Genomic DNA, 240795 nt, shown 5'->3' with positions numbered 1-240795 from the left:
TGGAAAACAGAGCTTCCTGGAAAATTTGGTAAAAACCTCTAGGGCATATTTAGGGAAAGGCCCAGGGTCACAGCAGGCCCTACAGGGTGGCCACCTTGCCAGTCTCTGCAGACCTGCTTTTCCAGCCCTTTCCAACACAGAACCCAGCTTCATTCTCCGAATAGCCGCTCTGCTTCTCAGATGAATAATGAAGTATGTGATTGCATAAGTCAGAATTGCTCAATAAGTTAAGACGTGTTCCCAGAAGACTTCAAAGAAACACTGTCAAGATAAAAATCACATTCTGCATTTAAAGAATTCTTATGTTGACACTTTACATTATTGAGAGACAATTGCTAAAACGCATTTTCTTTTCTTACCACATCCTCCGTTACTTTACTTTTTATGCTGAGTGAGCTGTGACAGCGACACCAGCTATTTACTTACTTCTCATTACATTTATAGTTGGCTGCAACTTCTGCTTCCTTTGCAGACATGAGCAGAATGTTCTTGTGTCTGTAACTGAAAGAAAAATCCTACTGTGAAGGTCTGTATGCTCCTAGATGTTCTAAAACTTTCCATTCAGATTTTTAATCTAATCTTTTGCAGTGAACATTGGTAAAACTTGCTCTAGGAAGAACAAAAAGTGTAAGGCCCCAACTCTTGTCTCAACAAAATCAATCTCTATAACAAAATTAACATTTTCGAAGGGAAACATCTGAGCCAACCTAAATTGACAGGAAATATTTAATTGTGTAATTGTAAAAAGAACATTTTCATGGTCTATTTTTAACTTTTAATTTATAATTAACTGCTAACTGTCGTTATGGCTGTCATTGAACAGTTGCTTTTAAGACCATGTATCTTGCTTTATCAACCAAACCTGAAAAGAAAAACTGAGTGTGTTTTCTTCAGATGCTGGATAAATGGGTTTTGATCGTGAAACCCATGATGAGATTATTGTAAGGTGATTTCATATGCAGAAGTGGAAGGAGGCCCACGACAGACAGGCTGCCCAACTTGAAAGAGCAAAGGGAAACCTACAAACGTCGGGAAGCAGGCATGCAGATTGCATCTGGTTGCTTGTAACCCCAGGAGAAGAAGAGTTTCTGGGCTTGGGGGTTGGAACTCGAAAAATGTCCCAGAGCTAATACCCTTCAGAAAGTCAGAGGTGAGAGGAGGAACTAGAGTTCAAGGCAAAGATCTGGGAAGGGGGACAGGGCAGAAGCAAGTCACAGGAAGGCAGGCATTTAAGACATGCAGAGAGTGGGCTTCCGAGAGAGCAGAGGGAAGGTGGATGGCAGCTCCGTGATCATGTGCTGTCGAGTCAATCCTTGGGGAAAAGAGGAGCTGAAAAAATATTTGGGAGCTATCACAGGAGGTGAGAGAAAATTTAACTGAGCTCAAGTAGAGGTTGGAGGTGAAAGGACTACACTCTGGTGGAAGGCGTCACAGTGCCCAGGGTTGTCTACACTGAAAGACGACCTCAAGGAAAAGCAAGGTCTTGAGTTTGCCTACCCTTTCTCTCTGTTATTTTGCATAAATGGGAATTTTTGGTGTGTTCATGGGTCACGAAAGTTATGATCTGCATCACAAAAATCCAATGTTTTCATTTTCACACTTCCAACTGCTTGCTAGACATTTTCCCGTTTGTGTCTCGACAACCTTTGAAAGTCAAAAGGACAAATATTTATTGAGAACTTACGATATGCCAGGCTTGTCACCCTCTCCAGCAGCATCTAATTTGTTCAACATTATTGGGCACCCAGATGTGCTAGGCCCTGGGGACAAAACAGTGACAACAGACATTATCGTGGAGCTTCCAAGTCTAGCGCAGAGGCAAATAATCACCAGGTAACACCACAAACTCACGGAAATTTTGGATTGTGATTAATACTGTAAAGGAAAGACACACAGCTCCTTGAGCTCTTATCATAAAGGGGATGTGACCTGGTTGGTCTAGGAAATGAGGAAGCACTTTAGCTGAGATGCAAAATCAGAGAAGACATTAACAAGACGAACAGGGAAAAGCATTCTGAGAGGGGGTGGGGTGGGGGGAAGCACTGCATGTGCAAAGGCCCTGTGGTGGAAGGAACCAAGACCCAGCGTCTCAAACACTGAAAAAGACCCTTGTGATTGGAGTGCAGAGATGCAGGGAGAGATTGGAGGTGAGGAAGGAGAGGTAGGCACCCAGGGCCTTTAAGGTCACTTTAAGGATTTCAGTCTTAATACTCAGAACAGTGGGAGTCATAAAAGGGTCCCAAGTAGAGGAATGACAGGATCAGCTGTGTGGGAATGAGTGGGGGAGGGGGGTGGAGACAGGGGGCCAGAGTGTTACTAGTTGCGGAGGGAGGTGATGCAGCTTGAGCCAGGATGGTAACAATGGACGAGGGAAAAAGTAGCTGAAATGGAGAAATAACAGTGGTCAAACTTTGAGACCCCAGTGATGGGTTGACCGTCTGGACCACGCGAGAAGGGCGTGGCTCCTGGGTTCTCACTTATGTAACTGGGGTGCTGGTGCCGTCCTGTGGACCGACACCTTAAATTTGTTTTTGGAGGTATCTTCTGAGCCGCTGTGGAGTGGATGGAGATGTTACGAAGGCCGTCGTGGACAACTGATTTGTAGCAGGGGAGATGCGAACATGTGAGTTGCCCTACAGGTACCGTGGATAAGGTGTGGAGGAAGAGCCTCACAGACAGTGTAGATGGAATGGGAGGGGCCCTGACGCTGAGGAAACGCAACATTCATGGTGAAGCGGAGGGGGAGTCCGCACAGGAGACAGATCAGCTGCCGGGGGCTGGAGGAAAACAGGGCTTCTCAGAAACAAAAGGAAGAGTGTTTCAAGGAGAGAGGGGTCAACCGAGATACAGGCTACTAAGAAGCAAGTAAAATGATAGCTGGGAAGTGGCCCTGGATGTAAAGACGCGGCAGCCACTGGCATCTTAGCAAAGAGCTCTTTTGGTAGAGGAGCTGCTAGATGGGAGATGCTGTGAGGAGCATAGGAGCAGAAGACAAAACACTCTGAGACATACGGTTGGAAAGGGGAGGAAAGTGATCAAGAAGCAGCTGGAGGAGAATGAGGGTTCACGGGGAGGATTTATTTTTATTTTTTAAAATTTTATTTATTTAATTATTTTTCGATACATGGGCCTCTCACTGTTGTGGCCTCTCCCGTTGCAGAGCACAGGCTCCGGATGCCCAGGCTCAGCGGCCATGGCTCACGGGCCCAGCCGCTCCGCGGCATGTGGGATCTTCCCGGACCGGGGCACGAACCCATGTCCCCTGCATTGGCAGGCGGACTCTCAACCACTGCGCCACCAGGGAAGCCCCTTATTTTTATTTTTAATGGGAGATTGCTACCGCTGCTGTAACAAACTACCACAAAGTAGTGACTTAAAGAAGCCTACGCTTACTCCCTGACGATGGGAAGGTAGGTCAGAAGAGGCCACGTGCAGCCTCCGGAAGCTTTGAAAAGCTCTCAACCTACAGCCGGCAAGAAAACAGGGCCCTGGGTCCTACAACCACAAAGAACAACCCAAATGGACAGGAAACAGACTTTCCCTAGAGTCTCCAGGCTGAAGGCCGCCCTGCCAATGCCTTGGTTGTAGCCAGTGAGACCCGTGTTGGGTTCCTGGTTGTAGCCAGTGAGACCCGTGTTGGGTTCCTGGCCTCCGCAACTGGAAGATAATAAACTTGTGATGCTTTAGCCTCGTTGGTGGAATTGTTATGGCAGCAAGAGGAAACTGTCAATACTACACCCTCTGTCATGGCCTGGCTCTACTGCAGCATCGCCAAGAAGCCGTCCTTGCTGGTCTCCGTTGGAAAGGACCACTTTCCTTTCCTTTGAATTCCCAGCGGTACCTGCTGAGAAGTGTTTATTCCAGAATCGTGCTAGTTCTCCTGTTAGACTTCCAGCTCCCTGAGGTGAAGGCCCAGGGTTTGGGTGGGTACAGTAGCTGCCAAACTATCTAGCCCCTTGCCTAGTACACGGAAGTCACTCAGTAATTTTTTTTACCTAATAAATCAGCACATGGAAGTCCCCATGGACATGGCAGAAACAAAATAACCACAGTAAGTGGGCTTTTCTCACCTCGTTTCCCTCAGGTGAAATAGAATCTCTCTGAAATTAGAAGCCATTCCTTAGTCAGTGGCCCCAAAACCATTTGAATATTTTCTGTTAACAAGAAATATTATTCTTGTCATGTAATTAGTTTTATTTGTTTATTTATTTATTTTTGGCTGCATTGGGTCTTCGTTGCTGCGTGCAGGCTTTCTCTAGTTGAGGCGAGCGGGGGCTACTCTTCATTGTGGTGCGCGGGCTTCTCATTGCGGTGGCTTCTCTTGTTGCAGAGCATGGGCTCTAGGTGCGTAGGCTTCAGTAGTTGTGGCATCCGGGCTCATTAGTTGTGGCACATGGGCTTAGTTGCTCCGCAGCATGTGGGATCTTCCCAGAACAGGGCTCAAACCCGTGTCCCCTGCATTGGCAGGCGGATTCTTAACCACTGCGCCACCAGGGAAGTCCCATGTAATTAGTTTTAATTCAGTTCTATTTCATGGCTTTCCTCAGAAGAGGACTTTGGAACTTTAAGGAATTAATACTAAATAAGAATGGATAAAGGGACACTTTCTCTTGTAAATGGCTGCTGACCACCAAGGAATTATTTTTCTCAATACTGCCGATAATAGATAATAGTAAGTTACATTCACACGAAACAGGACTTGGCTTATCCTGAAGGACTAAGTCTGCATTTTAAAGTTTCTCTTCCAGGGTGAAATTATGATGGAGGAAAGATGACGATGGTGAATATAAGTTGTACTTCGATTTAGAAAGAGAAAAATAGATTAAAAAAAAAAAGCTTTCCCCCAGATCAAGGGGCATGTTCAGGGACCGTGCGCCACAACTACTGAGCCTGCGCTCTAGAGCCCGCAAGCCACAACTACCGAGCCCGCACACCTAGAGCCCGTGCTCCGCAACAAGACAAGCCACCGCAATGAGAAGCCCGCGCACCGCAACAAAGAGCAGCCCCACTTGCCGCAACTAGAGAAAGCCCGCGCGCAGCAATGAAGACCCAATGCAGCCAAAAATAAATAAATCTATTTATTTTTTTTAAAAAAGGGCAAGTTCACTTCCACCTATTCTACACACAACTAAAAGTTCAGAGATGTGGGCTTCCCTTGTGGCGCAGTGGTTGAGAGTCCGCCTGCCGATGCAGGGGACGCGGGTTCGTGCCCCGGTCCGGGAAGATCCCACATGCCGCGGAGCGGCTGGGCCCGTGAGCCATGGCCGCTGAGCCTGTGCGTGCGGAGCCTGTGCTCCGCAACGGGAGAGGACACAACAGTGAGAGGCCCGCATACGGCAAAAAAAAAAAAAAAAAAAGTGCAGAGACGTGAAGCATCTTGAAGAGCCCTCTAACAAATGTGTAACTAACTACTCAAATATTGAACACAGCTACAGAAATCTGGAGAAATTGTAGAAGAAATCTAGCTAGGAAGGGAAGAAGTGGCAGAATACAGAGGGAGAAGCCAAGAAGTGCAGCTGGCGGGGGCGGACGCTGGGAGGGAACCGGCTGTGAGGGGGCTGAGTGCCCGGAACTCGCTCCTGCAAACACAGGCTGCTGCACGCACCCTGCCTCCCCCTGCGCACCCCTCCCCCGCCCCCGACTGGGGAACCGTTCTGGACACGTTTACCAGTCTCTTCTCCAGACTAATTTTTAATTCCTAAGTACAATAAAAATAGTGTAGGATCTCATATGATCCCAAGCCCAGGTCCTTTTTTTTTTTTTTTTTTTTTGTGGTACGCAGGCCTCTCAACCATTGCACCACCGGGGAAGCCCCCCCAGGTCCTTTCTATTAGCGGGCCCTAAGAGGGGGACAAAAGTAAGAGAGGAGCGTCCTTGAAAATGCCCTTTGAAGTCCTGGCCTGATTCCCACGGAAGGAGATGCTGTTCTCTACATCCCACGTGTGGCCCTTCTGGACTACATTCCCTCTGTAACTGATAACCGCTGGGTACTTGTGCTTTAGAGGGAACCCAGGAGATGGAAAGCCTTTAAGGTTCAAATGACCGAATCTCTTTAGGTGGAATTTCAGGAATCATAAATATTTTTTCGTTCATTCATCCACCACATGTGTGCTGAATTCCAGGCACAGTGCTGGAGGCTGAGATCACCATGGTGAGCAAACCAGACAGGACCCTGTCATCGTAGAATTTACAGCCTCCAGGAGGTGAACTTCCAACCAAATCACGTGGGGTCTGGCCTTCCCCAGGAAGTGGCCTCTGAGCGCCAGAGGGAGTGGCGCTAGCCAGGCACAGGGTAGGGAGGGTGGGCACACACAGCATCCCAGGCCCTGAGGCTCGAGAATCTGCGGGGTGTTGGGGGACAGGATGCCTGGGGGGGAAGCTTTCACCGCTCTTGCTAGATGGCACCCCTCCAGTTTCTTCACCAAACAGCCTCCCTCTTGGTGGCACTGGTAGGGCCCCCAGTCGGCTTGCGTAAGGGTGAGGACTTGTCCCCAAGCTGCTTTTGCAGAGCAGTGCTGTTTTCACTGAGCGGTATATTTAGTTGGAGGGGCCGGCGTGAGGGAGGACGCTGGTGACCTAGATCCCCCTCACATCCCCCGTGAGCCTCACCATCGGGCCCAGGCCCCAAAGAAATGTTTTAATTTTGACTGTTTTAAAATCAGAAGAAAAATGTGAATGTACTAACAATGAATGTATAACAGTAAGTCCAGCCTGGATCATACACAGGTATAAATAGCATTGTAATTTTTACGGTGGAAGGGGCCCAGGAAGGAGTGGTCATCACACAGCCCTGAGAGGTGCCGTGGAGGAAGGCGCGAGGGCCGCTGGGCCTCCGGGAGGGGCGAGGCAGTGCGGCTCATCTACCCAAGAGCAACGGGAGTCACTGAGAAGGTCCACACTGAGGAGGGACATGGCCTCTGGACACCTCTGTGTGGACAGCGGATGGCAGGGCTGGTGGGGAAGAGTGGAGGCCAGGGCTGGAGCGGTTTGCGGGGCCGTCTAACAGAGCCCCGCATGCTGGGGGCTCAAACGACGTAAATTCCTGGCTCTCAGTCCTGGAGGCTGGCGGTGTGCCGTCAAGGTGTCCGCAGAGCTGGGTCCCACTGATGGCCGTGGGACAGTGTGTGCCAGGCCACTCTCCCAGCTTCGGTGGCCGCGGGGGTCTCCACACCATTTTCCTCTGTCTGTGTCTGTGTTCAGACTTCCCCTGTGTGTACGGACACATAATCACGTGGCCTAGGGCCCGCCCTAAAGACCTCATTTCAGCTTGATTTCCTCTGCAAGGACCCTCTCTCCAAATGAGGTCACAGTCTGAGGTCCTGGGGCTGAGGACTCCAACAGGAACTCTGGAGGAACACAACTCACCCTGTACAAGGGGTCAGCAAACCGTGGCCCACGGGCCAGGTCTGTCCCACCACCGGTTCTTATGTGGTCCATGAGCTAAGAATGGTGTTTACATTTTTCAATGATTGGGGGAGAAAATCAGAAAAAGAATATTTCATGACTCGTGAAAATGATACGCAACCCGTAATTCAGTGTCTGTGAATGAAGCTTTTGGGGGACGCAGTGACGCGTGCCCGTTCGGTGCTGTCTGTGGCCGCTTTTGCCCTATGGCAGCAGTTGTGAGGGACACGGTGTCGCCCGCAGAGCCCCGGTATTTGCTGTCGCGTCCTTTGTCTGAAGCCTCCGCCAACCACAGCTGCGGGCTCGGAGGACGAGGGGGCTGCTGACGCGAGATGGGCCCAGCTTGGCCTCAGGGTTGCCAAGCGGCTCAGGAGGTGCAGGTACCTGCGAGGACCACCAGGTGAGGCCCCCCGAGGAAGGAACCATATCCGACCCGCGGCGGCAGGCGCGACTCGCCTAGAAATTTGCAGAGTCCGTTTTTGAGAAAACACTTCGCTGACGAAACAAAACCCATCTGGAAACCAAACTCTGGCGGGCTGGCTGGTTCCGAGTCTTACCCGACGGGGCGGTGCGTGGAGGCCAGCGAGGCGTAGAGGGAGGGGACGGGCCAGAGTCACGGGCGCCCGCTCCTTCCGCGGCCGGTGGCCCCTCGGGCTCTGTCCCCACCCTGGGGCGCCTGTTCCCGGGCCGCGTGGAGCCAAGGTAGCTGGCAAGAGCCCTCCCCCATCCCCAGGGACGGGATGCCGCTGGGATGCGGGCAAGGCGGGGGCGCGGAGCCGGGGCCAGGCGCGGTCAAAGGCGCAGACAGTGGACCAGTGGCCCGGGATCTGGTCAGGCGCCGGCGGGTCCTTTCCCGCGACCCCCCACCCCCACCCCGGAGACAGCTCAGGACAGACAGACCCTCCTCGCACTGCTCCGCTGCCAGGCTTCTGTCTGAGCTTTGCGTCCTGGACGCGCCCTGGACGCGCTTCCGAGGCTCCTGGAAAAGGCAGGGGTGGATGGATTAGTAGGTGAAGTCGAAGGAAGGAGAGCCCTTACCCCACTGCGGCCAACAGCGCTGGAACCATTCAGCCTTAGTTCCATCCTCAGCGCCGAGAACAGGGGCTGGCACATGGGCAGTGACCAATAAATGTGGTAGAACGATTTAAGTTAACTGCTGTCCAACGGGGTGATTAGCAGGTGCCCAGGAATGCTATGTGTACATTGTGTTTCTAATTATTTTCCTTGTGATTTTGATCCTTAATTCTTTTTCCCACTCATTGCTCTGAAAGCTCCATCACCCTGATCTTGAATCAGCTCCCCATCCTGCCACCTCCAGGAAGCCTTCCCTGATCCTGGATTGCAAGCACATGACCTCTGGTCCAGGAGGCAGCTGAGTGGACTGGAAAGACCCAGCCTTTGGAGCCAACGGATCTGGTTAGTAATGAGATCTCGACCCAGTTTCTTGGAACTTTTCACAGCCCTGGTTTCCTCCTTTATAGAGTAGGGATTCATATCTGTCCCACGGTGTCATGAGAACCAAATGAGAGAGACATACGTGTAAAGTCCCCAGCATACGGTAGGTGTTTGTTGAAACTTTTATCCAAGGAAAAATCCTGAAGAGCTGGAGCTTACCAAATATCAAGAGGGAAAAGAACGTTTTATTTAGAAGGGAGGGTAAAGCCAATAATCTTTCTGTCAGTTTTCCATCTAATGAATCAAATTATTAATGTCACATTTGGGGAGGGAAGTGAATTTCTACAGAAGGTAACAGCGCCGTCTGCTCCCAGCTACAGCCCATAGCTGTGCATTCTTAGGAGTCATGATCAGAAAATCTAAAAAAGGCATTTATGATGATTTTGTGACCAACATCCTCTAGATAGTGAATTGTGTTTCGTAAAACTATTGAGCTATATTAAATTCTACATGCTGTACATACTGAAAAAAATAGAAGAATCTGGGGACTTTGAATGGAATTTCCCTAACCTCAGGAAGGAATACCACAGGGTGAACATCACGACTGCCAGCTGTGGAATTAATTCTCAGCCATTTTAAGGCCTGACAAGTATTTTGTTTGGTGAGAGCAGAGCGACATGTTATGGTCGGTCTCTGAAATTCAGGGTTCTGGTTCAGGGGTAGTCCTAGTTTTCTTTTAATGCTATTATGCAAAGAGAAGAAACGTGGGGTTTACAGGTTAGACGGGGAATATGCAGATGACTTTGAACTTGTTGACATCCGATAGTATTATGTCACCACTCCACCTTGTTTGGAGTGTTTTTACACTCATTGCATAATTAGCTGAATTGATCAAAGTCGAGCCCTATCGTTTGTCAAACACACACGCACGCGTGCACACACACAAAATGGCCTCCATCTCAGCTGGAAACGGAGGTCAGGCTGATTCAGAGGGGGACTCCGAGGCCACACGCCGTGTAGGCAGGTCACACACCCATCGGAATGTGTCACTGAAAACCTCTCAGAATGTCAGGAACCTGAGACTAGGGGCGAAGAGAGATGGTCAACTGACTTCAGTTTCTTCCCCAAGAGGAGCAATACCCCCACCGTGAGGACTGCGTGGAGGAAGCTGCCCTTTCGCTTCCAGGAAACAGCTCTCCTAACGGCCATGGTCTAAAGTGCCACGTGGGCCACCTGAACCCAGAGAGCAGTCCAAGGGGCTCTCAGCCCTGAGAATTCCCTGGCAGTGCTGGGCGTTACTGTGCAGTGAGGTCATCACACGTAAGCGCTGCAAAGAGCACAACTGGCAAAACACTGACACGTGGGGTTCATCTGTGTGAGAAACAAGTACTTTTCTGCTCAGCTGAGAACAGGTTTCATATTTGAAGTTGCCTTTGTGATTCCAATGCTAAATGCTGAGCACAGGTCTGGGTGGCGCAGGTTACTGTATTGTTTAAAAGGCCCAGGACCGCATAGTCGTGTAACACTCCGTTTCCGTGGGTGCGCTGTTGAGCGGGACAGGTGGGACAGGTGGGACAGGACTGCGTGGCAGCCGGTAGTGTCCACTGAGCACTCTTGTGCCAAGGGCTCGAAGAGAATGAACACAAAGGACTGATGGAGGGACACCCCGCCACACACGTGGAAGAGGAATCATAACGGGGCGCTATTTACAGAGCAGCATCAGGACAGGAGACTAACAGAGCAAGGGCTGAATGCTCACGGGGTATCACAGCTGGAATCTGAAGTTCAAATGAGGGCAGCTGTGGAAAACACAAACGAGGTGCTAGGGGGCTCGCTCTGGTGAGAGGCCTGGGGGCTTGGAAACGTGATTTTCAGATAGTTCCCGAGAATTAGGCTCAGAGACCTATCATTTCACCCCCCTGATCTAGAAGGAAGAATTAAATATTTTTTCTTATTGTATTCTAAAATAAAGTACCTGCTACTATTGAACTGTTATTTCCATGTAAAAGACAAAAAATTGGTTTGTGTGACGTTGCACAGTTGACTGACATTTGGTTTGAAGACAATTTATTCTTAAACACGTGGTACATGATAGGACAAAAGGCATTAACAAGTGGAATACTGGTTTCAAAACGGGCTCAGCCATTTATGCTTGGCTTCACAGTCATTTTTTGGTGGAAGTGGTGTAGTTGAGTGGAAATCAGTGAAAGTTAAAATATCCACTGATAAACTGCATTTCACAGAGACGAAAAGGAGGCTCAAAGACTTTAATTCGCCCCACATCTAGTTAGTAAGTGGCTAAGCCAGGTTTCAAATCCAGATCTGGCTCCCTGTGTACTATGACCAGAGCGTGCCGGCGGCCAGTGCCCGTCTTCTCAGCGTCTCTAAGAGAGTTGACAGGGCTCTCTCCTCCTGTTCCTCCTCATTAAACAACCATCTTCCTCCTGAGCTTGGAACAGCTTCCAGTTGGGTTTTATAGCCAGCAAAGCAGGGGCCGTTTCATGCGTTTCTGTACAACGGGCCAAGGTTGAGCTTCACTGAAAACTATGCAGTACATTTGCAGTAAATCTACTTTTGTTTTGGAGCCACTGAAAATACTGAGGCTCACACCAAAACTGAGGAATCTGAAGATTATTATCTTTAAGAGCAAAGGCTGTCACCGTGATGATGAAATACCAGCAAATCCCCAGGCCCAGATGGGAGGGCTGGTCCCTAAGCAAGTGTTGTTTCCACTGCCCTGCCCTTGGCCACCTCCCCTCCCTTCAGCTCCTTTGAATTCCGAGCAATTGTTGAAGTCGGGCTGGCAGTGCCCTGAGAGCCATGATGGGGGTGGGTTTCCAACCCTCACATGTTTCAGAAATAAATTTCAGAAATAAATAACATCTCTCAATCTGGCTAAGCAGGATTTTTTTCATCTTTTTAGAGCCAGGAACTTCTTTAACAGTCTGGGGAAGCCAGTGGACTCCTTCTCAGAATATTTTCTAAGGCATAAAATAAAATACATATGATTCCAAAGGAAACCTGTTTTATTGAAATACAGTGATCAAATATTTTAGAAATCTGGTGATATAGTAATATATGTGTTTCTTCATTCATGCATTAAGATCGGTTGGCAGATCTAACAACTTCCCTAGTTTTGAAGCAGTGATGACCATAAATGGCCTTTCAAGAATAACTACAAAATTGTCATGTGATGTGAAAATATCTCTGATTTCTACTGGAGACAAAGGCACAGGTTCTGCTGGCCTGCCTGTATCGTGCTGCCCACATTTGTAATTGGAAGGAAATGCTAAGTTTCAGTTCGAAGTTGGAGAAGATAAAGATGTAACTTTTCCCCGTCCAAGTTCACAAGTCTCTTGAGTTCCATCCACAGAATTTTGGGATCTGTGACCCTCAGGTGAGGAGCCCTGGACTAGTATCCCCCGCACAAAGGGCCAGCCTGGAAAGAGGCTCAATGCAGAATGAAATGTTAGGGGTGACCACAATACATCTCACGTCATTAGATTTCCTTCCAAGTGGAATGAGCTTTCTGGAGTAATCAGTAATTATTTTGCAAAATTTGGGGAAAAAGGGCAAGTCCTGCTAACAAAAGAAGGCTGTAGTGAAGGCTAACCAGGAATCAAAGAAAGTCTAGAAGCCATAGATGCCTGCAATGACTAATTAAGAAGGAATTACTAAAGTACTGACAGCAAATGGCTGAACTTGTGGTCAGGCAACCACATGACGTTTCCTGAACCATCCAGCTATCAAGTGATCGGTCCCCTGCTGCTACACCTGGTCTGAGTTCATGTGGTCACACACAGCCCCTCTGTTCCTTTGGGGGGTGACGGCTGCCAGAAATTTTTTTTTTTTTTTTTGGCTGCGTTGGGTCTTCGTTGCTGCGAGCGGGCTTTCTCTAGTTGTGGCGACCGGGGGTTGCTCTTTGTTGCGGTGCACGGGCTTCTTATTGCAGTGGCTTCTCTTATTGCGGCGCGCGGGCTTCAGTAGTTGTGGCTCGCGGGCTCTAGAGCGCAGGCTCAGTAGTTGTGGCGCACAGGCTTGGTTGCTCCGCGGGGTGTGGGATCTTCCTGGGCCAGGGCTCGACCCCGTGTCCCCTGCACTGGCAGGCGGGTTCTCAAACTCTGCGCCCCCAGGGGAGCCCCGGACACAGAATTTTGAAGTGGTTGGAGTGAGGCCCACCCACATCTCACCCCTGGGTCAAAATGAAAGTGAGTCTCAGACTGGATTCAGATACAAACAGGCATTTACGAGACACTGGTTAGAACACAGGCACAGAATGGTTCCTACAACCTGTTCTGGAGGCTCAAAGAAGGGCCCGCTCTCAGTCCTCTGCCTGCAAGTCTGTCTGCCCCACACACGCAGATGCAACATTCCTGAGCTGCAAAGGCTGAGCCCCCATGCGGCCCCACCCCAGGCCCAGCCTGAGGGGCACAGGCCACGGGCCTCCACACTCCCATGCCTGCTCTGGCAGTCTGACCGATCCCTACTTAAATACCTTTAACTTCACCAACGCGAGCCCATTTTTGGCATTTATCGTGCTAAGTAACAAGACACCACTGCTACCCACAAAACCCCGTTTTGGACGGCCAGGACGCTGATGAGAGAAGCCCAGGCTGTTGATGGAGTCGGCGGAGGGCTGGCGACAGCCCCGCCCTGAGGGTGTCCCTTCCTGAGTCAGTGCTGGGGGCCAGCTTCCAGGCTACACAGTCTCTGCCCCAACACTTCATTATGAAGATTTTCAAAACATGCAGAAAACTCGGAAGAACTGTACGACGAACACCAACACACCGGCCTCTAATCGACGTTTCTCAGACTGCAGCCTGCGTCGGAATCACCTCCGAGGTTTGTGAAAACCCACAGCTGGGGCCTCCCTCCAGTTCTGATTCAGCAGCGGCTCTGGGCTGAAAATGTGCATTTCTAACAAGCTTCTAGGTGAGGCTATGCTGCTGGTCTGGCACAGCACTTAGGGAACCACAGACCTTGGTGCTACCTGAAAGCTTTGCCACATTTACTTTGTTGCACGTCTGTGCACATCTGTGTCTGACCTTCCCGTCCTCCCTCTCACTTCTGCTACATTTCGGGGCAGGTGGCAGGCCTCAGCCCAGCACCCCTAAACGTGCCAACAGGACATCAACTAGACGCCAGTATTCCAAAATGGATTTTTTGAAGTAAAATTTACAGTGAAATGTGGACTGTGCAGTCTTTTTAAGTTTACTGAAGTATAATTTACATATAGCAAAAACCTCCCTTTTCAGTATAGGGTTCTATGAGTTTGTTTGTTTTAATTTTTTGGCCGTGCAGCATGTGGGATCTCAGTTCCCCGACCAGGGATTGAACCCGGGCCCTCGGCAGTGAAGGCACCAAGTCCTAGCCTCTAGGCCACCAGGGAACTCCCCTCTATGAGTTTAGACAAATATCTAAGCTGGGCACCACAGTCAAGATATAGAACTTTTCCTATGATATAAAACGTTCGTTAAGCCCCTTCGTAGTAACTTCGAGCCCCGGGTGGCCACCGATCTGTTTTTTGTTTTGTTTTTTTAAATTTTATTGAAGTATAGTTTGATTTACAATGTTAATTTCTGCTGTACAGCAAAGTGACTCAGTTATACATATATACATTCTTTTTGTTTGTTTTTTCCGGTTGTGTTTTTGGCTGCACCGTGCAGCATGCGGGATCTTAGTTCCCTGACTGGAAATCAAACCCGTGCCCCCTGCAGTGGAAGCGCGGTGTCATAACCACTGGACCGCCAGGAAAGTCTCTATATACGTTCTTTATTATATTCTTTTCCATGTTGGTTTATCACAGGATATTGAATATAGTTCCCTGTGCTGTACAGTGGGACTTTGTTGTTTATCCATCCTTTATATACTAGTTTGCATCTGCTGACCCCAACTTTCCAGTCCATCCCTCCCCCAACCCCCTCCCCCTTGGCGACCACAGGTCTGTTCTCTGTGTCTGTGATTCTGTTTCTGTTTGGTGGATAAGTCCATTTGTGCACTGATCTACCTGAGAGTCGCCTTTTCTGGAAGGCCCTAGGTGCTGTGCAGCCGTCTCCCCGAGCACACAGAACGGAGACTGAGCTGCCTTGTGGGTGGTTCACTCCGGTGATGGCTGAGCTGTGTTTTAGTGCTGGTAGCAGGAGGTTGGCTGCACATTCTCAGAATTAGATGTGAAGCTGATTGGCACACACGTGATATCACACCGGCTGCACTGGAGTATTTTAAGGTGAATTACGGGGCTTCCCTGGTGGCGCAGTGGTTGAGAATCTGCCTGCCAATGCAGGGGACACAGGTTCGAGCCCTGGTCCAGGAAGATCCCACATGCCGCGGAGCAACTAAGCCCGTGCACCACAACTACTGAGCCTGCGCTCTACAGCCCGCGAGCCACAACTACTGAGCCCACGTGCCACAAATACTGAAGCCCGCATGCCTAGAGCCCATGCTCCGTAACAAGAGAAGCCACCGCAATGAGAAGCCCGTGTACCGCAACGAAGAATAGCCCCCGCTCGCCACAATTAGAGAAAGCCCACACACGGCAACGAAGACCCAACGCAGCCAAAAATTAATTAATTAATTAATTAATAATTTAAAAATCTCCTAACAGCCGCCCTCGAGAGAATGCTGTGCACTGGACTCTGGCCTTAGCAGCGACCGGCACCTCACCTTCCCTGGGCCTCAGTCATGTTTTCTACTCTGTAGCTACCACTTCCTTAAAATGACTTCATGAAGCCTGGGTCTCTGTCCCCTCCCTCGGCCTCCTAATAACGCTTAGGACAGAGTGCTCTGTGATTCCATGGGTGGCCGGCAGGGCTGAGAATGTGAAATTATAACATTGCCCTACTCTTAGGCCAATTACTCCTTCAGGCCAACACATTCTTCTTCTCCTTTAAAGACTTTTTTAAAATTTATTTTTTCCATTTAATTGTGTAAAATACAAATGCTGACTTGTCACACACCCACGTGGAAATCTTTCCCTCACGTTTACAACTCAACAGCTTGGTGACTCCAGAGGGACGACTATCATCACTGTACAGAGCATGCTGTGTTAGTAGTTCAAGGTTATTCCAACCCATTTTCAAATACTCTGAAACATCTTCGTTACGTTATCTGATGAGACAGATCCACCAGAAAACGGAGGTGCCCCTGGTCAGTTCAGCTTCCGGCCAGTCAGGCCTGTTGTGTGCAGGTTCCTGACTGTGGTGCTTTGACCGCCACTTGGGAGCCCGGCCGGGCCGGCAGCTTCGAGGAGGGGTGCATAAATGGTCTTCCCAAGGGGCTGCACCACCCTGCGTTCCCGCCACCAGCGACAGAGCGCCTGCTGCCCCACATCCTCGCCTGCATTGGGTGCGGTCGGTGTTCTGGATTTTGGCCCTTCTCGTAGGGGAGGAGTGGTATCTCCTTGTTTTCATCTGCATTTCCCTGATGACGTGATGTGGACCATCTCTTCATAGGCTTATTGGCCATCTGTATGTCTTCTTTGCTGAGATGTCTGTTAAGGTCTTCGGCCCATTTTTAAAATTGGGTTGTTTGTTTTCTTACTTATTGACATTCTTCTTTTTTACTTGTGCATTTTACTTCACGTATTTTATTGAAAAGGTGTCTAGAAAAGCACGACCCACAAAAATACAGTGCTAATCACATATGCAATTCAATTAAATGTTTTCTAGTTAGCCACATTAGAAAAAATGAAAAAAGTGAAATAGATTTTAATTATATATTTTTCTTAACTCCAAATACTATTTCAACATGTAGTCAATATTAAAAATTTATTGAGATTATTTACTTTCTGTTTTTTTTGCACTGAGTCTTCAAAGTCTGGTGTGTATTTTAACTTACAGTATATCTATTATAATATTCAGACCAAAGGAAACCATAAACCAAACAAAAAGACAACATATGGAATGGGAGCAAATATTTGCGAATGATGCAGCCAACAAGGGATTAATTGCCAAAATATACAAACAGCTCATACATCTCAATAACCCAAAAAACAAACAATCCAATCAAAAAATGGACAAAAGATCTAAATAGACATTTCTCCAAAGAAGACATACAGATGGCCAACAGGCATGCGAAAAAATGCTCAACACTGCTAATTATTAGAGAAATGCAAATCAAAACCACAATGAGGTATCACCTCACACCAGTCAGAATGGCCATCATCAAAAAATCTACAAATAACAGATGCTGGAGAGGGTGTGGTGAAAAGGGGACCCTTCTACACTGTTGGTGCAGATGTAAGCTGGTGCAGCCACTATGGAGAACAGTATGAAGGTTCCTTAAAAAACTAAAAATAGAACTTCCATATGATCCAGCAATCCCAATCCTGGGCATGTATCTGGAGAAAACTATAATTTGAAAAGACAGGGCTTTCCTGGTGGCACAGAGGTTAAGAATCCGCCTGCCAATGCAGGGGACATGGGTTTGAGCCCTGGTCCCAGAAGATCCCACATGCCACGGAGCAACTAAGCCTGTGCGCCACAACTACTGAGCCTGCGCTCTAGAGCCCACGAGCCACAGCTACTGAAGCCCGTGCACCACAACTACTGAAGCCCGCTCGCCTGGAGCCCGTGCTCCGCAACAAGAGAGGCCATTGCAGTGAGACACCTGCACACTGCAACGAGGAGTGGCCCCCGCTCGCTGCAACTAGAGAAAGCCTGTGGGCAGCAGCGAAGACCCAACATAGCCAAAAATAAATTAAAAAAAAAAAAAGATACATGTAGCCCAATGTTCATAGCAGCACTATGTCCAATAGCCAAGACATGGAAGCAACCTAAATGGCCATTGACAGATGAATGGATAAAGATGTGGTACATATATATAATGGAATACTACTCAGCCATAAAAAAGAATGAAATAATGCCATTTGCAGCAACAGATGAACCTAAAGATTATCATACTATGTGAAGTCAGACAAAGACAAGTATCATACGATATCGCTTATATGCGGAATCTAAAAAAATGATACAAATGAACTTATTTATGAAACAGAAACAGACTCATAGACATAGAAAACAAACTTATGGTTACCAAAGGGGAAAGGGGGGGAGGGATAAATTATGAGTTTGTGATTAACAGATACACACTACTATATATAAAACAGATAACCAACAAGGATCTACTATATAATACAAGGAATGATATTCAATATCTTGTAATAACCTATAATGGAAAAGAATCTAAAAAGGAACATATATATATATATATATATATAGGTATAACTGAATCACTTTGCTGTATACCTGAAACTAATGCAACTTTGTAAATCAACTCTATTTCAATAAATATAAAAAAAAACCCTAACAATATTCAGACTAGTCACTTTTTTTTTCTTTTGGCCACACTGCACGGCATGTGGGATCTTAGTTCCCCGACCAGGTATCGAACCCAGGCTCCCTGCAGTGGAAGCGTGGAGTCCTAACCACTGGAGTGCCAGGGAATTCCCCAGACTATCCACATTTTAAATGTTCAAGTCACATGTGGCTAGTGGCTACTGTATAAGGGCATCACACGTGTAGGAGCAATGGTTAACCAGGACCCCCCATGGCTGAGAGGGAAAAGTGTTGAGCTGTGGATAACAAGAATAATATTGTAGAGCAGATTTTGGTTTGCAGAGACTTTCCCAAACATTATCTCATGCAGTCCTTGGAGCAACCCCATGAGATAATTATTTTCACCACCGTTTTGCAGTGCGAAAATCCAGGCTCCGAGGGGTGAAAGTGGTTGAGTAGGTAATGCAGCCGGCTCGTCTCCCCCGCCACCAAGGCATCTCATCTCCACACAACCTCCTGTTAAGCAGAGACCCTACAATCTAGGCGTCACTGAGGAACACAAAGCCCCTTTCAAGAAGAATGCAAGGGCTATACCTCCTCAACCATTCTGGAAAACAACACCCCAAGAAGGAATGCTCACATTAATGTGGTCAAAGGCCAGGGTCACTCAGACTTTAATGCTCATAAGAATTTCTAGATGGGCTTATTTAAAATGAAGATTCCTGGGCCCCAAACCCAGACATTCTTATTCAGCAAGGCTGAGGTGGGAACTCAAGAATCTGCATTTTAATCAAGAGCCCCAGGGTCCTGATACAAGTGGTCCTAAGGCCCATGAGTTTCCATAGATGACCTGGGAGAGTGTGCAGGACCTTGAAATAAGAGTCCTACTGGAGAATTCCCTGGCAGTCCAGTGGTTAGGACTCTGTGCTTTCACTGCTGAGGTGCTGAGGGCGCAGGTTCAATACCTGGTCGGGGAACCAAGATCCTGCAAGCCGCGTGGCAAGGCCAAAAAAAAGAAAGAAAACATCTTACTGAAGAACTGAAACTCATATCAGAAGGTTGTTTGACCTCAGGCAATTCTGGAATCCCGGAGAGGCAGCAAGTTCACAGAGGAAATCTACACTCTGCTATACAAGAGGATTTAATGCTAGGTTAAGATGATTCTCATGTATTGCATATAAAAGGAGGTTGTGCATTTTTCTGTAGTATATATTGATGAAATGTTTAGAAAAAGATTATCAAATAAATGTTACCATGTCATTCCACATTGGCACGTATTTATTTATATACATGTGTATCTACACAAAATGAATGAAAAACACCAAAATATTCATAGTTGTTATCACTCTACCTCACAGGGTTATGGATAATTTAAAAAATTTCTTCTTTCACTTTGATATTTTCTTCTGAATTTTGTGCAATACACGTTATTTTAATAAAAAAACATTTCAGGAAATAAGTAATCATAGAGAAAGGTCTTGAAAGTTCAGTCCAACTAGTAGTTACTTCTTTGTATAGATGAGGTCTTAGGAAAAGTTTACATTTGGTAGGTTTTTAAAAGACCCATGTTTTCTCACTTGGGTGATAAATGAAGACGACTCATGTTATACTTGCACATTGAGTGTAAAACTGAAAAAGTTGGATCTGTCGGGTCCTCCAAGGCTGGAAGCTGCTTAAAGGAGTTTCTGTCCACTGGCGCCAAGCTGCTCCGGGCACTTTGCATCTCGTGCCAGGTAAGCAGAGATGGAGGAGCTGAGGCTCCAGGGTGTGGGGACCCGAGGGAGGGACAGGGCACCTCAAGTTCTTCTGACATCAAAGCCCAGGGGAGCCTCGTGCATCACAGAGCCAGGCAGATCTGAAACCTAAGGGGCGAGACAATCCACAGCTGCTGATTTAGCATACAGGTAGCTCTACCCCCAAGCCAAGTGCTCTCTGTTTAAGATGAGAATGTTAACGTGGGGGCATCACAGTTTCAAGGGAGACATCTGAATATGTGTGTGTAGTTATATTTTTACATATAAAAAATATATATATATAATGTATATTTTCTAGAAAGTGCAAGCAAATTTCTAAAGGCAGGAAAAAAAGTGTTTCCAGGCAGCCTCTCCAGTCCTGGCAAGCATGGTACAGCCTTCCGTGGAGCACACGCTCCTCGCTGAGGGCCTGTGGGTGCCCCGCGGGGTGAGTCCTGCATTAGGTCCGGGTTTGGACCTGCCTTGTGTGCTCTTGGACAGTTCCTGAGCTACAATGACAAGGATGCCAAGGGAAGGCGTCTTGAGCCGCCCTCGCTGGGACCCTGCCTGCATCCTTGGGCTCCCAGCCGGGACTCAGGGTCTCCACACCTGAAAGAAAAAGGAAGAAGAGTCGTATAACTTCGCAAGGTTTTTGTGAGCCTTCCATGCACTAATTCATGAGAAGTGCTGAGCCCTCACAGATGAGTAAAATGGAGAAAACTTTGTCAGAAATCCCAGCCCTGTGGTTGCCTAACCGCCAGTTGCTAAGAGCAGGGAGGGCCAAGCACCTGGCGCCCACACCTCCGGGCTTGTCCCCGCCGTGTCCCAGGCCACATCTCTCCTTGAAGCTCACCTGCAGGTCTTAGCATTTACTCCACCAGCTTTTCTCCTTCTTCTTGGTGTCGCCCCCTCCTCCTGGGCAGGTTTCATGGGAAGGTCAGGATCTAAGATGATGGAAAGGGCTTTGATGGTCCCATGTGGCCTTCACTCCACCTGGCAGGCAGCACAGCAGACGGAGCTGGGGGAGACAGCAGGAGCCCCCTCTTCTTCTACAGCCAGGGGAGCAGGCCAAGTGTATGGACCTTGGGGACCACAGAAACCTAAGGACTCAGGACAAAACAGGCGTAAAAAGAATGGGGAGGAATTGTGTGAAAATGGCTAAGCCACGTCAATCACTGCAAAACTGCCAGAAAAATTCTCATTTGATGAAAAAGCAGAGTAACTATTCCTTCTGTTCTGTACAGTGGGAAGGTGCATTTCACTCAACGGGACACAAAAATAAACTTTAAAGAAGGAAAAAGACACTGCACAGCATAAGCGAGCTGCTTCTGAAGGAGGCCCCTCCCGCTGCGTCACACACAGGACCCAGAGAACTTGTGCTTCTGTAAAGTTCCTTTCAGGGTGCTCGTCCTGACTGAACTCCCACAGCACCCCAGCCTGTACAATCTCCCCACCCCCTTTCCAGCACTGAGCTCCAGGCCCAGCTTCACCAGTCATGCTCCCACTGGTACCAGTCAGCGTGCTTTAGGAAGGAGGTCTGAGGGCCCTCTGCAGAGAGCATTTGTCTGGCTTTGGGATCAGAGCAATGCCAGCCTCATAATAAGAGCTGGGAAGTGTTCTACTTTCTGGAAACATTTGTGTAGAGTTGGTCTTATTTCTTCCTTAAATGGATGGAAGAATATAGCAGTGGAACCATGTAGGCCTAGAGTTTTCTGTATGTAATAAGACATTCCTTCTCTTTTAAGAGGCTTTTATATCCTCCTAAGTATTCATCCACTTACTTAAACAGTGATTGAACTAGAACTGCTACATGCTTTGGGCCACATTGAAGGTCTCCAACCCAGCAGTGTTAGAACCCAACTGAAGTGACACGGGCTCAACTTCTGAGGCACCTTAAAAAGCTCATTGGTCTCTAGATTGTTTGTGAGCTATTTTTGTTATGTAGTCTTACAAAAGACATGAGGATTGGCTGAAAACAGCTAAAATTCAGCACTCTATAACAGTTTAAAACCCAGATGCCTGGCCAAGAAGCATATGAAAAGATGCTCAACATCACTAATCACTAGGTAAATGAAAATCTAAGCCATAATAAGATATCACTTTAATAGTGGGTGACCACTATTAAAACAAAACAAAACGAAATGAACGTGGGCTGTGGATCATTTGGGCATGCTCCCTCTACCTTTCTCTAGCTCACTGGTATCTCCCAGAGAAGAGTTTATACGCTTGTCTGGAGTCCCAGTTTTTGCAACTGCTGCCCAGGGGACACCTCCAGATAGCCTGGCTCTGGTGGCCAGTGGGGCTTACACTTGCAGTCCCACAGGGCTGTATACATTGCATTCTTTTAAAAGCTGCTGCCTGAGGGCCTGGCTTCCAGTCAGCCTGAATCCAGGTGCTGAGACCCTCCCCTTTGGGACACTGGCAGGTCTTGGTACACGCCTTTTACTGGGAGCAAGTAAAAATATCATAGGCTGTTTGAGCTGCATGTAAATCAATGAACTGAGAACACACCCTCACACCCTATACAAAAATAAACTCAACATAGCTTAAAGACTTAAATATAAGACATGACACCGTAAAACTCCTAGAAGAAAACATAGGCAAAACATTCTCTTACATAAGTTGTACCAATGTTTTCTTAGGTCAGTCTGCCGACCCAATAGGAATAAAAGCAAAAATAAACAAATGGGACCTAATCAAACTTACAAGCTTTTGTACAGCAAAGGAAACCATAAACAAAATGAAAAGACAACCTACAGACTGGGAGAAAATATTTGCAAATGATGCGACTGACAAAGTATTAATTTCCAAGATACACAAACAGCTCATACAATTCAACAACAACACAACAACAACAAACAACCCAATCAAAAAATGGACAGAAAGGCTTCTCTGGTTGCGCAGTGGTTGAGAATCCTCCTGCCAATGCAGGGGACACGGGTTCGAGCCCTGGTCTGGGAAGATCCCACATGCTGGGGAGCAACCAAGCCCATGAGCCACAACTACTGAGCCCACGTGCTGCAACTACTGAAGCCTGTGCGCCTAGAGCCCGTGCTCCACAACAAGAGAAGCCACCGCGATGAGAAGCCTGTGCACTGCAACGAAGAGTAGCCCCACTTGCCACAACTAGAGAAAGCTTGTGTGCAGCAACAAAGACCCAATGCAGCCAAAAATAAATAAATAAATAAATATAAAAAAAGAAAAGAAAACCCTCCTTTATTAAAAAAAAAACACACACACAAAAAATTTCATCTACTTAGTTCTTGCCTGTGCATTTTCTAGGCAGGCATTTAAAAAAAAACAACAACAATGGGCAGAAGACCTAAATAGACATTTCTCCAAAGAAGACATACAAATGGCCAACAGGCACGTGAAAAGGTGCACAACATTGCTAATTATTAGAGAAATGTAAATCAAAACTACAATGAGTTGCCACCTCACACTGATCAGAATGGCCATCATTAAAAAATCTACAGGGGCTTCCCTGGTGGCACAGTGGTTAAGAATCTGCCTGCCAACGCAGGGGACACGGGTTCAAGCCCTGGTCTGGGAAGATCCCACATGCTGCGGAGCAACTAAGCCTGTGTGCCACAACTACTGAGCCTGTGAGCCACAACTACTAAGCCTATGTGCCACAGCTACTGAAGCCTGTGTGCCTAGTCCATGCTCTGCAACAAGAGAAGCCACCATGAGAAGCCCGTGCACCGCAACAAAGAGCAGTCCCCTCTTGCCGCAACTAGAGAAAGCCTGCGCATAGCAATGAAGACACAATGCAGCCAAAAATATAAATAAGTAAAAAAAAAAATCTACAAATAACAAATGCTGGAGAGGCTGTGGAGAAAAGGGAACACTCCTGCATTGTTGGTGGGAATGTATATTGGTGTAGGCACTGTGGAAAACAGTATGGAGAACAGTATGGAGGTACCTCAAAAAGCTAAAAATAGAGTTGCCATGTGATCCAACAATCCCACTTCTGGACAAATATCTGGACAAAACTATAATTCAAAAAGATACATGCACCCCAAGGTTCATAGCAGCACTGTTTACAATAGGCAAGACATGGAAACAACCTAAATGTCCATTGACAGATGAATGGATAAAGAAGACGTGGTACATACATACAATGGAATACTACTCAGCCATAAAAAAGAATGAAATAATGCTATTTGCAGCAACATGGATAGACCTAGGGATTATCATACTAGGTGAAGTAGGTCAGAAAGAGAAAGACAAATACCATATGATATCACTTATATGTGGTATGACATGATATCACTTTTATGTGGTATGACACATATAATGACACAAGTGAACTTATCTACGAAACAGAAACAGACATACAGACATAGAGAACAGACTTGTGGTTGCCAAGGGGGAGGGGTGTGGGGGGAGGGATTGTTTGGGAGTTTGGGATTAGCAGATGCAAACTATTATATATAAAATGGATAAACAACAAGGTCCTACTGTAGAGCACAGGGAACTATATTCAATATCCTGTGATAAACCATAATAGAAAAGAATATGAAAAAGAATGTATATATACGTATAACTGAAACACTTTGCTGTACAGCAGAAATTAATTTACACAACATTGTAAGTCAACTATACTTGAATAAAAAAAATAATAAGCTGTTTGGACAAGCACAAGATTTGAGAGACAACCAAGAGCTGGGGCAGGGTTGAATGACAAATTTCACCTCCAGCACGAGGCTGCTCCTTCAAGACTGGGAGAGGTAGTTGTTATATCTACTGTATAGAAACCAACACAGAAAGTCAAGCAAAATGAAGAAACAGAGGAATATGTTCCAAATGAAAAAATAAGATAAAATCTCAGAAGAAACTTAATGAAACGGAGATAAGTAATTTACCTGATAAAAAGTTAAAACTAATGGTCATAAAGATGCTTACTGAAATGAAGAGAAGAATAGATGAACACAGTGAAAATTTCAACAGGGAGATAGAAAATATAAGAAAGTATCAAACAGAAGTAACAGAGCTGAAGAATATAATAACTGAAAAATACACTTAAGGGTTCAACAGCAGACAAGATGAAGCAGTAGAAAGAATCAGTGAACATGAAGACAAGGCAGTGAAACTCAACAGAGCAGCAAATAGAAGGAGAAAAATAACTTGTTACATACAAGGGAACCCCCATAAGACTCTCAGCAGAAAAAAACTTTTCAGGCCAGGAGGGAGTGTCATGATATATTCAAAGAGCTGAAAGGGGAAAAAACTTGCAACCAAGAATACTCCACCTGACAAAGTTATCATTCAGAATTGAAGGATAAAGAGTTTTCCAGAAAGCAAAAGCTCAAGGAGTTCATCACCATTAAACTAGCCTTAAAAGAAATGTTAAAGGGGCTTCTTTAAGCTGGAAAGAAAGCTGTAAGACATTGAGGAAATTGAGAAAACAATCTCATTTACAATTGCATCAAAAAGAATAAAATACCTAGGAATAAATTCAACCTAGGAGGTCAAAGACCTACATACTGAAAACTATAAGACATTCAGAAAAGAAATTGAAGAAGACACAGCTAAATGGAAAAATATTCTATGCTCATGGATTAGAAGAATTAATATTGTTAAAATATCCATACTACCCAAAGCAATCCACAGATTAAAAGCAATCCCTATAAAAATTCCAATGGCATTTTTCACAGAAATAGAACAAACAATCCTAAAATTTGTATGGAACCACAAAAGAGCCTGAAGAGCCAAGCAATCTTGAGAAAGAAAAATAAAGCTGGAGGCATCATGCTCCCTGATTTGCCTATCTGGGATAAATCCCACTTGGTCATAATGTATAACTATTTACACATTGTTGGATTTGATTTGCTATTATTTGTTAAGGATTTTTGCATCTATGCTTATGATAAATATTAGTCTGTTGTTTTTCTTTCTTGTAATGTCTTTGTCTGGTTTGGGTATTAGGGTAATGCTGGCCTTACAGAATGAGTTAAGAAGTGTTCTCTCTTCTTCTATTTTCTGGAAGAGATTGTAAAGAATTTGTATACTTTCTTCCTTAAGCGTTTGGTAGAATTCACCAGTGAACCCATGTGGGCCTGGTGCTTTCTGTTTTAGAAGGTTATTAGTTATTGATTCAATTCATTATAATAGACAAAGGTCTATTCAGATCATCTATTTCTTCTTGTGAGTTTTTATAGAGATTTACTTTTTAAACATTACTTTTAATTTCTAAAAGTAAATATATACTCATAAAAAATGTGGAAAACAAAAAAAGATGGAATCACAATTATTCATTACTTTCCAACTCAGAAGAATTTGTTAATATTTTTGAATATTTCCTCCCAGAATGTTTGTGTGCATATATTTTAAAAACATAATTGAATTACTTTATTTATAATATTTTATGCTTCCTTTAAATGTAACATTCTATTACCAGCATAGTTTTAGTCATTAAGAACTTTTTAAAAAAAATAAATTTATTTATTTATTAATTATTGGCTGTGCTGGGTCTTGGTTGCTGTGCGCAGGCTTTCTCTAGTTGCAGTGAGCGGGAGCTACTCTTCGTTTCGGTGCGCGGGCTTCTCATTGTGGTGGCTTCTCTGGTTGCGGAGCACGGGCTCTAGGCGTGCAGGCTTCAGTAGTTGTGGCACACAGGCTTCAGCAGTTGTGGCACACGGGCTTTAGCACTTGTGGCGCACGGGCTTAGTTGCTCCGTGGCATGTGGGATCTTCCTGGACCAGGGCTCGAAACGATGTCCCCTACATTGGCAGGCGGATTCTTAAACACTGCACCACCAGGTAAGCCCCATTAAGAACTCTTAATAAACATTTTCCAAATAGAAATGTTAACTTACATAACATCTCTGTGTTTCAGTTTTCTCATCTGTAAAATAGGTTCAATAATATACACATCTCATAGGACGGTTGTGAAAAATAAATGAGATAATGCATGCAAACGTGTAAAGTGCCTAGCATGTAGATTGTTAAAAATGGCCATAAATTCCTCCATCCTATGTGCATGCCCTTTTGTAGTGTGTCTTAGCTATAACCGACCAGGAAGTAAAGTCTACTTCTCCACTTCCTTGATTCTTGGCATGGCTTTGTGACTTGCTTTGGCCAACTGAATGTGGCAAAAATGAAGTTGTGTAGCTAATGAGCCAAGTGCTTACTATGCCTTGCAGCTTCTGGTCTGACTCTACTGGAACCCTGAGACCACGATGTGAAAGACACATGGCCCAGACAACAGCCATAGGCATCAGCTAGATACGGAGGTGAAGTACCTTAGACCACCTAACCCCCTTCCTCCAAGCTGAGCTCTCAGATAACCACAATTACATGAGGGAAACCAGGCGAGACCGGAACTGCCTAGCTGAGACCAGCCCAAATAAAATGGTTGTTACTTTAGCTTCTAGGTTTTCAGGTGGTTGTTACATAGCAATAAAAAGATAACTGATACAGTGATGATTAAATACTATTATTATTACTGCCATATAAATCTAAAAGGTGAGACTATGATACTGGGATACTTATCTAAGCACTTTAAAATGTCTTTACGCATTCAACACATATTTTACTGTCTCATATATATAAAGCAGAATCTTAATATTCAGGCCATGGTGGACATCAATACCACAAAGAAATCTATTCACATACATTTCCTAATCCCAAAGAACTAACAAATAAATTACTGGAGATCTTTCTTCATGTGTAACCTTTTTTTTTTTTTTTTAAATATTTTTTTGGGACTTCCCTGGTGGCCCAGTGGTTAAGACTCCATGCTCCCAATGCAGAAGGCCCGGGTTTGATCCCTGGTCAGGGAACTAGATCCCGCATACCACAATTAAAAGATCCTGCATGCCTCAACTAAGACCCAGCGTAGCCAAATAAATAAAAGAATAAATAAATATTAAAAAAAAACACCATTTCCCACATGAAAATAAAAAATAAAAATATTTTTAAAATTTTATTTTATTTTTCTTGGCTGTGCCGCTTCCCAGGCATGAAGATTCCAACCAGGGAATGATCACACGCCCTGTGCAGTGGAAGCGTGAAGTCTTAACCACTGGACCATCTTAATCCCAAGATTAGTACATCTTTATTTGAATGTGCAGGGTAGTGAACTGGCAGAAATGTATAATTAAGTAATTATGGCAGCAATGCTATTTTTTTCATGTTTTCATGAAATCAGCTACCCTTGGGCAATAGAGGGAGTTGATGGGAAATTAGCCTCTTATTTTGTCCCCCTTGCCTCATTGCAAAAGGAAACAGAATCTACAAGATGATGATGGTGATTACAATGGCTCACATTTGTTGAGTGCTTAGTATATATAGCAGACACTATGCCAACTATTTTAGATGCATTTATTCCTCATAACAGGTTATTTGGTATTCTGTTATCCTAATATGGATCAGGAATCTGAGTTGGAGCAGTTAAGTGATTCAAGATTAACCAGCTAGCAACTGACTGAGCTGAAGTTTAAACTTAAGATCTATCTAACTTCAGAGCCTAAGCTTTTTAAGCATTAATTAAGCTTTTTAGTTGCCTTCCACAACTTGCTTCTGGTAAATACACTGTTGACACTCTGCAGACTCTTGAGGAATAGCATATCTGTTTAAAAATCACTTTCGGGGGCTTCCCTGGTGGCGCAGTTGTTAATAATCCGCCTGCTAATGCCAGGAACAACGGTTCGAGCCCTGGTCCTGGAAGATCCCACATGCCGCGGAGCAACTAAGCCCGTGCGCCACAACCACTGAGCCTGTGCTCTAGAGCCTGCGAGCCACAACTACTGAGCCTGCCTGCCACAACTACTGAAGCCTGCACACCTAGAGCTCGTGCTCCTCAACAAGAGAAGCCACCGCAATGAGAGGTCCATGTACCGCAATGAAGAGTAGCCCCGGCTCGCCGCAACTAGAGAAAACCCGCGTGCAGCAATGAAGACCCAACACAGCCAGAAATAAATAAAATAAAATTTATATAAAAAATAATTTTCAATCTAATCATTTAAATGCTTAAAACAGGGGGTCACTTAAAAAAGTGAGAGATATTTCAACTCTCTGAAAAGCAAATGTGACCCGTCATTCTGTTCCATTGGCTTAAAATGTACTGTAAATGAGATGGTTCTGAGAACCAGGGAAGGGCTTAAAAAATGGACTCCCAAATCCCATACCTCAGAGTGTGTTGTAGTGGGAGTAGCCTTTAAAAAACGCTACCAACCGCCCCAAGCTGTAATGCGAAGAATGACTAGAGATGACACAGCAAGACCACTTAGGGACATCAGGACTGGTTCATGGCAGCACTGCTTGTAGTGCTAATGCCAAGCAGGCACGTACGCTCCTTTGTAAAAAATACACTTTTTAGGGGAATATAAAACAACCTATCTTCTAAGTAATAATTATACTGCCTCTAGGCTTAATTCTTCTAGGAATAGTTACGGAAATGCATATATTTTTTTCTACTCTTGGTAACAAGCAGATGCTTTACTGAGAGTGTTTACATACACCTTTTTCTGAAATAGAAACCCATAAATAAATATTGTGCTTATAAATGCCATACACCTGGTCTCCCACAGATGTACATGAAGGAAAAATTTGAAAAGTTTAATAACGCCCCCAGAGAGGTTCAAATTTACAATCCACAACTTTTATCAAGAGTCAGAAAATTCTATAAAAAATATATTCTATTAAATCTTTTCCAGAAACATGTTTTGTACATATTCATGAATGCCTATTTTCCTGCCACCAGAAGCTGTCCTTAACCTCAGCATCAGAAATAGCCATGGAGCTATAGTCACTGACTAAGGAGTATTCTGTAAAACTTCACATTACATATTTCTGATTTTAATTAGGATAATTTACCTTTCTCTCAATTTGAAATGCTGGAATATGTAAAAGAAAGAGGGAGAACAGGAAAAGTGAAGAAAGCTTGATGACCTATTTTCACATACCTCAAATGTTCACTCTTTAAAAAAGTTTTGTGGTAAAATATACATAACATAAAATGTATGATTTTAACTATTTTTAGGTGTACAATTCAGTAACAGTAAGTATATTCATAATGTTGGGCAACCATCACCACTGTCCTTTTCCAGAAATTTTCATTGTCCCAAACAGAAACTCTGTACCCACTAAATAATAACTCCTCAGTCCCATCTCCTGCCAGGCCCAGGTAACCTCTATTCTACTTTTTGTACCTATGAAGTTGTCAATTATAGGTGCCTCATATAAGTGGAATCATACAATATTTGCTCCTCTGTGTCTGGATTATTTCACTTGGCATAATGTTTTCAAGGTTCATCACTATGGTGGCAAGTACCAGTATTTACTCCCTTTTTTAAAAAAATTTATTTTTTGCTGTATTGGGTCTTCGTTGCTGCACGCAGGCTTTCTCTAGTTGCGGAGAATGAGGTCTACTCTTCATTTTGGTGCGTGGGATTCTCACTTGCAGTGGCTTCTCTTGTTGCAAAGCACAGGCTCTAGGCACGCGGGCTTCAGTAGTTGTGGCGTGTGGGCTCAGTAGTTGTGGCACATGGACTTAGTTACTCTGAGGCATGTGGGATCTTCCCGGACCAGGGATTGAACCCGTGTCCCCTGCATCGGCAGGCGGATTGTTAACCACTGTGCCACCAGGGAAGTCCACTTCATTCCTTTTTGAGGCTGCATAATATTCCATAGTATTCATAACCATTCATCTGTTGACACTTAGTTATTTCCACTTTTTGACTATTGTGAACAATGCTGCTATGAACATTGGTGTTCAAATAGCTGATTCAGTCCCTGCTTTCAATTCTTTTCAGTATATACCTGGAAGTGTAATACTCATTTGAGTAAATTCTAAAGAAAAAGAGAACGGATGCATATACTTAAATATTAAAACGTGTGTTCAGAGCTGGACCTAGAAGGCCAAGTTAGGTGGATTAAGGGATGCCTGAAAAACTACCTTAACTGTTCTATAATAAAACTATAGTTCCACTGACTCAAGGTATTGGGAAATTCTGTTTTGATGAGAGCTTATTATTTGGAAAGGTTCAAAATGAGAGCTTATATCTAAGAAACTAAACCTCCCCAATATCACCAATAAAAGGTTGTGAGGTTCTTCATTTTCACAGTTTCAATGTTTTCCCTTTAACTGATTGACTAGAGTGCCCTCATGTGTCTGTATTTTTATACTACGGTGGTTTTGAAAAAGATTTAATATTGGAATCAGAACTGGGGAGGAAATTTTAAGTATCATGCTTTAAAAAGTTGAATGCATGCAAGGTCCCATCCCTAACCACCTTAAAAAAATTTTTTTTTTACAGTGATGTAAATCACATGCATAAAAGACAATCTAAAATGTATAGCTACAATGTAAAGAATGGAAAACCACGCCACTTTTAGTGAGAAAAAGTACATTACTAGTGCCTTAGAAACTCCCTGGATGCCCTTCAAAATTGCATGCAGCTTACTCTCAGAAGTAACACTGTCCTGAATTTAGTGTTTTCATCCCCTTGCTTCTCGTTATAGTTTTAACACTTGTGTTTGCTTCCCTATATAGTGTTTTTTTTTTTGGGGGGGGGTGCATTCCTATTTTTGAACTTTTTATAAATTGAATCTTATTGTGTTTTCTGTGACTTGCTTTTTTTATACTACCTTTTCAAAAAGCATGTTGATTCATTCGTTCACTTTCAAATCTTTATGGTACTCCACTTTATAAATAGTCTTCATAGTCATTCAGATTGTTTCCAGTTATTACAAATAAAGATGTTAGAACATTATTCAACGTGGTGCCTGGTGCTCATGTGTAACAGTTCCCCTAAAGTATACTAATAGGAGTGCAATAGATGAGTCTTAAGGGGTGCACATATCTAGTCTTTCTAGGTAATGCCAGTTTTTCCAAAGTGGATGAGAGTAGCCCATAATAATTCCCTTTCCTCCAAATCCTTGCCAGCACTTGGTCATCAGACTTTTACATTCCCGCCAATCTAGTAGAGTGAAATGTTATCTCATTGTCGTTTAAATGTGCATTATGATTATTCATGAGGTTGGGCATCTTTTCCATGTTTCCATGTAATCTGTGTTTTCTCTCCTATGAAATGCCTATCATGTCTTTTCCCACTTTTCTATTGGATTGTCTTTTCCTTACTGATTCATAGGCATTCGTTTTTTCTTTAAGGTGCTATTTTTTAAAAATAGCAAGAAATAACATTCATGGAGAAGAGTATGCACAACACGAAAGCACTGTTTATAAAGAATATTTTAAATCAAACAACTGAGTAACCACCACCTAGGTCAAAAAGAGAATGTTCTCAACACTCCAGAAGCGCCTCCTCTAACCCTCCATGATCACAGTCCCCTCCTTTGCTCGGAGGTAACTACCATTCTGACTTTTGTAGTAATTACTTCATTGCTTTTCTCTTTATAATTACATCACCTGGAAATGCACCCTGAACAACATAGTTTAGTACTGCCTACTTCTGGATGTTAAAATGGATTCCCACAGTAAATATTCCTTTGTCTTTGTCTTCCTATACCCAGAACTATGTTTGCGAATTTCATGCTGTTTCGTGTAGCTACTGGTTGGCCATAAAGTTCCTTCGTTTTAAAGCAAAAATAAAAGACACATTTTTCATTTTCACCAAGAACTTTATTGAACAACATATTCACCCTTTTGTTCCACTACCTTCTGCCATTTTTCAGGCAACTTCATAATTCCATCTTCCCAAAACTTTTTATCTTTTTGAGCAAAGAACTTTTCCGGCTGCCTTTCACAGTCTTCCAGGGAATTGAAATTTTTTCCATTAAGAAAATTTTGTAAAGACCAAAATAAATGGAAATCCGAAGGTGCAATCAATGTCTGGTGAAAACAGCGGATGAATCAGAACTTCCCAGCCAAGCTGTAACAGTTTTTGCCTGGTCATCAAAGATACATGCAGCCTTGCATTATACTGATGGAAGAGTATGCATTTTCTGTTGACTAATTCCAGGCGCTTTTCTTCGAGTGCTCCTTTCAGTTGGTCTAATTGGGAGCAGTAGTTGTTGAAATTGTTTGGTTTTTCTGTAAGGAGCTCATAATAGAGGACTCCCTTCCAATCCCACCATATACACAACATCACCTTCTTTGGATGAACTCCAGTGATGTTGGTGTGGTTGGAGGTGGTTCATTTCGCTTGCCCCACAATCTCTTCCGTTCCACATTATTGTACATTATCTGCTTTTCATCGCCTGTCACAATTTGTTTTAAAAACGGAACGTTTTCGTTATCTTTAAGTAGAGAATCGCACGCGGAAATATGGTCAATAATGTGTCTTTCGCTTAACTTATGTGGAACCCAAACATCAAAGCGATTCGCAAAACCCAGCTGGTGCAAAGGATTTTCAGCGCTTGATCTGGATATTTTGAGTATGCTGTCTATCTCCCGCGTGGTATAACATTGATTGTCCTCCATTAATGTCTCGATTTGATTGCTATCAACTTCAACTGGTCTAACCCGAGTGAGGAATTTTACAAACCATTTTTGACACGTTCGATCCGTCACAGCACCGTCTCCACACGCTGCACAAATCTTTTTGTGCGTTTCAGCTGCATTTTTACCTTTCTTGAAATAATAAAGCATAACATGACGAAAATATTGCTTTTTTTCCTTCCATCTTCAACATTAAGATGGCTACACAAAAATTCACCAATTTTTATGTCTGTTTAAATGCACGCTGATATGATAGCTGTCACATACAATCTAACAAAGCTTTCCAATGAAGTGAAAGACAACTAGGTACTGCTAGAGACAGCTTACCGGGAAAAACGAACGAACGTCTTGGCCACCGCAACAGTCCGTTCGTCCTGGTTGCCGTATGCCACCCACTGCTGTTGGGTAGTTGTGCTGCTGCACGGTCTACCACAATTCACTGAAGTATCGTCGCCTTAGACACTCGGGGGGGTTTCCAGACTTCGTCCTTATTAACGACGCCGCCAGGAATATTCCTGTAGCTTCTCCGGGTGTCCTTGAGCCAGGTTTTCTCTAAATACCACAGAGCGGAATTGTTAGATCGCAAGTACACGCACCTTCACCTCTGCTTCACGACCCTCAACCGCCCAGAGTGGGCGCACGGCCTACGCCGCCGCCAGCGTCAGAGGATCCCCGCGGTCCACCCACGGCGCAGGTCAGAGTGTCTCATTTCCGCCAAGCCAGCGGGTGCAGTGTGTCTAAAATCCAACCAGCCTAAGCCAGTCCCTGTGGTTTTAACGCGTCCCCGGGTTAGCACTGCGCCCGAGCGCCTTCTGTGTTGACCGGACACCTGGATTCCTCCGTTTTAAAGCACTTGCCCAACTCTTCTGCCCCCTTCCCACCGGGATGTCTGTGCTTTTCTCCAGGAGTCCTTGGGCCTCCCGGACACAAGCTTTGCAGCCACCACACGCCTCTCGGACGTCTCCTCCGGGCCTGCGGCTTGTTTCTCTGAGAAGTCTTTTTCTTTTTTTTTTTCACTTTAGTCAGATTTGCCAGCCTTCTCCCGTTAGCGCTTGTAGTACCACGCATCACACCCCTTGGCCGTGAAGGCGGCCCACGGTTATTCCCAGAGCGCGCTCACCCTTAACTTCCGTAGCCCGGCGTCCGCCTCCCTCAAGCAGCCCCTCCGCGCGCGCCCGTCCCTCAGCGTCTAGCCCGCTACGCCGGCGCCCGCCCTTTCCCAGGACGCAGAGCGCAGGCGCGCCCGCCGGGCCCCCGCACCGCACCGCCTAGTGCGCCTGCGCCGAGAGACGCCCCGCCCCCACACGCCGGTCGTCTATAAATTCTCGAGCGTCTCCTCGCGAGAGCTTTGATTCTCATGCTCGCTGTTGAGGTCGGAGGTCAGGGCGAGCGTCTAGCGGGCCGCAGGAGGAAGATGGCGGTGGAGTCGCGCGTTACTCAGGAGGAGATTAAGAAGGAGCCCGAGAAGCCCATCGATAGGGAGAAGGTGCGGGTCTAGAGAGGTAGAGGGGGCCCCGGGGCGGAGGGGCGGCCGGGAGGGGGCGGCCGTGCGCGGGTGGAGGGGAAGGAAGGGGCTGCGCTCGCCGCCGCCTGACTCTCGCCTCTCCCGCCCCCAGACCTGCCCGCTGTTGCTGCGCGTCTTCACCACCAACAACGGCCGGCACCACCGCATGGACGAGTTCTCCCGCGGAAACGTGCCGTCTAGTGAGCTGCAGATCTACACCTGGTGAGTCAGGGCCTGGCGTCGGGGCGGGGGTCGCTGGGGGCCCGCCTGCCGCGTTTTCAGTTCCTCCAGCTCTCGGGGCCTCTGGGCGCAACTCGCGGGAAGTCGGGGTCTCAGCTGTTGGAGAAATGGGTATTTGCTTATCTTGTGGCGCTTTTACGTCTGAGGTTGAAACTTTTGGGTTGTAAAGAATTGAGCCAAGGTTGCTGTCACTGTCTTGGCTGCTTGGTACGAAAGTGACACGTAGGTCGTTCAGTGCGGTAGCCGCCCCTAAACTTGGTCGAGTTTGTGGTGCTAGAATAACATGGGGCGGGGGAGTGGTGCTGTTGGGTGATATTTGTCGTCCTCGTAGAGCGTCTGCACATAATACTAAGCCTTAGGTGTCGTAGCATGGAAAAAAGCAGAACCGGGTGGTTTTTGTTGTGGTGCTTAATGGAGAAGCTTTTGATGTGTGTTTCCTGAAGACCTGCCCCTGAGCGTTTTCCACTCAAGCGTACCTTTCCTACCCCGCGTCTGACTAGGAGCATCACATACAGCAAGCTGTATGCAGCTCCTTGGTTGGACATTATCGTGGCTTTTTAGTAGCAGTAAAAGGTGTATAATTTTAAAAAATACATCTAGTGTGGTAAAATATATATTTGCCATTTTAATTGTTTAAGGGTACAATTTGATGGCATTAAATATATTCACATTGTGCAACCATTACCACTATTTACAAAACTTTTAAATTCCTCCCAGCAGAAATTCTGTACCCAGTAAGCAGTAACAATGGGAATTCCTCCCTTACCCCAGTTCCTGGTAGACACTCCTCTATGTCTATATGAATTTGCCTATTCTAAGTACTTCATATAAGTGCTCTCATATTAGATTTGTTCTGTTGTGTCTGGCTTATTTCTCTTACGTTTGCAAGGTTCATGGTTTAGTATATAATAAAAAGTCATTCTTTCTTAGGGTTGAATAATAGTTTATTGGAAGGATGTGCTACATTTTGTCCACTTGTCTGTTGATGACTACTTCAGGGGTTGTTTCCATCTTTCAGCAAAATTTATGTAGTATGATTCTAGTTAAGTATTGTTCCAGGATAAAAGTTCAGGAAGGTTGATTTAACTTATAGGGAAGAACTGTTATCAATAGATTGATGAACACCTCTGTTCAGATGTTAGAAGTCTATATTTCCTCCAACAAATTAAGAGTTCCTATTTGCCAGGTGCTTTGCTTACACCCAGAGGGTATAAAGAGGGTACTGCCCCTCTCTAGAGTAAACACAATCTCAGAGAGAAAGCAGATGAAATAAATGCTAATTAAGACTTTAGGGTGGAGATGGCAGGGTGAGATTGTTCCACAGACTCTCTACTCTCGATCAAGAAAGAAATTACAAAAATTTCCTGTCCTAAACTGTCCTGTCCATAAACTGCAACCAAACTAGGAAAGACAACCTTATGTTATACCTCAAAATGGTGGCTAAAGAAAGACAGGATGGTTGGTGAGGGGTAGCACAGAGCCCTGCTGCCACTCCCAGAAGCAGTAATGAGGGAAGATTGGGAATTCTCAATTTGTAGAAGTAGACTGAGGGGCCAAAGTAGGAGGCCTTAAGACAAATCAAGGAAAAAGGAGTGAGGTCCACAGGAGCCCAGCAGAAGCTAGTTGAGTTTGCTGATGTCCAAGGCACTGTGTGGAGCTGTGGGAATACCCACACAGGAGTGATACATCCTGTGCTTGGGTGACCACTACACAGGTTATGGGAAGAGAATTATGTAGATCACTGTAACGGTTCAATCAGAAACACAGACCAGTAGGAGATGTAAAGAGATTTACAGCAAAGAATTGGTCCACACAATTGTGGGGACTGCTTAGGTACCTAAGTCCCTAGTCTGGTGCATAACCTGTGGTGCAGGTTATGATGAAGGGCGGGCTGGGACGCCGCAGCTTAAGCTGCTGAATTTCTTCAGGGAAGTCAGGAGCTCTGCTCTGAAGGCCTTTTCAACTGATTGCATGAGGCCCACTCGTTGATTAAAAGGGTTGACTCAGATTATCTAGGATAATCTGCCTTAAAGTCAACTGATTATAGACTTTAATCCCATCTAAAGAACACCTTACACAACACCTCCCTTAGTGTTTGAATAACTAGGGGCTGTAGCTTCTCGAAATTGACACATAAAACTGACCCTCACAGTCACCTAGCAAAGGCTTCAACCCCGAGAGAGCTCTTGCATTTGTCGCTTGTGTACTCACCTTTTAGACTGCTAATCAGAAAGCAACACTTGGCACTGCAACTGTTGGTTTGGGGAGAGTCCTCAGCAGGTGGGAAGCTTGTGGAGGACTCCCGCTGTTCAGGACTGACAAAAGGTGTGAAACGAATTCCCCACGTTCATTATGAGCAAGATGACAGTATGTGGGAAATGTTGCTGGAAAGGAAGAAAGAGTCCTTTCTGGTACATAAGTATACACTGTACATACCAGGGAATAATTGACACAGAATAAACATCATTAGAATGTCAGGTTAAAAAAAAAGTTGAGATGAGTTGGAAGCAACATACAGAGATTTGAATAATGAGAGGTTGAAATAAAGCTGTGATGGTGGAGATGGAGAAAAAAATAGATTTGATCTGTCTTTTCGCTGTGCCACGTGGCATGTGGGATCTTAGGTTCCCGACCAGGGATTGACCCTGCACCTACAGCAGTGGAAGCGTGGAGTATTAACCACTGGACCACCAGGGAAGTCCAGTTTGATCTGTCTTTAGGAGGTAGAAACAACAAGATAGAGATGGGAAGAACTGAAAAATGCTTAGGTTTGTGACCTGGGCATCTAAGTGGGTGACGGTATTTTGAGGGTAATATGAGAGGAAGGGCATGTTTTGCGGGGGACACTGTTGAGTTCTGTTACGGGCATATTGAGGATTCAGCAGCAGTAGAGAACAGAAGTCGATGTGGTCATCGTGGATGTTTTTGTTCTCACTGCAGTTGAAGCCATGGTTCTACTTGAGGATAATGTGGTAGAGATGGTATAAATAGGGTGCAGAGTTAAAGCTAGATGATGCCTTGGGTGTTTGATTCCCTGCTCGATGCTGTCCATTGGAATTGTCATCTTTACAGGTGCCTTGTGTCCAGGGTCATTGTATAGCACTCTGCAGGCCGTGTTGCTTCAAGTTCCAAGTCCTCTGTTTCATGTTCCCAGTTGTCAGGGAAGAAAATTCAGAAACTTAGACTGTTGCTTATAATACAAGATGCTTATATTTTAAAAGGTTTTTCCAGATTGTGCCATATTAGCTCAAGGGACTATATTAAATTCTGAGTTCAAATAGAAGTTGGCAGGGCAAGAATATATATTGTGAAAGGAGCCTATGCTTAGTCTTGAAAATTACATAGGTTTCATTGGCTTTAGGAGTCCATCTATTGTAAAACTCATCAGAACATTCAGTCTTAGAAAGGAGATGCTAAAATGTAGAAAAGTATGTCTTTGAAATAATGAAAAACAATTATTTTAAGAATTTGGATTAATTTGGACTAGTTATCCTTAAGTGGGTAAATCACTAGGCCATCGAGATGTTACATAGCAACAAAAGGTAGCATATGTAATTCTGAAGTCCCTTTTAGCATATTACCAGTCTGACCTTAATTCATGAAAATTTCAAACACTGAGGCTGGTAAGGGGAATATTTGGGGGCAAATAGTATTAGTAGGTGCTTTAAAATTAACTCAGTTGTAAGACCCTGACAGTTTCTAAGGTAAAGTTGCAATTGAGACACATGTAATTAACTCACTGTGTGTCAGTGTCCTTGGTTACATCATTGCTGATTAATCAAATGTAATGTCTTTTTTTCTAAAAAAAAAAAATTCAGGATGGATGCAACCTTGAAAGAACTGACTAGTTTAGTAAAAGAAGTCTACCCAGAAGCCAGAAAGAAGGGCACACACTTCAATTTTGCAATTGTTTTTACAGATCTTAAAAGGCCTGGCTATCGGTAGGTAACTTTTCATTCTTAATTCCTATAATCTCTTTGATTTCAGTATGTTCTGATAGGGATAATCCCTTCAATGAATCTCTTTAGTGGAGGGGGAACTACAGATTTATACATCTTAATATCTGGTTTAGATTAATACAGTACTTACATTTTAACTGTGCTGTAAGATAATGGAGCAAGTCCGGCCCCACGGTCACTTTGTAGCACACACTGGCATTGACCAGCCACCCTTTAACAGTTGGTCTCCTTCCCTGCAGAGTAAAGGAGATTGGCAGCACCATGTCTGGGAGAAAGGGGACTGACGACTCCATGACGCTGCAGTCGCAGAAGTTCCAAATCGGAGACTATCTGGACATAGCAATCACTCCTCCAAATCGGGCACCACCTCCTTCAGGGCGCATGAGGCCATACTGAATTTTATTTACTGTTTCTTGAATTTATTTTCCATTCAGTTATGTAAAATAAACTTTCGCTTTTTCCTCCTCCCCTTATTGCCATTAAGCCTTTAAACTCTAAACAAATTGTAATGCATCTATTTAGGAGTTAGATTTGGCTTTGCTGTGGTATGAATATTAATAGAAAGTCCATGTTTCACGTTCTTCTGTAAAATATGAAAAGTGCTCTTAGCATTGTATGTAAAAACTGTATTATGTTGCAGTCACTTGGAGTGTGAAAGTTAATGGGGCATGGGTTCAGGGTTTAATTTAGTATTGGGGGTTTATACAAAGTAGTGGAGTTGGTATGTTTAAGCCCAAATGGGGCAGAACAGGAAAGCCATGAGATTGTATTAAATAGAGCAGGAGTTTGTCGCCCAGAAGGTTGTATGGAGTTGGGAAGAAGACCTTTGGGAAGATGAGAGGGGCAGCTGAGGCGTTTTGGAACAGTCTGAGCTGAGGCAAGTTGAAGAAGCTGTCTGTTTGAAGGGAGCGGCCTGCCTGAATCAAGGTGTGATGACAAGTTAGAGAAAAGGAGAAAGGGTGCCACAGTGATACCTTTTTATATTTTAAAAATGGTGAGAATGGGGCATTCTGAGGGCAGGAAGTAGTATAGAGGAACAAGGATTAGAACTTAGGGTAAGGATGGAAAGGTTTACCTTGAAGATCTGAAAATGCAGGGAGGAATGAAAGAAGAATCTTAAGATCAAGGGAGAAGGTCAGGGATGAGGTCAAGTTAAGTAGGGGATGTTCACACACCCTGTTCAGTGCTGGGGCTGACTCATTTCTGATTTGAGAGGCAGTATGCACAGTGGTTATAACCAGTTGGGCTGAACATTTAAATCCTGGTTACACTAATAGCAACTTTGGACAAGTTACTTGAACCTGTTTTTTTTGTTTGTTTAAAATTTGTAAAATGGAGGTAACAGCCCACAGGATTGTGAAGACTAATTAAATGTTTGCAGAGGGCTTAGAATAGTGTTTGACATGTAAGAAACAAAGTTAACTATAGAGTTCAGTCAGAACGGGTGCCATCTCTTCCACAGCACTGTTACAGTCTCATTTTGAAGTTTATAAACAGTGTGCAGTATGTGATAAGGCCAATTACCTTTAGTCTACTGCAGTGGAAAATTTTGAAAATGTGTATTCCAAAATTTGAAAAAATGTACTAGCAAAGTAAAATTGCAGTAATTTGATCTTGTACCTACAAAAGCAGCCTTTTAAATCTAATGACTGTAGGATTGGGGTCCCCGGTGCAGTCAACAGGTGACAGATGCAAGCCTGCAACCCAGATCTAGGGCCTCTTCTCCACTGAAGTTTGCACAGACCCTTCGATTCTTTATTCATTCACACTAGATAGGCTTGAGCTCCTTAAGTCACACAATTAACTTAAACCTAATTTTTTGGAGAAGAGGAGCCATGATTACCTTCCTGTTTGTGGAGAAGATACGTACTGTGCAGATCAAGAAGGCAGGAACTCATTAAAGGACTTTGAAAGCCAACTTTTCATAACGGTGTGAACTCCTACAATGGGGGCTTCGCCTGTAATTTCAGGCGAGTTGAAAATAAAGCGGTTTATTTGCTTGGTTCCAACGTGGATTTTTTTTTTTAGGTAAAATTGGTACCTAACAATATATTAGTCTCAGGTATACAGAATAATTCATTATTTGTATGCACTACAAACTGATCACCACCACAAGTCTATAGTTACCATCTGTCACCATACAGTTGACCCCCTTTACCCTTTTGCCCACCCCTGCCCCCCTCACCGTTGATAACCAACAATCTGTTCTATCTATGAGTTTGGTTTTGTCTTGTTGGTTGGTTGGTTTTGTGTTTTGGATTCTACATCTAAGTGAGGTCATGTGGTACTTGATATCTTTCTCTAATTCCACTCAGCATAATGCCCTCTAGGTCCAAGTTGTTGCTAATGGCAAGATTTCCTTCTTTTTTTATGGCTGAGTAATATTTCATTGCATGTATGTATGTGTCTGTATGTATCTCACAACTTTATCCATTCATCCACCCACAGACCCTTAAGGTTGTTTCCAAACCACGGCTATTATAAATAATTCCTTAGTAAACATGGGGGTGCAGAGAGCTTTTCTCCACACCCTTGCCAACACTTATCTCGTCTTTTTGACAGGTGTCAGGTGTTATTTTTGTGGTTTTGATTTGCATTTCCCTGATGATTAGTGATGTTGAGCACCTTTCCATGTGTCTGTTGGCCACCTCTATGTCCCAACATGGAATTCTTCCATCAGAAGTACAGTTAAAGAATACCTAGTGAATTTATCGTTGAATATAATGCTAAGAATGAAAAGACTTGTACTTGGTCCTTATTCACCTCTGGCTGTGACAGTACGGCTTTGAGTGAGCAGCTGAGCTGTTTCACGGTCACCGTGACGGCATGTGCTCAACCTTCGGTGTCCTGACTGCCTCACAGGCTCTTTTAGTGTTTTCCCTTCGGAGGTTGGTATCTTCAGTTTTCTCACAGCATACAGGAGCTTGGCATTTTCAGCTACTTACCGGATCCTCGGTAGGGAGTCGATGTTAAGTTTATACTTAAATTTTCATTACCATCGTGGGCGCTGGCTCAGGGGATGTTTCAGATATCAACTCTGTGTGTGTGTGTGCATGTAGGGGCAGCTGTGAAGGGGAAAGAAAGCTGTTAAACTGTTAGGCAAACTCTTGTTACTCTTACATAGAGCAGAACTCAGCCTACCTGTTTCTATTCTATCACAAACTCCAAACTTAGCTGTTGTGAAATGGAGCAGCTTATAACTTGAGTGATGAGCTGTGCTGAGGAGCTCGGGTGGTGCCTGACCTCATGTAACCTTCAGCACTGAGGTGCAGGCAGTGGCTACCATTTTCACTTCAGCGGAAGTGGAGGCCTGCTTTAAGTGACAGCTCACAAGTGGGCTGGGAACCTCTAGGTAGACAACAATAGATGACTTGAAACATACATTTCCAAAAATAGTGTTATGTTGTCCTCAGCTCGCTGCCAGCTGGCTTCCACCCGCTGCGCTGGTACTGCTCTTGCGTGAAGCTGTCTGCATTACAGACTTCTGCCAGGGGACCGTCATCCAGAGTATGTGGGCATGCTTCAGTTGTGGTGCAAACCAAAACACCTGTCTTTTAAGGAAATGATATGGTCATGGTTTCCAGGTTGAGTGTCAGAGCAGCCAGGTGAGGTCTGAGTGTTCTGGTGTGTATTATTGCTTAGATATAGGTTGTTCTTACAAATTGCTACAGTTTCTTGGAACCTGTAATGGAACAAGCTTGAAGGAAGCATATTTATTCTGTTAGGATTAATCATGAACTAGGCAACTCTTCTATGAAGACAATCATTGATCTCCCCCCCCGCCCCGGTAATCCCTAGGAGGAATAAGCTGAAACCTAAAAAGCAATTTTAATAGTAAATACTAAAATCATTTTGATAGGCAGGACCCATCAGCCTGGGAGCGGCGTGAGGAGTTTGCTCTGTGAAGGTGCTGTCATCACACGCCCACCTCAGAACACTGTTGAGAAGAGCCACGTGAAAGGGCTTAGACGAGGGCCTGTTCAATAACAGCCGCTCTAAAGACAAAGGAGAAAAAAGGCATATGTAGCCCCCTCACGTCATGCCTTCAGCTGTCAGAATTTCCTGCTCCTACCCACGCTCCCGGGCCAGCCCAGCTGCAGCCAACAACTCCTCAGAAAGTGTCCAGGAGAGGATGAAATTAAGGCAGTTTAAACTATGAATGAGGTGAACCACCTGAGGCATTTCCAAAATCTGCATACATTATTGGAAACTGTCAGAATCTGTAGTAGTACTAGCTCCTTCCACACTTCCAGGGAATAAAATATGGGATGAATGCCGTGGGCCTGGGGGTGCAGACAAACCTGACACACAGACCCTTAGAAAGCCGCAGTCTGGTAACAAAAGGTGTAAATGCCGATGACCAAAGGCGGATTAGAAGGTGTCATGAGAAAGGCAAGTTGCTGCTGAGGATGGCATGTGACCTTGTTCAGCGCCCACAGGGGTTGGATTTAGGCTCCCGGTAGATAAAGGGTGTGGCGTGAGCTGAAACGGCAGGAGCACCGGAGCACTCACCAGGAGTTTGGCCAGAGATGAGGCTGAAGAGGACCGTAAGATGCTTCTGCAGTCAGGTGACAAGCGGGGGCGTGGTGGAGGATGGGGGGAGGGAACACAGCCCAGAGGCGGTCAGCAAGGTCTGGGCTGGGAAATGGGACGTGGAAAGAGAAGTCCATCATTAAAGCCTCAATTTCCCCATCGGAAAAGTTGAAATGCTAGCACCTGTTTGCTAAGAGTTACTTTTTAAGAATTAAATGGGTTAACGAATGTACTTAGAACCATGCCTAGCATAGTAAGACCTCAGTAAGTGTTTGATGTTATCACTAACCAGTAAATATTTTAAGTTGGCAGCCACCAGTGTAATAATGAACAAGGCAAGCAAATGAGGTCCTTGACCACATTGACCTTATGGTCCAGTGGGGCAATGAACATTAAATAAATGTACACTCAAATATTCTGTTACAGATTCTACCAAGTACTATAAAGGATGAGAATAGGGTGCCGACTGGGAAAATCGGTAAAATCTTTGATAAAATGACATTTAATCTGAGACCTGAAGCAGATGGGGCAGGACTGTTAAGAGCTTCACAAAACAAGAAAACAAGGAGTTTATGAATCATTTACCTGAAAAATTGGGGTTAGAGTTGGCCTCCAAGCTCTCCCACGTCTCCTGCTGGAACTTCTGTGGCAGCTCCACCTTCAGCCTCTCCCTTCGTGGCTCCGGGTGCACATCTCTGCACATCCAGAAAAACGTGCTGCTCTTCCTAGTAGTTCCCCAAAGTCCCACAATTGGCTCTCTTGGATATGACGTGGGTCACGTGCCCAATACCAACTGGTCAGGGACCGTGACCCTGCTTGGTTGGTCTTGGAACTGGGCTGAGCTCAGGGAAAATCGGAGTGTTTTCCTTTAAGGGGGTAGGAGTGGTGGGCAGACAAAAACGTCAAGTATCTACAGCATAAGGATGTGAGGTGAGGGATAGTCAGCTGAGCAGAGTGGGTGGGAGAAGCCATTTGGGCAGAGAGAGCACGTGTGAAGCCCGGGGCCTATGAAGCCCAGGGCAGGAAGGAAGGGAAGGAGAGGAAAGGCCGGCTGCCAGCTGGAGCCCAGGTTTTGAGACAAGAGGGAGGGGCAACTGAGGGTCGAGTCGCAGGGGGGTGGTCCTGGAGGCCATGTTGGGACCCTGGATTCATCTTGAGAGCAGTGGGAGGACACTGAAGGGTAACATTTGAAGTTTGATAAGCCGGAAGCATCCTAGTTCTAGGGAACAGAAACTAAGATCACAGGAGGGGAGTGGTAAGGGCCAGAGAAAGAGAAATTCTGGTCAAACTGAATTGAGGGGCCATTACAAGACAGGTGGAGACACCCAGCAGGCCATCGGAAATGATTAATGGAACGTTCTTTATTTCCCATCTTCAAAAACCTGGTTTCACTCACACCCCCTCTGGCTGCAGCACCATTTCTTCTCTCCCTTCTTGAGCAAAACTCATGAAAAGAGCCGTCTCAGTCCGTGATCTCTACTTCCTCACCTCCGACCTTTCCAGTCCACCCCAGAAGTCCGTCCTGAGCGCTCTGTCAGAATTAGTCAGTGCTGTCAGCAACAGCAATTTTGCCAAGTCCAGTGGTAATTCTGTCTTGTCTTGGATTCTCAGCAATATTGATAGAATCGATCACTTGGCTTGAAGTATTTCCTTCCTACTTCACCAGCTTCTTCATCTCCTTTGCTAGATTTTTCTGCCTCTTTCCATCTTCTAAAATGGAACTCCAAGACTCAGCCCTGCATGCACTTTGAATATACTCCCTCCCTCAAGCAATCTGTCCACTCTGTGGACTTAGGTACACAGAGCCATGGTAAATAGTGTATAAAAGGCTGATATAATTTGGGAGTCACCATCGTATATACAAGGCTGACCAGAGCTTACCTGGAAAAATAAAAACTAAATATCTTGAATTTTACATTGTATCAATATTTAGCAAAAATTATTACACAGTAGTTCCTAGAACAAAGAATAAATTGTTTTGTTTTAGTGGCAATTTTCTGACAAAACGAAGATTCACAATGTGACAGGTCTTCACATTTGACTTTCAAGGCCCAACCATAAAAGAGGATAATCTTTGCTGCATCAACTTTACTTAGACCGGAAGGATCTTGGGCTCCATGGACAGGGCAGCCTGGAGCTCTCAGACAGCTCTAGAGGCACAGCGGACAGTCCAGAGATGAGCACCTGGCCAGGAGTCCTGGGACCCTCCACAGAGTGTGAGGCTCAGGCTCTGTTGGGCTGCCGAGCTGGAGGGGGACCTGGAGAGGTTGCAGCCATGCTGGTAAGAGGTGATTTGAAAGGATGAAACTGACAAGTAAAAATAAAACATGCGTCCTGACTGCAGGCAAGTGTCTAATTTCCAAATGTCCGAGACACCTACTTCAGTATAGTTGCCTAGGCCTGTAAATTCCTCTCTTCCTAAATTAATTTAAGCTGTCATTTGTAAACAACAGTGCCTTAAAAGAGCACTGTTGAAATAAAAGGTGTAAAAGATTTGGGATAGTCATGAGAGGAGACAGAAGAGCAGAGCTAGACCCAAGGAAGAAGCCCAGGTCTAGCAACAACTGTCTAGCCCAGGAAGACTGAAAGTGGCCTTATCTGAGTAGCAAACAGTAACGTTTAAATTTCAAAAATTATTTACCCTGCTTCCTAATATTACTTAAACCATACTCTTCCATCAGGCAGGGTAAATTTGAAATCAGTGAAATAGTAATGATCCTTCCAAACTGAGTAACTGAACTACATGTCAACAAGACTGAGGTTAGACTAAATCAAACTTAATAAAAAGCATTTTATGACATCAGTGTCCGTGCTCATCTTTAATATGAGTTGGATTTTCAAAAGGGGAAAGATGTCGGGGAATGTGAAAAACAAAGTAAGAGCAGGTTTGCTTTCATCTTTCAGTTTCTATAATGGAAGGATGGATCCACTACAATTTCTGTAGAAAGATACAAACAGAAAATATCAATTAGGTATAACCAATAGCCTTCAACGAAACAAATGACACGACACCGATGCCATCTATTTTTACACTTATAATATGGTTGGGAGTAGATTCCCAGTGATATTGTAAAACATGGTAGTGTGGGAGCCTGAGATGCAGGGATCACGAATTCTGGACCAAAAGAGAGATGAGGGGGCTTCCCTGGTGGCGCAGTGGTTGAGAGTCCGCCTGCCCATGCAGGGGACACGGGTTCGTGCCCCGGTCCGGGAAGATCCCACATGCCGCGGAGCGGCTGGGCCCGTGAGCCATGGCCGCTGAGCCTGCGCGTCCGGAGCCTGTGCTCAGCAGCGGGAGAGGCCACGACAGTGAGAGGTCCACATACCGCAAAAAAAAAAAAAAGAGAGATGGGCTGTTACCTAGCTGGCAGATGTCAATTACAAGTGTTTATTACCATTCCAGTGTTCTCAGGTAACAAATCTAGTCCCTTTAGGATGGGAACATACTCACTTTCACTAGTTTTTCTCTGTTGCCAGCGTCTCGGACGTCCTGTCCTTCACACCGAGGAAGGAACACTTTGCTGGGTGGCACTTCTCTAACTGCTACCGGAGTAGCTAGGTTTGAGTTGTATTTTGATAAAATCTAAAAGAAAGCAAACTCCTTTCACCAAGTCATATGAACAACATAAATTTGGAAGCTGTTATAAAACATTCAAGAAAAACCAAGGAAAATTTGAAGATCTGGGTTATTTAAAACAGTCAGAATATTTAGCAGCACAGACATTCAGCAGCACAGAGATGGAGATATTAGAAGTTTAACTTGGGTGTAGCAGGGATTTCTAAAGCTCCTAAATGTACTGCTGGGTTAACGGAAGCAAGCAGCAGTGCATCCCTGTGAGCAAATCAGGCCTTTACAAAGACGTTAGGGAAATCTATACAGGAAAGAGGTGAAATAAATGCTCAAAAGAAAGATCATTAGCTATAAAGATTATAAAAACAGGAATGTGAAATATCAACTATGATTTTTTCACAAAGAAGTAATACATTAAATGCAAGTTTTCCCTCCTTTAACACAGAAGTGAAGAGAGAAGGATCACCATGGCAAACTGGAAACTGTATATAATGCCTGTAGACAGAAGCTGCTCCTTCCGCAGTTTATTATAGTGCCAGGAAAGCACAAAAGATAGAGAAGGAAGGATAACAAATACTTTACTGCTATCTTAGGATGAGTCCCTTCCAATGGCATTTGGGTATTTCCCCAAGTAGCTTTATCCTTCTCCATAAGCTAGGAAGGTCTCCAGAATGGTTATTAAGAATTCCATTTGCTTAAGCAATAACTCCCCAACACCGTAACTTTTATCAAGATGGGATGCTCAAAGAATCAGGCTGGTGGTTATTTAGTAGAGTCGGTAGTTGCTATAAACCAGTAACAGACTACTGGTAAATTATGTTGTACTAAAGAATCAAACATTCTGTGGGAATCCCCTGGCGTTCCAGTGGCTAGGACTCGGCGCTTTCAGTGCTGGGGGCCTTGGTTCAATCCCTTGCCAGGGAACTACAATCCCACCAACCTCGCGGTGGCCAAAAAGAATCAGATATTCTAATATATTTAAACAAATGTTTCTCAAACTGAGGCCCAAGACATCTCAAGTTCAAGAAACAGTGATACAAGTTACGCATGATACTCCAACTCTGGAGAACTGGAGGGTAAATGATATTTCTGACTTTGCTAGAAACACCAGTGGAAACAGTGGTCACCATGGTGATCACATTTGAACAATGATTAGAAAATATTATGAGAATACATTTTAGAACATGAAGTTAAAGAGAAAATGCCTCATGAGGGAACAAAGGCATGATGACATCACTAGCTTGTGCTCAGCTCTGAAGAGCCTTAGCCAGGTGGTCTTAGACAGGCTTAACAGCCCAGAATTTAGATTTAGATCCAAACGAGCACATTAGTCCGATGATAAATAACACAGTTAAATATGGTTTAAGGTATTTTTGCAGAAAACAAACAATAGCCTAGAAAAATAACCTGGCGAATATCTTCTGGAATTGTAGTTACTTCTGGAGGTGTAGGTGTTCTGAGCAGATTCTCATAGGAAGAAATCGTAGGAGAAGAGGGATCCGCAAAATTCTCAAAGCACTCGTCTGAATTTAAAACTAACGATGTACTGTCTTTCATTTCCAAGTCATTTGATGAACTATTTGTTTTTGATAATGGATAATTTGTGGATACCTATAGAATAAAAAGAAATAATTAAATTATGGTGGTATAAAGCAATATAGTAAATAAAAATTGTTAGTTCTGTTGTGATCTCTAAGTAGGCCCCCAAATTACCCCCTTTTCCCTGACCGAGAACTAAATAAAATCAAGGACACAGAGAAATGGCATATGGAGGAAAAAGTACCATCGTCATTACTGAAGGCTGAGCAAGAGCTTCATGTGAAATCTAAATAGGCCTGTTGGCTGAACCCCAGATTTAGACGGATTCACCACCCAGACTCAGGCAACACTATCCTGGGCCAGGTAAGAGTCGTAGGAGGATGAGCTACGCCCTCACTGCTGCCAGGGAGAAAGCCCATTCACGCCAACCTGGCCCGTCTCCCTACGGCAGAGTCAGCAATGAGGCCAGGAACATAAGCAGTGGATTACCACAAGTCGCATGGTGCTATTAAAATTTAATTATACATTAATAAAATTTAAAAAACTGAAAATTAGCTTCTTGGATGCACTAGCCACATTTTACATGCTCAGCAGCTAGCTACCACACTGGATAGCACAGATTACAGAACATTTCCATCACTGCTGAAAGATCCACTGGACGGCCCAATCTACCATATTGGTTGTCTTAAGTGTTCATACCAACTTTAAACAGGGATGAGGTTCTGATTACATAGTAAATTTGTTCAATGGGAAAAATTTGGAAAAAAAAGGCAGAGAAATCACACTTTCTGGTGTGTTTCTATCCATTCTTATTCCTTAAAATAAAATATATGTGTATATAGGGCTTCTCTGGTGGCGCAGTGGTTGAGAGAGTCCACCTGCCGATGCAGGGGACACGGGTTCATGCCCTGGTCCGGGAAGATCCCACATGCCACGGAGCGGCTGGGCCCGTGAGCCATGGCCGCTGAGCCTGCGCGTCCCGAGCCTGTGCTCAGCAACAGGAGAGGCCACAGCAGTGAGAGGCCCGCGTACCGCAAAGACAAAAACAAAAACAAACAAAAAATATATATATGTGTATGTGTGTATTTATATACATCATTTTCCATATCATTAAATATTTCTTGAAGACATTCTTTCTATATGTTCTTATCTGTTTTTCAAAACATCCTAGTCACATGACACTGGCTCTTATGGATTTACCGTAATATACTTTGCTTCCCATTTATCATTTGACATTTAGTTTGTTCCCATAGTCTGCTCTTATAAATAATGCTATTCTTGGGCTTCCCTGGTGGCGCAGTGGTTGAGAGTCCGCCTGCCGATGCAGGGGACGCAGGTTCGTGCCCCTGTCCGGGAAGATCCCACATGCCGTGGAGCGGCTGGGCCCGTAAGCTGTGGCTGCTGAGCCTCCGTGTCCAGAGCCTGTGCTCTGCAACGGGAGAGGCCACAACAGTGAGAGGCCTGCGTACCACCAAAAAAAAAAAAATCTTTGTCCCAATGTGCCTTAGAATAAATGCTGGTTAAAGGGTATGGAAAAATTTTAAAGCTCTTGATATTTCCTGCCGAATAACCCTCCGGAAACACTGTAAATATACTCCCAAAGGCTACAACAGTCTACGTTTTTTAAACAGACTGTTTGAGTCTGGAAATAGTGTATCGGATTCACTAGGGAAAAGATTAGCACTTTCAATTTTATAGAAGTTTACCAAAGCTGTGCTGTTCTTTGTAGAAGGGATTTTCAAACCAGGAGTGCAGAATGTAGGTGCCACAGGAGAATGTGTATGCTCGGCATCTAGAAGACACATACAATGGCATGAAATACATATTTGAAAATAAGGTTGAAATAAAGATTTTAACTTTTATATTATAATCTTTGTCAGTTTAATTTGTGCACTTTATTTTTAATAACTGAAGAAATTATAACTCTATTGTGTACTTGACTGGACAAGAAAAAACAAAACTGTCATATTCACAATCTAATTATTAGCACTAATAAAAGTTCAGCAGGGTTGCAAGATGCAAATGCAATACACAAAAATGAAGTTCTAGTATAAGATCAACAAACAATAAAAAATATATTTGAAAAAGAATATTTTTCACAATAGCAACAAAAAAGATAAGATACCTACATATAAATCTGTTAAAAACTGTGTAAGACCTTTACGGCAAAATCAAATTTCTGAAGAAGAAAAAGGAGGAGGAAGAGGGCAAGGAAGGCCACTTGCCCTCCAAGATATGAGGACTTCCTCTAAAGCTGTAGTAACTAAAAGCAGTGTAACACTGGCCAAGGATGGAAGAACTGGCTACTGGAATGGAAGAGAGAACCTAGAAACGAGAACATGTGTATATGGACATTTGCTATCTGTAACAAAGTATGCAAGCACCCTAAAAATACCAAAGAGAAAAAGTAAACATGTTAGCAAAACGGTCAAACTGGCAAAAGTTTATTAAGTCTAATCATCAAGTGCTGAAAAAGATGGAGAAACAAAAACTCAAACACTGTTGGTGAGAATAAACCACAATAGCCACTCTACAGTGGCAATTTAGCATTTTCTAGAATAAGTAAAGATATGCATCCCCTTTGATCTAGAAATTCTACTCCAAGATGTGAGAGACATGTGTCCAAAGGACAATTTAACTAGAGCACTGCCTGTAATAGTAAACAAACAAACAAACAAAAACAATTTAACTATCCCTTAAGAAACAAATGAATAGGGACTTCCCTGGTGGCACAGTGGTTAAGAATCTGCCTGCCAATGCAGGGGACACAGGTTGGAGCCCTGGCCTGGGAAGATCCCACATGCCATGGAGCAACTAAGCCCACGTGCCAGAACTACTGAGCATGTGCTCTAGAGCCCGTAAGCCACAACTACTGAGCCCGCATGCCACAAATATTTAAGCCCATGCGCCTAGAGCCTGTGCTCCACAACAAGAGAAGCCACCGCAATGAGAAGCTCGCACACCGCAACGCAGAGTAGCCCCCGCTCGCTGCAACTAGAGGAAGCCCACGCACAGCAATGAAGACCCAATGCAGCCAAATATAAATAAAATTATAAAAACAAAAAAACAGCACAAAACAGAAAACCAAGGAGGCTGAAGGATAACATTCTAAAATATATCTTACAGGAATCTGAGGAAAAAAATCGAGGAATTAGGAGAGAAGTAATATTATTAAAGAGGTAATATCAGAGAGTTTTCCAGAATTAAGGACATGAGTCCTTAGCTTGAAAAATCATGGCTTCACAGGCGAATTCTATCAAACCTTTAGAGAAGAGCTAACACCTATCCTTCTCAAACTCTTCCAAAATATAGCAGAGGGAGGAACGCTCCCAAACTCATTCTACGAGGCCACCATCACCCTGATACCAAAGCCAGACAAAGATGTCACAAAGAAAGAAAACTACAGGACAATATCACTGGTGAACATAGATGCAAATATCTTCAACAAAATACTAGCAAACAGAATCTAACAGTGCATTATAAGGATCATACACCAAGATCAAGTGGGGTTTATCCCAGGAATGCAAGGATTCTTCAATATATGCAAATCAATCAATGTGATACAACATATTAACAAACTGAAGGATAAAAACCATATGATATTCTCAATAGATGAAGAAAAAGCTTTCAACAAAATTCCACACCGATTTTTGATAAAAACCCTCCAGAAAGTAGGCATAGAGGGAACTTACCTCAACATAATAAAAGCCATATATGACAAACCCACAGCCAACATCGTCCCCAATGGTGAAAAACTGAAACCATTTCTACTAAGATCAGGAACAAGACAAGGTTGCCCACTCTCACCACTATTATTCAACATAGTTTTGGAAGTTTTAGCCACAGCAGTCAGAGAAGAAAATGAAACAGAAGGAATCCAAATCGGAAAAGAAGAAGTAAAGCTGTCACTGTTTGCAGATGACATGATACTATACATAGAGAATCCTGAAGATGCTACCAGAAAACTACTAGAGCTAATCAATGAATTTGGTAAAGTAGCAGGATACAAAATTAATGCACAGAAATCTCTCACATTCCTATACACTAATGATGAAAAATCTGAAAGTGAAATTAAGAAAACACTCCCGGGCTTCCCTGGTGGCGCAGTGGTTGGGAGTCCGCCTGCCCACGCAGGGGACACAGGTTCGTGCCCTGGTCCGGGAAGATCCCACGGGCCGCAGAGTGGCTGGGCCCATGAGCCATGGCCACTGAGCCTGTGCGTCCGGAGCCTGTGCTCCTCAACGGGACAGGCCACAACAGAGAGGCCCGTGTACTGCAAAAAAAAAAAAGAAAACACTCCCATTTACCACTGCAACAAAAAGAATAAAATACCTAGGAATAAACCTACCTAAGGAGACAAAAGACCTGTACACAGAAAATTATAAGACACTGATGAAAGAAATTAAATAGGTGGAGAGACATACCATGTACTTGGATTGGAAGAATCAACATTGTGAAAATGACTATACTACCATAAGCAATCTACAGATTTAATGCAATCCCTATCAAACTATCAATGCCATTTTTCACAGAACTAGAACAAAAAATTTCACAATTTGTATGGAAACACAAAAGACCCTGAATAGCCAAAGCAATATTGAGAAAGAAAAACGGAGCTGGACGAATCAGGCTCCCTGACCTCAGACTATACTACAAAGCTACAGTAATCAAGAGAGTATGGTACTGGCACAAAAACAGAAATATAGATCAATGGAACAGGATACAAAGCCCAGAGATAAACCCACGCACATATGGTCACCTTATTTTTGATAAAGGAGGCAGGAATATACAATGGAGAAAAGACAGCCTCTTCAATAAGTGGTGCTGGGAAAACTGGACAGCTACATGTAAAAGAATAAAATTAGAACACACCCTAACACCATACACAAAAATAAACTCAAAATGGATTGAAGACCTAAATGTAGGCCAGACACTATCAAACTCTTAGAGGAAAACATAGGCAGAACACTCTATGACATAAATCACAGCAAGATCCTTTTTGACCCACCTCCTAAAGAAATGGAAATAGAGACAAAAACAGACAAATGGGACCTAATGAAACTTAAAAGCTTTTGCACAGCAAAGGAAACCATAAACAAGATAAAAAGACAACCCTCAGAATGGGAGAAAATATTTGCAAATGAAGCAACTGAAAAAGGATCAATCTCCAAAATTTACAAGCAGCTCATGCAGCTCAATATCAAAAAAACAAACAACCCAATCCAAATATGGGCAGAAGACCTAAATAGACGTTTCTCCAAAGAAGATATACAGATTGCCAACAAACACGTGAAAGAATACTCAACATCATTAATCATTAGAGAAATGCAAATCAAAACTACAATGAGATATCATCTCAAACCAGTCAGAATGGCCATCATCAAAAAATCTACAAACAGTAAATGCTGGAGAGGGTGTGGAGAGGCGGGAACCCTCTTGCACTGTTGGTGGGAATGTAAATTGGTACAGCCACTATGGAGAACAGTATGGAGGTTCCTTAAAAAACTAAAAATAGAACTACCATACGACCCAGCAATCTCACTACTGGGCATATATATACCCTGAGAAAACCATAATTCAAAAACAGTCATGTACCACAATGTTCATTGAAGCTCTGTTTACAATAGCCAGGACATGGAAGAAACCTAAGTGTCCAGTGACAGATGAATGGATAAAGAAGATGTGGCACATATATACAATGGAATATTACTCAGCCATAAAAAGAAACGAAATTGAGTTATTTGTAGTGAGGTGGATCGATCTAGAGTCTGTCATACAGAGTAAAGTAAGTCAGAAAGAGAAAAACAAATACTGTATGCTAACACATATATATGGAATCTAAAAAAAAGAAAGGTCATGAAGAACCTAGGGGCAGGACGGGAATAAAGACGCAGACCTACTAGAGAATGGACTTGAGGACACGGAGAGGGGGAAGGGTAAGCTGGGACGAAGTGAGAGAGTGGCATGGATATATATACACTACCAAATGTAAAATAGCTAGTGGGAAGGAGCCGCATAGCACAGGGAGATCAGCTCGGTGTTTTGTGACCACCTAGAGGGGAGGGAGGGAGACACAAGAGGGAAGAGATATGGGGGTATGTGTATATGTATAGCTGATTCGCTTGTTATAAAGCAGAAACTAACAAACCATTGTAAAGCAATTATACTCCAATAAAGATGTGAAAAAAAAAGAAAAATCATACTAAATTCTAAACATAATAAATAAAAATCTTATAGACTACCAGGGAAAAAAAGACAGATTTTCCACAAAAGAAAGCTAATCAGACCAATAGCACTCTGCTCACCAGCAGCTCACCAGGTCACAATGGAATACTTTCTTTAAAATGTTCAAGAAAAACAAGCTGTCAATCTAGTCGTCTATATCCAGCTAAATTATCATTCAAGAATGAGCAACGACATTGTAAATCAACTATACTTCAATAAAATTTTTAAAATAAGTAAATAACATAAATGATAGCATGGGGGGGGGGAAAGAATGACACAAAAAAAGGGAAATCTAAACCCAGAAGGAATGAGTGGGATAAAAGAAGCAATGGTAAATTACTAAATTTTAGTAAGTAGAGACTGTAAAAACTGTAATAATCACACTTTTGTGGCATAAAAATAGGGTCAAACTAAATACAGTAGAAACTCTATTAACAAACAATCCTCCACTTAACCAAATTACTAATGGGTAAACGTAAGCATTCTGTTCCTTCCGTGAAATATACTGCTGATGGTATATTAAAGGATTTCAGTTGGTAAGCTATTCTTTAGAAAATCCATCCCACTTCAGAAGGCCTAAAGATATTCTCCTTTATCATTTTCTAAAAAGTTTATAGTCCATTGGGAATTGATTTCTGAGTATGATGTGCAGGAGGTAGTGGTTCATTCTTTCTATTAAAAAAAAAAAGGCCTTTATTGAATATAATCATGCTCTTATAAGTTGAGCTCAGCTTACTATGAGTCAGTTGTATTTTTGTTTTTTAATTTATTTATGTTTGGCTGTTTTGGGTCTTCATTGCTGCACGTGGGCCCTCTCGAGTTGTGATGAGCAGGGGCCACTCCTCCCTGTGGTGCACAGGCCTCTCATTGCGGTGGCCTCTCCCGTTGCAGAGCATGGGCTCCAGGCACGTGGGCCCCAGTAGTTGTGGCTCACGGGCTCCAGAGCGCACGCTCAGCAGTTGTGGCACACGGGCCCAGTCGCCCCACGGCATGTGGGATCCTCCCGGACCAGGGCTCGAACCTGTGTCCCCTGCATTGGCAGGCGGACTCCCAACCACTGCGCCACCAGGGAAGCCCCCAGTTGTATTTTTTCAAACCTGTTTATGCCAGCAGTATTTGTTAATTTAATAACCAGTGCAAATAGCACAAAAAAAGAATTTCTCTGAAAACATGTCCAAAACTTTGGAAAGACCTGACAGACAAGTTACTTTAAAAAATTTTCCAATAAATTTGGTATAGACCAGATGATTATAAATAATTATTCAGGGAAATCATAAAACTCTAGGATTTTTCATTTTATAGTATGTGAAAACCAGTGTTTTCATGTTTGCTGGGACAAATATGAAAACACTACATGAAAATGATTTTCAGTTTTTGTACTATTAAAAAAACCCCAAATTTGAAATGGTAGCTGATGTATTCTGGGCGTGGTTTACGTAAGGAAGATAATGTAGAACTCTAATCAATAGGCTGAAGCTAAACTAAAACAAAAAAAGGTATTATTGGCTCTACATCAAAAGATTGGTGAATGAATATATATTTATGTTTTAAGTTAAAATGTTAAAAACAAACAAACAAGCTGAAAAATACTGAATACAATCAGAAAGAGTATGAAAAACATTCCAGAAAATTATATTTCTCTTGTATGAAATCATGCTGAACCTGAATGGAATGGCACTTCCTATAATTCAATATTGTGAACCGAGAAGATGCAGAAGGCTGTTAGAATGTCTAAGGTGATAGAACCATTTTTTTGTACAAAGATAGTCTGAAAAGAGTATAGCTGAGAAGTAACCTGATTTTCACACTTACCATTTTTTTCCAATGGCTGGGTTATGGGGCCAGGAGTGGCAAAGAAATTATTGTTGGTCACTGGTTCTGTTTCCATGGCCTCCTCACTGGCGTGATTCATAAGGAAATAATAAGGTCAAAAAAAAGTTAATATTTAACCTCTGGAAAAAAATTTAATCTTACTATATATCATCAAGTCTGGACAAATATTCAGTTATGTTTTATGGAACAGTAGTCCCACGGAACAAACTGTTCTTTTGTTTTTAAATGTATATCCATTGCTCAAAAAAAGGTTAAGAACCATTTTGTATTGACAGTGTTGACTTAGAAGTGGGTTAAAAGTCTTTAACGTAGGGACTTGCCTGGCGGTCCAGTGGTTGGAACTCTGTGCTTCCACTGCAGAGGGGCACAGGTTTGATCCCTGGTTGGGAAACTAGGATCCAACATGCCGTGCGGCCAAAAGAACCCCAAAACAACTTTGACTTCAAGGAAAGCTATGAGTTCAACTCATTAGTTCAAATATAGGAATTGTATAGCTCATGGCTTCAAAATCATAAAGTGGAATTTTATACCGGTATACAGATAGAGATTAAGAACGTTTTTTTAAACTAAGAAGACTCATCCTGCTATCTTAAGGCAGTTCTAGCCAATTACCCAGATGTCTGAAATACAGTTATAAAGAAGAGTATCACTGAATACTAGAAGATGGTTCAATTAACCAACTGTCCTAGTGTAATTTACTGAATAATCTTTACTTCAAAAACACCTTCAGTATATATTAAGTTCTTATGTAAATTAGAGGCTGTTTCTGGGCTATTCTGTTCCTGCAGTAGGTCCATTCTGTCACAATTTTATACTGCTTTACTTACTGTAGCTTTATGTATTTTAATAACTGGTAGGTTAAGTCCCCTCATTACTGTTATTTTTCATTATTTTCTTAGTTATCCTTTTTATTCTTCCAAATAATTTTAGAATAATTCTGTCAAATATCCCTCACTTTCTACCTTAAAAAAAAAACCAAGGTTTTATTGTAATTGTATGATATCCATACATTAACTTGATATGATTGAACATCTTAATAATATTCAGTCATTCTATTCAGGATTATGGTCTATTTTTTCATCCTAATTTTCCCTTTATATAACTCAGAAATATTTAATGGTTTTATTCATATAGGTCTTTCACATACAATTGGCATGAGTATTTTACCTTTCTGTTTCAAATTTGAATGATTTTCCCCCCTGTATTTACCAATTAGTTATTAATAAAATATAGGAAAGCATATTACTTTAAATAGTTGTAACTATATAAAATATATCTTATCAATATATCAGCTTCTTTCTTGAACTTTTATTATTTCTAGAAATTTTAGGTGTGACTTTCTCGAGTTGCCCAGGCACAAAACATGGCCTAGAAATACATCAGAGTAATACTTATTTCTGTTTCCTATCTCATTACATAGGCCAGAACATCAAGAATGACATTAAAAAAAATGATGTTTAATGGTGGTAACAGATAGCTTCACTATTAAGTTAGATATTCATATTGTTTATTATGTTAATGAAGTATCTTTCCACTTAGAATTTGACCAAACAATTTAAAGGAAGAACAGGTGTCAAATTTCATAAAATTCCTTACTGAGGAATAATAATAGGATAATCTATTGAGATTATCCTAGTTTTAAATTAATTAATTTTATTTTTGGCTGCACTGGGTCTTTGTTGCTGCACGCAGGCCTTTCTAGTTGCGGCGAGCAGGGGCTACTCTTCGTTGTGGTGCACGTGCTTCTCATTGTGGTGGCTTCTCTTGTTGCAGAGCATGGGCTCCAGGCGTGCGGGCTTCGGTAGTTGTGGCTCACGGGCTCTGGCGTGCAGGCTCAGTAGTTGTGGCGCACGGGCTTAGTTGCTCCGCGGCATGTGGGATCTTCTTGGACCAGTGCTCGAACCCATGTCCCCTGCGCTGGCAGGTGGTTCCTTTACCACTGCACCACCAGGTTAAGTCCTCTTTTTTTTCTTGTTGAATCATAGAAATGGTGTATTTTATGAATTCCCAAATATTAAACTATCTTTGCATTCCTGGGATAAGCTTAATGTGGAAGTTATGCATTATAGTTTTACTATTCTGTAGAATTCAATTTATGAGTATTTTAATTGGGATTTTAACATGTATATTCACAATTAGATTGGGCCATAGCTTCCTTTGGTGTGCTCTTTCTGTGTTTGTATCAAGGGTATATCAATGTCAAACTGAACTGCAGAGTTTTCTGTCGTATTCTAGTTTTAGAAAAATAACTTTTTTTTGAGTGTGTGTTCCAATAAAATTTTATTTACAAAAAATAGGCAGTAGGCTGGGTTTGGTCTCTGGCTATAGTTTGAAGACCCCTGATAATGACAGTTCTTTTTAAAAATCATTATTTTCATAGTATCTCATTCTAAAGGCAGTTTATAATTTTTTATCCATTATACCCCACTAACTCTATGTAAGCAGGATGGGTATGGTTGTATCCATTGCACTAGCGTTTGTGAGTCTGGAGGTCCCCAGGTTAGGTGTTGGCATCTGAACTAGAACGTATGTCTCCTTCTCAGAAAAAGAACTTTTATGTAAGATGGAAGGTATATGTTCTCTGAAATTATGAAAGGATTCATCCAGGAAACCATCTGTGCCCAGAGCTTTTTGGAGCTACTTCTCTGATAACTCTTCTAGTTTTCTTCTCTGATTTTTGGTCTATATAGGTTTTCTAATTCAAGTCTGTTTTGATAATTTTGTGTTGTTTTCAAAACTTTTTAATTTATCTGAATTTTCTAAATTTCCCAGTATTATACCCTATAGTATTTCTAATAGCTTGAAAAATAAAAAATATAGCCCATAGTTCCTAATTTTGCCATTTATATTAATGTTTAAATAAGAACCAATTCTTCAACATATCAGTTTTACCCTTCTGAAAATATTTTGTAATGACATTTTATCTTTAGTGTTTACTCTCTTCACTTTTCCCCATAATTGTGGGGTTTTCTTCTGACACTTTGAGTCGAATGCTTATTTTCCTTCTTTAATAACTATAGTTCTTAAAGGTATGGATTTATATGTGGTACTGTGATATGCGGTATTTTCATTTTCATTGTAACTCATTAATTACCACTTCCATACTAATCACTCCCCATCTCTTTAGTCTAGCATGGAATTCATCACTGCGCTTCAAATTCATATTAAAATACCTAAGCTTAAGAGCACCTCAAAAGCAACATGTAAGGAAACTCATCACCTTTACTGCATCCCAAGCTGCAGGTATTTCTATTTTAGTTCCCAAGCATCACTTCAGGCAACAAAACAGAAATCTGTGATTTACCCAAGATCCTCTTCTCTTCCCAAGTCTCCATACCAAATCAGTCGTAAGTTTTTAATAATTTGACTTTATCCCTTCTTCTTTATCCTACCATATACCATCTGTTTTCAGGCTCTTACCATTCCTTCTATATCTTCCAACCTGAGGAAACTAATAGCTAACACTTTACTGATGGAATTGGTGATTCAGAGAAGTTTGAAATATGAAGTATCTTAAAATCTTTGAAGGAAAGATATTGTCTGAAACATATTTCTTCTAGGGAAAAAAAAATCAATAAATACAAAAGATTTAGAAAGTTAGATAAAATGCTCCTTTTAAGAAAGCTGCTTACCTGTTATTCTTCACATTTTTAAGTCCCATTGTATAATCTTCATTTAAACACATAGTATATTCAGAGATACCAAAGTGTTCTAACTTAGGAGTCACACACTCAAAATCATCCATCTTTAGTGCACATTTGGGAGTTTTTACTAGTGGCCGTTTGGAAAATGGAGTTAAAATTTTTGGCTCTTCCTTCTCGTTGTTTACTGCCTGGGGAGGGTTTGGCAGAACTTGGGATATCATGTACCGCTCAAGTCCAAAATCGGAAAGTTGTGGACTACGTGGAGGCTTCTCAGAAACAGAACTGCTTGGAGGAGCGGAATCCGACAAATCACCCTTCACATCAGGCTTCTCAGGATTTTCACGTTTATTGTTCTCTGGTTTAGAGTCAACGACTTCTTGCTCATCCACTGGGAGGAAAAGTCAAGGTCATATTCTGGTCAAATAGCAGACTAGAAAATGTCATATACTAAAACCACATAAAACAGCTCCATTTGAAATGTCCCAAATCAGCAAAGGTCCTGACTCTCTCCTTATTCTCTAAGGTTTTATTTCAATTGTCCCTTTAAATTTCTGACATGTACCGCCTTGTCCATCCATATCTCATCTAGGGGATTACATTAGAGAAGGGGAGTAAACTAAAATGTTAAAAGATAAAAAAACAATACTCACAAATAAAAGTGTAATTTCCTTACTTTCTCAGTTAATGTGATTTAGCAGTCTTTCTTAACATATTATGAAACTATCTTATCATGTAATGACATTTAATTACAGTGTGGAGTTAACTACAATCTAGATTTAACACAAAGTAAAATAATATTATTTTAGATTTCTAACTTACAGATGGCCTAAGGTAAAAAGGAAAGACTGTTACACAAATATAAATTTTTAACCTAAGTCAGTCTGGAACACCTGTATCAAAAACCTAGTTGAGAGAAATCAGAGGAGAAATTAGTGGGACAAGTAGTTTCTCAGTCTTTAATAGGTTATATCTGACTCCACACCCCCATACGCTTAACCACTACACTGTACATTTCAGACTAAATAACTTTACTAACAACTATACTTTTTCCCACAGTCCTCTGCCATCTCCTGGGTATACCACTGGTTAATAAGTTTGGTGTGGAACTTAGGTTGGATCCAGGATAGCACTTACAATGCCAAGAAAGAGTTCAAGAAGGAGAAATACTAGTTTTCGGTGTGAGAGACAACAGAAAGTGAAAGAGGATACCTAGAAAGAAGGTAAGTGGATTTGGTCAGGATTTGGGCAGAGATTAATTTAACAAATGATAGGGCTTCGGTTAGACAGTGAGACAGCCAGGTATAAAGGTATAAAGTAGAGAATAGAATGGCGGAAGAAAATGCAGAATGACAAATATAAAATGTGTATTAAAGAAATGTAGTATGAAGTAGAGAAGGAAAATTAACCAATAATCGGAAAGGGCTGATAGAAAGAAGAGACAGAGGAGAGGGTGAGATGAAGGAAGAGAAACTAAAATGTATTTAGAATCCCCGATGGGATAGGCTTTTTTTTTTTTTTTGGATAGGCATTTTTATATTTAATTTTTACTCCATTTAATTTCCATATTAACTGCTCCAAGCACACAAAAAATCTTTGAATATTTTTTCCTCATTTAAAAAATTAAGGTACTTAACAACATTTTGGAGAACATTCAGCTGATAGAATTTAAAGAGCCAAGATCTGAACCCACATCTTTTGATTCTAAATGCTGCCATATGTTTAAGCATTTGGAGGGAGTTAATAAAGAGATTTGTTTTAGATAATTTTGAACAGATAACATTTGGTTGCTAAATGGGAAATATTAATTGTAATAATCATACATATTTATTGAAAGAAATGGGAAATAAAATTTTCTAAAATTTCCTGTTTGTTGCATCTTTTTTAAGAAAGTACCAGGAAGGGACTTCCCTGGTGGTCCAGTGGCTACGACTCTGTGCTCCCAGTGCAGGGGGCCTGGGTTTGATCCCTGGTCAGGAAGCTAGATCCCACACGCTGCAACTAAGACCAATGAGCCAAATAAATAAATATTAAAAAGAAAATACTTATACTTTTTTATTTTTTAGGAGTCATTACAGATTGAAGGAAGTGAAGGCTTGAAGGAGGTGAAGAGGTACACACTTTTTCTATGAAGATATTACTTTCCTTGTTTTGATGGGCAACCGAAATGAACTACGATAGGATATTGTTTTTTTGTGCATGATAAGCCACGACATGTTAAATATGAAGGATGTACCATTAAAAAAAAAAGTTATAACCTTTGATTTCGTGGCTTTTGGCCCTTGGAAGAGCTGCTGATTCAGAGCTGTTTTGGCATTGTGCTTTCTGTTAATTTTGAGAAATGTTACAAGAACTACCAAAAAACCTATTGTTGAATTTATTACAAGGCTGTCACTGATGAGTTTAATAAAATAAAGTTATCACCATTATTACTACCTCTTAGGGAGGTATTAACATCTCTAGTTCACTAGTGAGGAAAAGCAATTTAGAGAAATTATCCAGGGTCACACATGTAGTAACTGGTGGAACCATTTTCTGAGTAACCAAAGTCAACCTGTCCACACCAAAGTCAACTGAATTCTTTCCATTATACCATGTGGATTATTTAATATACCTTCATATATATCCTTGATATATACATATTTGTTGAATCTAATTAATGTTTTATTTATGTACAAAGACTCTCATAGCAGAAATGAAGACACTGAAGCATATTGAAATTAGTTACTCACAGTTATGGGTATAACAATAATAATAGTTAACAATGGGTGATTAGCATACAAGGTACTGTTCTAAGCAAATTTTATCTCATTTAATCCTTATACAGCCTCAGAGGTAGATACTATTAAACATATCTACTTTATAGGACTTCCCTGTTGGTCCAGTGGTTAGGACTCGGTGCTTTCACTGCCGTGGTCCTGGGCTCAGTTCCTGGTCGGGGAACTAAGATACTGCAAGCCACGTGGCGCGGCCAAAAACAAAAAAAAATTCTCTCATTTATAGATGAGAAAGTGAGGTACAAAGTTAAGTAACTGGTCAAAGATTAATACAGCTAGTAAGTGGTGAAATTAGAGATTTGAACTCAGGCAGTTTGACTCTAAATTCTAAACCATCATGCTATCCTACCCTTCATTAGAATTTTAGAACTAAAAAGGACTTTACGAATTTATATAGCCAAAAATCTCTCATTCTATGGAAGAAGAAACTGAGAACGAGAAAAGTGAAATAGCATGCCTTAAGGTTGGTCTCTCAGCCGTTTACTGGCAGAGCTGACCAGAAACAACTATCCTCAAGTGACATAGATTTATCTGGTACCCTTCTTTCATCTAGCACTGTGTTGGTTCTCATCTAGCATTTGCAAAGGAGAGCAAGGACTGTCTTTATATTGTACCACTGATCAGCACTGCATCTAGAACACAGTGATTGCTGAATAAATGATCAAAGGACTATCATATAATGGCAGAGTCAGAACTAGAAACAATGGCCAAGCCTATAGTAGTCTTAATCGTGCTGCCTTCTTTCTTTAATACTAAAACAAATGCTATAAAATGCAAGTTATTCACACCTGAATTTTCCTTGGCACGTGGATTATATCCATACTTCTGGAAAAACTCTCTTATTTTCATGATATCCATTGAATTTTTTTTCATCAGTACTTTTGTTGCCTTTATGAAACCAATGCTTTCTTGACTTTCCAAGCTTGCTTCATCAAGAAGAATATTGACATTATCCTTTTATGAGGAAAGAAAGTACAATTTAACTTTTGACTAAGTCTATTTAGTTTTTTTAAATTACCGCATAAAAATGATAAATTAATATTGTAGGATTGATACCTTTAGAGTCCGGACTTCTGAATGAAGGTCATGTAAAACTCTCATTGGATAATCTTCAAAGTCTTCAATATGAATATTGAAAGAAAAGAGTATAACAAGGAAAAAGAAAGAAAATGTAATTTAGTATAGTTATTTAGAATTACAAAATCCTTGTAGATACTTATTTATAATTTATATCCTGTCATTTGCAAAGAAAAGTGTTAAGACTTTTAAAATTTTTATTAAACTATAACATACATACAGAAAAGTATAGAAATCATAAGTATATAGTTTGATGAACTTTCAAAGTGAACATACCTATGTAATCAGCACTCAGATCAGGGACTGGAGGAAGGAAGAGGGAATGTAGTCCTACTTAGCTGTTTTTCATTTATGGTGAGCACGTTTTGGTTCCTATTTTTAAAATCTTTGCCAGTGACAATGCTTTTGTTTTCTTCTAAAAGCTTTATTGTTTGGCCTTTTGCATTAATTAAATTAATTAACTTTTGGCTGCATTGGGTCTTCGTTGCTGCACGCGGGCTTTCTCTAGCTGTGGCGAGCAGGGGCTACTCTTCATTGAGGTGTGCGGGCTTCTCATTGCAGTGGCTTCTTTTGTTGCAGAGCATGGGCTCTAGGCACGCGGGCTTCAGTAGTTGTGCCACGTGGGCTCAGGAGCTGCAGTGCATGGGCTTAGTTGCTCCACAGCATGTAGGATCTTCTGGGACCAGGGCTCGAACCCGTGTCTCCCGCATTGGCAGGTGGATTCTTAACCACTGCACCACCAGGGAAGTCCTGGCCTTTTGCATTTAGAGCTACAATCCATCAGGAATTGATTTTTGTGTATGGCAAGAGGTAAGGATCAAGATCCATTCTTTTTTTTCCATATGAGTGTGCAATTGACCTGGCACTGAAAAGACATCCTTTATCCACTGTACCATCACCTTTCTTATTAATCAGTCGGTCATATACCTAACATAGAAGCAGTTTTTAAAAAGATTTCTCTTTTCTAAAATATGCCTCCTTTCAAGACTATCTCCTTCCACCCGTTAAAAGTTGATCAGTTTTCACATTTGTAGAGATGTGGATGGACCTAGAGACTGTCATACAGAGTGAAGTAAGTCAGAAAGAGAAAAACAACTATCGTAGATTAACGCATATATGTGTAATCTAGAAAAATGGTACAGATGAACCGGTTTGCAGGGCAGAAATACACGCAGATGTAGAGAACAAATGTATGGACGCCAATGGGGGAAAGTGAGGGTGGGTGGTGGTGGTGGTGGAATGAATTGGGAGATTGGGATTGACATATATACACTAATATGTATAAAATGGATAACTAATAAGAACCTGCTGTATAAAAAAAAGAGCTGACCAATTTTCATTAGGAAAATGCAAATCAACAACACAATGATATTGTATTTCATACCACCAGAATGACTATAATTAAAAAGAAAGACAATAGGCCTTCCCTGGTGGCGCAGTGGTTGAGAGTCCACCTGCCGATGCAGGGGACACGAGTTCGTGCCCCGGTCCGGGAAGATCCCACATGCCGCGGAGCGGCTGGGCCCGTGAGCCATGGCCGCTGCGCCTGCGCGTCCGGAGCCTGTGCTCCGCAACGGGAGAGGCCACAGCAGTGAGAGGCCCGCGTACCGCAAAAAAAAAAAAAAAAAGACAGACAATAACCAATGTTGATGAGGAAGTGGAGAAACTGCATCCCTCATTCACTGCTGGGGGAAATGTACAGTGGTGCACTTTGGTAAACAATTTGGTCGTTCCTCAAAAAGCTAAACACAGATTTACCATATGACCCAGCAATTCCGCTTCTAAATGCATACCAAAGAGAACTGAAGACATTACGTTCACATAAAGCGTTGGCACACGGGTGTTTACAACAGCATTAGTCATAATAGCCAAAGTAGAAACGACCCAAATGTTCATCAACTGATGGATAAACAAAATGTGGTAAATCCATACAATGAAACATTATTCAGCAATAAAATGTAATGAAATACTGATACATGCTACCGTGACAGGGATGAACCTTGCAACGCTTCACTAAGTGAAATGTCAGTCACAAAAGACTACAGATTGTACAATTCCATTTATAGGAGATGTCCGGAATAGGCAGATCTACAGAGACTGAAAGTAGATTAGCGGCCGCATAAAGCAGTGCGGTAGGTGGGAACAAGATTCCGGGGACTGGCTGTCAACAGTCACCGGGGTTTGTTTCGGGGGGTTATGAAAATCTAAACTCAGTGTGATGATGGTTGCACACCTCTGTGAAGATACTGAAAACCACTGAATTGTATCCTTTAACATGGTGAATTTTATGAGATTCATAACTGTGATCATAGAAGGCGAATTTAGGGGATGTTCATTTTCTCTAATTATCACAATTCCATATTTTCTGTAATACATGCAGGCCAGGAACTGAAAAAATTATTCCAACTTTTTCTTGTAAAACCAAAAGAAAAGAAAGAATGTGTGTAACCAGGCAATAGATTGGTAAGGAGGTAAATTAGCAAAAGCTTTATGGAAAACTATTCAGCTATGTCTAAAAATTCCAAAACCATTAATACAGTTTTGTGTCTTATAGCGTTATCTCAACTACGTAAACAAAGTCAAGCAAAACAAGGCAACGCTAAAAGTAAGGATGGTAGAAAAGCTACTGAACTATTAATAGCTGTGTGTTCTGACGGTGAAGTTATAGCAAAGACTTATTTTCTTCTTTCTACTTCTCTGTTACCTCAAATTTTTTGCCGTGCACGTAATATTGCTTTCACAGGCACAAGCATAAACATTTTTAAATGGCTGGAAAACTATTCATAATATAGTTAAAGGAAAATGAGTCTGCGTCTACAGGATGCGATATTTTAAGGCGGATTACAGTTATGACGCACAAAATAATCTCAAAATCTGCACTACTCTTGCAACAACTTCAAAAAGTCTCTTAATACAAACGTTAGTGGTGGAGAATTTTGCTTTATCTATATTTTAAAAAACAGTACTGCGTATTAGCTTTCGTTTTGGCAGTACGGTTTGTTGGGAAAAATACAGACACTGCAACTGTGGACCATCTGGGTGAGACCAAAGTCACTCTACATGTCAAGAACAGGGCTGAGCGGCTGAGGTTAGAAGAAACGTTTCATCTTCTCTTGGTCGTATTTTTCTTGATAAGCCCCCACTACGTGCATCTGAAAGCTCGTCGTGTGTAAATGAGCGCGTGCATCGCGAGCCCAGCCTGCCGGCTCGATTAGGGCTTTGGTTTCTAAGTGCGGCTGTTTCTCCGCCCCGCGTCCCTGGTGGGGCAGAGGCTGCGCGCAGCGCTGGTCGGGCCCGGGGGTGCCTGGGGCGAAGGGCGCCGCCGCCTTCCCCGGGAGGGCTCCTCACAGTCAGCCGCCTGTCGGTCGGCCAGTGCGCGCGCCAGCGTCCCTCACGCGGCTCACTCACCGCTGTCCTCTCCGTCCAGCGCTCGCTGCAGCCGAGCCGTCTCGCCGTCCAGGATGACGGCCAGAGACCGCAGCTTCCCGCAGAAGCCCCGGATCAGATCCATGGACGAGCCTCACGCTCGTCCTCAGCGCCCGCGCACGTTTGAATCCCGGCACCGGAAACGCCATTGGCTCCGCGACTCGCGCAAGGCCCTTCTCGCGAGAGCTGAAGCCTCGCGCGAGGAGAGGGGCGGCGCGTCGAGAAAGCGCGCTTGCGGCTTCCGGCTTCCGGCGTCGTGTGCTGGCGTGAGGAGAGCGGCCGTGAGGCGCGGCTGGTGAGTGTTGGGGCGCGAGTTGGGTTGGCCTGCGGGCGGCGGCGGGGCTCCCCTCTCCCTTCTCCCCGTGGCCGGCGCGCTGCCGACTCCCGCTTCTGTGCCCTCGGCAGGCGCCATGTTCCTGACCGCGCTCCTGCGCCGCGGCCGCATCCCCGGCCGGCAGTGGATCGGGAAGCACCGGCGGCCGCGACCCGTGTTGGCGCAGGCGAAGCAGAACATGGTCCGCCGCCTGGAGGTCGAGGCGGAGAACCACTACTGGCTGAGCCGGCCCTTCCTCACGGCCGAGCAGGAGCGCGGCCACGCGGCGGCCCGCCGGGCGGCCGCCTTCCAGGCGCTCAAGGCGGCTCAGGCGTCCAAGTTCCCCGCGCCCCGGCGGCTGGAGGACCAGCTCGGCCACCTCAAGATCACCGGGAAGTGGTCCTGACCCGCGCCACGCCGCCTGCGTCCTGCGGCGACGAGCGGGAGCCTCTGGCCGGAGCCCCACGGAGCCCCGGCCAAGCCGAGCGAGTGCCTGCGACGGAGGCCCCGGGCCCGCGCTCCCCACCGCCCGCAGTGTGTCTCGGTCGGATCGCGTCTCGCTTCTCTTGTCCTGAGGACGGAACCGGACGGCGCCTGCGTCTTACGGGATGCGGAACGCAACCTGCGCGCAGCCGCAATAAGGCTGCCGACCGCGCTCTGGCATCTGGTCCTCGGTGCGAGATTCTGCCGGGGGCTTTGCCGTGCATGCTCGCTTACCTTCTGCCGACAGGTCTTGCCTAAGCGGACATGAAAAAAATCTACTTTTCCAGTTAAACGCGCTCCTAAAAATAGCGGTTTCTGGTGAGATTTGCTCCAAAAATTGGACAATTGGACATCGTCTATTTTGGGGGACTTCCCCCGGAAGTAAGAACTAAGACCCTTTAAGCCAGGCGGCGCGGCCAAAAAACAAACCAGACAAACAAAATAGTCTGTTGTCAGGTTGTCACCTCAGTATTGAAACTTAAGGATGATTTATGTATTCTGGATAGGAGTCCTTTTTCAGGTATTCTTTTTCCAGTGTTCGACTTTTCATTCTTTTAACAGAATGGCTTTCAAAGAATGGAAGTTCTTAGGTTTGATGAAGGGGACAATTGAAAATTGTTCAATAAAAGCGAAATTAAAACGTTTTTGATAAAGCCGTGTGTGCTCTGGCGTAGGCAGACCACAGTGTCGTCGCACTCAGGTAGTCCCCGTGGTTGCCCGAAGGATCAGCCCCATCGCTTTCCCAAGGCAACACTGTACCTTGCCACACCTGCCAGGTGACTAAAGCAACAGTCATACCCTAACAACAACAACAGCAACAACAGCTGTTCAAATACAGGACTTTATTTATTTATTAATAAAGTAATCATTATTACGATTTTTGGAAAAAACAAGTTTTAAAATGTTCAGCCTTCATGTTAATGTAGGTTAGGCCACCCAAAAGGCAAAGCGAAGATAACATTAAGTCATGGTCCAGGGTTACACTTATGAAAAACAAATACAAGATTTACGGGACATGATATGTAAAAACAACCAAAGTAAACTATTTCAAATTTGTTTATATAAAAACATATTAAAGATCCCTTTAAAATAGTGTTCACCTTTTTTGTAAATGGGCATAGACTAACCTGCAATCATGTACAAATGTGATAAACTCAACAGCTTTCTGAAGCTTTTAATACAAATACAATTCCTTGCTGCTTTATGCAACTCAACAAAATAATATAAAGTGAAGTCGTTAGAAAAATATGGACCTTGCTGAATCTATCTTGCATTTTTAATTTAAGTTGGAAAATATAGTTCAGATCATAAGAAACAGGAATTTTAGATTTACATATTAGCTGTATCATAGAATATGAGATACGATCTTTATTTTGGCTGAAATGCAAAAATATGGTTAATTTCTCTTAACAGATTAGTTAAAAATACTTTCCATTGATAGCAGTGCTAGTCCTAGAACAAAATGTAAGCAAAACATTTGTAAGTCAGTTGTCTTATCAGCGCCCCAAATATGCAGATCCTAACACTGAGCCCTTAAAATGCATCTGCTTTAAAGATGACTGAAGGGAAATCTCACATGACTGAAAATCTGAAAATCCTACAAACAGTCAAAATCTGCTATTAATAGAAATTCAAGTAAACATTGCATATTTAAACTAAGTTAACTTATATGACACTTTGGATCATAACCACTAAATATGTCAAAGGATTTTAAAAAATCATCCATATGCAAAGATGAAACTATACTATGTAAGCGGTGCAAGTTCAGTGACCACTAAGCTGTAGCTGCTCTTTGGTTTGGCACAGTGACAGTGGTCGGATGCCTCAGGTACTGAATACTCAAGTTTGTACCCACGTAAAACCAAGTTTCCTGTCTAATTTGTTTTTAATGGCAATGGCAAGACCTGAAATTCAACTTTTATTTTCCTTAAATATTATCACAACTGTTCAAGTGTTTGAAGGAACAAAGACAGTACTAATAAATTTTGACAGGGCTTCATTTTGACCATTTCTCCGCAAAGGTTGGCAGCACTAATCAATCCCAGAGAAACACCAGAGTCAGCCTTTCCCTGATTCCCATACCACTTGTAGGCCCTTGCCAACAGTCATTAATATGTACAACTAAACGAAGCCAAGTATTTAGAACGTGGCAAATGTTGGCCATAAATTAATTAAACCAAAGGTAACTAAATTAAAAGGCTTTAGCTGAAAATTCCTGAAAAGGTGTTTACTAATGCTATTAAGATGATGTTAACATACTGAAAGAACTGAAAAAGAAACACCACAAAAGCACCCAAATAGGTTAAAGGGAAAATTAAGTTTCCTTAGTTGTTAATCAGGCGCATGCAAATCCTTTGACCTGAATGTAAAAATACCCACAAGAAGTACCAGGACATTTCCGAAAGCAGTCACTTACGTTTAAACATTTACTATTTCCTTATAACACTCAAACCGCCAAACTGAAGTGATGTTTCTGGTTGGTAAATCGATATCCCTTAACGCTCATAAGTTTTCTAGAATCAAGATTATTAAGACTACAGTGTTGAAATAAAGGTAGAAACTGTATTATAGTATTCCAAACTATATTTTCAAAGCTAAACTCATTCCTCTAGTTCAAAGGGGGAAAAAATTACTTGCTTTTAACATCTAATATTAATATAGCCCATGGAATTAGACAAATCCTATAAATTATAAACCTGGAACAGCAGGCTATAAAATTTATGCTACATTAGGAGATTATAGAGCTATCCCTAGTATATTTGGCGTCCAGAAGGAACTCCAAATATACCTGTTGGACGAATGTTAAGTAAGCAAAATTAGAAATTGAAGAATGTTAAAGATCGTCAAGTCAAAATCATTCTTAACACCCCTCTCCCCAACCCCATTTTATAGACAAGGAAACTATAACATGTTTTTACAGACGCTGGTTAAAACTGATCTCCACCCACTACTGGAAGCAATCGGTCATTTTAGCTTGTGTGTGTCAGACTAAGCAGAGTATAAAGGAGGAGTAACATCTGTATATTGTTCCTCCGCTATAGGACACTATTTTTCTTTAGAATTAATGCAACGATCCCTGTCACTTAGATTGGATTTCAAAAGGAAGAGGGGGATAAGTGTCTAGGCAGAAAGGGGTTGCTGTTAGGAGGTCAGATTTAAAATCCTGCATGTAAGAGTGGAATCCACCTCTCAGAGAATGGAAGCTTTGAATGATACTCAAGTGAGAATTTCCTTCTCGAGAGCAGTGTTATGCTAAACAGTTTGACCCTAGTTCAAATTGTATTTTATGTTGCTGTTTAAGCTACTATAGGATTACTGTAAAAAGTTTCAAAGCAAATTTCGGTCATTACCTAAATTGAAATTTGAGAGTCAGCTCAGCAGCAGGCAGCACTCTGAAAACATACTTTAACAGCTTTCTGTAGCTTGTCTTTCGCTTTATTTTTCTTCTAGCCACTTCTACCCAATCCTACTGTGTCCAGTATTTCTACAGCACACGTAACCTTTGTTTCCCTACCTGTATAAATACCCATGACAGTTCAACAAGAGTATATTGAAAGCAGAGAGAAACAAAAAAATTTCTTATACTGCCAAATTTTCTTTAAGCCTTGGGCACAACACTGCACATGGTTTAATTAATGCTTAGAACTAAGCCTTCAATGAATTATACAAATATGCTCCATGTTTTAAATGATTAGGTATCTAAATCCTTCTGAGTGTTATTTTATAGCAACAATAAAAAAAATCTTTAGTAAAAATGCTGAAAAGTATAAAACAGTAACTATAAATTAGCAAACACCAAGTTGTTTTTAAAGCAATTATTTTCTTTTTCTTACATAGTACAAGCGCTCTCAGCCACCATACTGACCTAGATGTACTTCACTTAAAACAAGTTTTCTACCTTGTGTTTCTGGAGTGAAAATTTATATGGATACTAAGAACTCTAATAATGTAACTCAGGTATCAAAAGAATACATACGCCATGTTAACATGTGACCTGACAGCTCATATTATAGCATATCATAATACATTATTATGAGTAAATGTTATTTCCAAAGTAAAATTAAGTCACTTTTGTAGCTGTAAGTCAGTGTTGAACAAGTGGGCTCATTTAAGATTAAGGCATCTTCCAGCTCTGGAGCAGTGCTTCTGTGGATCCAACAATCTGTACAAAGGTTTCCTTTTTTAAAAAATATATCTTCATTTATACTTCAATTATTTAATTCCACTGATCATCATCTTGCGTATAAAACTGAAAATATTCAGTCCATAATGTTTTTTATAAACCTATAAAACCAGAAACAATTGAATTATTGATTAAAACTTGATTTTATATTTCTGAAAATAAGATTAAATAGTTCTTTGGGCTAAGGTATAAAGCTGCTAATACAACACAAAAGGAAAGAAATACTTTAATATTACTAATATTCTAATAATAATAAAGGTTTTTAGATGCTGTAAATAAGGGACAGATCACTGACTTTCCCTGAAGCCATTAAGTGAGCATTTTAATAGAGGCAGATCCTTACACTTTTCCCTTAGTGTTAACTTGGGCATAATCTGAGAAGGCTGCTATCGGATGTTTATGGGAATTTCAGTGAGGATTCTCAACCACCGCGAGCATCAGCCATTGTTCCGCCCACAGCCTACACTGAGAAGACGCGGTGGGGCTGCCAATGACACGTGATCACCGCCTGCAGCTCCTGCTGCCCTCTGCCTGCCCGGAGCCCCACCGGGGGCTGTTTCTGATGCTCTCTGGGTCTTAGGCTCTGGCTGTGACTTGGACATGGACTCCAGGTCCTTGTAAGGAACTGGATGCTAATGATAAACACCAAGCAAGGAAGCAGATGTCCCCTAGATGAGACTACAGATGAGGACAGAGCGACTGAGGTAATAAAGGTGTGTTGTCTTAGGCTGCTAAGTGTGTGATAATTTGTTAGGTAGCAACAGGTAACCAAGAAACACTACACGTAGGTTTTCAAAACTCTAACAGCTGCGCGTGGTGCTGCTGAGCCAGTGAGCTTAGCTTCCGACTTGAATGTGCATACCTGTCTTCTCTGTTTTTAAGCAGCAGGAGAGTTCACTACATCCCTGCGTTCAGTCAGTGTTAGCACTGCCCTCACTGCTCCTACTGGCCCATGGGGAAGGGCTTCTATTCCTACTTCAATCAACCTCCTCCGGCTACTGCGCCTCCTCTGGCTACTGCAAAGGCATCACTGACTCATGTACTTGGCTGCAGTAAGCTGCTCTTCTGCTATATCTTTTACCAAGTAAATAACATCAATGAACCTCTTAAGTCTTTTTTTCAGACTTTAATCTTAGTCACTCTTCTCTGGATCAAATTTCTTCAGTAGTGGGCGAAAGTCACCTTTTTTCCTTAAACTACTTAATAAGGTACCGTTCAGTGAAAAGGGTAGTTGTCCATATACCAGTCCTAACAATTTTTATTAGTTTCCTCATTAATCTACCAATAAATATCCAGTAAGATCATGCTAGGAGTGGTAAGAAAAATGGGAGTTAGGCAGATGTTACCTTCCAATCTCTCCTGAACTACCTGATTTTGCTGATATAATGGAAAGAGTAAAAAAGACTGAATTGCAAACTGTTTTGAGATTATGACATGCAAATAAACTAATTTTTGGAGAAATTACCTTTATACTGTCTTACCTTGCTCTTATTCAACTGGTTAGTTATGAACAAGTGGTACTCAGTTTTCTATTGCCACTGTTACATGGTTATTTGTCCCTGTAAGCACATAATTATATATGACATGACAAGAAAAGAAATATTAAGCATCTGGCTAAATGGTAAAATTGATGATTGCAGTAAAAGCAAGTATTATATAAGCACTAAATAGGCTTCTGGTGCCAACCATTTGCCTTCTGTTAGAACCCAGAAGGAAGGAAAGCAGTGCTAAAATCTCAAGGTCTGGTTTTATGCTTATTTTTGTAAAAACGTCCATTGGCTCTAAAGATGTTCAGGAGCAATAATTTCAAGTCCACAAATGGATTTTTCCCTTTATTTTATACTGAGGGTCTAATGACCTGAATGAAGGTCTTTTTTAAAAAATTTATTTTATTTATTTTTGGCTGTGCTGGGTCTTTGTTGCGGAGCACAGGCTCCAGGCACGTGGGCTTGAGTAGTTGTGGTACACGGGCTCAGTAGTTGTGGCTCATGGGCTCTAGAGTGCAGTCTCAGTAGTTGTGGCACACGGGCTTAGTTGCTCTGCGGCATGTGGGATCCTCCCGGACCAGGGCTCGAACCTGTGTCCCCTGCATTGGCAGGTGGATTCCTAACCCTTGGGCCACCAGGGAAGTCCCCTGAATGAAGGTCTCAATGAAACTAATTTAAGAGAATTTAAATGCTGCTGAAAGCCAAAATGACAATAACAACAAATCAGAAATTGTGACAGCAAGCTTTCAAGTTTTAGGGTATTTCCTAGAGTTAGTACCAAACCATTTTCCTACAGTGCAAGAAGAATGTTATTACTAGTATTATTAAGAACCACAGATATGTTTTAAGCTATAATGCTAGTGAGTGGCCAGACTATATTATAAACCGAGGCCTGATTCAAAAGCCCACTTCCATCTTATCGACTGTTGTATAATGTACCACAGTTCATGAAATGATTAAGAGTCATGATGGTTCAAATACATTCAGTGCACTCTTTTTATACTAAGACAAGACAGCCAAAGAGTACAAGGCATTTCAAAATTATTTTCAAATAAGCAAAAGCTATGACCCCCAAAATAACCTTGTTTAAGCATTATCCAGAATATTATGCCGAAAGAATTTTCTACATCTGAGGTGACAAAATACACGGCTGGGTAACAACAAGGAAAAACAAAATTATGAACAGAGAAAAACACAGCAGCAGCCACTACACTTCCTCACTCAACCTTCGCCTCCATGAAAGCTACCAGTAAACGCTAACGGCCCACGTATAAGATATTTTATTAAAAAGCTTCAAATATTTTAGTATTTTAAAATAGCACATAATGTATTTTAATTTTTCCACATTTATTAAACCTGGTGATTTTCATTTTAACCAGACAAAGCAATGTTTTCAGATGACGGCATTACCTGATCTGATAACACCTTCTTCAGATCCATTCTCTAGCCACTGAGATTCACTGTCCAACAAGCGGTTTTTTGATTCACTAAGCGGTTTGATAGGAAAGGGTGGGTTTGAGCCAATACTGAAAGAGGAGCAAATAATTTAGTAAATAGTCTAATGCTCAATTAATAATACTTAATTAATAAGCAGCAAATTAGTATTCCTTCTCCTAAATATGTGAGGGCAACTCATGAGATCTCAGCACTCTGAAAAAGCTCCATCTTCAAGAGAAAATGTGCCCCCAACCCCCCCGCATTAAATGGCTCTCTAGACCCAAGAATTTGTACTCAGCACTGCCAATGAAAACAATTAGATAAAAGAAAAACAGCTTCAGAGGCCAATCTGAAACATTTTTAACATGTTAATCAAGAGCCGTAAGGTAGCACAAGGACAGGTGAGGATCTATGTCTGTGGCCAGGACAAAAAGATTACCTGTCATTTCCCAAGTTTTCTGCTTTCTACCTCTGCAGTATAGATCTAAGGGGAAAAAATGATTTAGTGATTTAGCGTAGACTTAGTTTTCTAGCTAAGACATCCAGGGAGGGAGGGAATGGAGGAAAAAAAGAAGAAGGAAAAGGGAACTAGTATTGTTGGGGACCCACTATGGGCAGACGCTGTGCTGGGTGCTTTCTACACACCATCGCAATCTTCACAATAACCCCCGAAGGGAGTACAAATCCTCCTCTCATAGAGCTGGCAGCTGAGGCTCAGACAGTTTAAGTAACTTCTTGGAGCTCTGAGGTCCTAGGTTCTAAGGCCTATGTTCTTCCAAAATTAATCCGCTAGCTTGGAATTTATAATCCCTCCTCCCCCACAACTTATTTCTGTAGTCAGTAAGTTTCAAGTGTTTCACTTTGACAGAAGCATCTCTATCTCCTTTAAAATTTCATTTAAAATGAACTATTTCTCTGAATTTATGAATCAGTGTGCTCGCCATACAAACTCTGAGAAAATATCCTCTAAGACGAAGAAGAAAAATTTTGTATTTGTATTTTTGAATCCTCATTAATATCATTTTCACGCTGCAGTTAAAATCTGTTTATCAAAATAAAATGGTGAATAGTACAATGACTAACTTCTTTGAAAATGTAACTGATATAAACCAACATAATCAAATCTTGAAAGAGTCTTCGTTTCTAGGAAGAGGCAGCGCAGGTAGGGTAGCCGTGCTTCCTACCCTGCCAGACGCGTCCAGTGACATGAGACTGTCCTGCTTCAACTACTAACAGCAAACGTTCACTTTATTACTCTCAAAAGTGTTCTGGTTTGAATGATAAAAAAATATGGTTATCCTGAGCATATCAGCTATATCCACATTTTAACCCTCAGTTAAAAAAGCTGAATAGAATTTCTCTTTATCTGTGCTGGCTTGCTACATCACTACTATATTTATCTATGTATCACACACACACACACACACACACACACACACACACACACACACAGTTTGCTCTATAATGAATTCTGAAAAACGTAATGACAAGAAGCGCACCTTCTGGTATTTTCACTGTGGTTTGAAACAGATGCTTGTTCTGGATCCGTCCCCACAAGACGAGTCGGAAAACTGCAGCCATCACCCTGACTGCATAATGAAAAATATCAGTGATAATTTAATCATGTTCACTTAAATCTAAGTGGTCAATTTAACACCTATTTTCTAGAGGCATGGTATAAAATGATCACAACTTGTCATTTCAGAGAATGATTTCTAATTTAGACGGTTATTAGACTCCACTGAGGAAGTAAGTCTTTTTCTTTTATAATTTACATATAATTAAAAATAGTATCTTCCATGACTATTAAAATGATCATGTCTATTAAAGTTATGATAAACATACATATTCAAATAATTGGGTAACTGACCTGCTTATCACAATCATTTAAGATATCATAAATGCTCAAACTGAAATTCAAGATGTACGTTCCACATATTTATTTATTCAACAACGTTCATTAAACGAAAATACACTGGATGTTCTGAGTACCATTTGAAGTGCTAGGGATATACCACTGAACAAAAGAAAAGAAAATCTCTGGCTTCAAGAAGTTCACAACTTAAAAAAAAGTACAGCTATGCCTTCTGCATTCTAAAAACATCAAAACTGTGTACCGCAGGGAATTCCACTTGCAGCCAAGATGGATTAACCGGTATATTTGACCTCCTGTTGAACAGTACATACAACAACTCTTTTCAAAACAGGCAGCACAGAACTGTGGTGTGTGAAAGAAGAGGAACCAACCAAGGAGTTGCAGCTTCTGCCAGAACTTGAGCACCAACAGGGGGATGTGCAGAGCAAGGTGGTCTCACTGAATTAAGGTGACAGAGATGGGAGTTTCGAGAAGATGAGGAGGTTTGCTTCTATCGGACAGAGCTGAGGAAGAGGGATATGTGCAGAGAAAGGGCTACAGAAATCTGCACAGGGTTTTACTTGAGTCTTCAAGTAAATACTAAGCCACACATGTGAATCTGGGAAAAGAACAACTGGGGAGTGTAAGCTGAACAATTCAGAGCCTGCCCAGCACTGAAAGCCATTTGCATTCGACCTGCCAGAGTAGAGAGACCTCACTGAACATGTGGATACGGCAGAGACCGCAGCAGGCTCTCACCTTTGCTGTAGGACTAAACTTGCCCTAGAGAAAATGCTACTTTACCCCCAACCACAGGTTTAAACAAGCATCAGGAGGACTAAGCTGAAACAGAAGTCGGCCAAGACAAAATTCAACATCCTTTAAAGGGAGACCAAATTTAAACACTCAGAATTCAAAATGTCCACCATCCACTCAAAAATTACCAGCATAAAGAGCAGGAAAATGTGATCACAACCGAGAGAAAATAAAGTCAACAGAAAAGATTTAGAAATGACCGTGACCACTTGAAACAGAGACGCTACACCAGTGACTATAAATATGTCCATGAATTAACTGGAGAAAGTGGATATGAAGAAAAATGAAATGTAAGATATAAAAAAGAACCAAACTGAACTTCTGGAGCTGAAAAATAGAATATCTGAAATAAGAAATTCACTGGATGAGCTTAACAGCAGACAATACAGAAGAAAAGATAAGTGAACTCACAGACGTAACAACAGAAACAAAAAAAGATGGAGGGGGAGAAGGGAGGGACAACAGCAATGACCGGTGGGTCACGACATATATTTAAGAGAACCTGAAAAGCTAGTGGGGGAAGGGCACAGGAAGAGGGAAGCAGGCAGAAAACAACAATTGAAAGTTATTTCAAAATTATTCAGATTGGACGTCCCTGGTGGCACAGTGGTTAAGAATCCTCCTGCCAATTCAGGGGACACAGGTTAGAGCCCTGGTCTGGGAAGATCCCACATGCCATGGAGCAACTAAGCCCATGCGCCACAACTACTGAGCCCATGTGCCACAACTAGTGAGCCCGTGTGCCACAACTACTGCAAGCCGTGTGCCTAGAGCCTGTGCTCCGCAACAAAGAGAAGCCACTAAATGAGAAGCCCACACATAGCAACAAAGAGTAGCCCCTGCTTGCTGCAACTAGAGAAGGCCTGCGCACAGCAACGAAGACCCAATGCAGCCAAATAAATAAATGAATGAATGAATAAATGATTCAGATTTGATGAAAACTACAAATTCATAGATCCAAGAAGCCTAATGAACTCCAAAGAGGATAAACACAGGGCAAACCATAGTAAGGAACACCATCATCAGACTACTTAAAGCCAGCGGTAAAGATAAAATCTTCAAAGTAGCCACAGGGGAAAGACATAGTAATTTGCAAGCATACCTCGTTTTATTGTGTTTCATTTTACTGTGCTTTGCAGATACTGTGGTTTTTATAAATTAAAGGTTTGAGGCAACCCTACATTGAGCAAGTCTATCGGTGCCATCTTTCCAACGGCATTTGCTCACTGTGCGTCTCTGTGTCACATTTTGGCAATTCTCACAATATTTCAAACCCTCCACCAGCAAAAAGATTATGACTTGCTGAAGGCTCAGATAACGATTAGCAGTTTTTAGCAATAAAGTCTTTTTAAGTCAAAGTATGTACATTGTTTTTTTCTTTAGACATAATGCTACTGAACAATTAACAGCCTATGGTTATAGACTGTTATATGCACTGGGAAACCAAAAAATTCGTATGACTCACTTTACTATGATATTTGCTTTATTGCGGTGGTCTGGAACCAAACCTGCAATAATCTCCGAGGTGTGCCTGTACAAACAGTGGAATAAAGATAAGAGAGAGGCTGATTTATTGACACAAACAACACAAGCCAGACGATAATGGAACAACATCTTCAAAGAAGGGGAAAAAAAAACAAAGACAAAAAACCCAACTGCCAACATTGAAATTTCTGTTTAGAGAAAATAACCTTAAAAAATAACAGTCTATGTTCCAACCAGTCAGAGTGGAAACACCTGAATATAAGAGACAACAGATAAAGCGCACAGAAGAGACTGGCGCACCTGAAGATGAAACTCAGGAAAAAGACTGAACAGAAGGTGAGCAGCCACCCGTGAGCCGTGGCAGAGCCTCCCGAGGAGCCACAGACATGTAGCTGGGGTCCCTGCAGGGACAAGGGGAGGGAGGAGACAGAAGAAATACTTGAAGAGACAGTGGTTAAAAGTACTTTCCAAATCCGATGAAAGTTTAAAAATTACAGATCCAAGGAGCTCAACAATCCTAAGCACGAGAGTCATGAAGAAAACAACGCCAGGCGGGCCATAATCAAATTGCAAGAAACTAGTGATAAACAAAATCTTAAAGGCAGCCAGAGAAAAATGTCACGTCACACAAATGATAATAAACATAACATCCACAAACTTCTCATCAGAAACAATGCAGCAGCATCTACAATTCTATACCAAGCAAAACGTCTTTCAAAAATGAAGGCAAGGGCCTCCCTGGTGGCGCAGTGGTTGAGAGTCCACCTGCCGATGCAGGGGACGCGGGTTCGTGCCCCAGTCCGGGAAGATCCCACGTGCCGCAGAGCGGCTGGGCCCGTGAGCCATGGCCGCTGAGCCTGTGCTCCGCAACGGGAGACGCCACAGCAGTGAGAGGCCCGCGTACCGCAAAAAAAAAAAAAAAAAAATTAAAAAATGAAGGCAATTGGGAATTCCCTGGCCGTCCAGTGGTTAGGACTTTGAACTTTCACTGCTGGGGCCTGGTTCAAGCTCTGGTCAGGGAACTAAGATCCCATGTGGCGTGGCCAAAAAAAAAAAAAAAGAAAAAGGAAGAATGCAAATATGTCATTTTCAGACAAAATAACAAGCAATACAGTTCCTTGTTAAGGGAAAAAAGGAAAAAGCCCACAACACTTACAAATATGGTACTTGAATTTCAAATACTTTTTCCTTCTCTCTAATGACTTTTGGTATATAGATGGCCTAGGATGGCTGAGAATTTGAGAGAAAAGGACATTATGAATCATCTTGAGCGTATATTCTCATTTAAATTTAAATGCAGGTAAAAACTGCATTACGTGTTGGGTCTTCTTTGATTTAAGACACAACAGAATACATAACCTGTACTGGAAATCTTTGAAGATATGGCTAATAAATATAAATTCTTATGATTCTTTACTTCACAAAATTATTTTCATTTTGAAAGAAACAGAGTGATTCTTATTTTCTATGAATCATCTTTTTTTTCTCATTCAAATATATGCCTAAACTCTCCTTCACCCTTATAAAAAACATGAAAAATAAAATATTTCATGTAATCAAGATATTCTGAGTTTTCATTCTTAAGTCTCATAATGTCATAATATACTATATTCTCTGAATCATTTAATCAGAGAGACAATCACAGGTTCCATAATTTCTGAGACGTGCATTTTATAAACTACCTTGAAAATATTGGAAGTAGCCAATATTTCTTTTCATCACCAAAGACTTGTCTCCAATTTTTACTGCATCCAAGCGAGAAACCGTTTCCATCAGGTCCATATGAAAATGTGGGTGCACGGAATGATTCTGTTACAGATATATATTACAAAGAAGAAGAGTTAACCTATTCAAAAATTATAGGAGGGAAGGAAAGTACCAATTTTTTTTCTTTTTAAACTTTTTTGGGAAAAAATATAACCTCTTGAATATTTCATCACCCTTATAAAATGAAAATGTCAAAATAATTATGTGATATTAAGGAAAATCGACTGAAGAATGTTCAATACACCTTAGCCTTTTTCTTTCTTTTTTTTTTTTTTTTAAAGATATTCTATCTCTTGCAACTTCACTCATTCATTATGTATCAACTTCCTACTACGTGCCTATGGCAAAGCACCAGGGTTTGGGATCCCAAGGTAAAGTAGATGAAATTCTGACCAAAGAACCCACAGCCTAACAAAAGTCTATCAGAATGATAGTGTGATAGAGATACATGCGGGGTGGTGGCCAAGGAAGGTGAAATATGCAGGAGGTGACGCCTGAGCTCGGTCCTGAGCTATGAACAATAACAAGTGAGGAAGCTGACGGGGGCCAGAACCTAGGATCTCTGTTTAAAGAAAGAATGCACTGCGGAATGTTTTATAAGCTATGGATAAGAAGGAGCCAGGGAGAGACGGATTGGGAAAGGTTGATGACACAGAAAAGTGAAGTAAAAACTGATGGAGAGACGGATTGGAAAAGGTTGATGACACAGAAAAGTGAAGTAAAAACTGATGGAAGAAAGTTCTAGAAGAAATGGGATGGCCTTTAGAAAAGTTCTAAAGATTAACCATAGATACCAGAAAAGACATCGTGTCCGCAGAAGTTAGAAAGAGGGTGACAGTGATGGGTTTGAAAGTAGAAATGTTTGTGTGAGGTTATAAAGGTGAGACGATAAGAATTTACTTGTGACAACTTCTAATTTTTCTATGAAGCGTTCACAAAATAGGTAAGGAAAATAGGGAGGATGATGAAAGTCTGGAATACCTATTGTGGGTAATAAGGTGGCAAACCTGATCAGAAACACGTGACATTACTGCCAAATAGAGCTGAGGGTCTAAGTGAGGTCTGAGACTTTGAATCTGTAGTTGTGACCACCTCTGTGGGAGCGAGACGGCCTTCACCAGCTCTCTCCAGCCCCATCGCACTGGGAGAAGAACGCATCGCTGGAATAACCTGGGTCAGGGACTGACAAAGGCGTTATGGGAGAAGAGGTACTTAGGGGCATGTGTAATGTGAGGGTGCTGCTAGGAGCTTGAGAACATTTATTATAGGATCTAGAATGGAAAAGGGTAAGAAACAAAACCAGAAGGGAAAGAAACGTGGGAGAAAAGTGGTGGAGTGTGGAGGACTCAGTAAGCTAAAAAGGGCGCACACTGGAACACGGAAAGGGAGAGCTGAACGGATAAAGACTGTGGTCAGAGAATGGAAACTTCACGGTGAAAATGTGAGGCCTCTTCAGTTTCAAGTGATGAAAGGTTCAGTGTTTGGGTACAGGAATGACTGGCTATCGGAATCAAAGAGACCAACCAGCCTTTCTGGGGTGACAGCAGCAGTTTGAATGTATTAATAGAAACTCTGTAACGTGAGAAATGATTCAAGGTAGGGCAGTGACAGCTATGAGGAAGGTACAAGTGATGCCCCAAAGGACATCTGGAAGCAGCAGTGGAGAGCTGGGTAACACCAGGGTGTGTGGGGAGTGGTGTGTTAGGGGAAGGTTTTTCAAAGTGTGGGTTTAAACATCTGAATAGGCTGTAAAATCAATTCAGTGCTTTGAAACCAGCATTTCTTTTTAAAGAACTAGAACAGAAAATATTAGAATATATTGGACAGAGTAGACATTAATGATGTTTTACGAAGATTTTGCTTATTCTACTTACATAATTTTATAAATGTGTGTGCATGCACTAGGTAGTGATATAAAATGATGCATTTCTTACCGTAGTCACTGGTAAAAACGTTTGAAAAAGATTGTTTTTAAGAGAACAATGTGTTTCCCAGGAAGCACTCACCTCTCAGACACCTACAGGGTTTGGGTGGGAAACAAATGAAGCAGGGTGGGAACCGAGGCCAATTAAATACTCGTGGCCACCGAAGCAGTCAGCCACTACTGAGCTCCTACCGAATGATGCCAGGTGGGAAAATAGGGCCACCAGAGTCGTCAGTTTTGAAAAGAAGAAATCTCCTTTTCTGTGAGAAATCTCTCAGTGTCCAGCTGCTTGGGAGGTCTGAAGAGCTAGGCTTTGCATGTGGGCTGCCTTCTATGACCTCGGGTTAAAGGTGAAGAGATGACAGGATATTCTGTGACGATGATAAATTAATTGACATGAGGAAGCTTATTCACATGGAAAGGGATGAAGGCATGGGAAGTGGAGGAGAAGCAACAGCAGAGTGAGCTGGGAAAGGCAGGGCACCGCACCCTTACCCTGGAAGCCCGTCATATTTTACAGGACTCCATAGACACGAGATTAAAGTGATACAAATATAAAAGTACCTAAGAATCTCCCTACAATGTCTGCATCTTTCTATGTTAAAATATGTCCAACTCTCCTTTAGACAGCAGGGAGTGTTTAACTTTCTTTGGAAACACTGTGACAGATCCCCATTCTGTTAGCCAATACCTCAATATTCCAGTTATGGCTGGTGTTGCTGTTTACATGCCAATGGTTTAGTCTGAGCACCACACCACTGTTGTTTAAGAAGTGTGTGTCAGGCTTCCCTGGTGGCGCAGTGGTTGAGAGTCCGCCAGCCGATGCAGGGGACACGGGTTCGTGCCCCGGTCCGGGAAGATCCACATGCTGCGGAGCGGCTGGGCCCGTGAGCCATGGCCGCTGAGCCTGCGCGTCCGGAGCCTGTGCTCCGCAACGGGAGGCCACAACAGTGAGAGGCCCGCGTACCGCAAAAAAAAAAAAAAAAAAAAAGAAGTGTGTGTCCAATTATTGGAATACCTTACTGAATTCTTCCCCAATATTTTCATTTTAAAAAAATGAGCAAAAAAGGGACACAAGTGCTAACATTAGTGATACAACAAATGCAGGAAACAGCTTTTATTAAAATTTATAAAATATAGTCAGTTCTCTACTTTTATATACAACACACTACTGAAAAATTATAGAAAAGTCAATCTTACTTCCTCAACCTTCTCAAAATTATGAACCTTTACATTTATTAGACAGCCATTGTTCCTATCCAGTCCAAGTTAATTTTAATACAGAATTATTTTATCTTTATCATCTTTTGTCCTTCTCTAGATTTCATGTTCATCTGTGGCCATTTTCCTAAATAATTATGCTTTATTTTAACCTACTTACCTATGGTTGTTCTGTTTTTTCCAACTAGCCAGCAGTGGTAGCTGAGAAGTGACAATACGCTGATGAAGAACATTGTCGACACAAAGAATAGAAAAAGTATGTGGAATTTTGCACGTGTATCTGAGAGTTCATTCTGAGGAAAGAAAAAAGAAGACTTACTTTTCAGAATAGTCAACCTCCAAAATATACTCTTACAAATTTGGTTCTTCCTGAAGATTGCTGAATTCGCCAAAAAATTACCAGATATGAGAAGTAATAAAATAAATTAGGTAACACATCCAAAAGCAACATTTCCCAAAGCAGAGAATTGGTATTATCTGAGGGGCTTGCTTACATAACATGTCAGAAAGAGTCACTTTAAAAACCGCTCTTGGGCGTCCCTGGTGGCGCAGTGGTTGAGAGTCTGCCTGCCGATGCAGGGGACGCGGGTTCATGCCCCGGTCCGGGAAGATCCCACATGCCGCGGAGCGGCTGGGCCCGTGAGCCATGGCCTCTGAGCCTGTGCTCCGCAACGGGAGAGGCCACAACAGTGAGAGGCCCGTGTACCCCACACACACACACAAAAAAAGTAAAAAATCGCTCTTAAATTTTAGCAATAGTTTCAGTAATAAAATAAAAAGATGGACATTTTTACCCAACGTTTTTCTTTTGTACTTTATACACATTTTCAAGCTTTCCCCAACATCCAGGATACACGAGGGTTTTCTCCATCTACACTACTATTTGCTTGTTTTAATTATATAACCAGAAACTAACTGTGATAAATTTATTTTTGGACTTCCCTAGTCTCTGTCTTCGGAACACCACTGCACAGTCATCCCTTCAGCTGCTTCCATTCCTACCTCTTTAATCCCTGCTCCCTTCCTACAGAGCCTGTTTTGGTAATTACCGATTTGGTATGTCAATTTGCCACAAGGCATTAGTGAACGAAAACAGCTTCTGTTACCCATTCTAATGGCTAGATTCATTTCAACAGAAGCAAAGTGTTAACCCAGAAGAAGTCAGTCTCTAGCATGAGGATTAGAAGGAAGCTTTTACGCATTCGCTCTCACGACAAAGCCGCACAGCCAACCACAGCCTCACAGAACAAGAGCTGCTCCTGCTTGATTTAAACACTGTTTACAGGCTAACAGGACGGTTTTTAGCATTAGGTGATTCTGACATCTATCTTCTCCTCTTCTCTTCCAGAGTAGCCGCAATACCTTTTAAATACTATCTCCCCATCTTGTGAAACAAATGAGTACTATACATACTCACTATCAATGTCACAAAAAAGACGGCAAGAATATCATGGCAATTATGTATTTTTTTTTATTTATTTAATTAATTTATTTTTGGCTGTGTTGGGTCTTCGTTGCTGCGTGCGGGCTTTCTCTAGTTATGGAGAGCAGGGGCTACTCTTCGTTGTGGTGCACGGGCTTCTCATTGCAGTGGCTTCTCTTGTTGCGGAGCACGGGCTGTAGGCGTGTGGGCTTCCGTAGTTGCGGCACATGCGCTCAGTAGTTGTGGCGCACGGGCTTAGTTGCTCCGTGGCACGTGGGATCTTCCCAGACCAGGGCTCGAACCCGTGTCCCCTGCATTGGCAGGCGGATTCTCAACCACTGCGCCACCAGGGAGGCCTGCAATGATGTATTTTACCTTTGGACAACTCTCTGTAGATTTCCTGTGGCAAAGCTTGTATAAATAGAGACAACGCATTAAGAAACCACTTTTTATACAAAATTATCCTGCGCACTATTGTTATAAACCTTTCATGTTTGGAAGGACCACTAAGACGTGGCTCTCTAAAGGCCATCAATGACGTCTTCTCAAAAACCATAAAAGAACATTCCGCTCTGCAAGCACATTTAGGGTACACTTTACACACCTTTCCACAAAGTTTTTAAAACAGAGATTTGTATCTAGGAAAGCATAAAATTGATTTTTTTAGCAAACAGCTTTTTAAAAACTTCGGATGAGTAGTTTCTAAAAGCTAGATCTAATAATTTCTCACCTGCCTCAATGGTACTGCAGTAGCCTTCCAAGGGGTGCCATCTCCTCCCCTCCAGTCTACTTTCCACAAAGCAGCCAGAGGGACCCTTTATAAGGCCGATGGCGTTACCCCCTGCTCCCCATTCCACGGCCCTTGCAACACCCGCAAAGACCCTGCATCCCTGGCCGCCTCCTGGACCCGTTCCCCCTGCTCATCTACTCCAGCCTTGCCAGCGGCCTGGCATGGTGCTCCTCTGGGCCTTTACTCTAAAGGTCAGATGTCTCCTCTGTTTGAAACACTCTTCTCTCAGGTATCCACTAAGTCCCGTCAAGTCTTCGCTCAGCTTTCTTACTGAGGCCTACCACAATCACGCTTAAAAAAATTCAGATGTAATTGACATATAATGTTATTTTAGTTCCAGGAGTTCAACATAATGATTCCATATATGTCTATATGGCAAAATGATCACTACAGTAAGTCTAGTTAACATCCATCACCACAGAGAGTCACAAAACCTTTTTTCTTGTGAGGAGATCTTTCAAGACCTAACTCTTAGACACTTTCAAATATACTTATTAGCCACAGTCACCATGTCGTACGTTACAGCGCCAGGCTTCTTCTGCCACCTTCTCCCACTTCGGCCATCCCCCACCCCACACCTCTGACAACCACCAAAATGTTCTTTGTATCTATGGGTTTTTTATTCCACATAAAAGTTAGATAATATGGTATTTGTCTTTCTCTGTCTGACTTTATTCCCTTATGATAACGCCCTCAAGGTCCATCTGAGTTGTCAAAAATGGCAAGATTTCCTTCTTGTTCTATGGCAGAATTTATACCGTTTATGCAACGGTATAAATTCCGTTGCATATTTATACCACAATTTCTTCATCCACCAATGTAAACTTAAGAGTGTTTTCATGTCTTGGCTGTCATAAACGATGCTGCAATGAACACAGGGATGCAGATATCTTTTTGAGTTAGTGTTTTCCTTTCCTTTGGATATACTCCCAGCAGTGGAATTTCTGGATTGTATAATAGTTCTAATTTTAATTTTTTGAGGACTCTCCGTACCATTCTCCATAATGGCCGCGCTAATTTACACTCCCACCAACAGCACACAAGGGCTCTCTTTTCTCCACATCCTTGCCAAAACTTGTTATTTCTTGTCTTTTTGATAATGGCCATTCTGACAGGTGTGAGGTGGTATCCTGCTGTGGTCTGGTTTGCATTTCCCTGGTGATTAGTGATGCTGAGCATCTTTTCACGTGTCTGTTGGCCATCTGCATGTCTTCACTGGAAAAATGTCTATTCAGATCTTCTGACCATTTTTTGTTGTTGTTGTTGTTTTTGTTTTTGTTTTTTTGGTGGTACGCGGGCCTCTCACTGCTGCGGCCTCTCCCTTTGCGGAGCACAGGCTCCGGACACACAGGCTCAGCGGCCATGGCTCATGGGCCCAGCCGCTCTGCAGCATGTGGGATCCTCCCGGACCAGGGCACGAACCCACGTCCCCTGCATCGGCAGGCAGACTCTCAACCACTGCGCCACCAGGGAAGCCCCTGACCATTTTTTAATCAGATTGTTTTGTTTTTGCTATTAAGTTGTATGAGTTCTTTATATACTTTGAATATTACTCCTTATCAGATACATAATTTGCAAATATTTTCTTCCATTTAGTAGGCTGCCTTTTCATTTTGTTAATGATTTCCTTTTCTGTGCAGAAGCTTCTACTGTGACATGGTCCCACTTGTTTAGTTTTGCTTTTGTGGCTTTTGCATTTGATGTCAAATCCAAAAAATCATCGCCAAGGCTGATGTCAAGGAGCTTACCACCTGTATTTTCTTCTAGGAGATTTACGATTTCAGGTCTCATGTTCAAGTCTCTAATCCATTTGGAATTGATCTTTGCCTATGATGTAGGATTGAGGTTCAGTTTCACTCTTTAGCATGTGCTGCCCAGGTTTCCCAACATCCTTTACTGAAGAGACTGTCCTTTCCCCATTGTATCTTCTTGGCTCCTTGTCATAAATTAACTGACCGTATGTGCATGGGTTGATCTCTGTGCTCTCTTATTCTATTCCACTGATCTATGTGTCTGTTTTTATTCCAATAACATACTGTTTTGATTACTACAGATGTGTAATATAATTTGAAATCAGGAAGTGAGATGCCTCTAGCTTTGTTCTTTTTCTTCAAGACTGTTTTGGTTATTTGGCTCTTTTGTGGTTCTATACACATTTTAGGATTGTTCTATTTCTGTGAAAAATGGCATTGGAATTTTGATGGGGATTGCACTGACTCTGTAGATTGCTTTGGGTAGTATGGACATTTTAAACAATATGAATTCTTCCAATCCATAATCACAGATTATTTTTTTCTAACAGTTTTTTTGTAGACCCTACGATTTTCTAATATGTCACTTGAAAACACAGACAGTTTTACTTCTTCCTTTCCTATCTGGATGCATTTTATTTCTTTTACTTGCCTAACTGTCCTGGCTGGCTAAGACTTTCGATACTATGTTGAATAAAAGTGGCAAAAATGGGCAACCTTGTCTTGTTCCTGATATTAGAGGAAAAGCTTTCAGCTCTTCACCACTGAGTATGATGTTAGCTGTAGGCTTGTCAATATATGGCCTTTATTAAGCTGAGGTGCATTCCCTCTATACCCATTTTGTTGACAGTTTTTATCATAAATGGATGCTGAATTTTGACAAATGCTGTTTCTGCATCTATTGAGACGACGATATGATTTTTATCCCTCATTCTGTTCATGTGGTGCATCACGTGGACTGATATGCAGATGTTAAACCATCCTTGCATCCCTGGAATAAATCCCACTTGATCAGAGTGTGTGGTCCTTTTAACGTATTGTTGAATTTGGTTTGCTAATATTTTGTTGAGGATTTTTAAATCTATGTTCATCAGGGATATTGGCCTGTAATTTTCGTGTGGTGACCTTGTCTGGTTTTACTATTGGGGTAACACTGACCTTATAAAATGAGTCTGGAAGTGTTCCCTCTTCCATTTTTGGGAAGTCTGAGAAGGACAGGTGTTAACTCTTCACCTGTGAAGCCACCTGGTCTGGGGCTTTTGTTTGTTGGGACGTTTTTGATTACTTATTCAACCTCCTTACTATTACTCAGTCTGTTCAGATTTTCTATTTCTTCATGATTCAGTCTTGGTAGGTTGTATGTTTCTAGGAATTTATCCATTTTTTCTAGGTTATCCAATTATCTGGCATATAACTGTTCATAGAAATCTCTTTGATCCTTTGTATTTATCAGTTGTAATGTCTCTCTCTCTTTTTTTTAATATTTATTTTTGGCTGTGTTGGATCTTCGTTGCTGTGCACTGGATTTCTCTAGGTTCTCTAGTTGCACCACCAGGAAAGCCCTAAGAGCTGGTTTCTTGTAAAGATAAACAGAATAGACAGGCCTTTCCCTTGTCTCACCAAGAAAAAAAGAGAGGACTCAAAATCAGAAATGAAAGAGGACTTCCCTGGTGGCACAGTGGTTAAGAATCTGCCTGCCAATGCAGGGGACATGGGTTCGATCCCTGGTCCGTGAAGATCCCACATACCGTGGAGCAACTAAGCCCGTGCGCTGCAACTACTGAGCCTATGCTCTAGAGCCCACGAGCCACAACTCTTGAGCCCGCGTGCCAAAACTCCTGACCCCGTGTGCCACAACTACTGAAGCCCACACACCTAGAGCCCATGCTCCACACAAGAGAAGCCACTGCAATGAGAAGCCTGCGCACCACAAGGAGGAGTAGCCCCCGTTCACCACAACTTGAGAAAGCCTACGTGCAACAACAAAGACCCAACTCAGCCAAAAATAAACAAAACAAAACCCCCAAAAAACAGCTCTTAGTTTCACTCATCTTTTTAGTTTCTGTTCCATTTATTTTCACTCTGATCTTTATTTCCTTCCTTTTAGGGCTTTTAAAAAAATTTTAATTTTGGCTGCTCTGCATGGCATGTGGGATCTTAGTTCCGCAGTCAGGGATTGAACTCAAGCCCCCAGCAATGGAAGCATGGAGTCTTAACCACTGGACCACCAGGGAAGCCCCTAACTTCAGGCTTTTTCCTTTTTCTAGTTCCTTGAAGTGTAAAATTAGGTTACTTGAGATCTTTCTTACTTCTTAACACAGGTTTATCTCTATGAACTTCCCTCTTAGAACTGCTTCTGCTGCATCCCATATGTTTTGTTATGTTGTATTTCCATTTTCATTTGTCTCAAGATATTTTTTGATTCCTTCTTTCATCCACTGGTTGTTCAGTTGCATGTTTAATCTAAACATATTTGTGAATTTTCCAGTTTTTTTTCTTGGAATTGATTTCTAGTTTCATATCACTGTAATTAGAAAAGATGCTTGCTATGATTTCAATATTCTTAAATTTGCAAGACTTGTTTTGTGACCTAACACGTAACCTATCATGGAGGATGTTCCATATGCACTTGAGAAAAAAGTGTATTCTGTTGCTTTTGGATGAAGTGTTCTGTATAAATTTGTTAAGTCCATTTGGACTAAAGTGTCATTTAAGTCCAATGTTTCTTTATTTCATTTCTGTCTAGATGATTCATCCACTGATGAAAGTGGGGTATTAAAGTCCCTTACTATTATTGTCTTGCTGTCTATTTCTCCCTTTACTTCTGTTAATATCTACTTTATATATTTAGGTGCTCCTTTGTTGGGTGCATAAACGTTCTTTCTTTTTCCCCCCCGTGCCATGTGGCATGTGGGATCTTGGTTCCCTGACCAGGGATCGAACCCACGCCCCCTGCATTGGAAGCGTGGAGTCTTAACCACTGGAACGCCAGAGAAATCCTGCATAAATATTCTTATCTCGGATATCCACTAAGTTCCTTCAAGTCTTGCTCAAATTTAATCTTCTTATGGAGGTCTGCCACGATCACTCTCTTTAGTGCTATAACCTGCGCCCGTCACACCTCCCTCCCCACACATTTGCTAAATCCCTTACTCTGCTCTACTTGTTCTTCACAGCATTTACTTTCGAATATACAATATAATTTACTTATTTGTGATGTTTATTATTTGTTTCCCCTTTCTCAAAAGTACATTCTACAAAGACAGAGCTCTTGGTCTCTTCTGTATATTGATATATTCCAAGTGCCTAGAACATATGTGCCTGGCACATAGTAATCGTTGAAGAATGGAGAAAAAAGTAGACTTTAGTTTATTAGTCTTTCCTTACTCATGATGACTCTCAAAAAGTTTTTTTTAAAAATTTATTTATTGTTATTTTTGGCTGCGTTGGGTCTGTTGCTGCGCGCGGGCTTTCTCTAGTTGCGGCGAGCAGGGGCTACTCTTTGTTGTGGTGTGCAGGCTTCTCAATGCAGTGACTTCTCTTACTGTGGAGCACGGGCTCTAGGCATGCGGGCTTCAGTAGTTGTGGTGCGCAGGCTTCAGTAGTTGTGGCTCGGGGGCTCTAGAGCACAGGCTCAGTAGTTGTGGCACACGGGCTTAGTTGCTCCGCAGCATGTGGGATCTTCCCGGACCAGGGCTAGAACCCGTGTCCCCTGCATTGGCAGGCGGATTCTTAACCAATGCACCACCCGGGAAGCCCTCAAAAAGTTTTAAAATATTTATATTTTAATTAATAAATCACATGCAAACATAAGTTTGCAAACATAAGTTTCTGATAAAGAAATGGGAAATTCTACAATTTGGACTTCTTTCATCTGGCACAGATTCATCTTCATTTATTATTTTAAAGGAATTTTTGGCTGTGCTGCACAGTTTGCAGGATGTTAGTTCCCAAACCAGGGACTGAACCCTGGGCCACAGCAGTGAAAGCAGCGGTCCCAACCACTGGACCACCAGGGAATTCCCTCCTCTTCATTTAAATAGGACCACTGAGTATGGTGAAGTAGGTTGTACACTGAACAAAGCTGTCCAACTAGGGGAACAACAGGGGCTAAAATTCATTAGGCTGATACCACACAGAACTGAAGTGCACAAAGGGACTGCAAGTGCTAGCATACCCTGGTTTTAAATACCCAAACTTTAAAAGTCTAATGATGTTTTAATGAAAATCCTTCCAAAATGTATTAGACATTTCCTGGAAAATTAATTGTTTGATGACTCAAGTATCTGGATGTTGGAAGAGAAAGATCTAAGTTAAAATTTTGGCTTCCTATACTATTAAGTATGTGACCTTGTTAGTTACCTAACTTTTGCAACCTCAGTTTCCAACTCTGAAAGCTGGAATAATAATAGCTCCTTCTGCGTTCATTACATTTTCTTCCTTTCTGTATTCTTGGTGCTCTCGCATCTGGAGCCTTGCTGACTGGGGAGAGAGTGCCTCTCCCAGGGCCATCCAATTCTTACCGAGATAGCAAGGAATGTACCTCTCATATACAAACTAATCAATCCAGAGCCCATACTCCAAAACACCTCCTTTCTCTGGCTCTCACACTCCAGGGGGCAATACTACCCTGCCCTAATCACACCAGACAACCAGGGACAGCCTGCGTCCTCAGAGACCACTGAAATTATTCAGACCAGCTAAGCCAAAGTGCATCTACCCTGCCTCACCATGCTTTCCCACGGGCCCTGCGCCTTCTGCTTCCTGAGCAACTCTGGTGCTTCCCTGTGTGGCCCTGCACGGGGTGGCATGAACCCTCCCTTGGAACTGTGAGTAACAGACTATCTTTTCAATGGTTATCATCTCCTGATCTGTCAGCTTCACCATACCTGAAGAAAAATAAAACCTACATTTTAAAATACCTTCATAGGGACTTCCCTGGTGGCGCAATGGTTACGAATCCGCCTGCCAACGCAGGGGACACAGGTTAGAGCCCTGGTCCGGGAAGATCCCACATGCCACGGAGCAACTAAGCCCATGCGCCACAACTACTGAGCCTGCGCTCTAGAGCCCGCGAGCCACAACTACTGAGCCCGTGAGCCACAACTACTGAGCCCACATGCCTAGAGCCCATGCTGTGCAACAAAGAGAAGCCACCGCAATGAGAAGCCCGCGCACCGCAATAAAGACCCAACACAGCCAAAAATAAATAAATAAATAAATAAAATAAAATAAAATACCTTCATAGGATTTTTAGGAAGAGTAAATACAAAAGTACCTTTAACCACAATAACCCCCACCTTCAAAATCAAAGATTTAAACGGAGGGAGGAAAAAAAACCACAATAAAAATGCCAGAAGAAAAGCTGAGTAAATATCTGTATAAATTTACAGTGAACAGAATAAAGCCAGAAATCGTGATTTAAAAGTACTGCTTTAAAAATATAAAATTTTGATTTAGTAAAAACAAAAGCAAACAGGGTTACAAGACATCGATCAAAATTGTGGAAAAACTCACAATTTGCAACTCACAACAGAAAAAGTATTAATATCTCCAGAGGCAGGAAACAGATTAGTGGTTACCCGGGGCTGGGGATTCCACTTTTATTACTGTAAAACTGCACTGAGTCTCATTGTCTGAAATAAAGTAATTACTTCCCTGAAACTGACAGTGCGGTTCGAAGCAGTTTGGATTACTAAAAGAAGCTCACTATATCCTGTTTAATATTCATTTATTTACAAACATGTATATATGAAGGTAAATTTTAACCCCAACTGTCTTCTGAGCCATTATAAACTCTAACTAGTAAAATTAAGTATGTCTAGTTATAATGAAGAATGAAGGAATTACTTATGAAATAGCACCTTAAAAAGCCCTAAATATATGTTTTAAGATAGAAAAAAAGACTTACCGTCCAAAATTTTATAAAGTACTGTAAAACTGTTGTAGCCACGAAAAGGCAATATAATAGAGAGTACAATAAAAACAGCAGGAAGAATTTGTAATTAGAAAATCCCACACAGTTATTCACCCTAGAAGAATAAAGAAAATCACACTGTAAAAATAAGACAAACTCACAGAAACAAAAACTAGAATGGCGTTTGCCAGGGGCTGAGGGGAGGGGAGTGGGGAGTGTTTAATGGGTACTGAGTTTCATTTTGCAAGATGTAAAAGTTCTGGACGCTGGTTGCAAAACAATGTGAACATACTTAACACTGCTGAACTGTACACTTAAAAATGGCCAAGACGGCAAATTTAATGGTTTTTTTTACCATAATAATAACGAATAGGACAGATGAAAAAACTTAAAATCACTATAACTAGAAAATGGGTCATTTGGGAAGTAGAGAGCAGTGTCTTAATTATGGATGTGTGTTTTAAATAAATTCTGTAAGGAATTTGTAATTTCAATGTTAATTCTTAGTAGACAATTATTTGGGTTAATAACATCAGAATGTATTTTTAAAGGAAAACATGTAGCAGAAACATAAAACTAGATCAATCTTGATATCTATGAGTAATTAAATTGACCTTCAACATTTAGGAATGCTGAGGTAAATCACTCCAAGTACCCCCCTCCCACCTCTCCAGCCCCACGTCATTTCCTCTGTGTTTACACGTACCAAGGGCAGTGGTGATCCATCTTAAGAACGCACCTAAGAAACAAACGAACATGAGAAAATCCACGTAGAAAAATTTCCCTGATTCTAATTTCTGATAATTTTTTTTCTTTACTTAAAATTTTCTCTTCAGCAATACATCTTAGAAAAACCAACCCAGTAGACATTAGGTTAGAGACAATTTCTGTTATTCCCACAAACACTTTCATAGGTAAGAAGTAATGACTTTTCACACTGAGAATTCAGCTGAGCATAGCCAGCTGACTTGGACCACATCAAACAACATTTTAATGTACAGATATGGTGCATATAGCACTTGGTACATTAGCTAGATCTAGTTTACAAAGTCAGCTGAGGAAAGTAAAATGAAAGTTATTTCAAACATGTGCAAGTGATAAAACTTTAGAAGCAAATATTGTTAAAATATTAACACTGATGGGCTTGTAGGTGGGTTTTTTTTCCCATAGATTTTATACAATTCCATCCCATGTATAAGAACCACTGTACTTTTATAGTCAGAAAAAGAAAAACCCCAAATTTGCCTCCCCACCAGTATACGTAATGTGTATTTGCATGAAGTTAGACAAGGGATCATTTCAAGTAATACAACAAATAAGTAAACTGACACCCAAAAGGTTAAATGACTTGTCTCACTCAAGTTCAAGGACTCACTGGAATTCCCATACTAGGGGTCTTTCTTTCAACACACTACCTTCTCACAAGAGCATAAGGGATAAAATCTTTGAAATTTTTGGGGGAACAACTTCAGAGGTGGTAACTGAAAGTAATAATGGGACTTCTCTGGTGGTCCAGTGGTTAAGACTCCATGCTCCCAATGCAGGGGACCAGGGTTCGATCCCTAGTCAGGGAACTAGATCCTACACGCCACAACTAAAGATCCTGTGTGCTGCAACTAAGAGCTGGTGCAGCCAAATAAATACATAAGTAAATATCAAAAAAAGAAAGTAATATTTTTGTGGATTGTTAGGCTTTAATACCAACATTAATAATAAAAACAAGAAAAGTGTCATGATAGTCTTTTTAATCCAGGAATTAAAGTTATCTTTCTCAAGGGGGGGTTATCACTTACTTGGTCATCAATGTTACATTAAGCATATGCACAAGAAGTACACATACTTCAAGAAAATTCTAACAACTGGTACAGCGAGTGTTACCGAAGATTACTTCAAAGCATATTCTAGCTTATACACATATTTATGTTAGCTCTGCATACAGAGCAAATAATGCGAGAGGATGCAGTACTTTTGCTAAGTTCCTTCACTTTCTGTTCTCCCATCTCCAGTTCCAGTACTGGGGTTAAATGAAAGCCAAAGAGAAACACTTACATGTCACAGGCTGAGCAGTGATGCGCACGGTCAGGCTTAATCAGCTGACATCTTTCACAATATCTGACGGCTACATTTAAGAAATAAAAGGAAGCTGTTGAAGAATGTATGTTTAGAGTTCAGTTAATTTGACTATAAAATTTGCTTTCATTTCTTAGAAACAACTCTAGGAAACTGACAACTAATAATTTTAAAATAATACCAAAGTTCATTGGAGAGTTTATGAAATCCAAATGTCGAGAGGCAGAAGGGAACCTCAGAAATGTAGCTGGCCCAGCAATGTTCAGATGAATAAGGAGATCCAAGGAAATAAGGAACTGGTACAAAGTCAGACATGTAGTTTAGTGGCAAAACTCAGATACACTAAGACCTAAATCAAGTATTTTCTCCTACTGTACCATGATGTCTGTAGTAAAATATCAAAACAAACGTTCTCAATTATCTCCCACCCCATCCCAGATAAACAGCAAAATTGCAAACATACTATTGCGAAAGAACTCTAAACTTCTTCCCACTGAATTCTAATATATACAGTTTGTATCTTCATTCATTCAAAACACAATGAGCACCTACTAGGGGCCAGATATTGCTCTCGGCATAAAGCCCCGCCTTCACGGAACTCACGCTCTAGTGGAAAAGACGGGGAGTGATAACCAAGGTGACAAAATAAGTCATATATTAGTGATAGGTGCTGACAGGAAACATAAAGCAGGGAAGGGGAGGTGGGGTATTGTAATTTTAGAGTCATTTGAGAAAACTGAAACTGAAAGAAGGGAGCTGGTCAGTCACATAGACCTGTGGGAAAAGAGGAATCTGAGGAGAGGGCACAGGCCTCGGGTGGGAGGGTGCTCAGGGTGCACGAACAGCGAGGGGCCGGTGTGCCTGGAGCAGAGGGGAAAGGAGGAGGACACAGGGCAGGGTCAGAGAAGCTGCATCAGGTAAGGCTTGTTCTCCCCACTCCGCTCAAGTACTCTGAGAGAAAAGAAGCCAACTGGAGGGGACTTCCTGGCGGTCCAGTGGTTAGGACTCCATGCTCCCAACGCAGGGGTGCGGGTTCAATCCCTGGTCGGGGAACGAGGATCCTGCATGCCACACAGCACAGACAAAAACAAAAAGCCAACTGAAAGAAGAGCTCCACCAGAATCTGCAGAACATTCGGAACCTGAGGTTCTGGTTTCTGAAATCTACGTAAGCGACAAACTAGTTCTTTGAGATTTAGGAGGGAAATGTCCCAAGACTTCACAAATCAATAATTCTTTAAAACCATTATTTTGGATGAATAGAGAATAATAAAATTACAGTGAGATACTAACCTTTTTCCATATCGTGGCCTCCAAAGCAAACAAATGCTTCTTGGCAAAAAGACAAATTACTACGGGTCTTTCACTAGAGCTGAACTTTCACAGATTTAGAGCATTTGACTAATAAATACTCTACGGGATCTACTGTAAGTGCGGTAGACTTCTTTTGGGGGTATCCGCCTGGTCTATAGGCCACTCTCTTTCCAGGAAATGATTTCAGACCCCTCTTCTACCTGGACTGTGTGAACTCACCCACCTCCCCCTTCTGGTCCACGCTCTCTCCTACGAATCAGGGCTGAGGGGCAGTGAGCTGTATCTCACGGGGTGGAACTGAGTAACACACGATGGCCGCGCTTCGCCATGTGGATGGGATAAGAAAGGGAGAATCATTTTAAGGGCGACAGTGTAGGAAGTGAGCAGATGCCAGGGAGCAGCAGGGATAGCTGCAGGAGCCCCTCTGGCCCCCGGTTCTCAGCTCCAGTCCGTTCTTGCAGTCCTGCCCTCAGGGCACAGGAGACACCCACCACTTTCTTACACCACCCCGTATGTTATGGTAGTTTCTTTTGGGGGGAAGGGGGAGTTAAAAAGCTTACGCTGTTGTCTGTTACTTGTGATCATTAGGGCTAACAGACATAGTAACAGCAGAGAAAACAGGTTCAAATAAAAATTTAAATTAAACATACCCTCTAAAAAGTAGATGGACCATGTCATGTGTTAGTGTTTTTGGAAAAGAATTTGGCCATATCTATAAAAGCGTAAGGCATGAACACTCTTGTGCCCGGGATCTCTGCCGCTAGAAAAGTTATTCTATAGACATGCTCTCACCACAACATGGTTTCAAGAACAAAGCACTAGGAATAACGAATTATGAAGGTAGTTAAGCATTTTATGATACACTACATAGACTTTAACAAGAACTCTCCATACAAAATAGACACATACCCTAAGCTGGAAGAGTGCAAACGCACCAAGTGGAGAAAAGCGAACCGCAGAATAGTTTGATATACAGCACGTTTCATATCTCTGAGGGGGGAGAAGAATATATGTATTTCTCTATTTACACATCCCAATACAATGCATCCACCTTCAGACTTGGAATTAACATATATAAGAGAGACACAAAGTGTTGTTTTGAAGCAGTGTTAGCAGTTACACCTGCTAGAAGGCAGCTACCCAGGTAACCAAATCTGTACTTGTTAATACCTATCCACTCTCATTGTTAAAATGTTAACTGATTGTATATAAGTTTTGCAATATTCTGTTATATATAAAAAATTTCTGCAAGGATATACAAGAAGGGTGGCAACCTCTGGGGAGTAGTGCCAGGGTGAGGGGCAGACACTTCTCATTTGGTATCCTTAAAAATTTTTTTAAAAATCATGTTCCTCTATTACTTTTATAATTTAAACCAAACTTCAAGATGAAGGGAATTTACACAAATATCCCCTTATCAAATGAATAACCTGTACCTTACTGAGGGCCTCCTGTAGTACCTTGGCTAGACTGGATACTAGGGAAGTGAACCCATACAAGGTAGAAAAAGCAGAGCAGGTATAAAGGACCTGAGAGGTCTCCTAACTCAACCTCTCATTTTTTAGGTTAGAAACACCCCAAAACCTAAAGAGAAAACAAGTAGTTTGCCCAAGATTATCTCCCTCTCTCTCTCTAAATGAGTGGTCAGATCGGGATCAGAAACCCAGTGTCTTATTTTCTTTTCCTCTACATTTCCTCCACTCAAAATTCTGCCATTGCTCTGAGATGAGATGAAATGAAACAGACTTTTCAAGAAGCCTTTTTAAGGGTCTTGATGACTGAGTAGATAGAAGAACTGAGGTAAAAGCAGCAGTCACAGAAAACTGCGGTTTCTAGGAGGGGTGGCCAGAAGAATGATGCTGCCAATGCCAGAAACAAGCTTGATGGTGGCGGGTGGAGGGAGTGGGTGGGTATGGGAGGGGGGGTTAGGTTGTTTTTCTTTCTTTCGTTCATTCATTCAACAAATACTCAGTCTCTACCCTGTGACAAACACTGCTTCATGCTGAGAATATAAAGTTGAACAAGACAGGCTTCCCTCCTGCCCCCATGGTGTTACGTTTTGCTCGACTTGAATTGGGATAACAGGTCACTCAGGTACAGCTATCCTTCGGAAGGTGGAGATACGAGAATGGAGCTCTAGTGGGCGCACATGCCAAGGGGAGTGCCAAAGCCCCGACCAGGGCCCTGGCGGAGGGCAAGGCAGCCTCGTCCCTCTGAAGGCGCAGCTGCAGTCCACCCCTCTGCCTGACAACAATAAAGGGTTTGGGCAGCAAGCGCACACTCGTGTGACAACATCCCTCAATCTGCTAGTTCACAGTAAGGAAAGATAACTCAGTCTGAAAACTATTAAAGAAAACAAATCGTTTGAGACACAGTGAACCAACGATCACAATATCGTGGTGTCAGAGTTAAAAACAGCTGAAGGAACAGTACAAAAAGAAGTGGGACGAGGCGCCCTTGTGAAGTGGGGTTAAAAAAATGTAGCAGGAAGAATAAACATTCAAAGATGCAGAAACAACTAGGATGGGAAAGAAGAAAGTTTTTCCAAAGAAGAAAGTTTTTCAAGCAGTTAGAATGAAAAGCCACCGAACTTGGTTAGGAAGAATGAAAGCCAACTGCCTGGAATCTGCTGGGAAGGAAAAGAGGCCCAGGGTACAGACGACTTATGAGGGGACCCACCACGGTCTAAGGGAAGAGAAAATAGAATGGGAGTTGGAACACGTCAGAACCAAATTTTTGTTGTTGTTGTTGTTTTTTGCGGTACGCGGGCCTCTCACTGCCGCGGCCTCTCCGGTCGCGGAGCACAGGCTCCGGACGCGCAGGCCCAGCGGCCACGGCTCACGGGCCCAGCCGCTCCGCGGCACGCGGGATCCTCCCGGACCGGGGCACGAACCTGCGTCCCCTGCATCGGCAGGCGGACCCCCAACCACTGCGCCACCAGGGAAGCCCCTTGTTGTTGTTTTTAAGAGGAGATACACTTTGAAGTACACCTGAAAGCAGAGGGAAGAAATGGGTTGGAAATTATTAAGTGAAGAAGATTTTTAGGAGCAAACTGTGGGAGAAGGGAAGAAGGAGGTCAGCAATCTTTATGCAAGTTTAATAAAGGACAAGAATGCAGACCCCAAGAAGGAAGCGAGGTCCTGAGGGACAGCCAAGTGTGTGCAGGTGCAGGGCGGCCCCCGAGCCTGGAAGCAGCTGGGGCTCTGCCGCCATATTTCATACTCGTTCTCTCCTACTTACTAGCTTGTGACCTTGGGTCAGTAACTCATTTTCTGAAAGCCTCAATTTCCTCTTTTGTAAATGCAAATAATATCAAGCGCAAAGGACTACTGTGCAGATCAAAAAAAATATGGAACATATCAAATTCCCAGTAAAGCAGTTATTATCGTTACAATAATGTTATTGTTTTTGATAAAACATAAAGTGAGACTCTAGGATGGGAAAAATTAGTGAAGGGGAGAAAACTACGGAGATCTTTCAAGTGTATAAGCAGCCATTATGGAGAACACCCAGGAACAGATTCATCCCACAAACGCCTCCTGGGGGCCTGGGGGGTGACGCACTGGCTGTGTTAGGGCCGTGGACGGAGATCCCAGTGCCAGAGCCTCAGGACAGAGTCAAGGAGGGAGGAGCACAGACAACCAGCAGACGGTGACCTGCGATCTACAAGGCAAGAGTGTGAGAAGTTCAGAGAAGATTTTAAAAATCTCTTCTAGTTTAAGTGAATAGAAATGGTTGAAGAGAGCTGGACAGTGAATTAAAACTTTAAAGTAGATTTAGAGAGGAGAAAATTATCATTCTAGGAAGAGAAAAAGACATAAAAATAAAAGGTGGGGAAGAACAGAGTTTTAGCAGAGTTGACACAGGGAAATGGAGCAGGAGAAAGCTAAAGAGAAACACTGGTTGTATCCAGACTGTGGAGGGCGGAGGTTTAGAAAGACTCATTTTGCTTCCTTAACAGATGAGATGTCCACATGGTTCAAAAAAGCACAAAAAGGAGCGCAGTGACAGCCCCCACGCCCCTCCACGAAGGCAGCTCCGTCACTTTCACTAATCTCTGGTCTAAGAAAGATCTACTTTCTATAACATGCGGTTCTGTAATTTCATTTTTTAAAGAATGCATGATACTATTACTATAATAAGAAAAAAAGAAGAAAAACCCCCAATGTTCTTTGGGATTCTAAGCAGTTAGAAATGCAGTATAAAACGGTGCTCAAGGGCAGGGGCTCTGTCTGCAGTCAGAAGATAAGGTGTAAATCCCAGACCTTGCCACTCGGGACGTCAGGGCCCTCCCTGTGTCTCACTTCTTGGTCTCTAATGTGGGCATAAGTGCTGCACTGTCTCAGAGGGGCGTAAATAATCACCAAAAAGTGCTCAGCAAAATTCTCCTGCACTATTCAACTGATGAAGGGCATTTTTCAGAGTAGTGGAAAGCCATTAAAATTAATGAAAGGTAATAAAGCTTTAAGGGTAAAGACTTTACGTTAGCAGCTTTTAACTCTTTGGGGCATAGGTACTGCTCTGAAAATCAAAAGAATGGGTTACTTCAAAAAGTACCCCCAATTTTGTGTTTAATCTCATGGTTTCATTAGTTCTCTGAAATCTTGGGACTTTGGGTTAAAAACACCTAGGGAATTTCCTGGCGGTCCAGTGGTTAGGACTCTGCGCTTCCACTGCAGGGCACATGGGTTCGATCACCTGCCAGGGAATTAAGATCCCGCATGCCCCGCAGCACGGCCAAAAAAAATCTAATCTACATAACTGCAGCTACTAACAACTGTTATAAACTAAACATTTTATAATTGAATATAAAAAGGGATTATTTTAAATTAGCTCTCGGACTTCCCTGGTGGTGCAGCGGTTAAGAATCTGCCTGCCATTGCAGGGGACACGGGTTAGAGCCCTGGTCTGGGAAGGTCCCACATGCCGTGGAGCAACTAAGCCTGTGCACCACAACTACTGAGCCTGCGCTCTAAAGCCCGCGAGCCACAGCTACTGAGCCCACTCGACGCAACTACTGAAGCCCACGTGCTGCAACTACTGAAGCCCACGTGCCTAGAGCCCATGCTCCGCAACAAGAGAAGCCACCGCAATGAGAAGTCTGCGCACCGCAACCGCAGCCCCCGCTCAACACAACTAGAGAAAGCCCGTGGGCAGCAACGAAGACCCAACAGCCAAAAATAAATAAACGTTAAAAATAAATAAGCTCTCATTTACTGAAAATTTATTATTGTACACTGAGATCTATACTAAGTGCTTGTCTCATTTTTGTATACTTCCCGAGATTTAGAGACTATTATTCTCATTTTAAAATGAGGAAACCAGGGCTTAGGAAGTTTAAGTGACTCTCATTGCACTAGCAATGGAAAAGCTGGGGTTTGATCTGAAATCCATGTTTTCATTCTATACGGTAATATATTGGTTATGCAAAGGGATAGTATAGGCATACCTCGTTTTATTGCGCTTCACAGATACTGCGTTTTTTTGTTTTTGTTTTTTTTACAAACTGAAGGTCTGTGGCAACCCTGCATCGAGCAAATCTATTGGTGCCATTTTCCCAGCAGCATTTGCTCACTTTGTGTCCCTGTGTCACATTTTGGTAATTCTCAAAATATTTCAAGCTTCATTATTATTTTATTTGTTATGGTGATCTGTGATCAGTGATCTTTGATATTACTGCTATGATTTGCTGAAGGCTCAGATGATGGTTAGCACTTTTTAGCAATAAGGTATTTTTAAATTAAGGTATGTATGTGTTTTTCTGACATAATGCTACTGCACACTCAACAGGCTACAGTACAGTGTAAACACAGCGGTTACACACACCGGGAAACCAAAAAGTTCACGTGACTTGCTTTATTGTGATATTCACCTTATTGCACTGGTCTGGAACCAAACCTACAGTATCTCCAAGGTGTGCCTATATGAAATGCATGAAAAATTTAAATGTCGGTCAAATATCCGCTTCTAAAATTTTGCACAAATTTAAAATTTTCTTAAGTCAGAATGTGTACATAATTATACAAAGGTAAAGCTCCTTTTATTTCCCCTCAGAGTTGAGAAGCATAGGGGTTCTATAGGCAGAGCACCTTTTCACATACTATCTGTATGACCTACCTATATGACTACCTGTATGACCTTCAACAAGTTACTTAACCTGTCTCTGTTCCCTCATCTGTAAAATGGAGAGAGCAGTGTCTCCGTCACAGGCTGGTGTGAAGTTTAAATGAGTCTGTATGTGTAAAGAACTTAGGTCAGAGTAACTGTTAGCTATCACCATTATCTGGTATTTGCATGAATTAGTGAGATGTATAATACATAATTTAAAACAATCTCCTGTACTTAAATGACCAGTCTGGCCGCTCACAGGTCCATCCCTATCAGTAAGGCTCTGCCCCTGAGAAAAGGAAGCTGCTGCAGTCACAAACGTCAAGGGGGCCAGTGGAACAGACACAGCTTCGGAACCAGACAAACCTGACTTCAAATTCTGGCTCTCTGAATACTAGCTTTATAACCTTGAACAAGCTTCTTCCCCTTGATGTCTTTTATTTCTCCCCATTCTAAGTTACCACATTCTTGATTTTTTTAAAAATTACTCAGTGATGACACAAAATATTCAAATTCAAACCAGGATTTCCAAATGATGGTTTGCTAAAAATTATAAATGAAATTTTTAGCCATGAAGATTGAGTTGGGAAAAAAAAAGAAATGCAGAAAAAAGAGATACACATTAAAGTGAGCCCCTTAAAAAATCTGTATCAGGGGACTTCCCTGGTGGCACAGCGGTTAAGAATCCACCTGCCAATGCAAGGGATACGGGTTCAAGCCCTGGCCTGGGAAGATCCCACATGCCGTGGAGCAGCTAAGCCCATGAGCCACAACTACTGAGCCCACATGCCACAACTACTGAGCCCACGTGCCACAACTACTGAGCCCACGCGCCTAGAGCCCGTGCTCCACAAGAGAAGCCACTGCAATGGGAAGCCTGTGCACCGCAATGAAGAGTAGCTCCTGCTCGTTGCAACTAGAGAAAGCCCACACGCAGCAACGAAGACCCAACGCAGCCATAAATAAATAAATTCATTTGAAAAATCTATATCAACATATGTACATACCTATTATCTGAAATACCATGTAAGATACACAACACGTGAAAATCCTGTTCCCACAGATGTTATTTGTGGCAACCGCAATATCCACTTAATAGTCAAATCATGCAAATATATCTTGGCAAAAATTACCATATTTTAAAAATTATTTGGGAAGAAGAGCTTAAGATTTGTTTTTCTTACTCTTTGAAGCTGATGTGGTGTAGATAGGTAAGTCCCTTGCTGCTCTTCTCAAAATTTCTTGCTGTCTTTCTTGGCTGAATTCCTTTTCATAACGTTCCTTTTCAGAATTGGACAAGCAGAACTATAAAAGGAGAAATAACTATTAATTCTTTTTAATCCCATGGTTATTAACTATCAGGCTCAGAAAAACAAAGTTGTATCCAGAACAGAAAAAAAAAAAAAAAATTTCCTTCTATAAAGGCAAAACTTGTCTTCGAATTTGTTTAGGAAGCTAAATCAAGCACATTTTAACAAAACCACACACATACCTTTGACAGATTGAGAAATATTTGCCCTCCACACTAATGATGGCAAAGAACATGAACTAAATATCTTTTGCATTTTTGTTTTTTTACAGAGAAGATTAACTTTCCCCATCAAAAAGGGCTTAATATATATTTTCTGTTAGTAAAAATTCTGGTGTTTGAAAGTTAGTGTCAAGAGATTTGGAAGGATGTCCAAAGAGTCACTTGCTTTGCGTTAACAGGCTAAATCACAGGCGTGGGGCCCTACTATTTTCTGGCCAAATTTCTCAATGAGGACAACAAGTCCTTCTTTTACTACTCTGTTTTTGCTTTTAAAAAGCTAATCAGTCAGGGTGCTTTCTCCAGAAGTATTAAGGATTGCCAAGGTAAGCACAATCTCCTTTTCTCAAGGAGAGATTCCTTTATAGAGTTGTTTCCAGTTTCCACTTCTGAAGTTTTAATTCCCGTGTGTGGGCAGCCTCCAGCCTATTTCTTTAAATAGCATTTTCCTACAAAGGACTTGTTCGGTTGCTCTTCTTTTCATGTCATCCCAGCATCTCAAGGACCTCAGTTTTATGCCTCTATTTTATGTAACCAGGAGTTATTTTTCAGTGTCTATTGGTCTTTATTTCACAGATTTTTTTAAAAAACAAAAAAATGGCCTAGACATGCTCTTGATCATAGTTCATACTTTAACGATACTGTTCCTCAATTTTTATTTACTTACAGGGTTTTGCTTGAAAAGGTCTAAGGGGTCATGACTAAAACTTTATCTTTTAAAATTTGAGTATTTTGGTCTACCTGCGAACTCAAGTACCAAGTCTTCCACACTCTCAATGCCTCATTGTCAATAACGGCACTGCCTTCTTGATGCAGCCTCTTCTGTTACAAACGGGGCGATAGGGCAGCACAGGCAGGATTAAGAGCTCTGGGGTGAGGAAACTGTGATCCCAAGCAGCTCAGGGAATTTTCTAAGGCTGCAGAATTATTGGCAGAGCTGATATAAAAACACAAGTCTCTTGAGTTCTACCCTAGTATGTTTCCCTCTGTGCTGCTAATGTGAAATACGTGTTCTTTCTTTTTACAGACTTGTTACTCTAACCTGACCAAAACACGATGGCTTAAGAAGTAGAAGAGTCCATTTAGATTACCTAGCCTAGCTCCCACAACTAAATCTTGATGGCACACAAGAAATCCCCAATTTACTTATAAAGGACAAGAAGTAACATGGACATATGAACAGGACAGAAAAAATTCGGAAAAAATTACACACAAGCTTGAAGTTGAGACTCTGGAGGTCACTTATCTAAACTCCCAGGCAGGCTGGAATCTTCAGACATTTCTGAGATCCACCCCCTCGAATACTGTCAGGTACAAAAATACTTTCCTACTTTGTAAGACGGCCCATTCTCCTTTAAGAGAACTGTAACTTGCTAGAAAGTTCTTCCCTGACATGATGCATCTCTGAAACATTCAAAACAGAGAATAAAAATCATATGGTATAACGTTAAATATATATTTGGAAAAAAGATGCTCTAATCAAATTTTAGTTTCCTTGTAAAATCTGAACAGAATTTTCCTGGGCTGAGCTGTTTCTAGCCAGGCCTCAAAATCGTTACTTTTCCGTAAGAACTATGGTTATAAATTACGAAAAGCTTAAACCAAATGAAAATCTCAAGAGACACCAGGATTTTAGATGAGGAATGGAACAAAACAAAACTTAAAATGAACTAGATGTTTGAAATTATTCCTGTCTATTTTTCATTAAATACTACTGAACAGAATTCAAACCATGAAATGCCATTATTTTAAATTTAGTGTTCAAATAGTTCAATTTAAGTATCTGTTACACACCAATTAAGAGCTTGGCACTGTCCCAGGTACCAGGGATCCAAAGATGAATAAAAATACAGCCTTTGCCTTCAAAAACACATTCCTATAGCTCAGTACGAATGTTAACCATGTAAACATAGAATTACAAATCAGCAATTCTTTGCAAGGTGTGATCAAAGCTCCCTCGGGAGGGGTGAGGGCCGTCAACGAAAGTTTCTTGGAAGAAGAGGTACCTAAACAGGGTTTAGAAAGATCAACAGGAATCGTCCAGGAAGACAAAGCAGAAAGAAAATTTTGGCAAAAGAAGCGGCATATGGAAAACACAAAGAGGTGAAAATAGTATATTCAGGGCAACACACTACTTGAATACAGAGTTCCAGGAAGAAGCAATGGACATGAAGTAAGACCTCAGCTTGTGAAGGGTCTGTGTACCAGGCAAATGACCAGCCCACTGGCAACCTCTGCAGGAATGCCAGAGAAGCGACAGAACCATATTTTCTTTTTAGAAAGATGACACTTAGTGATGGAAGATGCCTACCAGCTTTTCTTATGCTGCTTCCTCCTTACCATTCATTCATTCAAGTATTTAGCAATCTATTATATACTAGGTCTGATTCCAGGCAATGAAGATACAGCAGTAAATAACAAGGAGTCTTCCTTCAAAAAGCTTATCCTTTAGTGGAAGAGATAACTTATAAAGGTCTCAGCTTTAATACCACTTCTTCAGAGGTTTCTTTGATCACACTATCTAAAATAGCTTTTTTCCTAATGGCTGTTACTGTTATGCTCTGCCACATCATCGCGTCCTTTTTCAAATGCATCACGATTTACAACATTTTATGCTCGTCTTGTTCTTTTACTCCCAGAGACCCCACCGCAGTCTGACAACGAGCAGATGCCTAGGGAGTACTGGCTGCCTGAAAGAACGAAAAAGGAATGCCTACCTTTATAACTTAACTCCCCTGAAAATGTATAGTTTTTGCTTTTTTGACCCAACCAATCCCCCTGGATCCAAGCCCAAAGTGTTGCTCAAGCCTCTACATTTAGAGTCCTTTTAATGCGGTCATGAACACCTATCTCACAACTATGCAATTTCTTATCAAGAGCTACTCAGGCAGCCCAGAGTAAGCTTATTCAGAAAGATAATCTTACATTCCTGTCCCTGGTTGTCACTGCAGCCTAGCTTAGCTGGCCCTTCATGATTGAATAATCAATCCATTCAATACTTACTGATGCCCACTATGTGCCAGACAGTGGGAGAGGGATATAGTGGAGAACATGATAGAAATGATCCCTGCCCTTAAACAACCGACAATTTAATAAGGTGATACATACAGGTAAGCAGGCAATTACAATACTAGGTGACAAGGTCCATGACAGGGAAGGTAGATCGTGCCATAGAAGGGCCACTGGACACAGGCTGTCAATTTCACTTACAATTACACTTACAGGAATAGGGGAGCATGAAGGATGGAGTGGACGTAAAGGCTTAATTAAGCACTGGGCTAAATGCTAAATGGGTACAACATTGCAAATACAACAACCAAAAAAGAAAAAAGTAAGTTAGATGGCACTAATGTGCTAGGCATTCTTTTAAGCATTTTCCCTATAGCATTAATTATATATTATTATAAATACCATCAATCACATGTACGTATGATTAATTTATTTAACCCATACAACAATCCAATAAGGTGCATACGACTACCATCCTCACTTTACAGAGGACGTACCTGAGGTACAGACAGCTAAGGAGTGTGTCCAACGTCACGCGGCTAGAAACGCAGAGGGATGAGGCAGACGAGGGGGTCTGGAGCTGGGGGCTGAGTTCCGAACCTCTGTACTATCCTGTTTCTCAAAAGTATTGCCAATTGTTTTTCTTATTATATTTTTTATTTCCTGTAATAAAAACTATTTACTTTCACACATGCTATGTTTCCAACAGCCATCACTACTAGTAATTGATTAGATAAAATTAGGTCCTTTTCGACTTAAGAGATTAAGATATGGGTGGCAATTTGTAATATAACTTTAAGGGCTGACTAATTACTAGCAAATGTTTGAAGAATTTATTTGAAGAAACAGTAAGCTTGATGAGTGGTTTACATTATCCCTTAAAACAAAAGCCCCCAGTAGAAACAATGGGCAGTGAGAGTTTGGCGTTACCCACTACTGCTGAATGTACGTGCGGCACCCAGCAGTTCTCCTCCTGGGCATCTGCCCCTAAGAACTACGTATGTACGTACATGTGCTAGAATGTTGATGGCAGTCCTATGTGTAGAAGCCTGAGACTGCAAGCTGCCCAACGGCCCACGCCCATCAACAGTAGACCAGATAAACTGTGTTTTATAACACAGCAGAGGAGGGAGCCACAGCTGTATACAACAACACGCATGAATCGCACACGAAGAGAACGTTAATGAAAGAAGCCAGACACACAAGCACACGTCCTGTGTGACTCCATCCACGTGAGGCGCAGACCAGGCAAAGCCAGCTGATGCTACTGGGTGGGCAGGGGTCGGGGGAGCAGTGGCTGCAGGGAGTGTGAGGGGCTCACGGGAAAGCAGTCACGTTCTGCTTCTGGAACTGGGTGCTGGTTACTCACGTGTCCAGTTCATGAAAATTCGTCAAGTGTACATTTATGGCATGTATAGTTTTCTGCATATATGTTCTATAAAAAGTTAAATGGAAGTTGGTATCTTTAAACATACGTCTATAATTTTTAATGGATTTTGATGAATCTAATACAAAGGGAAACAATTACATTATTACCATCATCTAGTATTTGAGTGCTAACCATATGGCAAGTCCTATGTTAAATGCTTTACATGAATGAATCTCACTTAATCCTCACAAACATCCTACAGAGGCGGGCATGACTGTTAGCTCCACTTTCCAAATAGAAAACTAAGCCTTGGATTCATTACATAATGTGTTGGAGCAGAAAATCAAACTCAGGCAGTCCTAACTCCAGAGAATATATTCTTATCTATCTAGCTATTCTAAACTTTAGGTGAAGAGAATTCAGTCAGCTATATCAAGGCAAAATAGACATAGTGGTCTTCAGCTTCACTCCACATAAATGTGTACTCATATTATTTCCAAGTGGAACCTCCAAGTGGCAAAAACACTAGCCACACTAGGTTTAACAAGCCGCAGCACAGACAATTTGTTTCCCACAATCAAGACACTTTATTTAGTTGCAGCTTATTTGTTCAGGCCTGAGAAAAAATAAATGTTGAGTTTCTAAAAATAAACTCTACTTTCCTGACTCAATTCTGTGCCTTAAGATTATTCACTCCAGTGACATAACGTACATCTTTAATTTAAGAAAACATAGCATGGCAGAAGAATATTAGCACAGCTAAACCTTAGTGCCATCATCCAACTTTTACGATGCTGCGTCAGTGGGCTGTATCTGAGGGATACGCAGATGACTCACACTCACAATGTAGAGTTACCAAGCAATTTATGAATGAAAACAGAACAAATGCATTATGTAATAAAGTTTTAACAAAGGCAACACAGGGAAAATAATTCCATAATTAGTGAAAGCATTTGGTAATTTACCAACATTAAATTTACCTCTTTGGAGGGGGAAGCGGGAGATGTGAAAATTGTCATCCAATAGGACCATACAAACATAACAATGAACAGATGGAAAGCCACAAGGTAAACAACGGCCTTTCCTGGTAAATAAAAACAAATAACATTTCATTGAATCCAGGTGAAAACAGGAAAAAGCATTATATATTAAAACACAATATTTAGGGTCAGGAGGCTCGATCCAATAAAAAATTTAATTAAAATGTACTAAAAACATCAAATATATACACTCCTTTATCTGCATGACGTTAACATTACAGATATGAAAAAACATTCTATTCCTGCATTTAAGGGTTATTGGCCTGGTTTATAAATAAAGACTGTATTCTGAGATGAGATTTGATTTCATTAAGTTGCTGAAGATTTAAGCTGAAATCTTATGAGCACCTCCTTCAAAAGCACTTCCTAAAAGTTAGATTTTAAATGACTTAAAAATTATTATTTAATGTTCACTATGAACATTAAATCCAAGGAACTATATACTGAAAATAAACAACTCAATTCCTGGACTGTCAGGAAAGGTATCCTAAATTCCATTGTCGTTTTCAATACGGGGTAACGAAAAAATTTTAGCCACTCTGAATTTCTGCCATAACTGTTTCCTAAGTGGATTAGTGTAACATTGCAACATCTTTATCTCCAAATATTAACTCACTGATATAACTAAAAACTTTTTGTTGTGTTCTGTGGTTTTTCTATCTGTAAGAAGTGGGACTGGTTTCCATTAAGAAGCCAGAACTATTTACCAAGTGCTTAAATTCTTTTTCAGTTTGGAATGCAGCACCCCAAACTCACTGAAGAAAACAAAGCACAGATGAGCACAAAAGTTTGAGATTCTACTCATTTGTAAAGTTTGGATCAAATATTACTTTTTCCAAAAGCCTCCTCCATTACTTTCAGAATTTATTATCCCTTCATACTATTCTCCCCAAATAATTTACTCAGGCTTCAATTAAAGCACTTGATGTGTTTCCTTTAAGTCAGCTGCTTAATATTGATAAGTTAATAAATGCAAAACACTTAGAACAGTGTCTGACACATAATAAATCCTCAATAAATATTGGCTATTATTATCATTGCTGGCCAAGTATAGCAGTTCCTTATTCTCAAAAGCTGGTTCTTTTTGTGCATTCCCTATTTCAGTGTTACCCAAGTATATAGACTGATAAAAGTTTTCACTGGCCTGCAGTTAAATGAGAAACATTAAGAAAAATGTAGTGAAGTTTTTATAAAGCTAACATGTATTCAATTGGAAGTACTGTCCTTCCTTTGGTCTGAGGTTACTTTTCCTTATGTTTTTGGTTTTGGTTTTTAAAAAATGTTTTCACATAAAATAATGATACAAAATTGACAACTTGCTGGACCCCAGCATTTTCTTCTGCAATTATACTGGTCCATGTCTGGTCTAACAGAACAGAACCCTGAGACACACAGATGACTGATGCAGGAAGCCAGGGCTCGATGACCCTCACAACGCACGGAGCACGTACTTCAACTTCTAGCTCCTAAAATCTCTTTCAAAGTAAACTTCTCATTCTTTTCACTGCTAGTGCAATAGTTCTTAAATTGTTGCTCATCTCATATGGGTCACTGCACAAGCCAATGGGCGCCCTTGCCTTCCAGTCTCTTGCTTCCAATCCATCTCAGTGGCCAGCGTAAAATATGTGGCTCACCGTTTCTTATCCCCGTTGGCTATGAAATTCCTGGGAAATAGCTCCATCTACATGACTAATGAATGCATTCTAAAACTCTGGAACTTCCTATTTATTTTAACTATAGCTACTCAAGTCAGCCCTTCTACACTGAAAGTCTACTAGAAGACATATAACGTTACCTTATTTCTAGCCCTCACAATGGTCTCGTGGGTATTCTTTCAGTTTACAAATGTGAAATCGAAGGCTCAGAAAATTTAATATCTTGCCCAGTGTTACTTACTTACTAAATGATAACGCCAGAATTCAAACCCATATATGCTTGATAAAAACCCAAGGTCTTTGTCACTGTGTCATATCTAAACTAATTTTCCTCCGCTTTTTAAATTATTATCTTAGTGGTCACATCCTACTTCAGAGATAACATCTGGTGCCAAGACGAAGCCCTAACCACAACTTCCTTCTGTTCTCAAATATGCTTTCTTTTCACTTTCACAAAAACTGATGTCATCCTCGTAGAAAATTGTGGTTTCGCAAAATCTGCATTCCCTATCATTCCAGCTCCCTCTAGGCTAAACCCCATGGTCTGACCAATGGATTCAAAAGCATCCCTTCATTTATTTCTCCTTTGGAAAAACAGGCTGGAGCTCAGTCTCCTGTTACACCAACACTGAAGCCATTTTTCAAGTCTGCAATTTTATCTTCACCTATAGCTCATTTCACTTCTTTATATTACGGCCTTGCCCCCATATTCAATCAAGTTTGTCAATCCTCATCTACGTATTATTGCATAGCTTGGTTACTTTAACTTTAAACTTCTTAATCACTGAGTTACTTACAACTAAGGCTAGAATACAGAACAATATACTTTAACATTTTTTAAACATTTAATATTTTTTTAGACTATTTTTGCTCTCCGTAAGAACAAAAGCACATAGTTTTTGCCTTAAAAAATCTTAACCTTCAGTTAAAGAAAGAAAAGATAAAATAAATCTCTTAGTATATTGCCTGGAATATAGTAAGCACTTAATAGACGGTAGTTATCAAATTATAATATAAATAATAACAGGAGCTATTGTTTTTAAATAAGTTCAAATTAGTGTGATTACTAATAATCCCATATATATGCTATAAACTATTGGTTAGAAGTAATACTTAAAGTAAAAGCTTAACTCATTAAATTAAATCAAAGTTCAAAGAAAAACTGAACCTATAAATCAAAAAGTCTGACTCAAAAATCACCTGTAACTGAATTAAGAAACAAATAAGCAAACAAAAAACTTTATTCAAAGACTCTCTGAAAGACATGGGGAAAATAGCCCCAAGAAATAATGATCCAAGTTAAAAGTTCTTTTATAAGAACTTCAGAAATTCTCTGCTTTCTATGTCTGTGCTTTCAACACACAGGAAACAGTTTTGATTTTAAGCAAGAAAAACAAGTCTACCAAGATTGAGTCTGTATTCATTCTGTTACTGAGAAGTTAGATCCAAAGTCAACTTGAGATTTACATGCTTAATGCCTTCTATTTTCAACAATAAGAATATTTATTAATAATTTCTAGGGACTTCCCTTGCGGTCCAGTGGATAGGACTCAGCCCTTCCTCTGCAGGGTACACGGATTGGATCCCTGGTCAGGGAACTAAGATCCTGCAAACTACACAGCTCGGCCAAAAAAACAACCACCACAAAAAAAAAGTTTCTAATTATTCAACTGTTTTAGAAATCCTCTGGATTTTCATATCTCAAATCAAATTTTATTTTTGAAATTTGATCTCAAAGGACTTAAAATTTTCTTTTATCTCAATAAAATTTTGAGTAATGATTTTTCTCTCCAGACACTGTCTCTTTGATTAGTCATTAAAACTTTAATTCCATTTCAAAATGAACTAGTAATACAATTTACAAATTCAGAGTCTGGTTACTTAATTAAATGACTATGAGTAGTAAAGTACTATTTTAAACAAATGCATAAACAAGAGAACCACCAATAAAATTTAGACATCATGAAACACCTCCTCCTCAAACTTAGCTAGAACTTATATTAAAAATCTTTGAACCACTACTATAAAGAATTCTGAAGAATATACAAGGCAAAAATATGTATATAAATACATCAAAGAAGTTTGGGTACTAGATGCCTTACAAAATAACAGCAACTTCAATTTACATAAATAACACAAAGGAGAATATACTGAATGTATAAAAATAAACCTAATAACACATCTCCTTTTAATCACTTAAGCTTTAAGAATATATATCTTCTTCCTGGAAACCAAAACACACACAGTCATCACTAAATAACAAGTATATGGGCTGTAATTAAGATACCATAAGTAGTCTACTTAACTTGAGAGTAAAAGTTAAAAGCGCCTTACCGTTTTCTCCATTTCCAGAAAGTGTAACTAGAATAGAAGAAAACACAGTGAATATATTTTAAACACTCGTATATAAACTTTATTTCAGGTTGACTATTCACCTTAATATCATTTTCATAAACATAAAATTTAGTTGTAAAATGTAAACAATAATGCAAATTCAGAACTGCACACTCAAAAACCATGGAAACACTAAAATTCAAATTCTTCTTTACCATAAACATTGCAATCACACTAAAATTTTTCTTCAGACCTTTGTTAATTTTAAGTGTATCTATATGGTTATAGTTATGATGTTTTCTTTAGCTCTTTTCTTAATGCTTCCTACAGAATGAGTAGAACTCTCCTCTACGGCACTCACAGGGCACTTAATTAAGTAGTCTGTGATGTAACTTACCAAACTTTTTGTAAAAGCTACACACAAAACACATTGTTATTTTTCTACAGAAAAAAAAAAGAGGAACTTATCCTGTGATTTTTAGAGCACTTTTCTTCCTAGTTTGAAACCCTGGGAACTGCTCCTTATTCCTCCTCTCTGGATAGTCCAATGGCCTCTGGGTCCTGTTGATTCTACTACCTAAGTCTCTTCACATCCGCCTCCCCCTCCCATTTCTCCCATTGCCTTGTTTTAGGACCTTCTCAAATGCGATAGCTTAAAGCAATTCTACTCGCAGTTTAACACATCCTCATCACCAGCAAATCTGAAGAAGGAATACTCTTCAACACCCACCAGTCACTTACAGAAAAAAGTCCACAATCTTCAGAGTAGCAAACACTATAGGCCCTCTGTGATCTACAATCCGTCCGCCTCTCCAGTCTCCTGTCATTTGCCCATACCCACGGTCTAATTATCCTGAAAAAAAAAACTGCAGTTTCCTAAATACATCAAGATGTTTCACACACAATTGCTTCCCCTATTCATCCTTCAAGACCCGGTGTATACACTCCCTCCTTGGCAAAGCCTTCCTGAGTCCCACTCTAGGCAGAGCAGGTCACTCCTTTATTTCAACGTTGCTCACCCCTCCATCTCTACCACACCACCTCATTTTTCACAATTACTTGTTGACACGTCTGTCTCACCCTGCTGGACTGCATTAGTGTGGAATCATGTCTTAGAACAATAACAAACCTAACAGTTATCATTAGTTCCTTCTTACAGATAAATAAACTAAGACTCAAAATAATTAAATGTCGTCCCTGAGGTCACAGAGCTAGTAAATGCTGTGTAGATAAGATCTGAACTCAAGGGCTTCCCTGGTGGTGCAGTGGTTAAGAATCCACCTGCCAATGCAGGGGACACGGGTTCAAGCCCTGGTCCAGGAAGATTGCACATACCACGGAGCAACTAAGCCCATGAGCCATAACTACTGAGCCCTCGCGCCACAACTACTGAAGCCCATGCTCCGCAACAAGGGAAGCCACCGCAATGAGAAGCCTGCACACCGCAACGAAGAGTAGCCCCTGCTCGCTGCAACTAGAGAAAGCCCGTGCGCAGCAATGAAGAGCCAACACAGCCAAAAATAAATAAGTAAAATTAATTTAAAAAAAAATCTGAACTCAAGTCTACTTGGACTTGTATTCTTTCCTGGAGTGTGTTTCATTTTATTCAGTATTTTAGTTCCAAAGCCTGGCATACAGCAACAATGCTTAAGAAATGTTTATTAATTCAATATCCATTTTTGACTAAAATTTCATTTTTGACTAAAGTATCCAGGAGTATCTGGATACTTCCTACTAAAATATATCTATCTCAATCCCCAAACCAATATAATTTAATGAGAAAACACAATAGAAGTATTCCCACTAAAGTCAGGAACATAACAAGAAGGTTCATGGTCATTTCCTTCTTTTTTTTTTTTTTTAAAATATTGTTTCAGAGAGGCATAGGGTTTTTTCCAGTCCATCTTAGGTCATTCAGGTATGGTCTGGGGTAGTTAAACCCTGGGCTGGTCCCCTCTGGCCTCACAAAGCATTTCCCCTTTATGCTAGTGTACACTACTAAAAATATAATTTTCATTACGTGCCATGATATGAAATGATTGGGAAGCACTTACAGTAGCCACACAATTATAAAAGAGAAATAAGTTAATTGTATAGAAATTGAAAAGAAGACATATGTATCACTACTTGTAGATTATATGACTACATTCTTTTATAGTCAAAGAAAACCAACTGAAAAACTATTATAAGAGGTGATAGTGTACAAAAACTGATATACAGAAATCAGTAGTTTCCCAATATACACGTAATCACTATGTAGAAGTTATAATAAAAGAAAGTTCTATTTACAAAGCCACCTAAGAAAATAATGTTCCTAGGAATAAATGTAAGAACTGAGCAAGATCTATACCAAAAGAAACGTTTTGATGTTTCTGAGGGACACTAATAAAAATCTGAACAGGTAGAAAGGCTTATATTCTTACATAGAAGAGTCATCATTGAAATGACAATTCTCCTGAGGTTATTCTTATAAATTTAGTGTCATCTCAATAAAAATACTTTTATTTTTTAAGCAGTCAGATTCCAAAGTTCATTTGTGGAAAAATATACTTACACGATGAAGTAAGAAAATTTTGAAAGAGATGAATAATGAAGTAGCACTAGTCAAGTCAAATCCTAGAGCACAGTATTTTAAAAATATTACAAATGCCGCAATTATTAAAACACTTGTACCGGCTCATGAATAAATAGATCACTGGAACAGAACAGAAAGCTCCCAAATGGAACCAAATGCATATAAGAATTCGCTATATGATAAACATGGGATTTCAAATCAGTGTGGATAGAGCCAACAAATAGCATCAGAATAAATGGGTGGCCATGTGGAAAAAAGATACCACTGAGATTCACAACACAGGTCAGGATAAATCCCAAATGTATCAAAGATTTAAATGCAAAAAATAAAAACAAAATCATGCGTGTACTACATGAAACAAGGGAAACTTAAAATATATACACTATTGGAGCTGAGTAGGTATTTCAGAGTATGACACAGAACACTGAAGCCACAGGAAAATATTGATATATTTGACTGCATAAAAGTAAAAATAAACGCTCGAAAAAAATCACTACAAGACAACAAGAAACTAGGAAAAAATATTCGCAATTCTTACTATGGACTAAAAACTAATTTCTCTGTTTAAAGAGTACCTACACATCAATAAGAGTTGTTTTTAAACAACCCACTTTTTCACAGAAAAGGAAATACAAACATCTCAAACATAAAAAAGATGGTCAACCTCATTCATAACAGAAATCCAAAGTAAAACTACAAGAAGATACCATTTTTAGTAATCATATTAGTAAAGATCAAAAGTTGATAACATACTGTGTGATCACATTTGTCAGAGCAGAGTTCTGATTTAAATTGCATCTGGCTAACAGTTTCTGGTGGCTGCCTCTTCCAGCTTCCCACTAAGACAGCATGCAACTACAGGAAGCAACAAAATTGTTCCATACCAAAAACAAAGCTAGACAAACCAAGAATGACCAGAACTACTTCGTCAAGAGGGCTTTCCTGACCACAGGAGTGGGGTAAATAAATCTCCTTAGCATACATTCCTACAGCACTATATAATTCCCTTATCATAACACTCCTGACACTGGTATGTAATTACTAGTTTCTAATCTGTAGTTCCTTCCAGATTTTTCTTGGAGGAAGGGACACGACTGAGTCACCAACGCCTGGCACAGGGTGGAGTGGAGCCAGCCCTCAGGATCTGTTAGCTGCCCCTCCGACTACACAGACAAAGGACAGTTAGGGACAACCAACACTGGGCCGTCTGCAGAGCCTCTGGCCTCACAGAGGGATATTCCGTTTTCTGAGGATCCCAATATAGTTTTAAAAATTCTTTTGATGATAAAGTCAGAACTATAAAAAACATTACACACACTAATGGTTACATGTGCCTTGTAAAGGTATAATGAATGTCCTTTTTTCAGTCATGTCAGTGACCATGTATAATCTCATTTGCAGATAATATTAATCTAAATTAATCTAAGTTTCTCTGTGAACCTGAGAGCTGGCCACATGCTCTTCTCCACTTAACTGCCCCCTTTTCTCACCTACTCCCCACTAATTGAGATTGAAAATCCCAGATACTCTCACTTTACCACCATCCTTTGCATCTACTGTGGCCATGTGATACAGTTTTGGCTAATGGATACATCTTTGGAAAAGGAAAAGTTATGGTGGAAAAAACTTTTTCTTCCTTGACAAGTGAGAAGCATGTGAGGAGAAAGCCGTATTACTGCCTTCACCCTGTTTTTGCTTTGCATACTTATAATGTAAGGATGTGCTGACAATCTGTAATTGCTAGCGTTCAACCTCGAGGGAGGAATATTTGCTGGATACAGGATTCTGGGTTGACAGTTCTTTTCATTTAACACTTGGAAAATGCCATGGCACTTCCTTTTGGCCTCCACAGTTTCTGATGAAAAACCTGCTGTTCTTCTAATTTTCCCCCATAGGTAAGGTAAACTTTTGTCACTGCTTTCAAGATTTTATCTGTCTTTAGTTTTCACAAGTTTGGCTATGATGTGTCTTGGCATGGATTTCTTTATCTTGTTTAGCATTCACTCAGCTTCTAGAAACTGTAGGTTTACGTCTTTTGTCACACTTGCAAAAATTTAAACTACTATTCCTTCAAGTACTTTTTCAGCCACACTCTCATTCTTCTCTCCTTCTGGAACTCTGATGGCACATAGTTTAGATTTTTTTTTTAATAGTTTCACAAGTCCCTGATGATCTATTCATTTTTATTTCTCAGTTTAATTTCTTCTGTTGTTCACACTGGGCAATTTTTATTCCATCTTTAAGTTCACTGATTCTTTCCTCTGCCCTCTCCATTCTGCTACTGAGTAGACTTTTATGAGTTTTTTAATTTGGCTATCGTATTTTTCAGTTCTAAAATTTCCAGTTCTAAAGATGGGTCTTCTCTACATCTTTGCCAGCCGAAGGTCACACAGACTTTCTCATATGTTCACTTCTATAAGGTTTATAGGTTTTACATTTAGGTCTGTAATAGATTTTAAATGCTGATCTTAAAAAAATATGGTATGAAGTGAGGACTGAGGTTAATTTTTTTGCCTAGAGATGGACAATAGTTCCAATATCGTTAGCCAACAAAACTATACTTTCTCTACTGAGTTACCTTGGATTGTCTCATGAAAATTAATCAGCTATATTTGTAAGGGTTTATTTCTGAAGTCTCTATTCTGCCCCACTGATCTATAGTCCACTCCTACTCTAACACCACCCTGACTTGATTCCAAGCAGCTTTAGAAAATCCTGAAATCAGACAGTATGACTCCTCCAGCTTCTTTTTCTAAAGTGTTTGGGCTATTTTAGGTCCTTTGCATTTCCATATAAATTTTAAGCTCATCTTTGATTTAAAAAGAAAGCCGGGCTTCCCTGGTGGCGCAGTGGTTGAGAGTCCGCCTGCCGATGCAGGGGACATGGGTTCGTGCCCCGGTCCAGGAATATCCCACATGCCGCGGAGCGGCTGGGCCCGTGAGCCATGGCCGCTGAGCCTGCGCGTCCGGAGCCTGTGCTACGCAACGGGAGAGGCCACAACAGTGAGAGGGCCCGCATACCGCAAAAAACAAACAAACAAACAAACAAAACAAAAAAAAAATCCTGCTGGGATTTTTGGCTGGTATTGTATTGGCTCTATAGATCACTTTAGAAAGAACTGATATCCTTATAATATCGTCTTCCATTCCATGATCACAGCGTATCTCTTCACTTTAGATTTTACCTGATCAATACACAAACCTTGCACATATTTTGTTAGATTTATCCCTTTTATTTAATTTGTTGATGCAATTATAAATCAGCATTTTAAAAATTGAGGTATAGTTGATTTACAATATTATATGTTTCAGGTGTACAACATAGTGATTCACAATTTTTAAAGATTATACTCCATTTATAGTTACTATAAAACATTGGCTATATTCCCTGTGCTGTACAATATATCCTTGTAACTTATTTATTTTATACATAGTCATTTGTACCTCTTAATCCTCCATCAGTTGTTACCCCTCCTCCCTTCCCTCTCCCTACTGGTAACCTCTAGTTTGTTCTCCTATATCTGTGAGTCTGTTTCTTTTTTGTTATACTGACTAGTTTTTTTTTTTTTTAGATTCCCCATATAAGGGATAACATATAGTATCTTCCTCTGACTTATTTCACTAAGTGTAATATCTTCTAGTTCCATCCATGTCGTTGCAAATGGCAAAATTTCATTATTTTTCATGATGAAGTGGTATTCCATGGTAATATATATACCACATTTTCTTTATCCATTCATCTGTTGATGGACACTTAAGTTGCTTCTATATCTTGGCTATCGTAAGTAATACTGCTATGAACACTGGGGTGCACGTATCTTTCCAAATTAGTGTTTTCATTTTCTTAGAATATATACCCAGGAGTAGAACTCTTGGATCATGTGGTAATTCTATTTTTAATTTTTGAGGACCCTCCATACTGTTTTCCACAGTGTCTGCACCAATTTCCATTCCCACCAACAGTGTACAGGGGCTCCCTTTTCTCCACATCCTTGCCGACATTTGTCATTTGTGGTCTTTTTGATAATAGACATTCTGACAAGTGTGAGGTGATATCTCACTGTGGTTTTGATTTGCATTTCTCTAATGATTAGCAATGTTGAGAATCTTTTCATGTGCCTGTTGGCCATCTGTATGTCTTCTTTGGAAAATTGTCTATTCAGGTCTTCTGCCCATTTTTTAATCAGGTTTTTTTTTGATGTTGAGTTGTGTGAGCTATTTATATATTTTGGATATTAACCCCTTATTGGTCATATCATTTGTAAATATTTCCTGCCATGCAGTAGCTTGTCTCTTCATTTTATCGATGGTTTCCATTGCTGTCCAAAAGCTTGTAAGTTTAATTAGTCCCCCTCCTTCCTTTTTTTTGGCCATACCTCGCAGCATGCAGGATCTTAGTTCCCTGACCAGGGATCTAACCTGCGCCCACTGCAGTGGAAGCGCATAGTCTTAACCACTGGACCGCCAGGAAAGTCCCCTAATTAGGTCCCATTTGTTTATGTTTGCTTTTATTTTCTTTGCCTTAGGAGATAGATCCAAAAAAATACTGACACAATTTATGTCAAAGAGTGTTCTGCCTATGTTTTCTTCTAGGAGTTTTATGGTTTGAGGTCTTACATTTAGGTCTTTCATCCATTTTGAGTTTATCTTTGTACATGGTGCGAGAAAATGTTTTAATTTCATTCTTCCACATGTAGCTGTCCAGTTTTTTCAGCACCACTTTTGAAGAGACTGTGTTTTCCTCATTATATATTCTTTCCCCCTTTGTCATAGGTTAATTAACAATAAGTGAGTGGGTTTATTTCTGGGCTCTCTATCCTGTTCTGTTGATCTATGTGTCTGTTTTTGTGCCAGTGCCATAGTTTTGATTACTGTAGCTTTGTAGTATAGTCTGAAGTCAAGGAGCATAATTCCTCCAGCTCTGTTCTTTCTCAACATTGTTTTGGCTATTTGGGGTCTTTTGTGTCTCCACACAAATTTTAAACTTATTTGTTCTAGTCCTATGAAAAATGCCCTTGGTATTTTGATAGGGATTGCATTGAATCCGTAGATTGCCTGGGTAGTATGGTCATTTAAACAATATTATTTCTTTCAATCCACGAAAATAATACATCTTTCCATCTGTTTGTCATCTTCAATTGCTTTCATCAGTATCTCATAGTTTTCTAAGTACAGATCTTTTATCTTCTTAGGTAGGTTTATTCCTAGGTGTGTTTTTTTTTTTTTTTTTGATGCGATGGTCAATGCAAGTTTCCTTCATTTCTCTTTCTGTTAGTTTGTTGTTACTATATAGAAATGCAACAGATTTCTGATATTTGTTTTGTATCCTGCAGCTTTACCAAAATTGATGAGCTTTAGTAGTTTTTTTGCTGGGGTCTTTATGATTTTCTATGTATAGTACCATGTAGTCTGAAAACAGTGACAGTTTTACTCTTACTTTCCTATTTGGGTGCCTTTTATTTCTTTTTCTCCTCTGACTGCTGTGGCTAGAACTTCCTATACTATGTTTAATAAAAATGGTGAGAGTGGCATTCTTGTCTTGTTCCTGACCTTAGAGGAATGATTTTAGCTTTTCATTGTTGTGTATATTAGCTGTGGGATTATCATCTATGGCCTTTATTATGTTGAGGTATGTTCCCTCTATACCCACTTTCTGGAGAGTTTTTATCATAAATGGATGTTGAATTTTGTCAAAAGTTTTTTCTGCATCTGTTGAGATGATCATATGGTTTTTATTCTTCAATTTGTTAATATCATGTATCACACTGATTGATTTGTGGATACTGATCTATCCTTGCACCCCTGGAATAAATCCCACTTGATCATGGTAAATGATCCTTTTAATGTACTGTTGAATTTGACTTGCTAACATTTTGTTGAGGATTTTTGCATCTATGTCCGTCAGCGATACTGGCCTGTGATTTTCCTTTTTTGTGATATCTTTGTCTGGTTTTGGAATCAGGGTGATACTGGCCTCACAGAATGAGTTCAGAAGCACTCCATCCTCTGCAGTGTTTTAGAATAGTTTGAGAAGGATAGGTATTAAGTCTTCTCAAATTTGGTAGAATTCACCTGTGAGGCCATCTGGTCATGGACGTTTGTTTGTTGGGGATTTCTTTTATTACTGATTCAATTTCATTACTGGTAATTGGCCTGTTCATATTTTCCATTTCTTCTTGGTTCAGCCTTGGGAGATTGTACACTTCTAGTAATCTGTCTACTTCTTCTAGGTTATCCACTTTATTGGCATATTGCTGTTCGTAACAATCTGCCATGATCTCTTGTATTTCTGTGGTGTCAGTTTTAACTTCTTTTTAATTTCTGATTTTATTGATTCAGGCCCTCTCTTTTTTTCTTATGAGTCTGGCTAAAGATTTATCAATTTTTAAAAATATTTTCAAAGAACCAGCTCTTTGTTTCATTCATCTGTTCTATTTTCTTAAGTCACTAATTCATTTATTTCTGCTCTGATTTTTTACTTCTTTCCTTCTACTAACTTTGGATTTTGTTCTTGTTTTTCTCATCCTTTCTCGTAAGGTTAAGTTGCTTATTTGAGATTTTTCTTGTTTCCTGAGGTAGGCTTTTATCACTATAAATTTCCGCCTTACAACTGCTGTTGCTGCATCCCATAGATTTTGGATCACTGTGTTGTTTTCATTTGTCTCCATATTTTTTTTTTGATTTTTTCAGTGATCCATTGGTTGTTTAGTAGCATATTTTCTAGCCTCCACTTGTTTGTGTTTTTGCAGTTTTTTTCTTGTAGTTGATTTCTAGTCTCACAGTATTGTGGCCAGATAAGATGCCTGATATTATTTCAATCAATGAGACCATTAGTACTGCCAGTAATATGATTACTGAAAGGTTTAAATAACTTGTTGCATATATGCTCTACATTCTCTAATAGCTGTACCATATATACTTTGTTAGAGCAAATAACCATTACAAATTATATTTTTCTCTTCCTTATAACCCTCCTCACTTAGGTCTATAAGAACATACGTACATATTTAATGTTCATATCATAGTTTAAGTTGCTGTCTCTGTAGTCATTTGGGTTGTCCAAAGCAAATCCTCATTCTCTAGCAAACTGGTTTTGTTGTAGATACAATTCAAGTTGTTCTGTTTATATGCAGTGATTTGGGGGAGACTCAAAAATAATAAACCGTTACCATCATCTTCCCAGAATCCCAAAAGACACTGACTTTTTTTTTTTTTTTTAATGTTGAGACTTCTTTTAATTTATTTATTTTTATTTTTGGCTGTGTTGGGTCTTCATTTCTGTGCAAGGGCTTTCTCTAGTTGTGGCAAGCGGGGGCCACTCTTCATTGCGGCGTGCGGGCCTCTCACTGTTGCGGCCTCTCTTGTTGCGGAGCACAGGCTCCAGACGCGCAGGCTCAGTAGTTGTGGCTCACGGGCCTAGTTGCTCTGCGGCATCTGGGATCTTTCCAGACCCAGACCCACGGGCTCGAACCCGTGTCCCCTGCATTAGCAGGCAGATTCTCAACCACTACGCCACCAGGGAAGCCCAACAGTGACTTTTTGAAGAGAGGAGGCCAGATGTCTTGTGAAATGTGCTACATTCTGAACTTGTTTCTTTTTGGTGTCCTTTACTTCTTCATCTACCCCAACCTCCTCCTCCTACTACCATTCCATTCAAAGTCTAATGGCTTGGGTATAATTTGAGGGAGCAGGGGGAAGAGGATGGACAAGAATACTCATCTGGGTACTGTACAGTATTTAAGGAGATACTCAGGAGACACATTATTTAGGTTTGTCACTATCAGTGATGCTACGTTTGGCCATTTGGTAAGGTAGTGACCACCAAATGTCTCCTTTGTAAAGGTCCATTTTTGACTTGGACAATCACGAAATCTTTTTTTTTTTTTTTACGAAATCTTTTGTGGAGTAAAACGTTAAGGGTATGTGAATATCTTCTTCCCCTAACAGTTTTAGCATCCACTGATATGCCTTGCCTGAATCTATTACTTCGTAGAATTAGAAAATCACCATTAAAAGCCCTCTATTATTTTTTTATTTTATTTTATTTTTGCGGTACGTGAGCCTCTCACTGTTGTGGCCTCTCCCATTGTGAAGCACAGGCTCCGGACGCGCAGGCTCAGCGGCCATGGCTCACGGGCCCAGCTGCTCCGCGGCATGTGGGATCTTCCCGGACCGGGGCACGAACCCGTGTCCCCTGCATCGGCAGGCGGACTCTCAACCACTGTGCCACCAGGGAAGCCCAAGCCCTCTATTATTTATTTCCATAGTTTTAAGCTGGCATTCTTCTGTAAAGAGCTTTACCTCACTGGAGATGAACTAGAGTCATTCTAAAAAGGCAGTACAAAAATATAATTATTTCCCTTTAATTACCCGTTTTCAGAATAAGATTTTGGTATAATATTTATCTCCAGCACATCCCTGCTGGTGCAGTGGTTAAGGGTCCACCTGCCAATGCTGGGGACACGGGTTCGGGCCCTGGTCTGGAAAGATCTCACATGCCACGGAGCAACTAAGCCCGTGCACCACAACTACTGAGCCTGTGCTCTAGAGCTTGTGAGCCACAACCACTGAGCCCGTGTGCCACAACTACTGAAGCCTGCGCCTACAGCCCATGCGCCGCAACAAGAGAAGCCACCGCAATGAGAAGCCTGCGTTCTGCAATGAAGAGTAGCCCCAGCTTGCCGCAACTAGAGAAAGCCCACGCGCAGCAACAAAGACCCAACGCAGCCAAAATAAATAAATAGATTAATTAATTAAAAAAATTCACCTCCATTGTTAGCAAATAAATTTAGTTTTTCTCTTCTTGAATATCAATACAGAAACTTATGGATTTTATTTACTCAATGTGTCATCAAGTACACTCATTTTTATGTTCAAATTGTCTCACTTGGCTAATGCCTCTTCCAGCTGACTCCTGTAGCATCTCGATCATCCCATTAGTCTCTGAGCACTTCCTTGCACAGCACAAGATGTCCCAGGCTCATTTTATATTTTCCTCCCCTGGACCTGACATTAGCCACTTCTTCAAGGGTCACTGGTTCCTTTTAATGATATTTAGAAACCAAACTCTGAATTCCCAGGGTACTCACAGCTACTGGAGTTTCATTGCTTTTAGGCCCTTTGGGTTACAAAAGGAGCATTATACATTTATATTTATATTCACACTGATATTTCCAATTCAAACTGAACAATTCAAATAGAACAAACAGAGTTTTTTCCTTAATTTCTTGGCATTATATTTGTATCTCTTTACTTTCACAATGAAAATCTTAATTCCTAAGTAATTTACTTATTTATTCAGTTTAAACTAAAATATACATAAAACAGTTTAAAAACTACATATTAGTTTAAGATTTCTTTGCAGTTTTTTTGTTTTATTCTGTTTCGGCTTTAAACTACATCCAACTAAGGAGTCCTGTGTTACTTTCAAAACTCACTTGAAATAATTCTTTCCTCTGTGTAGTTATAGTACCAACTTCATAAAATTAAGTTCATTTCATGATTTCAAATTTTACAGTTTGCTTTTACCCCTCTTTGTTTTATTTTTATTTTGGATATGTAACAAATATAAATGTTTCAAAGTTAAAACTATGTAAAAAAGATACTCAGAAAGGCCTGGCTTTCATTCCTCACCCCCTCACCCCAGATAATCATTTTTATTAGTGTTTGTTTTATCCTTCCACTATTTCTTTTAGCAAAATAAGCAAGTATGTATTTCTGATTTCTTCCTTTATATATCTTGGTCTACACCTTGCTTTTTTCACTTACACCCTAGAAATCACTACACATTAGTACAGAGACAACTATTGTTTCCTTTTTAAAGCAATGCATGGTATTCCACTGTGTGGGTGTTCCAGTTATACAACCAGGCCTCTATTGATAGCCATCTGGGTTGTCTCCAATCTTCTGCTGTTACAAACAGTGCAGCAATGAATAACCCTATGCATGTGTTGTTTACTTGTGGAAGTTTATCTTCAGTGCAGATTTCTAACAGTGGGATTACTGGACTGAAAGTAAATCTGTCTGCTTTCCCCAAACTCAATTATAGGGGTTGTACCATTTTGATACTCCTACAAGCAATGCATGAGGCTGCTTATTTCTCTACAATAAAATATTTTCAGACTTTTGATACTACAGGGTAATTTTACTTTGCATTAAATAAATTAGGGTAAGAATCTTCTCATATGTTTATAAGCCATTTTTGTTTTTTTTTCCCTATGAACTGTCTATGTCACATCCATTTTTTTTTTTTTTTTTAAATCAGGCTTTCCTCACTCCCTGGTTGTAAGATCGTCCAGCCACGTTTTCTCCTAGTATTGGAAGGTTCTTATTTTTTATATTCAGATTTGGTCCATTTTGAAATGGCAGATTCCGGGGGTAGGAAAAGTATCAGATAAGCTTAAAGAAAATCTCCTGGCACCTGAAGATAAGGAAAGAAAAATGATGGTGACATGTCAAAAGGACACAGAAACCAAACTGCAAGGGTTCCTACTGGCTAAATCTGGGACAATTTGAGCAACAAAATAAATGATACAGGGATTTCCCTGGTAGTGCAGTGGTTAAGAATCGGCCTGCCAATGCAGGGGACACGGGTTCAAGCCCTGGTCCGGGAAGATCCCATACTCCGCGGAGCAACTAAGCCTGTGCGCTACAACTACTGAGCTTGCGCTCTAGAGCCCGCGAGCCACAGCTACTGAGCCCGTGTGTCACAACTACTGAAGCCCGCACACCTAGAGCCCGTGCTCCTCAACAAGAGAAGCCACCTCAATGAGAAGCCCACACACTGCAATGAAGAGTAGCCCCTGCTCGCTGTAACGAGAGAAAGCCCGCGTTCAGCAACAAAGACCCAATGCAGCCAAAAATAAATAAATAAATAATAAATTTATAAAAAGTAAATGATATGTTATAATCCATAAAATAAGAATCCATGAGAGCAGGACGATGTAAATGAATGAATAAATAAATAAATGGGGAGGAGGGAAAGCTCTTCCTTTCAGTTTAATTCTAATTATTAAATGTAGAAGAAATCATAGAATTTAAAAAATCACCATTTGGCAACCAGCACAGTAATTGTTTCAAGCAAGAGTCCTCAACAGATGCTAAAAAAGAGTAAGCGCAAGTAATCATGAACAGATTTTCCCACAAAGATACTTGTCTCAGGTTGGGCTCTCTGGAATCAGGTGCTGAGACAGAGTTTGGGGTGCAAGATACTCACTAGGGATCAACACGTGTGAAAGGAAGTGGGGGAAGCAGAATTGGGCAGAGGTAGACGTCTCACTATAGTTCAGGCCTATCCAAGCTTTGGCCACAGGCAGGGAGCTCTGAAGAAGTCCACCCCTTCTCACTCAGCACTGGATGCCACCACCCAGGAAGGGTGTGACCTTGCGTGAGCTGAGTCACACTGAACAAACTGAGAGCTGACTGCTGGAAGCTGTCTGCTGACCGCATGTGCCACAACTGAGCAAGTCCTTCCTCAAAGAGGGATACGTGTGGGTTGTCTGGTCTACCAGAATACGTATTAATTACAAGGAAAACTGTACCTTTACAGAATGGAGAAACTTGGCTGATACCAGCTTAGGTGGTGACCAAAGTAAACAGTTCCCAAGACAGTACAATCAATGACACAGCACTACTTTTGTGGTATTCATGCTATAAAATGTATACATGAGGAAACATCAGACATACCTAATTTGAGGGACATTCTACACAAGAAGCCTGTACTCTTCAAAAATGTCACAGTCATGAAACACAAAACAAGACTGAGGAGCTCTTCCAGATCAAAGGACACTAGAGAGACCTGACAGCTAACTGCAATGTGTGAGCCTGGCCCCGCCTGTGGAGCAGAACAACGGTTTAGTGGGACAACTGGAGAAGTCCCAGTAAGGATTACAGATTAGAGAGTAGCATTTTATCATGCTAATTTCCTGATCTTGATATCTGTACTCTGATTATATAAGAGAATGTTCTCTGCTATAGACTGAATGTTTGTGTTCCCCCAAAATTCATGTTAAATCCTAAGGCCCAGTGTGATAGTATTTGAAGGTGGGGCCTTTGGGAAGTGATTACATCATGAGAGTGAGTCTCTCATGAATGGGATTAGTGCCCTAATAAGAAAGAGATCCCTCACTCCTTCCGTCCCGTGACAATACAGTGAAAAGATGGCCATCTATGAACCAAGAAGTGAGCCCTCACCAGACCCCTGCTGGCACCTTGATCTTAGACTTCCAGTCTCCCTAAGTGAGAAATAAATTTCTACTGTTTATAAGCCACCAACATAAGTCTATGGTATTCTGTTAAAGAACCTGAACAGACTAAGACACTCTTGTTTTTAGAACAAACACTGACGCATTTACAGGTAAAGGGACATAAGGTCTGCAACTTACTCTCAAATATTTCAGAGACAGAATGAATAAATGATAAAGCATGTAGCAAATGATAACCTTTAGGGAATCTGGGTGAAGGATATATGAAAATTCTTGTACTATTTTTCACAAGTCTAAAATTATTTTAAAATAAAAAGTGTAAAATATAAGAAAAAAAGTATTTTATCCATTTGTAGTTTATCTTGGAATACAGTGTGAGATATGGACCCAATTTTATCTCTTATCAAATATCTATCCAGTTGTCCCAACTTCTCCTCTCCTCTTTATTCTAAATTTCTATATTTACTGTCTATTTCTGGACATTCTATTCTATTCCATTGGCCAGTATGTCTGTCCACACATCATACCATACAATTGGTACACAATTTTTATAACAGATTTTATTTTTTAGAGCAGTTTTAGGTTCATAGCAAAACTGAACAAAAAGTAGACAGAGTTCTTATTTACACCCCCTGCTCTCACAGTTTTAATTATAGCGATTTGTGGTTTAAAATCAGGTGGGGTTTTGCACTCTTTATCATTCTTTCAGAGATTTCTTGGTTGCTCTTTCTTGTTTATTCTTCCAGGTGACCTTTAGGATCAACTTGTCTAGTGCCAGAAAAAACAAAACAAAAAACCATTTACTGGGACTGGATTTATGCATTAAATTGGGGAGAACTGAAGTCTTCGTAATGCCGAGTTATTCTATTCATGAACATGAAATACGTAATGTCTTCCCATTTGTTCAAGTCTACTTCTATGTTTTTCAGAAATGCTTTCCTCCTATAGACCTGGCATTTTTCTTGAGTTTCTTAAGTATTTTATCTTTTTGATGTTATTGGAAATGGAGACTTGACTTCTACCATATTTTCAATTATTCATTGTTTTATTTATTGTGTACGTATAGAAAGTATTGGGTTTTGTTTGCTAATTCTACATCCTGCCATTTTACTCAATTCCTTTTGTTTAGGTGTTCTGTTGTTATTGACTCTCTTCGCTTTTCAACATATACTATCACGTCATCTGCATGTAGAAACAGCTTTCCCTCTTCCTTTCCAATGTCTTATGCTTCTGATTATTCTCTCTTGATTGAATGTGGTAACTGGTTTTGTCAATACAATGTTATTCAATACAATGTTATTCAATACATAGCAATGGACACAGTGATACGTATTTACTGCTGGTTTTAGTGGAAATTAAGTATTTTGTGTGTGTGCAATTTTGTTTGAAAGGTATCCGTTTACTCGTATTTTATTATGTTTTTAATCGGGTATGGATGTTGGATTTTTCAAATATCTTTTTGGCATCTATAGAAGTCATGATTTTTCTTCCTAAATGTATTAATATGATGAATCAAGTGACAAAAGTAGAAGGAATTAGTTATTACCCTTTACATCCACTGCTAACACCATTTCCTTCAGAGGCACAAGCCCCTTCAGTTCTGATCGCTTACCACCCCCAACACCACTAATGGAGCTTTGTTCCCAAAGGTCAACAACTGTCTTAAGTCTAAAAGGATTTAAATAGATGTTTCATGAAAAAGAATTCTACGGCAAAAAAGAATTTAGAAAACTACTGGATTAAACAAATTTACATACTTAGTTACAGCAGGGCTTCTTAAAATGTGTAATGTGCAAATTAGCACTGTGAAAATAACGATAGAGACCATTATATAAAGTCCAAATGAATCTGACAATGTGCATTTATACATTTTTGAATTCACAGTGTCAAATACAGTACCTGGAACACTAAACATTCCATGTTTGTTACATTACTAAAATAACACAGAGATTTTTTTTCTTAAACAAAATTCACATTTTATTTAGGTTGAAATAAACATAGAGATGTTTTTAAGGTCAGGAGAGTATCTGTATTTGAAATTGTGGGTTATCTACTCTGTGAATACATTCCAATTCTCCCTCTTGTACTAGGACGGGAAGTGGCAGAAACACAATCAATTCACTCATTCAATGAATCTACTGAGTACACATTACACAGGACCTGTTTTAGGTTCTGGAAATAAAGCAGTGAACACACTTATCAGGAGAGAAACGCAAACAACTACATGTCAAGAATTAATAAGTGCTATGAGGAACCACAAAGCAGGGTAAGGAGAAAGTGAAAGAGAAAGTACTTATTTTATATAGGGTAGTCAGGAAAGCCTCTTTGATGGGGGAATATCTCAACAGAAATCTAGATGAAGTGAGAGAGCTACGCTTGTGGAAATCCGGGAGGAAAGCATGCCAGGCAGAAGGAAGAGTAAGTACAAAGGTTCTCAGGTGGGACCACGCAAGGCCTGAGATGTAAGGAGGGCTGGCTGGCTGAAGCAGAATGAGTGAAGGAAGAGATGAGTCAGAAGCAGGGGCGGGCCAAGGCACTAAGGGCCTCACAGGCTCTGGAAGAGCTCTGGATTTCATTAAGAGCAAAGGAGGAAGCCACTGGAGCATGCAGAGGACTAAGGATCTTGACTTCGGCTTTAAAAGATTCACTCTGGCTTTTTGGAGGGTGGGGGAAGAGCGGACCGTCAGGAGGCCAGGGCACGTGTGTACATGATGTGTGCCCAGCCACGACGCCACACCTCCTTTCTTAACGCTGACACCACTGTTAACATTTTGGTGTGCTCCAAAATGTTTATTATTTCCTTCAGGTGCTGATGGCATCCTTTCCGTGCAATTAGTTTAAAAGGCTTCCCTGAAGACTTCACATTTAATAAGCTCATGTTCAGTTAGTATGTTAATAACCACTGTCCCTCCTATGAGTCCAGCTGGGTGGGCCAAAGTTCACGTTAGTGAGTATAACGCAGCACTGGAGAGAGTGAAAGAACAGAGAGAAGAGAAATGTTTTAAAAACAATTAAAAGGAATCCTTATCATCAAGACTTACGGATCTCTGTCCTAGAGAAATCGCTTCTTCATAAAACCATAATCCCCATTATTTATGACTATTTCAGTTACTTAAGTGTAGGTGCCCATCTGCTCAAGAAGATGTGCCGCATGTCTCAGCAGTATGTAAATCTGTGTAGCTTATCAGCTCCCAGGAATAGCAGCAGTACTAATCTTCTTAAAGTCCCACGTGACGATGGTGTGGCGAGCTCCCCCCTTTGACAACAGTTCTCCCACATGCACACTACGGACACTATCACAAGCTCATAGCGAAACAGGAACCCACTTTTACAACAGGATCTTCAAATGCAGCCAGGTTTTTAAAAAGTGTGAGAATGTGCTCCTTCACTCACTTAAGACTGTGTGTGGGCATGGGGGGAACACAACTCTAAGAATTAAAAAAAACACTTCCTGCCGAAAAAGGGAAGGCAAGAAAAAGTATGCTCGTGGCTATTTACATGTCTCCCCACCCCCAGTAACATCTGAAAGTTTACCCTGCTAAGACCGTTACGTGTTTCTTTAAGACAGGCATTATTACCCCGTTTTATACCATAGGGACAAATTCAGGGAGGCTAAATGAGTTATTAAGATCATTCAACAAGTAGAAAGGTACAGCAAGGAGGCCAGTGTGGCAGCTGCAGAACAACTAGAAGAGTGAAAAGGAAATTACATCAGAGACTTAATGAGGGGAAGAGGCCACAGTAAGGATGTTAAGAGCTCCACTGAACAAGAGAGGAGGCCAGCCAAGGTTTTCACTAGAGTGACAAATCTGGTGTTAGTTTTAAAGGGATCATTCTGGCTGCTTTGTGGAAGATAGGGTACAGGTGGGAAGATCGGGGTGAAATGAGGAGGAAGAGACAAGACATAAGGGTGCTACAATAAAATAAGTGATATGGGCTTCCCTGGTGGCACAGTGGTTGAGAGTCCGCCTGCCGACGCAGGGGACACGGGTTCGTGCCCCAGTCCGGGAAGATCCCACATGCTGCGGAGCGGCTGGGCCCGTGAGCCATGGCCGCTGAGCATGCGCGTCCGGAGCCTGTGCTCCGCAACGGGAGAGGCCACAGCAGTGAGAGGCCCGCGTACCGCAAAAAATAAATAAATAAATAAAAATAAAGTGATAATGTGGCATAACAAACCAGCTCAAACTTAGTGACTTTATTATCATTTCTTCTCTGGCCGCACAGCACATCATGCAGGATCGTAGCTCCCCAACCAGGGGTTGAACCTGCACCCCCTGCAGTAGAAGCGTGGAGTCTTAACCACTGGACCACCAGGGAAATCCCCCAACCTTAGTGACTTTAAACAACCGCCATTTATTATTTCCTACGATCGCGTGGATCAGCAGTTCAGGCTGTGATCTGCTGGGCTGTTTTTCTACTATAGCTGCAGTCAACAGGCAGCTAGACTGGGGCAGGAGCCCATCCACACATCAGGCACTTTGGTGCTTAACTCATCTTGCCTTGGCCTCTCTCTCCATGTGGTCCAGCCTGAACGGCGACCAGAATGTTCCAGAAGAGTTAACATGAAAGATGCATGCTGTTTTGAGCCTAGGCTCCAGATCTCACACATCACCCCCACCACGTTCTATTAGTCAAAAAAGTACAAAGCCAGCCCAGATTCACTGGGTGGGTAAACAGACTCCACCTCTTGGGAGGAAGTAGAAATTATTGTGGCCACGTTTTTCAACCTACCACACACGACAGAGATCACGGTGGCTTGAAGAAATATAGCTGCAATGGTGGTGGTGAGAAGCAACTGGATTTTGGTACACTTAATGACAGGATGTGCTGATTACGGGATGTAAAATGACTTTTCAACCAAGGAACTGAAAGGATGAAACTGCCATTACTGAGCTAAGATAGGAGGCGCCGTTCAGCAGAGAGAAGAAAACTCAAATGAGTTTTGTTTTGGACAATAAGTCCGAGATGCCTCTAAGATATATGAGCAGAGATGTCAAGTAAACAGACATTAGAGGCTGGAGTTCAGCATGTGACGTCTTCGTTGCCACAAAGTGGAAGTGACCAGCAGAGAAGAAAAGTTTTATCCATGTGACTAGGGCATGATGTTGTTCTTCCAAATAGTCTGACCTGGTTTCTAAGTTGTCCAGCACCTCTTCCATCTTCCTTGACTTATAAGAAAGCACTAAAGGCCCAAAGAAGGTTCAGTTTATATGGAAGAAAATATAAAAGCTGTTTTTGTTCGTTTGGGCTTGGGTTTTTGGGGGTATTATCTACAGAGTTCTCTCAGACCAATCTGCTTTCTAGTATCAACAGAAAATGCTACCAGATTAAATCACTAGCAGTCATAAGGAAAAAAAAATTGTTCTTCAAAAAAAGAAAAGAAAAAGGCCAGGATAATGAAGAATGCAAATAATGAAGTTTGCAGAACACTATAGCTTTCTTTTTTTTTTTTTAACAATAGCTTTCAAAAGGCAAGTTATATAGAAAAGTATTACACTCCAGCTCTAAAAACAGATATGAAATAACAAAATTAAAACATTTTAAAAAACACTCTAATTCATGTCATTCCTATAATTATGTCCTCTATTGAGGACGAGATTTAGGGAGCCAGATTTTTTCAAAACAGTATCATCATAATTTCAAAGAATCATTGTTTCAAAATCCAAAACAGAGACTGCAGAACCAATAAACAATATCATGTAGCCTTTAACCCCAAAGAATGTTGAAATATATGTTGGTAATTATAATTTAATTGTTATTGTGGATGTTTGTTCAACATATTCAAAAATGATTCAAGTGAGTTTATAGGAGTATGATTCCATTTGATTCAACACGTATTTATTGAAAGTCTACTAGTAACTAGATTCTCTAGTGGATACAAAGATGAACAGGACCCAACCATACTATAAATCTTAAAAGCGGGATTTTTAAAATACTTAAACATAATAAAGTGTATGGCTTTTATTTATATTCTAATTCAATGCACAAGTGATCTGTGGAGGCTTACTAGAAATATATTCTTAAATAAAACTGCATTTTAGAAACAGAAAAATACAAATTAGAATGTGAAGTAGAGAATAAAGGGAGAGAGATACTGATATATGCTACAATACAGATGAACCTCCAAAACATGTGAAAGACACCAGGCACAAAAGACCACTTACTGTTTGACTTCATTTATATGAGATGTCCAGAAAAGGCATGCAGAGACAGAGCGTTGATTAGTGTTGCCTGCGACTGGGGATGGGAACAGGAATTAACCACAAATGGTCACAAGGGATCTGACTGGGGTGATAAAAAATGTTCTAAAAATGGATGGTCGTAATGACTGCGTAACTTGGTTAAGTTTTCTAAAAAATCACTACAAATAAATAAATTTTATGGTATGTAAATTATACCTCGATAAAGTTGCTTTTTGAAAAAAAGGCAAAATAAAAACTTTTACATACACAAGCAGAAATAACTTATCACCAACTGACCTGCATTACAATAAATGTTAAAGAAAGCCCTCAGGCAGAAGAAAATGACACCAGTTGGAAATACAGATTTATAAAAAAGAATGAAGTATACCAGAAATGATAACTACATAGGTAAACATATAATATTTGTTTACTTATTTAAACATTTTTAAAAGATAATAAACTGTCTAAACAAAGTAACAGCAATATAGTGTTAGTCTCATAGCATATAAAATGCTGACAACAACAGCATAAAGCCTACGAGGGAAGAAATGGAAGAACGCTTTTACAGGGTACTGTATGTGAACTGGTATATCAATGGAAGGTGGAGTATGATAAATTAAATATGTATGCTATAAACCTTCAAGCAATGACTAAAGTAAGAGTTACAGCTAATAAGCCAACAAAAGAGAGAAAACAGAATCATACAAAATCATTTAAAATCTTTTGAAAACTGATTAATTCAAAAGAAGGCAGGACGAGGAGGAAAAGGGAAAAAAGAACAGACAGGACAGATTTTTTAAAAAGCAAATGATAAGACTTAAAGTTACCCATATCAACAATCACGTTAAATGCAAATGGTCAAAACAGGCCAATTAAAAGGCAGAGGTGGTACAGCACGGTGACATCGCTGTATTTGAGAGTTGCTGAGAGAGTAAATTTTAAAAGTTTGCATCACAAGGAAAGAACTTTGTAACTATGTGTGGTGATGGATGCTAACTAATCTTCTTGTGGTGATCATTTTGCAATACATGCATATATTGACTCATTATGCTGGACACCCAAAATGAATGTTATATGTCAATTAAAGCTCAATTTAAAACAAGAAAAGGAAGGGCAGATATTTTCAGACTGGATTAAAAAAGCAAGACCCAACTATATGCTGCTTACAAGAAATGCATTTTAAATATAAAAATTAAACAGGTGAAAGTAAAAGGACATACCATGCTAATACTAATCAAAAGAAAGATTAGTGGACATGTTAATATCTGCTAAAGTAGATTTCAAAGCAAACAATATCACCAGGGATAAGAAAGTCACTTCATAATGATAAAGGGTCAATTCATGAAGAGGACACAACAATCCTAAACATTTTATGTACCTAATTACGGAGCTGCAAAATACATGAAGCAAAAGCTGAGAGAACTACTAGGAGAAATAGACAAATCCAATTATTGTTATACCTCTCTGAGTAATTAATTGATAAAACAAATAGAAAATCAGCAAGAACACAGAAGATTCAAACACTATCAAGCAACCTGCCTTAACTGACATTTATGGAGCATTATGACATAACAGAATACCCAACAACAAACAACAAAATACACTGCTGAATACAGAATACACTTTTCTCAAATGCACATGGGACGCTTCAAAGACAGACCACATTCTGGGCCATAAAACAAGCCTGAATATATTTTAAAGCACAAGTCATAAAGGTATGTTCTCTGACCACACGGAATTACATTTGAAATCAGTAACAAAAAGAGATCTGAAAAATCCCCAAGTAACTGCAAACTAAATAGCATACTTATAAAATAACCTATGGGTCAAAGGTGAAATGAAAAATGAAATTAGAAAATAATTTTAACCGAATTTAAATGAAAATACAATATATCAACATTCATGGGATGTGAATAAAGCAGTATTTGGGGTAGATATATAGGAGTAAACACTTAAAAAAGGGCTCAAATCAATTAGTTCAATTTGCATATTGAGAAACTAGAGAAAGATCAAGTTAATCCCAAAGTAAAAGAGAAAGGGAAATAATATAAGACAAGAAATCAGTGAAATAGAAAACAGAAAAACAATAGAGAAAAATAAGTGAAATCAAAAGCTGGTTCTTTTGAAATCAATAAAACACATTGGAGTCAACTGTGTCAAGACAGTGTGCTCAATGTTGATGTTTAAGTTATTTATCTTGACTCTTTCTAAATCTGAAGAAACTATGCAGGAGACATAGGAATTATTAGATACATAGATTCAGAGGTTACCGTTCTATCCTACATATCCTCTGAAAAAAGATAAAAGGCATATCCATCCTTGGACAAACCATACAGATCTTCCAAGTAATAGTTTTCTCAGAAATAAAATAAAGGGATTGAACTAGATCATCTCTAAAATCTCTTTAAGGTCTCAGATCATCTAAATGCCAAATAAGAGGTACACATCTACTACTAACAGCTCCCAACGACCTGATAAAATCCTAGGAAACTGTACTAGCACTTTCCCCAACAATAACCAGCTTGACCAAGATGGAAAAGTTGGTCAATCCACCCATAACTAAACTCATATGTCTGAATATTAGCCTTGAGGAAAAAAATGAAGGATTTCAGTTTAATTTAAAATCAAGGGGGCTTCCCTGGTGGCACAGTGGTTGAAAATCCGCCTGCCAATGCAGGGGACACGGGTTCGAGCCCTGGTCCGGGAAGATCCCACATGCTGTGGAGCAACTAAGCCCATGTGCCACAACTACTGAGCCTGTGCTCTAGAGCCCGCAAGCCACAACTACTGAGCCCACGAGCCACAACTACTGAGCCTGCGTGATGCAACTACTGAAGCCCGTGTGCCTGGAGCCTGTGCTCCGCAACAAGAAAAGCCACCACAATGAGAAGCCTGTGCACTGCAACGATGAGTAGCCCCTGCTCGCCACAATTAGAGAAAGCCCGTGAGCAGCGATGAAGACGCAACACAGCCAAAAATAAATAAATAAATAAAATTTTAAAAAATAAAAAAATAAAATCAAGGACCAATATTACTAATTACTCCATCGTTACTTCTCCGCTTTTCACCCCGTGAGATGGCCATCTCATCTGAGATGAGTTCTTCCTCAACTTTATCCTCAATATTACTCCTATCAGTAATAGGAGTTGTTGATTATATATATTTCTACGTGTATGTGTATATATGTGTGTATGTGTATGGAATTACAGAATTAAGAAGTTATAGAGGCTAAGCTGGAACAAGGGCCTCTCATAAACAATTTATTTTTTCAAATGTCCTACAGTGGGCCATGCATTTTTACCATCTGAGATATTTAGGAACCTTCAGCTACTACCTTTCAGGAAAAAATTACCTTATATAAATAACTATAGATAAGACTGAAATCTGCCCTGAGTGTCCAGATCTGGATAATCAAGTACACTACTCTTGCACAGTAGTTAAATATAAAAGCATGGACCCTGGAGCCAAACCACTTGAGTTCCAATTCTGGTTATGCCATTTACTAGTTGTATGACCCTGCACAAATCACTTAACTTTTTTTATTATGAGAATTAAATAAATTAACATATCTAAAGATACAATTATTCTCTCCCATCTAATTTGATAAAGAACACCAGAAACGGAGAAAATTCTGTAAAAATTATTGAAACAGCACTTTAAATAAAACTCACACTTCACTCAGTTTAAAGCTCCTATAAAGTTATACATTGATATATCTCAGTAGGATGGTCTGTGCTTATACAAAAATAAATTATACATAAGTAGCATAAAGGATAGTTTTAATGTGAGAGTGAATGAGCTTTTACGCTCCACCATGTAGGCCAGTGACACTGCACAGCTCCCAAACGCTCCCTAGTTAAAGTCTGATAACTTAGAAACAGTAAACGCAGTCCCTATGTAAGACCTGTCACCACTGAGTATTTCAAAATTCTGCCAAGCATTTGGGCCTTAACTGTTGCAGAATGTTTTAACTTAATGAAATCCTGGGGGTGTGATCTCTAAATGACGGGCCTAAAGCCTAACTGATCTCCTAAGAGGGCAACCACTTAGCTCTGCCCCAATTCCCCATCGTGGATGGAACAATTACAGTTCCAGTGACCCTCTTGGCTCACGAAAAGTTATATGCAGAGTGGAAAGATGTGGGTCATACCCCTGTAGCCACTCAACAGCTGTGTGACCGACCAGAGGACCAGTCTCATTCCCTTCATCTGTAGAGACACCTATGCTCAGAGGCATGAAAGGGGTAAAGGGGAGAACGATGGAATGTTCCCCCCTACTAGCACATGCACGTTCCTTTCCCTTCATGTTTTCTTTTTTTTTTAAGAATTTTTTTTTGATGTGGACCATTTTTTTTTTATAATAAATTTATATATTTTTGGCTGCGTTGGGTCTTCGTTGCTGCGCACAGGCTTTCTCTAGTTGTGGCGAGCGGGGTTACTCTTCGTTGCGATGCACGGGCTTCTCATTGTGGTGGCTTCTCCTGTTGCGGAGCACGGGCTCTAGGCGCACAGGCTTCAGTAGTTGTGGCACGTGGGCTCAGTAGTTGTGGCTCGCGGGCTCTAGAGCACAGGCTCAGCAGTTGTGGGCACAGGCTTAGCTGCTCCGCAGCATGTGGGATCTTCCTGGACCAGGGCTCGAACCTGTGTCTCCTGCATTGGCAGCCAGATTCCTAACCACTGCGCCACCAGGGAAGCCCTGATGTGGACCATTTTTAAAGTGTTTATTGAATTTGTTACAATATTGCTTCTGTTTTGGTTTTTTGGCTGCAAGGCATGTGGGATCCCAATCCCAGCTCCCCGACCAGGGATGGAACTCGCACCCCCTGTATTGGAAGGCGAAGTCTTAACCACTGGACTGCCAGGAAAGTCCCTCCCTTTGTGTTTGATGTCACCTTTTGATATGTATGATAACCATCTACAGGTTAAATGTGCAGTTTCAACATAAACGCACATTTTCAAGTAAAGCTTCAGAACCTTTACTTTAAAACCACTATGGAATTAGAAGAGGGAGGGAATAATCTCTGATAGAAATAAGATTGGTGGAATAAATCTTATTCCCACTTCAGAGTAAATAGGTATGGGACTTCCCTGGCAGTCCAGTGGTTAGGACTCCGGGCTTCCACTTCAGAGGGCACGGCTTCCATCCCTGGTGGAGGAACTAAGATCCCGCAAGCCAGAGGGGTGCGGTCAAAAAAAGAAGGTAAAGTATCATCACCAAGCTGTTGAGGGTCCCATGATCATGATCACTTTCTGGAAGCAGCTTTAAGAAATACCTAAATCTGGTCCATTTTAATTGATGCAAACATTTTCGGCAAACATTTTGGTATCCAAAAGGATGAAACTAAACAATCCCAGGCAACAGATGAACTCCATTATTATTCGGAAACGTATTCCACAACTAATTTATTCTGGATCTACTTGCAGGGATAGTTTCCCTGAAAATGAAATGTTTTATAGGTACAAAATAACTTTCTCAAACGTGGATATTTTCATTTAAAAACCTACCCTCAAAACTTCTGAGCCAAAGCAGTCTCTTTCACGTGCAGAACTCGGTTTTAACCAAGTACTTATTCGCGAGCTGTACCAGGGCCCCTGACCCAAGGGTCCCGATTCTGCCCTTCCAAGTATAGTGGGTGGTGCCACTTCTTCCCATTCAGACAATTAGCATCTACCTCCTGTGCCTTTTCTCCGCTTAAGGTATACACTGCTGGGCCCTTCAGAAAACTGCAGACTCGGCGTAGACCCAGACGAGGTCATTCTGGGGGACCAAGGGACCGGGTTTACCGACAGCACGGAGCCGCTGGTCCTGAGCTCCCAGCACGGACCGACACGAGCGACCGACACGAGCGGCAGACACGCCGAGCGACGCGGAGGAGGCCGGCGGGTCCGGGGAGCGGCGGCTGGACCACGGCCCCGGCGTGGGTGCTCCGCGTCGACCCTCCGCCCGCGCTCAGGGCCCAGGGCCGAGGAGAACGCCCTCGGAACCCAGGCGGAGAGAACGTCAACTCCGCAAACATCGGGGACACAGAGGCCGGGCCCGGCGGCCGCCGCTCCCTCTCCTCAGAAGCACATTGTGTCTAAGAGGTTGGACGCCGACCCGAAACACACGGGCTGAACCGGGCCCCGCGGCCGGGCTCGGGCGTACACACGCGAGCGCGGGGGAGCGCCCTGCCCACCGAGCGCGCCTGCCCGGCGCCGGAGGCCGCGCCGAGGGGCCTCACCCCGCCCCGCCCGGTACTCACACACACACAGCTCCACCACGTACGCATAGTAGGACCACACGACCACGAAGGTGATGAAGAGCACCGGCACCCAGCCCACGGTGCGCTGGCAGCAGCGCCAGAACGTGCAGGGCGCCATGTTCCGCCGGCGGCCTCGGCACCCAGCTGCCCGGGGTGGCGGGGCACGCCAGACCCCCGGCGGCGGCGACGGCGGCGGCGGCGGCGGCGGCAGCGGCAGCGGCAGCGGCAGCAGCAGCAGCAGCTGCGTCTACTCGGGCACTCCCCGCGGCTCGGCGCCCCGCCCCCGCCTCCGCCCCGTCCCCTCCCCGACCCGCGTCGCGCCCGCGCCCGGCCCCGCCCCCGTCGCATTGCGTCCGCTTCCACCGCCGCCGGGGGCGGGGATCTCCGTGCCTTGGGGGCGGGGCATGAATGGGCGTGGCCTGCTGGGCGGGCGGCGGAAGGGGCGGGGTAGCGGGCGGCGGAAGTGAGCGGAGGGAGCGTGCAGGCGCAGTGCGCAGCGCCTCCTGGCGGCCGGCGAGGGCGTGGCGCGGCTCTGGCTGACTGGGGCTCCGGCTGACTGAGGCTCCCGGGGGAGGCTCTCCGCGGGGCGACCGCGCCCATCCGAGCTGTGGCCTCAGGGGCCCCATGTGCGTCTCCTTTGGGACCCCCGCCCTTTGAAATAATTTGCTCGTGTTTCGGGCGGAAGCCCTCCGTTTTCGGAGATGGAAATCGTAGGTGCGTGTGATTTAGGATGGAAGCCGTGTAGTGTGTCAGTTTGATTTGAAACCCAAATTTAAGGTTGAGTTGTGAACGGGTAACAACCCTCTCCGTGCCCGGCAAAAACTACTGAAATTTCCAGAATTTGTTTATACCTGGCGAATCTAAACAACGGCTGCAGTCATTAACGCCTGTAATCATTAAAGAACCTTCAAGTTTCGCTGCTTGCAGATTTCAAGGGAGACAGATGACCCTGTTGAGTGAGTCCGTGACCTTGGCCTCTGGGATGGACCTTACCGCGGAAGGAGCACAGGAAGGGCAGGCACTCATCCCTGCCCAGGGCGTGGACGTTCACCTCCCCGTACCGCGTTCTTCTCTTTCGTGACGAAAGCAGATGGACAACGCCTGTTTGCCAGGCCCTAAGCCAGGTGTTCTAGTTCATGTAAAGGGGACAAATCATGTCCCAGCCAAGGCGGCTCCCCCATACCGCCTTGTGGGACAACTTCTTACTTCAGGACCGTGGCGTTCAACAGAGCCTGGAGGACATAGGGCAGCTCTCCGTCCCGGAAGTGTGCAGCTGCCCTGAGGACTGCGTCTGCAGAGTCCCCACTGTCGCCGCCACCCAGGAACTCCAAAATGCCATTTTAAGTTCCCGTTCCGAGCTGAGGGCTGGGGAAGAATAAGGGCAACTAGAGGTAGCTGTGAAACCATTAGACACAGTTTACAGAAGCCATGTAGCTATAAATATGGAGAGTGAAGAAGAAAAAACCCCAGAAACTCATAAATTTAGAATTAAACTACAATTCCAAAACACACACACAAATCTAATACTAAGAGAGAACGCAAAAAAAAAAAATAATAATAATAATTAACAATAAGAACTTGAATTTGGGACTTCCCTGGTGGTCCAGCGGTTAAGGCTCTGCACTTCCGATGCAGGAGGGCTGGTCGGGGAACTAAGATCCCACATGCCGCGTGGTGTGGCCAAAAAAAAAAAAAGAACTAGAATTCACTGAAAATAATTTTATGAAGCAGTCTTACAAAGGCTTTTAAAAACAGTATATGGCACGATTTCCCTAGTGGTCTAGTGATTAGGATCCAGCACTTTTACTGCCGTGGCCTGGGTGTGTGGTGTGGCCAGAAAGTAAATAAAATAAAATAATAAAAACAGTATATGGCATGCCCAAAGGGGTAAGTGAAAAAATAATTTCCATCTGAAAAGAACACAAATTTTTGAAACAAAATAATAAAAATTGGGAAAAGAACAGGTGGATTTTAAAAGTAACCATTTAGAAATCTTCAGAATATTAAAATATTGTCAAATTAAAAACTCTGAATAGACAGATTCTAATCTGGACACTGGAGAAGAGGGATTTAGCAAGTTGGAAGATGGTTCTAATTCATCCAGAACACAACACAGAATAATTTTTAAATATGAAAAGCATGGAAGATATACCGGCAGACTTAAACATACATTTATGATAAGCGTTCCCGAAGAGGATGAGAGGAATGTCAAAGAAATGAGTTTTGAAAAGATTAAGTATGAGAATATTCCAGAACTGAAAGTCCTTAAAACCTAGACACAGAGTAGTGAAACTGTAAACATTTAGAATAAAGAGAAAAATCTTTAGGATTTTTCAGATTCCAGAGATAGAAATCAAATTTCCTTTGGTAACCAAAGGAACACTGACTAGACTGGCAGCTGACTTCCCTCTCAGCGATAACAGATGCCAGAAGACAACAAAGTGGTATTTTCAGTGCTGAGAGAAAGTAATTAATATCCCTAAGTTTTATAGCCAGAGAAATGATCACTTAAGAGCAAAGGCAAAGTGAAAAGGCAGCCAATGGAATGGGAGAAACATTTGCAAATCATATATCTGATAAGGGATTGCTCTGCAGAAAATGTAAAGAACTGGCCCTTCCCCTCCCCCTGGCATCTCCCACCCCTCCGTCAGACCTGGCCCATCTCTGCCTCAGGGGAGCCTTCCCTTAATCCCTGTCCTTGCCTGGCTGCTAAGGAATTGGTCCCAATCTCACAGGACCAATTTATCCCCAGACCTTGACTTTACTGAATGTAAAAGTAACATTTCCACTACCCATCCCTTGAACATCAGAAACGCTCCATCCATCAGCAGAGATGGGTTCCAGTTTATGGTGCCTTTTCCACCCTTTTCTTTTTTAATCTTTTTATTTTGAAATAATTTTAAGTTTGCAGAAGAGTTTTTAAGATAGTAGAGTTCCTATATAGCCTTCACTCAGCCTCCCTAATGCTAACATCTTATAAAACCATGATGTATTTATCAAAACTAAGAAATTAACATGGATACAACACTTTGAACTACAGGCTGATTTTTACCAGTTTTCCCACGAATATCCTTTTCTGCCCCAGAATCCCACTTTGCATTTAGTCGCCACATCTTCTTAGTCTCCTCCAGTCTGTCTTCCTTGCTTTGCATGGAAAAACACTTTCACAAAGTACTGGTCAGGTATTTTTCAGAATGTCCTTCAATCTGAGTTTGTCTGATGTTTTCCCATGACTAGACTGCGGTTGTGGATTTGGGGAAGAAAAGCACAGAGGTGTGTGCCTTTCTCATCATGGCAGGTGGATGTGATGTTGACAAGCCTACTGTTGACATTAGCCTTCATCACGTGCTTAAGGTACTGTGTCCACTGTAAAGTCACAATTTCCCTTTCCCTGCACTCTGCATTAGAAAACAGTCGTCAAGTCCAGCCACATTCAAAGGGAAAGGAATTAAATTCTACCTCCTGCAGGGAGGAATGTCAAGGACTTTGTGGCCATCTGTTCAATTTGGGGGGGAGGTACTTTGAGGCTATGCAAATATCCTGCTTCTCTGCAAAGTTTCTCCCACTAATTTGAACATCCATTGGTGGCCCTTGGCTGCACCAGGCCTTTTTCTTTTTCTTTGCTGTGTAGTTGACTAATGATCTGTTTGTTGACTAATGAAATGCAGCCAAAAAGTGTGTCCAGAGACTCAGCTGTCACGGTGGGATGACAAATAGATTCCTGACCCTGATGACTGCAAGAGTTTCTGGTTTGGTTAGATCTGTGTTCGCTCATCTGGAATCTGTCCCCAGAAAGCTTCTGGGCCACTGGTTCACTGATCGGTCTAGGCACGTGTTACTGACTGCATTTAGGCTACAGGGAAAGCCTGGGTTTGGCTGCTGCCTCAGGGAACATTGACTCCCTACCAGAAAAGAGCAGGTTTTTAGGAAACATTACACAGCTCTACTGTCTGCATTGCTGTTATCGCTCTATGATTGTTCTGGATTGAGAACTGACAAGTTTCTGGCAAACAAAGGCAGAGTGGACACGCCATTCCAGACAGGAGAGGGGCACAGGCCAAGCTCTTGAGTGTGTGTCTGTGTGTGTGTAGGTGTGTGTGTGTGTGAGGGGGTGTCAGTATTTGGAACTGCCCTGTAGTCATTCAGCCTCTCTATGTTAAACCCCCGTATGATACACTCAGGTACTTCTCCTATGTATGATTATTTAATTAAAGATAGTTTCCCCAGACTGTGAGCTTTCTGAAAGAGGGACTAGGTCTGTTTTGCTTCCATGGTGAGCCCAGCACACAGTCAGGCACAGAAGAGGCACTGAATCATATTAATTGACATAACCTGGAATTAGGGGTGTCCATGCTTTCCCCACAGTTTTCTCAAACTCCCCATAACTCTGATCACAGAAGCAGTCTTGTATACGGTGGTGATGTTCTTAGTATTATTAGAATAGTGTTAAAGCTTATTTATATTATGAGGTGAAGAAACATTTGTGGACCAGCCTAGGGATGGAACCATGATGTGGAATGCTAGTAAGGATAAAGTGACTTGGGTATAGTGGAAAAAAGATGGGTTGTGGTGTCAGTGACATTTGGATTCAAGCCCCAGCTTCCTCACTTGTTAGCTATATAATATCGTGGGATTTATCTAAGTTCCCTGAGATTCAGTTTCTTCTATCAGGGATAATAGCATCAATCTCACAGTTGGAGGGTTAGATGAAATTTTATATACAATGTATGTATATACAGGTATATATGTAGTATATGTAAAAATATGTATATATGTTCTTGTATGTATACATGAACCTGTACATCTACTGTGTGTATATATACTAGTATGAATACACATATGCTCGTCTACCTATCTATCTTGTGTATCTATAGTTCCTGACATATGGTCATTTTATCAGTTAGAATTCACATTAAGTATTTCGACAGAGAAAATTTACTACAAGGACGTGGTTAAACAGGTGTTAGAGAAGCAAAGAGCAAAGGGGACTGAGGTCCCACAGAGGAAGCACCTGCAGGAAGAGCCCCCCACCCCTGAGGCTGGGGCACAAAGAGAAGAGGGGCAGTGTGTTAGGATCCAGAAGCTTGAAGGAATGGCCCCGGGCTGCTTAGTGAGGGAAGCCTGCCAGTGGTGCTGGTTGTCCGGGAGAACACAGCGATCTGGTTCTGGGAGTGCCAGAACGTTCACAGCAACCGGAACAGTGGGAGACTGGTACCAAGGGCTGCTAGGGTGCCGGCTGGGGCTCTGGGGACATTGGCAGGACAGCAGCAGATGGGAGCATGGCCCAACCCAGCATCACAAGGCTGACTGTGTATGGGAGGGACGGCTGGGAACAGAGACAACAGCTTAGCAACTAGCAAAATCACGGAACTTAATTTGTTGCGTTCATCACGTTAACCATTGCCTGGAATTCCATTGTACAACTCTAGCACAATTTATCACTTTCATGGTGCTGGACATTCAAGCTAGTTCAAATGAATACAAATTAAATTTGTATTAATTGAAATGATGCTGCAATGAAAATTCCTTCAATTCACTTTGGATTGTAACATTTTGTCACTGGGGAGAGCTTGTATGACATGCTGTAAACCATAAAGGAGTTATTAATACTATTTTCTCCCAAGATTGAATGTCTAAATATTATGTAAATCCAGGTGTTATAAATGTTAGAAGGAAAATATTTTCTCCCGTTTCATCCTCTTGGAAAGAAAGCTTCCATACAGGGAAGACTAGCACCTCGCCGAGTGCACTGGATAGAGCAGGTTCAATAGAGATTTGATACTAACGCTGCTGAAGAAATAACCTACCCAAAATACAATGCGTCACCTAGAGATTCCAGAGATTAATTTCCTTCCTCACTGAACATAAGCAAACACAAATTTCATGTGAATGGGCACGAGCTGGTGGATATTTAACCAAGGCTCGTCCGACCAAAGTCTCCTACGGGGCTCCTTCAGTAAGTCATTTTTGAAATACTCTGTAATTTTCTGGGTATTTGCTTGGTTTTTCTGTTAAAGGTCACGCTTGGTGCTCAAGGAAGATAAACTATTTTGGAAAAGCAAGACTGCCATCTTGTGGAACATTTGTGTTGCAGTTCTTTTATTTTAAAGGAGCTGCCGGGCTACGTCACCGGACGGGCAGGGTTCTCCTCATTTTCTCCCTGAATCTCATCTTTCTGTCTCATTTATTCTACGGCACTGGGATGCTATTGGTGTCAGTTTGCCCCCAGCTTTTGAGGACGTGCCGTTTCCCTTAAACACACCTTAGCTCCTCGTCTGCCCTGTGCTGCCTTTATCTACTTCTCTGTTTCCTTCTTAGCATCAGACTCTGATTTTGCTGTTTGCTTCGTACCTCCCCGGGGAAGATCGGGGAAATTTCTTTAAAAATCCACGTAACCGTTACAATTTAGAGGGAAATACCTGCCGCTTAGGAGGAGAGCGGGGCGACCGTGGAGTTGAACAGCCCTCCAGAGGTCAGGAACCCTCCGCTGAGCTCCAGCCTCTGTCCCGGGCTGACTGGAGGTCGGCTCAGCTGCTCACCTTGTGCTTTCCTTCGGAACAAGGTCGGCAGACAGGGCGGCGTCTGGAGAAGCGCCTCACGGGTCACTGAGAGGAGGTTCAGGCGCCCGTACTGCAGGGCAGGTGCCGCCTTTTCTCCCTTCTCCTTCCCCCTGTTCATCACCACCCGGGCGGAGGTGAGGGGTGGCGGGATACAGGACACTCGGAGGCTTAGAAAAGAGAAAAGACCCGGGGCTACAGGGCCTGGCCGGCTCCTCTCTGCTTCGCCACGTCTCACCGAAAGTCTAAAACGTGCCCCAGTAAGAGGAGGAGAAAATAAAATATACAAATCAAATGAGAATATTTTCCATAGCTGTTAATTTAGGGAACACTTTCAGATATACTGGTGACAAGGGTTACATATGGAGAATTCTTGGAGCAAGTCCTCAGTGGGCAGCCGACTTCTTGAAATCGCCCCTGTTCTCTGGCGCTGAGTCATAGACCTGCGGGCCCCCGGAGACCCCCAAACTGGTCTCAGCCATTAGACTCTCCACGTGGGGAGGAAGCACCCACCCTCACTGCACTCTGGGAGCAGCAACCCCCTTTTGATAAGCCTCCTTCTCTGCCCCCTCCAGCCCTGGGGGGGGTCAAGGAAGCTGCGCGCGTTCCGTACAGACGGCCACCCTTTGGGGCACACGTGATTGGCCAGGGATGGACCCTGGCCCTCGCGGCAGCCAGGCAGCACTTCCCTGGTTCTGCGCTGGGCCTGGCGCAGCCAGAGAGGATGGAAGTGACGCACAGAGCAAACGGTGGTGCGGGCCCCGGCGGGTCCTTTAGTATAGTAGTGTCTGTACATGTGCATATTGATTATATGCTATTTTATTATAAATTAAAAAATATAGGTTAGTGCTTTATGTTATTAAAAATATGTAAGGTTATGTTACGTATAAATTTCATTTCAGGATAGCATAAGGGCATTAGAAAAAGAAATTTAAAAAAAAATCGTGGTGGTGGGGAAAGGATATTAGGTCTCACTTGGTGGAGAACCAAGATGTAGATATGAATCCCTTCTTGGCTTTTGACATTTCCAAATACTTTTTCTCAACTAGTCACCACTGGTTAACCTTGTCCATATCATACATTGTTTCTTAAAAATAGCTTCTTTAAGGGGCTTCCCTGGTGGTGCAGTGGTTAAGAATCCACTTGCCAATGCAGGGGACATGGGTTCGAGCCCTGGTCCGGGAAGATCCCACATGCCATGGAGCAACTAAGCTCGTGCGCCACAACTAGTGAGCCTGCGCTCTAGAGCCCGTGCGCCACAACTACTGAGCCCACAAGCCACAACTATTGAGCCTGCGTGCTGCAACTACTGAGCCTGCACTCTGGAGCCCGTGCTCTAGGGCCTGTGCTCCGCAACAAGAGAAGCCACTGCAATGAGAAGCCCATGCACCGCCACGAAGAGTAGCCCCCGCTCGCCGCAACTAGAGAAAGCCCACGCGCAGCAATGAAGACCCAACGCAGCCAAAGATAAATTTAAAAAAAAAAGCTTCTTTAAGATATAATTCACATACCATATAGTTTACCCACATAAACAATTCAGCGTCTATTGGTGTATTACAATACTGATTTTTTAAAAAGGATATATATACGTATATACACACAAAACTGTCGTTTTAACCATTTTAAGTGCACAATTTAGTGGCATTAAATGTGCAAACATCACCATTACGCATTTCCATAATTTCCATCACCTTAAACCAAAATTCTGTAACCATTAAGCAGCAATCCCCCATCCCCCGTCCTTCCCAGCCCCTGGCAACTTCTAGTCCACTTTCTGTCTCTATGAAATTGCCTATTCTAGGGACCTACATAAGTGGAATCATACAATACTAGTCCTTTTGTGTCTGGCTTATTTTACTTAGCATAATGTTTCCAAGGTTTGCCTGCACCTGTCTTGGAATCAGCTGTTTATCCAGAGAGTGGAACATGTTTTAAATATTTGCACTATTCTTGAGAAGCATATTAAAAAATAATTTTTATTTGCCATATTTAAAGTATTTATATTTAATGCCAATTAAATTCTAGTACCATTTTAAACATTCACCCATAAACCACTATATCCCAAGAGACCCTTATCATGTGATCAAGGTTCTCCCGATCACACTATTTTTAAAAAAAATTTGTTTTATTTATTTTTGGCCGCAATGGATCTTTGGTGCGGTGCATGGGCTTATCATTGTGGTGGCTTCTTTTGTTGCGGAGCACGGGATCTAGGCACTTGGGCTTCAGTAGTTGTGGCACGCGGGCTCAGCAGTTGTGGCTCACAGGCTCTAGAGCGCAGGCTCAGTAGTTGTGGCACAGGGGCTTAGTTGCTCCGTGGCACGTGGGATCTTCCCGGACCAGGGGTCAAACCCGTGTCTCCTGCATTGGCAGGCGGATTCTTAAGCACTGTGCCACCAGGGAAGCTCCCCAAAACGTAGTTTTAAACAGTACATATAAAACAAAAGGCACCTCAGTAATTTTTTTATCTTTATACTTTATTCTGTTTCCAGAACATTCCAGAATACTGAAATTTACATATTGTTTTAAAGACAACTAATATACATACAGCTCACTGAAATAAAATGTACAAGAAGTCTATGAGATGTAAGGTACAGATAAGAAAACCTGAAATGTTTTAACTTAATTTGCCCTGCTAGGAGCATCAGGACTGCAGAATTGATCCTGGCCTCATGTCAGTGACTCTTCCTGTGCGCCTGTTGACTGCTCCAGAGAACGTGCTGTGCTGCTGTGTTGACACCAGTGAATGACCAGGTTTTCCATCTTATCAAAGTCAAAGTGTTACTTCAATCCTAGGCTTTGGACAGAGTCCACTGTCTGTTTTCGTAAAAGAATACTTTCTTTTTACGAAGTTCTGTAATGAAATCTTACTGAGAAATTATTGAATCAGAAAGCAAATACAAGGCATCTTTATATTACAAAGGAAATCAATGAAGACTTAAGAAGATAACCATCTAGTACTTTAAGAAATCCCCAGTTCCGACACTTGGAGCAACGTAATTCCCACATTATGTTTTTCTATAAAAGACCTCTTCCTGCTTGTTTCCAGACTTCTTTCACTCCTTTAATGCTTTCTTTTTTCACACATTTCCAGTATTCTTGTATACTGAGCTGTTGCGGCACCTGTTAACCAAAAATGAAAACTAAGGGTCACGGTCTGCGAGTTAAACCCGGTTCACACGTGCTTGTCACTGCACAGTCCCACATTCCTCCAGAAAGGGCTGGAGGTGATGACGCTGTGAAGGTGACTGCAGCAGACTGTAAACTAATGGTAAAGGATGAGAAGTGAATGTGAGTAGGGAGTATCCCAGGGTACCGAGAGAATGGAGGCTCCTCCCCAACAAGGTAACAAAGACTTCGTGTGGCTTTCTTTCATATGTTGGTTTTAAAATGTAATTATTTCATAATGTTTTTGGTTTTCTGGTGAACTTCAGTTAGCTATGTGGAACAAAAATTATAAGCCTAAAACTGTGACCTACCCTTGGCTAAAATTAAAAAGAAAGAAACCATAAGTCACAATATACTTGATGAGAAGCCTTAAGAAGAAACAGTGGGTTGGCCAAAGAGTTCGTCTGGGGAAACACAAATGAACTCTTCGGCCAACCCAATGATATAGTGATATATAATATAATGTAATTCTCACAAGTACTGTGTGGCTATGATTCCTCTCAGTTAAAGGAGAAGCAAAGGTTAGAAACATCTGGCTCCTGGTGGTCATATGCACAGCATGGCTGGAAATCCACCAAGTGGAAGCAAAAGTCGATTTCAGATTTTATTTATGTCCTTTTCCTATCATTGATTTGAAGCTCTTCTCTTTAATATGTTTTTGAGAAACGGCAACGAGGCTGCTGCATATGTTAAACTGTTAACTGGAAAGGCTGGTTTAATTTCCAGGAATGTGATCGTTAACTATGAGGTGCTGGATAAGCACAAGCTAGTGGAAATCATATTTGTTCATTTTCCGTAAATAATGTTTGCAGCAGGAAAACAAATGTGCTCTTCTAAGTTGTAATTGAACAGCTCTGTTTACATGAACCCACCGCAGTCTCTCTCCTGTTCTCCCTCCTGCCTTTCTTCTGCACTCATTACCTACTTATCATCTCCTGGAACCTTGTTTTCAACCTGCGGATGGCTTTCTTGAGTGTCTCTAGCAGATTCTAATCTAAACAAAATTTTGAGTTTGATTTGTCCCTCAGTTATAGACCACTATGTGAATTTGAGTGAATAATGATAAGAGCTAACATCTACTTCAAGTGTCTCAGCCACTACATTAAATATTTTACGCTTAACTCTCATAATAATTCTTTCTGGTAGATTCTGTTTCTCACTGTTACAGAGGAGGAATCTGAGGCTCAGAAAAATTAAGTGTCTTTGCAAGATTTGGCAGTTAGTATGTGATAGGGCTGGGGTTTGAGTCTAGGTGTCTAACTACAAAGCCCAAAGTAAAATCCTAGGCTATGACTTCTGAGTAGTGCTTCCTGATTCAGACTATTTTAAAAAAAAGCAAAGAAAAACGGTGGATCCCACCTGTAGGAGATACTTCAGTGTTGTAACTATAGCTTATGATCTCTTTAAAAATGATGAAAGCTCCATTTAAGACTGTACATTTGCTCAAATTCTAGGTTTACTTCCATTCATTTAACTACATATAAACATGTAACTATTTAAAAACTCAAAATCTGTTACCCATAAACCTCGATGCATCCTGTTTTTTAACACCCCAAGAAACTCTTCATGACTGAGACACTCATCACCATCCAAATCAAAGATCTTGAAGACGGTGTCCAAGATATTGTCGGAGAGTTCTTGTCCCGTTGCTACCTTCACAGCTCTCTTAAACTCCGCTAAAAGGAGAAAATATAAAAACTCATCAACAATGTAAAATAGTCTAAGTCTAAATGTTTATTATTTGAGAAGTAAAAACAACTCTATATATTTATCACTTGGGAAGTAAAACAAGAACAAAAATGTGTTCAAATAATAAACTTGGCTGAGAAATGTCAGCGCGCTATTTTAATGTAATCAGTGTTTTGAACACAGATATTTAAATATTTTCTTCTACTTCTCAGGGGAAAGGTAAAGTAAAAGCAAAAAAGTAATTGTTGATAAACCGTTGTAAATCTGGAATAACCACATTGAATTCATTGAAAGGCCAATCAACTGTTTTTGCTGGTAAGTGGTCCCTTGATTGGTATCAACCAGGTGAAGAACAGAGTGATACTGTTTACAGATGATAAAAATTACGTGATTCATATAACTTACCTAGTCTGACAGGGCGATGAGCTAAACTGAACAGCTGCATGGCAATAGCGAAGTCTTCCAAGTGGGTCGCAAAATGACAAAATGACTTGAACTCATCCAAACTAATGCTCTAATAAAATAACAAAGTGAGTTTTTATTACAATCTTGTAAACACATCAAATGATTTTATGAATACAACTGTGAGTCCTCTTTTCTGTCATAAAGCCTGTGCACTTACATCTTTCTAAGCAAGTCTATTGAAAAATCTGAGATGCAGAATAACAATAGAACTATAGATTCCAGAGATTAGGAGGAACCCCAAGAGGTTACGTGCAGGGCCCCTGGGTGTGCCCGTGCAGACTGAGCACTGTGTGAGCGTGAGTGCACGGCTGGGGGCCCCGGGGCTGTGAGAGTGGGGCTGGGGGCGTGTGTTACAGCCCCGCTGTATCTCCTCAAAGGTCCTACATGGGCCTTCCCTGGTGGCGCAGTGGTTGAGAGTCCGCCTGCCGATGCAGGGGACACGGGTTCGTGCCCCGGTCCGGGAAGATCCCACATGCCGCGGAGCGGCTGGGCCCGGGAGCCATGGCCACTGAGCCTGTACGTCTGGAGCCTGTGCTCCGCAACGGGAGAGGCCACAACAGTGAGAGGCCTGCGTACTGCAAAAAAAAAAAAAAAAAAAAAAGATTTAATTGCTGGAATGTGACTCACTCCTTTCTTTTCCTGCCTCTGAGGCTGGCGTTTCTAGCAGATGGGGGAGCTCCAAAGGGGCGGAGCCTCGGAGAGTGTGGGTCCCCCAGCAACTGCGTGGGCAGGGTCTCCCACCAACCCACAAGGGATGTGCAGCATGACTGAGAAGGAAGCTCTCCCGTGTCAGCCTTGGGCTTCCAGGGCTAACGTGAAAGTGCAGCAAACCTAGGCTGTTCAGACTGTACAACATTACATTTACAGACTGATTTAAGGGACAACTGCTATGTTTATAATAGTAAGACATTCTAGTCAATACCAGGGGGTGTCTCTACAGTTAGATAAGTTTTCTTTTCTATCCATCAAGGCTTTAAAGTTTTTTCTATATATTTCTTGTTAAATTTATTTCTAATTGTTATATATCTCTATTGCAATTATAAATGAGATCTTCATTATATTTTATTATCTTTTTCCTCATTATAGAGATAGATTTAAAAAAATTATATAAAAACACATGCCCACTAAGAGGTAAAATGAGGTCTGGGTTTAAAAAAAAAAAAAGTTTTATTTATTTATTTATTTTTGGCTGTGTTGGGTCTTCCTCGCTGCACGCGGGCTTTCTCTAGTTGTGGTGAGTGGGGGCTACTCTTCGTTGCAGTGCGCGGGCTTCTCATTGCGGTGGCTTCTCTTGTTGCGGAGTGCAGACTCTAGGCACGCGGGCTTCAGTAGCTGTGGCACGCGGGCTCAGTAGTTGTAGCTCGCGGGCTCTAGAGCGCAGGCTCAGTAGTTGTGGTGTACAGGCTTAGTTACTCCGCAGCATGTGGGATCTTCCCAGACCAGGGCTCGAACCCATGTGCCCTGCACTGGCAGGCGGATTCTTAACCACTGCGCCACCAGGGAAGTCCTGAGGTCTGGGTTTTAATTTGGGGTAGTGGGGCACATAATGAGGGAATTTAAAAAACAAAAAACCCCCCAAAAAACCACATGCCCATTTGAAAAAAAAGTTTTTTGGAACAATAAAGTAAAAAATTACTCAAAATCTTACCACTGTCCATTAACCATTATTAACAATCATCATTTCATGCATCACACAATTCAATATAATTATTGAATTATATAAACACGTCTAACTTACTGTTTCATTTTCATCATGAGCGTAATAAAAAGGCACACCAACCTCTCCTGCGGACAGCTTCTCTCTCACATTTTTCCAATAAACGTCTTTATTTTCAGTGTTGGTGAAAAAAAGGAGCCATTCTGCAAAGTCTTCTTTTCTCATGAAACTCAAACCTTTAGAGAACTGAAGGAACTCCATTTCTTGGACCTCCGTCTGTAAGTTTTCCATAAATCTAAATGTTAGAATATGAGATGGATGTCAGTAACTCATGGCTTCGCCTTAGTGCTATAAATGGACTGCAGGCACCTTAAGCAGCACCTCTATGAGTTTCAATACGTTGCAGATCCCCTTACGTGCCTTCCACATGTTAAAAGATCTGTACTACATGTCATGTCACAATTTAACAGAAATATACATGGGGAGCAAAATATATTCTCGTTCAATGGGAGAAGAACTGTCACTGTTAAAAATTTACTTGCTTTAGAGTCTGCATTTATTCCGCAGACCTTAAAAGTATGACGGGGAAGTTTGATTTCAGGCTTCTACCTATGTAATAGGTAAGAGTCAGTTTCCTACAACATTTTCTGAATGTACTGGATACATGAATTTATTTATCAATGCCGTGTGTCTTTGGGTCAAAGCAGAATTTTATCTAAAATTTGAAGCATTTCAAAGTTTGGGCTGATCAACTAACTCTTTTAGTGATATGTTTTGTCCTCCGTTTTACTGAGTTTTACTGTACTGGGTGCTGTGATGGCATCAACTGATATTTTTTTTTTTTTTTTAAACCTGTACACTTTTACTTTTTTTTTTTTTTAATTTTTTATTTATGGCTGTGTTGGGTCTTCGTTTCTGTGCGAGGGCTTTCTCTAGTTGCGGCAAGTGGGGGCCACTCTTCATCACGGTGCGGGGGCCTCTCACTATCGCGGCCTCTCCCGTTGCGGAGCACAGGCTCCAGACGCGCAGGCTCAGTAATTGTGGCTCACGGGCCTAGCTGCTCCGCGGCATGTGGGATCTTCCCAGACCAGGGCTCGAACCCATGTCCCCTGCATTGGCAGGGAGACTTTCAACCACTGCGCCACCAGGGAAGCCCTCAACTGATTCTTATAAGGACTGTTAAAAGGGTGTTTTACTTGCAAATGAGTGTACAGTGATAAGGGAAGTAGAAAATATGGTATAAAAACATTACTAACTGTTCCTTTCCTTTTTCTTTTTCTTTGGGCTCTACCTGAGGCTGAAATATTATAAACTTAATTGTTGTTAAACTATCCATTGTCTGGTTTAAGCTCTTTCATCTTAACTAATTATACTACTTCTGAAGAACATTAAATATGCTTAATGATAAAATCTTGTCTCAAATTATACGTCTTGTCAAGACATGAAAGTCTGGGACACGATACTGGACATAAATATCTGAATTGAAGAATTTGCAGTACAAAAGGCCACCAAATGCATCCTGAACAAATTAAATAGTTTATAAATTAGTGTCTTAATTGGAAGACAGTGTCATAATTGGAAACGACGGGAGAAATCTGTTTTGCTTATCTGGGTTTTTTAGGCCACAGTATCTTGTAGAGTATTTACTACTAATTTGCAAGTTTACCAATCAAGGCCATTCTTCCCGAGAGCCGATCGCGGAATATATTTACCAGCACAGCACTGCTTACAGACATCTCTGAATTTATAAAAGCTCTTCATGAATTTAGAACATCCTCAACTAATAACTGGTATTTCAGAATAAAAAAAAAAATTCCAGTCCTAGAAAGTACATCTGCATCAATATCCTCCTAATTTTTCCTGATGAGAAAACTTGAGACCAATTTTCTTCCCTTTCCAACCACTTCCCTATCTTCAGTCACAAAGTTATTTTAAGTTTTAACTATTTATTGGAATAAAAAATGAGGTCAAACATACCACACAGGAAATAAACACAGGGGTTATTTCTGGTCACTAGTTTTAGGGCTAACCGTTGAGTTTAGAGGAAGAGAAAAAGAAATGCAGAAGACAAGTCCCCAGTAAAGTAAGACGACAGGGAGGAAGAGACGGGAAAAACAAACAAGACAAACAGGCACTGGCACAGAGCAGGTAAACACCATCGCCAGCTGCCTGCTGAGTCTGAGCTTCAGTATTTTTTCCCCTGAACTATATATACGCTGATAAAGAACTGAATTTTCACAGTTAAATTACCTGTTGATTTCATAACAATGAATAGACACCAAAATTCCAGGAGATAGAACTTAAACTATACTTCAGCTTTTACTGAAATGGCTAAGTGGTATTTCAGCTGGAGAATCTGACTAGTTGTAGAAGTAAAAAAAAAAAACCCCAAACAAGCCACCAATTTATCCACATGTTCCCTCAGTCACTGGTAAGTTTCTCTTGACACCTGATGGCATCTACTAAGTCCGTCTGTCCCTCTGGTCACCTGGGGGGACTACTTCCTTGAAAGCCCACCCAGTGCCCCCAACCACCTAGCAAGCAACTGCAGGACCACCTCTTTCAGAAACTCTGTGACTGCTCGAAACTTAAGACAAACTGTGTCTGAATTTCACCTCTCCAATTTCTAGTTACATGATCTACTATAATAGTTATACCTGCGTCACATATAAGCTTGTGAACAGCCTCACTGAGTGGGTCTCATCATCACCATCTCACTGGTGAAGGAACAGACCCGACACTCAGGTCCAATCGCTTGTCAAATCAAATCACACTTAGCAAACTGTCAAGTTCCGCACTGGAACCCAGGTTTGTCTTAAATCATAAATATGTGTGTTTTTTTCAAAGTATAATATTGTTTCTCTAAATGAGAAAACTAGTATCTCTAGGTAAATACCATAATTAGCTACCACAACACTAACTCTGTGTCACCTTCCCTGCCTTTCCTTGAGACTTAAAAGCTGTACTTTACAAAACAATATCCTTTATGAGACAAGCTGTAAAGAGGATGCTAAGACAAAGGTCAGAAGAGAAAAGCAAACATCTTTTTATAAGGAAGGATTATATGTTATACTCCCATAAAAACAAAACTATAAGCTCCACATAACACATACTGAAAGAACTTCTTGTGCAATTTCAATGAGTAATTTGGCCACTGTAATGGTGACCGGTTAAAAATTATATATATAATTTTATATTATATTATATATACATAATATAATATACGGAAGCTATTTTCTGTTACTTTACGACTTACGCAAAATGTTAAAGACATGTTATGATTACCGAATTCTAGCCCAGTGCACCTGTAACGTTCATTTCAGGGGTGGCCTCCTCCATCTAAGAGCCAAGTCCCTGAAAAACTGCATTTTTTGTTAATTGGATTCTTTGTTAATTGGATCTTTTTTAAAATTGCGTAATGGTATTACAAATTTCACAGGGCCCATTAATTACAGAAACTTTAAGAAAAAGTTTAAAGTAAGAATTCTAAATGAAATTATTCCCTTTAAGGAAAATTAAAGTTAGAAGCAACTTTAAACAATCACTAAGCCCTACAATTGTATCTCCTAAACGTGTCTTGAAAACTCCCAGTCCAAAGTCTTTATCGCCACCCCCTGGTTCAGGGCTCCTGTCATTCCTCACCTGCCGTAGCCCAGCGGGCTCGTGTCGCATCGGATCCCCCTTGTCGTCGCCCACCATCTTGCCAGAGTGACGCCCATCTGACCAGGCACCAAGCGCGGGACGCCTGCGGGGCCTCCCTTACGGCGTAACTCAAGCTGGACCTTCTGGTGCGTGAGCCCTCACACAGGAAGCATACGTCTCCCGGGCCTCCACCTTCACCTCTGCCCACCCCTCATGCTTGTTTATTTCTCTACCATGCCTGCCCTCTCTGATTCCTGGACAAGCCATATGTTCTCCCGCGTGTCCTTCCTCGTGCTGTTCTCCGTCCCTCCCTCCCCGACCATTTCTCCCTGGCTAATTCCTGCTCACCTGTCAAGATCGGCGTAGGGCTATTTCCTCCAGAAAGCTTCCTGATCACCCACTCCAGAAGTGATCTTCTGCGCTGCCCCAAACCCTATCCACCTGTGATAGCAATGACCGAATGCGTTTAAATGTTCTGTGCACGTTTACTAGATGGTTCCCAGGAGGGACCAGCCCTGCGTCTGAGGCACAGCCCGGCACATAGCAGCACGTGGAATACACTCCGTCAGGCTTTAGTTAGCTGCACTGACAAGAGGCGTCTCCTTCCTCCCAAATCGGCACTTTCCCACCATTCTGAGCTGCTTCCTGGTATCTGTTCTAAGACTCTGGTTAGTGGGGAGGCCCGCGAGCACAGGGTCTGGTTCCGCATGGAGTCGTGCTTGCCGGGGAGGAGGTGAACAGGACACGACACTGCGGTGCTTACGATGCCACAGACCGTAAGTGCGATTCCCTCCCTGCAGATGAAGACGTGAGTGCAGCAAGGTCCGCAAGCTGGACTGGACCACAGACACGCCCACCACGTACCAACGCATCAACAGGCCTGTGCTGTCCACAGCTGCTTTCACGCTGTGGCGGCTGAGCTGCGCAGCCAGGACAGGGGCCGTACTCACTGCCTGGCCCTTTACAAAGATGGGCTGCCGACCCCTGGGCTGGGGGCGGGGACGGCGGGAGCAGAGCTGGGCTGTCCCAGCTGTGCCGTCTCAGCAGAGCCGGCCCCAGCTCCTGCCAACCATCAGCAGACGGCAACAGCAGGGGCCCGTCCAGTCTAGAAGGCCCGATTCTGGCCCCCGCTGGAGAAGCACCCAGCTGACCCAAAGACTCATGGCAATAACGAATGGTCACTGTTTTAAGTTGGGCTGGTTTGTTGTGAATTAAGAACTGATACGAGGGGCATCTCCCTCTTCTAGCTGCAAACAGTAAGTTACTAATTATTGTAGTCTGTAAAATGAATACTACTTTTCATAATAGGTTAGAGGTATTTTTGAGCATAGTAACTTTAGTTTACATTTCACAGGTTTTGCTCTCAGAGATACTGTATCTGGTTTTATGGCCTGCAGTTCTGGGACATAAATAAATGTATTCAGTTGTTTCTTTACCTCTTACCTATAAAATTTCCCTAAATGAATAGAAATATTTGCATTTACCTTCGAAATTCTTTATAGTGAAGTTTTCTTTCTCCTCTTTTTCCAAAGAAACGTATCTGAAGGGTTGTGTTAATTTCAGGTTCTTTCGCTGTTGGTTCCTGTAAAAAAAAGATACAATAATTTCGAGTAATTATATAACCAAGAACAAAAAATGGATCCTGTAGCCTGGAATTCTTAGGACAATACCCACAAAAGATTCTTGTAACAACAACAAGAGGGCGAGAACAGATGTAGCCATTCTGTCTGTTACTCTGCATGACACTATTCTATATCATGGCTCAAGCAGGAGGAAAACAAAAGGGCTAAAACACTCAAAGGACCCAAGGTGGACTTCAGCAGTGAACGACATTTTGGATCAGGCCAAAAAGAGAGCTTAGAATAGTGGGATGAGTTATTTTCAAATGTGACCCTTAGGCATTTTCTAATAAAGCAGGACTGAGAGAATTAAAGCAGAGAAATCTTGGACCTTTTGCTGAATGCTAGAAATGAAGCACTAGCTTTTCCTAGTTATAAAGTTACCGGCTGAGGATTCCATTCAAGGCTACGAGAGAAGCAGATTCATAGGCTCTTCCTCCTTCAAATCTCCAATAAAATAAACAAAAATAATAACAAAACAGAGCAGCTAAAAAGATTATCAGCAGCAACTAAACAACAAATGGGGGTACAAACTTAAACCAAATAATCTGAAAAAGAGCATCTGCAGAAAGAAATTCAGGCACTGGATGGTCCAGCCTGCTCCCCAACCCTGCCCCCACTTCCCAGATACAGCAGCAGGTGGGGTGACTGTCACATGGTGAGAACTCATGAAAGCCTGGGTGTAGTGGGCGAGAAGGTGGCTGGGTCCAGCGAGGCTCCGAGACAGCGTGTGGGCTCAGGCAGAGGGCAGGCCGGCTTCCGGACTTAGAAGCTTCTGGGCACTGTTCAACTGAAGGATGATCGGGAGCCCAGAGAGGGGAATGCGCCTTGGAGGGCGGAGTGGGCTGTGGTCCAGGGCCTTTACGGCAGCAGGAGAGTGAGCACAGTTCAGTCCTCCAGCAAGGGCTGCAGGGCAGGGCGTCAAAACGCGACCACCTGCAGCTCAGAACCAGAGCTGGCCAGGGGAAGGCAGCGACAGACCTGAAAAGAGCCTGAGGTGGGACGGGGGCCCAGCCTCCCAGCCCGTGAGCAGGGCTGCGTCTGCAAGCGGACACCCTGCTCAGTCTCTGCTCGACACCGGCTGTGCGGACGTGGGGACAGCTCCCGGGAGGCCAGGCAGAGACGAGCGCAGCCTCAGGTTCTGGAGGGGACAGACTGCAGAGACTCAGTGCAGGCAAGTCACCCACACATCCAGCAACCAGCCGGCCACGGCCCTGGGGCCGCAGGGGGCTCGGCCACACCTCACCGCCCCTGCCAAGGGGTCGGCTCATGGGGAGGAAGCAGTGGTCCCAGTGGGGCTGACTGACACAGAGCCTTCCACAGTACTGACTCTTAAACACTTGACTTTGTGTCTAATAATTTTATAAAATAGCCACTATAAATACAAATGTGGATTTTAACTGGACTTCCACACAAGTGTGGGCAGGAAGTCATGCCTGGAGTTTTTTCTTAATTCCCATATAAATGCTCAGGAGATATACTAAAACACAAAACCGTATGTATTCTCGTTAAGGTTAGAAGATGATCAGGATGTCTACCAAGAACACTATTACTAAACATTTTTGGGGGTAATTTTGTCCAATACATAAAGGAATAAACTAAGATTAATATTATTTAGAAATAATTTTATACTTAGAACAACCAGGAAAATCAACAGAAAAAATAAGAAAATTCAGTAAGATAGACTGGTACAGAAACATTAAAAATTAAATGAATTTCCTGCTTAACAGCAATAATTTTTCCTTTGAGGGTAAAGAGTCTATTTATAATAGTAAAAAAGTTAACGAAATATCCCTAGGGATGCCCTTAAGAAACAAATTTCAGATGAATGAAAAAATTATATGTAAGAAAATAAAACCACAACTAAATCAGAGGATAATATAGGTTAGTATTTAACAACTGATTTTGATGTGGGGAAGGCATTTTAAAGAATGAAAGTAACTGAATAAATAAAAAGACAGCTAAACGTGACTACATTAAAAATAAAAACATCTATAACCAAAACATCATAAACAAAAACAAATCTGAAAAATATTTCAATAATTTAGACAGACACTAGGTTAATATTCTCAAGTATATGAAGAAAAACCCTAAAGAAATTCCCAAAGAACAGAAACAGAAAATTTGGGTGTCTTGGGAGACACAAGAGGGAGCGGATATGGGGATATATGTATACGTATAGCTGATTCACTGTTATACAGCAGAAACTAACACACCATTGTAAAGCAATTATACTCCAATAAAGATGTTAAAAAAAAAAGAAACAGAAAATTTATAAAATAAGAAACATGAATGGTGTACATAACTATCTTAAAAAACAATCTGTGATACCTTTTCCCCGGTCACACTGACACAGATTAAGAAACAAAACAAAAACGATACCAACCCTGGAGAGACTGCCGGCAGGCCTGTAAACTGTTACAACCTTTGTGGAAGGCAGCCTGACAATATGGGTCAAAGCCTTACAAGTAGTCATGTCTTCACCCGACAACCTGACTCTTAGATCTCTGTCTTAAATTTACACATGTAGCTATTTACTGCATCGTACAGCAAAGATTTGGAAACAGACTTAATGACCAAGAACAGGTCAATGGTTAAAAGTGCTATATCTGGGGCTTCCCTGGTGGCGCAGTGGTTGGGAGTCTGCCTGCCAATGCAGGGGACGCGGGTTCGTGCCCCGGTCCGGGAGGATCCCGCATGCCGCGGAGCGGCTGGGCCCGTGAGCCATGGCCGTTGAGCCTGCGCGTCTGGAGCCTGTGCTCCGCAATGGGAGAGGCCATAGCAGTGAGAGGCCCGCGTACCGCAAAAAAAAAAAAGTGCTATATCTGGGTCTTCCCTGGTGGCGCAGTGGTTAAGAATCCACCTGCCAATGCAGGGGACACGGGTTCAAGCCCTGGTCCAGGAAGATCCCACATGCTGCAGAGCAAGTAAGCCCGAGCCACAACTGCTGAGCCCACATGCCACAATTACTGAAGCCCACGCACCTAGAGCCTGTGCCCTGCAACAAGAGAAGCCACTGCAATGAGAAGCCCGTGCACGGCAATGAAGAGTAGCCCCCGCTCGCCGCAACTAGAGAAAGCCCGCGCAGCAACGAAGACCCAGCACAGCCAAAAATAAATAAATACAATAAATCTATTTAAAAAAAAAAGTGTTATATCCATAAGATTAGGTATTTGTTCATTCATTAAAAAATATTTACGGAGTATATAGGGTATGACTGGTGCTTTACCAGGCTATGTAGATACAACTTGTGTAGTAAGGAATTAACCTTACCCAGATGTCTGGCCTTTGCCCTGGGCTGCTAGGAGGTGGTCCCTAAGAGAAGGTGTCTTTGTTTACCTGGGGGCCTTGGGCCACAACAGGAGTCCAACAATGAGATTTGGGGTGGAGGCTTTGGGCCATAGGGTATCAGCTTGACCTCCAGAAGGGCTAGAGTCTGAGGTCAGCCACGAGGACAGCCAACCAGGTTTCCATGGCTAACCCCAACAGTCTCTGGATACCAAAGCCCTGGCTGGCACTACTCCGTGTGTGCTGTCACAGTCACTGCTGGGAAAGTCAGTGCTTTCCACACTCCCCTGGGAGAGGATGACTAGAACCTCTGGATTCTGCCTACGAGTCTCTCCCCTTGGCTGATTTTAACCTGCACCCTCTCACTGTAATAAACCGTAGCCACGGACCTAACAACTTTCAGGGAGTACTATGAGTCCTTCCAATGAATTCTCAGACCCAAGGTGATACTGGGGCCCCCTGAGCCTCCAGCTGGCATCAGAGGTAAGGGTGGTCGCGTGGCCTGCTCCCTAACCTCACACGACCTCAGAAAGAATGAGGATGCGCACGCTCCAGAAGACACAGACGATTAAACGGTTACCCTAAGGAGGGGCAGGTGGTGTGGCAGGACACGCAGGGAGCTGAGGACACAGACGAGGTGCACACCCGGGAGGCGGGGCACCATTAGAGGGCCCGGACAGACGTGAAACAAGTCCAGCATAGCGCTGCTCAAAGGGAATGAAATATAAAAAAATTGTGATTTTAATAATTTGCAAAATTTGAAGCAGACATGCTCTAAAAGATGAAATGATTTGGAAATTTAAGAAAATCTCACAGAAAGCAAATTGTGGAATTACAACTGATTAAAAGATTATCAATGGAAAATTTAAGGATATACATTGCTGGTGGGAATGAAAGTTGGTTCATTTTCTACAGAAGATATTTGCCAATATTTATCAAAGTTTATCAACAACCTTAGAAATGTTCATACCTTTTGACCCAGCAAGTGAATTTCTGGGAAGTTACCCCTTGGATATATTCACATATATATGAAGTGATATGATTACAGGATTATTAACTGCATTATTTGCAATATCAAAAGACTGGATACATGTTAAATATCTTTCAAATGGGGAATGGTTACATCAACTGGTACATCCATCCATACAGTGAAGTACTACGGAGCCATTAAAAAGAATGAGATATTCGGATATGGTAAGAAAAAATGGGAGGGTATGGAACAGTGTATAGTACGCTACTGCTTGTATAAAAATGGTAAGAAGAACACATGGAAATGTTTAGTTGCTTATTTATATACATGCTTATATACACATGAAATATCTCTGGAAGAATACCCAGGACCTGGGTCATGGGGAGGAAAGTTCTGCCCTGCATACATCCTCTTGTGAGTCTTTTGAGGTTTGGATCATGTGAATGTAGAAAATCTATTTAAAATATTTAGAAAAATTAAGTTACTGTTAATTTCCCCAACTATTTGGGAATACTTATTTGAGCAAACAGAATAGAGAAGCTATTGTAAATAACAACTGCTTGGAAATATTTCGTTTATTTGCACATACCTGGCATTCTGTTTCATTAGTTACTCTTGTCTTCGAGTCATCCTGTTTACTTATGATCTTCTGCAGCTAGAAAGAATGCAAACGTGAATTTAGATGCGTGTCTCCTGGAGTTTAGAAAACAACCTAAAAAACAGATGCTAAGTTTTTATTATAAAATGTTTACTAGTTATTTGTTAAATATTAAATTATTTTTGCATTGTAACTCCTAACATTAGTTTTTACCCCTTAGATCATATAAGAATCAAAGGAGAAAACAGATATGCAAGTAGTAACATTATTATGAGTTGGATCATTTGTTCTCCTAAGAAAGCTGGCTTACTTTATGTGTGTATCTATCTATCTATATAAAATATATACACACACACACATATATATATTCTAAAGGCATCACTGTATAAAAACTTCATGATTACCCTCATTCTTCAAGAGAATTTTTATTCCCTTTTTTTTCTCTATCTCTTCTCTTCTTTTTCTATCTCTGGTGCTTCATGACCACATTTCAAGTACCTAGCTCTTAAAAAGCTATTCGTATCATATAAATGCTCTTCCTTTTTCTCCTTATGCATTTACAAAGCATTAAAATAATTTAAAGGCCTACATTTCTACTAATTATAAACTGTCAATAGTACCTTCAAAAAAAACCCAAAAAAACAAAAAAAACAGTACCTTCAGACTGAGTATATTAAAAAACCTACCTACCTTTCAGAGTCATTTGTACCAATCCTCACATGGAAAGCAAATTAAAAAAAAAGTTTTAAAAAAAAATTAAATGTAGACAAAATCTCAAACTATGGATTCAAATCAATTAGGAGACAAACCTTCACCCATTTTTTCTAGGCTACTTCTTTCTTAATAGCCTGAAAACTGCTGCCACTAAATTCCAAATTAACGAAGTAGTTGCTTCTGTTTTATTGTTTTAGGCATATGGTTTATCTCTAGTTCTCTCAAGCCCTCAAACTTTTCAACATTCTCCCACCCCCACTTATTCTAGGAAATGAAGTTGAAAAGCTTTCATTTGTTTTATCCTTTATTTTTAAATTGACCATCAACCTACTGCCAAGTTCAATACCCAAACACTTCTTGCTTTGCTTTCCACACCTCCTCTTAAAATTTTTAATAATAGAAATTTCAGACATAGCAAAGAGACTCCTATAATAACCCACCATATATACACTATTCAGCTTCCACAGTTTACAGTATCCTGCCATTCTCGGTCCAGCTATACTTCTACTACCTACTCCCGGTTCCCTTCTCAATTATTATTATTTATATCTCTTCTGGAAAAATTTTTATCCACTGAAACATACACATCTTAGCCATACAGTTTTAACCTGAGTAACCAATCGTCTGCCACAGAGCAGAACATTTCCTTTCCTCAGAACGCTTCTTGTGTCAATTCCCAGGCAATGCATTCTAGCTGCATCAAATTAGTTTCACTTAGTTTACAAATTCAAATAAATGGTATCAAGGAGTACGTGTTCCTTTGCGTCTCTTTTCACTCAGTATAATGATTTTGTGATTTATCCATGTTGTTTGCATATCAGTAGTTTGTTCTCACTTATTGCTGAGTTGTATCCCATTTGTATAAATACACCAATATTTATCCATTCACTCATGATAGATGTTTGCATTGCTGTCTCCACTTTTTGGCTACTGTGAATCAAGCTGCCATAAACTTTCCGTTTTCCCAGCTTTACTGAGGTATACTTAATATACAGAACATTGCACACAATAATGTATACGTTTTGATGAATTTGTACCTAGGCATACACCCATGATACATCACCACAATTGAGGTAATAAACGTATCAATCACCTCTGTTTTTGTTTGTTTGGGTTTTTTTTTGGTGGTAAGAACACTTAGCATGACACCCAGCCTCTTAACGGAGTTTCAAGTGCAGGGCACCATACTGCTAACTACACCCACTACGTTGTACAGCATAGCTCCGCCATCAACTTTCCTGTTTTTGACATGTTTTTGACATGTTTTAATATTTCTCTTGAATAAATACCCAGGAGGGGAACAGTTAGGTCTGTGCAACTTTACAAGAAACCGCCAAACCCTTTTCCAAAGTGAATTCTCGTTCCTTCACATCCTCACCATTTGGTGTGATCAGTTTTTTTAATTTCAGCCATTCTGTTCGAAGTACTGTACTACTTCACTGTGGTTTTAACTTGCATTTCCCTGAGAACTCACGTGGAGCACTTTTTCAAGTGCTATCTCCCATTTGTACATTTTCTCTCGTGAAGTTTCTGTTGTAGTCTTTTGTGTACTTAAAAAAATTTTTTAAAACTATTAAGTTGTAAGCATTTGTTATATATTCTGGATACAAGCCTTTTGTTAGATATGTTTGGAAAATATTTTCTCTTATCCTACAATTTGCCTATTCGTTTCTTAATAAACAGAAGTTATTAATTTTGATGATGACTACTTTATCAGTTTTTTCTTTTATGGTTACTGCTTTTAGTGCCCTAAGCAACTCTGCCTACCCTAGATTCTGAAGATATTCTCTTATATTTTTTCCCAGAAGCTTAGTGGTTTTAGTTTTTATGTTTAAATATATAATACATCTCAAACACATTTTTTTTCAAATACATTTTTGTATGTGGTGTGAGGCAGAGGTTATGACTAATCTTTTTCATATATACATCCTATCCGTTTGTTCTAGTGTCATTTGTTGAAAAGACTTTTCCCATTAACTGATTTGGTGTCTTTAATGAAAATTAAGTGACCATGTAAGCGTGGACTCTTTACTATCCTCCACTATCTACTTGTCCATCCTGTGGGCAATATCACCGTGTCACTGTTACTATAGCTTTGTAGTGTCTTAAAGTCAGGTAGTGTGAGTCAACCAGATTTGTTCTTGTTTCTCAAGATTGATTTGAGTATTTTAGGTCCTTTGCTTTTACTTATTTATTTATTTGGGCCACGCCTCGTGGCTTGCTGGATCTCAGTTCCCCAACCAAGGGTCTTAGGCTCCCTGCAGTGGAAGTGCAGTGTCCTAACCACTGGACCGCCAGGGAATTCCCAGGTCCTCTGCTTTTTTCTTTCTTTTTTTTTCTTTTATAAATTTATTTATTTGGCTGCGTTGGGTCTTCCTTGCTGCACGTGGGCTTTCTCTAGTTGTGGCGAGCGGGGGCTACTCTTAGTTGCAGTGCGCAGGCTTCTCCTTGCAGGGGCTTCTCTTTGTTGTGGAGCACAGGGTCTAGGCACGTGGGCTGCAGTAGTTGTGGCACGTGGGCTCAGTAGTTGTGGCTCGCGGGCTCTAGAGCGCAGGCTCAGTAGTTGTGGCGCACGGGCTTAGTTGCTCTGCAGCATGTGGGATCTTCCCGGACCTGGGCTCGAACCCTTGTCCCCTGCATTGGCAGGCGGATTCTTAACATTGCACCACCAGGCAAGTCCCAGGTCCTCTGCTTTTAAATATACACTTTAGGGACTTCCCTGGTGGCGCAGTGGTTAAGAATCTGCCTGCCAATGCAGGGGACATGAGTTCGAGCCCTGGTCTGGGAAGATCCCACATGTCGCGGAGCAGCTAAGCCCATATGCCACAACTACTGAAGCCTGCACGCCTAGAGCCCGTGCTCCACAAAAGAGAAGCCACTGCAAGAAGCCCGCGCACTGCAACGAAGAGTAGCCCCCGCTCACCTCAACTACCCAATGCAGCCAAAAATAAATTAACAAACATTTTAAAATCGGCTTGTCAACTTCTATAAAAAAAGACTGCTGGGATTTTGCCTGGCAAAGTTTAATCTCTAGACCAATTTGGGAAGAACGAAATCTTCTAATCCATTTACATGGTATATTCCTCCATTTACTGAGGCCTCCTTGAATTTCTACCAGCGATGTCTGAAGTTTTTGGTGTATGTTTTTTGTTAAATTTATTTCTACTTATTTTATACCATCCAAAAAGAACTGATCTTAATTTCATTTTCCAAATGTTTGCTACTAATTATATGGAAATACAATAGATTTTTCCATACTGATCTTCTATGCTTTGATTTTGTTGTTGGTTCCTTAGTCATATTATCTGTGAATAAAGTCAAATATACTTCTTCCTTTCTACTATTTTTATCTCTCTATTTTCTTTTCCTGTATTGCTGTTATCTTTAGAATCTCCAGTAAACTGTTAAACAGCAGAGGTAAGAAAAGACATCCTTTGCCTTGTTCCTGATTAAGGGGAAAGCATTCAGTATTTTGTGTTGTAGCATGACATTAAAAAAAATTTTTTTGTAAATGCCCTTTATCAGTTTGAAGAAGTTCTCTCCTACTCCTACTCTGAGTTTTACACAAAAATGCTTATTTTGTTAGATGCTCTGTCTGCATGTTCTGATATGATCATGTTGGTTTCTCCTTTATTCTGTTAATATGATGGACTGCACTGACTGATTTTCAACCATGAAATGAATTTTGTATTCCTTAGATAAATCTCACTTGGTTGTGATGTATTGTTTTATATGGTGCTTGATGTGTTTTGTTCTATCTGGTTAAGTATTTTCATACCTCTGTTCATGAGGAAAGTTGGTCTATAATTTACTTCTCCTGTTAGGTTTTTGCCAAGTTTTAGTTATCAGGGATATGTTGGTCTCATAACATGAGGGAAATGTTCCTTTTTCTTGTATTTTCTGAAAGAAACTATGCAAACTGGGCACAGTTTGACAGATTTCACCAGTGAAACCATCTGAGCCTGGACATTTCTTTGTGGGAAAGTTTTTGATAACGAACCCAATCCTTTGATACAGGACTATTTAGATTTCTACCCCACCTCTTGTTTTGGTAAGTTTTCCTTTTTTTTTTTTTTTGCGGTACGTGGGCCTCTCACTGTTGTGGCCTCTCCCATTGCGGAGCACAGGCTCCGGACGTGCAGGCTAAGCGGCCATGGCTCATGGGCCTAGCCACTCCGTGGCACGTGGGATCTTCCCGGACTGGGGCACGAACCTGTGTCCCCTGCATCGGCAGGCAGACTCTCAGCCACTGCGCCACCAAGAAAGCCCTGAGTTTTGCTTTTTTAAGGCACTTGTCCAGTCATCTGAGTTATCAGGTTAATAGTCACATACGAATCAGTTGTTCACAATATTCCATTTTTATCCTTCTGATACCTCTAGGATCTCTGGTGATTTCTCTCTTTTCATTGCTAATACTGGTAATATGGATCTCCTTTTGTTGTTTGTTTTTGCTAGATCAAGTACTGAAAATTAGTCAAAATTTATCATATAATTAAAAAAACAATAGATGTTAGTCATAAAATGATAAATTTTATAGAAAATTCAAAACATCTTTTTTATTATAAGACACTTAATAATGTTATAATAACCTTCACATAGTTATGATAAATAGTTAAAAACAAACAAACGAAACAAAAAAGCAAATAGGATTAGTTGACTGAAATACGAATTTTTTAGGAGGCTTATTACAGTACTGGCTTATTCCAATTTAGTGTAATTTAGAACAAGGGTCTGTCCTAAAGTCTACCCATGTGGGTTTAGTGCCACATAAAGCTTGTCCTGTCAGAGTCGTATCTAGAACATTCTGGTCTGGACTCAGGGAGAGTGTTACCCAGGTTGGTGCATGTTGAAATTACAGTGCTGTATATTTAGTTCTATAATAGCCCCATTAGAAACTATTTTGTATCCAGGTATCCTCTTAGGCCAAAAGGTCTCTCTGGTCTACCAAGATACTTTCTAAGATGGCTTGTGCATGATGCTGATTCATGATAGCAACGGACTAAGTGCCTCTCCTGCAACCATTCTAAGTGCTGGGATATAGTGGTTACGGAAAGGTAACATCCTTGCTGTTGTTAACTTACATTCTAATGGGCCAGAGGTAACAAACAAGTGAACAAATAAATAAAAGAATTTCAGATGGGGGAAAGGGCATTCTAGGTGGAGGTAAGAGCAAAGTCTGGCAGAAACAGGGGTGCTTTCTTAGAGAAACAAAAAAAGGTAAAGCTTTTACACATAAGTGGTAAAAGAAGCAGGAAGACACATTCAAATACAAATTCTGAATGTCTAAAAAACTACCAACAAATTGACTGACTTTATACTGATCCATACTTTCAATTTCAGGCTGAAAATGAAGAAAGTACATAGGGTCAATCTAACTTATTTTTGCTTCCAGGATGGATCATACTATTAAATTCTGGAATAAGAACACTGTTCCAAAATCAAGAAGGATAAACTCTACTGAAGGCCTTTATATTTAATAATAACTCTAGCAGGTGTATTTAGCATGATAAAATTATAACCTGACTGCATTAAGAGCAGTCCTTCCTACCAGTATGGAAACAATGTGAAACCAGAGGACCACCTAAGGAGAAATTTATACTAGTAAACAGACTTGTCAGTCTATCTATTTATTGTTTAAAGAAGTTGCACTGAAACCCTGGCACTCATCCCAATAAGCAGATGTACTATCCATCAAGGTAAAAATTAAATGGACTTACTATTACTGGCTTTGATCATTGCTGGCACTGTGTGTTATTATCTGACAGAGAATGGCTTATACGCTTAGTTACTATTTTACTTGTTCTTGGGAGAAAGAAGTAAGCGATACACTTACCAACACAGTTTGTAGATCTGGATATTAATAAGACAGGAATGTACCACAAAACACAAAAGTAATAAACTAAGGCAATTTGTATTTTAGGACATCTTTACAAGACTTTATATTAATACATTTCTTCATTACTTTTGCATTTGCTGTTCAAATCACGTTGTTACATCTATGTTTTGGGTATTAAAGTAACTCTCATTACTTTTCTAGCAACAAATAAAATGCACAGGGGAAACATTCAGATAAGCTGAAAAAAAGAACAAACCCACAAAACCCTGCCTTTTAAATATGCTTTTCTGATCTGAAAAGAACTGTTTGGTGCTTTCAATAAACTTTCAGGGCTTCCCTGGTGGCGCAGTGGCTGAGAGTCCGCCTGCCGATGCAGGGGACGCGGGTTCGTGCCCTGGTCCGGGAAGGTCCCACATGCCCCGGAGCGGCTGGGCCCGTGAGCCATGGCCGCTGAGCCTGCGCGTCCAGAGCCTGTGCTCCGCAACAGGAGAGGCCACAACAGTGAGAGGCCTGCGTACCACAAAAACAAAAACAAAAAACTTTCAAATAGAAGATGCTACAAACTTAGGTGTCCTAACACAAGGACCATGGAAATGAAATAATTATTTAAATAATTAATGTAAGCATAGTTTTTTCTCCTCTATGCTGTTATTTTATTTTTTATTTAAAAAATATTTATTTATTTATTTTTGGCTGTGTTGGGTCTTCGTTGCTGTGCACAGGCTTTCTCTAGTTGCGGCGAGCGGGGGCTACTCTTCGTTGCAGTGTGCGGCCTTTCTCAGCCCGGTCCTCCTCTGAATTCTCCCACATGCGAGGCAGGGTAACACTGAAGAAAGAGCGAGCTCCAGAGCTGGACAGACTTAGAATCAAACCCTGTGCTGCACAACAGTTTCTTCATCTGTAAGGCGGTGACTTCTCTTGTTGTGGAGCACAGCCTCTAGGCGTGCGGGCCCAGTAGTTGTGGCTCGCGGGCTCTAGAGTACAGGCTCAGTAGTTGTGACGCACGGGCTTAGTTGCTCCGCAGCATGTGGGAACTTCCCAGACCAGGGATCGAACCCGGGTCCCCCGCATTGGCAGGCAGATTCTCAACCACTGCGCCACCAGGGAAGTCCCCTATGCTGTTATTTTAAATCGACAAACTGCATCATGCTCATGGGTTATCAAGTTTAGTGTTTTATTCCTAAGATCAGCACAAAGAACCCTTTATAGGCTTAGAAGGTTGAGCTTTATAAACTTAAACTTAAAACAAAAATCAGTGATGTATCCTAACATTCTTTTTCTTGTTTCCTTAATTCATGGATTGGTCATCTAAGAATTTCCCAAACATTTAAGGAAAAAACTGTAGTATTTAGAAAGTGTTCTGTAAATTCAGAGTGTTCAACTATTACGTTAAAACAAGTACTTAAAAAGCTTTTGAGGCAGGTTTGCTCAACAGTTGCAGAAGCAGAGCCTGCCCACACAGAAAGGAGACTGCTGGGTGGCCCTGAGTCTCCCCGAGAAGAGGACTGAAGAAGGAAAGGGGACGAGGACGTTCAGTGTCGGTCGGGGCCACCACGTGACCGCGCTGCAGAGCACCTGAGCCTTGGCGCTGCATGTGTGACAGTGAGGTCACCAGGGGCCCCACTGTGTCCACTTCATGACGCTACCTCAGCTTTCCCGTTCTGGGGGGGCGGACAGTGGGGACAGCGCTTCTAAAACCTGGCCTCCTCTTGTGACTCCCAGGAAGGAACAGAGCAGAAAGTTCACCCAGGGCTGAGGGGTTACGGTTTGCGTGAACTTACACCCTTACCTAGCCCAGCCTTTCATGATTCTTAACCTCTACTTGAATAATAACGACCATCTCAAGCACATCCTTCTCCCGGACCTGAGGCAGCCTGAGGTGCTGGAATGTGAGGGGCTCCGTGACTTATGACACTGGTATTTCAGGTCCTACTTGTGCAGACAGACACATTTTCACCCTCAAGCTAACCTCAAACCAGTTTCCTTCCTTAATCATCAGACATCCCAGAAGAGCAATTTTTCTCTGCTGCCACCAACTCTGCATTTCCCATTCACGTCTTCTGTTCCGCAGCCTCGGTCCCCAGTGACCTGCAAGTTTAAGGGACTCCCCGCGGCCTCTGTGGCACCTGAGGACGCCTCAAGGAGATGGATGCTGCGTGCTCTGCCCCGAGCCCACCGCCCGCACTCTGCCGTGCTTCTCCTTCTCTACCTGCTCCTTCTTTCAGCCCCTGGCTTCTCACCCTCAGCTTGGTCCCTTAAGCGAACCTGTTCTCTAGACTTTGGCTTACCCACCTCACTCTACATTCTCCGCTCTGAGGTCACACATGCTCAGGACTTAACGGTCACCTCTTCCAGGATGCTTCCTAGTCCCAGCCCCACTCGGGGTCTGCAGACAGCTGCCTGCATGGATGTCCTACTAGTTTAGCAGGCTCACATTCCCAAGCTCAGAGTTAAGGCCTTTCTCAGCCCGGTCCTCCTCTGAATTCTCCCACATGCGAGGCAGGGTAACACTGAAGAAAGAGCGAGCTCCAGAGCTGGAGAGACTTAGAATCAAACCCTGCGCTGCACAACAGTTTCCTCATCTGTAAGGTGGGGGCACTACTACTGATTTTGTAGGCTGCTGTAAAGATCTAATAATATAGCACAGACGTCATAACCGATCCTCCAGAGAATGAGTCCTCTGTGCCCTTTGATCAGTTAGCACTATCATGACTCCTGGTCAGGCTGGCTGGAAAAAGCAGTAACCACCGTTGATTTCTTCCTCATGCTGGAGGCCGGGCCCCACAGAGCCTGCACGCAGCACCTCTTGCGGGATTTCCCACTTCTCACTCCCAGCTGAAAACTGGACGATGACAACAGCCTATGGGCCTCCTGGCCTCCAGGCTCTCCACTTCCGGTTGGTCTTTCACACTGCGGCCAGAGATGAATCTGGAACACTGACGAGCCGGCTGGTCTCCCTGACAGAGTGTGCAATTCACATCCTACGTGTCTGTGCACATTTCAGCTGCACAGCTTCAACCACAGTTTCAGACAGCGGCCTATAGGTATTATTTCCCCAAGGGAACACTAACGACGGTCACTTAATCACTGTTTGTGCCAAACACAGCAATGTTATTTCTGCTTTCCTTCACCTGAATGGAACTGATTTCAAAGATAAACTTATGATGACTATCTAGTATTTCCCTTCTTTCGTGCTTTTCGAGTATTTTTAACCCAAGGTCCTCAGTAAGAGCTATGTATGATATCTGGAAATTCTTGGTTCTTTCCATTTTGTCTGTTTACAAGTACCTTCAACTTCTTGGTGGAATTCCAGGCTGCTTTCATAAAGCAGTTGGTAACTGGTTAACAGTGATAAACTTTACCCACGCTGCTTCTTTGGAAACAAACAGATTTGGTAATGTTTGTTCACAATGACCTAATGAAACACATTTTTGTTTTCAAATCCATATCTCTTACGTATGACATATTTTGAATACATGAAACATTCAAAAGATTCTTTAAGCAGTTAAATGGTATGGTTTTCTCTGCAGATTTTCTATTACATTAAAAAATTTATTATTCTTTATTTTATTTATTTATTTTTGACTGCACTGGGTCTTCGTTGCTGTGCGCAGGCTTTCTCTAGTTGCGGCGAGCGGGGGCTACTCTTTGTTGCGGTGCGCGGTCTTCTCGTTGCGGTGGCTTCTCTTGTTGCAGAGCATGGGCTCTAGGCGCCAGGCTTCAGTAGTTGTGGCTCACGGGCTTAGTTGCTCCGCGGCATGTGGGATCTTCCAGGACCAGGGCTCGAACCCATGTCCCCTGCACTGGCAGGCGGATTCTTAACCACTGCGCCACCAGGGAGGCCCCTCTATTACTTTTAACTTCTCCCACTTTGAGAAAATGAATTCCACAGGATCACGACCTGTTTCTCTGAACAGTACAGTGAAACCTCACGTATCTAGAGAAACACTTCAGGCAACTCCAATCCTGGGGAACCCTCCAGCTTTCTTACCTAAGCTGAAAACCCAGAAGTAAGAAAAACCTTTTCAGCATTTGAGACAACTGTCATAAAGAGCATGTAATAAAATATACTAAAAAGTTTCTAAAAATCTATAGCCTTGTATGTTCTAAAGCAGTGCTGACCCACAGTAATATAATGGAGCCACACAGTGATTTTAAATTTTTTAGTAGGGCATTAAAAAAAGTAAAAAGACAAATCTATATCACGGTGCTTAGCACATATTAACTACTTAGACAAACACTGATGAATTAATGAGTACTCACATAAATGACTAACTTATGACTTTTAAAAAAAGCCTTTGAGGGCTTCCCTGGTGGCACAGTGGTAGAGAATCCGCCTGCCAATGCAGGGGACACGGGTTCGAGCCCTGGTCCGGGAAGATCCCACATGCTGCGGGGCAACTAACCCCGTGCGCCACAACTACTGAGCTTGTGCTCTAGAGCCCGTGAGCCACAACTACTGAAGCCCGCGCGCCTAGAGCCCGTGCTCCACAACGAGAGAAGCCACCGCAATGAGAAGCCCGCGCACTGCAACAAAGAGTAGCCCCTGCTTGCCGCAACTAGAGAAAGACCGCCCGCAGCAATGAAGACCCAACACAACCAAAAATAAATAAATAAATTAAAAAAAAAAAAAAGCCTTTGAGATATGAAACAAATGGAACGCTCTTATATTGCTGGTGGGGATGCAAAATGGAACACAGATTTCGGAAAACAAAACTGGCAACTTCTTACTTTATACTTAGCATATGACCCAGAAACTCCACCCCCACATATTTAGTCAAAGAAAACATATGTTCACCCAAGACCTGTGTATGAACATTCACAGCAGCTTTATTTATAACAGCCCCAACCTGAAAACAACCAAAATGTTCATCAAGTGACTAGATAGATCACATCCACACAATGCTACCAATCAGCAATAAAAAGGAGCAAACTACCGACAAATGCGACACACAGATGCATCTGAGTCAAACCAAGAGGACACGTCAATACTTTCTGATTCCATTTATACGAAACTCCAGGAAAGGAACACATCTATGCTGGAAGAAAGCAGACCACTGGCTGGTCTCCTGGGGCCAGGAGAGGGGAGGAACTGAGCGTAAGGATACAGGAGGACTTTGTGGAGTGTGGAAATGTTTTAGATCTTGACTGGGCTGGTGGTGACATGAGCAAGTGGACTCTTTGAACAGGTACATCTGATTGTATATAAAGGATCCCCCATATCCCTTTGATAAGGATCCATCCACAGGCTTTGCAAATTTAATTACTAAAATATTTGGTTTTATATGTAGGAAACTATCTCAAAGATTAGAAACAAACAATATAGCAAAAAAGGTCTTCAGTAGGGAATACATTTATAAATCAGTGGGATCCTACAAAAATTAGGTTTATAAATATTTAACATCTTTAGAAGTTATCTGGAAGAGGGTGTATAGTGTATAAATCTAAGCATAAAGTAAATGACAAGAACACATATGTGAGTGGGCAGTAAAGCAGCAGGTGAAATTCTCAGTGTTGCAGCTTGAAGTGTAGCAGAAACCATTTACTGCGGCCAGTGTCGGTAGTTGTTCAATTATTCTAAAAAGTTTGTTAGGTGGTGCAGTGGTTAAGAATCCACCTGCCAATGCAGGGGACACGGGTTCGAGTCCTGGTATGGGAAGACCCCACGTGCCGTGGAGCAACTAAGCCTGTGCGCCACAACTACTGAGGCTGTGCTCTAGAGCCCACGAGTCACAACTACTGAGCCCACGTGCCACAATTACTAAGCCCGTGTGCCTAGAGCCTGTGCTCTGCAACAAGAGAAGCCACTGCAATGACAAGTATGCACGCCGCAATGAAGAGTAGCCCCCGCTCGCCGCAACTAGAGAAAGCCTGCGTGCAGCAACGAAGGCCCAACGCAGCCAAAAAAAAAAAAAAAAAAAAAAAAAGGTCTGTTAATCTGGAGAGTCATTTGAAAAAATAGATACCTACATAACAAACATTTAAATTAACTTAAAGAAGTAACATCCATTTTAGAACCAAAGCCTTTTTTCTTTGGAGTGAAGCCACTGATTGAAATTACTGGTTATTTTTCTTGCCTAATTATTTATTTATTTATTTATTTTTTTGCGGTACGCGGGCCTCTCACTGCTGTGGCCTCTCCCGTTGCGGAGCACAGGCTCCGGACGCGCAGGCTCAGCAGCCATGGCTCACGGGGCCCAGCTGCTCTGCGGCATGTGGGATCTTCCTGGACCGGGGCACGAACCCGTGTCCCCTGCATTGGCAGGCGGACTCTCAACCGCTGCGCCACCAGGGAAGCCCTTATAAAAGATAATTTATCATCTGTAGTTTCCAGTTTCATTTTTGTTAAAGTGCAGCAAAAAAATATAAAGAAACAGGTGAAATTAATATCTCAAAATTATGACTTTATCATGTACTCAATACAAAAATCAAGATATTTTACATTCCTTTCTTTTTTCTTCAAACTCCAGTGCATATTTTACATTACAAGACATTCAGATAATGTATTTCATTGGAAATACGGGCACACGTCGTTTTATCGTGCTCTGCAGATTTTGTGTTTTTTACAAACTGAAGGTTTGTGGTAGCCCTGCATTGTCAGATGATGGTTGGCATTTGTTAGCAATAAAATATTTTTAAATTAAGGCATAGACATTGTTTTTTAAAGATATAATGCTATTCCACACTTAATAGACTACAGGATAGTAAAAACATAACTTTTATCTGCCCTGAGAAAGTAAAACATTTGTGTGACTTGCTTTATTATGGTGGTCTGGAACCAAACCCACAATTTCTCCAAGGTGTACCTGTACTTGATCCATATTTAGATTTTGTAAAATTTAGAAAAGTAAATAAAAAGTAAATAAAAATTAAAAAGTAGATCCACATACTCAAGTTGTTTCAAATATACTTGAAAATCTGCCAATACCTGAAGTGAATGTCAGTTTTTAAATTTAAATTTAATTAAAATTCGGAAACTCAAGTTTCTTAGTCACAGGTTATATTTAACAGCCACATGTGGCTACTGGCTACTTGACCGAACAGTCCAAGTACGACTCGTTTTAAATATAATTTCAACAAGCCTTGTGGTCTGTCTTCCCAGTACACTGGGTACTGGGAGAAAGACACAGAGGACAGAACTGACTTATCTTCTCCATAAAGCGCTGCTCTAGATCGGGAACAGTAAGCTCTGCCTGGCATACTCCCCGCTGTTTACATGCACTGACGTACTTTTAACAGTACCATCGACTTCCTTGGAACGGAGTAAAATGTACTGCTGGCGTGTTACAGAGTTATGTCTTGGGAAATATCATTTAAACATATTTCACCTTTTCAATTATGAGCCTTCACAAATTCCTAGAGAATCTGAACCAATTTATACCTTTTGCGGCTTTTTCATTTTCCCTCCCTATTCTTCCTGAAGGCTTAAGGTTTTATTTTCCTTATTCTTCTTTTGGTGGGGGTGTATCAGTAATTTCTAACCATCTACAAGGCGCTTTCTGTTGTATTATCATTTGCTGAAATCATAAAAATGAAACTCTAAAACACTGCAGACGCTTAAGCTCATTTCTCCTTCTGGAGTCTCATGCTCTGTTCTGTAACTGTTTCCTCAAGGCTGTATTATAGAAAATTTAATATTTTTGAATGTATAAATGATTTCTTGACATTCCATATGTAAGCAGTAAATATAATTTTCATTTTAATGGAAATGTAAAATTATCACACAAACATCCAGGTGTTTTATAATAAACCAAAAATAACTAGAATCTACTTACTTTAAAAAATTCCTTTTTCTCAACCATCTCATCACCATCTGCATCCAACATTTGAAACGCAACATGAAACCCAGTATGGGGTTCTGCAAGTGAAAAATGAATAATCATGTAAATGCTGGTGGAATGCAAGTTACCCAAAGATCTACAGGTCTTCAAACTTGAAATAAGCAACCAGAAACAACATGAGTAGTGCCTAAAGTAGAGGAGAAACAACCTCTTCTCAGGATGACAATTTTCAAAGGCTGGTATGTTTCCATGGCGTGCTGTTCTGCTACTGAGTGTTCTGCCCTTCAAAGCAAAATTCATTTCAGAACGTATTTCTTCCGCTCTACTAGGGGCTTTCCTACATTCGTACAGTATGTTCTCTATTTTCACATTGATTACTACTCTTTATTTCCCTTTCCCAAGAGTAGGGTTTTGTAAAAATTATTTTGAAATAATCTTAGGCTTACAGAAATACTGCAAAGCTGCTACGGTGAGTTCCCACAGGCCCCCCACCCAGCCTTCTCTCATGGCAGCATCTTGCGTAACCATAGTGCCTTTACGAAAACTAAGAAATTAGCACCTTTAACTAAACTACAGACTTCATTTGGATTCCATGGTTTTTCTATTCTAGGGTCAAACACAAGGAAGCCTGTTGCGTTTAATTGTTATGTCTCCTTATCTCCTCAGAGCTGTGAAAGTTTCTCAGTCTTTCCTCGATTCTCATGACCCGGACAGTTTGCAGAGAGTTACTGGTCAGGAATTTTGCAGAATGTCACGTGAGGGATTTTTAATATTCCTAAGTGAAGGCTGCGTCTGACTCTTCAGTTCAATAAGCCTTCAATTAAGGAGACAAAGTTGTGGGGAGCCTGAGTGCAGGGGAGGTGGTGAGACTTCAGGGATAATCTCACCCAACAGAATCATCCTGTAGGTACAGAAAGCAAGGCACCAATAACATTTTTCACGATAAAGATATAAATACCAAACTTTCAACACCCTGTCTGGTAAGACGAGAGAATTCCACATGATCGATGAGAAAAACTGTGGAATACTTACTAGTGAGGATTGTAAGTAAGAAAAGATATTCGGTATATGAAACCAGCCCTGAAAGAGATAAAGACATCAAAAAGCAAGTTTTAGATGGTTTAGAAGTAATCATATACATACTATATGGAACCTTCACCTAATTAAAAACACACATATTGTTACTTTAAATTACCTCTCTGGTATAGCGGAAAATTTTCATCAGAGAGTTAAGTATAGTACTAATACTTCAAAAAAAAGGAGACTTTTATTAGGTCACTATTACTAGAAAGGAAGGGGAATGGTCATTGGTCAGCAAGTACAAGTGTCCACTAGAGGTTTTATCTGCATGGCATTTTGTGTAATTTCACCTCAAATTTTACTATTCATAACATCTCAAGTGAAGCAAACTTATAAATTCAGTAGAGTGACAGAGACTTGGATATACCAAAGGTCAAACCATGTTATTTAAAATGAAGGAATTAAATTTCTGTAGCAGTGACTTGATTTTAATCTATAGGTTCTCCCTGGTCTTTCTTCCCCTCAGTTTCAACTTAATTGTTGAAGAAGCCTGGTCATTTGTCCGGTAAAGTTTAAGAGTGTAGAAGATTTGCTAACTGCATCTTTTTGGTGTCATTTCACATGCTCCTCTAACGTCTATATTTTCTACAAACTGGTACTTACTTAGATCCAGAGCTGTGCTCAGATTCAAGTTTAGTTTTCGGCAAGAATTCTTTTTTTTTTTTGGCCGCACCGTGCGGCATGCGGGATCTTAGTTCTCCAACCAGGGATCAAACCTGTGCCCCCTGCATTGAGAGCGCAGAGTCTTAACCACTGGACCGCCAGGGACGTCCCAAGAATTCTTAATAGATGGTGCTGCATACTTCCACCAGGAGGTCCAAATGTAAATGTTTACAGAAGATGCTAAATACCACTGAGAGATAGTGAGTTCCAGGACTTAAAAAAAGGTGAAGTCTTCCAGAGTTTAGATGACCGAAGATGTCTCAGAGGAAGTAGTTCTAAAAATGGTCTCTGTTCCTTTTTATGGTTGAGTAACTATACTCCAATAAAAATTAATTTAAAAAATGGTCTTTGAATGATAGGTGAAAACTGCAATGAAGCAGGGGTGGTATAAGTGGGAAAGCCGTATGTATAGGAGAGATGAAGCTGCATATGAACACTGAAAAGCGAGTGTTTGTCCGCAAGGATGTTCCTGTGGAAGAGTCAGTGGGAAGCACAGCTACCTGGTGGCTCAGAGATGAAGAAGGAAGCCTGGCAGAGGGTGACGGCAGCGGATCTGCACCATCCTGCTGTGAAGGAGGACCAGCCGCTATGGGCCCCCGGTCAGATACAGCAGAGACACACGGCCGAAAGCAGTGCAGAGCAAATGAGGCAGGTAAGGGTTTGACACCCAGGTAGTTCAGTGCTTCAGCTAACAGGCAACTTCAAGTATGTATTTAAATGCTCTTAATGACTTAACAGTTTTTTACATCAGCAATTCTTCTGTCATTTTCATCTTGGAGCAGTTGTGCTCCCCTTTAATAAAAAGCCTAGAGTAAGTCTTCAGGTATTTTTTCCTAGAAATATTCAGTGTTTATATGAAGGGAGAATAAATTAAATGTGTTTTGTCACATCTCATACCTGAGAGAAATGCTCTAACGTTAGTTGAAGGATCAAAGTATTTCATATCTTGGCAGCCTCAAAAAAGTGAACAGTTTTTTTCTAATTTTCAAAGGAATACAGCAATGTGAAAAAATGGCCAAACTGCTGGACTGAACTGGGCTTGGTGCCAAAAGGAGACCTCACTTTTCTTTTCTCGAGACATAGGTACATGTCCTGTGCACAGGGGAACTTCTTGAAAAAGAAAATTCTTTGAAATACTGACTTAAATAAAATGCTTGAATAAACACAGTTGAGACAGTGTAAAAACAGCTCCCTACACTCTCAAGATAGATTATAGACAATACAGCTCTCCAACAGCATTCTAGGCACCTGCCTCTGAAAATGCTTTTAAAGGAAACTGACACTTCCGAATACTTATAGGAGAAACAGTTTAATACATATTTGTTGCACTGAATGTAAAATAAATGCCGTTAAATGTCAATGTTTCAAAACTGCATGTCAAATAGGAAAGTATTTTAAATAATTTATATTAAAAAAAAAATTCTTTTTGGCTACACCGCACGGCATGCAGAACTTCCCTGACCAGGGACTGAACCCCCTGCAGTGGAAGCGTGGAATCTTAACCACTGGAGCACCAGAAAAGCCCCTATATTTAAAAATTTATTAAAGAATCCTTAAGGGTCACTAGAAGAGATGATTAAATTCTGTTAGTTACTATGCTTCTCTAGAAATATTTTAAATTTGGAACCGTTGAAAAATATGACTTGCTACTAAATGCAATTTTGAGAACTCTGTTCTCCAAAGAGAAATTACTACATGTATCATAAGAACACATTTATATCTTACAATATATGTTATAATTTATATTCAGTATATCCTTGAGGGTGGTATTATGTTGAGAATTCTGCTCAGTTTCAAAAAATACATAATAATTATAACTTATAATTTACTTTTCTTTATAATAATGCATGGAGGTGGATTATTTTATTTCAAGACTATACTACCCTTTTGTTAGTTATGATGCAATATACATTTTGATAGTTCTTTTAGGTGGTAAAATAGAATATTTTAAATTGTTCCAAATGTAGCTAAATTTTACATTCTTTTTTTTCAAATGACTTCATTAATATCAACAAAGGAGTATATCTGGAAAAAAGTGTATCTTGAATCTTTCCTATAAAATATTCAGTGTTTTTTCTTTAAGCTGGAATGTACATTTCAACTCACGTATTTCAGAGAAAAACTAAAAAAATAAGTCTTGTTAAGTCCTTCCTCAACATTTTTTCTTGTCCTGTAAGTTCTCTAGAGGTAGGAGAAGAGAGGATGAATTCAATAAATATTTAGAAGGCAAAATCAGAAAGATCTGTGTTTGGCTGCATATGAAGGATGGAGGGGCAAAGAGAAAGGGTTCAAAGCTATTTCCGGGTTTCAATGAGCTGGGTGAAAAGTACCACCACCCAGTAAGACACAAACAAAGCCTGGGTTGAGGGCAGCTGGCGTCTGGAGAAGCAGCAGCGCTTGGGGAGGCCGCAGTGGTTCTTACTTGGCCTTTTCACTCACTCTTCTTCTGATCCCTCACCACCACGTGACTCTGTTCTCCTGCATTTCCCTGTCAGTGGCTTAATTTCCTTGTCACCAGTAAGTTCTACCATCAAGTCCCGATTTCCTTACCAGTCCTAATTAGTGACGGCTGTTTTTAACACACCCCCGTGTGAACGGCAGGAAGTTAGGTTGAATTCTCCTCCTGCCGCTGCCCAGCGCACATTTTCATTCGTCCTCTCTGACTCTGAAGTGGATGCTACCATGGTCTCTCTCCCTGCAGTCACTTCTTTCTTCTAGTTCCCCTTAAAGCCTCTCTTTCCTCTATTTCTCCTACTAATATCCTTATAGATTTGCCTAAAGGGGGAAAAAAATCAACTTTCTGCTTTGGACTTACATCTTCTGTTTATTTTTCGAACAGTCCATCCCTAAGGGCTTTCTCCGCCGTCATCCAGAAGTACTGACTTTTTATTCTTTAAGAAATCTGTGTGGCGCCGCTGTTCATTCTGAGAATGTAGGTAGCCCTCCAGTTACACAAAGAACAGGGAGCGAGAGCTACCGAGTGAGGAAAGTGTGTGAGTAGGCTGATGGCTCTGGCTCCTACGGTTAGAAAGCGGTGCGCACAGATGCAGGGACGGAGCTGGAGATACAGACATATACGTGTCTGTTACTGAAAGTTAAAGACAGTAAATAGAAGTTACTAACCACCTTTCTCAGTACCCTCTGTATTTCCTATGGTATGGAAGCAGCACAGCTGGTAACGACACAGATTCACAACCCTCCTTCCCGAGACCAGACCGTGACTGCGGACATGGCCCGGGCCCAGCAGAACCTCTAACTGAGCAGCTCCAGGGACAACCCCGCCCCCGCCCCCCAGCCCGTCTGAAGCGCTACGACTGTAACTAACACAGTTCTGGAAGCTGCACTGTCTACTTCCCCTCAGGTCGAACTGCTGCATTCAGGGCTCCACGAACCCGGAGCCCGGAAGCCTGGCCACTCCACGCTGTCATCTCCGAGCCGAGAACACGACGGTCTGCTCGCTGCTCTGAAACCTCCACTCCCGCGTCGTATAGGAGGCCTCAAAAACATTGCCCTTCACTTGCCAGGGAGCCTTCCACTTCCTTCAGTTTGTTAAATCTTGCTTTTAAACCTCGGTGTCTCCTGTGAGAACAGAGTGTCTGCCGGCTTTTCAGGGCTGACGAGTGGCTCTGCGCTCTGCCTCTGTCCACCGCGCCGCCCAGCGCGTGGCCCCTGCAGTCACTGTGGAACCTCCCGCCGTCTCCTCTTCTGCGCCCTCCGCAGGCGCCTCGGCCCCCTCTGCCCAGATGAGAGGGGTTTCTCTCATCTGACTTGTCGCCTTCTTACAGCTCCCCCACAGCAACCCGCCGTTCTCAGGACAAGGCCCACGCTCCTGGACACTCCCTCCCACGCTGCGTACGTACAGTTGAGACTCTGCTCACCTCTCTAGCTTAGGTCCAACCGCCCTCAGCGGCCACACCCCACTTTCCAAACGGCCTCTGTCCTCTTTGTTGACACGCCTGCGGCTGGTCTGCACTTCATCCTTCCGGACCCAACCAACCTCCATGCCTCTGCTTCTCCCCGGACGCTCTGCGACGCTCTCCCGAATGGCCTTCCTCAGTAAACACCTTTAACTGGTCGCCGTGTGCAGAGCCCTGCCGCACCTGCAAGCGGCTTCTCCGCTCGGGACGCCGGCACCCTTGCAGGCGGCTCAAGTGGTGACTCCTCTCCCCACTGCCACGCTCATCCCAGACCTTTGCTCTTCCAACCTCTTGCAGAAACCTGTTACTCCGAGGCTGATGCCGTCGAGCTGACCACCTTCGACTTTCTTCCTGGTCACCTACCTAGCTCCCTCTCTTTAGCCTTCCATCGCCGGAGGCCTGAGCGCCTGGTCCATCGTCCAGCACACAGGACCACACTCTATTCTCAGACCTGGGGTCACCTCTGTCACATTCACACTACCACTTACTCTGCTCCAGCCGGCCGATTCCACGACCGCACCCGAGGCCGAGCTCACCTGCAGCGGCTTCTGCTCCGAACCGGAGCGCAGACCCCGGCTCTGCGTGCACGGTGGGCCCCGCTCCTGGGTTCCCAGCTCACCTGCTCCCACCCTCACTGGCCGCTCTCTCCTGAATTCCCACTTTCTTTCCATCGCTCTTCCCATCTTACTTTTTTCTCTCCAAGGCTTGTTACTTAAAGACTCTCGTGTTTTTAAGTAAAACTGCTGCCCTCGACACCGTTAACCCCCTAGCCCACTTTTCTTCCCTGTGTTTGCCTAGTAACACCCTAACCGCATGCTTCTGTGTACTTCCTGGCCGGCCCGCGGCCGGGGGAGAACCAGCTGGTGGCCACTTCAAACCTCCTACTTTCTCCACACCCTCCACTTTACGAAGGAATCAGGGCCACCCTCCAAACCCGCCTCAACTTCTCAGCCCTGCTCTGCAAACATGTGCGGTAAACACCCGCACATCACCCCTCCCCACGCGGTACAACGCAAAGCTCCCGGCTGAGGGGCGCGCCCTCCACCGAGCTCTGCACACACCCCGCCCCCTCACAGACGTGCGCTCAAAGCCCTTCGTGCAACACAGACCGCCAGGACCGGCCTCCAGCTCACACCCGCCCCGCCCCGCACCACCGTCCTCCACGCTCTGCAATCTGCCCCCAGAACCCGTCCCAGCACCGCCCCTGCCCTTGCTGACGCGCGGGAGCACCTCCCCACCGCCAGTCCTAACCACGTTCTGACCCCCTTCCTTCACGGGCCCTGCACACTGATGCTCCCTCCCTCCCAGGCTCCCGAGATTCCCTCTCCCGCTCTGATGCCTCTGCCTCCTCTCCTGCACGGCACCTCCTCCTCCTCTGCTCCCGTGAATGCTGGTGTCCTCTGCGTTATCTCTGAGGCTTTGTCTTCTTACTTTAGAATAATCACTTTACTTATTTATCTGGCTGCACCCCTCGGCATGCAGAACTTCCCTGCCCAGGGATCAAACCCGCACCCCCTGCAGTGGAAGCACAGAGTCTTAACCACCAGACTGCCAGGGAAGTCCTTTCTCTTCTTCTTCTTCTTTCTTTAAAAAATATTTATTTATTTGGCTGCGTCGGGTCTTAGTTGCAGCACTCGGGATCTTTTGTTGCAGCGTGCAGGCTCTTAGTTGCGGTGCGTGGGCTTAGCTGCCCTGCAGCATATGGAATCTTAGTTCCACAACCAGGCATCGAACCCGAGTCCCTTGCATTGGAAGGCGGATTCTTAACCACTGGACCACCAGGGAAGTCCCAAATCCTTTCTCTTCTCTTTTTTTTCTTTAATAAATAAATAAATAAATTTATGTATGTATGTATTTATTTATGGCTGCATTGGGTCTTCGTTGCTACACGCGGGCTTTCTCTAGTTGTGGCGAGCGGGGGCTACTCTTTGTTGTGGTGTGCAGGCTTTTCACTGTGGTGGCTTCTTTTGTTGCAGAGCATGGGCTCTAGGTGCACGGGCTTCAGTAGTTGCAGCACGCAGGCTCAGTAGTTGTAGCACACGGGCTTAGTTGCTCCGCAGCATGTGGGATCCTAGTTCCCGGACCAATTGAACCCGCGCCCCCTGCACTGGCAGGCGGATTCCAAACCATTGCACCACCAAGGAAGCCCATCTCGCCTTATTCTTTTTTTTCTCTTTTTTTTTTCTCTCCTTATTCTTGATGCTCTGCCTCACCCTTCTCTCCAAGCTTACTGAAATCAATGTTTAAATAATTTTTCTGTGATTGCTCAAAGAGTTTAAGAAAAAGTTGCTTCAAATGTAATGAGTATTTTATTATGATTTAAAAACATCTATTAAATAACACACTGTTATAACATTCTCTCTGCAGATTCTCTAATGTATGTTCTTCAATATGCAGCTGCAAACCTCATAACTTAATTCCTTAATAATACTTTGGTTAAATAAAACACAAGTAAAACATAAAAATTACCTTTATCGCCAAGGTCTCTAAAAAAAGTTGATCCACAACCAGCTCTTTTGATTCCTGCCAGTACGTCCTCAATATCCTTTGAATAAACATATTAAAATCTTTCAATTTAACTTATAATAGTTAATTTTCTATCTTAAAAAAAAAGAAAAAGAAAAAAGACCTTCACCTCCATTGCTTACCTTATTTGTCAGCCTCTTGACTAAAGTTTTACCTATAGCAAAGAAGAAATATTATTTAGTACCCATATACCTTGGTAAAATTCAACTTCCATTAAGAAGAAAATCACTTAAAAGAAAAAGCAAATAACTAAATATTTATAAAAAATAGAAGTCTGGCAGTTTTAGCTCATATCTTTAAACAGAAGTTATGAGCCAGAGAATTCTAAGTGTAAACATAAACACTGTAGTTCTTTGTAAGACCTATGTTCACTTTCACTCACTCCCTTCCAGAAATATGGAACCTTCTAACCATCCCTCACTCATTGCAGCTAAGAGAAATAAGTTTGTGCCAAACATTATTTCTTTCTTTACATGATTATTAAAATCTGTCTCCTTTTGCTTTCATTGACTAAAAAAATACACATTCATCTTTCAGAAAGCTACCTTTTTAACCCTGAAAAGTTCTTAAGGTCACAGCTCTGCAGTCAGATCTAAAGGCTGGTCAGGGGCTTCCCTGGTGGCGCAGTGGTTAAGAATCCGCCTGCCAATGCAGGGGACACGGGTTCAAGCCCTGGTATGGGAAGATCCCACATGCCGTGGAGCAACTAAGCCCGCGAGCCACAATTACTGAGCCTGCGCTCTAGAGCCTGCGAGCCACAACTACTCAGCTCGTGTGCCACAACTACTGAAGCCCGGGTGCCTAGACGCCATGCTCCCCAACAAGAGAAGCCACCGCAATGAGAAGCCCGCTCGCCGCAACTAGAGAAAGCCCGCGTGCAGCAACGAAGACCCAATGCAGCCAAAAATAAATAAATAAATAAATAAATAAATAAATAAATAAATAAATAAATAAATAAAATAAAAGTAAAGGCTGGCCAAGATGGCTGTTCATTCTAAAGTGATGTTACTTTTAACAGTTTCCTACTGGATAATAGATTAAAATTCTTTCAGGCTTTCCACCATCATCTTTAAGCTGACCTCATTTTCCTCTTATCCACTGTAATTCTAAAGCAATCACCTTGCTTCTTTTGTTGAGACTTTTCCTGAAGACAGCCTCAAGCCATTTACACATCTAGAACACTGAAAAATATTTCGTTAATTTTATTTCTTACGTAAGCCATACGCATCACAAACTTCCCTTCTTGCTCTCAAAATTATCCATGAAGTTTGTTCAGTGCAATTACATGGTGTGTGAAAATTCAGGTGACAGGTTGAAAAAAAAGAATACTTTTAGATGTGGCTTTTTGCAGTTTGGGATGCTTAAATTTGGATTATAAATCTACTGGGGACAAATTCTATTATTTACTGTTAATTATCAAGATTTTATTTTTGCTTTAATAATTAAAACATTAATTGTGAACATGACCATATAATTTTTAGAAACATCTATGACCATGTTTGTAAGCTTAGGAGTTACTATTTTGGAAAAATTGTTTGTCACTGATAAACTATTAAGTGTTACCCAATGACAAATAACTCGATTCTAATGTTAGGTGCTATTATAACATGAGATCATCAAATAGATAGAAGTTACCCGGTTATTTCATGTTGACTACCAGTTCTGCCGGATACCTGTATATGTATTTGATTATCAAAAATGGAGAATCCATATACTAAATGAACTTGTCTTGAAAAAATTTTTTTTCAAAATGGAATAATTAGAAAATGATAAAGAAATTACCTTTGCTGATAAAAGGTCTGGGGTACCTCTGTTACAGAAAATTCATTTTTAGGTTTAAAAAAAAAAAGACAAGGCAGAGCTCCTAGGAAAACACCTTGTCTTTCTTACTTCCTTTCTCCTAAGTCAATAAACATTTCTCTGAGTAACAGAGGAGACTGTGGTGTTTCCAACCCAGAACCCTCTGCTGGGGTTTCTTAGTGCCTCTCACCCAGGCTGCCTGGTTTTAGACCACTCGTTTATGGGCTCCCCAAGGAGAGAGACCAAGTATCAGATTTAAGAGGGGTGCGGTCTGGTCGGCTACACGAGGGGCATGACCTTTGTCCATCTGACAACAGTAACAACACAAAGACACATTAAATATACTTAAATATATGTATTCATTTTTGCCAGTCCTCTCCCCCCTACTTTTTAAAAAATTGAGGTAGAGTTGATGTCCAATATTAGTCTCAGACATAAAACATAGTGATTAATAATTTTGATAGGTTATACTCCATTTATAGTTATTGTAAGATACTGGTCATATTCCCTGTGCTGTAGCAGGGGTCCCCAAACCCCGGGCTGCGGACCGGCATTGGCCCCGCGGCCTGTGAGGAACCAGGCCACACGGCAGGATGTGAGTGGCGGCTGAGGGAGTGAAGCTTCATCTACTCCCCCATCGCTCACATCACCGCCTGAACCATTCCCCCCCTCCCCCACACCGTCCCGGTCCGCGGAAAAACTGTCTTCCAGGAAACCGGTCCCTGGTGCCAAAAGGGCTGGGGACCGCTGCTGTAGAGTATATCCTTGTAGCTTATTTTACACAGAGTAGTTTGTATCTCTTAATCCCCTATCCCTATATTGCCCCTCTCCTTCTTCTCTTTCCCCACTGGTTTTCTCTGTATCTGTGAGTCTGTCTCTTTTTTGTTATATTCATTTGTTGTATTGTTTAGATTCCACATATATGTGATAACATAGTGTTTGCTTTTCTCTGTCTGACTTGCTTCACTTAGCATAATGCCCTCTGGGTCCATCTATATTGCTGCAAACGGAAAAAATTCATTCTCTTTTATGGCTGAGTACTATTCCACTGTATGTATACACCACATCATCTTTATCCATTCATCTATTGATGGACACCTGGGTTGCTTCCATATCTTGGCAATTGTAAATAGTGCTGCTATGAACATCTGGATGCATGTATCTTTTCAAATGTTTTCTTTGGATACATACCGAGGAGTGGAATTGCTGGATCATATGGTAGTTCTATTTTTATTTTTTTGAGGAACCTCTATACGGTCTTCCACAGTGTCTGCATCAATTTACATTCCCACCAACAGTGTAGGAGGGTTCCCTTTTCTCCATATCCTCGCCAACATTTGTTACTTGTGTCCTTTTTGAGGACGGCCACTCTGACTGGTGTGAGGTGATACCTCACTGTAGTTTTGGTTTGCATTTCTCTGGTGATTAGCAATGTTAAGCATCTTTTCATGTGCCTGTTGGCCACCTGTATGTCTTCTCTGGAAAAATGTCTATTCAGGTCTCCTGCCCATCTTTTAATTGTGTCTTTTGTTTTCTTGAGATTGAGTTGAATGAGCTGTTTATGTATTTTGGATATTAACCCCTAATCAGCCACATTATTTGTAAATATTTTCACACACATAAGAAATGCATTCTTATTGTTTTCATAGCTATTTCATATACATTTATGCTGTCATATAAAAATAACAGAATGGGAAAAACTTAACAGCAAAAAAGGCAGATCTAGAGTTGAGGATGCCTTGCTTCACTGTGCTAGTTATGAAAGGATGGAAAATACATTGTAGCTTTTCTCGGTAAGGGAAGGGATAAATCTTCAACACTATGATGGAATTTTGGCTCAAGAAGTAGAGTGTTTTAAAAGGTCTCCACCTACTCTGGAGATTCCACCACGTGGTTTTCACTGTTTACAAAGGATTTCTGAAGTTAAAAACCAGGAACAAGCACATCTTGTTACAGGCAAACAGCCATTTTAATACTTAAAGTAAGTAAAACTGCAACAATACATATTAAGTGTTGTTATAGGTCAAATAAATCTTTGCCTGTAGCCAAAATAAAGTTATTTGATAACCATAACTATAAAAACATTGCTAATAGTATCTAATTCAACTTCATTTTGCTAGAGATAAGTGGACTTTTGACACATAAAAATCACACAGTAGAGACATTTACATCATTTCGCGTCTTGCATAAATACATGGAACAACTTAGCATCAATATTAGAATTGGTATAAGAGCTGATTACACACTTGCTTGAATTCAGTCTCAGCTATGATGGAAATCAAGGCAGAAAATAGCACATTAGCAAAGCGACTGAGCTCCCGAATATCACTAATAAAAGTGATAACTGGAGGAAAAAAAGGAAGGCAAATTTCAGTGGTGCTATTTTCTTTCAACAAAGCATATGGCTTGTTTATTTTGCTGGAATATTTAAATAGTGAGAGCCAGAGATGACCTCTGGTTGGCATTTCTTCTAGAGGAAGACAAATGTGATGCCCTAAAATGCCTAAAACTGGCCTCCTTGCCAACTTTGATAAGTCAGTCGTTTCTTGAAATACATTTACATCATTTTGTTTTTTTTTTTGGTACGCGGGCCTCTCACTGCTGTGGCCTCTCCCGTTGCGGAGCACAGGCTCCGGACGCGCAGGCTCAGCGGCCATGGTTCATGGGCCCAGCCGCTCCGCGGCATGTGGGATCTTCCCGGACCGGGGCACGAACCCATGTCCCCTGCATTGGCAGGCAGACTCTCAACCACTGCACCACCAGGGAAGCCCCAATGGTGCTTTTTGAAGAAACAGAAAAGGCCATCCTAAAATTCATATGGAATTTCAAGAGACCTTGAATAGCTAAAAGAATCTTGAAAAAGAAGAACAAAGTTGGAGGATTCAGACTTCCTCATTTCAAACCCTAATACAAAGCTCCAGTAATCAGGCCTGTGTGGTACTAGCAAAGGATACACATACAGAACAAAACAGAATTGAGAGTTTGGAAATAAACCTATACATTTATACTCAGTTGGATATTGACAAGGAAGCCAGGAAAATTCAATGGGGGAAACAACACTCTTTTCAACAAATGAATAATCAGATCATTAGATAATAGATAAAAATAATTAGATAATAAATAATAAACAGATAGAGAGCCACATGCAAAAGAATGAAGTTGCACCCTTTTACTTTACACCACTTACAAAAATTAACTTAAAATGGATCAAAGACCTAACCTCAATAGTTAAAACTATAAAACAGGGGCAAATCTTTATGACTTTGTATTTGGCAATATTTTCTCAACTATGACACTAAAAATATAGTCAACAAAAGTAAAACAAATACATATGACTTCATCAAAATTAAAAACTTTTGTGTATCAAAGGACACTATGAAGAGAGTGAAATGATAATCCACGGAATCAGAGAAAAATGGAATTTGCCCATTTCATCTAAGTTATTTGCATACAGTTGTTCATTGTGTTCCTTTATGATCCTTCATGATCCTTTTGACTTCTGTTAAGGTTGTTAGTAATGCTCCCTCTTTCACCGTTGTCTAATAGTTTTGAGTTTTCTCTTTTTTTTTCCTTGGTCAATTTAGCTAAAGTTTTTTCAACTTTTGACACCTCTTTTCAAAGGAACAGATTTTAGTTTCATTGATTTTCCTCTACTTTTTCTAGCCTCTATTTTCTTTATCTATCATCTTTGTTATTTCCTTTCTTTTGCTTGCTTTAGGTTTAGTTTGCTCTTCTTTTTCCAGTGCCTTAAGATGACAGGTTAGGTTACTGCTTTGAGACCTTTTTCTTTATTAATACAGGTATTTACAGTTGTAAACTGCCCTCTAAGCACTCTTTTAGCTGCATTCTATAACTTTTGATGTATTATGTCTTCATTTTCATTCATCTCAAAGTATTTTCTTTTTCTTTCTTTTTTAAGAAATTCAAGTATAGTTGATTTACAATGTTGTGTTAGTTTCAGGTGCACAGCAAAGTGATTCAGTTATACATATATACATCTGTTCTTTTTCAGATTCTTTTCCCTTATAGGTTAATACAAAATATTGAGTATAGTTCCCTGTGCTATACAGTAGATCCCTGTTGGTTATTTATTTTATATATAGTAGTGTGTATATGTTAATCTAAAACTCCTAATTTATCCCTCCCCTCCATTTTCCCCTCTGGTAAAGTTTGTTTTCTATGTCTGTGGGTCTATTTCTGTTTTGTACGTAAGTTCATTTGTATTTTTTTTTTGGTTCCATCTATAAGTGGTATCATATGACACTTGTCTTTGTCTGGCTTACTTCACTTAGTATGATAATCTCTAGGTCCATCCATGTTGCTGCAAATGGCATTATTTCCTTCTTTTTTATGGCTAAGGCTCCACTGTATATATAGACCACATCTTTATCCATTCATCTGTGGATGGACACTTGGGTTGCTGCCATGTCTTGGCTGTTGTATACAGTGCTGCTATGAACATTGGAGTGCATGTATCTTTTCGAATTAGAGTTTTCTCCAGATGTATGCCCAGCAGTGGAATTGCTGGATCATATGGTAACTCTATTTTCAGTTTTCTGAGGAACCTCCCTACTGTTCTCCATAGTGGCTGCACCAATTTACATTCCCACCAACAGTGCCAAAGGGTTCCCTTTTCTCCACACCCTCGCCAGCATTTATTGTTTGTAGATTTTTTTGTGTGTGTGGTACCTGGGCCTCTCACTGTTGTGGCCTCTCCCGTTGCGGAACACAGGCTCCGGACGCGCAGGCTCAGCCGCCATGGCTCATGGGCCTAGCCGCTCTGCGGCATGTGGGATCTTCCCGGACTGGGGCGCGAACCCGTGTCCCCTGCATTGGCAGGCGGACTCTCAACCACTGTGCCACCAGGGAAGCCCTGTTTGTAGATTTTTTGATGATGGCCATTCTGACTGGTGTGAGGTGATACCTCATTGTAGTTTTGATTTGCATTTCTCTAATGATTAGTGATGCTGAGCATCTTTTCATGTGTTTGTTGGCAATCTATATATCTTCTTTGGAGAAATGTCTATGTAGATCTTCTGCCCATTTTTTGATTGGGTTGTTTGTTTTTTTGATATTGAGCTGCATGAGCTGCTTGTATATTTTGGAGATTAATTCCTTGTCAGTCATATTGTTTGCAAATATTTTCTCTCATTCTGTAGGTTGTCTTTTTGTTTTGTTTATGGTTTCCTTTGCTGTGCAAAAGCTATTAAGTTTAATTATGTCCCATTTGTTTATTTTTGTTTTTATTTCCATTACTCTAGGAGACAAATCCAAAAAGATATTGCTGTGATTTATGTCAAAGAGTGTTCTGCCTACATTTTCCTCTAGGAATTTCATAGTATCAATCCCACATTTAGGCCTTTTGAGTTTATTTTTGTATTCATCCTGCTTGGTATTCTGTGAGTTTCTTGAACCTGTGGTTTGGTGTTTGTTAACAATTTTGGAAAATTCTCAGCTGTTAGTACTACAAATATTTCTTCTGTTCTTTCTTCTCTTTCTGGTATTGCCATTATGGGCATGTTACACTTTTTGAATTATACCACAGTTTCTGAGTATTGTTTTTTCCAGTCTTTCTTCTTTTCAGTTTGGGAAGTTCTGACTGACATACCTTCAAGATCACCAATTATTTTCTGGGCCCAGAGGATTATCCTGATGAGACCATCAAAGGCATTCTTCATCTCTGTTACAGAGTTTTTTATTTCTAACATTTCCTTTTGACTCTAAGAGTTCCCCTATCTCGGTTTACATTACCCATCTGATATTATATGTTGCGGACTCTTTCTTTTAGAGTCCTCAGTATATCATGGTTATTCAGAATTCCTGGTCTGACAATTCCAAAATATCTGCTATACTTGAATCAGGTTCTGATGTTTGCTTTTGCCTCTTCAGATGACGCTTTTCGCCGTTTAGCATGCCACTTGATTTTACTGTTGAGAGCCAGATATGATGTGCTGGGTAAACATTACTGCAGTAAACAGGCCTTTGGTGTGAGGTTCTATGTTTACTTGGCTAGCATTAGGCTGTGTTCACTGTTTGCTGTAGTTGTAAATGTCAGCAGCTAAAATTTCCTAATGTCCAGGTTTGTCTCCTCTGCTGTGTTTTTGTCTCCCTAGAGCCTTCTTAAGTAAGGTCTGAGAGGCATAGTTCTTTCAGCTGTATCCGTGTGCTATATAGGAGCCCTACTGATGGTGTGTGGTGACGTGTGGGGAGATCCTATGATGGGTCTCAGTCTGTTAGTGAGCCCGTGTCCCTAGGCTGTGATCTTCGCAAGTGCTTTCAGTTTTTTGTTTTTGTTTTTCCCCCTTAAGTGAGGCAGGAAGGGTATATGGGGCTGGAGTTGGGTTCTTCCATTTCCCCAGGTTGGTTAGGCTGTGGGTTAGACTTGGGTAACACAGCTTCCTTTTTGTGCAGGGCTTTGTTAAGGAGAACAGAATGCTCTGGGAATTTCAAAATGGCTACTTTTCTCCTCCCCTTGAGGGGAAGCAGGAGAGGATTTTTCTCAGACCTTCACTGTGAGGACTGGTGGGGCCCTCATGGTGGATTTTCACAAATTTTTATCTCTGAAGGTAGCCCATGCTCAGGCTCTAGCAACTCCTGAAACACTCCTGCCAGATGGTGGCTCCAGCGGTGGCTTCTCTCTGTGTCTACCTTCTCCAGTTTTTGCTCTGTGTGCCCTGTGGTCTCAATTCTCTCATGGATATGAGAAGAGCTGTTGATTTTCAATCTTTCAGCTTCTTTTGTGCTGTGAGAACAGGAGTGACAACGTCCAATCTTTTTATATGTTGAAGAGGCTAAACTACTTTTTTTAAAAAATAAGTTTATTTATTTATTTGTTTTTATTTTTGGCTGCGTTGGGTCTTTGTTGCTGCGCGCGGGCTTTCTCTAGTTGCTGAGAGTGGCGGCTACTCTGTCGCGGTGCGCAGACTTCTCATTGCTGTGGCTTCTCTTGTTGCAGAGCACGGGCTCTAGGCATGTGGGCTCCAGTAGTTGTGGCACATGGGCTCAGTAGTTGTGGCTCGTGGGCTCTAGCACGCAGGCTCAGTAGCTGTGGCACATGGGTTTATCTGCACCACGGCATGTGGGATCTTCCCAGCCCAGGGATCGAACCCATATCCCCTGCATTGGCAGGCAGATTCTTAACCACTGCACCATCAAGGAAGCCCTAAACTATTTTTTAAAAGAAAAATTTTTGTATCTCTCCAATTATTTACTTAGACTAATTTTCTAGGAAGAAACTTATTACATCAAAATAAGTAAATATTTTCAAGGTTTCTGATATATACTGTTAAGCTTCCCTCCAAAACAGTGTGAAAGCTAATAAAGGGAGACGTTACTGTAAGGGAGTTGGGAGGCCAGGAGGGCAGCGCTCGTGCACACACCTCCAGTGCTCAATGCGACCCCCAGTGAGACACACCATGCATCTCCAGCAAGAGGGAGAAACATGTGCTCCTTGCCGGGCAATGAAAAGCCACTACTTCAAACTCCCACTTCCGTCCAGTGCACCTTTCATTTATAACAGCCCCTCCCAATTTCCCCTTCTCTTTTATGAAAGAGTTTTCAGTCCTTTGCTTTAAGGGACTTGCACGTGGTTTGTCACTGATGCACGTTCTGAACTGCAATTCTTTGCTCCTCCCAAATAAACCGTTTTGCTGGTAAAATAACTGGTTGTTTTAGCGTTTTAGATTAACAGAAGGTGTACCAAAATAACCTAAATATATTTTTACCACCTTATTTTCCTTCTCATAAACCTTCACTGATCCCTCACTGGTTCAAGATGACGTCCCCTTATCTCCACCAAATACACATTTCTCTGGTGGTTGCACAGGGTCACCCAAATCCTCTGTACATTTGGCCCTTATTGTTTTTCAATTTGATCTCTCACTACCCCCCAACGCCATGCTTTGGTGCTAGTGATTGGTGAACTTACTGTCCCTAGAACACATCATGATCATTCGTTTTTGCTCAAGCCATCCCTCAGTATCAGTAATGTCTTCCCAAATTCAGTCTACACTTCTTCCAGCTCACCTTGCCCTGTCCCATTCCACCTGTTCCATATGCAGCTATCCACAGGGCAAGACTGTTGGCACACTTTGAAAGGTGTCAGGAAGCCAAGAACTTTTCAAAGAACACTTCTGCAATATAGGGCACAGAGGACGAGGCCATGTCTACTCTCTGCAAAGTGAAAGGGACTGATTTAGATAAATAAAACTAAGAATTTCTGATGATTTGGGAAAACTGGGAGTAGACAGTTTATGGAATAAAATTATTTAATTATAGCTTTTGGATTTTTGCTTCTCATTCTATTTTTTCAGGCTTTTTTTTAAACCAGTGGCATCATGACTCCATTGTATGACCCTCCTTTTTTTTAGTTCTGAGCAAAACTTTAATATTGAGAAAACTAGGTTTTTTCAAGTAATCAAAGACCTGGTGATAAAGATAACACGAAGCACAGGAAATTATTTTGATAAAACACAAAATTGTTACTTTCTGGGCAGATTACTTAAAAACGGAAACCTTTCACAATAGCTTATCAAGAGCAGACCATTAGTCCAATGAAGCTTTCTCTTTTTAGCAGATGAAAGAAAATTAAGTTTTAGTTTTATATAAGTACAGTATAGGTATTAAAGCTTATTTTAAAAATTGTTATAATAATAATTCAATTTTTAGCCAGTTTGACCACACAAAATTCCTGTTTTCTCTCCCTCTTTGTCTCCCTCTCTCTCTCTTCAACCTTTTTTTTTTTTTTTTTTGGTATTCCAAGCATTGTTCCTTATAATATTTCAACTTTTTGCATTGATTAAAATACAATCTGAGACAGAGTAAAACTGTGTTCAACAAGTTCCAGAAATACATATAGTATCCATACATATGAAAAGACCCACCTCAATAAAACAAAATAATATTTAATATTTCAAACATTCAGAAGCATATGAATACATTAGAAAAGGTCTTTAAAAGCTACATAATAAACCAGTAGTTAACTCAGGAGAGGGATCTAGGTTTGAGTAAGGTCAAAGGTGAATTTTTAATTTCTGTTATTTTTTTCAAAGATCAAATATATATATATATATATTTTTAGACAGTAAACATGGTCTATTTTTGCTTCTTTCCAATAGAATACATTTGATCACATTTTTTTTATACAGCAGGTTCTTATCAGTCATCCATTCTATCCACATCAGTGTATACATGTCAATCCCAATCACCCAGTTCATCCCACCACCACCTCACCCACTGTGTGACCCTCCTAATTGCTCTAACCTAGTTTCTTTTTTTTGCCCAATTTAAAACATCAACACCACCAAAACATAACATCTTGGATGAATTAGTTACCCTATTAAGAACTTATTTAGTGACATTTAAAAACTTACCTATTATTTTCCTCTCTTTAGGATACTTTTTTTTTTTTTTTTTTTTTTTGCGGTACACAGGCCTCTCACTGCTGTGGCCTCTCCCGTTGCGGAGCACAGGCTCCGGACGCGCAGGCTCAGCATCCATGGTTCACGGGCCCAGCCACTCTGCGGCATGTGGGATCTTCCCGGATCGGGGCATGAACCCGTGTCCCCTGCATCGGCAGGCGGACTCTCAACCACTGCACCACCAGGGAAGCCCTTTTCCTCTTTTTAGAAAAACCCACATACAAAGCAACTATTTCTTAGATAAATAAATAAATAAAAGTTTAGTCTCACAAGGGTTGAAAGTCTAAATAATTAAGTAAACGCATGGTACAAAGAATGATGATAATTAAAATGAAGAAAAGCTGTTACCAATTCTATAAAACAGAGGTTTTTCAGCCCTAATATTTGATTTTTTTAACTTAAAAAATAAAAACACAACTTACGTTCGATTTGGTCAAACATTACTGAGAAGAGGAAGTCCCGTGGTGTCATGTAATACTCTCCCCCGTGTTCCAGTGAGGAAAACTGCATGAAGCGCTGTTTACGAGGAGACGGTTTCCCTTTCATCTCTCCAGAGTCCACACTTTTCTAAAAGAAAAAAGAAATTGCAATTTCAGGTTTTTTTCAGTATCATTCCCCAACTTAGCTACTTCTACAATAATCTTTAAAGAGTAACTTTAGTGTTTAGGTATAACAACCTCCAAACTTTGAAGTCATTTACTGAACAGATATTTACTGAGTGCACAGGCACTGAAAACAGAGCAGTGATGAGGCTAACCTGAGGAACCTGCATTCCCAAACAGGAGAATGACAATTAATGAATAAATGTATAAAATAATATAAGACACTAAGAAGTGCCATGAAGAGATATAAAGCAGGATAAGAAAGTGATTAGTAACATTTTGGGGCTTCCCTGGTGGCACAGTGGTTAAGAATCCGCCTGCCAATGCAGGGGACACGGGTTCGAGTCCTGACCCGGGAAGATCCCACATGCCGCGGAGCAACTAAGCCCGTGCGCCACAACTACTGAATCTGAGCTCTAGAGCCCTCGAGCCACAACTACGGAGCCCGTGTGCCACAACTACTGAAGCCCGCACGCCTAGAGCCCGTGCTCCACAACAAGAGAAGCCACTGCAATGAGAAGCCCGCGCACTGCAACGAAGAGTAGCCTCCACTCGCCGCAACTAGAGAAAGCCCGCGCACAGCAACAAAGACCCAACGGAGGCAAAAATAAATAAATAAAATAAATAATTTTTTTTAAAAAGTAATATTTCAATGGGATGGACAAGGAGAGCCTTTCCGAACAGGTGACATTCAACGAGACTAAATGAGGCAGGCCTTGCGGGCTTGGGCTCTGGAGGGAGAGCATTCCAAGGAGGAGGTAAAGACCATGGGACGGGAACAAGCGTGGTGTGCTCAAGGGTGGTATGGCGGAAGAGAAGCTCAGGGAGACAGGACGGCAGCAGATCATGTAAAGATGAAGTACATCCATTCTGATCAGTGGCCCTGATTTTAGGAATATATTGACATCATGGGTGCACAGTGCTAAGAGAAGAAGAATGGCTAAGATATTGTTACTGTCAGAGTCTGTACCTTAGACAACGGGACCTGGGCCTTGACCCAAATGCTGATAGAGACGATACTGAAATATTTACTGCTAACCTTTCACGGAGTACTTACTATGTGCTAGGCACTGTACTAGTTAAGTACCCTCCGTGGACTATTTAGTTAATCCTCACAGTAACTGAACAGTAGATACTACCGTAGATATGAAAACTACTGTAAAGTAAATGCAGAGCCAGGATAAAAAACCAGGTGTGTCTGACTCAAAAGTGTTTCAATCTCTTAACTACCACAACTATCCTCCTACCCATGGCTAGGCACTGTGCCCTAGGCAGCCTGGAAGAAGACGACATACCAGTCAGCACACGTGCCAAGGTCAAAATAGGAACCTTGACTCAGAACGTGTCATCTGTGAAATCCAAGAGCACACTGGCACTCGGGACCGCTTTCCTGAAGGTAACAAGCTAAATCAGACCACGACATCCTTCCTGGACACATCGCTTCCTTTCCATGCTGACACACAAGTCATGTTCAGTAAGTGCTGAGTGGAGCTGAAATGGGGAAAAACGGCAATTCCGGTTGCTTAAACCTCCAAATTCAAAGCCGTCAACAGCTCCTTTTAGCTGATCTCAGTCCTCTAACCAGTATTAATTCTCTCTCCCCAGTTTGACAACTGGCTTCCTTGAGTGCCTACCAGAATACTGGCCGTATACAGAACACTCAATAATACTGCACTGAGGGTGCCCTGTCTTCTCCAGATCTTGCTTCTTCATGTCTTTCCTTTTCTTTCCCCTTAAATTACTACTATAAAAATAACTCAAGGGGCATGTCTTAATTATATGAGTCCATACTCTTATCTCAGTCATCAGAAAATTGAATTTTATTAATATTTTCTGAACATTTTATACATGAAGTAGATAAATTATCATTTGATATATTATCAAATGGATAGTATTTGTAGGAAAACAGTGGTAAACAAGACAAACAGTAATTCCTACTAGAATGTACTAAGTGCCTTGGCAGTGAATTTACAGAAAGTATACAGATGGGATAGGGAAGGGAGAGGGTTAAGAGTCTTCTCAGTAAATGTCACAGCACTGGCAAAGTCCTAGATACAAGAGTAATACAGTGTATTGAAGAGCTAAAGAAGTTAAACACAGATATATACATTATTAGCTTAAAGAATATTTGTGTTTATTATACTAATGTTAATATATAGTCTATTAGATTTTAAAAGGTAAATAATCTATATAGAAATAGGTATATGAATTTCCAAATCTTTAAATAAATGTTGGTTCTTAAAAAAAATTATTTATTTATTGGCCATGCCACACGGCATCTGGGATCTTAGTTCCCCCACCAGGGATTGAACCCGTGCCCTCTGCAGTGGAAGTGCGGAGTCTTAACCACTGGACCGCCAGGGAAGTCCCAATGCTGGCTCTTTTATATTATCTTGTATCTAAGTTGTTCATGACTAGTTAAAAAAATATCTTTTACCAACCACTTAATCCCTTTTATGCAAACAAACATATTCTTCTTTCTAAACTTCAACCAACTAAAAGGGGCCAATTACTCATTTATCCTCCTCAGGTGCTCTCATAACAGGATGGATCGTTATTCTGTCTCTTTTGGTTTTCATGCTGTCCTCTATCTTGTGGCAATCTTCCTCTTTCCTGGTCCTAACCTATACTGAAAATGACCAACAAGTAAAAACACAAATCTCCCACTCTCTTGCAGCAAGACATGAAAACTATTCCTCCATCTCATGGTTACCACGTTCTATACACTTGTATGCGTCTATAACTTGCATAAGCGTAACATTTCTGAAGATTTTTGAGAAGAGTCAATTATTCTGGGAAGTGTCATTTTATTTTTATTTTAAAAATATTTTTAAACTCTTTACTGAATTTGTTACAATATTGCTTCTGTTTTATGTTTTGGTTATTTGGCCGCAAGGCATGTGGGATCTTAGCTCCCCGACCAGGGACTGAACCTGCACCCCTTGAAATGGAAGGTGAAGTCCCAACCACTGGACCACCAGGGAAGTGCCATTTTAGATAATGGTTGATTGGGTTGCCATCCCTTCCAATTTTGGTTAAATATCCTCCCCAATGAACAAGAAAAGGTAGAGGAGGTGAAACTAAAGCTCCCTTCCCTGGGTTGATTTCTGAGCTTGAAACTGCCATATGAATTGTAGACCATGAATTTAGAAGGTCACTTACAAGCAAATGACCTCCACACTTGCCCACCACCATGATCCTCTACCAGTAGGCGATGTGGCATAAAACTATCTAACGACCCCCTACTAACATCCTTACAACTCAACCTGGTGTCGTACCTTTAATTTCTGCTACTTCATAGTATAAATAAACTTATTCTACTACCCCAAATCCTGCAACTCCCTTTGCCAGCACTAGCAATGTCTCTCCTTTTTCTAATCTTTTCCACCACCTCTCACACTGCTTACTGAGGACACAGCTATCAGTTGGAGGCCATCACCTGTGTAGATACTAATCCCACCATTTCCCTTATGCAATATATAGTGGAAGCCTCCAAGTCACCACTCTTACTACTAGAGTCTTTCCCTTCATCCTAACTTCTACCCGCCGACCTCCCAAGTAAATACGTAATCAAGCATCTACTAGTGTGAGGGCACTCCAGGAAGAGACAGGACACATACTAATCAAAGGGGCAACAGTACAGTAATAAACACTAACAATATAGCTAATGTGAATTAAACACATGCAAGGTAGGGTGCTAAAATCTTTACATACATGGTCTCACTCAACCTTCACAATGACCCCAATAGGAGACTTCATTTTACAAAAGAAGAAACCAAAGCTTGTCAAGGTTAACCAGCTTGCCTGGGTTAACATGGCAGGTCAGCAGATAGCACAGAGGCAACATGACAACATCAGCTCAACCACTACCCTATGCCCGCTCCTCTAAGGATTACATAGACTAGGAAAATAGAGAAACCAGTGTGGGTAATGACAGCTGAGAAAGCTTTCATAAAAAGAGTGGGGTTTAAGTTAGGCTCTAGAGAATAACAAAGAATAGAACTAGAATTAGCCATCCTTAAGACCTGGGCTAAGAGTTCTCCATTTCCTAAATGACATGTATTGTTTCCCTTGTTCAATAAAATTTAAAATAAGTAGGATGTTATGAACACATTTCTTCACTACAGCAAAATTTACGCAGAGGAAAGAAGAGTATTGTTTTGAAATTTCCAGAGCCTTTCTAATTCCAAGTTGATGAACCAACAAATCAATTTTCTTTAAGTCCCCTTTGTCATACAGCAGTTGAATTTTAAAGGACCACAAATTGATGTGTATTATATATTTATGCTTACTTCGCAGAATTTGGAAGATCAATTTGGCATTGTGAATCCTTTGTTTACCTATAAAGTTTATTCTTGCCATACTTCACATGTACGACCCCTATGATCAAAGCTCCGATGGATGGATTTAACATCAAGAATTAACAATGTCTGTCTGCCCCCAACCCTTCCATCCTCTCCCCTGGTGCTCTCCTGCTCACGTGAGCATGCTCTCTCTGCCCACAGCCTCCTGTGTCTCCCCTCCTTCCTGCGCACGTTTCAGGTGGCTTTTTTCTGTTGCTGCTGTTTGCGTTTTCCTTGAACTGACCATATGGTTTCGGGCACTCATTCTTCTCTCTCGTTTCCCCTGTCTCTCTCTCACAGATACGTGTACATGTGGCGTATCTGTGGTCAGTTGTGCTTGGTAAACTGAGTTTGAGTTTGGTTAAGTGCAGGTAGAGGATCAGTGTGGATGCGGAGGATGGGGAGGAATAACCAATTCTGTCTGAGACAACACAAGGGCAGATGCCCAGCTTAGTGCCGTTAGTACTGCTCCATACCAGGCGGTGAAAAGTTCACAAATTCATCTTCAAACATTTAAGAACCTGTTATGTGTCACTGTTCTGCAGATATACAGATGGACACTGTTGAGGTCTCAGCCTTTAAGGAGCTCACAAAAGGTAATACTGGAGAGCAAACAAATAATTCAGAGCACTGGCTCCAAGGTCAAACTACCCTGGATGCAAATTCCAGTTCTGTCACTCACTAGGTATGTGACCTAGGACCAATTATCAGCTGACTCACGAACAGTGAGGAAACAGGGATCAAGCTGCCTGGACTTAAATCCCAGCTCTGTCACTTGGCCAAGTTCGTACTGTGACTTCTCCCTAACTAATCTGTAAAATGAAAAAGACAGTAGTATCTACTTAAAGGGTCTTTTATAAACCGTGTGTTCAATGAAATAATACACATACTACGTGCTCTGGAAGGTCAGCCATTACTATCATGATCATCATAATTTAAACAAATGTTCTAACAGAAATATGTAAAAAATTGTAGGAGAAGGCAGAGAGAGGACCAATTAACTGCCTTGTTAATTGGAAGACTTAACGAAGGCATCCCAGGCCAGGAGAAATGGGACCTGGGCTGCAAACAGTGAGGAGTCGCCAAGACCGGGAGCAACAGTAGAGCAAAGCGCGCTACAGCCAGTCCTGAGGTCTGGGCAGCAGGTCCAGGGGGCAGAGGGTCTCTGGGGGACGTGACCAAAATGGACAGAAGGGGAGAAGGGCAGACACAGTGCACCAGGAAGACCGTCTTGGATGTGGGCATTTTCTTTTAATTCACACAAGAGCCAGCGTAGACGGAAGACACTGGAAGGTACACGGCTGATGCTGCAGGATATCTCATACCATGATTCAGCACTTAGTCTATACATCCAACCAAGATGCTTGGCTTTCCAGTCTCAAAATCCCAGCATATTAGAAACATTACATTACAAATGCTAGAGTCAAGTATACTAATGGCAGAAGGGAGATTTTACAGCCTGAAAGTGAGACGGGAGAGAAAAATTAAACAAGCCAGACCTGGCCACAATAGTCTGGATCAATCTATGTCATGACGACCAACAAAGAGCCACTAGGTCTATTTATGTGATGACGGTCTTCAGTCACTTAGAAATTGCTAATTATGTAGGGAACATTTTGTTAAAAATGTGTAATGTAGCTTAACTGTTTTTAATGTAAATCTTGCATTAAAAAAAGATGTTTTATTACTTACGAGGGTAATTTTAGTTGTCTGGAAGATTCACTTACAGGGCATAACTCACACCCCACTGACGCTGTATAAACTCAGCATTACTCTCTAATCTACTATATATATCCAAAGCACTTTGTAGAATGTATGTTACATAAAAATACCACGGCCACGTTTATATAAACTGAAAATGATCAGAACTGTGAGTAAAAGCACAGTGTCTTTCAGAAAAATACAAGCAGACATAGTTTGGGCTCGTCATAAACACTATTACATGTCATATAAAATTAGACCACAGGATACAAATCTTTTCATCTTCCAACACTGTTAACAGTCACTTTTAAAAAAACTTACTACTAGTGTATTCTTAGTCATGATGAGCTCTCACTTACAGGAAAAGCATCTATACAAATAGACATTCAGTATGCTGACACCTAGGTTTCAGGATGTCAAGAGAAATCTGAATGTCATCTCCTAGGGCTAAATCAATTCCTTTCAAAGATAAAAGGTATCATAAGGCAAACCATAATTTTAAGTAATTTATATAGGATATAAATAAACGTTGCTATGCATGTCTAAAAATCTGTTAAATTCCAGGAGCCGTTTCAAGGGTATGGTGAGAATACCAGCACTGGAGGAACTCGGAACCTCCAGCTTTTATTTTTTAAAAAAATTTAAAAGTATTTATTTATTTATTTAGGCTGCATCGGGTCTTAGTTACAGCACGCGGGATCTTCATTGCAGCACGTGGGATCTTTAGTTGCGGCATGTGGGATTTTTTTTTTTAGTTGCAGAATGCGGACTCTTGGTTGCGGCACGCATGTGGGATCTCGTTCCCCGACCAGGAATTGAACACAGGCCCCGGCACTGGGAGTGTGGAGTCTTACCCACTGGACTACCAGAGAAGTCCTGGAACCTCCAGCTTTTATAGGCTCTGCTACAAAAAACAAGTTTTCTTTTTCCCTTTGGATTTTTGGTTTTCACTCTCAATCTATACGATTATCCACTTGCAAATAAAATTGGGGAAGGTCCTTTCTCTATGCTAAAAAAAGATATAATGTACCTTCCTGAGTTAACTCTTAATACAATCAAAGGGTCATTAAAAACAACAAAAACAAAAAACAAAACCATAAATTGATGAGAAAGCAGTAAGTAAAACTTCTTAAAATCTCCGTCCCCAAACCTGACAAAGAACCAGAATGAAAACCAGAAAATAAGGACAGCCATGCTGATGCTAGCTCCTACCTCCCTCTCTAAACTTGTTCTAGAAAGATCTTCTATTGATAGATACTGATAATGCTGACCCACCTGCATGACAGTACTAGGAATGAAAACTAGTTTCCTTCCCCAGAGTGTGATGGAACGAGAGGACGAGATTCTGGAATCCCTTGCGGATGGGGCAGCCGGGCCTGGGTGTGTGCACTGCACGCCTCCGGGGGCCCCCTCACACTGGGATCGCAGACAGCTGTGGAGCAGATGGCAGGAAGGTGCACTGTGGAAGGTGACTTCCTCTAACCTGCAGGGGTAACGCTGTCACTGAGAGCTCCCAAGTGCAGGGATGTGCAGGCCAGAGCGGACTGTGGGGAGTCCCCCCGGAAACCCCTGTCACTCGCTGCTGTCACTAGAGACCCAGCACATGCCTCTTTCCCCTCCTGCGTCCTGTCAGAGGAGGGCTGGCATCAGCAGAGGATGCCGGGCACGGTTGGGCAGAGGAAAATACTGCGTCCACAGCCACGCTGACCAAAAAGCCAGCAACTATGTCCGAGGGCACTTCTCTAAAGGGGCAGGCACCCCAAACAGGGGGAATTGCAAAGGCCACCCCTGGGGATGCGCTAACCCCCAGCGTGGCAGGAAGGCAGAACGCCCAGAGGAGAGCCAGGACACACCTCGCTCCTCCTCCAGTCCCGCAGGCAGCAGACTGACCCACAGTCCATGGAAACTATGGACATCCTGCTCTGCAGCTAATGTTCTGACGGGAAGGTAAAGAGTGCTCAGTTCAAGATGCAAAGGGGTCAAGCTTATACACTCACACTGTCCTTGGCAAATAACGTCTCTGGCTAGACCATCTGTTTAAAACCTGATGTTGGGCCTGTCCAAATTCTCTGGGAAAATGAAGAGCAATAGGAAACAACAATGAAAATCAAATTCTGAAAGAAAGCAGAAAAAAATCACAGAAAACAAAAGACGTGATCGATGCACTTTAAACATCCGAGAGCAAAGATAAGATGCAAGATGACAGAGGCCTCTGAAAGGGAGACAGCCCAGCCGCACAAGAGGAGTAGACACGAAAGATGCCAGTATGAAACGAGAAGCTCTAAGAAACAGGAAAGACTAGAACCAACACTGCAGAAAATACACAAACTACTGATAGGAAAAAAAACCACATAGAAGGCAGAAGAAAAGCACAGAGAAAAGCATTTAGGGAAAAGAATATCCACATGTGTGACAGACACCAAGGATTCAACATGAAAACTGCTGTACTTCAGGAAGACAGAGAACAAATCAGCAACAGATTTGTTCAAAAACGAGTGGGAAAACCTCACTGAAACCCTCAAAGACCTGAATTCACTACCCTATCTGCCACTGCCCTATGTGAATATACTCAGGTTTGAATAATCCTAGAAGACCTCGGGGGAGATTGGTCAGTTTTAGTTCTTTCAGAAAACCTAAATAAGGCAGACGTTAGAAAATCTAAGTAAGGTTAGAACTATGATGCCCTTATTGCTGGATTCAACCTCTTAAAAGCAGTTCTCAGAGAAGATAGTACAAAAAAATGACACAGTAAATGATTAAGCAAGATGTAGTTCTAAGATAATGCTTAAAAGACACACATCACCCTTGTATACTAAGTGAGGAAATGAAAGCAGTGTGAGGGGGTAACATTCTCAAGCTATTCAACCCGAAAGGCTGGGGAGAAATTTTTTTGCCCCTCTTCACTCCAACTTATTTATTGCAGTGCAGGAGAACTATTCCAGTAGGAATGGACTAAACGGTACCAATCTTAATGTTTACCTGAAGGAGATATCCTAAGTTACTTGGACTCAACCCTGTCGGCCTCGGGAAGAGGAGGAGCCTATGCAATGTGCTTGTGGAGATCAAAGCACTGCTGAGGGTCTGCTGGGGGCTCTGCCCCTAAACCTCCCGGGACTGGGTGGAAAGCGATAGGAGCAGGGATGAGTCCGTCCCAGTACCACTAGATTTGCTTCTCAAACCTGCATCTAAAGCTAAATGTATGGGAGAGGAGGGGCAGAATAAAAGCTGGGATTGGAGCTATCCTCAACATGTGAGAACCGTCCATATGGTTCTGGTTAAATGTAAAATGCTCCATGGCTTTCAAGGATTACTCGTAATGCAGTAAAAAATGTGACAAAGGAATTAAGAGCAACGAGTGATATGAACTGGATAAAAGAGATCTTTGAAAGCTGATGACTTCTGTGAAAACATTTCACTAGTTTATTGCCTTTAAAGCAACAGGTGCTTCACCATTCTGTCTCTACTTTTTATCTATGAAGTGACAAATTGGAAAAGTGTTCTGTTCTTTGTTGAACATTCTTTGGTCTCTACATTTCTAATGAAAAAAGTGGGAAAAGAAAAGGCCTTCCTCACAATGCTTTCAGTATATCCAATAGATATACATTGCATCAGGCAAAATGTAGTAAAACCTATTCATTTGGGGTTTTTATTTTGTAATTTGCAGTAATCTGGATAAAATGTAATTGTTTTGTTGTCTTTGAACTTTCTGTGGTGTAATTAAAGAATATCTTTTCTTCTTAAAGAAAACTTAAAAACAACTGGAAATTTTCAGTCATTAGACAGAACTTTTCCATTTCACTCTGAATCAGGGAGTTTTCATTGTACATGAAACAAAATACTACCAGAGTAAATTAGAACTATTCACTGCATAAGCTATGCTTCACGATAAATTCTACAAAATGACAGGGTATTAGTGAGGGAGACAAAAGTCATTCCTGGGAAAACTGGGAGCTCTGGAAACTATTCTCTGTGGCTTCTGGATAGCGTTTCATCTAGTGATGGCCTAGCCTAGACTTCCTTCCAGAGACGGGAAGAAAGCTAGTGGCTTTTCTTAGATGAGCAGAGTAAAATGAAATGACATATGCCTGTCTCTATATATGAATTTAAAAATAGCCCCTAGGACCACAGTAATCCGTCGGAGGAGGAGTGGCCACTGTTAGGGATGCTGATTAGTAAAGAAAGCAGCATCTTCTCTTCCTGTAACAGCTTTCTCTCTCCAGATGAGATCGCTGAGCAGAATACTCACTTCCCTTCCTCCACAACTACTTTTCAGGAGGTACATCATAACTACATACATTTTTGTTTATGTTCTAACCAGAAAGTTTAAATTAGGTTTCAAGTGATTAAAAAAAAGACTAGAGCCCTAACTTAAAATCTCAGTACCTTCCTGAAGCTTTATCAGTATCACTCACTGCAATCACAACTAAGTAAAGCTTCTCCTGAGAAATGACGGAGTTGCTTTAGCCTACTGCCCTACTCGCAAGGGAAATACTACTCTGTGAACTCCTCCTACAACCATTCAATATCAACTTATTTAATAAATATTACATGTCTCCTACGACCAAGCACTGTATAAAGTGACACATGAACAGACACCCCCTTTCTACTGGGGGGAGGCCTAACACAAGTGGGTGAATGCTAGACAGAAGTATGAAAGGAGCACTAAGCATTTAGCAAACGTGAAAGTCCCACAATGATAAATTCCAATCTCTGATAGTTACTTTTACAATATTACTTATCAACCATGAATATTTTGACTTCTTTCTTTTCAAAATGAGAGATATGTACACGTACCCCAATGTTCATAGAAGCACTATTCACAACAGTCAAGACATGGGAGCAACCCAAGTGTCCATCGACAGATGGATGGATAAAGAAGATGTGGTATATATACACAATGGAATATTATTCAGCCATAAAAAAAGAATGAAATAATGCCATTTGCAGCAACATGCATGGACCTAGAGATTATCATACTAAGTGAAGTAAGCCAGACAGAGACAGACAAATATCATATGACACCATTTATATGTGGAATCTTAAAAAAATGACACAAATGAACTTGTTTACAAAACAGAAACAGGGACTTCCCTGGTGGCGCAGTGGTTAGGAATCCACCTGCCAATGCAGGGGACACAGATTTGAGCCCTGGTCCAGGAAGATCCCACATGCTGCAGAGCAACTAAGCCCGTATGCCACAACTATTGAGCCCGCATGCCACAACTACTGAAGCCTGTGTGCCTAAATCCCGTGCACCGCAACAAGAGAAGCCACCGTAATGAGAAGCCCGTGCACCGCAAGGAAGAGTAGCCCCTGCTCACCGCAACTAGAGAAAGCCCACATGCGGCAACAAAGACCCAACGCAGCCAAAAATAAATTAAAGAAACAAACAACAACAACAACAAAAAACAGACTCACAGACATAGAAAACGAACTTATGGTTACAAAAGTGGAAAGGGGGCAGGGATAAATTAGGAGTATGGGATTAACAGATACACACCACTATATATAAAATAAACAACAAGGGTTTACTGCATAGCACAGGGAACTAAAAAAAAAAAAAAAAGAGACAGAGATGCACCGAACTAATATTTTTCATTATTATATAATTAAATTTAAATAGAAGACTCCTAACAGGTCTGGTATCAGCAAATTTATCTCGGTTGTGATCTCTCTTCTTCAGGCAACTGAGAAGTACAGCAGAGCCTAACAAGGAGCCTTTTGTGACGTAAGCTACGATCTAAATTTCAGGACCCTTACAAACCCATGCAAAAAAGTCTCCTCAAAACTGAGAACTTCAAGTATGCCCAGGGAAAGTGCTGCTATCAAAGGGCTGAGTCATAAACAGAGGCTACCATGAGGGCTAACAACATTTAGGATATTATATCCTACAACACACACAGTGTGGAGCGAAGAGGGGATGGATTAACGGATCCCTTCTTGCCTTTCTCCCATCCCTCCACAGGCAACAGCTGCAGTCTGTAGCTGTATGTATTTTATAGTTTAGGATTCCAGGAGGAAAGTGATTCATCCATACAGTATTTTGCATTGCTTTCCCCCCATGCTCCCACATTCTCCATGATCCGCTCAGGCTTCCATACCCCCAGTCCCCAGCAAAGGACTGTCCCCGCTACATGCTTCCTCGGTTTACAGGAAGCACATAGTCAGGATGGCTTTCTAAAGCTTGTGGCTGAATACTGACAGCAGTCTGCCTCTCTACCACCAAGTCCCTTAAGCCCCACACCCTAACCCTACACAAAATTTGGTCAAAGACTGGAATTAGTTAAAAAACAACAAGAACAAAAAACCCCAAACAGCAACATATTGCTTGCATACAAATTTTATCCCAAAAATAGAACACATTTTTTGAAAACCTTCGGATAAATGGGAAAATAATGAAAGCTTGAAGGGGCAGATATGCAATTTCCTATTAAAAACAAAAATTACATTTCTATTTTAAAATTCCATTGATACTATTATTTTTATGAATTGGTCTTGTACGAAACAAATACGGTACTAATTTTAAATGTCAACCTTAGTTTTGGTCTTTGCTAACATAATTTTCCTGAAACTGACTGGGTTTGCTGGTGTGTCCTTAGCTTCAGTTTTCGCCTTGCTACCTCTGATGAGCTTTATTAACCTCTGCTGCACATCTTTCCAGAAGACAGATTAAATAACCACTTACCGCTTCTGATGGTAATTAAACCTCACGAAGCTAAGCGTGTGATACTTAGCTGCTCTGGCCCTTTCATTTGTTAGGGTTCCGGTACTCCCTCCTCTAAGAGTCCTCCCCCAGTGCCCATTCTGGGTTAGGGTGTCCTAGAGCGAGTGTACAGGACTCAGTAATGCTTATCAAAGCCCTGGTGACTCTGCAGTGCATCTGTCTGCCCCCGGCATGCCTTCCTTTGGTTAATATGTTAAATGGTTAAAAAAGTGTGCCAGGAATGAGTGAATCTTTATGAATGGGAACCAATTCCAAACTTGAAGTGTGATATTAAAATAACAATTTAAAAATAGATTTCAGTCCTTGAACCAATATGCGAAAGGGTTTTGTGCTTATGTATTTTAAACCCTATTAATAATTTATTAAAATATCTTTAGGTAGCTAGGTATGTACAAGTGCACCCACAATTATTTCCTCTTATTACAACCACAAATTACTGCATACTGTTAATTACTTTAGATTTTAAAAATGCCTTCATAACAGGAGCACAGAGGCAAAGCTGTGGACAGGGGGTGGCAGTGTTAACTGTACCAAAAGGATGTTGCTTATTTTGCGCCTGTTGCACAAGCCATGGAATCTCAGAAACAGATGCTCTGAAACTGCGCTGCACCAGCTGCTGTGCACTTTCTGTCCGTAAATCTGAATGATCTGATGGATTTCAGGCCTTATATCATGTTTGGCTTGGGTTGTAATGGATCTTTTCAGCTTCCACTTGGAGTTCGTGGACATAACAATACAATATGTCTAAGATAAAAGTTTTGATTAAAATGTATTTGTAGCAAATGAGCAGGGGATGAGCTGAACATTTTACCAAGCATTGACAAAACACATAAAGATACTACTTTTACAAAGAAGGTACTAAGATGCATGTCATTTCTGTTGATGTTTATAAATTAAATCACCAGTAAATAAAGTAATACATAGATTACATGATACGAAAAGGAGAGTAACGCACATATATGATTACACATTTTGGCAAATTAATTTACTGTTCAATAAAGCTCTGCTTTGTGTCTGTAAACCATGAACAGAGGACAAACCGTTTAAGACCTGGCAAGGACTTGCCAGAATCTCCCTCTTTGCTTTTACCTGATTCTTTGGACATATTTCATGCTCGTAAGACATCCATGCTCTCATTTAGTAATTTCTGAAGATACTTTAACAGTGAAGATTTTAAAAGATTCTATAATAGAATCTGCTATATAATGGCTGAAAAACCAAACAGACTGTTTGCTTGTTTGTTTAAGGTAGCACCTAACATAACTAAAGTAAACAACCGCTAAATAAACGAGCTGAAGAGAATCCCCACTTTCCCACTTCTACTGCCAGCACTGCTAGCGGTCAGCCCCTTTTCCCTTCAACTTCACCACCCTTCTCTGCCTTTAACGACAGGTGGCATCCAATGAGGATACACGAGTTTCCACATCTAGCCTTCACGTACAGGGCAAAAGCAGGATAAAACTGTGCCAGTGAATCATATACTAAGTGAGCAGAATTGTTAGCATTTGCCCAGGCAACAGTGAGGCCTGTACCAAATACGAAGTTTTTGGGTGCATGCTTCAGAAAAATCCTTATCTTGACCCTTGAGAATTTTAGAATCTTATATGAGAAACAAAACCACTGAAAACTTAAAGTTTATGGTAAGTTGTTACATACACATTTAAGGGTTGGCATGGACAGAACGAGCACTTGGGTAATCTTTCCCTTTTAAAATTTATTTGGTGGTGAATTTACTCCTGTGCTCTTTATAATCAAGAGAATAATCCTAGTTAAATCTTAACTAGGATTAGGGAAGAAAGGGAAAAAGAAGGAACAGATATTTGTAGGCTAAAATAGAGCCTGAAGTTCTGAAATGATTCAGGTAACCCTAATCTCCAAACTTGACCTGCTAGTGAAGTCCCAAAGAGTTACTCTGAATATTTAAAGACTCGGATGAACTTTGTCACCTTGTTTAGTGTGAAATTAGTTTCTAAATATTCATGGCTGTTGTTTAGATACTCTTTTAACTTATGATAAAAAAACTTCATATAGTTATATTAGTACCAATATTAAAACTGTTACTATGAAATCATCGTTTAAGCTCTGAGTTCCTGCATGACTCACCTCACTCGCATGCTAGAGGGTAAAGAGAATAAACCTGAAGACACTTTCTTGGATAATGGATCTTTATGATTTAAAGGAGAGGGATATGGTAATAGACCAAGGCGTCTGTGACACTTATAAAGGTGTAAACAGGATAAGCTAGTACAACAGGGCTAACAGAAGGCACACTGGGCTAGAAAAGAGAATGTACAGTCAGAACAGAAGTGAAGTACTGGTAAAAGGGAAGAGTAAATACCATAAAGTAAAGGTAAATATTGTAAATTATCTGATCCAAGGGTAATATCCAAAACCGAAGAGTAACGCAGTGACAGGATCAAAACAGTTTACTTGAAAATAATTTTAGATATAACACCTGAAACATTTTGCAATGTAAAGAAGGACAAATATTAAGAACCTAGAAGGGACAAGAATATAACCTAAAAATTTAGAGCAGAGCCTCATAACCCCACACTACAATGCTTCCTGGTGCTTGTGACTCCTGGAAATTATAGGTGAAAACACTGTATGAGCTTTTTGGGAGAGAGTACATAACTTTTATCATATTCTCAACCTATACAAAGAATAAATGACAGGGGACTTCCCTGGCAGTCCAGTGGTTAAGAATCCGCCTTCCAATGCAGGGGACGTGGGTTTGATCCCTGGTCGCGGAACTAAGATCCCACATGCTGCGGGGCAACTAAGCCCATGTGCTGCAAACTATAGAGCCCTCGAACTCTGGAACCCGTGCGCCACAACTAGAGAGAAGCCCATGTGCTGCAATGAAGAGCCCGCGCGCCACAACAAAAAGATCCCACATGCCACAACTAAGACCCAATGCAGCCAAAAATAAAAATAAATAAAATATAAAAAAAGAATGACAAAGATGAATCAGCAAACGTGAGTAATAATATGGTAAAATACAATAACAATTAGTAAAAAGAAAAAAAAGCTCCAATTCTAAGCACTGCTCATGTTAGAACAGCGTAGAGTTAATTAACTCTAAATAACTGAGATGATCCGTTCTCAACACATGGCTGTAGAAGACTCTTAAAATTGAACAGAAAAAGTTTTCTCCCGCAGGACTAAATATAAAATGAGAAAACAATTAATTCCAAGTCCTTTAAAAATGTCTTATATTTTCCACCAGCTAAAGCACATTAATTAAAATAAAAAATACACAACTGCTGTACAGCCAGAATAAAGCGAAGTACTAAAGGACATCATCGTTGTATAAAAAATTCAAATAAAAGCTTGGTCTTAATCAAGTCTTATATGTGTATCTGCACAATTCTGATTTTCACATAGCTTTCTCTTTTCGCTGATATGGGCTAAAGCCATGCAGACTGCCTTCCCCAAACCAGGCACTGCCCTATATAAGCAAGCATAATAAATACTCACAGCCTCTAACAGAGAAACAACTAAAGAGCAATACAGACGAAAAGAGCCTGGAGAGCGAGGAGACGGGGCAAGAGGTGGTCTCCAAGACGGCAGCGTCAGCTCACTGTCACTAGAACGACCTCTCTGGAACCACACTTATTTCTTTCTTTTTTTAAAAAAATTATTTATTTTTTTGCGGTACGCGAGCCTCTCACTGCTGTGGCCTCTCCCGTTGCGGAGCACAGGCTCCAGACGCACAGGCTCAGCGGCCATGGCTCACGGGCCCAGCCGCTCCGCGGCATGTGGGACCTTCCCGGACTGGGGGCACGAACCCGTGTCCCCTGCATCGGCAGGCAGACTCCCAACCATTGCACCACCAGGGAAGCCCTATTTAATTTATTTTTTGGCTGCATTGGGTCTTCAGTGCTGTGCGCCGGCTTTCTCTAGTTGCGGCGAGCAGGGGCTGCTCTTTGTTGCGGTGCACAGGCTTCTCGTTGCGGTGGCTTCTCTTGTTGCAGAGCACGGGCTCTAGGCACGCAGGCTTCAGTAGTCGCAGCACATGGGCTCAGCAGTTGTGGCTCGCGGGCTCTAGAGCACAGGCTCAGCAGTTGTGGCGCATGGGCTTAGTTGCTCTGCGGCATGTGGGATATTCCTGGACCAGGGCTCAAACCTGTGTCCTCAGCATTGGCAGGCGGATTCTTTTTTTTTTTTGTTAAACATCTTTATTGGAGTATAATTGCTTTACAATGGCGTGTTCGTTTCTGCTTTATAACAAAGTGAATCAGCTATACGTATACATATATCCCCGTATCTCCTCCCTCTTGCGTCTCCCTCCCACCCTCTCTATCCCACCCCTCTACGTGGTCACAAAGCACTGAGCTGATCTCCCTGTGCTATGTGGCTGCTTCCCACTAGCTATCTATTTTACATTTGGTAGTGTATATATGTCCATGCCACTCTCTCACTTTGTCACAGCTTACGCTTCCCCCTCCCCATATCCTCAAGTCCATTCTCTAGTAGGTCTGTGTCTTTATTCCCGTCTTGGCAGGCAGATTCTTAACCACTGCACCACCAGGGAAGTCCCCACACTTATTTCTTAACTTCACAGCCATTGGCTATATTTCTATAACATGAGAGAACGATAGTTGTTAATACCTTAACACTGCCTTGCAAAGTTTTAAATAAGTTTTAATAAAAACCTTCTCACTCAAGATACAACACCCAAAACTTTAACAGTGACTAGTCTCTTCAAGTCATGAAGAGGCAAAATGGTTCTTATGTGTTTCTTTTTGCCACTTTTCCTAAATTTTCTATAATATACACATATCTCAATAAGAAAAAAGCCAACATAAGTAAGTAATCTTTAAGAATTAAGAAAGAGCCAACAGCTGGAACTCCCTAATATATTTCAAGAAATTTCAATAACCATAATAAAACAGCATTTCTTTAGGGTTTTAAGGAGCAATCTTTTCATGACTGTAATTGAAGACGGATTTAATCACTGCCTAATGGCAGTACTAATAAAATACAAAGTCCTAATTTAAAAACAAAACAGTTGCAGTATTAAAGTCAAGCTTCAATTACAAATAAAATATGGTTAGTATTAAGTTTTTAAGAAAGAAAAGTGTGTCTGGCTCACAGGATAACCCTCACTGTCGTCTTTCCACTGCAGCAGCTCCTGGTTAAACCGCAATGTTCCCTTATCACCACCCCCTCCTGCTGCACACTAAAGTAGCTCACTCGAGAGGAGCTGAGCCTTTCACATCATACTTCAGCGCAAGCGGGACTGTCACTGGAGGAACGTTAGGAGGTGTTTAGCTGTTCACTGTCTGTCCTCGGCAGCTGCCGAAGCCACGCACTTAGAGCAGGATGTACCACAAGAGCAGACTCCTGACCCTGACTTCAGCCCTGGGCCAAATCCAAGCATTCCAGAACTCCCCACCAATGTGGGTCTGAACAGAGGCAGAAGCCCTACTAGGGATCTGCTTCTGATCTGAGCTGGTTCTTAATTGGTCAACTATGACCAAATTTAAACTGAAAAAGATTTTGTCTTTAGAACACCTAATAGTGTGATTTAATCTCTTGGTATTTATACTCTGCACACACTCAAAAACATAGAAACCCCATTTATAATTTCTTATTATGTATAATCTTCTAATTGTGCATACTAGCAAATGAGAAAAATGACTGACATTCCCAAATAGCAGATAGACTAAGCCAATCATATTTTGCTTTGGAATATCTACTGATAAAACAATTTGTGGAAAAACACTGTGCTTTCCTATTTAAGGTTCATTTTACCTAATTTTAAAAATGGTTTGCATGTCTAGGGCACACAGCAGCCAAGTGATGAGGACAGAGGAGGGAGCTGCCTGGAACTATGCTTGTGTAGCAGGAAACACTGAGGCTGCACAACTGCTACCACAGGCACATCAATCATACAATACACATGTGGATAAACTGAAGATTTTATAAGGCTGTATTTCTTTTCTTTTTTTTTTTTTTTTTGCGGTACGCGGGCCTCTCACTGTTGTGGCCTCTCCCGTTGCAGAGCACAGGCTCCGGACGTGCAGGCTCAGCGGCCACGGCCCACGGGCCCAGCTGCTCCGCGGCCTGTGGGATCTTCCCGGACCGGGGCACGAACCCGTGTCCCCTGCATCGGCAGGCGGACTCTCAACCACTGCGCCACCCGGGAAGCCCCAAGGCTGTACTTCTTAATGGAGAGTAATCACAACTTTTATTCTGCGTACCACACATTCATGAAACTTTCACAGATGTCAGTGAAAAGTTTCTATATAGACTAGGGTGTGCTTAAATATAGGATCCACTAAGTATTATTTCTATACTGAAATTATTTATAATCTGAAACATTTATCTTTTTTATGGAGAGCACATTAAGAGAAGATATCTGCTATGGCTTACTTTACCAAATATTTACCACTTTTTAAACTGTAAATTTTAAGTTCATATACTCTACTATTGATGGCTTAGGATATGTTTATGCACTGTTATAATTCACAAAACTCCAAACTCACAGTAACAAAAGCATTAATTTGAATGCATTATCTACCAGAACATATGCTTTATAGAATAAGAGTAAATAGTAATTTTTTACTCAGGTTCAGCTAAATAAATATAATTGCAAAAGGAAAGATTAAAAAATGCTTCTGCTTTTACATTACAATTTGTTTTTCTTCCCTTCTTGGCCCCCTTGTCCCCCCTCCCCAAAAAGCACCTCCACAGATTTGCAGTTAAGATACAGAAAGAGTGTCGTATCACACAAGGAAGGAAAGTAAGACAACCTCTCATTCATGCAGGACAAATAGCTATGCCAAAAGCACAAATTACATCTAATTAGAGGGTATAACTTTGTCTTTTTTTTCATAATCTGGCCATTTACACACTTTGATTTTTGACTTCCATTTGGGTTTACTAACATCAAAGCTTTGTCATCACTTATATGTTTCCAGAGACATTTTTACCTGAGGCAATAAAGTATAAAAACTTCTTTGCATTCTTGCTGTACTGCTGTAAGAAAGCTTTAGTCTTCATTAGGCTTACAATGTTTCACGGTTATTAAACTTCTGTATGTTGCTATAAAGTTCATTGCCCTTGGCATACCAATTTTAAATGTACTATCGTTAAACCCAATGCACTGCACACAAATACACTCCAACCAAGTAGACTCCAATATATTATTGTTTTACTCTTGCTAATGTCTTACTAATGTCCTTTTCTCCCCTTTTCACAAAAATAATGACCACAAATATACTCAGACAACTCGAAATAAAAGAAAGCAATGCCAACTTAATTTTATGAATTGTTTAGGGCTCTTATAGCAAATTAAAATAGTTCCATCTCATTAAATACATTATTTGAGCTTTTAAAATACTCATTGATATGCAATAGAAAAAGAGAGTCCTGCATCTAAGGACACTTGCAAAATCGCTTTCCCAGTTAACGTATTTCTGTTTGACTATTTAAACATGATGATCCACATTCCTTGCTTTTATTTATTTAAAATTTGTGATCACCATTTGTTTTAGTCAGGTTGTACTCACAAAATGTGAGTTCAAAATGTGAATTTAAATAATATCAAAGAAACACCATATTTGATGTTCTCTATTTTAGAATTTTAAAATTTAATGCCACGATGCAATATATTCTTCTCATTAAACTCATAATACCAAGGCTTCTTTTGTTTTAGACATTAAAATTAATTAATTAATTAATTAATCTTTGGCTGCATTGGATCTTCGCTGCTGTGTGTGGGCTTTCTCTAGTTGAGGCGAGCAGGGGCTACTCTTTGTTGCGGTGCGCGGGCTTCTCATTGCGGTGGCTTCTCTTGTTGCAGAGCACGGGCTCTAGGTGCGTGGGCTTCAATAGTCGTGGCCCGCGGGCTCTAGAACACAGGCTCAGTAGTTGTGGTGCACGGGCTTAGCTGCTCCGCGGCGTGTGGCATCTTCCCGGACCAGGACTCGAACCCGTGTCCACTGCACTGGCAGGCATATTCTTAACCACTGCACCACCAGGGAAGCCCAAGGCTTCTTAAAAATAGTTCGTTAGGTAACAGTTTTTAGCTACATTGGAAAAACTCACCAAAAGCAAGCCATCAGAAGTTTGTGGCCAGTGGTCCTATATTCATCCTAACTACTGTCTCGAAGCTCTCGTTCTTCATGAACGGCGTTAAACCCGTCGCTCCCTCCCTCTCTGGGTTTTCTCTCCAGCAGCAGTCATTACTGCTATGACCCTTCTGACCCGCCCATGTTTCCCTGATTCTACCTCCTAGTTTTCCGGAGCAGCTCACCATCAGGGTCTCCTGTCTACAGCCAGCTGGTAGGGTTAACCATGCCCTCTGCTTTCACTCCTGTCAGGTTGAAGGAGGAAAACTTGTTAGTCTCAAAGCCCAAACTTCTACCTGGGGTCTGACTCCAGGGTAACCTCCTTCCTCAAAGACCTCCACCTATAATCACCCCCACAGAGCTGGACCAATTTTTGCCTCCTTATTATATCATTCTCCCAGCCAGCATCTCTTTTAATACCCTTTACAGCAACACTTCTAGAAAGAAGCATCTCTATTCACTTTCTTTGCTTCCTCACTTCAGTCTCTCCTCAACACATTCCAATTAAATTTGCCCCCAGTATTTCACTGAAATGCCTTTTGTCAAGGTTACCAACAACTCCCCTACTGCCACACCCGAAGCTCAACTGTCTGTCCTCACCCTCTCAGTAGCAACAGACTTAAGTGAGTTACAGATTCGAAGCAATCCCTATCAAAATCTCAATGACATTTTTTATGGAAATAGAAAAAAAATCCTAAAATTCATATAGAACCACAAAAGACACTGAAGAGTCAAAGCAATCTTGAGTGAGAAGAACAAATCTGGACGCATCACACTTCCTGATTTCAAAATCTATTCCAAACCTACAGTAATAAAACCAGAAGTAGCAGGTGCTGAAAAGTATGGTACTGGCATAAAAACAGATAATACGGACCAATGGAACAGAAAAAGAGACCAGAAGTAAATTCATGCATTTACAATCAACTGATCTTCAATAAGGGTGCCTAGAACACGCAATGGGTAAAGGATAGTCTCTTCAAATAATGGTGTTGGGAAAACTGGACAGCCACATGCAGAAGAATGAACTGGACCCTCATCTCATACCTTATACAAAAACTAACTCAAAATGGGTTAAAGACTTAAATGTAAGAACCAAAACAGTAAAACTATGAGATGAAAATATAGGGAAAACTTCTTGACATTGGTCTGGGCAATGATCTTTTTTTTTGGATATGACACCAAAAACACAGGGAACAAAAGCAAAAATTCTCAAGGCTACATCAAACTAAAAAGCTTCTGCACAGCAAAGGAAACAATCAACAGAGTCAAAGACAACCTATGGAATGGGAGAAAATATTTATAAACCATACATCTGATAAGAGGTTAATATCCAAAATATTGAGGGAACTCAAGTCGATGGCAAAAAAACAAAACAAAAAAACCTTGATTAAAAAATGGGCAAAGGATCTGATTAGCATTTTTAAAAAGAAGACATACAAAAGACCAACAGATAAATGAAACAGTGCTGACAATCACGAATCGTCAGGGAAATGCAAATCAGAACCACAGTGAGGTATCACCTCCCACCTGTCAGAATGGCTATTATCAAAGAGACAAGAGATAAGTGCTGGTGAGGATTGGAGAAAAGGCAACCCTCAGGCACTGCTGGTGGGAGTGGAAATTGGTGAAGCCACTGCGGAAAATCCCTCAAAAAATGAACACTACAACTACCGTATGATCCAGCAGTCCTGCTTCTGGGTATGTATCTAAAGGAAGTGAAATCGCTATCTCTAAGAGACATCTGCACTCCCAGGGCCACTGCAGCTTTATTCACAAGAGCCAAGCTATGGAAAGAACCTGTTTGCATCTGCAGACATCGATACACACCCTCACCCACGAGATGGAACACTATTCAGCCTTGAAAAAGGAAATCCTGCCATTTGTAACAACATGGATGAACCTGGAGGACATTATGCTCAGTGAAATAAGCCAGATACAGACAGACAGATACTACATGGCTCACTCATCTGTGAAATGTGAAGAGTCAAGCTCACAGAAGAACGAAGTAGAATGGTGGTTGCCAGAGGCTGGGGCATGGGGAGATGCTGATCAAAGGGTAGAAGTGTCAGTTACGCAGGATGAATAAGTCCTGGAGATCTAGTAGACAGCACGACGGCTATACATATACACCATACATACAATACTATATCATATGCTTGAGGTCTAGATCTTAGACCTCAAGAGGGTAGATCTTAAGTGTTCTCACCAACCCCCCCTCACCCCCCCACAATGGTAACTTCATGAGGTGATGGATGCTAATTAGCTTGACTGTGTTGATGATCTCTGTTACACAAAGAAAACATCAAGTTGTACACCTTGAATATATACAGTACACCTCAATAAAACTGAAGGATAAACAAAAGCCCCTTCCAGGAGTGCTTTTAAAAACCTGGGAACGGGAGGGGCTGCATTCTCCAGCCGCCTCTCTTGGGCATCGCTCCACCCGACGCCGCCTCTGCTTAAAGCACAGCAGCCGCGTGTAACTCTGCCCAAGCCCTGAGAATATACCAGACTTCAGGCTGGGTGGGAGGTGGGGAGATCAACAGCTTGTAAGAGAACACACCCCTTCCAGTCCCGCGCCCAGACTTGCCTGCGTGCTCTAAATTCTCCTGCCCTCAGGCAAGCAGCCCGCCCTCACCAGTGGAGCCTGAGCCACACTCACGTCCTTAGGGGGCTGACTCTTCACGGGAAACACTGGCCATGCAAACCCAAACCATTCTCCCCCAAGAGGAATTCAGCCAGTTGTTAACAGACAGACCTTGTTGTATTTAAATCTTTAGTCAGTATAATCAATACTACACAAAGTGTGTGTCATGCATTTAACTACAATATCAAAATATAGTGTCTATTAATACAGTTGGTTTTAGCCATATGTCAGGATTATTTTCCAAATTTAAAAATAATTTAATTGGCTTGAGGTTTAAAAGTTGAAGCATCTCAATAATTCGAATGAAAATGCAATTAATTTTATTCTAAAATTTATTCTGATTTTTAATGTGATAGCTCAGGACAAAAGCTTGCTGTATAAAGACAGATATAAACATTATGAATTAAAATTAAATGTCATACACAGTAATAGGTGAAATGGACCGACCTTTAAACTTTTGAGACAAAGGTATACCAATTATTGTTTCATTATAGATTTCATCAATTTATTTACCCATTCAATAAATACTTAGCACATCTACTATGCACAAGACTCTTTTCTAGGCTCTTGGGATATAGCAGAAAAGAGCAAGGTTTCTTATTTACTTAGCTCTTGGGATATAGCAGAAAAGAGCAAGGTTTCTTATTTACTTAGGTTTCCTACTGAGAAAATGGCATATGTCTCTATGACTCTAAGTGTGTAATTGAGTATACATAGGACATTTAGTAACTGAGCTGATTCTGAACATTTCTAGAAACTGCCTGCCTATTATGTCTACAAAGACTAATCAAACCAAAGTTAAACAAGGTCACTTCATTACATAGTGCAGTTCATCTATTTACTCTTTGGATAAACATTTATTATGTGCCATTGTGTGGCTGTGAATGTTTCAGGCACCAAGAATATAGAGATGAAAAAGATAAGAGGCCATTCTTCTGGGGGAGACAAAATAAACAAGTAGATAAAATAATTTCAGGGAGTGATAAGTTCTACAAAAGAAAAGAAAAATGAATTAAATGTTAAGAAACGCTTCCAAGGATTTATAAATACAAATTTAAATAAACATATCAAAGGGAATCTGATACTTATGAATCTACAGAATAAAAAATTTGGATTTATTTAGAATAAAAAGCATTTATACAGTATTATAGACTAGGTTATATAAAACAATTCTACCTTAAACATGGTGGACAAATTTTTCATTAAAAAGCAAACCAAAAAAATCCTATTATGAAGTCAGGGAAACATATATTCAATATCACATATAATTTGAAAATTAATATAAGGCCAAAAATTATAAAAATTTAGAGAATAAATGAAATACTCATTCAACAAATCAATAAGAACAAATAAAATATTATCACTGTTGTCACCTGCAAACTGTAATGCATTTAACTTTGGCTTTATGGTTTTCTCTTTACTTTTTCTCCCCCCTCAGTTTTAGGCCTTATTCACAAGGATTTATAATATCAAAATGATTCAGAAAAGCTTTACTTTTAAGTCTGATCTTACATGCCATTGAGGATTTACTTAGTAATATGGAGATGTTTGTTTTCATCAGTTTTTGGTTTACCAATATATTACTTCTAGCCTGCAATAGCAAAATACAGTAATAGCAAAAAAACTTTTACATAGTATTGAAATTCCTGCAGGAAGATTATTTTGCCATTGCAACTTGAAAACTCTAGAGCTCCTGTTTCTCCCTGAAATAACTTTCTATATTTTTTAATATACCAAGGTTTATTAAGAATGCAGCTATCCTTTTAAGGCAGAATGGACTGGAATAATAGAATAATTTATCTTCTCCCTTCTATCATTTATCTGATTTTACTATGCCAGAATCAAATATAATAATACTTAAAGAGAGTAATACTAAAATCTAGAACAGTTTTCAAATATACTTAAGTGTTTCAGAGGAAGCAGCTTACATACAAGTAACTGACAGGCTGACATGCTCTAAAGCAGGTCATGCCCTAAAGGATATCTGTAGGAGCAATATGTTGTTGTCCAGATGTAATCACTTGTTCAGGGCTCCTGTAGGGATCCCCCGCTTCAGGCCACTTCGCTTTCACCAAATTCACCAAAGACCTACACAGTACTCGCTTCCGCTAACCCAAAGAAACCTGGAAATTTTCGCTTTTACGAAAAAAGGCAAAAATCGAAAACAGGGCTCAGCCTTTGTTTTTCAGCGAGCCGTTAAAGGGGCAGCGCACGGCCCAGGCAGCAAGGGCGGCCCTGGGGACTACACTCAGCATCTCAGCATCAGATGCCAGAGCTCTGAACTGTGTCTGTGAGCTTCTGTGCTTCATCTCCATTTATCTTGCGCATCCCTTAGCAAGACGTGTCCTAACGGCTCCTTCACTTTATGCCATTTCGGCTTACAAAAGGTTTCACAGGAATGCTCTACTTTTGGATAGTGGGGGAGAACCTGCATATTTTCTGAAACAATACAATTACATTTTACACAAGACTCCTGCAACTTAGACTCTGCAAATTTATCTTCTAAACTTCTTTCAAATTCATCCACTAATTTAGCCATCACCAACTCTCTCCTGAATTATTTCAACAGCTCCTGACCTCATTTTCAATCCATTCCCTTCACTAAAGTCTCCATACTCTTTCCAAAGGTCCAAGTCAAATCTGCAATATAGTAATATGTGTGATTCTTGATTTATGCGTTAAATAACATGATATGGTGGCATGTTTAATAAGCACTGTAATTTCAAAGAAGTGATACTTTGAGATATCTGTAACAACTGTATCAGAATAGGAAAAGATCTGAGGTTGAGGTTGTTATACTGTCGGTTACTGTTAATACTTCTGTAGCTAGTTGCCTACATTCACAATTGAAGAAAATGTTAAGTTCACAATTGAAGAAAATGTTAAGTTATAGGTCAAAGAAAACAAAAATGTAATCTTTTTCTATTTAAATTCAAAGACTCCCTGAATTCTATGCCTGTATTCTTGGGGGACCATGAAGGTTAAGAAGCCCTATGATGGCTCCCTGCTGTCCTCAGGATAAAAATTTCTTCATGACCTGATTCCCTGCCACCTCTACCTGTTCTGAACCTCATCGTGTACAGCTCTCATCCTACTGAGTCCAACTCCTCCCGCCAGACCTTTGCAACACCGTTCCCTTGCGTGCAGTATTCCTCCCCTTCTCTTTGCCCAGCAAACTCCATTCATCCCACAGGCATCAGTTTACAGGTCACAGCTCAGGAACCCAAGCTTGTGGGAGGGGCTCTTCCAGGTGCCCCCAGAGCACCCAGCACTTACCACCACTATCGCCCTGTATTAAAACTGCCCCCACACTAAACTGTAAGCACTTGAACCGTGTCTTGAATTCCCCACTCCTTGCATACTGCCTGGCACAGAGGTAGCACTTCAATAATTGCGGAAAGAAGAAAGAAAGAAGGGAAATGCCAAAATATCTGCTGTTTCATGAGCTTGAATTCTACCCTTAATTCCTGACTGACCCTCACAAATGCAAGCACTGGTCACAATGGAAATCTGAAGCGTATGAGTCAGTGAGTATAAGTTCACTATTTTTATTGGAAAAATCACTTACTGTGATGACTGAAAATGAAGGACATTATCACTATTATTAAGTCTATGTCAGGAAAACTGTACCACCTTGCAATGCTAAGTAAAATAACTATATAATACATAAAAGTGTATCAAGAGCACATCTATCTCAGCAGTTTTCGACCATGCACACATGACTCCAAAGCGGCGGCGGTGCTGACGGCCGGGGCGGCGGCGGGATTGACAGGCCCTCTCTTAGGGAAATGTTACCCCAGTCAGTGAGGTGGAGGGAGTTTTCAAACTACAGGCCCCTCAATTCCTGCTGTATTCAGCCACTGCTGCTGAGAAGAAGATGAGGTCATCTTCAAGTCCACTGGGGTGGCAAAAGGACGAAAACCACTGTTTTAATAAAAGTGGTCCAACAGCAGATCAAGCAAATGCTGTGTCAACAGACCTTGTAAACCCACTGATAATACAATGGTTTCTGTATTACTTTAGCTGGGCTGAAAGTACCAAAGGTTGCAGGGAGGGAAGGGAGCTGGGGAGAATTCAAAACACCACACTGGTGTAAAGTTTTAGTGTCCTGTCAGGAATTGAAAACACAAACAGGCTAGCAGTGGGCCACAAAAACACAGTGACAAGGATGGACTGAACCCGGAATCTACAAATTGCTGAGGGGGTAAAACTGAAGCCATTTCTGGGCACACGGAGTGAACCCCTTTAATAGAAAGTGTGTCTGAGTAAGCGCTAGGTCAGAGCGTGACGACAGATGGCTCTGCGTGACAAAATTTAAAAATGTGGATTTCATCCTAGGAGCACGAGGCACTAATGGTTTCTGAAGAAGCGTATGTCATGTAGTTAAAGTGATACTCTTGGGAAGATTAAAGAGGATGAATTAAGCGGTTGAGAACAGAGGCAGAGAAACCGAAGATGGATAATAAACTTAATTGCTTGACACAAAATGAACAAAAATACTATAAAACACCGTTAGATCCTTCCACCTGTAATCAGAACTGGTATGAGAATGGGGGGAGAGTTATTGCCCGTTTTAACATTGTGGCCTCTTAATTGAATACAAGTAAACATACTGTATGTCAATACTTAACTTTAATTCACAAGGCCTGCTTTCCTCTCTTTTGTTGTATATGACCGTTGAGTTTTTCAGAACTCAAGGCACTTAGAAAGGCATAATGTAAATCTAACCAACAGAAAAAGAATACTGCTTTTAATTTTCAAAAATATTCACACAAACTTAAAAGAATTAAAATGTCCTTTAAATATTTAAAAAGTAGTACTTTTTCAAATGTTCAGATGTTTTGCGTGACAATTTGATATTGAACCAGGGAACATGACCTTTACTTTCAAACATGGTAGTTTTAAAAGAAACGTCTTTTGCGTGGTACTCAGAGTCCGCGGAAGCATGAAGGTTTACGACATGTGATACTGTTCCTGACAGTTGACCATCAAACCTGGCAAGCATCGACCAGCCGATTGCCTCTTTTATTATTAAAAAGGTCACCTGTTAGGACAGCTGGACCACGGGGTGCAGCTGCGGGCCCGGGCGCACGGGACACGCCCCCACCGTCCCCGCGGGTCCCTGGCGCAGGGTGCTGGGGGCCGCCCCAGCCCCCCACTCCTCACCCGCACCCTCCACCCGCCGGGCGTCCGAGGACTGAGGGGCGCGGCGGGGCTGCCGGACGGGGCCCGTCCCGTACCTGGGCTACCACGGTGAGGCCGCCCTGGGGCGCCGCCATGTTCACGCGGCCGTGGTACCACGCTGCTCCTGCTCCCGCCAGGGCCACGCCGACCACTGCCGCCGCCACGGGCCCGGAGCTTGGCCAGGCCCGCCGGCCGCCAGCCAGCCCGCGCCGCAGTCTTCCGCCCCAGGCCGCAAGCCGGGCGCCGCCCGCCCCCGCCGCCGCCATTTTTGCGGAAGCGCCCAGTCGCCGCGTTCGCGTCGCTTCCCACAGCTGCCCGAAAACTCGCGCGCGGCCGCGGTGTCGCGAGACCCAGGCAGTCTCCGCCCCGCCCCCGAGCCCACGCGCTGTGCTGAGGGCGGGGACGGGGCGGGGCCTCGGGAGGGGCGGGGCCTCGGGGAGGGGCGGGGCCTGGTAGGGGCGGGCCGCAGTGGCCGGGAGGGGGTGGGCACGCCGCCGGGTGTGGCACCAGGATCGCAGTGAGGTGTGAGGGGGGGCGTGTCCTGTGGGCCTAGGGCCGGGCGGGGGTCAAGGGCCTGGGGCCGGGGTCGCGCGAGGCGGCTGGCTGGCTGGCACCGGGCGGCGGTCGCGGTGAGCCGGGAGCCGCTTTCCCGGGGGGCGTGATCAAGGCGGTGCGACAGGGTCCCTGGTGTTGGGCGCTGACGGACACGCCCTGCGGGTCCTGGGAACCGGGTCGGCTCGGCAAACAACGGGCTGCGTTCCGAATCACTTACCTGAGTCAGAAAGCTGCTCAAGCTCTACATGTTTCCGCACAGGCCTCGAGGACACAACCTGGTTTAAAAATATTGTATTCTATTGTCTCACTGTGGCAGCTAAGCAAACTTCTTAAAAAATGTATTTTTCAATTGTGGTGAAATATACATAACACTATCACCTTAACCATCTTTTAGCTCACAGTTCGGTGGTATCAAGTACATTCACGTTGTTGTGCAACTATCACCACCATCAACTCCAGGACGTTTTTTGTCTTGCAAAACTGGCGAACTTAAAAAAAAAAAAAGCGTCTTTGCTGTTTTTTAAATCCTTCCAGTCCTTACATTCTCGTCTGCTCTTTGGTTTTTGCTAAATCATCTTCTTTCCCAGCCGCCTAACTTTGACGAAGTAGTTTTTTTTTTTTTTGCGGTACGCGGGCCTCTCACTGTTGTGGCCTCTGGCGTTGCGGAGCACAGGCTCCAGACACGCAGGCTCAGCGCTCGTGGCTCACGGGCCCAGCCGCGATCTTCCCGGACCGGGGCACGAACCCGCGTCTCCTGCATCGGCAGGCGGACTCTCAACCACTGCGCCACGAGGGAAGCCCTGTTTTGTTTTTTTATAAAATAAAATTTTCTGTTTTAAAAAAATGTATTCTATTTATTTTTTATTTTTTTTTTAATTTTTGGCTGCATTGGGTCCTCGTTGCTGTGCACGGGCTTTCTCTAGTTGCAGTGAGCGGGGGCTACTCTTCGTTGCAGTGCGTGGGCTTCTCACTGCGGTGGCTTCTCTTGTTGTGGAGCATGAGCTCTAGGCGTGCGGGCTTCAGTAGTTGTGGCTCGCGGGCTCTAGGGCATAGGCTCAGTAGTTTTGGTGCATGGGCTTAGTTGCTCTGTGGCATGTGGGATCTTCCAGGACCAGGCAATCACTATTTGCAGAGTGTTGGCTTTAAACTCTTCTAATAAAAAGTGTTTGATGGTGTCTATTATCCCACCTGGCCCCGAGTCAGATGCAGCAGCACACCTTCCCCATATCTCTAGCATCAGGGACCCAGGTGTTTTCCCCAGCACAGGCCTGGGCAACACCTCAGTCCTGGCCGTTCCACTGATTATAAGAAGTGATTTAGCTGAGGCAGATGGCTTGGCTTTGTTTTGTAGTCTCTGATCCTCAGATTCACTGCTCTTTACTTTTCAGAGTAAATTTACTTAACAAACTTGGTTCAGCCTCTGAAATGTCCCTAAGCCATCAGAAGCTTTATTGGAGCATGCAGTAACTTACAGCCCATGTCAAAGGTGCCAAGAGTCCTCATCACATAATCACTGCCATCTTGAAGTTATGCAAAACAAACTAAAACCCAAAAACAAAGAACAAGTGCCACACTAAATCTACTTTGACCACTTGATGCCTTGGGTCCTCTTGTCACGATCCGCCCTTCCTTCTTGCTCCCTTTCCTTAGCCAGCTTGTCTAAACTGCTCTGCAGTTGGAGCTTCTTCATTTTTCCCAGCTGCTGGAACCACTTTCGGTGTCCTTCCCAGGCAGGAAGTAGAGGGACTCAGTGCACAGCTGTCTGATCCAGACCACAGGGTTTGCATCCTGCCTCTACCGGCATGATCACTGTGATTAGGGGCAAATTACTTAAACTCTCTGAGTCTGAATTTTCTCAACTGTAAACACTGTCTCAGGGTTTGGGGTTGGGGGATTACATGAGATGTCCCACAGGAAGTGACTAGTCAAGTGCCCTGTAGACTCACCACAGATGTCAGCTTACTGTCTTCAAGATTTGGTTCACTGCTGCCTTCTGATCACAAATGAGCTTGCCCAAATGCCAATGAGTCCAGAGGGCTGGCCTGTCTAACCCGAGACCTTCCCGTTCTTTCCTACCTGACTTGACCCCATAGACCTCTGGTCCGTTTTCCACCTCTGCTGACTCTGGTAGCTCTCGGCATATGTCCTGCTTTTCTGGGTTATTGACATCTAGCTCGTTTCTGTCCCTGGGGATTATAGGGTTTCTAGGACATGTTTGTACATCCTGGATGTCTTACCTTAAAGCTTATTCTTTTTTTTTTTTTGGCATGCGGGATCTTGGTTCCCCGACCAGGGATCGAACCCATGCTCCCTGCATTAGGAGCACAGAGTCTTAGCCACTGGACCACCTGGAAAATCCCAAAGCTTATTGTTGATTTCCAGGAACCACAGTTACAAAATGTAGTTGTGTGGTTGTGGGTATACATGCCACCTAATTCACAGTTCCTCTACGCATTTAATGAAAGCTGGCATCTATCATGTAGTCATGATTCCAAGCCCCAAATAGGGGTATATTCCTATCAGAGCATTTGGTGTCTTTAAAAACATTGTATTTCTCCCACAGTTTGACATCCTCGTGGGCGAGGATATCTTATTTTTCTGAGCACAATGCCCCACACATATTAGACATTCAGTGAAGGAGTGAATATGTCACCAAGTGAGGACGGCACGAGTGAAGCACTGCTGTGGCGATTTCCATTCTTTGGGCATCAAACATACAGAAATATTACTATTGTGTAATTTACTTTCCAAGACAAAAGCCTCATTTTTAATTATTTTCTTTTGCTGAAAATCTTTGAACCTACTTGAAAAACTGTGCTTTGTAATTATTATTATTATTTTTGTGTGTGTTATGTGCCCAGGCCTCTAGAACTCTCATTAAGACTTAATGCATTCCAACTTTTCTTTTGCAGAGGAAACACACTCTTATAATAGAGCCAATCTCTAGCTGACTAACCATTCTAAGTATGAAATCTTCCCTGGAAGCTGCTGACATTTGTCTGAACACATTGAATGTATTGGTCTTTTTAGGCTCTGTTCAGTTCTTCCTCACCAGCTGTAGAGAAAGTCCCTGGCTGGGATGTATTTTCAACCATGTAGTTTATAAACTAATCCCCGAATAAGGAACGGCTTCTAAAGCTATCAGATTTATGCTGTTTTAAATGGTGATTGGAGAAAGACAATATAAACACTGATCGTTTCAAAGTATCATTCTTAATTCACTTACTCTGTGCTCCTTTTCTGTAGGAGGGACAAAATTTATATGGAAGAAAAACTGTGCTCAAGGGGCGTTACTTTCACTGGAGAGACCAAGCCTGAATTTCGAAACAATGCAGGATGGCGTTGAACTATTGTACTGAACAGAGGTGGAAGAGTGTGGTGAGCTTGAATAGAGAGGAAGGCATCTAGGGAAGCGGGGAGACTTGATCTAGAACTTGGGAAGCTAGAAGGGTTTTTACAGGTAGAATCCTCCAAGACTGGAGGAACACTAGGGTTGACAGCCTGGGCACGAGGTAGATATGGTGGGTGTTTCCATGGCTTGGAGCAGAAGGGCTGGTTCAGGGCTGCCCTGGAGTAGCTTGAGGGCCATTGGGGGTCATGCAATAATCTCCACCAATATATGGACAGGTTGTCAGCTCTCCTGACCCCTCTACACATTTGTCTTTGGGGTATTCACGCCTCCTTTCTGGCATCCCCACCCACCTCGTGCCTGGTCTCCTCTGTAGCTCAGACCATCTCTGCCCACGTCTTCTACCTGTCCACATTTTATCCTGGCCTTTCTCGCCCACTGTCCCATGGGCTTCTCTAAATCATCTTCCTTCCTGCCGACAACCTGACTTTGATTTTCTCTGGGTTGCTGGTCTTGAACAAAAGAGATCACCTAGCTTTTCGTTTTCTTTTTTCTTTTTCTTTTTGTTTTGCAGTACGCGGGCCTCTCACTGTTGTGGCCTCTCCCGTTGCGGAGCACAGGCTCCGGACGCGCAGGCCCAGCGGCCATGGCTCACGGGCCCAGCCGCTCTGCGGCATGTGGGATCTTCCCGGACCGGGGCACGAACCCGCGTCCCCTGCATCGGCAGGCGGACTCTCAACCACTGCGCCACCAGGGAAGCCCCACCTAGCTTTTCTTATTGAAGGCATTTATTCTATCGTATCTCCATTTAAAAAGATGAAGTTATCAACTCAAATGCATCTTTAATCCTAGCATGTGTGGGGAAGATAAAAAAAATTGCTATCCTGATTCTGAAAGATTGTTTGCTGTTATATTACAGAATAATGGGTGTTAAGATTGATTATCTTAGGTGGAGGAGAAAAAAATATGAAGGGTCTCAAAAGATAAATTAAAGATGTTGGACTCAGCCCTGTAGTAATAAACAGTATTTGAATGGACATTATAAAGAACTATTGCTTGGAACAGACAGAGGTTAATCTATATTTATGGTGGATAATTGTGTAGCAGAGGGTATGAATCATCCTCAGAGGCCCTAGATGAGTCAAAAGAATTGCTAATTATGTCTTTTTTGTGCAGCTTGGGGCCACGGGTAAAAATATCTGGGTATCGTGATTGATACCAGCATGTGTAGAAATAGGTCAAGATGAAATCTTCCTGACAGTGAAAAAGCAGTGCCAAGAGTTGCATTTTCAACGTCTTTCAGATCCTCCTCTGCTTCTCATTCCCTCCCCATCACCCAGCTCACAGTCTCGTCACTGCAGGCTTTGATGATCGCCGTCGTCTCTTACCACGGACTGTTGCTTCTACTCTTTTTCTCCTCTGAAGCAGCCCATAGATCTATGTCAGATCAATCTTCCTAAAACATTTCTTTCACCGTACTTCCATTAGCTGTGCGATTTAACCTTCCTAAACCTCCGTCTCCTGGTTGGAAAATGTGGAGATTGCTTTCAGTTTATTTTTCCAGTTCTAAAATTCTCACTCTATGCGACTCCAGAGTGGCTCTTTTTTTTCGTTTGGCAAATAATACTGAGTGTGGAATCCATGCCAAGCAGAGTGCCACCCCTTAGAGATGCAGACACAGCCCGCCACCACAGTGCCCTGTTATGGGCAGGGGTCTCCACACATTGGATTGTGCCCCTAGGCTTAGAACTTGTGAAAGTGTGTTACCCCCATTTGTGTATGTTTTTTCCCAAATCTACACATTTACAACTAAATGTTAAAAATCACATAATAAAAACTTAAATGGTGAGATAAAAGATGAAATAGTATTTATAAAATTTAAATTTTATTATTTAAGGTGCAATTAATGTTTTGCTCTCTCTAAAACTGTTAATATTATTTTAGTGAGATCGGTGTGATTAAATTGGCTTCATTAACTTAGAAAATCTTTTTCTAAAATACTTTTTAAAAAAATTTATTTTGTTTATTTATTTTTGGCTGCGTTGGGTCTTTGTTGCTGCGCGCAGGCTTTCTCTAGTTACAGCGAGTGGGGACTACTCTTCGTTGCGGTGCGCAGGCTTCTCATTGTGGTGGCTTCTCTCGTTGCGGAGCACGGGCTCTAGGCACGCAGGCTTCAGTAGTTGTGGCACACGGGCTCAGTAGTTGTGGCTCGTGGGCTCTAGAGCGCAGGCTCAGCAGTCGTGGTGCACAGGCTTAGCTACTCTGCGGCATATGGGATCTTCCCGGACCAGGGCTCAAACCTGTGTCCCCTGCATTGGCAGGTGGATTCTTAACCACTGCGCCACCAGGGAAGTCCCTGTTTTGTATTTCTTAATAATGTTTGTAATCCAATGAACACACAAAACTTCACCGAGAAAAAGATGCTGGGAAGTTAGGGGACACCAAGGAGTGGAGAGAAGAAGAGTGAGTGAAAAGTCTTGTTGTACAAGCGTGTGTCACACTTCCACATCCCTGGGAGAGCTGTCTGTGTGATGAAGTGCACTAACGAAAGCGTGATAGCACAACGTTTGTAGTTGCAAGCAGGATTTTCTCCAGAGAGCACATTTATGAAACAGACTGTGCATGTCCGGGATATTTGATTGTTTTCAAATCACTTATAATGTCTCCAAAGTTCTGTATATTCCACCAAGAAAGAAAATCAACACTTTTTTTTTCCTCTGCCCTTTTTCAACTGTAAACCATACATCTCAAGCAAATCAAAGACGGTGACTGAAGAAGAGTTAAGGAAGGTGGCGTGTCTGTCCAGATGAGCAAGGGAAGACGGGGACAGGAATGAAAAACCTAATGAGATGTTCTTTGATCGCAAGATTTCAGCAGAAATTTCCAAGTCCATGATATGTGTTTATGTGATCAAGACACCCAGAATACCGTAGATGTCTTCAACTGTGTAAAAAACTAAGGCGTTAAGTTAGTGCAAAAGCTTTGCTACTTTCATTGTTTCACAATAAAAAAATTTCAATTTCATTATGCTTTCTCTTCCCCCAAGGGTAGATCTGTTCTTTTTCTGTCTTCAGGCTACCACGCTATGTGACCATGTGGCCTAAGGTGACTTGTCCAGTGGAGGCCGGCAGGGTGCAGGACGGTCATCTGACAGCAGAATCTCAGGTCCCTCCAGAAGCTTCTCTCTCTGTCTTGGTTTCCCGAGTTTCTTTTGGGCTCCAGGGACTCAGAAAAACACACGGAGATGGTCACCATTCAGTGGTTCCCCCGAGATAATGCTGATCCCAAGGTGCTGAGACTTGTTGCGGATCTGGTAGGGAGGGTGGGGTCTGGGGGACAGGTGACCCTCCAGTAAATCACCGTGAGACAGCAGACTGATGGCTGGGCATGTCGGGGACCTGCTTGGTAGGCAGGGAGGTGACGCCGGTGGCCTTGAGAGATTCGGTCTGGCTACGTCCTCCTGGCTGTGACCACAGTGACCTCTGCCAGTTGTGAGGCCTTCAGCTGCGACCTTTGGGTGCTGGGGGGAGGGGAGGGCCAGGACGCTGAGGCTAAGAGGAGCTGGGTGGAAGCTGGGTGGCTCTCGAGAGCCAGCAGCCCTGGCCACGCCAGGAGGACAGCTTCAGAATTTGAGCCAATAACCTGAGTCTGTGAAGAGACGTGCAGAGCAGCATCCCGTTTGGGGCTGGGCTTCAGGACGGGGACGTTGGTTTGTAGAAGAGCTGGCACAGGGGAAGGATGGGGCTGCTTCTGGGCTCCTTGGGGGAAGGGGTGACCGTGGAGGCCTGTCTTCAGGGAGACAGCCCCGGGGTGGGGGGCAGGCCTGCTGGTTCCCCCAGGCCCTCTGACCTTGCACACCAGCTCAAGTGGCTGAGTTGCCGTTACTCTTTGGGGGTCCCCGGGGCCTCCTGGGGCGCCTGAGATGTTTTGCAGGGTTGGGCTGGCAGGGCCACGTGCCTTCAGTAGGAGGGCTGGGGAGGGAGACCCGTCCAGAGCCAGGGGGGCAAGTGAGCAGAGGCAGCAGGAAACGGAGGGTGTGGGAAGGTTCGGAGGCTGCGGGGAAGGCTCGGAGGCTGCCGTGTTTGTTCCGATTGTTGGGGTGACGTTGAGGATGGCGGACTCTTGGCAGGGCTGCAGGCTGGTGGCGTCTCTGTGGGCCAGTGGCTGCCCTCGGCTGCTTACATGCGGTCCCGCGTGGATGAGCTGTGAGCCCACGGCTGGGGCCTGGGGTGGTGTGAAGGCAGTGGGGACATCGCACGATCGGCGCTTCCGACCGCGTGGCCCGGATTCCCACCGTGACATTTACGTAGAGTCCCACCTGTCACCGAGCCAGCCCGGGTCTGCTCCCCCGTGCCCAGAAAGCCAGCCCACCGCCGCCGGGGGATGGGAAGGGCAGCTTTTATCGCAGAACCAAGCAGGAGCCCGGGGGACACGGAGCCACGTACACAGGGACTGTGAGACTTTCCACCTTTTTGTTGGACTGAAATAAAACGACGCGTGGGAACTTTAACATCTCGCTCCTGCGTCATCCGTGGTGTATACCCTCTCCTTTGAGAACAGCAGGTCTGGTGCATCCTGGAGCAAGTCCAGCCTCCCAGCTTAGCATTCCCAGTGGTGGGAAAGACAACCTCATAGATCCGCCAAACCCCAGTGTTTCCCTCTGCTGGGGGCACGCAGGCAGCTGCGGTGAGATGGCGTTGGGCCACCAGGTCCGGCCGCGCTACATCAGGGGAGCTGGTTTGCATCCACTCCGAGCTGACGAGTTGAGAGCCAGCGAGCCATACTTTCTTGCTAAAAAAATAAAAATAAATCACTCTTTTAATGTTTCTTTAAATACCTCAAATACTTTTTGGTAATGGAGTTGATATGAACACATTAAGAAATATGGAGACTTTTACTGTTATCTGTCCTATTTTTCAGTTAGAATATAGACTAGTTTGTAACAGGTATTCTAGGTTTTTGGTAGCTTTCCCAATAACATATAATAAATATTTCTTGGTTGATTGATTAATAAAGATGTTAGTATATGTGTTGATTTAAAAAATATGATTGATTAATAAAGATGTTAGTATATGTGTTGATTTAAAAAAACACAAAAAATGTGTTGATTTAAAATTCCATTTTAAATTTAAAATGGAATCAGATGGGATAAATGGAACAGAAGTTAGGAGAAGGGAATATTATAATATTAAATGATTAAAGATCAGACAAACTGTAGGTATATTTATATGGTGCACATGTATTTTGTGACATATATGCTTTTCTATATTTCAGTTCAAATGATCTCAGTGTGTATTGCAATCTTTTTGTAGGAAACATTTTGTTTCTCACTCAAATGTAGATATTGAGAAGCATAATAACTTATTCAGGCAGAAAAGTAGTGTTTACAAATTTCATTAAGTATCTTTTTATGAAGTAAAAGGAGAAAAGTAGTGACAGAGTACATGGGACATTTTTTATTAACGTAAGAATTGTTTAAGTATATTTTCCCCTAGTGCAAATATCAAGAGCACAACGGCTGCAGAGAAACAGATACTGAAACGCTGCATTGTGATTTTTTTTTTCAAAAAAGATGACAGCAATGATGAGTTTCATAGTGAGTGAAGGAGAGGTCTGACAATAGCCGTATCTACCTGCCAATGTCAGGCGGAACAGCAGCTATGCTCAGCTAGAGTAACGGCCACCAGGACACAAAGGAGGTGCTGCAGACACTTCCTTCATTCCTTGGATGGCCGTGATGTCCCCTGGGGTAGGCACTGAAAACTCGCCAAGGCTCTTGGTCCCTGTTAACAGTAACTCCTTAAAGAGCTGCCTGCAGCATCAGAAAGATACACGATGTTTGAAAGCATGGTTTTCATAGGTGAATTACCAGAAGAAAAATATATATGACTATGTAGTGTGTGTGTGTGTGTGTGTATGCGTGTGTGTGTGTTACATTTGCTTATTTGTGAACAAATGTTTGTTTGAATTTGTTTGTGTGAAGTATCTTTTTGTAAATGATAATATAATGCGTCCAGAGGGTGTCAAATTCAGGAATGAAGGATTACTTATCCATATATAATACAGTATATAAAGTAGTAAACTGTATAGTATAGATCTGAAGCATTCTTGGTAAAATAAAAAAGGTGCCCTTTGTTAAAATTTCACAGTGCTTCTTTCTTTGTGAAGCCTTATCAAAGTTCTAAGTCCTTTTTCTAGCATGTGTGAGATTCTTCAAAAATACCTTCCTCAGAGATCAAAATTCTAAATTTCAGATTGGGTTAAATACATTTTATAATTCATCCTGCAGCTGTCGGAGCTATAATGGGGTAAAATGAGAATTGCTTTTTAGGGCGTATTTCTCAACAGAGTAGTTTTGAAAATGAAACCAAATTTTCACGCTCCACTTGACATTGGAATTTAAAGTTATTTTTACAGGCTCCACTGCAGTCACTATGGGAAACATTAAAAAAGTTATTAGAATATAGTAAGTTAATAGTTAAAACAATTTTCTTCCAGCATCTTATTTGGTAAATAAAAAACAGCAATACAAATTATATCTTGCTATCACCTTTAATGGGTTTTTGTATTTATGCTTTAACCAAATAACACATTTTCTTGTGTTAAATGTTTCCTCCCTTTTAATTATAGCCAGATTCGCTGCCTCGGCAGGTAGAGCTTTTATTAACTTGAAAGTATGTTTGTTTTAAGTAAGGGCTGTGTGACAGACCCTTCAAGGGAAACCACATTTTCTCTGAAATGCAGTGTGGTGTCTAAATATAGCCCCAAGTCCCTAGAACATTGAGGGACTGGAACATTTTCAGGTATCCCTACTGGAGACAGATCTGCTTTCGATTTTACAAAGTAGTGACTGTATGAAATCACTGAAGCTGGACCAAAAAAAAAAGGCTTCCAATTCATGGTAAATCCCAGAGAAGACAGACAAGCCACAGAGCAGGAGCGAGAAGACCTGGGTCCAGCCTCCTTTTTGTCTTTGATTTGGAAGGCCTCTGACCTTGGGCACCCCCGTGAAGTGGGGCACCACGTTTTTGTCTTATTCTCTGTCCTCCTTCCGTGACCTCCCGCCCCGCTGCAAGGGCCCGTCCCCGAGGGCTTGGCCCCCTGATGGCCAGCTAATCCGGGTAAGGGATCTGTGAAGGGCCCCGTTCAGAGAAGGGGGCTTGCTGCCCCTAATCCCCATGACTCTGAGAAATCAGGCTCAGTCTACAGCTTAAGGATGGAAGGATTTAGGTTCTTTTACAGTGGAGACTGTTAAGTATCACTCCCATAGTAATTCCGGAAGGCTTATAAAATGAGAGAATTTCTCCTATGTCTGAGACAGCTTAACTCTTGACATGAACCTGGGAGGCCATGAAGATGTTGCGGTGAAGAGTAAATTCTGGGTGACCTACTGGGCTTAGATGTGTGACTTCAGCGTCAAGCTCTTTAGATACAAGAGACCATCTGAGGTCCGATCACTACTCCTGTGAACTTCCAAAGAGACTGTGGGTCCCAGTTTGAGAGCAACAAGTAGAAAACCCTAGTTTCATATATTTAGATGAAGAGTAATGAAACAACAAAAACAAAATAACTGAAACCTAACAAAATGAATGGCTTGCCCAAAGTTCTAGCACAAAATAAGGATGGCATCAAGAATAAAAAATTCAGGTTTTCTAGGCTCAGTGGAACTCTCTTTTCACAACAATATACTACTTCTCAAATTTAAATTACGACAAATGAACTTATTTACAAAACAGAAACAGACTCACAGACATAAGAAAACAAACTTATGGTTACCAAAGGGGGAAGGGGCTGGGAGAGCGGATAAATTAGGGGTTTGAGATTAACATACACACTACTATATATAAAATAGATAATCAACAAGGACCTACTGTATAGCTCAGGGAACTCTATTCTAAATATCTTGTGATAACCTATACAGGAAAAGAATCTGAAAAAGAATACATATATATGTATAGCTGAATCACTTTGCTGTACACCTGAAACTAACACAACATTGTAAATCAACTATACGTCAATAAGAAAATAAAATAAAATTACCATTAATTAGTCAATTGATGAGCTTTTCACGAATGATTTAAATATCCCCCCAAATATAATACTGGCTGAAGACCAGCCGATTACCATTTTTCTAATAAGAACAAATATTTAGTGGCATCAGTGTGGACAATTCTGAATAGTTTAGATCAGTGCTTTTCGACCGTAA

The 240795-nt window shown here is 41.8% G+C and overlaps 5 protein-coding genes and 2 long non-coding RNA genes across 17 annotated transcripts; 3 read left to right on the top strand and 4 right to left on the bottom strand.

Moving 5' to 3' along the window:
- Positions 1 to 18976: 18976 nt before the first annotated feature.
- LOC114888411 lies at positions 18977 to 34404 on the bottom strand. 3 transcript variants are annotated; one of them, XR_003791774.1, is made up of 4 exons: positions 34332 to 34404; positions 33539 to 33763; positions 20658 to 20822; positions 18977 to 20413 (listed from the first exon to the last, which is right to left on the bottom strand). It is a non-coding gene; the product is annotated as an uncharacterized LOC114888411 (long non-coding RNA). The 3 variants fall into 3 exon arrangements; XR_003791772.1 differs by having other exon boundaries at positions 33539 to 34381; XR_003791773.1 differs by having other exon boundaries at positions 20658 to 20748; positions 33539 to 34381.
- A 152-nt stretch (positions 34405 to 34556) lies between these two features.
- On the top strand, positions 34557 to 39553 carry SAP18 (Sin3A associated protein 18). Its single transcript, XM_029210172.1, has 4 exons — positions 34557 to 34697; positions 34828 to 34937; positions 38774 to 38896; positions 39154 to 39553. The coding sequence occupies exons 1-4, from the start codon at positions 34569 to 34571 to the stop codon at positions 39308 to 39310; spliced, it is 519 nt and encodes a 172-aa protein (XP_029066005.1). The 5' UTR covers positions 34557 to 34568; the 3' UTR covers positions 39311 to 39553.
- A 614-nt stretch (positions 39554 to 40167) lies between these two features.
- On the bottom strand, positions 40168 to 67701 carry SKA3 (spindle and kinetochore associated complex subunit 3). Of its 5 annotated transcripts, none has more exons than XR_003791728.1 (9): positions 67519 to 67701; positions 64090 to 64151; positions 63822 to 63987; positions 60248 to 60647; positions 56595 to 56680; positions 50264 to 50349; positions 48426 to 48629; positions 43427 to 47030; positions 40168 to 42909 (listed from the first exon to the last, which is right to left on the bottom strand). XR_003791728.1 is itself a non-coding variant. In XM_029210170.1 (9 exons), the coding sequence occupies exons 1-9, from the start codon at positions 67619 to 67621 to the stop codon at positions 46377 to 46379; spliced, it is 1248 nt and encodes a 415-aa protein (XP_029066003.1). In that variant the 5' UTR covers positions 67622 to 67701; the 3' UTR covers positions 40168 to 46376. The 5 variants fall into 5 exon arrangements, 3 of the variants coding, with proteins under 3 accessions (XP_029066003.1, XP_029066002.1, XP_029066004.1); XR_003791727.1 differs by having other exon boundaries at positions 40168 to 43552; positions 44033 to 47030; XM_029210170.1 differs by having other exon boundaries at positions 40168 to 46385; positions 46899 to 47030.
- Positions 59732 to 62676, top strand: LOC114888187. The gene is made up of 3 exons (XR_003791729.1): positions 59732 to 59962; positions 61316 to 61479; positions 62323 to 62676. It is a non-coding gene; the product is annotated as an uncharacterized LOC114888187 (long non-coding RNA).
- Positions 67702 to 67792: 91 nt separating the features above from the next.
- Positions 67793 to 68483, top strand: MRPL57 (mitochondrial ribosomal protein L57). Its single transcript, XM_029210174.1, has 2 exons — positions 67793 to 67831; positions 67942 to 68483. The coding sequence occupies exon 2, from the start codon at positions 67947 to 67949 to the stop codon at positions 68253 to 68255; it is 309 nt and encodes a 102-aa protein (XP_029066007.1). The 5' UTR covers positions 67793 to 67831; positions 67942 to 67946; the 3' UTR covers positions 68256 to 68483.
- A 624-nt stretch (positions 68484 to 69107) lies between these two features.
- On the bottom strand, positions 69108 to 142178 carry ZDHHC20 (zinc finger DHHC-type containing 20). 5 transcript variants are annotated; one of them, XR_003791700.1, is made up of 14 exons: positions 142015 to 142178; positions 114815 to 114841; positions 110766 to 110869; positions 105064 to 105184; positions 96438 to 96531; positions 95095 to 95127; positions 94383 to 94503; positions 84668 to 84800; positions 81278 to 81404; positions 76939 to 77028; positions 75879 to 75923; positions 75413 to 75528; positions 73997 to 74074; positions 69108 to 72616 (listed from the first exon to the last, which is right to left on the bottom strand). XR_003791700.1 is itself a non-coding variant. In XM_029210006.1 (13 exons), exons 1-12 carry the CDS (start codon positions 142130 to 142132, stop codon positions 74037 to 74039), a joined length of 1122 nt encoding a protein of 373 aa, XP_029065839.1. In that variant the 5' UTR covers positions 142133 to 142178; the 3' UTR covers positions 69108 to 72616; positions 73997 to 74036. The 5 variants fall into 5 exon arrangements, 3 of the variants coding, with proteins under 3 accessions (XP_029065839.1, XP_029065840.1, XP_029065841.1); XR_003791699.1 differs by having other exon boundaries at positions 75879 to 77028; XM_029210006.1 differs by lacking the exon at positions 75879 to 75923.
- An 8852-nt stretch (positions 142179 to 151030) lies between these two features.
- Positions 151031 to 228951, bottom strand: MICU2 (mitochondrial calcium uptake 2). Its single transcript, XM_029210032.1, has 12 exons — positions 228742 to 228951; positions 199826 to 199970; positions 188307 to 188338; positions 188128 to 188203; positions 181031 to 181078; positions 179993 to 180075; positions 165659 to 165724; positions 160677 to 160774; positions 155674 to 155845; positions 153834 to 153942; positions 153258 to 153415; positions 151031 to 151694 (listed from the first exon to the last, which is right to left on the bottom strand). The coding sequence occupies exons 1-12, from the start codon at positions 228949 to 228951 to the stop codon at positions 151590 to 151592; spliced, it is 1302 nt and encodes a 433-aa protein (XP_029065865.1). The 3' UTR covers positions 151031 to 151589.
- Positions 228952 to 240795: the final 11844 nt, after the last annotated feature.

This window comes from Monodon monoceros, unplaced genomic scaffold (genome assembly GCF_005190385.1).
Source record: "Monodon monoceros isolate NGI ecotype Baffin Bay Population unplaced genomic scaffold, NGI_Narwhal_1 Super_Scaffold_8, whole genome shotgun sequence".
Lineage (NCBI taxonomy): Eukaryota > Metazoa > Chordata > Mammalia > Artiodactyla > Monodontidae > Monodon > Monodon monoceros.
This window is presented reverse-complemented; position numbering and strand designations above follow the sequence as displayed.

Excerpts from the sequence above, each read along its gene's own strand:
- MRPL57 (XM_029210174.1), top strand. The coding sequence starts at position 67,947 with ATGTTCCTGACCGCGCTCCTGCGCCGCGGCCGCATCCCCGGCCGGCAG.
- SAP18 (XM_029210172.1), top strand. The coding sequence starts at position 34,569 with ATGCTCGCTGTTGAGGTCGGAGGTCAGGGCGAGCGTCTAGCGGGCCGC. Across the intron at positions 34,938-38,773 it reads GAGCTGCAGATCTACACCTG|GATGGATGCAACCTTGAAAG; the intron begins GTGAGTCAGGGC and ends AAAAAAATTCAG. Across the intron at positions 38,897-39,153 it reads CTTAAAAGGCCTGGCTATCG|AGTAAAGGAGATTGGCAGCA; the intron begins GTAGGTAACTTT and ends CCTTCCCTGCAG.
- ZDHHC20 (XM_029210006.1), bottom strand. The coding sequence starts at position 142,132 with ATGGCGCCCTGCACGTTCTGGCGCTGCTGCCAGCGCACCGTGGGCTGG. Across the intron at positions 77,029-81,277 it reads CTACTTCCAATATTTTCAAG|TCAGGGTGATGGCTGCAGTT; the intron begins GTAGTTTATAAA and ends TTCATTATGCAG. Across the intron at positions 75,529-76,938 it reads CACAGTGAAAATACCAGAAG|TATTGGCTCAAACCCACCCT; the intron begins GTGCGCTTCTTG and ends CTCCTCTTTCAG.
- MICU2 (XM_029210032.1), bottom strand. The coding sequence starts at position 228,951 with ATGGCGGCGGCGGGGGCGGGCGGCGCCCGGCTTGCGGCCTGGGGCGGA. Across the intron at positions 165,725-179,992 it reads AGAAAAAGGAATTTTTTAAA|CTGCAGAAGATCATAAGTAA; the intron begins GTAAGTAGATTC and ends CATTCTTTCTAG. Across the intron at positions 155,846-160,676 it reads CACTATAAAGAATTTCGAAG|ATTTATGGAAAACTTACAGA; the intron begins GTAAATGCAAAT and ends TCTAACATTTAG.
- SKA3 (XM_029210169.1), bottom strand. The coding sequence starts at position 67,621 with ATGGATCTGATCCGGGGCTTCTGCGGGAAGCTGCGGTCTCTGGCCGTC. Across the intron at positions 64,152-67,518 it reads GCTGGACGGAGAGGACAGCG|ACTTTGAAGATTATCCAATG; the intron begins GTGAGTGAGCCG and ends TTCATATTGAAG. Across the intron at positions 47,031-48,425 it reads TTCCAGAAGATATTCGCCAG|ATTTTATCAAAATACAACTC; the intron begins GTTATTTTTCTA and ends GCTTTCTTTTAG.